General features: G+C 42.1%; 5 protein-coding genes across 11 annotated transcripts; 2 read left to right on the top strand and 3 right to left on the bottom strand.

Moving 5' to 3' along the window:
• Positions 1 to 8462: 8462 nt before the first annotated feature.
• LOC120528158 (zinc finger protein 665-like) lies at positions 8463 to 81312 on the bottom strand. 2 transcript variants are annotated; one of them, XM_039752232.1, is made up of 5 exons: positions 81066 to 81312; positions 79424 to 79536; positions 72954 to 73715; positions 66974 to 68489; positions 8463 to 9944 (listed from the first exon to the last, which is right to left on the bottom strand). In XM_039752232.1, exons 3-5 carry the CDS (start codon positions 73642 to 73644, stop codon positions 9116 to 9118), a joined length of 3036 nt encoding a protein of 1011 aa, XP_039608166.1. In that variant the 5' UTR covers positions 73645 to 73715; positions 79424 to 79536; positions 81066 to 81312; the 3' UTR covers positions 8463 to 9115. The 2 variants fall into 2 exon arrangements, with proteins under 2 accessions (XP_039608166.1, XP_039608165.1); XM_039752231.1 differs by lacking the exons at positions 66974 to 68489; positions 72954 to 73715; positions 79424 to 79536; positions 81066 to 81312 and adding exons at positions 29590 to 30096; positions 36201 to 36349 and having other exon boundaries at positions 8463 to 10275.
• Positions 81313 to 89900: 8588 nt separating this feature from the next.
• LOC120528156 (zinc finger protein OZF-like) lies at positions 89901 to 106460 on the bottom strand. Of its 3 annotated transcripts, XM_039752225.1 has the most exons (4): positions 106342 to 106460; positions 99678 to 99821; positions 96218 to 96737; positions 89901 to 92105 (listed from the first exon to the last, which is right to left on the bottom strand). In XM_039752225.1, exons 3-4 carry the CDS (start codon positions 96600 to 96602, stop codon positions 90817 to 90819), a joined length of 1674 nt encoding a protein of 557 aa, XP_039608159.1. In that variant the 5' UTR covers positions 96603 to 96737; positions 99678 to 99821; positions 106342 to 106460; the 3' UTR covers positions 89901 to 90816. The 3 variants fall into 3 exon arrangements, 2 of the variants coding, with proteins under 2 accessions (XP_039608159.1, XP_039608160.1); XM_039752226.1 differs by lacking the exon at positions 99678 to 99821; XR_005633468.1 differs by lacking the exons at positions 89901 to 92105; positions 96218 to 96737; positions 99678 to 99821 and adding an exon at positions 100169 to 100300.
• Positions 106461 to 128009: 21549 nt separating this feature from the next.
• On the top strand, positions 128010 to 139358 carry LOC120528162 (gastrula zinc finger protein XlCGF26.1-like). 3 transcript variants are annotated; one of them, XM_039752242.1, is made up of 3 exons: positions 128010 to 128809; positions 135620 to 136152; positions 137125 to 139358. In XM_039752242.1, exons 2-3 carry the CDS (start codon positions 135753 to 135755, stop codon positions 138180 to 138182), a joined length of 1458 nt encoding a protein of 485 aa, XP_039608176.1. In that variant the 5' UTR covers positions 128010 to 128809; positions 135620 to 135752; the 3' UTR covers positions 138183 to 139358. The 3 variants fall into 3 exon arrangements, with proteins under 3 accessions (XP_039608176.1, XP_039608175.1, XP_039608177.1); XM_039752241.1 differs by having other exon boundaries at positions 128010 to 128850; XM_039752243.1 differs by lacking the exon at positions 128010 to 128809 and adding an exon at positions 128859 to 129024.
• A 13470-nt stretch (positions 139359 to 152828) lies between these two features.
• On the bottom strand, positions 152829 to 234526 carry LOC120528175 (oocyte zinc finger protein XlCOF6-like). The gene is made up of 4 exons (XM_039752261.1): positions 234374 to 234526; positions 218326 to 218814; positions 213866 to 215052; positions 152829 to 154816 (listed from the first exon to the last, which is right to left on the bottom strand). Exons 2-4 carry the CDS (start codon positions 218705 to 218707, stop codon positions 153905 to 153907), a joined length of 2481 nt encoding a protein of 826 aa, XP_039608195.1. The 5' UTR covers positions 218708 to 218814; positions 234374 to 234526; the 3' UTR covers positions 152829 to 153904.
• LOC120528169 (zinc finger protein 501-like) lies at positions 167989 to 186300 on the top strand. Of its 2 annotated transcripts, none has more exons than XM_039752252.1 (3): positions 167989 to 168271; positions 181603 to 182126; positions 185211 to 186300. In XM_039752252.1, exons 2-3 carry the CDS (start codon positions 181703 to 181705, stop codon positions 186101 to 186103), a joined length of 1317 nt encoding a protein of 438 aa, XP_039608186.1. In that variant the 5' UTR covers positions 167989 to 168271; positions 181603 to 181702; the 3' UTR covers positions 186104 to 186300. The 2 variants fall into 2 exon arrangements, with proteins under 2 accessions (XP_039608186.1, XP_039608187.1); XM_039752253.1 differs by lacking the exon at positions 167989 to 168271 and adding an exon at positions 168279 to 168422.
• Positions 234527 to 243610: the final 9084 nt, after the last annotated feature.

Here is a 243610-nt window from a genome sequence, read left to right as displayed (position 1 = left end):
TTAAAAGTTGGAACCTTTGGGCCAACAAAAATCTTTTTAAAGTACCAAAAAACAAAAAGCTAGCCTGCACTTCTCAGTAAGATCCTCACTGCAGCGGTCAAATGGTTGTGTTATATGCCTTGGTTAGGACATCTGGAGGAGCTGCCACCGTTCAAGGGGCCTTTGAATTAATTTGTGTACGAGAGCAGAGCTAGTCCTAGAGGTCTTTTCACCTGAGGCAGGAGGATAAATTTGTCCCCTATGTATGTAGTTTTTTATTACTAGTAAGTTTTAAATAAAAATAAATAAATAAAAGATTTTGAGAACAAAATAAATTTATTAATTATTAAATTAAAAAAAAAATCACAGAATGCAGTAATAGTACAATAGTACTAGGAACTTAAAATTGCACCTATTAAAAATAAAATCACACCAACCTTAACAAAAGAAAAACAAAATAAGTACTACACATGAGATGAATTAGACTATTACAGATTTTTCAGTAATTTAATAATAGAGATACGTACGGAGGAGAGATGCCAGGTATATTGGCAGAAGGGTGCTAAGGACTGAGCTGCCAGGCAAGGGGAACAGAGGAAGGACTAAGAGAAGGTTTATAGATGGGTGTAACAACAAGATGCAGAAGACAGGATGATATGGAAGAAGATAATCCGCTATGGCAACCCCTAAAGGGAGCAGCCGAGAAAAGAAGAAGAATGGAGACGCTTATTGGTGCGATATCATACGAGGAAACGAGTGTATCGAGCGAGAGCGTCCAATGCAAATCGTCAGTTTGCTTAAGGTATTTGACGAACATTGCAACATGCATTTGGCTTTTTTCGTTCTTTGCAATTTATTCATTTTCATTTTTCATCAGTTCGGCGTACTTTCCCATTGTTCAGCCGAGGCAAGTGCTTTGTTTGCCTCACCCTGGTCCCAGCCCTGTATCAGAGGATCAATCGATTATTCAGGAGGAAGCCAGATTACCCAGTCACGAGCAGGACACTGAAGTGTATCAAAATGATAGTCCAAAGAAGACAAAACTTCAAAAACAGCATCAAAGGAAAGAAAGTTGGAACATTGGAGTGGCCAACGTGGTAACCGTTGAGAACCTCAAGTGAGTAATCTTGACAGAAAATCGAAAAGTGTCAACGGGATGAAGCAGAGGCTGAGTGGGCCACTGCATGGTGAGATACTGAGTGATCTGGGCAAGGTGTTGAGCCAATTATTATTATATTATTACATTAAACACTGCATTGTTTAATAAAATGCCTCACAGTTAGGAGACCAGGGTTCGCTTCCCGGGTCCTCCCTGCGTGGAGTTTGCATGTTCTCCCCGTGTCTGCGTGGGTTTCCTCCCACAGTCCAAAGACATGCAGGTTAGGTGTATTGGTGATCCGAAATTGTCCCTAGCGTGTGTTTTTGGTGTGTGTGTTTGTGAGTGCGCCCTGTGATGGGTTAGCGCCCTGCCCAGGGTTTGTTTCCTGCCTTGTGCCCTGTGCTGGCTGTGATTTGCTCCAGCAGACCCCCGTGACCCAGTGTTAGGATATGGCGGGTTGGACAATGACTGACTACTCAAGTACTGAGTAACTGTTTGATCATAATACATGATTTATTTTTTTTTAGAAATGTTGTAATAAGACAGACACAAATATAAAATAATGTGCAAATTCTGCTATTTCTAAATAACAAAATAAAAAATGAGTAAAAATAAATGACATCTTTTACAAAATAACGATGCAAAAATAATATAAAGTTCCAAATCTCAGTTTTTCACAACAAAGCTTTTGAAGCCAATACCTACAGTAGGTAACATGTCTGCTTGAACAGTGCAAACTACTTACAGTGACGAGATATGCTGTACACTGACAGTATAATACTTTATAATTCACTTGCCCTCCAAATAACAGAGCTGATGGAAAATTACATTAGAACAAGGCAGCTTGTGCACGTACATGAAGTCTCACTTTACCTAGACTGTCTGTGTCTGTGCATGTTTGGCTAAAACGTGCTTGTTCTTCACTCGGTGACGTGATGGTTAAGCTTCTCAAGGTGCTTGCAGTGAAGCTGTGACCGTTTAGCAGTGAACAGGAGCCCCGCGTGACTCAAAAGTCTCACAGGCTGCAGATGCGGGAAGTTTGTGTGTGGTCATGTGACTGCATGGCTACATCTGATTGGTGCAATGGAGTCATGTGATTATTGTTGCCACGTCTGATTGGCGAGACGGAGTCATGTGATTATTGTTGCTACGTCTGATTGGTGAAACAGTGATGCAGTACATCCACTGGCGACTCCTCTCTGGCAAAAATAGTGTAATGTGTAAATGGAAAAAAAACTAACGAGTCGAGTGTTGCCCAATGTAGCAGAGTAAGAGTACCGTTTCCTCTTCACAAATGTACTCAAATAAAAGTAAAACATATGGTGCAGTAAAACTACTCTTAGAAGTAGATTTTTTTTTAAAAGTTACTCAAGTAAATGTAACTCGTTACTACCCACCTCTGTATCTGGTACAATACCTTATAAACTGTGGTAAGTTTGGGAGATTTGAGGCATTCTGACAAAGGCGCCTGTCAAGATAAGTAATTTTTAAACACTCCCTTATATTACAGTTTATATTAACTTCTTGTAAATTGGGGATACTCCCTATTCAGATGAAGGAAACGTAGGTTAAATGGCTGACCTGTACGTGAAGCACTTGATTATTTCATTAGTAAAGTTTCTCTTTAAATAAATCTTTCAGTGTTACGTTCAACTGTATTAGAGTCAAATATCACAGAACCCAAAGAATATGACAGCGCCATATTAATAATACAAAAGGGGAAAGTGGAGTAATATATTACTGTACCAAGACAAAACACCCTCTCTTTCTGGTGTCTCGTTTTGAAGTGTCCCGTTGGTGGCTCCTCATGCCTGCCCTCCACCTTCCAGTTTTCAGAGGGGTTGATGCCCTCAAACAGTGCACACATTTTGCCTTGCATCCTGCAACTGTTACACTCAACGGTCTGGTCTGGAGTCTCCTTAATGGTGCATGCCCTCTCTTTATAGGACACCTGGGTGAGGTCCGGCAGTTCTCTATTCCAACAATGCAGGCCAACCAGCTCCTCCTCCTCGAGTTCAGCGATCACAAGCTTGAGGTGTTGGATCAGCTGGCATCTCCTGCAGACGTAACCTCCAAGATATCCTCTAAAAAAGCCATCACCCAACGTGACTTGCATTGCACTGGCTTCATTTTTAAAACTTGGATTTGGGTTACTGAAACTGACTAACTCTTGTTTAATACTGTAAGTTTCAATGATTAAACGTAGGGCGGCACGGTGGTGCAGTGGTAGCGCTGCTGCCTCGCAGTAAGGAGATTTGGGTTTGCTTCCCGGGTCTTCACTGCGTGGGTTTCCTCCCAGAGTCCAAAGACATGCAGGTTAGGTGCATTGCCAATCCTAAATTGTCCCTAGTGTATGTGCCCTGTGGTGGGCTGGCGCCCTGCCCGGGATTTGTTCCTGCCTTGCGCCCTGTGTTGGCTCCAGCAGACCCCCGTGACCCTGTGTTAGGATATAGTGGGTTGGATAATGGATGGATGAACATTACCACAACTACTTCAGTTATTTAACACCTTCTGACCCTTAAGCCCCTGTAATTCTCTTCCCCCTTAACCTCCTCTTGTCTGCCTTACTTTGCTTGACTTTTCTCTATTTTCTCAACTTTGGTCCCCACTTCTTACTTTGATGCTCTCCTTTCACACCCTTTGCATTCCTTCCTGTTCATGAACCCTTATGCTGTCACCCTCTTAGTTGCCTGACCACTAAGAACTGCTCAACCCAATGAAACGTTTAACACCCTACTGCCTTCTTAGTAAGAAAACTCCCTTATTGATGATGAGCTTCTGGTTATTTCCCTATTGTCACACACATTCGATTTGGGGACAGTTTACAGGCTCAAATAATTGTTTATTCCCACCCGGCTGGGGGCTGGCACCGTACTCTTCCTCTTTCTCCTTTTTCCCCTTTCAGAACAACTGAAGAACCAGCCTGGCTAAAGAACACCTTATGATGTCACTTCCAGTTCCACCCCTGAAGGTCCCACCTCCAGATGATGTCACTCCGATTCCAGAAGGCCATTTTCCTGTTACATCACTTCCTGCTCTTGCATTATGTGTCAGCCATTTTTGTATTAATCGGTTCTATTCTGGACTCAAGTCTGTAAAGACCTCATCATTGCATCCGTCTACCCTACTAAATGATAGATAGATAGATAGATAGATAGATAGATAGATAGATAGATAGATAGATAGATAGATATGAAAGGCACTATATGATAGATAGATAGATAGATATGAAAGGCACTATATGATAGATAGATAGATAGATATGAAAGGCACTATATATGATAGAGAGATATGAAAGGCACTATATTAGATAGATAGATAGATAGATAGATAGATAGATAGATAGATAGAGACTTTGTTAATCCCAAGGGGAAATTCACTAATATATTATTCATGGGGACGGTGCCCAGTTCTTGGACTTTTTGGCGAGTTTTGTTCCAGTATTCACTTGTCTGTTTCTACCATCGTTTGCCTCTACCTGGCGCTCCCTTGCTAGATGCCTGTCTATGTATCGCCGAGCCCCTCTCTTTGCCACCTACCTGTATTAAAATGAATGTTTTCTTCCTAAAGTATGATTGTGTGTGTCCTTGCCTTTGACTAGAAGCTGTTTGAGTGCTTTATGGTGCTCTACCCAATTATTCTTTTTATGCCGGAACTTTTCCCACTACGTAATTGCTGTTACTTTAAACTTTTCCAGTCTTGTTGGTTTCTGCACTTTCTGCCCCACTTCACCTTGTCAGTGCTAGTTTTGAATACAAATAAGAAGCAATCACTTTTCGGCACACTGCTTTAAAAGCCCCCTTAGTGGTAACCAAAAACAAAGTTTCTAGGAGCAAAATAAACTCACGCACTAGTAACACAAATCACTCAGCACTCCTTCTTTCAGCTCCACTCGTAAAGATGACATCAGCACATGAATGCATCTCAGTCTCCATGCTGGCCAGGAGGTTCCTGTTTTGATGCATCCACCTTTACGGGACTTTTCCAGATCTCCTGAGCATCGCCCAAGCCTTCCCAAATAAGTTGATGAAGAAGAACACGGGACACAGAGGTAAGATGGTCGAGGGTTAATTATTATTATAAAGTATCCACTGCTCTGTTTTGTACCTTGTGCTATTGTGAATTCTTGAGTGATGGTGCTGATCTATGGGAATCGCTTACCACATTTAGAACAATGATCCAGCCCTTCTCCAAGTGAACTCTTGTATGTTTTTGGGAATCGCAACTGTCAGAAAACCATTTGCCACGTTCAGAACAACAATGCCATTTGTTCTCCATTGCAGACTCTTGTGGGGCTCTGAAGTTCTTCTCATTGTTGTCTGGTACGGCAACAACAACCCGCCATTGAATAGCAACAAGATGAAGGAGATCGTTTTTGGCATCAGAAGGAAACATGGCACGTACTCTACTTATAATCCATGGCATCACTGTATAGTCAGAAATAAGCACTGAATTCCTGGGGGTGCACATCATGGATGACCTGACATGGACTACAAACACCACCTCCCTGGTCAAGAAAACACAGCAGCGCCTTCCCTTTCTGTGAGGATGAGGAGAGGAAGCCTCCCACCTCCTGTGCTCACAACATTCCAGCAAAACCAGGAGCACTGTCCAAACTGCTGGTGCCCATTACCATATTTTTGGGGGATAATTCAATCTCTGTAAAATGCTTTTATATCACTGATACACTAAATCGTGTTCTTTAGACTTTCTCGAAGGCACATTAGACTTCATGGCACATCAGGCTCATTTAGAGGCACATTAGCATCAACTGTCCTTTCAAACAACTCTGATACTCAGCCAGTTATAGTGTAGCCATTTTGAACAATGAAACATGCACAGTCAGCCATTTTGAACTAAACTCTGCTCAGTTATAGTGTATTTAGAACTAAACTCTGATACATGCACAAATCAGCCATTTTGAACCCTCATAGCATCAGAGCATTGGTCAGCCATTTTGAACTAAACTCTGATACATGCAGCCAGTTATAGTGTATAATCAGCCATTTTGAACTAAACTGTGAAACATGCAGCCAGTTATAGTGTATAATCAGCCATTTTGTATAATCAGCCATTTTGAACTAAACTCTGAAACATGCAGCCAGTTATAGTATATAATCAGCCATTTTGAACTAAACTCTGATACATGCAGCCAGCCATTTTGCCATTTTGTTGAACTAAACTCTGATACATGCAGCCAGTTATAGTATAATCAGCCATTTTGAACTAAACTCTGATACATGCAGCCAGTTATAGTGTATAATCAGCCATTTTGAACTAAACTCTGAAACATGCAGCCAGTTATAGTGTATAATCAGCCATTTTGAACTAAACTCTGATACATGCAGCCAGTTATAGTATATAATCAGCCATTTTGAACTAATCGACAGGAGTGACAGTGGGGCACCACACCTGATGCAGAAAGTGCAGCTTTCCCTTTGGCTGCTGTGAAAGCTAGGGGTGGGGTGCCACAGAGCCCCAAACCTCAATCACGAACATGCAAACACAGTTCTGGATTCAAATAAGGGTGTGTGTGTGGGTTGTTTATTACAAAATACCTTTTATCAACAATAAACAGGTGCTGCTTCTTCTTTCTTCCTCTCGCTCCACCGCACTGCTACTCCTCCAGTCGAGTGTTATCTGTCTCTGCCCTCAGCTCCAACTCACCTGGACAAGGCAGTGTGGTCATATTTATCGAGGACCCAGGAGTACTCACCAGAGACATGCCATAGCATTTCTGAGTTATGAGAAGGCCAAGGAGAGCCTTCCCCGGTAGCGACCTCTATTGGGATCGCTATAGGGCTCCCCCTCCAGGCTCCATTTCCCATGTAGCCCTGCAGGTGTCCAAATTGGGACTCTATATGAGTGACACGGCCACCTATTAAAGTGGGGGATGAACTGCTCCGTACTTACCTGCCAGTCACGTATCCTACCCAGAATCGGGAATCATATGGCGTCCCGACTGGGTATTGCCCACATTTAATCCATCCTTCCATTATGGCAGGCTGGCTGGGTAAGGACTCCACCTCCATCCTGGGTGGGATGTCTGGGGCATCTACACTGCTAAATGCACAATGCGTGTCTGCGTATCAACAAATATCCTAGGAATTCTGCAGGATGTTTTTGCATATAATTTTCACTTGCTGCTTAATGTGTTTCATATTGCTACTGAATACTTACGTGTTTTAAGTGTTTGAAGAGTAGAAATCCAAAGTACTACATTTACAATCAGACTTAAAATTCCAATTTTTTTTTTTTTTTATTTGAACTAGGGGGCTTTGCCCCCTGCTCGCTTCGCTGTCAATCCCCGCGTTTGGTTTTCCGGATACACACTTATTTTTTTCTTTGAATTGTTGCTATTTCATTAGTTTCACTTTTATTTCAGAACTTCTGTAAAAACAATATTTGGAATCTTTTAAATGAGGTCAGTGAGACTTATGTTTAATGACTTTGTACCATAATTCAGGACAGGTTTCTCTGTTTGGAATTTCAGCACAGACAAAATGATCGACATCATCAGCAGTTAATTTTTTTTTTGCAAAGAAACCAATAAATGCATGTGAGGTAAACCCCATTTTGGAAAGTCTCTGACTTAAACTAATTTCCTTTTGTTTGCGTCAATGCGATCTGTGCTATCTTTTTTTGATACTGTAACGACTGATGTAATAAAGTGTCACAAAAGTTCTACTTTAACAATCGCCGACTGCGTAACCTCAAACACAACTTTCCAGCACCCTCACCAACCCCTCAACTCAGGGGTCTCGCCTCCCCCTTACCCCATCAATTAGCACCCAGCTATCAGTTTTCCGCGCTCTACTCTGCCCTCCCTCGATCGGACCTAACAGTCACTTAAAACAAAAAAGGCTTCAACTTGGGTGGGACACTACAATACTTTCGACTGTTACTGCTTTCATATTCCGTACCTTTCTCTGCATGTGTATTGCGCCTTGCTCTCTTTTCTCCGCGCTGCTCTTTCTTCTTTGCTGAGAGCACAGGATCTGTGTGTGCCACGTGACTCTACGTGACTGAATGTTTTGCTGGCTGTCCGTGCTCCTATTTGATAAGAAGGGCATGTCTTGCAAGAATCTTATGTTCCACGTCCCTTACAGACTGCACTGAGACAATCTCTTGGCACCAAGACTCATGTTTACGGTCCCCGCGAGATGCTCAGTGGCCAGTCTTTTTTGTCTTGTGGGTCTTTAAAATGTCTATCGGGAACTTCCGAGAAGATCACGTATTGTCGACTTGCTATTTTCATTCCAAGATTTTTTTATATATATATATATATATATATATATATATATATATATATATATATATATATATATATATATATATATATATATATATATATATATATATATATATATATAGAAGAGAGAGAGAGAGAGAGAGAGAGAGAGATAACATCAAGTTATGCAGTGCTGGCGACACATGTTGGTATTGACCTGCTATGGATTGCCATCCTACTCTAGTTAGAGCCAAAGTTAGAGAATCGTTTGCCACATTCAGAGCAGCAAAATGGCTTCTCTCTAGAATTAATTTGTATGCGCTGTTGAAGAGAGCTATGGTCAGAGAGTTGTTTTCCACATTCACAACAGCAATATGGCTTCCTTCATGTGTTGTTACAGATCAAGTGTTATTTCTTGTCCAACTTCTAAAAAGACCACTACTGTCTCTGTTACACATTCTTCTATTTGACTACAGTTAAATAAATCCTTAAACTCTCCCAACCTGTCTCAAAATGCAATGCATCACATCAGCTTCATACTTAAAAGTCAAAAGCATTCAAGCTTTAGATATCACACTCTTCTCTGTGTGTTTTGGAGCCCTGACAGATGTTACCGATGATTAGTAGCGAAGGCTGGTTAAATTTCACAAGTGCACACAAAGTCATTCATTGCCGAAACCCCATCTTGAATTAAAGCAAACAATTTGCATTAGTGTGGCCACTTGAGCCTCAAATAGCAAACAAGGCTTACTCGAGTTAGGGATATTTGGATAAAAGTCTCAATTTATGGACTACTAGGACAGACTTCAGCTCTTCCCCCCAGCTAGCTCAGCTCTGATTCTCTTCTCTCCAGTGTGAATTTCAGAGTGGTATCGAAGACCACTTCTTTGTGAAAATCTTTTACCACATTCAGAACAGCAATATGGCTTCTCTCCAGTATGGACTCGTCGGTGCTGCTGAAAAGAGCCATAGTTAGAGAATCGTTTGCCACATTCAGAGCAGCAAAATGGCTTCTCTCCAGTGTGAATTCGTGTGTGCTGCCGAAGAGAGCTATGGTCAGAGAGTTGTTTTCCACATTCAGAACAGCAATACGGTTTCTCTCCAGTGTGAATTTGCATGTGCCTCTGGAGATGGCTACTTTTAGAGAATTGTTTGCCACATTCTAAACAACTATATGGCTTTTCCCCAGTGTGAGTCTGTCTGTGCCGCTGAAGAGTGCTTATTTGTGAGAATCGTTTGCCACATTCCGAACAACAGTGAGGCTTCTCTCCAGTGTGAATTCTGATGTGCCGCCGTAGGCTGCTTCCTTGTGTGAACGTTTTGCCACATTCACTACAACAATAAGGCTTTTCTCCAGTGTGAATTCTTAAGTGGTTTTGAAAGTTACCTAAAAACGAGAATTCTTTACCACAGTCAGAGCAGCAGTATGGTTTGTCTCCAGTGTGGATTTTTGTATGGTTTTTAAGACTCCTTTGATGAGAAAATCTTTTGCCACATTCGGAACAGCTGTACGGCTTCTCTCCAGTATGGACACGTGTGTGCTGCTGAAGTGCACTGTTACTGAGGAATCGCTTACCACACTCTGCACAGCAATGGGGCTTTTCTCCAATGTGAATTCTTTTATGTGCGTAAAGGCTGTTTTTATGTGGAAACACTTTGCCACACTCAGAACAGATATATGGCTGGACTGAACTAACTGACTTATCTTTAAAGTCCAATTTCGCTTTTAAAAAATTTTCACCATCTTGGTCTGTATTATGAACACAGTATGGATCAGCGGCGATGCCTCCAGTTTTGGTTAGTTCGGCAGCAGGAAGAGCGCTGCACAGCAAAAAGGTGGCCGCCAAACCATCTGGTCCTCTTGATGATTTCTTCATCTTCTCATTATTCTCTTTGTGTAGGAGTCTGTACTGAACGGACATCTGAGCAAGTGAAGATGTGGAGAAGCTGCAACTCCCCTGCAAATCTGCAATAATTAAAAAAAAAGTTTAGTCATGGATGGCTTTTAATAAATTATGAAAGAGATCTCTGTCACAATGGTTGGCATTGTTGCCTCACCACTCAGTTCCGTTTCTGCTCTCTCTATTGTGTATGTGGACTGTAGAGTTTCTCCATCTTTCTCTTTCACTCTTCACCCCCCAACCCAATATGTCTGCTGTGTTAATGATCTTCTTGAGATGACATTTGAAAAGGTCACAAGATTTCTGATTGGGTCTAAATGACATCTCTACTGAAGACATTGTGAAAATGGATGCTGCTGCAGCTAAGACAATGCTTTGATCTCCACCTGGTAATTGAGAGCATCTGCTATTGATTGATTGATTACACCTGACTGGTTACACTCTGATTAATGTGGGGCGGAGCTTTGGAATTTATCAGCCGCAATGGAAGGGGCCCTCATCACGGCAGCCATTTTGACATGAAATAGAATGGCAGGCACAGGTGTCGCCAACGACATTAACAAAGCCTCTGTTCAATTTCAGTGTAGCATAACTGGAACCTTCCTTGACGTCATTACTCGCACTTGTACTTGCAATACAATTTCAGTTAAGATAAGTTAGCAGAAATAGCCCAAAAATTGATAGGAATCTACGTTTTTGCCTGTGTGCAAAATTTGATTGACCAAAGTGAACGCGTTCTCAAATTATCGGGCTTACACACACAGACATCATTCCACAAATGGTATTTTCAGACTCGGGGAGGTCTAAAACATTGAGATTCATCAAATATCTCGGCATTGAATTTTTGGACGATTATAATTCTTTCACTATACAGTCGCCCTCTCAATATACGACCGGCCTGACATGTGAACAACTTCGTTTACAACCAACATTTTTGTTTTGATTTACTACCAACGTCTTGCGTTACGACCCGAATGCGGTCACGTGTATCCGCTTGTGCGATTGTAAACAAACAGCCGAGAGCGTCAGACGCACGCCAGTCGGAGCCCAGATACATGTGTTTGTGGACGTAATTTCGGTCAGTGCAGTGATTTATCTATATATATAATTCACTAAGACCATGGCAAGCAAGACGCATAATTGCTAAGGAAGGAAGAGAAGGTAACGAAGGTAAAGAAAGCGATTGTTAAGGGATGTTAGCTAGCGGGCTGGCGTGGCACATGATGATGTCATCAGGCTGAGTCAGCCCCGGCTTGTGTTGGAGTGTATTATTACAGCAGTTCACAACACGACCAGCTTTGAACTGAGCGCTCGACTACTGTCATTATTAACTTGAGAAACAGCGATCACAATCGAAACGAAGAAGGAAATTGTGCAGAAATGAGAGTGGCGTTCGTGACCGATCTCGCTAATATGTACAGCATGTCGAAATCCACCATCTCGACAATTTTACAAAGAAAAGATTTGAGGGAGTACAGTATGAAATTGTTGTTTCTGGTAGGCTAGACACTTTTTATAACTTTTTAGTTGGTATATTAGAAAAATTATTGGCGTTTTTGGTAAATTATGCACATTATACAACCCTTTATTATTATGAAAAGGTTAAGTAAGTGTTGCTGTGAGAGGTTCGGAGCACATTATGGGTACTTCCGTTATTCCTTATGGGAAAAATAGTCTTGACTTACAACCAGCCTTCACCAACAAATTGAGTTCATAAGTCAAGGGTCCACTGTACTTCATATATTCTACAAGGTTTTTTTGGGGAGTTTTTCGTTGTCTCCTTAGAGAGTCAAGGCGGGGTTGCTGTCAAAAGGCAGGGTCTGTTAAAGCCCAGTGCCGCACTTCTTGTGCGATTTTGGGCAATATAAAAATAAATTGTATTGTATTGTATTGTATATACGAGAAAGAAAAAAGACAGTGTGATGGACGGCCGGCGGTTCAGTCCAGCCGGGACGTCCTCGAACGAGAAGAACGGAGAAGAGCAGCCTTTTTAGGAACACTGTCTCCCCCGGGACACTAGGTGGCAGCTCCCCTGGATGGCAACGGTTCCCCAGATTCCCTCAGGGCATCCTGGGACATGAAGTCCATTTCCTCAGCCCTGTTTGGTCTCGCCAGGGGGAGCTCACAAAGAACCTGGGGACTCCTAATTCTTGCTACAACCCGGAAGTACTTTGGAGTGACGAAGACGGAAACCTGCAGTACTTCTGGGCTACTTGAGGATGTGGCGTTTGTTTCCTTTTAGGGGGCGATATAGCTCCCTAGTTGGAATAAGTTCTTTTGTAATTGCGGCCCTAACCCTAAACGAAAACTATATAGATATAATGTAAAAGGCGATATCCCTCCCATAGTGATATGGCGGTAAAAATCACATAAGGGAAAATAACTTGGCTTTCTTTAACACTAGAATTACCAGAGCCTACGAAAAAACTTGTAATTCCGTCCCACCTTAAATCGCTTCTTAAAATCGGTCACACCTCTCCACCAGCGTCTTTTGTAAACCAAATGTGCTGATAAAAAGCAGGCTGCAAGCAGCCGGCTATTCCATCCCCGACCGTCGCAGAACATGCACAAACTTCTCTCAGCTCATGCCTTGATTGATTATCTGGGAGTGAAGTGGAGTTTTAGAGTGGAAATAATAGATCATTATTTGGAATACACGCATTTCACGTGTGTTCCGTTTCTACAGTAATCCGTGTAAACGCATTTTTAAAACAGAAACGTTTTTCATTTTGTAGTAGTAAATGACAAAATGTAAGCATAAACTATATAATGTATGAAGCCTGAAGTCCAAATATCAAACACTTTCACAAAAGGTACAAATATAACAGAACAAGTATGCTTTTATTCAAAAATATAACTGCAGAAAAAAGCCACCTTAGCATGCCATATTGACACATACGTACTGCAGCTGACACAGAAGCATAATGGTATCAGCCGCTGACTAGTATCCAAAAGGTCATGAGTTCGATTCCACATGGTTCAGTTTTGAGAAGTAAACTGCTCTTATTCTTACCATTTTAGAATAAAAACACGCATTTGATTTCAGTGTGTAACAGCCAGTAATTGATGATGCTTGTAAAGGTTAGTTTTTTTTATTCACTTTTCATTCTCAGTCTCAGTCGTGTTCAGGATCCTTCCCTACCCACCATCTGAGAATGCTGTTTTCACATAAAGACGCGCTGTAGCTCTGCAGCGTACTTGTGACTGCATTCTCGTACCAATGCTTGCGAACTGAAGCGCCTGCGTGCACTTTTCGTGGCATTACACGCCTATTTTTGAGCATGCCCGTCGCCAAACACAGGAACATATGTTGGTGTACAAGAATAAAAAACAAGTGCACTTTTATTCTAGACTATAAGTGAAGAAAAAATAAAGCAAGTTACAGTAGGCGGTTGATACGACAGCTTGCGTGGTGCAATGCTAAGAACTGCTGATTTCGTATCGGGTTTGAATACACGCGGACGCTGTTACAGAAGGAGTCAGCTTATTCAGTGCAGCAGTTTCAACGCACAGTACATGCAATATGATTTGAAAACGAACAGCGTCAGATCGGGCGCATATTCAAACTCGATCTGATGCTATTCGTTTTCAAGTAATATTGCATTAGTGCGATGATGTTTTTACATATATTGTCTCTTTCATTCATCTTGTGGTTTGTAATCAGTGACCGCGTGTTTTTTCCCCGATCTTGCCAGTTCGCACATGTTGCTGTATGGTGCTGTTTCTTTTGTACTCCAGGACATGCAGAGGACAGAATAGTACAGAGCAGTAAGTTCAGTGCTATATGCAATCAGACAGACAAACAGGCAGAGAAGGCACTAGATATATAAATAAACAGGGAAGGCACTGTATAATAGATATATAAAAAACAGCTAAGGGGATAGATATATAGATAGGTAGGAAGGAAAGGCACTATATGATAGGCAGACAGGGAAGCTCCTATATAATAATAAAATTACTGTTATTACTATGTAGATAGACAAGGAGTTCAGCGTCGCAGCGTGTATTCAAACCCGATCTGACGCTGTTCGTTTTCAAATAATATTGCATGTACTTAACTATTTTAGAATAAAACATACATTTGATTTCAGTCTTTTTTTATTCAGTTCCATTCTCTCAGTCGTTCACGATTCCCCATCACTCTGACAATGCTGTTTTCACATAAAGACGCTATAACTCAAATGTGATTTATTTGGAGACGCGCTATACTCGAATGTTATTTATATAGGGAAGAAAGTACAATGTCAGGTGCTCATTCAGTGTAATAGGAACCATAGCACAGAGAGATGTGTACACTGCAACAAGTACACATGTCGTGAATGTAGGAAGGGTGTGTGGGAATTGTTAATATTTGAATGTGATGATTTTATATAGCACGGATCGAAATCAGCAGTTCTTAGCATTGCACCACGCAAGCTGTCGTATCAACCGCCTACTGTAACTTGCTTTATTTTTTCTTCACTTATAGTCTAGAATAAAAGTGCACTTGTTTTTTATTCTTGTACACCAACATATGTTCCTGTGTTTGAGCGACACGGGCATGCTCAAAAAAATAGACGTGTAATGCCACGAAAACTGCACGCAGGCACTTCAGTTTGCAAGCATTGGTACGAGAATGCAGTCACAAGTATGCTGCAGAGCTACAGCGCGTCTTTATGTGAAAACAGCATTCTCAGATGGGGGTAGGGAAGGATCCTGAACACGACTGAGACAGAGAATGAAAAGTGAATAAAAAAAACTAACCTTTACAAGTATCATAAATTACTGGCTGTTACACACTGAAATCAAATGCATGTTTTTATTCTAAAATAGTAAGAATAAGAGCAGTTTACTTCTCAAAACTGAACCATGTGGGATCGAACTCATGACCTTTTGGATACTAGTCAGCGGCTGATACCATTATGCTACCGTAGCAGCTGTAGTAAGTATGTGTCAATATGGCATGCTAAGGTGGCTTTTTTCTGCAGTTATATTTTTGAATAACAGCATACTTGTTCTGTTGTATTTGTACCTTTCGTGAAAGTGTTTGATATTTGGACTTCAGGCTTCATACATTATATAGTTTATGCTTACATTTTGTCATTTACTACTACAATATGAAAAACGTTTCTGTTTTAAAAATGTGTTTACACGGATTACTGTAGAAACGGAACACACGTGAAATGCGTGTGTTCCAAATAATGATCTATTATTTCCACTCTAAAACTCCACTTCACTCCCAGATAATCAATCAAAGCATGAGCTGAGAGAAGTTTGTGCACGATCTAAGTCAGTGGGGGATGGAATAGCCGGCTGCATGAAGCTTCTGTTTATCAGCACATTTAGATGACAAAAGACGCTGGTGGAGAGGTGAGAACGGTTTTAAGAAGCGATTTAAGGTGGGAAGGGAATTACGAGTTTTTTCGTAGGCTCTGGTAATTCTAGTGTTAAAGACGATTTACACGGCATAACAAATGAAAGGAGGCCATGACAACATTTTGTGTATAGTTTGTCATTTTCGTCACTGTGCAGAAAGGCTTTTCAGGACGGATGACGTAATCTTCCATCCGTCCATCGGCTTCGAAGTGTTTGGCTGCTGTCCAAGCCTTTTATGCTGGTTCCTTCACGTAAAGGCCTTTCCTTGGTTTCCAAACAAGGAAAGAAAAGGATTCAATGTCATCTCTAACATACAGGAATAGTGCAATGCCTGTTTTTGCAGTTGTCCCCTTCTCTCTCCAAATGCTGTACTAACTTTGGCCTGGCCTGTACATGTGAGTGGATTTATAAAGTAATTTTTGTCCAGAGCACAGTGACACTGAAATTACATTCTTGTTGCAGTGTTTGACCCGGAAAAAGAGAAGGAACACTTCCGGGTCAAGGAGTATAAAAAGGACTTTGGGAAACCCAGCATGCTGAGCCGGAGTTGGGAGGGAGTGTGACGGAGCTGCTGGGAGTGGAGGATTGTGTTATCGCATTGTGATTATTATTGGAGAATTGTGGCAAGTGTGGTGCTTTGTGCAAGAAGAAATTAGTAAAGAATTCTTCTGGGTACTTTTCCAAGTGTGTCCTGGACGTCTGTCTGGGTGGGTTTGTTTCACGGGGCAACAGCGACCCCTAGAGTCCACAACAGATATTTTGAGTTTGCCATTCACAAGAAGCATCTGCTGATGTAAAGTAAGCCTTATAAAAGAAAAAAGAAGAACGGTTGATTTTCATAAAACTTGAAAGCTTCGATTTTCAGTAGTCCAGTTATACCAACTGTGTATAAACAGGAGATGGTTTGGTACTGCGGCTACTCTTCCTAGCAGCGATGACTCGAAGGGCACAACACGCAATACTCAACTCTGGAGTCACAGCTAAAGACGTGAAGGAATTGTGGGAGTAGGTCAACATTTCTGCTCATTGTGACGGTGTGTGGCGTAGTGATGATTTTACATAAATAATCGCGCCCGTTGTAGGTGCCAGCTCTAAGCGTTTCACTCCTTGGTTAGCAGACATGCTGTCATTAAAGTGCAGAGGCGGGCAGGTCAATCAGGAGCCTCCAAGCTGCCACGGAGGCAGCAGCTCCTCACACCTCCACCCAACTGGCTAACAGTTTAAAAAGGAGCCTGCGTGGGTCTGGGAGGGAAGGAAGGATGGAATGTGTCAGAAGAGAATGGGCTTCAGAGGTTAGAGAGACTCTGAAAAGCAGTCTCGGGCAGGGAGGAAAGGCAGCACAAACTGGGGCCTGTGGTATAGCGGGTCCACAGCTCACACCTGAAAGGCCAGTTTTAATAAAGAATCACCGCACTCGCAGCTTAGTGTGGTGGTTGTGAGGCCGAAGCGGTTCCTGAGGAGTTCGTGATGTGGACCGTTTCTCACCTGTGCACTTGGTCCACATCCGTAACTGATCCCAGGGGCTGCTAATTAAAATGACTACCACGTCCTCTTAATACAGTGCATCCGGAAAGTATTCACAGCGTATCACTTTTTCCACATTTTGTTATGTTCCAGCCTTATTCCAAAATGGATTCAATTTATTTTTTTCCTCAGAATTCTACACACAACACCCCATAATGACAACTTGAAAAAAGTTTACTTGAGGTTTTTGCAAATTTATTAAAAATAAAAAAACTGAAAAATCCTATGTCCATAAGTATGCACAGCCTTTGCCATGAAGCTCCAAATTGAGCTCAGGTTCATCCTGTTTCCCTGATCATCCTTGAGATGTTTCTGCAGCTTCATTGGAGTCCACCTGTGGTAAATTCAGTTGATGTGACATGATTTGGAAAGGCACACACCTGTCTATAGAAGGTCCCACAGTTGACAGTTCATGTCAGAGCACAAACCAAGCATGAAGTCAAAGGAATTGTCTGTAGACCTCTGAGACAGGATTGTCTCGAGGCACAAATCTGGGGAAGGTTACAGAAACATTTCTGCTGCTTTGAAGGTCCCAATGAGCACAGTGGCCTCCATCATCTGTAAGTGGAAGATGTTCAAAACCACCAGGACTCTTCCTAGAGCTGGCTGGCCATCTAAACTGAGCGATCGGGGGAGAAGGGCCTTAGTCAAGGGAGGTGACCAAGAACCTGATGGTCACTCTGTCAGAGCTCCACAGGTCCTCTGTGGAAAGAGAACCTTCCAGAAGGACAACCAACTCTGCAGCAATCCACCAATCAGGCCTGTATGGTAGAGTGGCCAGACGGAAGCCACTCCTTAGTAAAAGGCACATGGCAGCCCGCCTGGAGTTTGCCAAAAGGCACCTGAAGGACTCTCAGACCATGAGAAACAAAATTCTCTGGTCTGATGAGACAAAGATTGAACTCTTTGGTGTGAATGGCAGGCGCCACGCTTGGTGGAAACCAGGCACCGCTCATCACCAGGCCAATACCATCCCTACAGTGAAGCATGGTGGTAGCAGCATCATGCTGTGGGGATGTTTTTCAGCGGCAGGAACTGGGAGACTAGTCAGGATAAAGGGAAAGATGACTGCAGCAATGTACAGAGACATCCTGGATGAAAACCTGCTCCAGAGCGCTCTTGACCTCAGACTGGGGCGACGGTTCATCTTTCAGCAGGACAACGCACCCTAAGCACACAGCCAAAATATCAAAGGGGTGGCTTCAGGACAACTCTGTGAATGTCCTTGAGTGGCCCAGACTTGAATCCGATTGAACATCTCAGAAGAGATCTTAAAATGGCTGTGCACCGACGCTTCCCATCCAACCTGATGGAGCTTGAGAGGTGCTGCAAAGAGGAATGGGCGAAACTGGCCAAGGATAGGTGTGCCAAGCTTGTGGCATCATATTCAAAAAGACTTGAGGCTGGAATTGCTGCCAAAGGTGCATCGACAAAGTATTGAGCAAAGGCTGGGAATACTTATGGACATGGGATTTCTCAGTTTTTTTTATTTTTAATGAATTTGCACAAACCTCAAGTAAACTTTTTTCACCTTCTCATTATGGGGTGTTGTGTGTAGAATTCTGAGGAAAAAAATGAATTGAATCCATTTTGGAATAAGGCTGTAACATAACAAAATGTGGAAAAAGTGATGCGCTGGGAATACTTTCTGGATGCACTGTAAATAGAAGCGTGAGGCGGTTAAGAGAGAGAAGGAAGATGAAAGGAAAGAGAAAGAATGGAGGTTGGAGGAAGAAAGAAGGAAGCAGTGGAGAGCGAGCGAGTGCAGCTGAGCAGGGAGCCTGGGTGTTAAGCCGACACCCGGGGAGTAGTCGTAGTGGTCGCTCCCGCTGAGTTTAAAGTGAAGAGCGGGAGTGACCAGAAGGAGGATGACTCTCTGCAGAAGGCAGCAGGAGTCGGGACTTGGGATGTGCATTCCCCAGCGTGAGAGCCCTGGTCGTTGGGGGATCCCAAGTCACTGTTTGGTGGAGTCTATCGGAGCCAGAGGTCGGTAAGGCGAACTGACCAATAGGAGAGTGAAGAGAAGACCAGCTGCAGGTAGGGTGGCAACTCCCCTGTTGAGAAGCCCAGACGGGAGAAGCAGAGGAGCTGCCAGAGGAAAGACGACACCGGACTTGTTTCGTTTTAAAAGGCTGCTTCCTGCATTGTTTTAACCTCGTTGTTTTTAAAGGATGTTTTTTCTATAGTGTTTTAACCTCCACTTTTTACTTCTGTTTTTATGGCTTATTGATTTAATGCACTCTATTTATTTGGACGTTGTTTTTTTTTTGTTGTTTTTAAACATAAGCACTTGGCACTTTTGTACACCATCCCCTTGCTCCATTGTTGGGCCTCACTGCGAGCTCATCGGTGACATTACGATGGTTTTGGATTCAAGGGCTCCCAGACAGAAGATGGGAGCATGCGGTGAACCCGCATCATCACAGGGCCCTGCAAAGAAGCGTAGCTTTGGACACCCAAGGAGCTGCTTCACCCCACTGATCATTGGTGTGGAATGGTGGAGGACCTCACCTGGTGTATCTGAGGTACGACTGCGGGTGCGTGAAAGACGACAGGAGGAGTATTGACCTCGGACAGTCTGGCTGGAGCTGTTTGGAGGCTGCCAAGATGGGGGTCGGGTGATGAAGACTGTGGCTGCATAGTCTTCGGGGGACGAAGAAGAAGGAGGAGGTTGGCTGGGATCATCCTGTACTAAAAAGAACATTAAGGATCCAATGACTGTGTGTTCTTAACCTCTGCTTTTAATGGATTTATTCATTATAACATTTTAATCTCCACCGTCACCTTCATTTTATTGGATGCTTCATTATGGATATGGAAGCGCTGTACACTGTTTTGGACTTGGTTTTTATTGAAAGCATGATTGCACTTGTTCACAATCCCCTTGCTTAGTGTGTCCTCATTTTCCTGGCTCATCTCAGTGAAGATGGTGGGCTTAAGAAGCTTCTAGAAAGACCTGCATCATCACACTCTACCAGACATGAAACACTGAGCAGGCAACATGGTGTCCATGGAAGACACTATTGCATGCCTGACATTTGCCAAAGACTACCCAAAAGGTTAGGAAGCTAAAGAAACTAAGGTTGAACTGTTCGATAAGCGTTTGCAACAATATGTATGGTGGGAGGGAAAAAAAAAGAGGCACCACGCTACAAACGTGAAAACATCACCTGGTGGAGGGGAACATGAGAATTGGGGGCTGCTTTGCTGATGCGGGGTCTGGACAGCTTGCCATCATCAGGGGGAAAACAAATTCCTAAGTTTATCAAAGGTAGCCTACAGGATAACATCAGGGTGGCTGTCCACCAGCTGCCGCTCGGTAGAATTTGGGTGATACAGCTGGACAGTGACTCTAAACAATGAGGTACGGCTACTAGTGAATGGCTTCAAAATCAACCTTTAGGATTGGTCCAAAGCTCCAGCCGTGACCCAGTAGAGAAGCTGTGGAATGACCTCAAGAGAGCCGTTCACACCAGACATCCTACGATCAAGTAGTAGTTCTGCAGGGAAGGATGGTCCAAAATTCACCTTGAACATTGAGTCGGTCTGTCTCTGAATCCATTCAGCATTTCAGAGCAAGACACCGGTCCTAAATGGTAGGCGTCAGAGTAAAAGCATTTTCTATCCACTTCAGGTGCAACTCACTTTATACGCCTTCCACAAATTTGATACTAACAAACTACACATTTGGCATATTATTTAAGACATCTAATCTGTGCAGGACAAAAGTAATCGTTTCCCACAAAGTTCACAGACATCCGAGTATTTCACGTTTTACTGACCATATCATAATTCCAGTGGGTCACTTTGTTAACTGGGCCTTTAAACAGCTTGGAAAATTCCAGAAGTTGAATGTTAAACCTTTAGACAATTTGAACTGATAGTCAATTAGCCTAATTGGCGTCAACATGTGAATGTGTGTTAAGGCCGACCATCAAACTCACTGCCTCTTTCATTGACATAATGGAAAAATCAAAAGAAATCAGCCAAGACCTCAGAGAAAATTGAAAAAAAAAAAAAAAATGGTAGACCTCCACAAATCTGCAACAAAACAGATAGCATCATGAGGAAGAAAACTGCCGGAGATAAACTGCAGCAACATGTCAAGAGCTCAGCAGGGAAGCTGAAGCTCAGCACAAATGGGGCTTCCAAAAGGACCCCAAGCAGACCTCCAAAGTTGTGGTAAAATAGACAACGAGGTCAAGGTATTGGAGTGGCTATCACAAAGTCCTGACCTCAATCCAATTGAAAATAAGCATATGTGAGCAATGAGGCCTACAAACCTGCCCCAGTTTCAACAGCTCTGTCTGCAAGAATGAGGGCAAATTTCAGCAAGAGGCTTGTGGAAGGGGACCGGAAATGTTTTGGCGCAAGTTAAACAATTTAAAGGAAGTGTTACCAAATATTGACATATAAAGTATATATGAACTTGTGACCCCATGGAACTGTGATACAGTCAATAAAAAGTGAAATACATGGAGGTCTGTGAACATTGTGGGAAACAATTACTTTTGCCCTGCACAAAGCAGATGTCTTAAACGATATGCCAGATTTGGAGTTTGCTATTTATTAAATCTGCGGAGGGGTTGTAAAGGGAGTTTTAAAGAATTGGCCTGAAGTGGACAGAAACTTATGACTTCAACTGCAACTCTCCCTTCTTATGTTTTCCTTCTGCTTCTTCTTTAAACATAAAGAACTTTTGGGCGAGGCCTCATCGTTATTATCAGAAAACATCACCTTCAAGGTGTACTCTCACTGGAAATTCGTTCAGTGCCTGAGCACATATGTCCAAATGTAACCCTGCAAAGTCCAGACTGATCGCTCTGTGCCGGGCCCTGGCCCGCTTGGAAGAGGTAGGCACGGACACGGTTTGGCAGCATCTGGGAACAGTGTGATTGCTAAATGTGCCCGAGCACAGAAACAAGACACGACGTCAATGATGCGACAAGTCCGATGGTGCAATTCTCATTTCATTCAATATCATTTGAGTTAAAAGCAGGTTTTTATTCTCACCTTACACATGAACGTGAATTGTAGTTGGCAATAAAAGCGACAAATTCCTCCTTTAGCATCATTTAATCTTCTCGTACGTGCAGCATGATTAAAAGCAAAAGGCTGCACTGCACACTCCATTAATCTGTAAGAGGGGCAGAGCGTGATCCTGCCCTACACAAAATAAGGAAAATCATTTTGTTATGCATGTTGTCACTCCATGTTCAGATCTTCTTTTTGGCTTTACACAAAGTCCCATGGTGATGATGAAAGCATGCCAATGCCCAGAACGTTAAGCGCAGTGTGAGTGCAAGCCAGTGTGTGAAGTGTGTGTGTGTCGGTAATCTCATTTGGGCACAGTACGGAACAAACGGGCCTAGTGCGAGAACAGACTTAGTGTCAATTTACAGCAAGGAGTATCGTAAACTCACGCCACCATTCATTCTCAGATATGAATTCCGACTCCTCAATGGGACTTGGACTGCGACGCTTTGTCAATTCTTCTCATATGCTACTCTGGGGTTGGACCTTTGGTGTAATTATGAGACACTTGATACATACGAGCCCTGATCAGCAGCTACTGGGTACTCTTGTTAGAGGTTATTACTGCCAAAGAGGGTCCAGTCAGTTAATAAATCCAAAGATTCCCTTACTGTGAATATCTGTTGGGTGTTTTCAGGGAAATCATGAAAGAGATGTGTGCGTGTGTGTTATTTAGTTTAAAATACATGGTGTTTGACTACATGAGTGATTTAGATGGACAGCACATCACATTTTAGGCTCAGCTTATGTAGAACGCAGCTCGTTCCAAAGAGCTCACATACTATTCCTTGCCACCGTACAACTGCTTACAGGTGACAACTGAAGGATATTTTCACCTACCTAATGCGCTCATTGAAAAGCTAAGCGATTTCAAAGACATCTTTAAAATTGGAAATGATTTCTTTTCAATAAGAAATAAGGTAAGTTTGCAGACCAGGGGCCTCATGTATAACGCCGTGCGTAGAACTCGCACTATAACATGGCGTAAGCACAAAAGCCGAAATGTGCTTACGCACAGAAAAATCCAGATGCAGGAATCTGTGCGTACTCCAACTTCCACGTTCTTCCGCTACATAAATCCCGATCAGCGTGAAAACTAACGCTCGTGCACGCGCATTATGTAACGCCCCAAATCCTCCCAGAATTACGCCTCTTTGAATATGCAAATCAATATAAATCGCCCTTAAGCGCAGCCTTCTGTGAAAAGACAATGGGAAAAGCACGGGGAAAATATAAGAATTTCAGCGAATACCAAGTGGAGGCAAAGGAAAAACATACTATTTGTTCAAATAAACCGTGGTATAATCAACAAAAGGAAGTTGATCGAGTGACATAGCGTGTTGGAGAAACTTGAAAGCTCACATTCACAAAATCGCACAGTGCTGGAAATAAAAAAGAAGTCACATATCAAAGTCGCCGTGGAAAGCCGAGTTGTAGCCCACCGTCTGAGTGTCATGTGAAAGCTTATTAGGGTACAGAGAAAAAAGGCACACGGTGGGGAAAAAGCACGAAATGTCAACTTCAATCTCGAATTTTCCACTTTAATCACGTAGTTTATTTTGTCATTTAGTACAACATTATAAACTTCATCTTAAAATCGTTTAATTAACCAGTTTCTCAAATCACATCGTAATTAAAGTAGCACGTTAAATGCTTTGTTTTGTATTTGATCTTCTAATCGTATGTGCTCTATGTGTGTGAATCACTACTTGCTTCTTAAACCGGCTCTCTTCCTCCAACTGGACACAGAGTCCATTACATTTGTGATATTACAGCTCTCTGAATAACTAAAATACTGAGATGTATACGTGATGTCATTTTCATGATGATAGGAGCTAAAGCACATTATTATTATGTGTTTCATTAGCCTCGTGCTCATGACAAGCATTTATCTTTTGTCGAAATTTGTCGCTGCGTTTTTAGCTGTGTTGTTATTTTCTCTTTCTGTTTTATATTCAATATATATTGGCGTAGCCGTCATTGCAGTCAGTGCTTTTCTTTCCCCAAGTAACCGATCGCCACACAATCAGCTCTGTAATAGACGTTAAGCCATCTGTAAGCTTAGCGCCGATTCTTCAAAACGTTTAAAGAACATTGAAATATCTTCGTAGTACATGTTAAATTATTCTATCCTTCACGACACTCCCAGTGAAGAATATAGATTATTTAAATGAAGTTAAAGTTTTATGTGTATAATTTAACAAACATATTTTGCTGCATTTCACCTTAAAAATGATATCGTCATCATATGTAAATACACGCTTTATAAAGTGGCTCAGGTTGTGCGATATTATAACTGTAGTACAAGTTTACAGTGGGGTGATTGTACTTATAAGTACAAACAGTTCTACAAGGAGCAATTGATTGAGTGCATTTAACACTAGAATTACCAGAGCCTACGAAAAAACTCGTAATTCCGTCCCACCTTAAACTGCTTCTTAAATCCCTTCACACCTCTCCGCCAGCGCCCTTTGTCTTCTAAATGTGCTGATAAAGAGAAGTCGGCTATTCCATCCCCCCACCAATTTAGAACGTGCCAAACTTCTCTCAGCTCATGCCTTGATTGAGTATCTGGGAGTGAAGTGGAGTTTTAGAGTGGAAATAATAGATCGTTGTTTGGAACACACGCATTTCATGTCTGTTCCGTTTGTACAGTAATCGGTGTCAACACATTGTTAAAACAGAAACTTTTTTTATATTCTAGTAGTAGATGACAAAATGTAGGCATAAACTATATAATGTATGAAGCCTGAAGTCCAAATAGCAAAGAAACATTTTCACAAGAATAACACAATTGCACTTTTATTCAAAATATAACTGCAGAAACAAAAGCCGCCTTAACATGCGACATTGACACCAGTTTACCGTAACTGACACCGTGGCTCAATAGACTCAGCCCTCGCTTGGGAATCAAGGGGTCGCGGGTTCGATCCTGCGCCCCTCCATTTTGAGAAGTAAACTGCTCTTGTCTTACTGTTTTAGAATAAAAGCATACATTTGATTTCAGTCTGTAACAGCCGGTGCAATTTATGATCCTTGTAAAGGTTAGCTTTTTTTTATTCACTTTTCACTCTCTCAGTCGTTCAGAATCAATCCATACAACCCCATCTGACACGGCTGTTTTCACTAAAGACGCGCTATAGCTCTGCAGTGTACCACGATGCATACTAACGCACAATCACCCCCCCCCGTTCTGACACACAAACGCTGGCGAAGCTGCCTTCTTCGTATCTCACCGTCACTTGCTTTTCGTTTTATTGAGTGTTCCTGCCAGTCCCGCATGTTGCTGTATGCTTTTTCTTTGTACTACAGGACATGCAGAGGAAAGAATGGTAAAGACCAGTAACTTCGGCGCTATATGCAATCATCAGACACTCCCCATCTGCCCGTGTCGCTCAAACACAGGAACATATATTGGTGTAAAAGTATAACAAAAGTGCACTTTTATTCAAGTGCACTTTTTCCATCGCCTTTTCCTGTAAGAAGCAGTGTACACACTTCTCTCTATCCAGCATACAGCAAAATGCGGGACTGGCAGGAACACTCAATAAAACTGAATAAAAAGAAAATCAAGTGACGGTGAGATACGAAGAAGGCAGCTTCGCCAGCGCCTGTGTGTCAGAACCGGTGGGGGCGTTAGTATGCATCGTGGTACAGCACAGAGCTATAGCGCGTCTGTATTCTGTTTCTTTTGTACCAGAGCACGCAGAGGAGAGAATAGTAAAGAGCAGTAAGTTCGGCGCTATATGCAATCATCAGACACTCCCCATCTGCCCGTTGTTTTGTTATACTTTTCAATACTTTTATACTGCTCAAACGGGCATGCTCAAAAATACACGTGTAATGCCACGAAAAGTGCACGCAGACACTTCATTTCGCAAACAAAACAAGTGCACTTTTATTCAAAACTACCTGTATAACCGAAGAGAAAAGAAAGCAAGTTACAGCAGGCGATTGATACGACAGCTTGCATGGTGCAATGCTAAGAAGTGCAGATTTTCATTCCGTGCTATATGAAATCATCACATTCAAATATTAACAGTTCCCACACACCCAAGGACCGTCCTTCCTACATTTACGACACGTGTACTTGTTGCCGTGTACACACCTCTCTGTGCTATGGTTTCTATTACACTGAATGAGCACCTGACACTGTACTTTCTTCCCTGGGGAAGGTCCCATCAGAGAATTTCCAGTTCCTGCATAAATTCACACCCGATCTGACGCTGTTCGTTTTCAAATAATATTGCATTAGTGCGATTATATTTTCACATATATTGTCTCTTTCTTTCAGGTGTGTAATAGAAACCACAGCATAGAGAGAAGTGTGTACACTGCTTCTTACAGGAAAAGCGATGGAAAAAGTGCACTTGAATAAAAGTGCACTTTTGTTATACTTTTACACCAATATATGTTCCTGTGTTTGAGCGACACGGGCAGATGGGGAGTGTCTGATGATTGCATATAGCGCCGAAGTTACTGGTCTTTACCATTCTTTCCTCTGCATGTCCTGTAGTACAAAAGAAAAAGCATACAGCAACATGCGGGAACTGGCAGGAACACTCAATAAAACGAAAAGCAAGTGACGGTGAGATACGAAGAAGGCAGCTTCGCCAGCGTTTGTGTGTCAGAACCGGGGGTGATTGTGCGTTAGTATGCATCGTGGTACACTGCAGAGCTATAGCGCGTCTTTAGTGAAAACAGCCGTGTCAGATGGGGTTGTATGGATTGATTCTGAACGCGACTGAGAGAGTGAAAAGTGAATAAAAAAAAGCTAACCTTTACAAGGATCATAAACTGCACCGGCTGTTACAGACTGAAATCAAATGTATGCTTTTATTCTAAAACAGTAAGACAAGAGCAGTTTACTTCTCAAAACGGAGGGCGCAGGATCGAACCGCGACCCTTGATTCCCAAGCGGGGCTGAGTCTATTGAACCACGGGTCAGTTACAGTAAACTGGTGTCAATGTCGCATGTTAAGGCGGCTTTTTGTTTCTGCAGTTATATGTTTGAATAAAAGTGCAATTGTGTTATTCTTGTGAAAATGTTTCTTTGCTCTTTGGACTTCAGGCTTCATACATTATATAGTTTATGCCTACATTTTGTCATCTACTACTAGAATATAAAAAAGTTTCTGTTTTAACAATGTGTTGACACAGATTACTGTAGAAACGGAACAGACATGAAATGCGTGTGTTCCAAACAACGATCTATTATTTCCACTCTAAAACTCCACTTCACTCCCAGATACTCAATCAAGGCATGAGCTGAGAGAAGTTCGTGCACGTTCTAAATTGGTGGGGGGATGGAATAGCCGGCTGCTCCAAGCTTCTCTTTATCAGCACATTTAGAAGACAAAGGGCGCTGGCGGAGAGGTGTGAAGGGATTTAAGAAGCAGTTTAAGGTGGGACGGAATTACGAGTTTTTTCGTAGGCTCTGGTAATTCTAGTGTTAAAGTTCTTGGGATGAAACTGTTTTGAACCACGAGGTCCGTACAAGAAAGGCTTTGAAACGTTTTGCTGTGGCTGAGGCAGCGTGTGCTTGATGCCGTATACCGATAATTCTCTTTCCGATCAGCTGCTGCTGTGATTCACACTCAGATACAGTGATATCAATACCCCGAGTGGTGCAGTGAGAGTAATATGGAAAAAGATGATCCGCTGTGGCAACTCCTAACGGGAGGAGCTGAAAGAAGAAGAAGGTGTAGTGAGAGTAACAACGCTAAAGCAGTTATGGTATTTGGAATACTATGGCTGTTCCCTGGACCATTATATTGTTACAAGTTAATTACAATCAGATGTGTTACACTAATAAACAATATGCAGTTAGTTTCGGTGTATTTATAAAGCAGCGTCAGGAAAATAAGAGAGTAATCACACAAGAACAGTACCATTGCTTTGACGCTGGGTGCCGCCAGTTTGCAAAACCGAGCGGAGAACTTGCGTACGACAAGGCATGAGGTACCATGGAAAAGTGCGTGGCTTTACGCCAAGTGTAGGTTTTATACATCGCGATTTGAACGTGGAAAAGTTCTTACGCAACATTTCTATGCGTACGCACCGTTTATACATGAGGCCCCAGGACTTACTGAGAAATCTTCCGAATCCTCCAGTTTAACTTCAACAAACTCCTCCTTACACTCCTCCTCTTTAAAAACTCACCCCACTTTGAAACCTATTTGATTAAATACAAGGGGTGTGAAACAACAGGATTATAGAAAAATAACGCATTGTACTCTTGAAAATGTAGTAATGCTTTAAATTTGACAGCCCTGATATAAATGCTTGAAGTTGAATCAGGGTGGAGTGGCATGGTGGTGTAGCGCTTAGCACAGCCGTCTCATGGCTCCAGAATCCTGGGGTCAAATTCTGTACTCATGCAGCCTTCACGTGTTGTGTGTGTGTGTGCAGTGGTTTTCCTCAGGTAGATGCCAGTTCTTCTTTCAAATACCCAAAACGTTCAGGTTAGGTGGGCTGGTGACTCTAAATCGGTGCAATGTCAGTGTGGGGGTGAAGGGTCATGAGTTGGACTGACATCCCCCTACCTGGTGTCTGGTGCTACTGGGATAGCCTCTAAGTTCCCATGTGTGATTTTTTAAAAATTATTGTAGATTAAGAATGTCTGCTAATATCATGGCTGTAACCACATACTGAATCATCAAACGTTTCCCACACTATTCTGTAAGTGTACGTGACATAATCATTAATACAAGGAAAGCAATGGGAGCTGGGAAAAATATGGACGGGTTTACAGTTTTTAAAAGTCTGTCTGTGTGTGAGAATTGCGAGTCAGGGGACATGACACCCCAAAAGCAAATCCCTTAATCTGAATGAAACAAGGCACAGCATCACAATATTACAGAAGTCTGCCGATTTGGATAAAAGTCACTACTGTCCATTTAACTGTATGGAGGTAAAGATTGATTGGGTGATTTTTGTGCACATTTCTACTTTAACTGTGGCACCACTGACCAAATATTCATTTATTACAGCAGATATTAGCTCTCATTTAATTTAACATAATACTGGCCTACACTACACTTCACAGTTAAATTTTACAGCTTTATATATAGAATGGCACATGTTGGGCACTCTAAATTGGTAAACATTCAGCTAAACTTTTTCAATTTATTATTTGCATGTTTCTTTGTGCCGGTCCCAAGCTTGGATAAACAGGGAGGGTTACGTCAGGAAGGGTATCTGGTGTAAAATTTTGCCAAATCCATATGCGGACAGATGATCCGCTGTGGCAACCCCTAACTGGAGCAACCGAAAGAAGAAGAAGATTTGCGAGGTCAGCTATTGTTAGGCATCACATACCTGAGGCTTCTGCTCTCCAATCAAACTCAATGAATTATGTATCTCACGCTCAGTCCCACCAACTAAAAAAGTGCCAGAGCAACCCCAGAAAACTTTGTAAAATGTTCTCAGTTACACCTTCTTTTATGAGTAATCACACCACTTACTTCTTCCTACACTCCTGGATGATGACTGATCTTCCGCTTCTCTTTCGATTCCCTCAGTGATTTTCCCTTCAAACTCCGATTTCACTTCCATGGAATTCTGCTGGGCAGCCAGTTGTCCTGTATTAGTGAACTGGGACTGAAAGCTGGAATGAGACGCTTCACAAATACCTTGCTTGAAAATGTACCCAGGGCTAACTGAGACATTTTCCAGATCCTCAACTTTAACTTCAACAATCTCCTCCTTACACTCCTCCTCTTTAAAAACTGAAATTCCCCCTTCACAAGCCTCTGATCTCACACATGCTTCGTCCCCTGCACCCCACTCACAGTCCTCTTGTTTAATGTGTGCCAGTCTTTCGTTCATGCCGCCATCTTTGTCTGAGGCCATTCCTCTGTGTAAAACTCTTCTCTTCTTATAGTCCTTTCTCATATGGATGGCCCTGGCCTGGAGACCATTGGACACCTCATTGCATGGATGTGTCAATTGGGAAGGTGGCTCCTTTTTATCTGCCAAAAAAATAAAAATGATATCATTAGTTCATAAAATGATCAAGAGTAACCTGAGTGCATTTCAGGGTTAACTTTCAGTTTTAACAAACAGGGGAAACTACACATTTTGTCTTAATGAGTTATTTGAAATTCTGTGAACCCTCCATGTTAGTCTAACAAGGTCTGAGCAGATTTGAAGTGAAAACGTACTTGATACGGAGACCAAGTCCAGCCAATTGAGATAAAGCCCTGAACAGGAAAAGGACAAATCTCTTTTTAAACCATTTTATACTAGCCTTTTATTTAAGAATGGTTCGAATATAACTGGGAAAGACCCAAAGCTGGAGTTGGCATAAATTATGGCTGCCATCTCAAAGGGACTCAGCCTGTGACATACTGAAATGGCACATCTCAATTACAGTGAAAACAGCAGAAAGGCAGACTGAAGAAAACACGCCCAGCAAAAACGTATATTGTGTCACACTTGACAGCAATTAAAAGTATTAAAAAAACAAAAAAAAACAAATGAAGACCACCATCTCTAGGCTTGGGAGGCTTTTCCATTTATCCACAGTGCCCCTTACACAAGATCACTCCTACTGTCACTCCTCTTCTTTTCCCTGTCTTTTACTTGCATGTTAATCCTGCACCCCAGCTTACCTCTCTACTCCTAAATCAAGATATTTCTGGAATGGGGAGGACTTTAATAATGTCTCACAGGTGTCACTTTCAGCCCAGCATAAAGATGACCTCTCTGAATCAGAGGCAACCCTGTTTTACACAACAGACACTTAAACTGAATGCCCACTGGCTGAATCTGATGTTGCCACACCCAGGAGTAATTGCTTAAAATCCATCCGCTATTCCCACAGGTTTATACCACTCACTCACACTTTATCAACCTCACATCTTCAGACAATGCTCTGAGATTGTTTTCTTCTACTCCACAATTTGTTCTCCAACATCCATAGCACGTGTGTATCCAATTCAATGGTGGCACTGCACTGACCGTTTATGTCCAAATGTATCCTGTCCTGAAGTGTGGCATTACGCTGGTGCCTCTCCATATTTGGTCCCTGCCATGCAGCCCCATGCTGCATGTGCCCAATGTGACTCTGCATTAAAATAAATAGCAGTCATAGTAGAGGAATGTTGCCAACGTTTGCAGCGTGTCACTATGATCTGTGAAGGTTATGTCGTTGTGTCTGATTTTACTCCTATGAGCAGAAACAAGACACAGCTGACAGAAAAGATGTGAGACAAGCTGGCTGAGGGTTAGGGTGGGAGATTCATGACAGATATCCCGGCAAGATAGTTGGCCTATTGGGTGCGGGACCAATTGAAGTACAAATTCCATGGGTCAGGGATTGTATTGATTAAAGCAGGCCAGACTCATTGTCTCTGTTGCAGAAGTGATTTCATTTTCCTCTGAAGCGTTTCCAACAGTGATAGCCACAACATGTAAATGCATTTGGGTCACTGCGTGTCAAGTCAACCAATGGCCCACACACTCCGGACTCAAAATTCCTGGAAAAATGACCAGGTGTACCAATGTCAGACAGAAGACTCCCTGTAAAATGAATTTGATGTACGATTAAAACTTTCCAAGATACAACCAGTTTACCGGGGGGAATTGGTGTTGATTTCTATCCGGTTTCAATTCTTCAGACTGAAGCTTGGGGGATTTCTGGAAAAATCGGTTGATTTGACATCAAATGACCCGTTTTCACTCCCCATGCAACAATTAAACCAGAACAGAAGACAACAGAAACATGAAGAGTTGCTGTCAGATATGGAGGGACAGCCAGCAGTGACACCTGTGTCAAGTCACCACACCATCTCCTATGTGACGCTGTCACAGCTTTGGCATCAAGCTGAAAGTTCTTCACGGGGTGGACTTAGGGGAGAAGGGTCCCCTGGGCTTGAAATATTGTCCGGAGCTCACCTATCTGTTCTGAGGGTGTTTATGACAGTTAGGCATATCACCTTCTTTATTCTCTTTCTCATCATGTCACCATGAGTCGTCCGTGGACCCTTTCGAACTACAGATTAGTACTATGGCTGCCGCATATACGAAATGAACATTAAAGGGGGGTCTTTGAGAAATCTACAAGTCATTGTGTGATGTGTGCAACATAATACAGCACGGGTCAAAATTAGGTTAACATTTCAATGGAGGAAACAATTTATTCACAAAAAATACTTCATATGTGCAAGATGACTTACAGGAATGTCTCAACCTGTGCGCCATCATGTTCAACACACGTACCATATGTGGCACATAAATCGTTTACAAAAATTGTTTCTAAGTGTATACATAGCAGTACCAGTAGTGTTAACACCATTTTGACTCATCCTGGTTTGAGATGAAGCCACAGCAGAGCAAGGAAGCGATTCTGCATCACCGCCGAGCCCACAACACTTTTCCACCATAGACAAAAATCACCCGGAGTGGCATATCATTGCAATCTGGCTGACGTACTCACCAAAGAACCCCCTCACCATTCCAAAAGAAAAGTCCCCCGACTTCCTTTTTAAATCCCCACCAGGCCACGGTGCCACACCCCCCCCCCTCTTTTTTCCTCTCAGTTTGATGAGTCCTTCATGATGCTCACCACCTCTCACGCCAGGTCCAAGTGTCTCACTGCTGCCAGGTTGCATCCCACCTGAGATGTTACAGTATGTCGAACATCATCCAAGTGGTCCTCTTTAAATAGATACGATTGACAGCCCTGCTGTGGTTCGATTCCGAATGATTTTAGCATTTTGCTACCACGTCCGAGAAATATCTTGCTCCGGCTGACTTAACAGCCTCTAGGAAAACAGCTAAAGAGTGTTTAAGGATTTCATAGGTGATCTGTTCCCTTCCACTTTCCTTCGGCAGGCTTGTCTGAGCACTCTGGTGGTCTTTTATATTGAGGCTTGGCTCTCGCTCGCCTAACCCTAAAAGAGGCCAACACAGTCCAGGATGGTTTCACAGGATGAATTAAAAATGCCTGGAGTAAGATTTTTAAATGGATTTACTATGGTGGCCACAGCAGCAAAAGCGCTAGCAAACCGGGTTACAATCAAATTATTGATAACCCAGGAGTAGCAGGGGCGGAGAACGACACTTCCCCACAAAACCCGGGATGTTTGCGCTAAACGCAATAGGCATACGGTGAGAAATAACAGGGCGCACTTATCTGCCAGATCCAATGTGTGGCCATATTCACGCTCTGGGCCAGAAACAGATCACGTCAGATTAAAAGCGTCGATTACATTAACAAAATCACTCGCAGGCGGCTTTCACTGCTAGTTCTGGCTTTAGTCTTCATTTTCATGAACCCCAATAAACTAACATGCCATTCAGTGATCGCTAACTGCTCTTCACCAGCAGTGTCAGGAAGTGTGGATGTCAGATGAGTAATGAGAGCTCAGGAATGACTCAAAAGCCAAAGACAGAGATGTTAGTAATATTATAACCAACGTTTAGCAAAACAATGGGCCAATTTTAAGAGAGAGACTTTTTTGCGGTTTTAACATGGTAATTTTTCATTTTGGGGATAGCATAGAATTTACACAAAATACAGAGCTGGGAGAGCACTTTTAAAACAATATGGGAACCGATTCTGTGCAACTTATATTAAGGGAGATCTAGCCAGTCAAAGTCATAAATCCAAAATACGTTCAATCCTCATTACTCTAAATCTCACTTAATTTTGATCCAAGACGGGTGCAATTTCAGTTCCATGGGTAACTCACAAACAAGCAGGCCAAGTGTTGTTACAATCTGTGATAATGAAGGCGACGACGAAGAAGGATGATGAAGAAGGACAACGACGACGATGATGATGGATGATGAAGAAGAAAGACGACTGTGGTAATGACGGAACACGACAAAGAAGCACAAAGATGATGATGATGAAGGATGATGATAAAGAACGACAAAGACGATGACGAAGGAGTACAACAATGATGAAGACAACAACAGTGAAGAAGGATGACAAAGAAGAAAGATAACGACGATAGCGATGAAGAACGATGACAACAACGAAGATGAAGCACAAAGCAGATGGACAAAGAAGAAAAAGCACAACAATGATGATGGAAAATGAAATACAACAACAAAGAAAGATGATGAAGAAGAAGGACGACGACGAAGACAAAGAAGAATTAACATTCTATAGTGTTTTCCTCACTACTGAAAATGCTCGTCAAGTGGGGAGGACCCGGGAAGCGAATCCACAACCTCTTTATTGCAAAGCACCAGTGCTGAGCTGACAAGGAATTACCCCTGGGATGGAGGCACACGTGACATAGGAAGACATCCTACGATTTTTAAACACATTTTGGACCAATCTTATAATTCCAGTATTCATTTTGTAAGAAGAAACATCGGGGGCTCACATTTCTATGGCAAAGGACCGGCCCTGGAAACAAGTGTCCTCTCCAGTATGAAAGGGCCAAGGGGTACAGTAAGCACCACGAGCATGAAAAAGGCGCTATATAAAAAATGTATTGTTATTATAGTAGATAAGAAAGCAATATGCAAGATTCCCTACAGCCTTTTAAAAGAAATTGTCCACTCCAGCGTAAATGGATAAAGGGGATCAGCAGATAAAAAAAATGCTATACTGTAGAAGACCTCCTATACATACAGTAATTATTATACACTTGATTAGTGTTAATCAGGCCCGTCTTAATGTATGAGCACCAGCTGGGGGCCCTCAAAGTTACTGATGCCACAGTAAGTTTTCTTTAGTTTTGCTATCAAAGCAGGGGTCCCAGTGCACTACTTTGCCCAGGGGACTTGCAATGCTGTTAAGACAGGATAATACCATGAGCAACTGTTCCTTCAGGGAGCTTCATAAAATAATAATTCTAGCTGGAAAATGCCCCCTTTTAAAGTAGGCAGAACTTAAGGGTGTAATCACTTAGAGACAGCGGAGTCCCCCATTGAGCTTTTCCTGTGACAATGTTATATCTATTATAGAAAAAAAAAAATTTGGGTCGAGACATGATCATCTCGGGGAGACACTTTGAAGTCCCGCGAGAGTACGTGAACGTCACACCCTACTTACAATTTCTTTTTAAATTATCATTGCAACATGTCCCAATTCCCCCCCTTCACAACGCGAGCGGCAGAGACGCGAAGTGCGCCCCCGGAGAGAGAGGTGGGCGAGCGAAGCGAGTAGGGGGCAAAGCCCCCTAGTGTGCGTGTGTGTATATATTTTATATATAAACATACATTACACTAACAAAAAAAAAAAAAAAACTGCCCAAACAAATGAGTTCCAAGCAAACAAAGCAAGAACAGTAATTTAAGGTTGCTAGTAGAACAAGGAGTTAATGTCTGAGAGCAAAGTAATTTTTCTGTTTTGTATCAATTTTGAGTGTGTGTACTTATAACACCAGTTGTCAGTTGTTGTGTCTTTGCTTTTATTATTATTTTTTTTGTAATATTGTCTTATGTTTTGTACTTCCCAGCTGCTAATAAAACTCCTTATGGGATAATAAAAACCTTCCATACCTAAAGGTGCCACGTATAGAGTAAACGCTTATTTTAGTGATCTGTCTTTCCAATGCCTTTGCACAGAGATCTTCGGTTTTAAGTAATGAATAATCTATTATCATTCATAATAATACAATTCCGTGACATTTTCGAAAATCATATTTATGTTTATTAAGGAGATCTTGTTACAATTTTTAATTTACATAGTACGCGACCCAAAGTGGTGGAAGATTCGGCTAAAAAGTGGCATTTTCGATACGGTTGTAACAACGCTTTCTTTCCGCCGTCAGCTTACTAAAACGACAGTACACACCTGCAGCCTCAAGACATCGCTGTGCTGGAGGAAACGGTAAGGATGCGGCCGCGCGTGCACGAAGCGGGCAGGCAGGGCGGCATTTTTCACGGAGCATGCGTGAAATCAAAACCACGAGAGACGGCGAGCAAAGAGATCTGTTAACAATCACACTGTTGTGTGCCTGCGCTAACTGATATTGGGTACTCATTTCCACGAGGAACCGATTATCTTTAAAACAACCCTCGGCATTACAACTCAAGTCGTACTATTCCATCCTGTATTCTCTCCACGTCTCCGTCTCCCCCTCCCCCAACTCGATGCTCTCGTTCTTACCGATACGCTCCTTTTCGCAACTCTTTTTTTTTCCTTTCCTCCGATTCCTCTTTTTCTTCTGTTAGCCTTTGTCCCAGTAGTGTACGCACGTGCCCCGTCTAGCAGCCCGCCGGCGCAATCAAACAAAGAGAAACGAAACGCGTCGTCAGAGAAAGCTACTCGGTGGAAAAAAGTGATGCCAATCGAGCCAACACTGCCATCTACTGGACAGTGGGAGGATTATTCAAAGACGTTGCGGATTTCTCTATTACATGGCAATTGTGTGTAGCAGATCTTCTTGTGCTCAGATGGGCTCTTCATTTTGTTGCATTTCTCAGTATTTCCAGATTCAACAGAGCAGGGCAAGACATAACCCTTTAGAAGAGTGCACTTTTAATAAATTCACCATAGACATTTGCTCTTCAGTTCCCAAATGGAATTGTGTCAGTGTTGTGTGAAATCTGATTGTTAAACCTCTGCTGCTTGTTTCAAATAAAGAAACACCTTTTTATCAGCACCTCGTAAATCGCTTTGAGAAGCACTCGAGTCCATCCTCTTGATGAAAGCTTTGAGTCTTTCCCACATTTGTTTGGAGAAAACCTTAAGACAATGGAACTCAGATATGAAGGCACTACCTCTCAAAACTCCATTTTCTTTTCCGATTTTATTTCCAGTTACATTCTAACTGATAATCAGCCAGCCAATCAGGTCTATGACCGATGGACCCCCAGAGCCACGCCCATTAAGGTTAGGGGTGTCAAGTTGAGGGATCTCAGATGCTGCAGGCTTTCCTAATTCCTCACCTCTTACTGCTGTTTACGGGATCTGCTTCTTTTGCCTTCATTGATTTTAATTGTTAGAGTGCTTGTTTTCTAATAAAACATTCCAAGACAGCATGGGGGCTCTCAAATTCAGATCCAGCGAGCTACTGTTTTAGCTCCCACTAATTTCTCAACTGGGATGCCAATTCCAAGTTTTCAGTCTCCAAATTCAGATCTGATCAAGACTACTGGGAAACAAATGTTTTGTATTGTGGAACAGACAAGGGTGTAAATAGAATCAAGTTATCTGGTTTTCTGTTAACTTAATTTGCATCTCATTATTCTTTTGGGGCAAAAAAGACCTAATGATGGGTTCTGAATTTTCAAAAGCGAAAGCAACAATAATGAGGGTAGCAGAACCTGAAGCTGTCATTGTTTTCTGATTAATGAAGCACCTGGGCATTTAGGGGTCTCAGTGTGCCACAGTTTGTTTCTGGGTCACAAAGCAATGCTTCATTTGCTTGTAATGTGTCCAAATACATGAAACAGAAACAAAGGCAAAAGTGAAATGCCAAGGTGCACTGCAGGAAGGACGGACACCAGCAGCCATTAATGGCCCTCCATGGGACTGTTTAGGAAATAATACACACACACACACAATATATATATATATATATATATATATATATATATATATATATATATATATATATATACACACACACACACAGTGCATCCGGAAAGTATTCACAGCGCATCATTTTTTCCACATTTTGTTATGTTTCAGCCTTATTCCAAAATGGATTAAATTCATTTTTTTCCTCTGAATTCTACACACAACACCCCATAATGACAACGTGAAGAAAGTTTACTTGAGGTTTTTGCAAATTTATTAAAAATAAAAAAACTGAGACAGCACCTGTACATAAGTGTTCACAGCCTTTGCCATGAAGCTCCAAATTGAGCTCAGGTTCATCCTGTTTCCCCTGATCATCCTTGAGATGTGTCTGCAGCTTCATTGGAGTCCACCTGTGGTAAATTCAGTTGATGTGACATGATTTGGAAAGGCACACACCTGTCTATAGAAGGTCCCACAGTTGACAGTTCATGTCAGAGCGCAAACCAAGCATGAAGTCAAAGGAATTGTCTGTAGACCGCCGAGAAAGGATTGTCTGGAGGCACAAATCTGAGGAAGGTTACAGAAACATTTCTGCTGCTTTGAAGGTTCCAATGAGCACAGTGGCCTCCATCATCCGTAAGTGGAAGAAGTTCGAAACCACCAGGACTCTTCCTAGAGCTGGCTGGCCATCTAAACTGAGCGATCGGGGGAGAAGGGCCTTAGTCAGGGAGGTGACCAAGAACCCGATGGTCACTCTGTTAGAGCTCCAGAGGTCCTCTGTGGAGAGAGGAGAACCTTCCAGAAGGACAACCATCTCTGCAGCAATCCACCAATCAGGCCTGTATGGTAGAGCGGCCAGACGGAAGCCACTCCTTAGTAAAAGGCACATGGCAGCCCACCTGGAGTTTGCCAAAAGGCACCTGAAGGACTTTCAGACCATGAGAAACAAAATTCTCTGGTCTGAGGAGACAAAGATTGAACTCTTTGATGTGAATGCCAGGTTTCACGTTTGGAGGAAACCAGGCACCGCTCATCACCAGGCCAATACCATCCCTACAGTGAAGCATGGTGGTGGCAGCATCATGCTGTGGGGATGAAACTGGGAGACTAGTCAGGATAAAGGGAAAGATGACTGCAGCAATGTACAGAGACATCCTGGATGAAAACCTGCTCCAGAGCGCTCGTGACCTCAGACTGGGGCGACGGTTCATCTTTCAGCAGGACAACGACCCTAAGCACACAGCCAAGATATCAAAGGAGTGGCTTCAGGACAACTCTGTGAATGTCCTTGAGTGGCCCAGACTTGAATCCGATTGAACATCTCTGGAGAGATCTTAAAATGGCTGTGCACCGACGCTTCCCATCCAACCTGATGGAGCTTGAGAGGTGCTGCAAAGAGGAATGGGCCAAACTGGCCAAGGATAGGTGTGCCAAGCTTGTGGCATCATATTCAAAAAGACTTGAGGCTGGAATTGCTGCTAAAGGTGCATCGACAAAGTATTGAGCAAAGGCTGGGAATACTTATGGACATGGGATTTCTCAGTTTTTTTATTTTAATAAATTTACAAAAACCTCAAGTAAACTTTCTTTACGTTGTCATTATGGGGTGTTGTGTGTAGAATTCAGAGGAAAAAAATGAATTTAATCCATTTTGGAATAAGGCTGTAACATAACAAAATGTGGAAAAAGTGATGCGCTGTGAATACTTTCCAGATGCACTGTATATGCATACATACAGTCATGGCTGAAATTGTTGGCACCCCTGGAATTTTCCCAGGAAATGCACCATTTCTCCCAGAAAATTGTTGCAATTCCAAATGTTTTGGTATACACACATTTATTTCCTTTATGTGCATTTGAACAACACACAAAAAAAAAACAGAGAAAAAAAGCCAAATCTGACATCATGTCACACAGAACCTCAAGAATGGGCCAGATAAAATTATTGGCACCTTTCCAAATTGTGGGTAAATCATTTTATTTCAAGCATATGATGCTCGCTTGAACTCGCCTGTGGCCAGAAACAGGTGTTGGCAATATAGCAATCACACCTGAAGCCAGTTAAAATGGAGACAAGTTGACTCAGCCTTTCTGTTGTGTGTCTGAGTGGGCCACACTAAGCATGGAGAACAGAAAGAAGAGCAGAGAATTGTCTGAGGACTTGAGAACAAAAATTGTGGAAAAATCTCAACCACCTCAAGGCTACAAGTCCATCTCCAGAGACCTTCATTTTCCTTTGTCCGCTGTGCGCAACATAATCAAGAAGTTCACAACACATGGCACTGTAGCTAATCTCCCTGGACGTGGACGGATGAGAAAAATTGATAAAAGACTGCAACGAAGGACAGTATGAATGGTGGATAAACAGCCCAATCAACTTCAAACCATATTCAAGCTGTTCTGCAGACTCAGGATGCGACAGTGTCAGCTCAAACTATTTGTCGACATCTGAACGAAATGAAACACTATGGCAGGAGGGCCAGGAGGAGCCCACTGCTGACACAGAAACTTGACCACGAGTCATAGCAAGGTTTGGGGCAGCCACCCATATAATTGGTATCCTGGCTGCAAAATCGTAAAACTGTTACACAGCACCAATGTGCAGAAAACCGAGTCCAAAACAGAACTGAGGGAATAGGGAAAAAGTGGAGGCTTTTAAAGAGGAAGACAGGAAGTCGGATCAAAGGGGTCTGGCTCATGAAGGTTTTCAGCCATTGGTTCAAGCCTGGACATGACATTACAGGGGCCGGAGCCGGAAAGGTCTTTCTTAATAGGCTCAGACCTGGAAGTGATGCCAGGAGGGTCAGGTGGAATCTCCTGTGATTGGTCTGCAGGAAAGGGAGAAAAAGAGTCAGTGCCTGCCACATCCTGGCCTGATTCAGAACTGCCCTTACTCAAGCACTGCCTCCCATGTGCACATGTGTGACATATATATATATATATATATATTGTCACAAAACGAGACAAAGACAGAAAAAGGTTTGGGGCAGCCACCCATGTAATTTGGTATCCTGGCTGCAACGTTGTTTTCTTTTCAAATACCAGCACTGAAGTGCTTACAACAGAGTCCAAAACAAGACTGTCAGGGAAGGGAAAAGGGAAGGCTTTTAAAGGGGGAGGCAGGAAGTGAGGTCATAGGGATTGGGCACGTGTTCATCTTTTATTGGATTAGTCCCGGATGTGACATCAGGGGGGCCGGAGCTGGCAAGGTCTGTCTCCATTGGCTCGGTCCCAGAAGTGACGTCCAGAGAGACAGGTGGAACTTCCCGGGTTAGGTCTACAGGGAAGTGAGAAAGAGAGTTAGTGCGCTCTGCCACATCCCGGCATGGCTCAGAACTGCCTTCACTCGAGCCCTTTAGCTGCCTCCCATGCGTGTGTGACAATATATATATATATATATATATATATATATATATATATATATATATATATATATATATATATATATATATACTGCTCAAAAGAATTAAAGGAACACTTTTAATCAGAGTATAGCATAAAGCCAATGAAACTTATTGGATATTAATCTGGTCAGTTAAGTAGCAGAGGGGGTTGTTAATCAGTTTCAGCTGCTGTGGTGTTAATGAAATTAACAACAGATGCACTAGAGGGGCAACAATGAGATGACCCCCAAAACAGGAATGAAGGGTTTAACAGGTGGAGGCCCTCCTCATCTTTTCTGACTGTTTCTTCACTAGTTTCACATTTGGCTACAGTCAGTGTCACTACTGGTAGCATGAGGCGATACCTGGACCCTACAGAGGTTGCACAGGTAGTCCAACTTCTCCAGGATGGCACATCAATACGTGTCATTGCCAGAAGGTTTGCTGTGTCTCCCTGCACAGTCTCAAGGGCATGGAGGAGATTCTAGGAGACAAGCAGTTACTCTAGGAGAGCTGGAGAGGGCCATAGAAGGTCCATAACCCATCAGCAGGACCAGTATCTGCTCCTTTGGGCAAGGAGGAACAGGATGAGCACTGCCAGAGCCCTACAAAATGACCTCCAGCAGGCCACTGGTGTGAATGTCTCTGACCAAACAACCAGAAAGACTTCATGAGGGTGACCCAAGGGCCCCATGTCCTCTAATGGGCCCTGAGCTCACTGCCCAGCAGCATGCAGCTCGATTGGCATTCGCCATAGAATACCAGAATTGGCAGATGCACCACTGGTGCCCTTTGCTTTTTACAGATGAGAGCAGGTTCACCCTGAGCACATTACAGAAGTGAAAGGGTCTGGAGAAGCCATGGAGAACATTATGCTGCCTGTAACATCATTCAGCAGTTTGGTGGTGGGTTAATGATTGTCTGGGGAGGCATATCCATGGAGGGTCACACAGACCGCTACAGGCTTGACAAAGGCACCTTGGCTGCCATTAGGTATCAGGATGAAATCCTTGGACCCATTGTCAGACCCTATGCTGGTACAATGGCTCCTGGTGCACGACAATTCCTGGCCTCATGTGGTGAGAGTATGCAGGCAGTTCCTGGAGGATGAAGGAATTGATACCATTGACTGGCCACCACACTTTCCTGACCTAAATCCAATAGAACACCTCTGGGACATTATGTTTTGGTCCATCCAATGCCACCAGGTTGCACCTCAGACTGTCCAGGAGCTCAGTGATGCCCTGGTCCAGATCTGGGAGGAGATCCCCCACAACACCATCTGTCATCTCATTAGAAGCATGCACCGATGTTGTCAGGCATGTATACAAGAACACAGGGGCCATACAAAGTGCTGCGTACAATTTCGAGTTGCTGCAATTAAATTTGGGCAAAATGGACTAGCCTGCCACATCATTTTTTCACTCTGATTTTTGGGGCGTCTTTGAATTCAGGGCTCTGTAGGTTGATCATTTTCATTTCCATCAAACGATGTGGCATCCTTTCGTTCCTAACACATTACCCAGTCTATATCAGTATAGATATCCAGGAGGATTTCTTTTTCCCATTGAGATCTGATGTGTTTTCAAAGTGTTCCTTTAATTTTTTTGAGCAGTATATAAAGCGCCTTTCTCATGCTCAAGGCACAGAATCTCATTAAGAAACAGCAGGTAGATGTAACAGTAGAATCGAATGTGTCATCAATAGAACACCAAAATAGATAGATACAGGATATACAAAGGTATTAAATAGAATTAAAGAGAATGCACCCGAGTGAAATGCTAAATTCAGTACTAAAAGGAATTCCTAGTAGATACCATCACTTCTGATATAACACACACAAGTTATACTGAGATCCTGGACAGAGAGAGGAAAGCTGAAAGAGGAGGCAGAATGTCAGGTGAAGTTTGATGTCTTCCTAAACAGATGAGTTTTAATTTGCTTTTTAAAGGAGTGAATGGAGTCAGCTGCCCTCATTAATTTCGGGAGGTCATTCCAAAGTATGGGCACTGAAGTCCCCACACTCACCCATCGAGTGCAGCGGAGGGTGGGGCACAGAATCAGAGGACCTTAGTGGGTGACCAGGAGCAGAGTGATGGAACAGGTCACTGATGTAAGTCCAATGTGAGTCCACTTGAATAAGCTATTAATAGAATTGTCTGTTCAATTCAGGGAGCCAGTGGAGGCGAAGCAGGATGGCTGTGATGTGCCCTCTATTGCTGTTCCATGTCAAGACTCCTGCAGCAGAGTTATGAATCAGCGGGAGCTGTGACAGGAGATTTGAAGGGGCACTTGCATGCCAGTAGGGAGTAGAGACCCAGACAAAGTTCTCTTGTTGGAGACGACTTATGGAGAACTTGCACCTCCTCCTGTCATCTTCAGTAGTTCCCTTCACTATAACAATCTTCTTTTCCCAGTCACACCTGCCATAGTGGTTAGCACTGCTCCTTTTATGTTGTCTCTGTGGTGTTATGGGTCCACAGCTCGTGGAGAAAAGGCCATTGATTTTAAATAAATAATCATCGCACCCGAGGCGGCTTCGTGAGGGGGGCGTTGTTGTAGCGAGCCGCGGGGCAGTCGTCGATGTGGGCGTTTCTCACCGTGTGCACAGGTGAGGAACTGCCCACATTCGTGATTGCTCCCGTGGCTAATGCTGCAGCTGTGATGGCCCCTCACGTTTTTAAAAGAAGCGCAGGTCGGTGAGAGAGAGAGAATCGATTGGAGAGAAAAGAAATGTTCGGGAATAGAGAAAGAAACGATCGGAGAAAGGAAAGGAGAGGACGGAGGTTACCGGGAGCAGGAGCGGAAGCAGGTCGGTGAGAGGGAGAGAGCCGCGAAGAGCGAGCGGACGTGCGAGCGAATGAGCGCTCGTGGACAGCTGCATGGAAGCTGGGTGTTAGGCCGACACCCACGTGTTTGTGTAGATGTCGCTCCCGCTGAGCGAGCAGGTAGCGGGAGTGACCAAGGTGAAAGCGACGAGCCGCAGAAGGCCGCAGAAAGGCAGCGGAAGTCGGGAGGCTTGGAGTGGCAGTCCTTGGTGTGAGCGTCCTGGAGACCAAGGAGTCCAAGTCTCGAGGCTGGGATGAGAGCCAAACCGAAGCCAGGGATCGGGAGGTCTCCAGTCTTGCGTGTGTTTGAGGAGGGCAGCTGTAGAGAGCGTCTTGCCTGCTGCTTGGCCCATACGGGATAAGCAGGTGAGACGCTAACAGAAGAGCACCAGATTTGTTTGTTGGGTTTTAAGACTGCTTCCTAAAAAGATTTTAACCTCTCGTTTTTAAGGATTGTTTTTTTCTATTTATTGGTTTTACTCCACGTTCTTTTTATGGATTATTTATTTAATGAATTGTGAAGACCTGCACTATTTATGAACACTGTTTTTGTTGACTGTTTTAATAAAAGCACTTTTGTACTTTCAACCTTCCCCTTGCTCAGATGCTCAATTTGCCTCCATTGACTGGCTCACTCGGTTTCATTATCGACGGTGTTGGGTTCAAGGGTTCCCAAACAGCCATGGGAGCGTGGAGCCAGAACCCACATCGTCACAGTCTCCCACCATCACTAATGGCTCCATGCCCTCTGAAGAGTCTGCCTGGCGTGGGTCTCCACATCTCAGTGTTCTGCCTGTGATAGAAAAATGGCAGGATCTCTGAAGCCAGGGTCCTGGAGAGGAAACATAGGTGTAGCTGTGTCTTTTCCAGGTTCCCAAAATCGAGCAGCTACCGAGTTGGCAAGGTAAGATCCAACGTGAGTCAAACATGCAACAAAAGAAGTTGGTTTTAAAAGTTTAGTGAAGATTTAATGATACAAAGCACAAAAAATCAGAAATAAAAGTTATTACACATGCAGAATAAAAGGCTAAAGAGGTTTCTTCTCTGTTTCATTACAATCTTAGCTTTCTCCTGTTTAACTTCAGTTACTTCCAATACTTAAAAAGTGTGTTGTTTCTCTATGGCAAACTTATAGGCGTCACTTAACACATTCAGCACGTTCTGTTTGGAAATGGTTTGCCCTCCAAGCCTTACCAACAGCAAGGCAGATCATAAACTGAACTAGTGAACAGTCTGAGGACAAGAAACTAGAATATTCCATTTATAATTTAACTTATGGATAATAGAACCTCCATGCACTAACACAGGGGTCGGCAGCCAAGCCTGGCAAGCAACGATTTTTAATGATATTCTGATTGAATTGGAATATAGTAAAATATATTTTAGTTACAGCGCCTATGTTTTGCGTATGCGACTCGCATGTTAATGGAAACCATGTGTTCAGCGCATACCGTGGTACGTTAAAACAAACCTCTTGCTATTGTAGTTGAATTACAGAGCATGAGTTCGCTCCACATCCCACCTACGTTGTGCGCATGCGACTCGCATGTAAAGGTAAACCATGTGTTCAGTGCAGGTCATGGTACGTTAAAACAAACCTCTTGTTGTTATTAAGTATTATGCTGCTCTAAAATTGCTCATTAAAGACAAAAACTATTTGTTCACTCTTTTCAAGGCTCTAGGATGAATAAATACGGATTTGTAAAAGAAAAGGAGAGTGCTGTGTGTGCGCTATGCTGTGAAAGTGTCATGTGTCCTACGTCAAGTGTACAAAGACATTGTCAAACTAAACATCAGTCCACGTTTAAAAACTCTGATGAGAAAAGTGAAGCTAAGAAGAGGGCTGTTTTTGGCTTTAAGAAACAAATTATTTATTTTAGTCAAATAATTGAAATCAAAAATAAAGCCACCGAATGTAGTTATTAAACAAATGACAAAACATTCTTCTCACATATGATCCTATCTATTTTAAAATATTGAATGACCAATAATATAAGATCCGGTTACATCATAACACAATCAATTTTCATACTATAACAAAATTGATTGAATTATGTCGGCACACAGAATAACATTGGCTCGGCACGACACCGCTGTAAGGTTGCCGACCTTCTGCATTATATATTGGCAAACGTTTTAACATAACTAAGAAATTGTATCCCAATCCGGGTGGTTCGTCATGTGGTGGGTGCGGCAACGCTCTATAATCAACGCACGCTCCCAGCCTCTCTAGGAAAATACTTCTATCAATTTAACATAACCTAACTAACAAACAAATGACTCTTTTACAATAGGCAATACACACGCTGAATATTTATCAATCAGAAATCGTGCAACTGAAGTTTCAAATTGTAATCTGAACACAGAGCAAAGAAACACGGACCAGAACAACCAAACAGCAAAGAAAAAAATATTAAAAAGCGCTAACACGTTTAAATGTAACCACAACACCGACCTATATATGGAAATGTCCTGCTGATGTCACTTCCTGTGTCACGCCCACTACCCAAGGGACCTTGCTGCATAGCAAGGGTTCACTAAAGAGACGATACCCGAATGCCGTCATTGAAAAATAACGCAAGAATATTTAAACCTCCTGTAAAAAGAACTCAAAATCACAAACAGAACTTTTAGATTCGGCACCCTAAAAACAATCCTAAAGAGACACAGAAAGACTCAGTAAAATGTGTAGGCAATCACTGAATCTGCCTTTCAATCCCGTTAGGCCGGTATGCTAATTTTACCAGCGCATTGCAAGTTCGTTTAAAACTTCTTGGGGTGTTTATTCAATCTTTAAAAACTGATGGTAAAACGGTGTTTAAAATGTTATTTTTCAGATAGGCTTCAACTTTAACTTCGATTATTTTCAAAAGTTAAATTATTCTGGTCACCTGGACATCCATTTCTGCATGAAAATAAAATGTTTTGCCGCTTATTTAAGCGGCTCCCTCAGTTCTTGGTGTCAATGGCTTATTTCCGACTATTTAAGTTTTTTTTTTGTTTGTTTTTTAAACTACCGACTACATTATTCTGTCTCTTCACCAGAGCCAATGCGAACAAGAGCCCAAGTTCGGACTGGATGGATGTTCGTTTGAGCCCAGTGTCATTCTCCCAAATACACACATGTTTGTCACCTGAAAGAAACAGCATGGATGCTTTTGAATGGAAAAAAAAAACTGTAAACGAGAAGAGAATGTCTTTTATTGTCACTATACACATGTACAATGAGATTAAAAGCAGCTCCTTCAGTGCAGACATATATGTAGAACACAACAAGTAAATAAACAAATAAACACCTGGAATATGCACACAATATGCATTTGTTCTAAAGAAATAATAATAATAATAATAATAAAAAATCACTATTCATTTTGAAAGTTGTGTTTGAACTGTGCAAAACCACCCGTGTTTGCTTGTTAGCTCTTCCTTAAAAACAGCTTTCATGTGTAACAGCGAGTCTGTTCCCAAAGGTGTCCGAGTGCCATCGCTTTAAGCCGTCACTGTCACTCAAATTAAGCCAAGACGCCAATGACTCAAATACACACAACGTGTTACTTCTAGTCTGACGTCTGTGGATGTAACCGACACTACTGGTCTGTTTGAATTTAATAAGTTAGGCCTATCAGTCTATGTTACCCATCTGTGGTGGTCTGGGTTGGCTCCACACTCCAAGGTCGCTTTTGGGAGTCACTTGAACTCGGTCGATATGGAAAAGCCGAGCAAATGAGGACATGCGCAGTCAGAAAGGATTGGGTGCAAAATGCTGATGTGTTTTTATCAAAACAAACAAAAAAAAAAAATGCCCAAAGTGCAGTGCTTGAAAGGTAGTTAATAAATATTCCGATATAAAACCAATTAGTGCCAGAAAATGGCATAAAGCCCAAATAAATAATCCATTAAAATGAGATCAAAACCCAAGACAGGAAACAGTTGTAAAAACTCACAATCCCAGGTGCATCCTTCTAACAACTTGACGTCTCCTCTGCTTAGGCAGCCTGCAAATAAAGGAGACTGCGTGGCACCGCCAACTTTTTAACTGGGCTCGGGGCCGCGGGCCTCTGTTGCCGTCACAGCCCACTGGATGCTTGGTTTCCCGCTGCTGCACTCCCCCGGCTTACGCGAAGCCTCCGAGCAGCGGATCTCTCCATCTTCCTCGTGATGCTCAGCCGAACTGACCCTCTTCAGTCCTCTCGAGCATCGACCATACGCTGCTTCTTTGGCGTATTCTGATCTGTCTTTGCGTTTTGTGTTTTCTGATTTGTTTTTGCCTGATTTAATGTTTTTTTGCGTATTGCATTTCAGGACTATACCACACGACTGCCTGCCTCCTTTCGAACACTCGCTGCTGTCTCCTGATCCTGCAGTCTCCGTCATTCTTTAATTTAACCTCCATCCCTCTTTTCTCTTTTTTTCACTCATTTTGCCCTACAGGCTCTCTTTGTAGTATGACAAGTCATTTTAACATTTAACTCCTTTAATATGATATCTGCTTTTAAAACGTTGATATCCTAAGTTTTAAATTTGATATCAGCACTTAGAAATTTGATATCGGGCTTATAAAATTTGATATCACGCTTTTGAAATTTGATATCAATTTTTTTAAAAACTGATATCAATAAAGAGAGCTTAAATGCTAATATTTATGCTGATTTTAAACTCTCATATTTTGTCTTTTTGATATCACGTTTATGAAATTTGACATCAAGTTTTTAAAGTTTAATATCGCGATTTTAAAATCTGACCAAGTGGCAATCAACCTCGGAGCGGCGCGTGCACGCTCACACGGGCACGTGGACCCACTACCGGGACTCCAGATTAATTATTCAAATCGCGTTTCGTCACGGAGCTCTTATGTCGCCGCGCTGCGAAACACGTCTATGGCAAACAGCATAAACATTCTCTGGATCAATGAAGAGATTTGTGATTGAAGAAGAAAACGAAGGAGAACAGAAAGAAGCTGGAAAGCCGCTAAATTTGCTGTTCATTACGGGCTTCTAAAAGCGCGAATAATGCTACTTTTCAGACGGCCCAGGGCAGCATATTTATTGAATCTTGTTAATTAGTACAAAACATTTTCAATCTGAACCAATGTAGTTCTTTTTATCTTATTGAACCAACAATTTTTAAGTTGAGGCAAATCATTTAGAGTGATTGGGTGCAATTCACTTGTTTTATACTGAAGTAAATCTATTTTTTAAGTTGTTACAATTTAAAATGGTTTATTGGTCGTAACCTGCTTTTATGCTATTAGAAACATTATGAACATAACCATTCCAATGCTGTACTTTTTACATTTATTTAAAAATCTAGTGCAAATACACAAGCATTTTGCGGTGTAAATCTTAAAAATACAACAAAAAAATATTAAACGGTTCTGCAGCTTTCTTGAAAGTATGTTTTACTATGAGTTCTTATACTTAAAATTAACAGTTGAGAAACAGGGTTACTTACTCTGTTATAAAAGTCTGCTGCTGAAAATGACCAAACCTGTATTGCCACATCCATAAAAAATTGTTGTTAAGATTTATAAAACTAATCCTGAATAAAACAGAACAAAAAGGAGAAAGAAACTAGGTGGCATGGTGGCGCAGTGGGTAGTGCTGCTGCCTCACAGTTAGGAGACCCGGGTTTGCTTCCTGGGTCCTCTCTGTGTGGAGTTTGCATGTTCTCCCCGTGTCTGCATGGGTTTCTTCCCACAGTCCAAAGACATGCAGGTTAGGTGCATTGGCGATTCTAAATTGTCCCTAGAGTGTGTGTGTGTGTGTGCCCTGTGGTGGGCTGGTACCCTGCCCAGGGTTTGTTTCCTGCCATGTGCCCTGTGTTGGCTGGGATTGGCTCCCGTGACCCTGTAGTTAGGATATAGTGGGTTGGATCATGGATGGATGGATGGATGGATAGAAACAGGGTTACTTACCAGAAATCCTCTGTTATAAAAGTCTGCTGCTGAAAATGCCCAGACCTGTATCGCCACGTCTGCTCCACTCGGCTTTTTTGGCCGTTGGAAAGCCAGCACGCTGGAAAGTTTGACCAGAAGAAAATACAAATGGCCCCTCCCACACAGCACACGAACAACCTAAAATATTAGGTTAACTGAAATAGGATTTTTATGTTTATTCCATCCATCGTAACTCACTTTGGTACAAACAATTTTTTTTTTTTACTTTGATTGAGATCTGAAACCAAATATTCCAAGCTACAACACTAAATGACTAATCTTAAGTTGCTTTTGAAGAGAAAATTTACATTGAATGAACAACTTCAATGTTATGCTTTTTTCAGTGTATTGCTCTCATTCCTTCAGAAATGATGTTATCTCTGTTCACCATAAAAACGTGACCATCTTGAGCATCACCACAAACCAACTGGAGTATAACATATTAAAAAAAATCATTCTTGAGTAGAGTGTTCAGTTCTTTGGTCATGGATGGCTTCATTTTGTGAACTTGCTGAGAGAACCATCAGGCGGCCTGTGCACCAACGTGCTTCACTGACAGGCGTGACGTCGTGCTTTTCCTGTCAGCCACAAGGCGCTATATATCCTGAAAGTCTGTTAGCCTTCTTAATGGCTTCTACACACTGTCTGGTAGTTGATAGCGCCGAGTCCACCACGACTCCTACATCCTTCTCCTAAGGTGTAATTTTGATTTTTTAGACCTCCCATTTTGTCAAACCTCCCATTTTTCCTTCCTATAACGGGAAACAAATAAGTTGTTTTATTTACCTCCTCTTTGCTCGATCAGCTGCCGTGCCGCATGATTTGTATCTCGCGCAGTCCTTTGAACATTTAAAAGCCTGTACAGCAGCTGTCCTTTTGTCTCACTGCCTTGTCTCTCTTCTCCCCCAGACATCCTCTGCTCCTGTTGGGGGTCCCGCTCCCAAGGCGCACACCCCTAAGAAGAGGAAGATTTTCTATTCTTTCAATTGAGAGACAGAACTGTACACACGGAGCTCGATTCTCTCCAGAAAGGGACGTGTGTTTGTTTGAAGTGTCTGAATAACGTTTCTGTCTCTGAAATCTCCTGTGTGTCTGTGCAACTGTGTGACCCAAGCATGACAGCGTATGTGGACTTCACTGTCACCCAACAACAAATCTTTTAATTCTCACAGATACGCCTCTTCATTGGGAAGAGACTCTACTTTTCCCCGATGGCAACACCAATTAGACGATCTACAAGTCTCCGATTTAAAGTTTAAATCCAAACAAACTATTTGATCTCTTTTCACTGAGCCGTTATTTCACCGAGTAAAAATTTGCGTTTGTTTAACTTAATGCGATCTTTCCAATCCTTTTTTGAGACTTTCAAATTTTCCTACTTCCATTATCGCTAACCTGCTCTGCTGCATGTGTACCGCCAACGTATTTGAATTCTTTACAACAGCGTTTCTCAACCATTAAGTATTTGCAACCCGACCTTTCATAACAGTTATAATTGCGCCCCCCCTAAACATTTTTTTGAATGGAGCCCACTAATACCAATTTGTTCTTTTTTAATTAATGAAATATCATAGATGCATATTTTATTATACCTACTTAACTTTTATCGACATTTATCTAACTATATTTATTTTTCTGGTATCAGAATGTAGTTTAAGGTAATTTGTTTTGGTTTCAATACATGTATTTTTCATATTTTCGATTCTTGTTTTCTTTTTTCACATTTTCGTGCCCACTTTTTGTTACTTCGTGCCCCCCTAGGGGGCCCACCCCACAGTTTGAGAACCACTGCTTTACAACGTTCTACTTTGTCTCGTGGGACGTGAAAGCGTCTCTCTGAAAAAGTTTTGTTTCGTTCCAAGATTTTTTTATATAAGAGAGAGATATAGTGAGAGATTGGCTCCAGCAGACCCCCGTGACCCTGTAGTTAGGATATAACGGGTTGGATAATGGATGGATGGATATAGTGAGAGACATCACACTGGGACTGACATTCCAGCCGAAGCTGATCTAGGATATTCACTCAGCAGGGCCACCAATATCATGCATGTACAGGGGAAGACAGTTTATCTAAGACATTGCCTCCCCGAACACACTAGGTGGCAGCCTTCTTGAGTTACGGTAAAGCTACGGCTACCACACAGAGCATAGTGGTAAATTATACAGTGGTGTGAAAAACTATTTGCCCCCTTCCTGATTTCTTATTCTTTTGCATGTTTGTCACACAAAATGTTTCTGATCATCAAACATATTTAACCATTAGTCAAATATAACACAAGTAAACACAAAATGCAGTTTTTAAATGATGGTTTTTATTATTTAGGGAGAAAAAATCCAAACCTACATGGCCCTGTGTGAAAAAGTAATTGCCCCCTTGTTCAAAAATCACCTAACTGTGGTGTATCACACCTGAGTTCAATTTCCGTAGCCACCCCCAGGCCTGATTACTGCCACCCTGTTTCAATCAAGAAATCCCTTCAATAGGAGCTGCCTGACACAGAGAAGTAGACCAAAAGCACCTCAAAAGCTAGACATCATGCCAAGATCCAAAGAAATTCAGGAACAAATGAGAACAGAAGTCATTGAGATCTATCAGTCTGGTAAAGGTTATAAAGCCATTTCTAAAGCTTTGGGACTCCAGCGAACCACAGTGAGAGCCATTATCCACAAATGGCAAAAACATGGAACAGTGGTGAACCTTCCCAGGAGTGGCCGGCCGACCAAAATTACCCCAAGAGCGCAGAGACGACTCATCCGAGAGGTCACAAAAGACCCCAGGACAACGTCTAAAGAACTGCAGGCCTCACTTGCCTCAATTAAGGTCAGTGTTCACGACTCCACCATAAGAAAGAGACTGGCCTGCAAAAACGGCCTGCATGGCAGATTTCCAAGACGCAAACCACTGTTAAGCAAAAGAACATTAGGGCTCGTCTCAATTTTGCTAAGAAACATCTCAATGATTGCCAAGACTTTTGGGAAAATACCTTGTGGACTGATGAGACAAAAGTTGAACTTTTTGGAAGGCAAATGTCCCGTTACATCTGGCGTAAAAGGAACACAGCATTTCAGAAAAGAACATCATACCAACAGTAAAATATGGTGGTGGTAGTGTGATGGTCTGGGGTTGTTTTGCTGCTTCAGGACCTGGAAGGCTTGCTGTGATAGATGGAACCATGAATTCTACTGTCTACCAAAAAATCCTGAAGGAGAATGTCCGGCCATCTGTTTGTCAACTCAAGCTGAAGCCATCTTGGGTGCTGCAACAGGACAATGACCCAAAACACACCAGCAAATCCACCTCTGAATGGCTGAAGAAAAACAAAATGAAGACTTTGGAGTGGCCTAGTCAAAGTCCTGACCTGAATCCAATTAAGATGCATGACCTTAAAAAGGCGCTTGATGCTAGAAAACCCTCAAATAAAGCTGAATTACAACAATTCTGCAAAGATGAGTGGGCCACAATTCCTCCAGAGCGCTGTAAAAGACTCATTGCAAGTTATCGCAAACGCTTGATTGCAGTTATTGCTGCTAAGGGTGGCACAACCAGTTAGTAGGTTCAGGGGGCAATTACTTTTTCACACAGGGCCATGTAGGTTTGGATTTTTTTTTTCTCCCTAAATAATAAAAACCATCATTTAAAAACTGCATTTTGTGTTTACTTGTGTTATATTTGACTAATGGTTAAATGTGTTTGATGATCAGAAACATTTTGTGTGACAAACATGCAAAAGAATAAGAAATCAGGAAGGGGGCAAATAGTTTTTCACATCACTGTAGTTCTTTGGGTCATCCCTTTTGGGTACATTGGGTGGCGCCAGGGGACACTGAGGGGATTTGCCGGGCTTCCGACGTACCTGAAACAACTCCCGAGTCAAAGTTTCTGGACACTGGAGGTACTCCAGGGTTTTACATAAAAGGAGCAGCCTGCTTCAGTACAAGAAGTGAGAATTGGGAGGACGAAGACCAAGCTTGCCTCGAGGATTGGAAGTGAGGTGACAGAGTTGTTGAGGGTGAGAGTTATAGTTTGTAGTGTGGGAAACGTTTGATTGTGTTTCATGCATTTAAATCCTTTGCTCCTACTGGAACGTGTGTCTGTGCCTTTGTTTCGGGAGTTGGTGGAGCTGCAGCACCCTCTCGTGCTCACTATATAAATATAATGTATATCAAATAGGCAAACAAGCCGCTGTGGCGCAAGTCTGAGCTTTTGCTTCAGGTGCTGACGTCAGAGGTTCGCTCCCCGTAAGAGCATGCAAAGGTGTGTACATCTGAAGAGCCCCGATAAGGGTGAAACACGTGTCGTGTAATATTTGGCAGGTACTGTATCAAATATATTATGACCTCCAGGGCACTCCAGCTGCCGCAAACGCCCGAAACAACAGACACTATTCACAAGTGCAGCGATATGCATGTTTATTTATAGTTTGAAACGTTTTCCTTATGTTCCCCCACCATTACACGGTCCGAGCACACAGTACAATACGCCGTTAAATACAGCATCTCTTCTTTCTTCTGCCTTCACTCCTCCTCAGGCAAGCATCGTCTTCTCAGTTCCGACTCCGACTCCTGGAATGAAGGAGGGCGGCTCCTTTTATGCTGCTCCTGGGAGTCTCTTCTTCCTTCTGTCCTCCCAACTGTGGCAGTAGCCCGACAAAATAGGGCTCTGTAGCTCCTGCAGCACCCCCTGGTGGCACCCTGGAAGACAACAGGGCTGAGTCGACAAATACCAAGTCTCATATAGCCCATGTTATTAGTCCGAGGTGCCGTTGCACGACGGGAGTTAGGCCGGGGGATTGGGCTGCCAAATAGCATTATGAGAGAGCGGTCGCCTTTCCTAAGCCATCTCCCCCCTGCCCTTCCATTATGGAGGCATCCTCGCCATCCGTCACAACAGCGTTTCTCAACCTTGAAGTATTTGCGACCCGAGTTTTCATAACAGTTTTAAATGCGCCCCCCTAACGTTGTTTTTTTTAAAGGAGCCCACTAATAACAATTTGTTCTTTTTTAATTAATTATATATCATAGATGCATATTTTATTATACCTAATTAACTTTTATCGACATTTATCTAACTCCATATTTATTTTTCTAGTATCAGAATGTAGTTTATGTTCATTTGTTTTGGTTTCAATAGATGTATTTTAAATATTTTTTATTCTTGTTTTCTTTTTTTTCATATCTTCGCGCCCCTTTTTGTTACTTCGTGCCAGTTTGAGAACCACTGCGTCACAATATATAAACTAATTTGCAATAAAACTGAGCTCACAGCTTAAAATTGTAGCAATGCTACTAGTAGTTAGAACTGCATCTCCCAGCAGTCCTTGCATGGGCTGTTGGGGTCAAAGGTGACCAGAGGGGTTTAAAAGGAGGGCAGGTGTCAAGAAAAAGAAGAAAAGTTTTTTTGTTTTTGTACGTTGTGTTTATCTGTCGGACTGCCTGCTGTTAATTCTGCCATAATTTATCCTGGATTGTATTTCTTTGTTGGGGTCTGGATCGTCTGTCTGCCAGTATACGGAGGACTGTGTTTGGTTTCATTGGCTTTCCCACAAGAAAAGGAGCGCTCCTGAACCATCCATCCATCGTCACCCTTTCAGCAACTACCGGTAGGACTGTGTTTTCCCTTCCCTTTCAACATACAGATCTCTGGACTTAATCTCGTCACCTCTCATTTCATCTGGTTTGGGTTTTTCATGGACTTTGCTGTGTGTTTATTGTGTTTATATGTTCATGTAACATCACAGAAAGGGTCAGGGGTGGTATTATTGTTTTCATTTAATTTTATTATATTCTTAATTGTTTTAGGTTCCCAGTGTGCTTTATTTGGTCACTGTAGTAGTGTGTGTGTGTGTGTGTGTGTGTGTGTCGTTCCAAGGCTGGGGTTGTCCCTGGTAACCATCCATGTGACGGTGTGAATTTAAAAAAATAATTGGGGGGGGCGTGTGTGTGTCTCTTCATAAAATTTAAAATCATAATTAATGTTCGGTAATTTTTCCTTACATTCTTTTAATGTGTTTTAATTATTTACAGTACAAATGTATTTTTTTTTAAATGAAAAGCACCAATGAAGGTTTCTTTTGCATAAGGCAGTTTGTTTGCAATCATCAGAATAAAGAAAGCTGGAATACTTGAAATAAGCTTTTCAAATTGTTTAGGGTTGCAGAAGAAATTGCATTTTGTACAAAAAAAAAAAAAGGGTAAGCGATTCCTCCTCTCCTGCTAATGCTGATGTCTGTCAGCCACTTAAGAATTTGCTGCCCATCTATGAGGGTGCTTTCCCCTCCCTCTGTGAAGGATGTAGCACTCTGCACACGGCACTATAAAGGAATCAAGGATCTAGAGCAGGGGTCCCCAACTCCGCTCCTGGAGGACCACCGTGGCTGCAGGTTTTCATTCCAACCCTTTTCTTAATTAGTCACCTGTTTTTGCTGCTAATGAACTTCTTTTCCATTCATTTTAAATGACTTTTTTTTTTTTTTTTACAATTTGTTCCTCTGAATTGCTTTATTTCTTTTCTTAAAAGGCACCCAAACAGAAATGAAATGTGAAGTGAGGGAGCCAACAGAAGACCAACTAAGTCAGGACCTGAAGCTCCAACCAAATTCACTCCAACCAGTTGCTTAATTAGGCGCCGGGTCTTGTTATTCATTAAACTCCTTCTGTAATTCCATGGCTTATCGTTGCTCTCATTGTGCAATAGCAGACATTTCTGAAATTGTGGATTTCCTCTTTTCTAAAAGTGCTATTGAAATGTTTTGAGGACCTGAGCAGATCAACCTTCCTGAGACCTTCACCTTTCTTTATTTTCAGATATTGTATGATAGACACAAGTTGTTTTGGCTCATTTTGTATTCCATTATTGTTTGGCTGCTAATTAAGCAAAAAGAAACAATTAATTAAGGGGCCGGCGTCTTCTGGAGAAATCCATCCATTATCCAACCTGATATATCCTAACTACAGGGTCACGGGGGTCTACTGGAGCCAATCCCAGCCAACACAGGGCACAAGGCAGGAAACAAAGCCTGGGTGGGGCGCCAGCCCACTGCAGTGCACACACACACACACACACACACACCAAGCACATACATACATGTCCATGCTGAAGAGATGCCATTAGCAGTCCAGTTCTTCAGTGGGGAATGCTGATGATTGTATGCCCAGTGCAGCCGAATGCAAATGGCTTCTGCCTTCTAGATGGTTCCCCTGCATTATAAATACACATTTTGCATATTCAGTGACCTTGCCAGGTACAGGAAAATACCATCTGAACTATGAATGAGGCAATAAAACTGATAATAAATAATAAAGAAAGGCAAATAAAAATGTATTTGGAATAAACCTCACAGATCACACTGACCCATTTTAAGATGTTACGCTAAGACCACTTGTGTAAAGTGAGGGTGGCCCACATATCTGCAGATATCATTGTGACAGGAAGTTGGTGTTAGCAACACCCCTGGAACTTCAGCACATTTATTTTTATTACTATTTAATTTAATATTGTTTCTTTGTATCAGTATACTGCTGCTGGGTTATGTGAATTTCCCCTTGGGATTAAGAAAGTATCTATCTATTTGGTCACTACACCATTTATTTTTTTTTTTATTATTATTTTTTAATTTAATTTTTAGTCACTGTGCCAATTTCTTTCTTTTTTTTTTTTTTTTAATTTTTAGCTTGCTGTCTTATAATTTGTGAATAAACATTGAACCTACTCCTTCCTTATTATTCTTTTTACTTTTTTTCTGTTTTTAATTCTGTTTATTCTTTATACTCTTGTCCCACTCAGCACAAGGTAGGCTGGTGTGTTGTCGCCTGTGACTTTTCATTACAAGCTGCTGCCCCCTCACATGCACATTGGGCTAAGGGGGGAAGAAGGGTGTGACACTCAAACATTTTGAGTCCATCCTGGCAGCCATTTCTGGATTATTCCTCCACATTCATCAGCCCCTCTTCTCCTTTAGGTGGGCTGCTCTGTCCTCCTCACACATTTCACATCTTCTCTTTGCTTGCTTGCTTGACCCCCTTTGCCATTTTATTTCCCGTCTCTCTAATTGCAGTTAACTCTCGGCAGAATTTCTGTTTGGAGATTTGCACAAAGATGAAGGTTTGTTCAGATGTAATAATAACAATAATAATAACTTTCATTTATATAGCACATTTCCCAATATGACGAGCCCGCATAATGGTGAACTGCTTTCCGTCCCATCTGCAGTTACCGAAAAATGAGTTAGCCAGACGAACTGAGTAAGTCGGGGCTTATCGAGGCGGCACAAATTTAGTTGCGACTTCAAAAGCGGGGTCATAGAGACCCCCGAGAATCTGCAAAGCGCGCATAGCCTGACCGCCGCATGCTCACTCCTCTCTTGTCCCGCTTAGCTCACCTTTCCTCCAGGGATGTGTGGTAAGGGGAGGCGTCATCATGAAAAGTAAAAAAATAATAATAATAATAATGAAAACATAAAATAAATGTGTACACTGGTCTGTGCTATAATTTTGTTATAGCACAGACCAGTGGACAAATTTATTTTATGTTGTCATTATTAATAATATATGATTCCAATAATTTTGATCTTTTTTGTAGTCGAAATCACTGGATTTGCGCATTTCCTGTTCAAATACAGCAGAGAAACGCGAGGTGCGCCTGAGACGAGCCTCTCCTCACTTCGGACTGCGCTCTTCCTCACACACGGAGTTAATGCCTGCATTGGCGCGTGTCTGTTGCTGGCTCTCTGTATGTCGCCAATATAAGGTGTGCAGACACATTTATTATACACCCTGACTCTCCACAGTCTGGCTAATATCTTTAATGAATGTGTGTGACAGATTTAGTCTTGCTGATCGGACATAAAACCACAGTGAAAAAGCAGAAGGCGAGGCTGACCTGAAGGGGGCGCATGTGAGCCCAACAGGTGCTCGTTAGTGCTGTTCTTCTACGCCAGCGCTTCCCAGATTCATTTTACCCTCGCACCCCCTGTGACGGACGAGGCCGATTTCGCACCCCCTTGGTTTGAGAAGAAGTATGAAAAAAATATATATATATGAATTCATATGATAGTTCATAATACCCACGCAGCACTAAGTGCGCGTAAGAGCGGAAGTCATCCGTTTTAAAAAGAAGCGTATTGCACTGATACGAAATGGCCTGCCCATTTAATTATTTAGAAATGGAAAGATAAATTAAGATTTTGTGCAAATAATGTTAATTTTTTTCCTCAATAGATTCTGGCACCCCCAATCGGGAAGCGCTGTTCTACGCCAATAAGTTAGCGAAAGTCAAGTGCACTGCAGCGGGCCGTTAATTTTTATTTTTTGTTCCGACTGTCTGCCAAAATGGAAGATTAAGACTTTTAAAACTAAAGGAGAATAAGGAGGACTTTTATTAGAAATTGACGGAGATTTTCATGGATAAGGATAGGCGCATGGACTTCATTTACAAATAAAGGTAAGACGGTTTTGAATTTTATAAAAAATGGGATCAGACTGTAGCCCGTCTACTCTAACTGTGTGTAGAAAGGGGCCCCGAGTTCTCCAATGCCTAAATTATTATGATTTTAATTACTTTAATATTTTGAGTCTCGGGTCACTATGAACAAAACATTATTAACAATACACTGGTCAGGTAATAAATAAATAAATAAATAAAGGTAGATTAAGTTACCTGTTACATTTGTTCCCAAACCAATTGTTTATACTAAACAAACTTAAATAAAAACACCAAGAAACTGGGTTACAAAACAATGATAAATTCCCCGTTTATTCATAAACCAACAAAACACAAGTAATAAACTGGAAATAATCAAGAACTATATTACACTATTAATAATAAAAACACATTCACTCATGTCACTCTATTTAAAACAAAACGTTGCAGGCCTGATTCGTGGCTTGTGAGCGTTGCGACCAAAAACCTATCGGTCCCTTCACTCCACCAGGAGCAACAAAACTAAATAAAAAGTACCCTACTTGGCACTGTGATTAGCAGTCCAGCAAATCCTTCCGCCTCTGTCCGCGAGCAGGGAACCGCTGCTGAGCTAATCCGAAAGCGTCTCCAAATAAACGAACGTCCACCAGAAGCGTGTTGAGCTGCGTTAGCTATACTGCCTCTTCACCTTGCTACTTCTCCTCGCCGAGTTAACGAGTGGTTCATTGCCGGATAGACACTGCGAACGTCTAATCGAAATTCTCCGTCTAAATCAGCAGTTCATATTCCAGCAAATTATCGTGCTGATAATTTGTCTCCCCAGACTTTCTGCTACACCAACTCGGCGTCCCCTCTCTCTTTCTCCTCGCTCCCCGTTCTTTTTTCTCTCCCGCGGTTCTTCCACCACCTTCCGTTTTTTTCTACCCATCCGGTTATCAAAATAAAAGTATGCTTAACCAGGTAACGAACTGCTATACTAAAACGAACAGTTTAAAATACAACATTTACATTTTTTTTTACATCAGTAATATATTTACATAAATCAGTTAGTTAGTTAAGCACATTTTTAACGGGGGCTACAAGACTAGGAAAAAAAAATCCCAATATTTAAACACTAAAATTTGACCTTAAATAAAATATTCTTTTATTTTTCTTGTTATCCTTTCGTTGAACAGTATGTATTAAAATCGATTAAAGCATCAGAATTAAATGCTTTTAGAAATATTTAAATATTTCAATTAAGGTCAAAACTGAAATTGTTTTTTTTTTTTTTCTGTACACAACTCTATTCTTTCATTTGTACTGAATGAGTGTGAATTGTGGAATTGCAACGGCAAATTTAATATAAATGTGCTCCGTCTGCTCTCTCTCTCCCCCCGCTATAAATGTAACGTTCTTTCTCATCCAAATATGCGCTTTACCTGTCTATGTGAATGCTGATGAGATATGAAACATAACCAGTAGTCAATGTGCATGCTGGCTGCCAACTGAATAGTCAGTAAGCTACTCTTTGGGGTTCATATATTTGTAAATTTGACTCCGAAGGACTCATTGCCTCACCAGCCATGAACCTCCCCGCACGTCACTGAATCCAAGGACCTGTCGATGTCAGAAGAAAGCGTCCGATGTGGAATTCTGAAAACCAACAACAGCAAAGACAAGCACTTGAAACCACAGTTACAGCTGTTGACGGCCATAAAACAGGGGCTGACAAATGGACGGGTGAAGGAACAGGTCAAGTCGCTTTCAGTCCCAAAATGCGAGCCCCAATAATTTCCTTGCTGTGACCACAAAGAAATCACCGGGGCAGACACTGGAAACTGCAGGCATTGACTTGAGAACAGACGGCTTCTCCCTGTACGACCAGCTTTATGCTGCTTGGTTTTCGAGTGAAGTCAGGCAGGTCTGTGCTTCGATATATAAATTTAACGGTAAAAATACTGTAAATGGTGAAAGTAAAATACCTTTTCTGAAAAAAAAAGTGAATGTTGCCTTATGTTCTACTGAAAATTACCTGTATATCAGCCGAGTTCCGCAAAATCGATATTTTTCTACCTTTAAAATATGCTACATGACTTTTACTGATGCATTACAATTACACTGAAAAATTCTGATAATTTTACAGTGTAAAACTGTTAAATAGCGAAAGTAAACCACTGTAAAATGTAAAACGGTAAAGCGCTGTTTCAGTAACACCGAAGTTGTATTTGCATAAGGACACGCCCCCTTTCGCTAACGACGAAGTTGCGATATTTGCATAAGGACACGCCTCTTTTACCATATTGTTCCTGGTGAGCCACATACCTTCGAATAGTAGGGAAAAGAACTTAAGCTAAGTTAACAAACTTACTTTTCTCTGCGTGCTGAAGGTTTTTTAAAGTTATGGACGCTGATTTCTGGTGGGTTGTATTCGATAAGCTGGCACACCTGTAGGACACCATACACCACAAAAGCAGACTTTACTTCCCCACCAGACAATGTGTCATAACTTCCTTAAATATTTAATTGTTTTCAATATGTATAACTACATGGTATATATTTGCTATTGGTTAGATGTAAATTGTGTATTGAGGTTTGACCCTGGCAGTGCTTTCTAATGATTTATGTATTACCAAATTTGTTACCCTGCATAAGTTTCTGCTTATGGTTAAACATTCTCTTTTGTTGAATTGTGTTTTTTAAAAAAAGCAGTTATTTACTCCAAAGTTATACAGTAGACTTAAAAATATTGTCACTTTATTACAGTCAAATTTTGGCAACCTGGCTGCAGGTACTTTACCGTAAATTTAACATTTTTTTCTTACAGTGTAGAAAGAAGCCATCGCTTGACATTTCATCACCTCAGCATGACTTTCACAGAAATAACAATAGATTTATTATTTCAATTTGATTTTATTAATTTTTTCATGCCTTATAAAGTGTAATAGTTATTTACTTAACAAATTAAATCAAATGCTGTTTATTCTTCTACAAGTTGTAACAGTCAGGTGAATAAAGTACCAACTCAGCAGGGATGTGCTGGACAGGACAATCCAACTATTGAAACACATCAACAGTAACATCAGACTGAGCCAGACGATTCACTCCCACCATCCACTCAACTTACAGAGCCCTCCACACAAGCCCACCTGAACAAACTCAGCCCCTAGATCTCCTTTAAAACACCCCTGGCCTAACACAGGTACGTCCAAATATGCTCAGCAGATCTGCAGACCCCTCGACTCTCTCCAGACACGTCTTCAGGGGGGCTTCCCTTTCGTGAAGTGCAAGGAGCACAGCAGAGGGGTCTGCGGTGGCTTTGAAACATTTTATTGAGCCACAGACGGCCGGCCTTCTCATTAGCAGCATGTCTTGTACTCAAAGTATTCTTGGTTGAAAGATGTTGTTGCAAGATTTAACGGTAAATGATTGATTATTCACCGCTGGCTTGTGCTGCGTACCCTTGACTGAGAAAACAAATGTGAACAAACAAAAGCACCAGCAGTGGAGCTCATTGTCCTGTCGACAATACGGTGGTCTGTAGCCTTCATGCCTCTCGGTAAATCTGGAAATTCAGTTTGTGGGTGAGGTTATCAAGGATGTAGAGCAGGGGGAGTCTGAGGAGGTAGGCTAGCGAAAACAACGTGTAAAGACAGCTTCACGTTATCTGTTCTACGTTGAGTGTGCGGTGGGGAAGATACATTGAGAAGACTTAGAGGAGACTGCTTTGGAAAGTGTTATTAAGTTGAACTTATTAAGCACAACTGCATGGCATTCTCAGGTTTGTGCCCTACCGTTCCCCTAATGTGGCAACATCCCTAAGGAAGATTGAGGCCAGTTGGAATTCCATTCTTAATTCCCCTCAAACGTCTCTCTTTAATTATCTGCACGCCTTTATTTGAGAATCGGTTTCTTTTCAGGACTTTCCACTTGTGGGTGACAATCTTTCTCCAAATGTGTGTCAGCTCATATTTGGGTGTTTATTTCTAAATTGCTTTTAATGTATGTGTTTCCTTTTTATCCATCCATCCATTATCCAACCCGCTGTATCCTAACTACAGGGTCACGGGGGGTCTGCTGTAGCCAATCCCAGCCAACACAGGGAGCAAGGCAGGAAACAAACCCCAGGCAGGGCACCAGCCCACCGCAGGACACACACACACACACCAAGCACAATTTAGAATCACCAATGCAAATGCACCTAACCTGCATGTCTTTGGATTGTGGGAGGACACGCAAATACCACGCAGGGAGGACCCGGGAAGTGAACCCAGGTCTCCTAACTGCAAGGTGGCAGCGCTGCCCACTGCGCCACCGTGCCGCCCATTTCCTTTTTATGTTTTTATGAAATCACTTAGGCTGCTGAAGCCTTCAGTGTTGTCATACATGTCACCCATATGAAGTCCTTCTCAAATCTTCATCCCAAGGCTCTGCCTGTTCTGTTCTCATGGCTTCTGGTTGTGCCTCCTTTTCTGAAGCATTTCATCTTTTCTTGTTCTTTGATATTCTGTGTCCTCTTTCATGAATTACTCCAATTACATATCGTAGATTTGATTCAGTTGCCTTAAGAGAATTTGCATGTCAGGATTCATTTTGTGGTGAGGGCTCCTGGCATATGTCATGTCATTTTCTAATCCACTTGACCCTTTCAGAGCTTATTTTCTTTGTGTGTTTCTTTTCTGCCAGGGCTGAATATTTTTCCAAAAACTAACTTTTTTTTTAAAAAAAAAAAGAACACAAAGCAATGGTTTAACATATCAAATCAACCAAAAATATTTATTTTTGACAAATGTTACTGTCTTGCATGTCGTATGAGCCTGCATACACATACTTGTTACACAGTAAAGTCTGACGTCACTCAAAGCAGCCAACTGCATGCATTGCCACATTGCTCTGCTTACAATACGTGTTGCGCTGGTGCCTCCTTTTCAATTGTCTGTTGCTGCACTTTCTCACATGTATTGTAGAGAGACAAGTCACCCGTCCGAGATTGTGCCATGCCACTGCCACCAAGTTTTCCGCCCGCATTAAAACTGGATTGTCACCTCTTTTCATCTTCAGTCTGTGTCTCCTGTTCACCCTCACTGTGCCACAAGCTCCAATTCCCCTGCTGTGTAGCTCCAGATGTACACAACATGACCCAAATGTTCATAGCCCTGAAGCAACTCCAGCACAACCTGACTTGTCAAGGGACAGTTCTCTCTTTGAAAAAAATACTTTCCTGTATATGTGTATTATCATAGTATTTCCCTCTACTTACCCTTTACCTGTTTTCCCTCAAGGGTAAGTGTATTCGTCAAGTTCGTTATCAGGTTGCACTTTAAGATGAACACACATATACATAGCTATACGCATACACACAGATCCTTACCACAACGGTGCCCCATGAATCACACACACACACACACACACTGATTAACCTTTAGCACTTTAAACCACACAAGTGCTTTAAGTATAACACAGCCTGTCAACTCAGCACTTCAAGAGATTTATTATAGGCACGAACGGCATACAATGTTTTAATGATATCTCAGACCTTAATATTACTTTTGGTCTACAAGAATACAAAGGCTCAGCACTCTCCACTATAGGCCATTTATCAGCCAAGAATGCCTTACTTTACATCCTGTTCACTACTATTGGGTGGAGCTCACACCCTCAGCCTTAATAAACCTGGCAGATCAGAGCATATGGCAAATCTCCGGCTGCACCAGGTGCTCAGAGAAATTTAACTTATTATTTCAATCACTCTATAGACATTAAGACAATTCATAGACAGTTAATAGCAGCATGATAATTATTACAATAATAATAATAATAATAATAATAATAATAATAATAACCACTGGGACAAAGAATAATAGAAAATAGGACTGATAGGAAAGTCAGAATATATATAGTCTTTAGAAAAAGCTTACAAAAAAAAGTTACAGATGACAAGGATGAATGTCCCAGGGCGGCGTTTGATCTACCAATCGACGTTCATGATGCTTTTCTGACAACCAGTGATGTCTTTGTTTGTTCTTCTTCCTTCCACCTTCCTTACTTCCCCTACTCACTCCTCAGACGAGGCATATTTATTCTAAAATTGTTCCAGTGGGTTTTGCAAGATGTGATTGATATATAATCTTGATTGGCTGGCTGTCAATATGAAGAACTAATTCACTGTCAGTTTTCCCAAACAATAAATCCTTTTATGTTCTCTGAGGTGTTGGTAGATCTTCCTTTCCCAGGCTGTAAAATAATTAGGCATCGGCTCAGTCCTCCTTTTCCCTGGTTATAAAGTAACTGAGCCTCCAGCATGTCTTCCTTTCTATGTTGGAACAGCTGTTTTAAAAGTGAGGTGTAACTGGGAAGAAGGCATGCTTTAATTTGTCCTGAATGTAGTTCGTCTGTTGTCTTGTCTCGAACAAAATATAATGGAAAATTAAACCAAAATGTACAGATTTTGTACCCCACAACAATATGTAATTACTTTCAGGCAGAAACCAGTGTTTGCTTCTGCCAGTACAAAATCCTTTATGCCACACTTTGTGTGCTTGTCTGGCATATATATGCAGAAAAAAAGGCGTCCCTTTTATTTTATCATAGATTCATCCACAGACAAATCATGGCCAGGCTGATAAAATTGTTTATACGTATGTTGGTTCCTGAACTTTATACCTGGGGTTATAGCCTGGCTCACCCCTTGGGATTTGCTTCTGGTTATCACAGAAGTGCACCACGCAGCATAACCTGTCCAAAACCATTTGGACCAGTGCTCCGTGAAGTTATATCGCCAGTCTTGTCCCATCTCTATTTGTAATGCCACAAAGCCCTTCATCTCGTCTTGTGTTGTGGGTTTCCACTTAGAAAAATGAGAATGCAGTGCAAGCACAGCGCACGATTCATAAAATTGCTCTGCACACCTGTTTGTCTCGTCTGACAGTAGCTGATAAGCAGCCTCAGCCTGAAGTAGTCCAGCGGCTGGTAATCTGTCGTGTCCAACAGCAAGCCATGCTGTCATGTGAAGTCCGGTAGCCTGTTTGGCTCCAACGGATCAATGTCTGGGTATTCCTCCCACACGAACCTTGCCATAGGTGCGTCAGCTGCGTGTATGCGGTCAGCTGGGGCGGCATCGGCTGTTGTCAGACCAGCCGATTTCAGTTCCTCACTCTCTTGCTCGATCTCCTGATCACTGTCAACAAAATTAGTTTCTGAAAAATCAGAGTCCGACTCCGCGATAATGCACAAAACATTGTCTGCTGAGTATTTTCTTTTCTGCACTCGCTTCACTCCCTTGTGAGATATCGATGCCATCTTGTCTTTGTTTACATTTCATAACTCACGCACACGCAAAGATTAGATGCTGAGTCAATGAGTCTAACATTCCTCCAAGCAGAGAGGGCATGCCTGTGACATAACAGTGAGTTTTGTCACCATTAACAGCTGATTGTTGCCCTCTACCCCTGGATGTCAACATGCACCCTTTAACCCCTCCTGTCGACAAATGTCGACATCCGCCCTAAAAGAGTTAATTCAGACCAGGGTCATGGGGCGAAGGGTGGGTTCGGGTTGATGGGTGCTGAAGCCCTTTTTTCTCTGTTCCACTGTGTGTCTACACCATCACCACACTGAAGGTTTTCATCTTAAGATGTTGCACTCTCATTACTACCACCACTTACCCCAGTGTTGATCTTGGGAGATGTGCAACCAGTACGAAGGACTTGCTTGGGTCTTTTTCACACTTTAAATTTTTTCCCCCCGTTGATGGGCTGTATAATCAGTCTGCTACAATACAGCCCACCACCTGAAGGTACGCATTTAGTCATGACAGATCAGATTTTCAGCTCACTTAAGTTTGCAGCCCTGTATGAATTTTTTTGTGACACTGAAGATGGCTATTCCTGGAGAACAGCTTGCCACATTCAGAACAGCAGTATGGTTTCCCTCCACTATGAATGTATGTGTGCTGGCGAAGACCGTTACGGTTGGAAAATCGTTTGCCACATTCAGAACAGGCAAAAGGCTTTTCTCCACTATGAACTCTTATGTGGCTGCGAAGATTGCTACTGTCCGCAAATTGTTTGCCGCATTCAGCACAGCCATATGGCTTCTCTCCAGTGTGGATTCTTGCATGCCTTTGAAGATTGTAACTGTCTGAAAATCGTTTGCCACATTCAGAGCAGCAGTGAGGTTTTACTCCAGTATGAATCCTTATGTGTGCCTGAAGACTGCTGTTATGGAGGAATCGTTTACCACATTCGGAGCAGCAATATGGCTTTTCTCCAGTATGAATTCTTCTGTGGGTCTGAAGAGTGCTACTGTCAGCGAAGCGTTTTCCACATTCGACACAGCCATATGGCTTTTCTCCAGTGTGAATTCGTGTGTGTCTTTGAAGATTGTAACTGTCGGAAAATCTTTTGCCACATTCAGAACAGAAATATGGCTTCTCTCCCGTATGAATTCTTGTGTGGCTCTGAAGATTGACTCTTTGGATGAATCTTTTACCACATTCAGCACAGCCATATGGCTTTTCTCCGGTGTGGATTCTTGTGTGTGTTTGGAGCTTGTAATTGTCAGAAAATCGTTTACCACATTTAAAACAACAATGAGGTTTTTTTCCAGTATGAATCAGTGTGTGCTGCCGAAGAGCTCTTTTGTCAGTGAATTTCTTTTCACATTCAGAACAGTCATATGTCTTCTGTCTAGAATGAATTTTTGTGTGCTTCTGAAGATTGCCCTTTTCAGTGAATCGTTTTCCACAGTCGGCACATTCAAAGGGCTTTTCTCCAGTATGGATTCGTGTGTGTCTTTGGAGACTAAACCTGTCAGAAAATCGTTTGCCACACTCAAAACAACAATGAGGTCTGTCTCCAGTATGCATTTTTCTATGTACCTGAAGAGTGCCACTGTCAGAAAATCTTTTTCCACATAAGTCACAGCCATAGGGCTTTTCTCCAGTGTGGATTCTTGTATGTCTTTGGAGCTTGTAACTGCTGGAAAACCGTTTACCACATTCAGCGCAGCAATGAGGTTTTTCTCCAGTATGAATTCTTACATGTGCCTGAAGACTGCTGTTATGGAGGAATCGTTTGCCACACTGTGAACAGCAAAATGGCTTTGGCCTTGTATGAATTGACTCATCTTTACAGTAAGATTTGTTCTTTAATGGTTTTGTGTGTTCTTGGCTAGCACACACAACCTCAGGATTATACAGTTGTTCAGGGTTGATGACTCCTATTTTTACTTGCTTGGTTGCGGGAAGAGAACAACACTGGGAAGAGGCTGGGGTCCATTCACTTGATGATTTCTTCATCTTCCCCTTGCCCTGTTTCTGCTGCAGTCTGCAATGAAGAGAGCTCTGAGCAAATGAAGATGGATAGGAGCCGCCATTCTCCTGGAAATCTGCAAGAACAGAAAAAGAGTTTGGTTAAAACGTTTCATTTGTCATGGTCACGTTGTGGCTCCTAAGCTTTAAAAGGACATTGCTGAGGACCTGTCCTCTTCAAATGCAGACTCAGTTGCCAAGCTTTGTCTTACTCTTTTTGAGATTCACTTCTATTGCGATACATTGTGGAGTAACCAGACAAGGGCTGGGTGGCAATAACATCCTATATATCTAATTACATGCTTATGTATTGTGTTGGCACAGTGGTTAGAGACAGACAGATAAGACAGATCGATATACAGATAATGTGAAAGGCACTATATAATAGATAGACAGATTATGTGAAAGGCACTATATAATAGACAGATAATGTGAAAGGCACTATATAATAGACAGATAATGTGCAAGGCACTATATAATACATAGATAGACAGAGTAATAGATCATGTGAAAGGCACTATATGATAGATAGATTGATAGATATGAAAGGCACTATGTAACAGATAGATAGATAGATAGATAGATAGGATACTTTATTAATCCCAAGGGGAAATGCACATACTCCAGCAGCAGCATACTGATAAAAAACAATATTAAATTAAAGAGTGATAACAATGCAGGTATAACAGACAATAACTTTGTATAATGTTAATGTTTACTTCCCCGGGTGGAATTGAAGAGTCGCATAGTGTGGCGGAGGAGCGATCTCCTCAGTCTGTCAGTGGAGCAGGACGGTGACAGCAGTCTGTCTCTGAAGCTGCTCCTCTGTCTGGAGATGATCCTGTTCAGTGGATTCTCCATGATTGACAGGAGTTTGCTTAATGCCCGTCGCTCTGCCACAGATGTCAAACTGTCCAGCTCCGTGCCTACAATAGAGCCTGCCTTCCTCACCAGTTTGTCCAGGTGTGAGGCGTCCTTCTTCTTTATGCGGCCTCCAAAGCACACCACCGCGTAGAAGAGGGCACTCGCCACAACCGTCTAGTAGAACATCTGCAGCATCTTATTGCAGATGGTGAAGGATGCCAGTCTTCTGATGAAGTATAGTCGGCTCTGTCCTTTCTTACACAGAGAATCAGTATTGGCAGTCCAGTCCAATTTATCATCCAGCTGCACTCCCAGGTATTTATAGGTCTCTACCCTCTGCACACAGTCACCTCTGATGATCACAGGGTCCAGGATTGTCACAGTTAGTTCAGAATCTCAGGGTTAATTCCTGCACCCAGGCATTGTTTGTGTGAATTTAGTAAATTTCCTCCACATTTGTGTGTGATTTCACACCAGTGCAGGTGAACTGGTGACTCTCAGGTGGGTAACCGGATAGCCTGGAGCCCCATCTACCGGCATCTGGGTTGTGTTTCATGCTGCCGGCCTCTCATACTTTACCCTGAATTGAAATGAGCAGGCTGGAGAATATTATGGCATGTCACATTTCCATTGCAGTCCTACATGCAGATGTTCCACTGATTTTTATTTTGGCCCTGTCCAAACGGGCATCCAGATCTTGGCTAAATGAATGCTCTCTGAGCGACCTAGGTGTTTATGATGTGTTTTCTAGTGGCGTTTAATTCACTTCAATATGATGTTACATTTGCCTTTGTTTGCCTCTGGTAAGCGTCAACCTACAGCCCAGATTGTCCTTCAGTTTTGTGTATTTTCCTTTTGTGTGTGGGTGCAGTCATCAGGCAGTCCGTAGTGTTTTTAACCTGTGGGGTTTGAGGATCATCAGACATTGGATTCACAAAATATGGATCAGTTGGCTTTATTAGACCCGAATATTGACCTCCTTGTGTTAAAAATCCTCTTGATATGGCGACATAGCCAGAGAAAACATCGCTGCTGTTACTGGGCTCACCCTCTGACTGCACAGCGTGTGTGTAATTAAAGAAGAAATGCGGCAATTTCCACATAAGTTATTCAAATCCTGTCGGATGTCAGTTTCGAGTTTTGATTGCCTGCTGCAGCTGCAACAGCACCATTTTACACGTCGATCAACCAATAAGTGAGTCGGTGTTAAAGAGCGGCTATGTGTCACCTTGAAGTAAGCAAATATAGAAACAGTATTCGCTTACGCACTCACCCACCGGTACTTATAACCCATTAGTAGATAAAGTTACGACATTAGCACAAACCTACAAACTGTTTCCAATTTTCAATTATTATTTTGTTGATTGTGTGCACGTGTGCATATATATATATATATATATATATAAAAATAATATAATATAATATTATATATATATATATATATATATATATATATATATATATATATATATATATATATATACACCCCTCCCATTTTGTTAATATTTTATTCTATCTTTTCATGGGACAACACTACGACACTCTGACGCAATGTAAAGTAGTCCGTGTGCAGCTTGTATCACAGTGTAAACTTGCTGTCCCCTCAAAATAACTCAACACACAGCCATTAATTTCTAACAACAAAAGTGAGATACCCCTAAGTGACAAATGTCCAAAGTGTGGCCAGTTAGCCATTTTCCCTCCCCGGTGTCATGTGACTCATTTGTGTTCCAAGGTCTCAGGTGTGTTAAATTTGGTGTTATCGCGCTTACTCTCTCTCATACTGGTCACTGGAAGTTCAACATGGCACCTCATGGCAAAGAACTCTCTAAGGGTCTGCCAAAAAGACTTGTTGCTCTCCATAAAGATGGCCGAGGCTATAAAGACGATTGGCAACACACACCCTGAAACTGAGCTGCAGCACGGTGGCCAAGACCACACAGCGACAGGTTTAACAGGACAGGCTCCACTCAGAACAGGCCTCGCCATGGCCGACCAAAGAAGTTGAGTGCCTGTGTCTGTGCTCAGCGTCATATCCAGGGGTTGTCTTTTGAAAACAGACGTATGAGTGCTGCCAGCATTGCTACAGAGGTCAGCCTGGCAGTGCTCGGACCACACACCCGCCGCACACTGCATCAAATTGGTCTGCATGGCTGTCGTCCCAGAAGGAAGCCTCTTCTAAAGATGATGCACAAGAAAGACAAGCAGACTAAGGACATGAATTACTGGAACATGTGCTGTGGTCTGATGAGACCAAGATACACTTCTTTGGTTCAGATGGTGTCAAGCGTGTGTGGCGGCAACCAGGTGAGGAGAACAAGGACAAGTGTGTCTCGCCTACAGTCCAGCATGGTGGTGGGAGTGTCATGGTTTGGGGCTGCGTGAGTGCTGCCAGCACTGGGGAGCTACAGTTCATTGAGGGCACCATGAATGCCAGCATGTACTGTGACATACTGAAGCAGAGCGTGATCCCCTCCCTGGGCCACAGGGCAGTATGCCAACATGATAACTTCCAAGATGACCACCGCCTTGATAAAGAAACTGAGGATAAAGGTGCTGGACTGGCCAAGCACATCTCCAGACCTAAACCCTATTGAGCATCTGTGGGGAAGGTGAAGGAGCTCAAGGTCTCTAACATCCACCAGCTCTGTGATGTCATCATGGAGGAGTGGAAGAGGATTCCAGTGGCGACCTGTGAAGCTCACGTGAACTCCATGCCCAAGAGAATAATGGTGGGCAGGCACACAAAATATGGACACTTTGGGCACAATTTGGACATTTGTCACTTCGGGTTGGACTCACTTCTGTTGTTAGACATTAATGGTTGTGTGTTGAGTTATTTTGAGGGGACAGCAAATTTACACTGTGATACAAGCTGCACACGGACTACTTTACATTGTGTCAGAGTGTCGTATCTTCAATCATAGAATTAGAATTAGAACAATCTAGACGAGAACAGGCCATTCAGCCCAACAAAGCTCGCCAGTCCTATCCACTTGCTTCCTCCAAGAAAACATCAAGTCGAGTTTTGAAAGTCCCTAACGTCTTACTGTCTAATCATGAGACATATCCAGTCCTCCAGAATATTAAATGTACAACATGTAAATGTGACACAGACGTTTAATTCATGCTCATTGGGATTTTGGCAGAAACTGACGGCAAGAAAAAGCCGCATGCAACGTTTTACTGAAGCCATCTGAACGGGCATCCAACCGTACGAAAGTGCTGAAAGCCTGTGTGGACGGTCCGATTTACAGCAATGAGCAGAAAAACACTCGGCGTTCAATCCGTGCCCAGCTGATGCTACAGACGGACCAGAATCGCTTATTTCAGATGTCCATGTGGCAGGGCCTAACGAATAGTCACTATGAAGATAGCGCTTTGACCTGATTAAAAATGTAGGAATTGTTTAGCAAAGCAAAGTCACGTGCCCGACAATGAGCTTCTGATGTCAACAACAATATGGTGGTGCCTATAAAGAATAAAAACTAAAAAAGAATGACAGCCTAATGACATTTTAAAAACAAAAAAAGACATTTGAAAATAATAAATATACAAAATGTATATATTTTCATTTATATTTAAAAATTGACATTGGTAATTGTAAACACACTACGGTAGGCCAGTATTGGTGTATCCCACTCTTTCATTCTTTTCTATCTAATCACGTCACTTACTGATTTCAGCAATTACAGATGACTGTTGCTCTTCTGCTTCTCTCCCATTTCCTTCAACAATTTCATCTTCAAACTCGGATATCTCAGATTTTAAGTCCAAAAAATTCTGCTGGGTAGTCAGGTGTCCCGTATTAGTGAACTGGGGCTCTTCACAGATATCCTCCTTGAAAATGTCTTCACTTTCATGTTTTTGAAGTTCAAGACTACCCGAGAAATCCTCTGACTTCTTGATATTAATGTCAACAGTCTCCCCCTTGGACTCGTCTTCCTTAACGTCGGAAATTTTCCCTTCACAATCCTCCACCTTCAAACATAAACTCTCTACTGCACCCCACTCACAGTCCTCTTCTTTTATTCTCTTTCCAGTTTCAGAATTTACTTCAAGAAAGTTATGCAGTTGCCACATATTTGTGACCCAGGGTTGTAAACTGGATTGAGACTCTTCACAAACGTCTTGACTGAAAGCATTCCCTGTTTTGTGGCTTTGCAGTGCAAGGCTAACAAGGTCATCTCTAGAATCCTCAGCTTTAACGTCAGTCCCCTCCTCTTTAAACAAGGAAATGATGCCTTCATGATCCTTTGATTCACCCAACTCATAGTCCTCTTGTTTAACCTGAGCAAGTCTTTCATCCATGTCGTCATCATTGGCTGAGGACATGCTCCGTGGAAAACTCTTCTCTCTTCCAAGCATCTGCTCTTCTGTTCTAAGACTCACATTGTCACCACTGGTCTGGAGGCTCTTAGGCAGCTGACATTTTTTGCCTGCAAAAATAAAAGTGATGGTATTACTTCATAAAGTCATGGAAAATAACGTTTTAATGTTGACTTCCATCGGTTACCAAACAGAGCAATGATCAAGTAAGACTTTCTACGACATATCTGGAATGCTGTGAACCCTTTGTGTCACATTGAGAAGCTCTTGGCAGGTTTGGAGTAAAAATGCTCTTGACATGGAGACAAAATCCATCTGATTTATACAAAGCCACAAACGGATGAAGCAGAAAATGTTTAAACATTCATGATTTTCATTTTAATCACATTGAAGAAATTTATACTGGCAGCACAGGTCCAATCAAGGATGGCTGCACTAAATCGAAAGGCCAGAATTGACCTACTATAAATTAAGAAACTCGAACTGCAATATAGTTGGGGAAAAAAAAAATGTTAAAAAACAACTTTAGCCGGAAAAGGTAAAGGTAGCATTTGATTGCCATTACAAACATTAACAAACCAGACTACGGCCTCAGCTGCAGGCCTGCCCACTGCTCTACTATCAAAAGCACTCCTTCTCTCAATCCTCTTTTCACTTTGGTTTTCACTCTCTCTCTCTCCCTCACTCTCAACTTATTGACACCAGATACTAAGATATACAAAGCCTGCGGGCTTTTTGTGAAGAACTAGACCCATAGTGTCATGTAGCAAAGCATTTCTGGGTCATGTGGAAACCAGGGCGGTCGACCCCTAGCTATCCCCTCTACCTGCACCCAAGGACCCTGACAGGGTTGTATTTCGAGACTCCAATTCCCATGCCACCCTGGAGGTGTCCTAATTGGTGCTATATAAATGCAAAGAATTATTATTAACCCTGAGGAATACTGCCACCTGCGCACCGAAGCCTGCCCAGCCCATCTATCACGGCATCCTGACTGGGTAAGAAATTATCCTCCATCCTGGCCTGGATGTCTGTCCTTCACTTTAAATGCTAGTACGTGTTTTCAATCCCAAAAAACAAAACAAACAAATGCAGTGCTGATAGACAGATACGAGTAGATAGATGCACTATATAATAACTGTATGATAGATAGATAAAGGCACTATATAATAACTATGATAGATAGGTAGGTAGATAAAGGTACTATATAATAACTATGATAGATAAAGGCAATATCTAATAACTATATGACAGATAAAGGCACTATATAATAACTGTATGATAAAGGTACTATCTATCTATCTATCTATCTATCTATCAATCATACAATTATTAGATAGATAAAGGTACTATATAATAATTGTATGGTAGATAAATAGATAGATAGATAAAGGTACTATCTATCTATCTGTCATATAGTTATTAGATATTGCCTTTATCTATATATCATAGTTATTATATAGTACCTTTATCTATCTATCTATCATACAGTTATTATATAGTGCCTTTATCTATCTATCTATCATACAATTATTAGATAGATAAAGGTACTATATAATAATTATATGGTAGATAGATAGATTGATAAAGGCACTATATAATAACTGTTTGATATATAGATATGCTGTTAAAGTCCATTAAAGAGATGGTCATTAAATGAAAGAAAGAAAGAAAGAAAGAAAGAAAGAAAGAAAGAAACAAACAAACAAACAAACAAACCATGCCAGTGGAGTTGAAGCAGGCGGCCGGGAAGATAGAAGTGCACAGCCAGCACTTGAGAGACAGGGCGTCACTCCTGCTGAGCAATGTGATCTAGGAGTGTGGGCTCCCATTTTTTTTGTTGTGGCGGCAGACGGGAGTTGGAGCAATCCATTATGCACAGCCACAGCTGGCTGCTTCTGTTGGGTGAACGTCTTCTCTGGCCTGAAGAGAACGTCAGTTCTTAAAAAAGGAGGCACTGTGTCTCGGGATTGTTTTCAAAGGACAGATTATGCCCGGGATTTGAACCTTTGTCACAAACGTGCACATGGGAGGCAGCTAAAGGGCTCGTAAGAAGGTAATTCCCAGTCAGACCAGGGGGTGGCAGAGTGCGCTGATCCTTTCTCTTTTTTACCATACCCGAGCTTCTGCCTGGGCCCTTACTTCTTATTCCTCACCTTAGGACGTCAATTCCTCCCTTCGTCTTTCAAACCCACCACATCTGCAACAAACCTCAGTTCTGTTTTGGACTCTGTCTGTCTGTAAAGGCCGCTTTTTCTACAATCTTTTCGATTTAGCAGTACATGGGAGGCGGCCCCAAACCTCTTATTTGTGTGAAGGCTCAGTAATTTATTACATCTTTGTTTTAACAGATGATTTTATTGTTGTTTTTGGAATATTAACACATCCACTCTACACGTGGAAGCAACCGGGGATCGTGGAGCCAACCCGGACCATCAAACAGGATGACTGACGTGAGAATCTCACCATTGCGACTGTCACACACGCGTGAGAAAGGGGGCAGCCAACGGGCCCGACCCAGCATGAAAACAACAACCAGGGGGATTTGGCATTTAGCGCTACCGCTTCTCTCTCTTATCAGATGATTAGAAGACTTACCTTCCGAAACACCATTCAAAATCCATACAAGCAGCAGTCCTCTTCTGGGCACCAAAGATTCAAATCCAGTAGATGATCTCACTTCCGCCTCCAGCCCATCGTATCATCTCCAGCTCGCCATTTCAACGTCACTGTCAGTTATCATTGTCATTTCCTGTCCATCACATATAAGAATCCCTTGTATCACGCAAACAGTGTCTCATGGAAGTCTGTGTTATTCGTCCAAGACAACTAACCTCAAGACCTGCAGTATACAGGACTGGGGGCCAAACCTTTGTGTGTGTCTCTGGTGTTCTCCTGTCTTCACACAGCTAAGCAGCCACGTATGAAGCCTTTTTATTTTTATTATTATTACTAGGGGGGCTCTGCCACCTGCTCACTTCCTCGCCCACCCCCAGGTTTGGTTAACCGGATATACAATTTAAAGAGATTGTTATTTTCATGAGAATTGTTACATATGCATTATTTTCGGTTTTACTTTAAACCTTTAGTAAAAACAATATTATACAAGATCGCATTGAATTTTGATTCCGTGTTTGGACTTACAGTGGTGTGAAAAACTATTTGCCCCCTTCCTGATTTCTTATTCTTTTGCATGTTTGTCACACAAAATGTTTCTGATCATCAAACACATTTAACTATTAGTCAAATATAACACAAGTAAACACAAAATGCAGTTTTTAAATGATGGTTTTTATTATTTAGGGAGAAAAAATCCAAACCTACTTGGCCCTGTGTGAAAAAGTAATTGCCCCTTGTTCAAAAATAACCTAACTGTGGTGTATCACACCTGAGTTCAATTTCCGTAGCCACCCCCAGGCCTGATTACTGCCACACCTGTTTCAATCAAGAAATCACTTCAATAGGAGCTGCCTGACACAGAGAAGTCGACCAAAAGCACCTCAAAAGCTAGACATCATGCCAAGATCCAAAGAAATTCAGGAACAAATGAGAACAGAAGTCATTGAGATCTATCAGTCTAGTAAAGGTTATAAAGCCATTTCTAAAGCTTTGGGACTCCAGCGAACCACAGTGAGAGCCATTATCCACAAATGGCAAAAACATGGAACAGTGGTGAACCTTCCCAGGAGTGGCCGGCCGACCAAAATTACCCCAAGAGCGCAGAGGCGACTCATCCGAGAGGTCACAAAGACCCCAGGACAACGTCTAAAGAACTGCAGGCCTCACTTGCCTCAATTAAGGTCAGTGTTCACGACTCCACCATAAGAAAGAGACTGGCCTGCAAAAACGGCCTGCATGGCAGATTTCCAAGGCGCAAACCACTGTTAAGCAAAAGAACATTAGGGCTCATCTCAATTTTGCTAAGAAACATCTCAATGATTGCCAAGACTTTTGGGAAAATACCTTGTGGACTGATGAGACAAAAGTTGAACTTTTGGAAGGCAAATGTCCGTTACATCTGGCGTAAAAGGAACACAGCATTTCAGAAAAAGAACATCATACCAACAGTAAAATATGGTGGTGGTAGTGTGATGGTCTGGGGTTGTTTTGCTGCTTCAGGACCTGGAAGGCTTGCTGTGATAGATGGAACCATGAATTCTACTGTCTACCAAAAATCCTGAAGGATAATGTCCGCCATCTGTTCGTCAACTCAAGCTGAAGTGATCTTGGGTGCTGCAACAGGACAATGACCCAAAACACACCAGCAAATCCACCTCTGAATGGCTGAAGAAAAACAAAATGAAGACTTTGGGGTGGCCTAGTCAAAGTCCTGACCTCAATCCAACTGAGATGCTATGGCCTGACCTTAAAAAGGCGCTTCATGCTAGAAAACCGTCAAATAAAGCTGAATTACAACAATTCTGCAAAGATGAGTGGGCCAAAATTCCTCCAGAGCGCTGTAAAAGACTCATTGCAAGTTATCGCAAACGCTTGATTGCAGTTATTGCTTCTAAGGGTGGCCCAACCAGTTATTAGGTTCAGGGGCAATTACTTTTTCACACAGGGCCATGTAGGTTTGGATTTTTTTTTCTCCCTAAATAATAAAAACCATCTTTTAAAAACTGCATTTTGTGTTTACTTGTGTTATATTTGACTAATGGTTAAATGTGTTTGATGATCAGAAACATTTTGTGTGACAAACATGCAAAAGAATAAGAAATCAGGAAGGGGGCAAATAGTTTTTCACACCACTGTACATCGTGACAACGCAACGTATAACTTGCCTGTGTGTGGATATCGTTTCTTTATCTCTCATACATAAAACGACTTTTTCGCATGTCTGTCCCTGCTCTTTTACGTTGACGTGTCATCTAGAACGTATAAAATGATTGTCCTGATAAAATGTATAAGAGCTGAGAGTGCAGGAAGTGCGTCTACTAAAAGCACTCACACGACTGAGAGGTTAGATGACTGTGGTCTTGTTTGAAAATAGTTGTAAGCAGGGCGTGACTTGAAAATATCTCATGTTAAACGTCTCCGTCTCACGGGACTTCATACCGCGCCAATGTTTTTGGAATCTTTTAATTCTCACTGGCAACACCAATTAGACGATCTACAAGTCTCCGATTTAAAGTTTAAATCCAAACAATCTATTCCATCTCATTTCGCTGTTCCGTTATTTCACCGAGTAATAATTTCCATTAGTTAGCGCTAATCGATCTTGACTATCCTTTTTTGAGACTTTCGAATTTTTGTACTTCCATTATTTCTAACCTGCTCTGCATGTGTGCCGCGCCAACATTTTTTAACTTCTTTACGATGTTCTACTTTGTCATCTACTCTTTGTCTTTTATTTCCAGTTCCCGGCCAGGTTAAATCTCTTGGCACAAAGTCTTGTCTCGCGGGACGTGAAAGTACCTCTCTGAGAAAGTCGTGTCTCGTTCCAGGATTTTTTTTTTATTATAATAGAGAGATAAGTCTTATAATAGGAACATTACGTGAGAGAGAGTAACGTGTTTTCTGAAAATCTGACATAATCAGTTATCCCTCCCTGGGCTGTAAACATTATATGCCCCTGATGTGCCATTAACATTTTCAGTGAAATCTAAAAACACAAATACAAGTGGGCACTCACTTCTGTCCAGGAATTAAAATGTAAGAAATCCTCTCCTGTAAGTGAGACACTGCCCACCAAAGGGTCACTGCCTGCTACTGAGGATCACTTATTTTTCCCTCTTTATTATCAATACAAACAATATGGGGTAAGTAATAGATAAATAAAATGTCCATTTGTGGGTGGAAAATTCTTTTAACTGACCTTCTCAGTGTCTTTTCACGATAAGCTCCTCTCACATCTTCTTCTCTTGCTGATGCCCTGTGTGATTTGACGACTCTTTTGGAGGTTCATTCAAGCATCTCCTGTTTAGAATACTGGAAGAAGAGGAAAAAATGGTGAGACTGATAAGATTCTTCTTTAACAGGTTAGAAAGTTGGCCGAATGGAGGCTCAGCATAAAAGAGTGTGTGGTTTTCCTTGTTAGTGACTGGCACACTGTCTGCCCCTCAGCTGGTCCCGGTCTAGTCTCCGATGTTGCTAGGATACTCGACCTTCCTCATGCCCACGTGGTATGTCCTCTGTTCATACTGTAAACCAGGGGTGCCCACACTTTTTCAGCTGGCGAGCTACTTTTAAAATGACCAGGTTGAAATGATGTACCTACATTAAAAATGATATATATATATATATATATATGAGTATACTTTATACATAAAATATGTTGTTGTACCTTGCATAACTCAATAACCTTTATGGCACAATAACAATTCAATACATTTATGGTCACTACAGTATTTGGATTTAATAATCTTCATGTGGGACAGGGCTGACTCGCATAAATAAGTAGAGCCGAATAATGCAGTCAAGGAGGTAGCACACTTCTTCTGCTTAATGATCGAGTGACTCAACCGGAACGATGCTTCGGTGTGTCTGCCTTGGCTTTTGAATTCGGCCCGAGTTAAAAATGACGGCTGTCCGATTAACTGCGATTTCAGTTCCCTCTCCTTTTTCTTTCTCAGATCGCTTTTCAGAAGGAAGTCAGTTTCGTAGGTTGTTATGAACAGTTCGAGAGTGCCTTTCCACATTGTCCTTCTTTGGAATAGCAATGATACATTGACAGATCAGACAAATGCACTTCGATCGTGACATTGTGAGAGAAAAAAATCCTCTTCCAATTCCACATCCCGCGCATAAACAACATTTATTTTTAAAAACCTTTCTTTAGTCGATATAAATTGGAAGGCTGACTAGATCACTTAGATAGCCGGAGTTTTGCAGTAGCTCGCGCGTTTGATCGTGCGTGCGGGATGACCAGTGTGTTGGCAGAAAAGAGATCTCAGACTGGCCGCCCTGTATGTCAATCAAGTGGCAAACGCCATAGGGAGGATATATGATAGGCTAACGTTTAAAAAATGTTTTGAATGCAACGCGATCTACCAGTCGAATTCCGTCACACACTAAACTGGGGCGGAATGGCAATCTTGACGAGCGAGCGAGTGACTCGTACAGCCTCGACCTGCGTGAAAACGTGCGGGGAAGTGAAGATGAGCGGTGGGCACCGAAAACATACACAGGCTGCCGTGACCCTCATTCTCTCTCGGAATTCGTTCTGTCACCTGCCACGGGAGCCCTTGTCGTCCTGCTCCTCTGTCACTCGTAATGCCCTACCCTGCAGTCATCGCCACTCCTCGTCCTATTCGCCCCACTTCTTCTCTTTCCTTTCACGGTTTATGTTCTGCTGGAGGCGCTCACCTCGTATGACAGCCCGGGACGGACTTAAGCAAGACGGCACGAGCGGCTTACACGGAGTCGGTTATCCCGGCCTGCGGGAACATTAACGGATGAGTGAAAGAGTGCGGGGGACGTTCAGCACCAAAACTGATAGGCGTCAGGCCAATATGCACCTTCTTCTCCTTCTCTGTCTTCATTCTCATCTTTCTCTCTCGGGACTCACTGCCTCACGCTGTTATATTTCTTTCGATATCGACGACATTCCAGCCTTAGGCTTACTCCGCTCCCACTTGTAATTCCCGCATCGTTGCTCACCGTCACTGGCAGCGCTTTCTCTTTTTCACTTTTTATCTCCTCCTTTTCTCTTTTCCTTCCGACTCTCGTATTGCGAGCCGAATTGGTTTGAGGGCGGAAGTAAACACAAAGACGAGAACAAAACGAGTCATCAGAGAGCGACACGAGGGAAAGGTTATGGCAAAGTGACGGCCAGTGGGTAAACATTGCCATCTACTGGATAGGAGAAGGATTTTTTATAAACGTTAAGTTTTACTCGGCACAATAAAACTTGATAGCACTTCCATTCTGTCCAGCGCTGGCCTCTTTCGCACATCCGACACTATCAGAGAAGGCTTCGGTTCTCTGCGATACGAAACCGGATCAAGCAGGTTTGAGAATGGCAACAAAGATGATAAGGAACTTAATAATTAATTTGTATATGTGCTACTAGACGGGCACCGGCAAACCAAAGCACTTATTTGGATGAAGTGGGTATGAGGATGTCATAATAGACGGCCGAGTTCAAGCTGAAGTTCATGTTAATGTTTCCATGTAACTCTCAGTTATGTAGTAGAGTTTGTTCACGTCAACTGGGCTGGCGTTTATTTGCTAACACTAATTAAAATGACTTCTTCAATCCTGCAGGCTATCTCTACTGCTGTGGACTGTGTTAGGAACGAAAGGATGGCACATCATATGATGGAAATGAAACTGATCAACCTACAGAGGGCTGAATTCAAAGACACCCCGAATATCGAAGGGAAAAAATGACGTGAAAGGCAGGCGAGTCCATTTTGCCGAAATTTCATTGAAAGCAACTCCAAATCAAACTCGGTAGTTTGTGTGACCCCCACGTGCTTGTTTGCATGCCTGACAACGTCCTAATGAGACGATGGATGATCTCCTCCCAGATCTGGGCCAGAGCATCACTGAGCTCATGGACAGTCTGAGGAGTTGGATGGACCCAAACATAATGTCCCAACCCAGAGATGTTCTATTGGATTGAGGTCAGGTGAGTGAGCATGGGGGCCAGTCAATGGGATCAATTCCTTTATCCTCACAAACACATGAGGCCGGGCATTATGGTGCACCAGGAGGAACCCAGGAGCCACAGCACCAGCGTAGGGTCTGACAATGGGTCCAAGGATTTCATCCCAATACCTAATGGCAGTCAAGGTGCCGTTGTCTAGCCTGTAGAGGTCTGTGCATCCCTTCATGTATATGCCTCCCCAGGTATACCATCACTGACCCAACACCCAAACCTGTCATGCTGAACGATGTCACAGGTAGCATAACGTTCTCCGCAGCTTCTCCAGACCCTTTCACGTCTGTCACATGTGCTCAGCGTGAACCTGCTCTTATCTGTGAAAAGCACAGGGCACCCGCCAGTGGTGGACCTGCCAGTTCTGGTATTCTATTCCAAATGCCAATCGAGCTCCACAGTGCCCACTAGAGGATGTCAGGCCCTAAGACCACCCTCATGAAGTCTGTTACTGATTGTTTGGTCAGAGACATTCACACCAGTGTTCTGCCTGCCTGCCTGCTGGAGGTCATTTTGTAGGCTCTGTCAGTGCTCATTCTGGTCCTCCTTGCTCAAAGGAGCAGATAGCAGTGTGTCCTGCTGATGGGTTAAGGACCTTCTATGAGGGGCCCTGTCCAGCTCTCCTAGAGGAACTGCCTGTCTGTCTCCTGGAATCTCCTCCATGCCCTTGAGACTGTGCTGGGAGACACAGCAAACCTTCTGGCAATGGGAGGCACGTATTGATATGCCTGCCATCCTGGAGAAGTTGGACTACCTGTGCCGCCAGACTCTGTAGGGTCCAGGTATGGCCTCATGCTACCAGTAGTGACACTGACAGTAGACAAATGCAAATGAGTGACAAAACATTCTTCCAACTTCCTCTCCACTTTCTCCTTTCAGGTGCATCCCAACACAATGTCACCAGCACAAAGCCTGCTTCCGGGGGATTGGTCTTTTATTCCATGACTCAACACATCCATTACCAGATTAAAGAGGTAAGGACTTCAAGAAGGTCCCTGGTGTAGCACATATTGTGAGATTTTTGAGACCCCGACAAACCTCCCAACTGCCCTGTTCACCGACACTCTCTTTAACGCAGGCTGGGACTGTTTGTCCGCTGCTGGTGCAACTGCAAATTTGCAGGCTAACTGCATAATACGTCTGTCATCTGCTGATTGATGCAGGAAATATTTAGAAGCGGCCACTGAACTGGCCTTGTGCTCATTTTCTGTCTCCTCGCTTGTGTTGGAAGGCCCTCTGCTCTTTGGATCTGAGAAGGGAGAGAATGCAGGACGACGTCATCGTCCCTGTTTAGATAGATCGATTAATAGATAGATAGATAGATAGATACTATTTTATTAATCCCAAAGGGAAATTCACATACTCCAGAAGCAGCATACTGATATGCTGTTTGTGTGCAGCATGTGTTTGAGTGACAGCTCCAGTCTGAGTAAACGTTTTCAGACTATTCCTGACTTCACAACAATAAAGCTTTTTTTAAAAAAAATTGGGAATCTGGACTTACCTCCTTCTTACCTCCTTTTGTGAAAGTCTGTGTCCCACACAACATAAGATATATTTATATATTGACACACACTGAGTAGGAGGCAGCTAAAGAGCCTGAATAATAATAATTCCACGCCAGACCAGGGGGTGGTGGGGTGCACTGACTGTCTCTCTCAGCTCCTTGCAGACCTTTCTTGGTAAATCCTGCCCACTTCCAGCACCTCTGATGATGTCACTTCCACTTTCGGCACCTCTGATGATGTCATTTCCACTTTCCCGGCACCTCTGATGATATCACTTCTGGTTCCGGCACTGATGATGTCACTTCCTCTACTGCCTAATAAAGACATCACCTTTGCTACCATACCCTCAGTTCTGTTTTGGACTTGGATCTGTGAACATCTCTGTTCTAATTTAAACCTATTTTCCAGCCTTGGAACAAAATACGGGTGGCTGCCCCAAACCTTCATGATGTCTTTGACTCATTATTGTGATTATATATATATATATATATATATATATATATATATAGTGAAAAAAGGCGCTATATAGCGCCCAACCCGGCACAGATTCACACTGAGGCATGTTTAAAAAGACACAAAGACTTAATTTTTGTTAAGCTGGAGGGCACGTCTTCCCCGTGAACCCCCCATCCACAACACATTCCCAAGTACTAAGCACAACACAAATCACAACCCTTCTTCTGGCACCACCACTCTTCCTTGACAACCTCGTCCTCTTCCTCCTTCCTCCAGCCACCCCAGATCCCCACAGGGTTTGTGGAGAACTCCATCTCCCATGGAACCCTGCGAGAAATTGAGGCACAAATGTCAGCCAGGAAGGCTGCCACCAAGCATCCTAGGGGAAGTACTGAGGAACCCATGGCTGCTCCCCCGGAACATGGGCATGGGACCTGGATGCCCGCCACAATAATATATATGGTTGAATAGTTTACTGTCAAATGATGCAAAGAGTACGTGACAAGTGTTTCGTCCTAATTCTGGGCTCATCAGGCGAAGGCTCTTAACGTTGTGCCACGGCGTGTGGTTCGTCTATGTGACAGCATGTAGATCGGGGTACTTACATTCATAGTCTGAATCACAATCTGATTGTATGGGTGGTTACCTATCAGATCTTGCAACTGAAAGAGGGCAGCGTGGCGGATGTTTGCTGACTTGCAGACCAACCACAAGCGTTACCTGGTAGGTAACCACCCATACAATCAGATTGTGATTCAGACTATGATTGCTATGAATATATATATATATATATATATATATATATATATATATATATATATATATATATACACACAGTGTATATATAGTGACAAAGGCGCTATATAGCGCCCAACCTGGCACAGAGTGACACAGAGGCACATATAAAATAAAAGACTTTTTATTTTCTCTTCAGCCGTGGAGCACATCTTCCCCGTGTCCCACAGGCCCAACGTAGTCCCTAAAGCACAAGCAAAAACACAACATACTTCTTCTTCTTCTACCACTCCTCCTCACCAAGCTTTTCCCTCCTCTCACCCGACTCCTGGCCATTGAGTGGTGGTTGCTGGTTCATTTCATAGTTCACCCGGAAGTGCTCCAGGTGCTTGATCCCTGAGTTTCGGCTGCGACGAATACGCTGCCCATACGGGCCACCCTTAGCAGCAATAACTACAATCAAGCGTTTGTGATAACTTGCAATGAGTCTTTTACAGCGCTCTGGAGGAATTTTGGCCCACACATCTTTGAAGAATTGTTGTAATTCAGCTTTATTTGAGGGTTTTCTAGCATGAACCGCCTTTTTAAGGTCATGCCATAGCATCTCAATTGGATTCAGGTCAGGACTTTGACTAGGCCACTCCAAAGTCTTCATTTTGTTTTTCTTCAGCCATTCACAGGTGGATTTGCTGGTGTGTTTTGGGTCATTGTCCTGTTGCAGCACCCAAGATCGCTTCAGCTTGAGTTGACGAACAGATGGCCGGACATTCTCCTTCTGGATTTTTTGGTAGACAGTAGAATTCATGGTTCCATCTATCACAGCAAACCTTCCAGGTCCTGAAGCAGCAAAACAACCCCAGACCATCACACTACCACCACCATATTTTACTGTTGGTATGATGCTCTTTTTCTGAAATGCTGTGTTCCTTTTACGCCAGATGTAACAGGACATTTGCCTTCCAAAAAGTTCAACTTTTGTCTCATCAGTCCACAAGGTATTTTCCCAAAAGTCTTGGCAATCATTGAGATGTTTCTTAGCAAAATTGAGACGAGCCCTAATGTTCTTTTTGCTTAACAGTGGTTTGCGTCTTGGAAATCTGCCATGCAGGCCGTTTTTGCAGGCCAGTCTCTTTCTTATGGTGGAGTCGTGAACACTGACCTTAATTGAGGCAAGTGAGGCCTGCAGTTCTTTAGACGTTGTCCTGGGGTCTTTTGTGACCTCTCGGATGAGTCGTCTCTGCGCTCTTGGGGTAATTTTGGTCGGCCGGCCACTCCTGGGAAGGTTCACCACTGTTCCATGTTTTTGCCATTTGTGGATAATGGCTCTCACTGTGGTTCGCTGGAGTCCCAAAGCTTTAGAAATGGCTTTATAACCTTTACCAGACTGATAGATCTCAATGACTTCTGTTCTCATTTGTTCCTGAATTTCTTTGGATCTTGGCATGATGTCTAGCTTTTGAGGTGCTTTTGGTCTACTTCACTGTGTCAGGCAGCTCCTATTGAAGTGATTTCTTGATTGAAACAGGTGTGGCAGTAATCAGGCCTGGGGGTGGCTACGGAAATTGAACTCAGGTGTGATACACCACAGTTAGGTGATTTTTGAACAAGGGGGCAATTACTTTTTCACACAGGGCCATGTAGGTTTGGATTTTTTTTCTCCCTAAATAATAAAACCATCATTTAAAAACTGCATTTTGTGTTTACTTGTGTTATATTTGACTAATGGTTAAATGTGTTTGATGATCAGAAACATTTTGTGTGACAAACATGCAAAAGAATAAGAAATCAGGAAGGGGGCAAATAGTTTTTCACACCACTGTATACACAGTAGAACCTCTGGTCATGAACGTTTCTGAACACATAGAAAATTGGGTTATGATCAAAAAGTTTGCTAAAATTTTGCATCTGTTTATGACCACACACTCTGGTTGTGAACAAAAACACTGGTGGCCAGTTTCCCTACACGCATTCATAAGCGCCAATAATCTCCCATTCTCTGTTTCCCATTTTCTTTTGTTTGTATATATATATATATATATATATATATATATATATATATATATATATATATATATAAAGACCACAAGAAAAATAAGAAAAAGGTTGTCGGAGGTTCCACACTGTATAGTAAATTCTCTCGATTGAAAATAGCAAGGGTTGAAAAGCCACTGCCGACTATCCAGGGATAATTCAGGGATAAGAGAAAAGTGGGTGTTTTGTAGCTGCTCAGGTTTCCTTTTGCCGATGTGCTCGTCTCGCTTGTGTATTAGCGGCTAAGCAAGATTTCTGTTTCCTCGGAGGCGGAGCCCTAACCCTGACTCCACCTCTCACTTTTGGGCCAGACAGACAGACAGACAGACTTCCACATGTAAAACAAAAAACAGCTGTTGATATACATGTTGGAACTAAACAAAAAAAAAAATGCAGTTCAGAGTCAAAACAATTCTAATTGTGAAATTGCAAAGAAGAAAAAATATATATATATATAAAAACAGAATGCATAAAAGTAACACAAAGGCTCTCACCTTGATGTTTACTCAGTCACTTTTAGTTCAGGAAAGAGTATCAGATGCCTTAAGCCAAAAAAAAAACCAAAACCAAACTGGACTCTGTTTCAGCCCATGCCATTAATGCAACTGCATGGAAAAATAAATCAATCAATAAAAATCTCAGGAGCTGTTCAGGAGCCTCAAGTTGCTCCTTAACAGCAACCAACTGCTCAGCCACCAGGCACCTCTTTGGCTGGTGCACCACACACATCCACTTTTTTTGTTTTTTTTCCCCAAAAATGAAGTTTATTAAATACTTTGCACATTCAAAAAAGTATAACATGGATATTCTAACATTTTTAAACATAGAATATAAAAAAAAAAACAAAACATAAAGTGTCCGTTACATATAAACTACAGGGTGAGTGCAAATTATGTTAACACTAATGCTACTGCTGTGTGTATACATGTGGACCATGTATGTGGCACATATGGTACACGTGTTTAACATGATGGCAGACAGGCTGAGTCATTCCTGTAAATCACCTTGCACATATGAAGCATGTTTTGTGAATAAATTGTTTCCGGCGTTCAGATGTTAACATAATTTGGACTCACCCTGTTATTAACGTTAAATGAAGCCGAGAGGCCTTAACAAAGCAATAGCCTTATTTCACTTTTTGTTTTTGCCTCGATCACAAACTTATTAAAGGTTGTGGAATAATTCAATAAGTCAGTGTGTACAAAAACTATAAATGGTGGTATCCTTCTGGAGAGTCTCCTACACTAAACTCTTTCTCTCAGGTCTCTCCCATCGATCCTCAAACCCCCCCTCCACCCCTATCTTGTGGCTACAGCCGCACTTATAAAGAAGTCTCAATTTCCTATGGAACACCAGTTTCTCATAGCTACCTAGGATATGGCATTGCCTTTTACCCCCTGTAGCTAACGTGAAATAGAACTTTCATAGCTATACTCTATAATACAGAGTGTTTGGAATTAGTCTCATCACTAGTGTGGACTGAAAGACCCGTTTGCAGTTTTTAAATGTGATAGGCATGCAGTTTTCTGACCGCTTAGAAAGGGTTCCAACTGTATAAGCAAACTTAATCAAGCAAGATATCTAAGCCTTAAAAAGAACTTTTCTTTACTTTGCTATATCATTTTTTTTTCCTCTTATTTTGTCAACTGTTTTACCTTGATTTTTCACTAAAGCTTTTAAAAAAACAAAGATATTTGGTCTGTGGAATCATTTCAACATGTCAGGCTATTGCCAGAATCCCATGAAGTGTAGAAAGCTGCAGAACTTTGACAATTTGGGTAAACGCAGCCACAAGCAGTGTTATAATTCTACCAGGAATGACTCCTGGGCTGGAGTTCACATTCGTACATTATGCATGTTTTTGTTTTCATGCCTAATTCTTTTTTCTATGTTAATGTTACTTTTGTTCATTATATGCATTATTCTTTCTTTATGATTTTGACTGTGCATGTAGGCTGCCAGTACTGCATTCCCTGTGTTCTGTGGGTGGTGCCCAAGAGGTGGGGTCACTTGCCAATCACAAGCAGGGTCTGCCCACCTCCCAATAAAACCAGAGGGTCTCCCAGAGTTCTTGGCGGCTCATTTCGAATGCACTTGGGAATCGGTGAGTTGTCTTGTCTTGCGTTTTAAATTGAGCTTTGTGAGTTCTTGGATTTTTTTGACCACTTTTTGCATAATCTAAAGGAACTTTGTTAGATTTTGAATTTGCCCTTAACAGGCATTGTATTCCTTTTTGTGCTCTATACTGTATTGCAAAGCAATTTTCTTATGAAGAATAAATCTTTAGATATATATATATATATATATATATATATATATATATATTATACATACATATATTTATATACAGTGGTCCCTTGGCAACAGTACATCCTTAATCCATTCCAGATCCTTTGACTTATACCAAACAGGACGTATACCAAACAAATTTTCCCACAAGAAATAAAGGGAAAATGATTAATCCGTTAGCAAATCCTATTGTTATTGGCATATTATACATCGATGGGGTTGTATAAAATAATTTAAACACTGCTTAATACTAAAATACATAAATACAAAAGCAATTAGATGAAATGAAATGAAAATTTAACCTCACTTTACTTTTTATTAACGTCTTTGTTTTTCACAATCGTACATACCGTCATTCTCGGCATACGGTATGCAGCAGCCAAGTCTCGGATACGCATGCCACCTTCATACTTTTCAAAAATCAATTCAAATTTACGTGAAAAAACACAAAATCACGTGAAAATTGACAGAGAGTTATAGCGCGGGTTGTTCAATGAATGCTAGCAACTGGCATACTGACGCTCGTGGGCCATCGTAGCTTTGTCTCGAAGAGAGGTAAACAAGGGTAGCGCACGGTGTTCTAGCATGCAAATCATATTCCAAACAAAGGTCGTATACCAAGCAAAATTTTTTGCATCCAAACAGGACATATACCAAGTTGGACTTATTCCAAAGCGGACGTATACCGAGGTAACACTGTATATACATATCATTTTTTTAAATATTTATGTTTATTGTGTTTTGGGGGTGAATCATGAGAGACAAGAACACCCTTTGTATCAATACCATAAACAGAAAGCCACCCCATGAAAGGACAGTAGGGAAATGCAGTCCCTTGGGGTTCATTGAATGTGTGTAGGTAGGTAGGTAGGTTGAAAGGTAGGTAGGTAGGTGGGTGTGAAAGGAAGGATAGATAGACAGACAGATTCTGCGCTTGGTCTTGTTACTAGCCGGGTTTGATTGTTTTACCCCTCTAGGGGGTATTTTTGAGACTATGTGTTTTGGGACTTTTTAACGGTGGGACTCTTAATTGACAACAAGCAGTAGACACTAGACAAATCCTGTCCTACTGTATTTATGTTGATGGTCTGGTATTAAAATGTTTCTATTCTACATAATAACATTTCATACTGTTAAAAAAAAAAATAACACTTGACTAATTTTTCTGCAGATGCACATAACTCTAAGTGGTGCAAAACATAATTGAAACCTAAAAACACTTGTAAAATTTAATATGCAGAAAAACCAGAGAGCTGCTCTGGACCCAGTCTCTGTCCAGAATGAATTCTAATACATTGTTGAAATGCACACATTTGTGAGAATCGTTTCTCCACATTCATAAAACCAATGCAAACACTTACACGGTTAATTTCTCCAAATGTGTTTTGTGCGCTAACAGTCACGATTTAGCCAGGACAGTTTTGTGACACCACCATAACTGTTATTCCTGGAAATCTGCAGAAAGTTCTCAGTGTAACACCTGAATTGTTCCTAATGATGCTTGGTTTTGCAGTTTCTTAGAGGGTGAAAGTAATAAGTAGGGAGTCAACAAAGTCCTGGAATTTTTTTTATTTTTTTATACAGACCTCAGCACCCGGGCACAGTTTCAGTTGGATTTTTTCCACCAGGTAGCTCTGCTCTAATTCCTCTCTCTCCAGTATGGATTTTTGAGTGGTAGTTAAGGTTGCTTACTTGTGAAAATCGTTTACCACATTCCAAACAGCAATACGGCTTCTCTCCCGTATGAATTCGTGTATGCTGCCGAAAAGACCCATGATTAGAGAATCGTTTGCCACAATCCGAGCAGCAATATGGCTTCTCTCCTGTGTGAATTCGGTTGTGCGTTTGAAGGGAGCTACTGTAAGAGAATCTTTTGCCACACTCAGAACAGCAGTAAGGTTTCTCTCCAGTATGAACTCGTGAGTGCCGCTGAAGACTGTTACGGTCAAAAAATTGTTTGCCACATTCAGAACATGAACATGGCCTCTCTCCAGTATGAACTTGCATATGTCTTTGGAGACTGCTGGGATTATCGCAACGTTTGCCACATTCCGAACAGCAATATTTTTTTTCTCCAGTGTGAACTCTTGTGTGGCTCTGAAGTTTGCTGCTATCAGTGAATCCTTTACCACATTCAGAACAGCAAAAGGGCTTTACTCGGGTGTGGATTCTCGTGTGGGTCCGAAGATTGTTTATTCGTGAGAACCATTTGCCGCATTCACTACAACAGTAAGGCTTCTCTCCACTGTGAATTCTTAAGTGGTTATAAAAATTTCCTAAAAATGAAAATCCTTTACCGCATTCAGAACAGCAATAAGGTTTTTCTCCCATGTGAATTTTTTTATGATTTTGAAGACTGCTGTTATGTGAAAATCTTTTGCCACATTCGGGACAGCTGTATGGCTTCTCTCCAGTATGAACGCGTGTGTGCCGCTGAAGAGCACTGTTGTCGGGGAATCGTTTGCCACACTCTGGACAGCGGTGGGGGTTATCTCCAGTGTGGATTCTTTTATGTCTTTGTAGACTTCTTTTGTGAGGAAATAGCTTCCCACATTCACAACAGGCATATGGCTTCTGAATTGTATGAACGGACTTGTCCTCACAGTCAGATTTGTCTTTATGTGTTTTTCCACCGGTATGCAAGACCTCTTGGTCTGTATTATGCATTTGCTGTTGATCAGTGTAGATGGCTTCTGTCTGTGCTGGTCTGGCAGCAAGAAGAGAACTGCACTGGAAAGAGGGTACGGCCAAATCCTCTGATCCTCTTGATGATTGTTTCTTCTTGCCCTTGCCCTTGTCCTGCTGCTGTTGCAGTTTGCACTGAAGAGAAGCCTGAGCAAATGCCGATGCAGAGAAGCTGCTTTCTTCCCGGAAATCTACAATAATACAAACAGTTTAGTTTTTATTTTGCTTCATTTTAATGTATTTATAGATCTCTCTGTTAAGGTTGGCTGGTGTTGCTGCCTGACACCTCAGTTAATTTCCTGGTCTGTCAACTGCGTGTATGGCCTTTAATGTTCTCCTGCTGTCTCTTCAGGTCCTCGTCTCCATCTCATATCCCACAGAACAGCCAAGGAGGAGATCAAGTGCATCAGGAATAGTAAAGGGGAATTAAAAGATACACACAGTGAAATAGCGGATGCCCTAAACTTACATTTTTCTGAGGTCTTCACAAGTGATAAGTGGATAACCTGCCAGTGGTAACAGGGACTACTAAGGAGGCAATGAGGGATTTGGAAATTGTAGAGAGAGAAGAGCTGCTCAGATTAAATAGGCTGAAATCAAACAAATCACCAGGACCAGATCATATTGACCCTCGAGTTCTTAAGGAGATTCATGAGTACAGATAGAAACCCTTGACACATATTTTTAGGAGGTCACTGTGCATTGGAGTGATTCTGAAGGACTGGAAAATGGTAAATATCATCCCATTATATAAAAACGGTGACAGGGCAGATCCAAGCAACTATAGGCCAGTAAGCTTAACAAGCATCACAGGGAAATTAATGGAAGGAATTATTAAGGATAAGATTGAGCAACACATGGCAAGGACAGGAGTTTGACTGAACAGTCAGCATGGGTTCAGAAGAGGGAGGTCATGTTTGACTAACATGCTGGAATTCTATGAGGAGGCAACAAAAGGATACGATCAAAGAGGAGCAGATGAGATTATTGATCTGGACGTTCAGAAAGCATTTGATGAGGTGCCACATGAGAGGGTGGGCATCAACTAAAAGAAGTGGGAGTTCAGGGTGTGGTGGGTGCAGAATTGGCTCAGACACAGGAAGCAGAGGGTGATGGGGGGAGGAACCAAATCAGAATTGGCTGATGTTAAGAGTGGTGACCAGCAGAGGGCAGTGCTGAGGCTGCTGCTATTTTTATTATTTATAAATGAGTTAGATAGAAATATAAGTAACAAGCTGGTTAAGTTTGCAGATGATACCAAGATAAGTGGATTGGCAGATAATTTGGAATCCATTATATCATCACAGAAGGACTTGGATAGCAGACATGCTTGGGCAGATGAAATTTAATATCAGTAAATGTAAAGAATTACACATAGGAAGTAAAAATGTGAGGTTTGAATACACAATGGGGGTCGGAAAATCGAGAGTCCACCTTATGAGAAGAACTTAGGAGTCATAGTGGAGTCTAAGCTATCGACTTCCCGACAGTGTTCAGAAGTCATTAAGAGGGCTAACAGAATGTCAGGTTATATAGCGCCTTGATGTGCGGAGTACAAGTCACAGGAGGTTCTGCTCAAGCTTTATAACACACTGGTGAGGCCTCATCTGGTGTCCTGGGTGCAGTTTGGGTCTCCAAAAAGGACGTAGCAGCACTAGAAAAGGTCTGTTTTTCGTGTTGTTCCAATGCACATAAAGAAAATACAAATGTGTACACCAAAACATTTGTAATTGCAACAATTCTCTGGGAGAAATGGTGCATTTTCTGGGAAAATTACAGGGGTGCCGGTAATTTCAGCAATGACTGTACCCCTGGACGCTAGATGGCCGCCCCCCCCTGGGTTGGAGAGGTGCCTCAGTTTCCAGGGGTGCTGCAGCTGGGACTCCTGAGCCCGTGTGGGCAGCATATTCGCCACACCCAGAAGTCCAGCCGGATATCGTCACTCAAGCACCCGGAGCACTTCCAGGTGCCCAATAAAAGGAGCCAGCAGCCACCACTCGGGGCCAGAGTCGGGTGGAGGAGGATGAGGTTGCCTGGGAGGAGTGGTGGTACAGAGGAGCAGTGCATGTAATTTGTGTGTTGATCTTTTGGGACTTTGTTGTGGCTGGGGGACACAGGGAAGACATGCCCTCCAGCTGAAGAAAAATAGAAGTTTATTGGTTTTATACGTGTGCCTCCGTGTCCAATCTGTGTCAGGTTTGGTGCGTATATAGCGCCTTGTTACAGTGTATTATGTCAAAATGAGTGTAAGATCAGTGATGCTATCGGAGTAAAGTACGGCTGGACTTACAGGTTATTAGCAAAGTTGGTGGACACGATCAGCACACACAGACCCTCAAAGTGAATGAAACCGGGCACTGCATTAGAAAGTGACAGAAACCTTTAAACCAAAGTCATTCGGTGGATTTAACTGCACAGACGTGATGGTTTTATGGTTTTGGTTTAATTTGTGTGTCCTACTTTGAGCACGGTTGATAGAATGTGTAATTTCAAAAACATATGATTGTTTCATTAAACGTAATATTGGTGATGCTTTACTGCTAAAATGACAGCTTCATGTGGGGAAATGACTTGCCTGATCAGTACAGATTTTTAGTGGGCAAAACCTTTTATAGCTTATTAGTTTTTAGGACAGCCATTGTTAGTGGTTATATACCGGAGCAGCTCGTCTCTATTCATGTTCCACCTACAGTGGCTATAGAAAAGGATCCCCCCCCCCTTCGAAATGTTCCCATTTTATTTGCTCTAAAGCCTTAAATGAACACACAAACCAATATTTCTTCCCAGCTTTACTTACTCAATGCAATCTCTAACATCCAAGTGAAAGATATCACAGCTACAGTTCAGAAGAATTATAAAAAAATCAAAACCAAGACCTACTGAGATGAATAAAGGGTCACCCCCCATGTCGATGTCATTTAGTTGACCCCCCCTTTTCCTTTAATGACCGCCCTGAGTCTCTTGTGATTCTTCTCTATCAGCTTTGCACACCTTGATTGTGTAATATTTGCCCCCCACTCTTCGTTACAGTTGAACTGTTCAAGTTTGGTCACATTGGGTGGTGAGCGTTGGTGGTCTGCTATCTTCAGATCTTTCCACAGATTTTCAGTGTGATTTAGGTCTCGGCTCTGACTGGCCACACCAGCACATTCACTTTTTTCTCGTTCAGCCACCGTGTGGTCCATTTTGCTGTGAGCTTCGGGTCGTTGTTACCGTGTTGAAAGGTGAACATTCTGCCCATCTTCAACTTTCTAATAGAGGGTAGCAGGTTTTCCTCCCGAATTTTGATGGGATTTTGGCCTATCCATTTCTCCTTCTACCCTAACGAGAGCCCCCGGCCCCCCCTTACAACAGGATGCTGCCCCCTTCATGTTTTACTGTAGGTATGGTGTGTTATGGATGGTGAGCTGCATTGGTGGACCGTTTGGGGATGAGGCCAAATAGTTTGATTTTGGTCTCATCAGACCATCAGACCTTTTTTCCCCACTTGGCATCAGAATCTTCTTCAAGGTGCATCCTGGCAAAGCTCAAACGAGCCTTCATATGGCCTTTCTTGAGGAGTGCGACCCTCCTGAACAAGCCACAATGGTGGAGCGCTTGTGAAATTGTCATATGCACACCATTAATGCCATCAAATCCTGTAACTCCTTCACAGTGGCCATTGGCCTCTCGATAGCCTCTCTTACCAGCTTCCTCCTTGCTCTTCCATCCAGTTTGGAGGGTCCCAGTGGTACCAAACACTTCTTCATGATGGACTTTACTGGGCTCCTTGGGATTGATAAGGCCTTTTGAGATGTTTTGGTCTCCATCTCCTGCCTTATGTCTGTCCACAACTCTGTCCCTGAGATCTTTTCTAAGTGGCTGGCCACCCGTAGTCAGGTGTTTGCTGTCAGTTGCTCTACCAAGGAAGGGAATGAATGGATGGACCAGGGACAGCTTCACTGATCACACTCATTACAACTGAGCACAGGGGGGAGGAAGACAGTAACCAGGGTCTGCATTGGGAATGGTGGGCAACGACACCTGACTGAGTTTAGGGGAATCTCAGAATTTCTTGTTTTTGATTTCTTGTAATTCTTCTGAGCTGTAGCTGTGATGTTTTTCACTTGGATGTTATAGGGTGCATTTGGTAAGTAAAGCTGGAAAAAAATATTAGTTTGTGTGTTTCATTTAAGGCTGTAGAGCAAATAAAATTGGAATATTTCAAAAGGGGGATTCTTTTCTACACCCACTGTACTATGGTGGTAAAATCTGTAACAGGTTATCAGTTTCACTTTCTTTCATATGTAATTGCATTACTTACTTATTCCCCTGCTCCTACACGACTGCTGCTCTTCTTCTCCATCTCTCACATTTCTTTCCCTGATTTTCTCTTCAGACTCCGAGAATTCAAATTTCGGTTCCACAGAATTCTGCTGGGTAGCCATATGAGTTGGCCAGGGCTGTAAACTGGAATGAGATTGTTCAGAATCCTCTTGTTTGAAAACATTTCCACCTCTGAAGGCATCTAAATCCTCCACTTTAACTTGGACAATCTCCCCTTCAGATTCTTCCTCTTTCAAACATGAAATTCTTCCTTCGCAATCCTCCGACTTCACACACAGATCCTCTGGTGCATCCCACTCACAGATCTCTTGTTTGATGTGTGCCAGTTTTTCATCCACGCTATAATCTTTGTCTGAGGCCATCTTCCGTGGAAAACTCTTCTCTCCCCCTGAGATATACTTCTGATTCCCTCTTCTCACAATGAAAGCCCTGACCTGGAGTTCATTAGACACACCTCACTGCACGGTCATGGGAACTGGGAAGGAGGCTCTTTTTATCTGTCCAAATAAAAGTGAATAGGATTACTTCATAGTCACAAACAATAACTTGACCAAATCTCAGAAACAGAAATCCAGAAAGCACTTCTTTACACACCAAAACCGAAGCCAGAAATCACTTTATGCAAAGAGTGGCACGACTCTGGAACAAACTACCAAGACATGGAGTTGAAGTGGAAACTCTGACAACCTTAAAGAAGCATCTGAATGAGATTTTGGGACGGCTTTGCAATTAGCTAAACAAATGGGTGACAGACGGACTGACTGGTCTCCTCTCGTTTGTCACATTTCCTGTTTGCTGTGTTTTTAGGTAAAAAAAAAAAAACAATAAGGAATTACTTGAATCGATGTTCTTATGTTCTAATCTTAGGGTTAACTAAACACTGCCAACTACATTTTTATGAGAAATTTTGAAATGTGGTGAACCCCCCTTGTTAGCCTAAGAAACTCTTTGTGGATTTGAAGGCAACACCTACTTGATGTGGAGACAAAGTCCGGCTGATTAAGAAAAAGTGAAGAACAGGGAAAGGGGGAAAAATTTCAAAATGTTTCTTTTTTATCAGTTTCAATCATTTTGTACAGGCAGTATAAGTCAAATGTAATAGAAAAGACAAAGTAAAATCTAAATGATGGCTCTGAGGCTAGAGATCTGCACTGGCGATCGGAAGGTTGGGAATCCCGTAAATGCCAAAAGGGACTCTGCTCTGTTGGGCCCTTAAGCAAGGCCCTTAACCTGCAATTGCTGAGCGCTTTGAGTAGTGAGAAAAGCGCTATATAAATGCAAAGAATTATTATTATTATTATTATTATTAATTCTATCAATTTAAAGAGACGCAGTCTGTGACATACTGATAAATTACAGTGAAACCCCCAGAAATACCAGCAAAACAAAACATGTTGAGGACAAACATATACCGAGTCATATTTGACAGCCAATATAAATATCAACAGGCCAGCCTACAACTTGTTGGGCCTGTCTGATTGGCTGTTGATCCCCATCTATTAGGAGGAGCCGCTCCTCCACCTACTCAGTGCTCCACTACCTAAAGCACTCCTCCTGTCACTCCTCTTCTTTTCTCTCACTTAATCTTGCCTGTTGACCCTGCACTGTCTCGACACAAAATTCTTCCAGCATGGTGTAACCACAGTTAGAAAATAACTTTGTGATAAAGTGGCTCGTGAGTCTAATGCACTTATGCTTAGCATACATCCATGTCTGCAGGATACTGAACAACACTTGCTAAAAATGGAAGATGTTTTTCCTGGCAATGTGAGGACCATGAAATAAAAAGACTTTATTATTACAGTGGGTGCACTGTTTTCAGATAATGAAGAAGTGTACTATAATGATGGAAAAGAGCCTCATCTGTATATAGCGCTGAGCTGCAGAACTTGCTAAGAGCTCACTGAATACACAAAGTTTGAAAGAATGGAGCTTAAAACATATATAATATTGGTCAGTGGAAAGTGTGTGTGACGACTTTTAGGACCAAGGAGTGTCATGAGCATATATAAGGCCTGTCTCATTGACCCAGAAGCCACCTTGCACAGATGGAAGAAGTCCATGTCTGTGAGAAACGCTTCCAAACTCCTCCAAAGATGGGAACACAAACATCAAAGACCCGACGAAGAACTGGAAGCATATTATATTGCTCCATGGCACCTCTTTGACTGTATGTATGCATATACAGTATTACAGGACAAGAAGATGGATGGATGGATGGATGAATGGATAGATACATAGATAGAACTTCATTTTAGTACAGTAGGCAAGATTAGATAAATAGTTTGAACTTCATTTTAGTATAGTAGGCAGGATTAGATCAATAGAATTTCATTTTAGCACAATAGGCAGGATTAGATAGATAGAATTTCATTTTAGTATAGTAGGCAGGATTAGATCAACAGAATTTCATTTTAGTATAGTAGGCAGGATTAGATAAATAGAATTTCATTTTAGTATAGTAGGCAGGATTAGATAAACAGAATTTCATTTTAGTACAATAGGCAGGATTAGATAAATTGATAGAAATTAATTTTAGTATAGTAGGCAGGATTAGATAAATTGATAGAAATTAATTTTAGTATAGTAGGCCGGCATTATTAGGTCGGCAGTTTAAGTATTACATGGGACTGAAAGAGATTATAACTTTTTAATAAACAGTGCTTGAAGGCATTACCCTTAATATAAGCTTTAATCTCTCTCACATTACTGTCTACACACAACGTACACAAGTCATTACTAATCATATAAAAGTGTTCATAGATAGACCCTACTAATCAACTGTCATTACATATTATATGGAGCTTTTTGCTTTCTATTCTGCATGAAAACACAAGTCTGATTAATATTTTCTGTCAGCCACCACTATAAAGTACATGTGTAAAGTAATATATGAATAAAATAATAATTTTTGGGTGGCATATTCCTTTAATGCCACACCCAACCCCAGAATTCACTTCAAGCCCAGCCCAAAAACACTTCTCTCTCGGTCAGGGCCAGATGTGGACTGAATGCCCAGTCTGCACCTGATGTTTCTACACCCAGAAGTATTCACTTAAAATCCATTTGATGTTCCCACCGGTTTATCCCACTCACTCTTTACTTTCTTCTCATCTTTCAGGTGGCCTGTTCTTCATCCTGCACTGGTCACTCAAGGTCTGAGGTTTTTCTTGTTCTCCTCCTACCTTCTAAACTCACATGTGTCCAGTTCACTGGCAGCTCTGAGATTGCCACTGATGGCTGAATGTGTCCAGGCCTGGACTGGTGCCCCCTTCAGGGTTGGTTCCTGCCTTGCACCCCATGCCGCATGTGTCCACTGTAGCTCTGAACTGAATGAAGTGGCTATCGTAACAGTGGGGTGGCTAGCAGTTGTTTGTTTTGCACCTTAAGGGCCTGTGGCTGACCTTGCTATGTGAATGCCCACCATGTTAACTGACCTGCCCAGTGTTATTTCTGTCACTATCAAGGTGAGCTCTTCACGCTTCTTCTCGTCTTTTGCACTTTCACAAAAGTCTTCGGGATGTTAGTGTGATTTGACGACTCTCTCTGTAGTTCCATCAAACATCTCTCATTTTATGATACTAGAAGAAAAAAGAAAGGGTCAGTTCTATAGTTTACCATGTTGAAAAACGACATATCCGCAAAATTTGACATTAAGTCTATTTTGGGATGGCACAGTGGCACAGAGGATAGGAGAAATACTGCCATCTACTGTATGGATAGGGACATGCACAAAGGTGTGGCAGCAGGGGCTCAAGCCACTGTTTCTTTCAACACTGTTGTTAACTACAAAAAGTGCATAACCACAAATCAAAATATTGGAATTATTGTAGCGTGGCGTAGAGAGGCTAGGAAAAATACTGGAATCTACGGTATTGTGGTGGAATTATTTTTAAATGTTTAACAGATCCCACACTCTTGCCTTTAATAGCGTGTTATCTGTTCAGTGCATTCTCCCCATGTCTCCTCTTCATTTCTCTTTGTACTCCACATTCAAAACAGGGGTGCAGGTTACGCTGATGTGGTCTCCAAGATATTCAGCACGAGTGTGATGGACTTGCTAAAGGAAAAAAAAAAAAACGGTGGGGAAAAAACTCAAACTACACTCAGCTAAAGGGTATCGCATCACTCCAAATGCAACATAGCCACAATAACTGCACGTTTGGCATAACAGTTTTATATATATATATATATATATACACATACATATACAAAATATACATATTATTATTATTATTATTACATTTTATTTATAAAGCGCCTTTCTCGTGTGTGTGTGTGTATATATACCTACCAGGCAGGGGCAGTCCTAGCTTGTTTGGTGCCCTGCGCTCCCCCCGCGTTTTAATAAACACTGAACAAAATCAGTGCAATAAAACAAACTATTGGAAATGTAATGTCTAACAGAGACAAAATCAAAATTTACATTTATACAGCACCAAAATATTTCATTATAGATAGATAGATAGATGTGAAAGGCACTATATAACAAAGATAGATAGATAGATCTGAAAGGCACTATATAACATAGATAGATAGATCTGAAAGGCACTATATAACATAGATAGATAGATAGATAGATCTGAAAGGCACTATATAACATAGATAGGTAGATCTGAAAGGCACTATATAACATAGATAGATAGATAGATACATAGATAGATAGATCTGAAAGGCACTATAAAACATAGATAGATAGATCTGAAAGGCACTATATAACATAGATAGATAGATAGATAGATCTGAAAGGCACTATATAACATAGATAGATAGATCTGAAAGGCACTATATAACATAGATAGATAGATAGATCTGAAAGACACTATATAACATAGATAGATAGATCTGAAAGGCACTATATAACATAGATAGATAGATAGATCTGAAAGGCACTATATAACATAGATAGATAGATAGATAGATAGATCTGAAAGGCACTATATAACATAGGTAGATCTGAAAGGCACTATATAACATAGATAGGTAGATCTGAAAGGCACTATATAACATAGATAGATAGATAGATAGACCTGAAAGGCACTATATAACATAGATAGATAGATCTGAAAGGCACTATATAACATAGATAGATAGATCTGAAAGGCACTATATAACATAGATAGATAGATAGATCTGAAAGGCACTATAGAACATAGATAGATAGATAGATCTGAAAGGCACTATATAACATAGATAGATAGATCTGAAAGGCACTATATAATAGATAGATAGATAGATAGATAGATACTTTATTAATCCCAAGGGGAAATTCACATAATCCAGCAGCAGTATACTAATACAAAGAAACAATATTAAATTAAATAGTAATAAAAATGAAAAAATGATGATAGTGCAAAGAATTTTCACTTTAGGACCATCTCCAGTCATCAGTTCACCAGAGGCCTCATGTATAACGCCGTGCGTAGAACTCGCACTATAACATGGCGTAAGCACAAAAGCTGAAATGTGCTTACGCACAGAAAAATCCAGATGCAGTAATCTGTGCGTTCACCCACTCCCGCGTTCTTCCGCTCCATAAATCCTGGTCAGCCTGAAAACTAACGCTCGTGAACGCCCCTTATGTCCCGCCCCGTCTCCTCCCAGAATTACTCCTCTTTGAATATGCAAATCAATATAAATAGCCCTTAAGCTCAGCCTTCTGTGAAAAGACAATGGGAAAAGTAAGAATTTCAGCGAATACCAAGTGGAGGCAAAGAAAAACGTACTATTTGTTGGTTTAAGTAGCGGTATAAACAACAAGAGGAAGGTGATCGAGTGACATAGCGTGTCGGTGAAACTCGGAAGCTCAAGTTCACAAAGTCGCACAGTGCCGGAAATAAAAAAGAAGTTGTTAGATAGCAAAGTCGCCGTGAAAAGGCGAGTTGTAGCCCACTGTCTGAGTGTCATATGAAAGATTATTAGGGTACAGAGAAAAAAAAGGCACACAGTGGGGAAAAAAAGCACGAAATGTCAACTTTAATCTTGAAATTTCCACTTTAATCACGTAGTTTATTTTGTCATTAAAGCAGAACATCATAAACTTCATCTTAAAATCGTTTAATCAACCAGTTTCTCAAATCCCATCGTAATTAAAGTAGCACGTTAAATGCTTTGTTTTGTATTTGATCTTCTACTCGTATGTGCTCTGTGTGTGAATCACTACTTGCTTCTTAAACTGGCTCTCTTCCTCCAACTGGACACAGAGTCCATTACATTCGTGATATTACAGCTCTCTGAATAACTAAAATACTGAGATGTATACGTGATGTCATTTTCATGATGATAGGAGTTAAAGCACGTTATTAAACAGGGGAACACGGTGCGTGATTGTGCGCGACCTTCGATGAAATTATTGTAGCAGTGCTGTCTCTTTCAAACGTACTAACGTCCAATTCCTGTGCTTACTTATCGCCACACAATCAGCTTTGTAAAAGACGTTAAGCCGATTCTTCAAAACTGTTAAGGAACATTGAAATATCTTCATAGTACGTGTTTAATTATTCTATCCATCTATCCTTCCAGTGTCACGTCAGCCCCAGAAAAAATACAGCACAAGGTAGGATCAATCCGTGAACTTGCTAGCGCTGCAGAACCGTGTCCTCACGTTTAATTATTAATAATACAGATTATTTAAATGAAGTTAAAGTTTTATCTATATAATATAATCAACATATTTTGCTGCATTTCATCTTACAAATGATCATCATATGTAAATACGCGCTTTATAAAGTGCTGCAGGTTGTGAGATATTATAACTGTAGTGCAAGTTTACAGTGAGGTGATTGTACTTATAAGTACAGACAGTTCTACAAGGAGCAATTGATTGAGTGCATTTAAAGTTCTTGGGATGAAACTGTTTCTGAACCGCGAGGTCCGTACAGGAAAGGCTTTAAAACGTTTTGCAGTGGCTGAGACAGCGTGTGCTTAATGCCGTATACCGATAATTCTCTTTCCGATCAGCTGCTGCTGTGATTCACACTCAGATACAGTGATATCAATACTCTGAGTGGTGCAATGAGAGTAATATGGAAAAAGATGATCCGCTGTGGCAACTCCTAACGGGAGGAGCTGAAAGAACAAGAAGAAGAAGGTGCAGTGAGAGTAACAACGCTAAAGCAGTTATGGTATTTGAATACTATGGCTGTTCCCTGGACCATTATATTGTTACAAGTTAATTACAATCAGATGCATTACACTAATAAACAATATGCGGTTAGTTTCAGTGTATTTATAAAGCCGCGTCAGGAAAATAAAAGAGTAACCACACAGGAACAGTAGCACTGCTTTGACGCTGGGTGCCGCCAGTCTGCAAAACCGAGCAGAGAACTTGCGTACGACAAGGCATGAGGTACCGTGGAAAAGTGCGTGGCTTTACGCCAAGTGTAGGTTTTAAACATCGCGATTTGAACGTGGAAAAGCTCTTACGCAACATTTCTGTGCGTACGCATCGTTTATACATGAGGCCCCTGGTCACTAAAAACTACATAATCCTTTTCTCTCAGAGCTGCAGTCAGTTTATTATTTCGGTTAACATTCCCCGCCTACCACTCTCCACTATGCGAGTCATTTGCATCAGCAAGTTAGCACGCAAACATATATATCCATACAAAAAAAACTCTTACTAACTCAAATCATTTTATCAACATGTTCAAAATCTCATTGACGATATTTTACTGTTTTAAAGCCTGTAATATGCACTCCAATTATGGCGAATTTACTAACCTGTGATAAAGACTAGAGAGAGCACGCGCATTGACCTGGCGTCAGCTCCACACAGGAGGATTTATTCTTCCCATTTCCTGTATTCTGCTCTATGCTGCTCGCGCAAGGATTTCTGCGATTTCGCACAACCCAGGAAAAATTAATTGTGACATAATGGGCTTGGATTGACAATATTATGAATGAAATGTGCTTTATTTGGAAGCACCCCGTCCCCCCCTTTTCGACAGGTTGTGTGTGAGACTTCAGCACAGCAGCAGCAAGCAGGCGCACCGAGGGCCCTCGCGCTCACTTCCCGCATATATGGGTGTGATAAAATTTAGAAAACACATCAGTGCAAATTATAAGTCTATTTCATAATGTCTGGTGCTTTTGTGTTTGTTTGTTTTAATTTTGAGAGCTGGTTATTAGATGCCGCGCCAGCCAGCCAGAGAATCCCCCGCCCCTCTCCTCCCTGTGTGGCAAGTAGCAGGCGCACCTCGCAAATGAAGGGTGCCCTTACTCCCCGCAAATGGGCAATAGAAAACCGATCAGTGCCCATGCAATCCCAAAAATGCGCTGGCATAATGTCGAGGCAGCATGGGTACGTGGTTAAAAAAAAAAAAATTTTGCCGATGCCCAAGATGCCGCCCTGGGTAACGGCCCATATCAAAAACCACCACTGCTACCAGCCACGGGGCCCTCTTTCAGTTTGGAGAAGCAGATCATGGAGTGTTGCCTAGTTTACTGTCAAATAATGCAAAGAGTACACGACACATTTTTCACCCTTATTTGGGTAGGTAACCACCCATACAATCAGATTGTGATTCAGACTACGAATGCCATGAATATAATTAACCCGATCTATCCATCCATCCATCATCCAACCCACTATATCCTAACTACAGGGTCACGGGGGTCTGCCGGAGCCAATCCCAGCCAACAGGAAGCAAACACTGCGTAGGGGGGGCGCGCGCGCACACACACACACACACACACCCACCAAGCACACACTAGGGACAATTTAGGATCGCCAATGCACCTAACCTGCATGTCTTTGGACTGTGGAATGAAACCCACACAGACACAGGGAGAACATGCAAACTCCACACAGGGAGAACCTGGGAAGCGAACCCCGGTCTCCTAACTGCGAGGCACCAGCGCTACCCACCTCGCCGCCATGCTGCCCCAACCCGATCTATATGCTGTCAAATAAACAAACTATATGCCGTGGCACAACGTAAAGAGGCTTCACCTGATCAGCCCATAATTAGGCCAAAACACGTGTCGCATACTCTTTGCATTATTTGACAGTAAAACTATTCAACCATTCTATGATTTGCTTCTCGCAACTTAAGAGGGCACCATGGCGGATACAATCAGATTGTGATTCAGACTACGAATGCCATGAATATATCTATATATATATCTATATCTATATATATATATGTCTATTTCTATATATATCTATATATCTATATCTATATATATATCTATATATATATATATATATATATATATATATATATATATATACACTCACTGTATATATAATGATACAGTACCTGACATTGCGCCACGAAGGATGGTTCGGTTACGTGACAGGGTGAATATCGGAGAATTACATTCATAGGTCCGAGTCTCAATCTGATTTTCTGGTTACCTACAAGGTACATCCGCCACGTCCTCTCAGTTGCAAAAAGCAGATCTTAGATATGTGATGCAGTGATTGGGGCTCATCAGGTGTACGCACTTTTGCTTCCCCTTACGGTAGTCGGACGTCCGCGCCTGAGGCGAAGCCTCTGACGTTGCGCCACAGCGGCAGACTCGCTTATATGATAGAGTGAAGATCGGGAGTATTACATTCACAGGTCTGGACCGCAATCTGATATTTGGATGCTGACGCTTGTGGTTGGTCGGCCAGTCTGCAAACATCCGCTACGTCCTCTCACTAGCGAGAAGCGGATCTTAGATATGTGTGATACAGTAATCGGGGCTCGTAAGGTGTACGCAGTTTAAATCCTCTTACGGGGATTGCACCTTAGGCGGCGCCACGGCGGCTGGTTCGCTTACTTGACAGGATGAAGATCGAAGTATTACATTCATAGGTCTGAATCGCAACCTGATTATACCATCCATAATGCGTTGTAGAACTGACTAAAGTGGAAGATCAGCTTTGAGACACGACTCAAAGAGCCCGGGTAGCTTCGTTTAATTCGAGTTGTTCTACTCGGAGCTTCAACTTCACGGGGCGTTTAAGTGGAATTTCCGAAACTCCGACTGACAGTCCGCCTCGTTATCGCCGTCTGCCGGCATTCACGCACTTCTGGCGACGTCACGCTTAATTTTCTTTCACTTCCCGCGCGGTATTCTCACCCCCTGCCAGATTCTCCAGTTACTCACCGACACTCCTCTTCCTCGCCACTCTATTTTTGTCTCTTTTTCTTCTTCTCGCTAAAGTACAGACACAAATCTTGGTTGGCAGTCGAAGCTGTCTCAGGGCGGAAATAAACAAAGAGCAACAAAACGAGTCATCGGGGAGCGACTCGCTGGGAAAAAAAAGTGAGTTACTCGGATGAACATTGCCATCTGCTGTACGGAGGGAGGATTATTTATACATGTTTCGGTTTTCTGTGTTCGTAAAGGAGGTACACGAACAAACTTTGCAAAGGAATTCCCCCTGACACCCACTACCCCGTACAATGGATAGCAGTGTTTACCCAACATGTGTCCTTTAGTTAGGCAGCAACGATTAATAGACTCCAACTGCGGCCACTCCATCAAGGAGGTTGTCGCCTTTCATTATACGTCGGTGAGCCGCCTGGCTACGCTTAAGATTGGGGGTTTGCGGGGTATCTGCCTCAGGTCGAGTTAACCAGGTGACAAGAACCTGCAATCCAATTTGCTGTCCATCGCATGTACCGAGTCGCGGTGCTCTGCAGCTCTGGGCCCATCTCGTAACGCCGCCTTTCCTTGGAGTCGCTCATTGGTGACTCGTTTTGTTGTCGAATATGCCATCTGCACTTTCAATGCGAGGTAAATGCAAACAGAAAAAAAGAAGAAAGCCACGGGATGAGAAAGAGTCTGTGAGCATCGGACGGGAATATCGTGTGGGAGAGGGGAGGAAATGTGAGCCGAGCGGGACAGGGGAGGAGCTAAGCGTACGGCGCTCAGGCTATCCGTGCTTTGCAGATTCCCGGGGGTCTCCACGAGCCCGCATTTGAAGTCACGGCTGAATTTGCCCCTACTTACAATCGAGGCTCAGTCGGTCTCACTAACTCGTTTGTCGGTAACTGCAGATGGGACTGAAAGCAGTTCACCATTATGCAGCATTAGTCATATTGGGAAAGGCGCTATATAAATGAACGTTTTTATTATTTAAACGATCGAGGAGAATATCAAAGAAAGCTGATAAAGACGAAGAGGAGAGAATAGCGTGGTGATTATTATTTACTGAAAAAAGGAAAGCACACGAGTTATAGAGCAGCGTGTTGTGTGCAGTTTTATTTAACTAATGTTAGAGACATAAGGACGTCATGAACTCTCAGGACACAACAGTCCACGCTAAGCTTCTTCTTTATCCTGACGTGGAGCAGAACACTTGACGCTTACAAGCCCGCAATTCCCTTTGGTGGAAGACAAAACAGCTGACACAAGCCCCGCTTTCTGAACTCATTAAGCGAGGAAGGTGGGCTCCGCTCTTTTTGTGCCCCATTAGACACGTGATGGACGGTACAGGACGGTAGTGAGACCAGTTATGTTATATGGGTTGGTGACGGTGGCATCGACCAGAAAGAATTGGAGGTGGCAGAGTTAAAGATGCTAAGATTAGCATTGGGTGTGATGAGGATGGATAGGATTAGAGATGAGGACCTTAGAGGGTCAGTTCAGGTTGGATGGTTTGGAGACAAAATCAGAGAGGCGAGATTGTGTTGGTTTGGTGCAGGGGAAAGATGCTGGGTATATTGGGAGAAGGATTTTAAGGATAGAGCTGCCAGGGAAGAGGAAAGAGGAACACCTATGAGGTTAATGGATGTGGTGAGAGGGGAAACGAAGGTGATGGGGTGACAGAGGAAGATGACGAGGACAGAAAGACATGGAAGAAGATGATCCGCTGTGGCGACCCCTAACGAGAGCAGCCGAAAGGAGAAGAAGAAGACACGTGACGAGTGCTTAAAAATGTGATGCTGATTTATTATACACTTAAGAATTAGGTGTGACAGGCTTATTTTGATACTTAATTAAACATAATGAATGTCATCGCATAACAGAATCCCTAATGCATTGAAGTAGACTTGACATGCTTTGTACACACAGACAAACTGAGATATCAAGTCTTTTTTGGGATGGCACAGTGGCACAGAGGATAGGAGAAACACTGCCATCTACTGTATGGACAGGGACGTGCACAAAGGAGTGGCAGCAGGGGCTCAAGCCACTGTTTCTTTCCACACTCTGTTGTTTACTAGAAAAAACTGCATAACCACAAATCAAAATATTGGAATTATTGTAAAATGGCATAAATTCACATACTTATACAAACATGCTAGCCAACCTTGCCACATTGACCCAGAATGCTCCCATGACGTCACTTCCAGAACCTGTTCCACCTGTGCCCGCCTCTTCCTCCCTCAATGCAATTTAACCAGAAGTACCCAAACTTTTGGACGTCAAGTACCACCTGAGGTTAAGTGAGTTGTGTTGCGTACCACCCGAATTTTGATTACATCTTGCCTGACGATGCCTCGAAAGCTTGCATATTGTAATCTTTTTAATTAGCCAATAAAAGGTGTCATTTTGCTTGGCTCTTCTCTACAAAAAATTAAAAAGCAAGTACTGCAATGAATGATTAATTCTTAATTAGGTAATATAGAGCAAATTCACGACAATGACTACAATATTGAATGACTTTATATTAGTACAACTGTGTAGACGGCAGTGTAATCATAACTATAATATCCTGTCTATTTCTAATAACGACAGTCTGACTGTCATATTTGCGATATCTCGCATCAGTGAGTAGGATGTGACAGCATACTGTTTACTGTCAATTCTGGGCTGAATCGTCAAAAGAGAAAGTCTCAGGTCGCTATGAGCATCCCGTCTATTTCTGTATTTTGATTGGATAGCAGTCATTGCAGAAAAGCCAGTTTCACATAAATATGCACTCGAGAATGGCAGCAATGCGGAAATTGCCCTGCTTGCGAGCTCAGGATAGTCAGCATGAGCGTACATCCAAAAACTCAACAAACTGTTTTCAGTAAATCGAGCTTTAAGCGTGCTGTCACATGACAGTTCGATTACATTTGCTTCTTCTTGAGCAGTCAAAGTCAAGCCGCGTTATATCTGTTGTAAACAGACTTCGTATCCAACCACTTTCTTTTGTCGTATTATCCTTGGGAAAATAATGAACAAAGTTTCCTTCAAGCAATTTTAGATGATTCACAATAATTTTAGAAATATCTTCCTGAATGCTGGAATCAGGATTTCGAGCAACAAACTCGCTGAAGTACAGGAACATATCTAGACGTTGCTGTTCTATACACGTAGTTTCCAATGACTAAGTTTCTTCACAAAAGCTGAAACTTTATCCATGTGTTTAAATAAGTCACTATCTCTGCCTTAGACTGAGATTTAAATCGTTGAGAGCAGGCACTCCCGTTTTCCTCCCACAATCCAAAGACATGCAGGTTAGGTGGATTGGCGATTCTAAATTGGCCCTAGTGTGTGCTTGGTGTGTGTTTGTGTGTGCAGAGCATAATTATGATATAATAGCAATAACGGAAACCTGGCTAAATAACAAAGATGGGGATGAGTGTAACATAGAGGGATACACATTTTTTAGGAAGGATAGACAGAACAGAAAAGGAGGTGGGGTTGCTGTTTATGCCAAACAGGGTTTAAATGTAAGTCATCTTCAGTTGGATGATGAGCCCCATCTTAGTGAGGACATGTAGCTTCGCCTGGAAAATATTAGGGAAAAGGGTCTTAATTTAGGAGTGTGTTATAGACCACCCAATTCAGACAGTAATTTCAACACACATCTTTTTAGTAATATCAAAAAGGCAAGTTTACAGGGGGATATTATAGTCATGGGGACTTTAATTATCCAAATATTAACTGGGATAACCTTACAGATGGAGGAGCACAAGAGCAGGAGTTTTTAGAAGTAATCAGCGACTGTTTTTTAACACAGCATGTTAAAGCACCAACAAGGGGTGAAGCCTGTCTGGATTTAGTATTCTGTAATAATCAGATAGAATTGAGGGTGTAGAGGTGATTGGACCACTAGGGTCACGTGACCATAATGTAATACAATTCTCAGTATGTTGTAAGAGTACAGATGCAAAGACTAAAATTGTTAAGATGAACTTTGGTAGGGCTAATTTTGAGCAGATGCGACAAAGTCTAAGTGGGATAGACTGGGATAAGCTTTTAAATGTGGAGACAGTCGAGGAGCAGTGGAACAGGTTTAAAAATGTTTGACATGTAATGCAGGACAGATAAAGACCTAAATTTGGAAGTAATAGGAAACTAAAAAAAAAACTCCACGATGGATTAATAAAGATTTAAAAAAGAAGTTGCAAAGGAAAAAACTGCTGTATAAGGCATATGAGACTAATGACTGCAAAGAGAACCATAGCGCGTATGAGAACATGAGGGCAACCATTAAGAAGGATATCAGGGAGGCTAAAAGACAGTTGGAGAGGAATATAGCAGATAAGGCGAAAGAAGACCCCAAGAGATTCTTTCAATATTTTAGTAGTAAATGAACAGTCAAGGAGGAGGTCAAGTGCATCAGGAATAGTAAAGGGGAATTAAAAGATACAGACAATGAAATAGCAGATGCCCTAAACTTACATTTTTCTGAGGTGTTTACAAGTGAGCAAGTGGATAACCTCAGAGCAGTAACAGGGACTACTAAGGAGGTACTGAGGGATTTGGAAATTGTAGAGGGAGAAGTGCTGCTCAGATTAAATAAGATGAAATCAAACAAATCACCAGGCCCAGATAATATTTATCCTTGTGTTCTTAAGGAGGCTAGGGAGTGCATATATAAACCTTGACACACATTTTTAAGAAGTCACTGTGCACTGGAGAGATTCCAAATGACTGGAAAATGGCAAATATCATCCCATTATATAAAAATGGTGACAGGGCAGATCCAAGCAACTATAGGCCAGTAAGCTTAACAAGCATCACAGGAAAATTAATGGAAGGAATTATTAAGGATAAGATTGAGCAACACATGACAAGGACAGGAGTTATTAGGAGCAGTCAGCATGGGGTCAGAAGAGGGGGGTCGTGCTTTACTAACATGTTGGAATTCTATGAGGAGGCAACAAAATAATACGATCAAAGTGGAGCTTATGATATTATTTATCAGGACTTTCAGAAAGCATTTGATAAGGTGCCACATAAGAGGTTGGGCATCAAGTTAAAAGAAGTGGGAGTTCAGGGTGATGTTTTTAGATGGGTGCAGAATTGGCTCAGACACAGGAAGCAGAGGGTGATGGTGTGAGGAACCTCATCAGAACTGGCCGATGTTAAGAGAGGTGTTCCACAGGGGTCAGTGCTAGGGCCGCTGCTATTTTTAATATATAGAAATGATTTAGATAGGAATATAAGTAACAAGCTGGTTAAGTTTGCAGATGATACCAAGATAGGTGGATTAGCAGATAATTTGGAATCCGTTATATCGTTACAGAAGGACTTGGATAGCATACAGGCTTGTGCAGATTTGTGGCAGATGAAATTTAATGTCAGTAAATGTAAAGAATTACACATAGGAAGTAAAAATATTAGGGTTGAATACACAATGGGCGGTCGGAAAATCGAGAGTCCACCTTATGAGAAGGATTTAGGAGTCATAGTGGACTCAAAGCTATCAACTTCCCAACAGTGTTCAGAAGCCATTAAGAAGGCTAACAGAATGTTAAGTTATATAGCGCCTTGATCTGTGGAGTACAAGTCAAAGGAGGTTCTGCTCAAACTTTATAACACACTGGTGAGGCCTCATCTTGAGTACTGTGTGCAGTTTTGGTCTCCAGGCTACAAAAAGGACATAGCAGCACTAGAAAAGGTCCAGAGAAGAGCGACTAGGCTGATTCCAGGTCTACAGGCGTTGAATTATGAGAAAAGATTAAAAGAGCTGAGCCTTTACAGTTTAAGCAAAAGAAGATTAAGAGGTGACATGATTGAAGTGTTTAAAATTATGAAGGGAATTAGTACAGTGGATCGAGACTGTTATTTTAAAATGAGTTCATCAAGAACACGGGGACACAGTTGGAAACTTGTTAAGGGCAAATTTCACACAAACATTAGGAAGTTTTTCTTTACAAAAAGAACGATAGACACTTGGAATAAGCGACCAAGTAGTGTGGTAGACAGTAAGACGTTAGGGACTTTCAAAACTCGACTTGATGTTTTCTTGGAGGAAACAAGTGGATAGGACTGGCGAGCTTTGTTGGGCTGAATGGCCTGTTCTCGTCTAGATTGTTCTAATGTTCTAATGTGTGTCCTGCGGTGGGTTGGCACCCTGCCCAGGATTGGTTCCTGCCTTGTTCCCTGTGTTGGCTGGGATTGGCTCCAACAGACCCCCGTGACCCTGTATTCGGATTCAGCAGGTTAGAAAATGAATGGATAGATGGATGTTGCGTCACATAGATAAACATTCATTACCGAGTTCTTTTGTAACAGAAATAGACTCACTTCATTTCTCAACTCAAAAAATCTCTGCAAAACGCGTCCTCTTAACAGCCAGCGCACCTCTGTGTAAAACAATAAATGCTGATGTTCTGATCCCATTTTTGAACAAAGTATTTCAAATAAACGTGCATTCAGTGAACTTGTTTTTATGTAGTTGACAATTTTTATTGCGGTTAACAAGACGTCATGCAGTTCTTCACTTATGTGTCTTATAGCAAGTGCTTCACGATGTTTGATGCAGTCGTATACAGCCAAAGGCGCTACTGCTTTAATACGCTGACACCGGAATTTTTACCAGTCATAGCTGCAGCGCCCTCTGTTGTTACACCATCACAATTGTTCCACATCAATTCTTTTTCTGTAACAAACTTCTTCGCCAGTAGTCCTCGTAGGCAGTTTGTCGCTGAATAAAAATTCCTCTTGAACAGAAGAAATACTGAAGTTAATAAATCGGATGTACACGATTAAAATTGCACACTCAGAAACATATGTTGACTCATCAAGTTGTAACGCAAATTTTCCGTTTGCCTTTATCATTTTAATTAATTGTTCCTGCACGCCATGTCAGCAATTTTGCGAGTAATTGTATTATTAGTAAGAGGAATCGCACAAATTTTACCTGCCGCTTGTTCTCCAAGTACGCTGTTCACCATGTCGACAACACACGGCATTATGACTTCTTCAGCAAGCGTGCGTGGCTTTTTACTGCGAGCAATCCGTAAAGCAGCAAAAGGCAACCATTTTCGAGTTGCGGCGCACCGAGTCCAAAAATTGTCTTTCGCGGCGCACCTGCGGGCTGCCCATAAATAAAGTCGTGACGACACAATCTATGGACAATCGCCAATAAAAACAGTTAATTTTACAAGTTTGAAAGACAATTTATTAATAAAGGAATCAAAGGATAAATCTTACATTTAAATAATGTGAACGTTGAGATTGTTTTTCAGCACATTCTGTATGAGATTGATGCGAGGATCAATTTTCGAAAGACAGACGCGCTTTTCCTTGTCGATCATTTGAAGTCTCTCGCGTTTCTTAGACTTCATTTCCGTAAGTGTTCCGTTATCTGTTTGTCCAACATAACATATATTTTTTAAACATTATCTTTTTAATCAACCAAAAGTTCAAAAACACTAGCAAGTCTAAACCGCCCCGAAATCTGAATAAAAGTTAAAGAATTGGAAGAAATTATGCATAAAATTAATGAAAAATTAATGATAAATTCCGCCCCGAAAATAAATCCTGCCTTCGGCCTGTATGTGACGGAGTTACCGAAGACGCAATGGTATCGGCTTTGTGCTTAGATCTAGTGACTACGGTGCGATACAGCGGCAGTGCACGTATAACAACAAACGCGAGTGGTTTCTGTGAGGCACAGTTACCGAAGACTAAATAGTGTCGGCGTTTCATCTACTGTAGTGACCAAAAGCTGAAACAGTGAAGAAGTAGAACTTGACTTCCGCGAAACGGAATTATGGTAGCGTTAAATGAACTAAATACTGATTCGAATAATAGGTTTTATTTATTCAGATGACGAATTTCACACCACACTAAATTTAGGATTGCACGTATTATTGTATTTTTTTTTATTATTTTTATTGCAATCCATACAAAGCAATCAAGTTTTTACAAAAAGAAAAATTGAGTTAAGAACAGATCGATCCCCACCCTGAGAGAGAGAGCAAGCCAAACGCGTAAAATTTAAGGCTTGTAAACATACCTAAATTAATAAATTCTCTGTACTTCATGAACTTATTTTAAAATATTACTGATTAGACCCTACCATGTTTTGAAAAAGTCTGTAGATCCTCTAACTGAGTATTTGATTTTTCCAATTTCAAATAATATAACACATCAGTTTCCCACTGACTTAAAAGAGGAGAGTTTGGGTTCTTCCAGTTTATCAGAATAAGTCTGCGTGCCAACAGTGTAGTGAATGCAATCACAATTTGTTTGTCTTTCTCCACTTTAAGACCCTCTGGAAGAACCCCAAACACAGCTGTTAATGGGTTAGGAGGGATTGTGAGTCCAAGGCTGTCTGAGAGGTAATTAAAAATTTTTGTCCAGAATAATGTTAATTTGGTGCAGGCCCAGAACATGTGACCTAGTGAGGCTGGGGCTTGGTTGCAACGTTCGCAGGTTGGATCATGCCCTGGAAACATTTTGAGAGTTTTAGTCGAGACAGATGTGCTTGATATATAATTTTAAGTTGTATAATTGTATGCTTTGCGCATATGGAGCTTGAGTGAATTCTCTGCATTGCTGCTTTCCACTCCTTTTCTGATATATTAATTGAGAGATCTTTTCCCAGTGTCCTCTTGGATCTTTGAAAGGAAGGGATTGTAAAATGATTTTATATATTGTAGAGATGGAGTCTAACTCCTTGAAATTGAGCAATATTTTTCCAGCATGGATGAGGGTGCAAGATGAGGAAAATCTGGAAGGTTCTGTTTAACAAAGTTCCTGATTTGAAGATAGTGAAAGAAATGTGTAGCTGGAATGTTAAATTTGGAATGTAATTGTTCATAGGATGCAAAGACGTTGTCTATATAAAGATCTCTAAGCAAGTTAATTCCAAATTTTTCCAGATATTAAAACTGCATATGTTTGTGAAGGTTGAAAGAGGTGGTTCTTTGCAGGGTGCCACAGATAGAAGCTTCTCCGTCTTAAAATGCTTTCTACATTGGTTCCAGATTCTAAGTGAGTGGAGCACAATTGGGTTATTAGTGTATTGCCGATAACGTGTGTTTATTGGAGCACAGAGCAAGGAATACAAAGAAGTACTGCAGGATTTTACTTCTATTGCGGTCCATGCCTGTGTATGTTCTTCTATTTGTGTCCAGGTTCTTATCGCCTGTATATTTGCTGCCCAGTAATAAAACTGGAAGTTAGGTAGAGCCATGCCACCTTCTGCCTTTTGTCTTTGTAGGGTCGCTCTTTTGATGCGTGGATGTTTTGAATTCCAAATAAATGAGGTTATTGTTGAATCTAATTGCTTAAAGAATGATTTATTAATGTATATTGGTATGTTTTGAAATAAAAAGGAGCTTAGGAAGAATATTCATCTTAACAGTGTTAATTCTTCCAGCTAGTGTGAGATGAAGGGTTGACCATCTATGCAAGTCTTGTTTAATTTTTTCCATGCAGACGACAAATTTTGTTGATAAAGAGCTTTATGTTTACTTGTGATGTTTCCCGAGGTATTTAAACTGTTCTGCAATGATAAAAGGTAGGGTGTCTAATCTAATATTATATGCTTGAGAATTCACTGGAAAGAGTACACTTTTATTCAGATTAATTCTGAGACCAGAGATCTTTTGAAATTCTGTGAGTGCTGCTAAGACTGCAGGCACAGAATTTTCTGGGTCCGATATATACAGTACCATGTCATCTGCATATAATGAGATTTTCTGTTCCAGTCCTTCTCTGCTAATCCCCTTTATCTGATCAGTATTTCGACAATGTATTGCCAGTGGTTCAATGGCAATGCAAACAGCAGCAGTGACAAGGGCATCCTTGTCTTGTGCCACGTTCTAGTTTAAAGTAGTCTGAGCAAATGTTATTGATGCAAACTGAAGCTTCTGGGTTAGTATACAGTAATTTAATCCATGCACAAATGTTCGGGCCAAACCCAAACTTCTCCAAAATAGTAAAAGGTATTTCCATTCAATCATGTGAATGCTTTTTCTGCATCCAATGATAATAATATTTCTGGGGTGTTTGATTTAGTTGGTGAGTATATTACATTAAACAGGCGTCGAAGATTTGAAGATAAGTGTCGGCCCCTAATAAATCCAGTTTGGTCTTGTGATATTACGAGGGAGCACTTTCTCCATCCTTCTAGCTATGATTTTAGAGAGTATTTTAACGTCGTTATTCAGAAGTGAAATTGGTCTGTATGATGCACATTGTAATAAGTCCTTATTTTGTTTTGGAAAGACAGTGATTAGTGCTTGGCGAAAGGTTTGTGGAAGAGATTGGTTATCTCTGGCTGCTGTAAATGTTGCTAATAGGAGGGAGCTAGCTGAGCGGAGAATTTCTTGTAAAACTCTGCAGGGTAGCCATCAGGGCCTGCTGCTTTTCCACCTTGGAGTGACTTTATAGCATCTAGTAATTCTGATAATGACAGAGGTTTATCAAGTTCCTCCACACTAAAAGCGTCTATTTGTGGTATCTGTAATGTATCCAGAAATGCATTAGATTGTGTATTGTCTTCTTTAAACTCAGTAGTATATAGGGATTTATAGTAGTCTCTGAAAGTGTGCATTATATTTTTGTGTTCCAATGATTTTATCTCCGTTCGTGTTAGTGATTACCGAGATTGCGTTGCACTTCTTGCTTGTGAATTTGTTGAGCTAAAAGCTTATTAGCTTTCTCCATGTTCATAATAATGATGTCTGGATTTGTAAATTAGTTGTTCAGTTTCTTTAGTTGTCAAGAGGTTTAATTCTGAATGTAGAGCCTGCCTCCTCTTATGTAGAGTCTCGCTTGGTAGTCTGGCATGTTCTTCATCTATTTTAGTAATTTTGCTTTTTATCTCTGCTACTTTCTTGGCTTCGGATTTATTTCTGTGGGAAAGATATGAGATAATCTGTCCTCTTAAGAAGGCCTTAAGAGTTTCCCAGAGTATTCCTGCAGAGATCTCGGGATGTATTTGTCTCTAGAAAGAATTTGATTTGTTTGGATATAAATTCAGTACAATTCTCGTCAGCTAATAGAAGCGGTTGAGCGCCATCTGGGGTGAGTGTATGGGGCTTAGTAATTTCAGCTCCAAGATCATAGGTGCATGGTCAGAAATAACAATAGCATCGTATTTACAAGATTTAATCTTAGGCAAGAAGTTATTGTCTATAAAGAAGTAATCAATCCTTGAGTAGCAATGATGTACTGGTGAGTAGAAAGAATATGTTCTTGAATTTGGGTTTAAAAACCTCCAGGGATCTGATAAGTTGTGATCAGTTATAAACTTTGTAATTATCTTTGCGGTGTTAGATGCTGCCCTGTGGAGGAAGTCTATCTAAAAGTGGATTTAGAACACAATTAAAGTCCCCAGCCATTATAACTTTATGAGTGTTCAGATTGGGAATGGATGCAAATAAATTTTGTATAAATTCCTTATCATCAACATTAGGTGCATAAACATTTATCAAAATCATTTTACAGTTAGATAAGTCTCCCATGACCATCACATATCTCCCTTCAGGATCCAATACTACATCTGATGCTACAAATGGTACTGTTCTATGTATGAGAATTCCCACACCTCTAGTTTTCTTCGTAAAACTAGAATGGAACATTTGGCCAGTCCAGTCTTTTGCAGCGGAACTGATCCTTGCTTAGTAAGTGGGTTTCCTGTAAAAATACTATTTTAGCATTTAGACCTGTTAGGTGAGAAGTACTTTCTTTCTCTTTAATTCGTGATTCAGGCCTTTAACATTCCAGCTTACGAAGTTAACTGTCCCATCATGGAGACACTGATTCTGAGTTTTTGATGTCATTTATAGTCTTAACTGGAAGTGAGATAGTTTAGGTCTTAATTTCCTATTTCCCCCAAGAGTTGTTGCCATGCAGCTTATTATTACGTTGATAGTTATAATTATAAAGATTGAGATGATAGATTAGGTATAGATCAAGCCTGCTCTCTTTCTCTCCCCTTAACCCCCACCCTCCCTTTTGCCTCCCCAAGTGAGGCTAAAACCCACTTCACAGTCCCAGTCCTCTGACATACCCAGAGACAGAGCACGTCCAAAGCACATCAAGCCCCATGCAGTGGCGCTTTAGGTTAAAAGATAGAGATATCTGTTACCAATATAGTCTTTAAAAGAGAAAAAAAAAAGAATTTTGCACTTATATATATATATATATATATATATATATATAGTCTTCAGCAATTTTAGTGCATTAAGATGATACACCCAGATAATAAACCCGGGGGATGGTGTTAAAAATGTGTCCAGAATAAGCATAACAAGTCTTAATGCAGCAATAACAATGACAATAAACCAAGGGTATGATATTGAACAATTTTCGTTTAGGGTAGAGATGAAATAATTAGAAGAACAAAAAAAAAAAGAAAAAGTAATTAAGCACAATAAAACATAAACAGATAGCGCTCTAGTTTTCACACAGGAGAGAAGCCATATTACTGCTCTGAATGTGGTAAACTATTTTCACAAATCAGTAACCTTCACTGCCACTCAAAAATTCACACTGCAGAGAATAATCTGAGCTGAGTTATCTGTGAGGAAAAAACAAACAAACAAAAAAAAAGAATCTGCGCCCTAGTGCTAAGGTCAATAGGTGTCATTAAAGGAAACATCCAAGATTTCTTGTCTCCTTACCAATTACAATCACTCAATGCAAACTGTGAGATAAGACATCAGTAGGAACGAGTGAGGAGCTTAAATTTACAGGGATGACAGTTATGGTTGTGCAACAGTAACATATGACTGTCAGCACACTAAATCCTCTTGGAGAAAGTCACCCTGAAATGATTCCTCATTAGACTTCTGAACGTGAGGAAAAGATTCTTACAAAAAGGTACATCTCAACAACACATGTGAGAATTCAGATTGGGCAAACGCTGGCTTCAGAACAGCTCTATGTCTATCATCCATAGCTCGATAATTTCTTAATGGACCGATTACTGTTGGGCTCCATGTATGTGAGAAACCCCACAGCTGTTTAGAATACGACACGCATATCTCAAATAGGGCTGCAGTCGGAAGAGCCACACGATGATTCCCACTGGACAAAATGAACAAAATGACAAACCCTGCAAACAGAAATTTGACAAATGTTGAATGAAACCACCAAAAATTATAACTATTGTACTACGATCAAGAGGAGTTATTAAAAGAAGTTTTCAAGACCACCTCAATGTCTTGCAATTTACCGTGAACCCCTGCAAATTATGAAAGGAGAAATACTGGAAATGAAGATGGTGAAGGGCCATGGCCTCTATTTAAGAGAATAGCAATAATAATGGGACACGGGGAAGACGTGTGCCCACGGCTGAAGAAATAAAAATAAAGAACCCTTGAGTGTGAACATGTGCCTCTGCGTAGTCTGTGCCGGGTCGGGCGCTATATAGCGCCTTTTCACTATATATACTGCTTGTTCCGTGATCCTAACCTCTCTCTCTCTCATTTCTCTCATTTCTCCTAGGGTACGAAGTAGAAAATGGCCGACAGTGGGGTAACTCGCGTTGAAATCGTAATTGAGGAACTCCAAGCACTTGATGAAAAGATTCAGAAACTCCTGTCCCGACGGAAATACCTGAGAAATCTGAAGGCCCGGCTGTTGGATAAACCGTCCTTGCCATCTGGAACCGGCGAAACATCAACCCCGCGTTGTGCCGACCTCACCCCCGCGTCTCGTAGGAGCGACGCCGCTGCTGACCTCGGTGGATTTCAGCTATGCAGGCGGGGGTTCAAGGCCAGAGCACCTCCATCGGCACAGGCGAGCATTTTATCTCAGAACCGGTTTGACCCTCTCGCGTCCCCATTTCGCCTTCAGCACCTGGTGATGTATTAGTGGTAGGTGATTCCATCGTTAGAAACCTTAATGTCGCATGCCCTAATGCAAAATCGTTTGTTTCTTGTTTTCCCGGTGCTCGTGTCCGAGATGTAATGAAACGTGCGCCAGCAGTCTACGAGAAACACAAGGAGAGGGCAGTTGGATCAATCGTCTTGCATGCCGGCGTAAACGATATAAGGCACCGACAATCAGAAATCCTGAAGGCTGACTTCGCAGCTTTGATTAGAGACACGAAGGAGAGGACCCCATCGGCAAAGATCTTCGTTTGGTCCACTACCTCTCGTCAGACGATCCAACGAGTACTACAGTCGTCTGCTAGGGTTGAACAACTGGCTACAGGGTTTCTGCAAGAAGAAGGATGTCGGCTTCATCAACAATTGGAATCTCTTTTTGGAAAGGCCGCGTCTCTTCAAGCGTGATGGCCTGCATCCGAACAGTTTCGGGCCTCCTCTCCGAAAACATATCGAAGGTAATTCGTTTTTCTTGACTATCTATCTCTGCTCTTAACCCCTTCCGAAATAATACTGCTGTGCCAGGACATGATGAATGTTTAATAGAGTCTTCCGTTAAAGTTCACACCATTAATACTGTAATAAGCAATCTCAATGCACGTAGAAAACCTAGGAAATACGGCATAAACTCCAATAATCTAATTAAAATCACTATTTTAGAGGAACAATGTATTAAAACTATAAAACAGATCACAGATTAAACAAAAAATATACACAGAGCGGCGCTAATAATAATAATTTAGTTCCTATTCCAAATAACAATAACGCACATAGTACTCATCTCTGCACCTCCGAAACATTAAATATGGCACTATTAAATGTTAGAGCTTTAACTAACAAAACGTTTTTTATCAACGATCTTATTAGTGATAAAAATAGATCTTATTGCACTAAATGAAACATGGCTGAATGCAGATGCCGCGTCAGTTTTAATCGAATCTGCGCCTCCGGATTACAGTTTTACTCATTCAAACCGCCAGGGAAAAAGGGGCGGATTGGCTAACATTTACTCGAGCCGATTAAAATGTAAAGATGTCAGTTTTGGTAAGTTCAAGTCCTTTGAGTATCTCGCCGTTGTTATTCATGAAGATTCTCAAGTTCTAGTACTATCCGTGTATAGACCTCCTAAATATAACGTCGTTTTTGAGGAATTCTCTGACTTAATGTCAATTTTAATTACTAACTATGACACACTCCTAATAGTTGGCGACTTTAATTTTCATATAGATAATCAGTGTGATCTAAAAGTAAAAGAATTTATGAACCTCCTGGATTCTTTTGATTTGAGACAACTCATAAATCAGCCTACACATAAAGCAGGTCATACATTAGACTTAGTGATTACTAAAGGACTGAAAGTTGATATAAAACAGATCATTGATATTGGTCTATCAGACCATTTTCTTCTACTTTTAATATAGAAATAATGATAAAAACACTCATGAGAAGCATATTGTTAAAAAACGCTTCTTTGATTCGGCAGCAGCTTTAAAACTTACAAACATTTTAAGCAATCAGTCCGTTTATAGTGCCAGCTATAATAGCGAGGACAATGTAAATAGTAAGGTGGAAAGATTTAATTCTAAAGTGAGAGCTGCTGTTGACATAGTTGCACCTGAAAAGACAGTGAAAAAATCTTCTAGCATTGTTATACCATGGAAGACCCAAAGAGTGTCTGATTTAAAGAGAACATGCCGTAGAGCTGAGCGTCAATGGAGGAAGACTAAACTTACTATCCACCACGAAATATTAAAAGTCAAAATAACAGAATACAATAACACTGTCCGTCTTGAGAGACGCTGCTATTTCTCAAGATTATAAATAACAATGCTAGTAATCCCAGAGTCTTATTTTCAACAATTGATCACCTACTAAACCCAGGTAGCTCAAAGGAATGCCTCCTAAGTGCTTCCAGTGAAACCTGTGAGGCTGTCGCTGTATTTTCAATCAAAAATTAATGATATTAGAAATAACATAGTATATCTCCCCAACACTAAGGATCCCCTAAACCCCAACATCCTGTTATAAACAAATTAAACTCTTTCACTAGGATAGATTTACCTGATTTACAAAAATAATATCTCAATTAAAACCCTCCACCTGTCCTTGACCCGATACCAACAAGGTTTTTCAAAGAAGTATCAGGCGTGCTAATTGATAATGTTCTTGACATAGTAAATTCGTCACTAGATACTGGGGTCTTCCCAGACTGTCTTAAGACTGCTGTAGTTAAACCCCTACTTAAGAAACATAATCTTGACCCTCAGCTCTTGAAAATTTTAGACCCATCTCTAACCTGCCTTCTTAAGTAAAGTTCTAGAGAAGGCAGTCATTATGCAGTTAAATGACCACCTAAATAAACATGCTATTCTTGATAAATTTCAGTCAGGTTTTAGAACAAATCACAGCACAGAAACTGCACTCGTTAAAGTAGTAAATGACTTGCGGGTAAATGCAGACAGAGGCCATTTATCTGTTCTCATCCTCTTAGATCTGAGTGCTGCATTTGACACCATTGATCACAACATTCTTAGAAATCGCCTTAGTCAATGGGTGGGCCTCTCTGGCAGTGTCTTAAATTGGTTTGAATCCTACCTGACAGGGAGAAAATATTTTGTTAGTTGTGGGAATTACAACTCAAGACACATGATATCCAATATGGTGTTCCACAAGGCTCTATCCTGGGTCCGCTGTTATTCTCAATCTACATGCTTCCGTTAGGTCAGATTATCTCAGGGCACAACGTGAGCTACCACAGCTATGCTGATGACACACAGCTGTACTTATCAATAGCACCTGATGACCCTGATTCTATTGATTCACTAACACAATGTCTGACTAGTATCTCAGAATGGATGAATAGTAATTTTCTCAAGTTAAATAAAGAGAAAACTGAAATTTTAGTGATCAGCAATAATGGATACAATGAGGCTATTAGAAATAAACTGGATACATTAGGATTAAAAGTCAAGACGGAGGTAAAAAGCTTAGGGGTGATTGTTGACTGTAATCTGAATTTTAAATCACATATTAATCAGATCATTAGGACAGCATTTTTCACTTAAGAAACATAAGTAAAGTTAGACCTCTTATATCACTGAAAGATGCTGAGAAATTAGTTCACGCGTTTGTTTTCAGTCGACTAGATTACTGTAACGCACTCCTCTCAGGACTACCCAAAAAGATATAAATCGTTTGCAACTAGTGCAGAATGCAGCTGCTAGAATCCTAACTAGGAAAAGAAAATCAGAACACATTTCTCCAGTTTTGATGTCACTACACTGGTTACCTGTGTCATTCAGAATTGACTTTAAAATTCTGCTTATGGTTTATAAAGCCTTAAATAATCTCGCCCATCTTATATATCGGAATGTCTGACACCTTATATTCCAAATCGTAACCTCAGATCCTCAAATGAGTGTCTCCTTAGAATTCCAAGAACAAAACTTAAAAGAAGTGGTGAGGCGGCCTTCTGCTGTTATGCACCTAAAATCTGGAATAGCCTGCCAATAGGAATTCGCCAGGCTGATACAGTAGAGCACTTTAAAACACTGCTGAAAACACATTACTTTAACATGGCCTTTTATAACTTCATTTTAATCGTAATTTAACTTAATCCTGATACTCTGTATGTTCAATTCATCATAACAACTATTCATGGTGGCTCTAAAATCGGTACTGACCCCTACTCTCTTTTCTGTTTCTTTTTCCGGTTTCTTTGTGGTGGTGGCCTGCGCCACCTCCACCTACTCAAAGCTTCATGATGCTCCAACAATGATGGACGGATTAAAAGGAAGAAGTCTACGTGACCATCATCATCATCAAGCCCTTCCGTGAGAACCCTAAATCCAAAGAGGACTGTTTCATTTATGTTAGGTAGAATGCCCAGAGGGACTGGGCGGTCTCATGGTCTGGAATCCCTACAGATTTTATTTTTCTCCAGCCGTCTGGAGTTTTTGTTTTTCTGTCCCCTGGCCATTGAACCTTACTCTTATTCGATGTTAATGTTGATTTATTTTTTATAATTATGTCTTTCATTTTTCTATTCTTTAATATGTAAAGCACTTTGAGCTACTGTTTGTATGAAAATGTGCTATATAAATAAATGTTGTTGTTGTTGTATATATATATATATATATATATATATATATATATATATATATACATATACATTGTGAAACGATAGGGGCCGCCCTTGCTCCCTTGAACCCCTGTCCACGACTCCAGACACCAGGTAAAAGTCCTCAAGTTGACTTTATTTTGTCGCCAACAGTGCACAAAGCACACTCTCCTCCACAATACTCATATAATCACCAATACTACACAATAATAAACAAATAACCAATCCTCCAGCTCCCAGACGCGTTGCCACCCTTCCACCCAGCTCAGCTCTTTGTCTGGGAGTTCCCATAGTCCTTTTATAATCCCTGAGCCGGAAGTGTTTCTGCCCAACAGTCCACAAGTCCTTATTCCTTCCGGGTCAGGGTAAATAGTCCCTTTCTTCAACCCGGAAGTCCGTCGCTCTTCCTGTGACGAACCTCCAGGTCACAGGGCACGAAGAAGCCCTCGGTCCTCCCTGCAGCTCCCTCCTGTGGCCCCACGGCATCCAGCAGGGCTTTGCATAAAACTCCAATGTCCATGATGCCCTGCTGGTCTTCTGGGGACCTCCACGCTGCAAGAAGGGCTCCACCTGGCGGCTTGGGGTATTGGCTGGGATAAATGGCGGCCATCCATTACAATATATATATATATATATATATATATATGAACATACATATCCGAGAAATGTGCTTGCTTTGTAAAGCAAACCAACGAGGTAAGTTGTTAGAAAGACGCTACTTTGCTCGCCATGTTTCCCACATGAAGGGAAAGGTTTCGTGAAAACAACAAATGCTTACATCTGTAACTATAAGAAATGAAATACTAGTTATTCATTACGGAATTAATATGCATAATACTTACACATTCGTAGTAAAATAGCTCTTATTATGGATAAAAGATACAGCTGAATGCGTTGTTGTAAAGACCAAGAAATCGATGTGCCGTGTCATTAACTTTAACTTCACTTAAATGTGTTCAATTCACACTATTTTCTTTTTTACTTAGAAAAAGTTATAAAAAATGTTTACATTTTAAGAAAAATATTAAGTTAACATTATTCTTAATTTTTTTTTATTGAATTAGAATGAAATAATCAATACAAAGGGTAAAACCCATTTTTATTAATTAAAGTAATAATTATTTTGCATATAGTTAGCTATTTTTTATTAATATTTTTTACAAATGCAAGATTTATTTTTTACAGTGTTCCCTTCATCATTTTAAACACTTCACTCAGGTCTCCTCTTAATCTTCTTCTCCTTAAACTCTAAAGGCTCAGCTCTTTTAATCTTTCCTCATCACTCATCCCCTGTAGCCCTGAATCAGCCTTGTTGCTCTTCTCTGGACCTTCTCTAGTGCTGCTTTGTCCTTTTTGGAGACTCAAACTGCACCCAGGACTCCAGATGAGGCCTCACCAGTGTGTTATAAAGCTTGAACAGAACCTCCTGTGACTTGTACTCCGCACATCAAGGCGCTATATAACCTGACAGTCTGTTAGCCTTCTGAATGGCTTCTGAACACTGTCTGACAGGTGATAGTGTCGAGTCCTCTACAACTCTAAGTTCTTCTCATAAAGTGGACTTTCGATTTTCCGACCGTCCCATTGTGTATTCAAACCTCACATTTTTCCTTCCTATGTGTAATTCTTTACAATTACTGACATTACATTTCATCTGTCACAAATCTGCCCAAGCCTGTATGCTATCCAAGAACAGGTGAAGGTGTTATTTGGGCACAGTCCAGAAATAACACAGACAGCCCGTCTCGCAGCTGCCCATATCGGACAAGAATTCTATGCAAATGTAAATATGTGAGTAGCTATAATGATTGAGAACCATCACAAAGTTAGAAGCCGACCAAATGCTGCTCCCCATCCTGCTTTACCGATTCGTATAGCTGTCATCAGCCCCACTGAAGACTCCACTGGCTGCTCTCCGGCCTGGAGATATGTATGTATTGTCGCTCTTTTCTGCACGGCGTGGGTAAAAAGTGGTCCACGACAAAGATATCCGTCAGGAATTCTTTGATAATTAACTACCATACGGTTGTATTGAATTTCATGAAATAGATGTTGCTTAACAGGATGTTGCTCCATCTCAGAATAGGGAGCGCTTTTAACGTGCGTCTGAGCACGAATTCTGTGAGCAATCAACGAACCAACGCTTCTACTGCGCATGACAACCAAGAAAGCGCTCCCCGTGTCAAAGTCGCGTGAACGTTAGAGAAGTTGAAACAACAACCCCGAACTTCTTCTAGTCACTATGGTATAAATGAACTATGCGTTACATTAATTGGGGCGGAAATTACGTTTTAAAGCAAGTTAAATAGATAGATCTCTTTTGGTACCATATTTCTCTCTTCTATGTCCGCCATGATCAAAAAAGGATGGGTATTGGCTCGAATCTGTTCTGTGTCAAAAAAAATAATAATAATACACAATCCCAGGGAATAAGCGCCCTCTGCTGGATACACTGACATTGAACACTACTTAACAGTGATAAAAATGTAGCTTTAATTATTGCATCTCCAGGCACTTTAATGAAAAAAAAAGAGACAACTTCTCAGTAACAAATCCCGGGCTTTATTACATGTCTGCACAGGTTACAGATCTTGGTGTTATTCTTGGCCCTATGCTTTCCAAAGATATTAAGGTTGCCTTTTTCTACAGAATATTTAGCAAATTTTAAGGCTGCGTCCATTTCTCTCCGTTACTGCAACTTAGACACTTATTCGTGCTTTTGTCACCTCACGACTTGACCATTGCAATGCAGCGCTGTTTAGTATCCTAGATCGGAGCCCAAACAAGTTACAATGTGTACAGAATTCATCAGCAAGAGTGGGTACACATTTAAAACCCTGGGAGTGCATTACTCCTATGTTCCTAAAGTTTCACAGGCTACCTGTCCCTTTCAGCATTCAATATAAACTCCTCCTTTGAGTTTTTAAGGGTCTTCATGGTCTGGCCCTACCTTACTTGTCTTCTTTATTATTATGTCCATACTAGCTGTGTGTGGACTTTGGGACATAAAACAACCCAAAGACTTCCTAGCAGCTTTATATATTCGTGAACTTGGAGAGGCATCAACTAACTCTTATGAATTACCCAGGGCAGAGGATGTGGGCCCACCTGTGTTTGCTGCCCCACTGGTTTTCCAAAAAGACGCTGGCAATACCATATCTTAGCCGCATCACAGGCATACCAGTCCTATTCATCTGTTTCTAGATAGATAGACAGATCCTTCCATATCTTTCAATCTGTTATATAGTGCCCTTCACATCCATCTTTCCAACATAGTGCTTTACTTATCAATTATATACAGCCTTCCATATCCATCTATTTACATAATAGATAGATAGATAGAACTGTAAGGCACTATATGGTAGATAGATAAAAATCGCTATATAATAAATACTGTAGATAGAACTGTAAATCACTATAAGACAGACATATAGATAAATAGAACTTTAAGGCACTATATGATAGATAGATAGATATATAGATAGATAAATAGATAGATAGATAGATAGATAGAACTGTAAGGCACTATATGGTAGATAGATAGATAGATAGATAGATAGATAGATAGATAGATAGATAGAGCTTTAAGGAAGTATATGGTAGATAGATAGATAGATAGATAGATATCTCCTTATAATCTTTTTAAAATATATTGTGGACAATTGTATCCATGCATTGTTTATTTTGCGAGTAGCAGACAGTGGCACGCATCTCAAATGCAACGTCCCAAGTAAAAACGGACTCCAAAATTGGGGTAGGGTGTAATTTGTATGGTGGAGAAAAGGGTGCTAACAATTCTGCCTATAATCTTATTAAAGAAATTTAATTTGCAGGCAGCGCTACACTACCACAGCACAGGCTCGGTGGTGGAAATGAGTAACCCCTTCAGTGTGAGGGGGCAATGACTGCCCTCACAATACGTAATCCACCGGCTAAAGCCGATTGCGGACTTCACGACGCGGTGACTGAGCGAAGAGCAGAGCGAGCGGCTGCGCGTGCCCGACGTGCACTAACAAGAAGAGGACAGCAGCAGTGACGGCTAAATGCCTGCGTGAATCACATGGACCTTAGCACGGCACTGAGTCGGAAAAGTCAAGCAGCGACTGGAAGTGAGCAGCAATTGACAGAAAACTCATGAAAGTGCGACCGCCTGCCTTCATCAAATCGACGTGAAGGCGGCCAACGTCCATCTCCTAAAATCTGGGAGCCTCTCAGCGTGTCGTCCTGTCCTGATTCCCAACCGTATTCGGAAAGAAGTGTGAACATGCGTGTCCAGATGGAGCAGGAGACTAGCGTGCAAAGAAAGGGAAAGGTCTGTGAGGTGAAGAAACGAAGATAAACAAGTATACGTCATCATCATGCGACGAGGACTCCTGACTCCGCCCGCTCACCCGTAGAGGCGTCGTATTTGTCAGTAGCAACAGCTTTACGAGTTCCCGATATTGGAGTCAGATGGCTTCGACTGGCATGACAGGCAAGTGACTGCAAGAAGGTGAGAAAAGAAAGTAAAGAGGATGACTGAGACGAATGTCGGTGAGTAACAGGGAATTGGCCCGCGTGAGATTAAGAGAGATAAGTAATGGATAGTGAACCATGGCGGGGTCTGGAATGTCGATGAGATGGAAAGGTAACGGTCGCTTGAATCTGGAGAGAGGGTGAATAAAAAAGAGAGTTGCGGCATTGTGCTGAAGGCCATCAGTTTTAGTGGTAAGTAGCACGTCGTTTCACTTTTCCGTTTACTTTCTTGCCGGCCCAGGTCTCCAGGCTGCTGTGTGACGCCGCTCGCCCACCCCGTACTCTGATTGTCATTTAGCCCGGGTTTAATGTGCGTAGGAATTTACAAAAATCAGAAACTCCAGGTTAGAAGTCTCACAAGAGTTTTCTCTTAAGTGGCGTCCAGTAGAGGACCAGAGGAAATTCAGTGCAGACACGAGAAGTGTTTTCTGGAGGACCGCAGTCCAGCCTTGTGGTATCGCATAGAATCTCCTGAAAACAACTCTGGACAAAGTGTCAGTCCATCACAGGACACACCCACACATCCCACACACAGGTCTGATTGAACCTCCAAAAAAGAAGTCGAACCACGCAGACAGTAGACTTTGGTGAAGGTGCCAGGGAAGAGAAGATGCGTGAGGAGTTCGTCTTCAAATCTGGCATAAAAAAATACAGACGAGGTCATTTGGTGGTCAGAGTAATTCGAAATTAAACTTTACTAAAAGAAGAATTACTCGATGTTTCTTTAATTGTTATTTATTTATTGATCGATTGATTGGCTGCATTATTTGTCCAGTGAGTCTGTACCTTTGCTTTTTATGTTTCTGCTGCTGTATGAATCTGAATTTCCCCCTGGGATTAATAAAGTTCATCTAACAAAATGCTTGCTTTCATTGAAGCGGCAAATATTTTGAAAGTACTGAAGTACCAAAAGTAAAAGTTTATTTTATAATAATGAGAAGGTGCAGGGCTTCGACGTCTACAGCAGTGTGTCTGAACACGAGGACGTCTAAAATGGCCCGTCAGATTAAATTAAAATCAATAAATCAGTCATCACTTTAATATTTTAAGGGGTTACAGATTGCAGATTTCATTTTTGCACCCAGCCAAAGGGACATTTTGCTCCTGCCTAGTGGAGAGTTGAAATGACTCACGTAAGTCCAGTTCCAAGCAGGTGACCAACAGTTAAACACTTCATGCTTCATTGAGAAAACCAATGGACATGGACAGGTTCCTCAAATACCCCATAGAATCGTCAACTCTACATTCCAAATTTGTATCAGCCTCACAAGATTCATCCCAAAAGCCTGAACCAAGCAGGAATGTGTTTATATATATATATATATATATATATATATATATATATATATATATATATATATATACTCAGCAAAAAAGAAACGTCCTCTGACTTTCAACTGTTTTTACTTTCAGTAAACCTAATGTGTAAATATTTGTATGAACAGTAAAAGAGTCCACACCATAAGACATAAACTAAAAATGTTTCACAATGTGTTCCTGAATGAAGGGAGGCTCAAAATCAAAAGTACCAGTCAGTATGTTGTGTGGCCACCAGCTGCTTGAAGTACTGCAGTGCATCTCCTCCTCATGGACTGGACCAGATTTGTCAGTTCTTGCTGTGAGATGTTACCCCACTCTTCCACCAAGGCACCTGCAAGTTCCTGGACATTTCTGGGAGCAATGGCCCTAGCCCTCACCCTGTGATCCAACAGGTCCCAGACGTGCTCAATTCCTTCGACGATAAACACAAATCCGTCCATCACCCCTGGTGAGACAAAACCGTGACTCGTCAGTGAAGAGCACTTTTTGCCACTCCTGTCTGGTCCAGCGAAGGTGGGTTTGTGCCCATAGGCGTTGTTGCTGGTGATGTCTGGTAAGGACCTGCCTTACAACAGGCCTACAAGCCCTCAGTCCAGCCTCTCTCAGCCTATTGCGGACAGTCTGAGCACTGATGGAGGGATTGTGTGTTCCTGGTGTGACTCGGGCAGTTGTTGTGGCCATCCTGTACCTGTCACGCAGGTGTGATTGATATTCGGATGTGCCGATCCTGTGCAGGTGTTGTTACACGTGGTCTTCCACTGTGAGGATGATCAGCTGTCCTTCCTGTCTCCCTGTAGCGCTGTCTTAGGCGTCTCACAGTGCGGACATGGCAATTTATTGCCGTAGCCACATCAGCAGTCCTCATGCCTCCCTGCAGCCTGCCTAATGCACGTTCACGCAGATGAGCAGGGACCCTGGGCATCTTTCACAGTCGGTAGACAAGTCTCTTTAGTGTCCTGCGTTTTTAGAACTGTCACCTTAAATGCCTACTTTCTGTAAGCTGTTAAGGTCTTAACGACCATTCCACAGGTGCATTATGGTTATTTGATTATGGTTAATTGAACATGCATGGAAAACATTTATGAAGATCTGTAAAGTTATTTGGATTTTTAAAACATTATTGTTGAAATACACAGTCCTGGAAAAGGGGACGTTTCTTTTTGCTGAGTATATATATATATATATATATATATATATATATAATCATTTGGATCTTGATCTTTGTTTGTATGCAAATGAATTAGAAGAAGAAGCACTAGATGGCAGTAGAGAGACAGCTAAAACATAGGCATTGCATTCAGAATCTCCTCCAGGCTTATTCTACTGAAGACTGTAGTACGCCAGTCACACCTCAAAACACAGACATTCAAACTAAACAGATGGTTGTGCTTTAAATTAACTAAAGAGATCTTCATTTAGATCTTGATCTTTGTTTGTCCGCGAATTCCACACATGCGTAGACCACCTTCCAATTTAGTACGTTGTTGTTACTCACGGATGTCAACAATGTGCCGGAATAACGAAAGGGGTGGTGGACAGTGTTACGCTGGTTAGCTGCTGAGGCCTGGTTAGAGAATGAGATTGCTGAAGATAAAAGGTACGTGCCTACGTAACATATGAATGAAAGAAAGACAGCGGGTAAAATGAATGACAACGTAACAGCATGTTCTGGAAATTATTATTGTTACGTTGTAGACGGCGAGTGCTGCGCGTCTCACAGTTGTACCGTGGCTTGCTCACATGTCAGTGAAGTGATCCCTATTTATACTTTAAAGAGCCTGGATACCTATGTGTCCCCCTTTTATAACCATCTCTCCGTGTATATTGCTTTACTCTTTGGATTTCCACAAAGCAACCTGCGAGATTGGAGAAAGGTTGAGAAGACATCGTGAGAGGAAATGATAGCGTCCTGAAAACGAGACAGACTGTGAGCGGACAGAAGCAGAAATGCTCCTCCACCACCACATAGTTACGATTCGGACAGTGATTCAGAGTGGGCCGTTCCTATCGAATCAATGTCCAAGGGTTTTCTTTTGTAATTATGTTTCCCTTATAAAAAATCATAATGCTGTGCAACGAAGGGTCCAGTTCACGACTGACAGCCGCGTTTAAACAGGGAGCCGTTCACAGACAACTTTAACATTCGCAACATAGCTGGGCGCACATGGCTAGTATGTGTGTATATATATATATATATATATATATATATATATATATAACCCGGATTTTCTGAGGGATGAATTTATTTTACTGTGAAGGGTGGCAGGTATCCGCCATTGTGCGCTATCTGTGATGTGAAAGTTAAAGTGCATTTTATAATAACGAGAAGGTGCAGGGCTTTGGCGTCTACAGCAGTGTGTCTCGACCCGTGGATGTCTTAGCCGGCTCATCATCTTAAATTAAAATAAATAAAACAGTCATCACTTTAATGTTTTAAAGCAGTGGTTCTCAAACTCGGTCCTGGGGACTCCCTGTAGCTGCAGGTTTTTGTTTTGACTTGTTTTGATTTACAATCAGTGATAATAATTGATCTCATTTAGTTAGCTGTTTTATTTAATTTTTTTATCTTATTCTGTGTTCAGAAAAGCACAGCACTATGATTTTTACATTATAAGACATTTTTAAATAATTCTATTTTTTTCTGTTTTCCTGTTATTTTTCTTTTATTTTGTAATCCTGCTCCTTTCATTGTAACCTAATAGTGACAATTAAGAACACGCAAAGCAGACACCCGGGGAAACAACTTTTCTAAGTACTCAATAACGGAACAGTAGAATGGAAATCAGGATGAACCTAGCAGTCTGTTTTCTTAGAGTTTATCCTCTAAAAATGAAACTGTATAAAATGTGATGTTAGTATATATAAATACTACCTACCATGCCACCTAGTGGTCCTGCACAATGGAACATCCATCCATCCATCCATTTTCCAACCCGCTGAATCCGAACACAGGGTCACGGGGGTCTGCTGGAGCCAATCCCAGCCAACACAGGGCGCAAGGCAGGAACCAATCCTGGGCAGGGTGCCAATCCACCGCAGGACAAACACATACACACCAAGCACACACTAGGGCCAATTTAGAATCACCAATCCACCTAACCTGCATGTCTTTGGACTGTGGGAGGAAACCCACGCAGACACGGGGAGAACATGCAAACTCCACACAGGGAGGACCCGGGAAACAAACCAGGTCTCCTAACTGCGAGGCAGCAGTGCTACCACTGCGCCACCGTGCCACCCACAATGGAACAGAAAAAGTAAAATAATAAAAATAATAATAAATAACTTTATCCACATTTAATTTAACTGCTTCATTTTTATTAAAATGTATTAACAGACTTACTTTTGGAACATCTTTATTGAGCCGTTGTTTTCCACTAGGAGGCGCTAGCTCTCTGAAAATACGTTCGTTTTGCAATTGTGGCGTCTCAAGTAACCTGAACCTAAACAGATATATTATAAAGCGGCGATACCCCTCCCTTTGTGATACGGCGGTTAGAAATCACAAAAGATAAGATAACTTGGCTTTCTTTAATGACGGTTTACACGGCATAACAGACGGGAAGCCATGACAGGCAGGACCTTGTATAGAGTCTACCTTTTTCGTCACCGCATTGGAAGGATTTCATCCTTCCGTTGTTTTCAAAGGTGTGCAGCACAATGTTCCAAGGCTTTATTCTCTTTCTCCATGTGCAGGCCCCCACTTGGGTGAATCATATAATTCCAATTAAAGCACAGAGAGGATTCAGTTTCATGCTGACTCTAACACACAGAAATAGTGCACGTTGTCCATTTGCAGCTGTTCTTAACTTGAGTAATTTCAAGGAGCTGGAGTGACCAAGAAGGTTGACGGCTCACCACGTAAGGCAGTGGGAGTCTTGGGAGGTAGAGCCTCATTGTGAGCGCCCTGGCCATTAGGGAACCCGAGTCTCGAGTTAGTTGTATGGAGCCAGGGGACGGAAGGCAACCGGACGTTTGGAAGGTCAGCTGCACCTGCTGATAGGGTGACTCGCCCGCTGCAAGGCCCGTATGGGAGAACTAGGGAAGCTGCCAGTCCAAAGGGAGAAGGCATCTTTTTTTTTTTTTTTAAAAGGACAACTTCCTGCCATAGTTTTAACCTCGTTTTAAAGGCTTTGTATTTTTGGATTTTAACCCCCATTTTTTTTCATTTTGCTTTTATGGATTATTAATTTAACTTTGAGCGCTGCACTGTGGACACTGGTTTTGGTTTTGTTTGAGTATTTTTAATAAAAGCACTGAACTCCTTTTTCACCACCCCTTTGCTCAGTGTGATCTGTCCTCGTTGCACAGCTCATCTGGTTTGGGTTCAAGAGGCTCCCAAATGGAAAGAGGGAGCATGGAGCGGGACCCACACCGTCATAAGATCTGATGAGATCACCGTCAAGAGTGACTGAGCAGGAGCTCATTGTCTTGAGCTGCACTTTAGTGCCAATTTGCAGGAGTTCAGTTTTGTTGCAATTTTAAATTTAAAGAGTTCTGTTCCATCCAGGTTTTAATTTCAATGAGGCAAGTTGTGAGCTGATAGAGCTCTGATGAAGTTTCATTTTTAGCACTGAAACAGAATTGAGTATCATCTGCATAAAAAATGACAACCCCGTCCAGAGCTACAAATCATATGGCCAAGGGGAAACACAGAAGAGCAGAGGGCCGAGGACGGAGCCCCGAGGAGCCCCTTGGAGGGCAATAAAACCATCTGCATGCCAGGAAAATAAATTGAGTGAAGAGGTGAAGTGGAGTGTGGGGGGCAAAGGTCAGGATTGGCAGGGAGAAAGAGGATTGAGAGGAGTGCTTCAGGTAGTGGGCAGGTGGATGAGGATGAAGAGCCCTTCAGGCAGACTCACAGAGGCTGTAGGCTGGTCTGTTAATATTTGTAATGTGACTCCAAAGGCGTGTTTGTAATCAACGTGTTGTCCTCACTGTGTATTTCTGTTATTTTTAATGCAGTAGAGGTTTGGTACATCAATAGGTCACCGTTTGATTCTCTATGAAATGATGGTCTTAGTTTAGGACAAATCTGGCCTTTGGATCTTTCAGCATTGCATGCAGACCAGCTTTGATTAGGCTTGTGCTGCTAGTATTCAAAGTGTTCTTGACTTTGTCTTGATTCAGTACAACCCTAAATCGGAAAAAGTTGAAAAGTGGCAAAAAAAATAAGTGGTGATTCTTAAATTTACTTTGACTTTTATTTCATGGCAGATAGGCTGAACCCAAGATATTTCATGTTTTGTCTGGTCAGCTTCATTTCATTTGTTAATTTACATCCACCCCTAACGTCTCAAGCAGGTTTGCATTCCAAATCTGCTGGCAGCTCCTTATCATGGATGATTAATGCATTGCAGATCTCACAGTTGGTGGTTTTCTGCATTTACTTAAATAGCTTGAAGTTAATCCTGAAATGCACTTTGATGACTTTGAGTTTTTTTTTTTCTTTTTCTTTTCTCCAAAGTTATCTTCCCAGTTTACATGGTCATGCCGCTAGGTGTCTGATGGCCTCCAGACCAGGGCTACCCATGTGAGAAGGGGGTCTTAGAAGAGAAAAGCAGACACTTGAGGGGGAGAGAAGAGTTTCACACGGAACAATGGCTTCGGCCAACGAGCAAGTCGTGGATGAAAAACTGGCACACGTTAAACAAGAGGACTGTGAGTGGGGCGCACCAGCGAATGTGTGTATCAAACTGGAGAGCTGTGAAGAAAGAATTTTGGTCTTTAAAGAGGAGGATTCTGAGGACAAGATTTTTGAGATTAAAGTTGAGGAATCTGAAGATTCTTCAGTTAGTTTTGAACTGGGGGATTTGTTCCAGGAAGGTATTTGTGAAAATTCTCATTCCAGTTCACAGCTCTGGACCGCTGATATGGGGCAACTGGCAACCAAGCAGGATTCTCTAGAACTGAAGTCCGAGTTTTCCGAGTTTGAAGAGAAAATCACAGAAGGAAATGGAAGAGAAGAAGAGCAGCAGGCATCTAGAAGTGCTGGAATAAGTAAGTAATGTGAGATAATATATAAAAGATGAGATAACGACGCGCTGATTGGTTTTTGAGCCAAATTGTGCAAGAGAAAGATGTCCCAGTTGTGGAATCCTCAAATACTGTAATTGTGAAATTTAATTTTGATTTTTCTCATTAATTGCTATTGTAATCACCTATTTTATGACCAGAAAGATCAGAGTTGTAAATAATTACTGAAATGTTATACAACAGTTTGGGTAACTTGGTTCCTCGGGCGCAAAGCCTACTGATGCTCGTCCAAATTTTTTGTTTTTAAATAGAAATAAAATGCAAATAAAGAATATGAATACTATTAAATAAATCATAGAAAAGAAGAGAAAAACCCAAATTCACGTCTCTGATGGGGCTTCCTGTAGGTCATTTGCCCACCCAGACCCTTCCTGTTATTCCATAGTGCATTGTGTTGGAGCTGATAAAGTCAACAGTCTTGGAGGAAGGAGACAAAACGTTGGGGCTGAGTCCATCACTAAAGATGACAGATCCACTACAGGGTTCTGTTAAAGATCAGCTGGATAGAAATGAGAGAAACAACGAGAAAACAAGGATTAGTGAAATTAACAAAGAGTGGAGAGGCACAAGAGACCACTGGACATGGAGGGGTTTGAACCGAAAATTAACTGAACGGCTCCACTTGTCAGATCCATTTTTTTTAACCTGGAGTTGTCGTCAGCTTTGAAGTAAGGCAGATACCAACCAAATAATAAATGCCAGTCCACTGCAGGGCACACTGGCACACACGTCCACACTCGGTCACACCAAACGATGAATAACACAGCAGACACATCTTTAGCAAATTAGAGGAAGATGGGGAAATAGAACAGATACCTGGAAAACATGCAGACCAGGAATGGACGCTCAGTGGGAGGCAGCAACACCAACCACTTTGCAGCCCATCTCTTTTGTTATATAATTTCTTTATTAATAACATTATTTTTGTTTTTACAGATTTCCGGGAGAATGGCAGCTTCTCCCCATCATCATTTGCTCAGGCCTCTCTTCAAGGCAGACTACAAGGTAACCAGGACAAGGAGAAGATGAAGAAATCCACAAGAGGCTCAGAGAATTTGACCTCCGCCTCTTTGCAGTGTATCTCCCTTAATACTGCCAAACTAACCCAGAGAGAAGCCATCAGTACTGATCAACAACAAATGTATAATGCGGATGAAGATGCCTTGCAGGCCTACAGAAAATGCAGAAAAATGTACGACAGCACTTCTGACTGTGAAGATTATGAATTGAATTATCCAAGACAGAAGTCATATGACTGTTCTGAATGTGGCAAATACAACAGTGGTCTTAATGGACACATGAGAATTCACACTGGAGAGAAATCGTATTGTTCTTCTGAATGTGGGAAACGATTCTTACAAATAAGCAGTTTTCAGAGGCACACTGGAATCGACTCTGGAGGGAAGCCATGTTGCTGTTCTGAAAGTGGAAAAAGATTCTTTGACAATAGTGCTCTTCACCATCACACTGAAATTCATTCTGTAGAGAAGCCATTTTGTTGCTCTGAATGTAGCAAACGATTCTCAATACTCAGCCGCCTTCAAAGGCATGCAAGAATCCACACTGGAGAGAAACCTTTTGGCTGTTCAGAATGTGGCAAACTCTTCTCTGAACGCAGCACTCTCGAGGCACACACACGGATTCATACTGGAGAGAAGCCTTATTCCTGTCCTGAGTGTGGTGTGCTGTACTCCAACCGCAGCAGTCTTTATGAACACAAAAGAATTCACACTGGAGAAAAACCTCACAGTTGTTCTGAATGTGGCAAACATTTCTGTAACAGCAGTGGTCTTAAGAGACACATGAGAATTCACACTGGAGAGAAACCCCACTGCTGTTCAGAATGTGGAAAACGTTTCTCTCAAGTAAGCCATCTTCAGACCCACAGACGGATCCACACTGGGGAGAAACCTTATTGCTGTTCTGAATGTGGGAAAGGATTCTCGCAATTAAGCAGTCTTCAGAGGCACACTAGAATCCACAGTGGAGAGTAGCCAAACTGCTGTTCTGAACTCTTAAGGCGCACACACAAATCCATACTGGAGAGAAGCCATTTTGTTGTATTGAACATGACAAGTAATTTACCCTTTACAGAAGTCTTTATGAAACTCAAAGAAATTCACATGTAAGGGAAAGCTTTGTGTTGTTTTGAATGTGGGAAACAATTCTCACTAAAATGCAGTCTTCAGAGGCAGACAAGGATCCACACGGCAGCAATGGTTAAACAATTATTCTGCCAGACAAAGAAGGAAGCTGTCACTCATGTGGTTGCCGGTTTTTGAGGAAGTGGTGGCAGAAGGCTTACATGTGCAAAGACACAATAAATTTGCCAGCTTACTGCCTTGAAATATATACAAAAAGTACACCTTGCTAGTAGCACGGTGCAGAACAAATAACTCAAAATAAGCAGGTGTAAGTCACTTGGGACAGACCAGTAGCAAGGGACAGTAAATCTGATGTCATAGCTGTCAAAGTAATGATAAAGCATGAAACATTGAGGGGTCAGTCCCAACTTTGAATAAAAAGACAGAAAACAACCAAATATCAAGCAATACAATCTGAGAAGAGCCAGATGTGGAGTAAAACAACTGAGATTGATCCAGTGGTGGTGAGCTCAACAGGCCTTACCGAAAAAATATCCAGGTTCATCTAGACTCCCTACCGATTACCATCACTCTGTATGAATTCCAGAAGGAGGCACTATTAGAGACAATGGCAGCAAACCTAAGAGAATAAAAACAATAACAGGGTAAAAATCACTCTAGAAATACAACCACACTTCAGGACTCAAGAGTGAGGTTCACTCCTATCATAAAAGTAAGCAAACTAAACCATTGTTGGGAATTAGATCCAAATAAAACAATCCTTTATGTTCTGAATGAGGTAAATCATTTTCTGACAATGGTCCCCTTTGGCCTCATACACAATTTCATATGGGACATTAAGAAGGCTTGAAGGTGTAAGTTAGAGGGGTAAAGAAGAAGAAGAAAAACTCAAAAAGTCCCTCGCCTAACTACTAAAGTCCCAGTGAGTATCGTCCCATCAGGGCCGTTCTTAGCAGTTTGGAGGCCGTATAGGGTTCAGAAATGTGCAGGCCCCGGAAGTGGGGGTTAGGGGGATGGTGAGGTGTTCTAATAAAACATTCGGAAAAGGCCTTAGATGACCAGTAGGCCTACATGTACGCTTGTGTGTATGCAGAGTGGTGACATATTGATTTTGTTCTGGATCTGTTAAAGGCCGGTAATATAGGGATATTTCATGATTTTATGGGGATCTCTCTGAATGAATCCAAAACGAATCTGTAAAATTAATGTTTGCTGTAGTGCATTTGGCAAAGTTACAACGACGTGACAATATTACTAGGGATTTAGGTGAAGATTGCAATTTGGATAATAAATTACCATTGTTAATAAGACTAAGAGATGCACATTCCAGACTGAGCAATCGCTATTTATACATTCCCAGTCCCACGGCCATGCCCCCGATTCTCTGCCTGTTGCCACCTGCTCCTACCCTTCCCCTCTGAATTCGACTCGGAATGATAAAATTTAGGATGAGGAGGGTATCGTGACACACGATGTGAGGGACTGGCACAGACGGCAGCAGTGCCAGGAGCATGACGGGGCCCCAGCCCGACAAAAAAAAAAAAAATTTGTTAGTCGGGGCCGGGTCGGAGTCCTACGCGGATGCATAGTTCATGTATGCCTAAGAACATCCCTGGTCCCATGGTTGGCTCTGTTGTTTGTGATCCATAAGAAATCTGATCGAGGAGAAACTTCTTCCTTTGTGTGAAACGTTTCAAAAACACAGGTGCCCATTGTGTTCCTCCACACTAAGCAGGTGATGGTGGTAATGATCGTGCAACATCTTCAAATGAAGAGAAGATGAACTTCATTGGACACTGAGACAGAAGAGGACACAAAACTGCATCTTGTGCAAGACATTAAGAGGGCTGGTCACAGTCCAGTGGTCGGCTGAACACAAAGAGGTGAGGTCAAGTACTGCTATGTTTATGCAACAAATTCAGATTCTCAGATTTGAAGGATATGCCAGTAGGGCTTGCACAAAATTGGAATCTGAGAAGTTAATATTGATCCTCAAACTGGATAACAAATGTTAACCTATCTGTAATTAGAATTATTAAAGAAAGGAAGCAAATAAGCTAAGAGAAATTAGAATATTTTCAGCAAAAGAAGAAATAATACAGGAAAAATAGGCAAACAGAACGAGAAAAGACCTGGGATGAAGAGAAGAGGAAGACCTCATATGGTGTGGCATTTATGACAACATGAAAGCATCAACAGCCACCGTGAGTTAAAAAAAAAAAATGGAGAAACTGACAAATTTAGAAATATACACCCGAGTATGAACACACGTTCAGAAAATGATTATCACCAAAAAGTGGAAAATCCACAGAAGTAACAGATTTTCAAACAATGATTTGGAAATAATAGAGAGAGGATTTTGGGGGGGAATAAAGAATGGAAGAGATGGAGGCACAGCAGACTGAAAGTGACAACACGAGCCAATCTGGTGCACAAAGGCCACAAGAAAAGTTGATTTCAAATGTTCATGAAGCAGAACAACCAGAAGTAGAAGAACATGTAAGAACATTGACAGATACCAGCCTGAATTTTTTAAAAGCAGCTACAAAAATACCATGAAAAAAGCAAAAAACACCTCATCAATAGAGAGGGCTGGGAAATCTAGGAAGAGCTCCTGGACCTTCTTGATATGGACAAACACACAGAAATATAGAGAAGTTATGACGAATATCATTAAGCGCCATACACGGTATTATAGCCAGGGTCATCAAGGCCGTAACTGAAACAAAGCAAAGCAGACACATCTGCTGTGGTTGAACAGCTCAGTGAGGAAACGGCACTCAATTTGTCGGAGCACAACATGAGGAGACCTTTCACGAATGTGAGCACCAGAAGGTCATTCGTGTATTGAAGATCTGTGCTGATCAGCTAGCACCTGACAGTAACATTTAATTTCTCCTTAACCCCCGTCTGACTTTCCAACATGCTGTTAAAGATCCACCATTGTCCCTGTATCTATCCTACCTGAGAGGGGATCATGTGCAAATGGTATTTATAGGCTATAGTTCTGAATTTAATACAAAAAGCCCTCTAAGCTCATCACCAAGTTCAGGAACCTGCATCTGAGCACCTTCATTGTGCAGCTAGATTTTTAACTTTCTGACAGGCAGACCTCAGGTGGTTCAAGTGGGTGACCAGACTTCATCACCCCTCACCCTCAACATAGGGGCTCCACCGGGCTGTGTTCTGAGTCCACCACTGGACTCAGTGTGTGACTGCATGGCTGCACATGACTCTAACATCATTGTCAAACTGGTGATGACACAGCTGTGGTGAGCCTGACCTCTAGCAGCAAGACTTACCTGGATGAAGTGAAGAGTCCAGGACTTCAGGACAGAGGTCTACCCCTTAACACTAGAATTACCAGAGCCTACGAAAAAACTCGTAATTCCGTCCCACCTTAAACTGCTTCTTAAATCCCTTCACACCTCTCCGCCAGCGCCCTTTGTCTTCTAAATGTGCTGATAAAGAGAAGCCGGCTATTCCATCCCCCCACCAATTTAGAATGTGCACGAACTTCTCTCAGCTCATGCCTTGATTGAGTATCTGGGAGTGAAGTGGAGTTTTAGAGTGAAATAATAGATCGTTGTTTGGAACACACGCATTTCATGTCTGTTCCGTTTCTACAGTAATCTGTGTCAACACATTGTTAAAACAGAAACTTTTTTTATATTCTAGTAGTAGATGACAAAATGTAGGCATAAACTATATAATGTATGAAGCCTGAAGTCCAAATAGCAAAGAAACATTTTCACAAGAATAACACAATTGCACTTTTATTCAAACATATAACTGCAGAAAGAAAAAGCCGCCTTAACATGCGACATTGACACCAGTTTACTATAACTGACTCTGTGGTTCAATAGATACAGCCCCCGCTTGAGAATCAAGGGGTCACGGGTTCGATCCTGTGCCCCTCCCTTTTGAGAAGTAAACTGTTCTTAGTCTTACTGTTTTAGAATAAAACATACATTTGATTTCAGTCTGTAACAGCCGGTGCAATTTATGATCTTTGTAAAGGTTAGCTTTTTTTTTTTTTATTCACTTTTCACTCTCAGTCGCGTTCAGAATCAATCCATACAACCCCATCTGACACGGCTGTTTTCACTAAAGACGCGCTATAGCTCTGCAGTGTACCACGATGCATACTAACGCCCCGGTTCTGACACACAAACGCTGGCGAAGCTGCCTTCTTCGTATCTCACCGTCACTTGCTTTTCTTTTATTCAGTTTTATTGAGTGTTCCTGCCAGTCCCGCATGTTGCTGTATGCTTTTTCTTTTGCACCCAGGACATGCAGAAGAAAGAATGGTAAAGACCAACTTCGGCGCTATATGCAATCATCAGACACTCCCCATCTGCCCGTGTCGTTCAAACACAGGAACATATATTGGTGTAAAAGTATAACAAAAGTGCACTTTTATTCAAGTGCACTTTTTCCATCGCCTTTTCCTGTAAGAAGCAGTGTACACACTTCTCTCTATGCTGTGGTTTCTATTACACACCTGAAAGAAAAGACAATATATGTGAAAATATCCAGCATAATGCAATATTATTTGAAAGCAACAGCGCAGATCGGACTGGCAGGAACACTCAATAAAACTGAATAAAAAGAAAATCAAGTGACGGTGAGATACGAAGAAGACAGCTTCGCCAGTCTGTGTGTCAGAACCGGTGGGGGGCGTTAGTATGCATCGTGGTACAGCACAGAGCTATATAGCGCCTGTATTCTGTTTCTTTTGTACTCCAGGGCACGCAGAGGAGAGAATAGTAAAGAGCAGTAAGTTCGGCGCTATATGCAATCATCAGACACTCCCCATCTGCCCGTTGTTTTGTTATACTTTTCAATACTTTTATACTGCTCAAACGGGCATGCTCAAAAAATACACGTGTAATGCCACGAAAAGTGCACGCAGACACTTCATTTCGCAAACAAAACAAGTGCACTTTTATTCAAAACTACCTGTATAACCGAAGAAAAAAGAAAGCAAGATACAGTAGGCGATTGATACGACATCTTGCATGGTGCAATGCTAAGAAGTGAAGATTTTCATTCCGTGCTATATAAAATCATCACATTCAAATATTAACAGTTCCCACACACCCAAGGACCGTCCTTCCTACATTTACGACACGTGTACTTGTTGCCGTGTACACACCTCTCTGTGCTATGGTTTCTATTACACTGAATGAGCACCTGACACTGTACTTTCTTCCCTGGGGGAAGGTCCCGCATCAGAGAATTTCCAGTTCCTGCATAAATTCACACCGATCTGACGCTGTTCGTTTTCAAATAATATTGCATTAGTGCGATTATATTTTCACATATATTGTCTTTCTTTCAGGTGTGTAATAGAAACCACAGCATAGAGAGAAGTGTGTACACTGCTTCTTACAGGAAAAGGCGATGGAAAAAGTGCACTTGAATAAAAGTGCACTTTTGTTATACTTTACACCAATATATGTTCCTGTGTTTGAACGACACGGGCAGATGGGGAGTGTCTGATGATTGCATATAGCGCCGAAGTTGGTCTTTACCATTCTTTCTTCTGCATGTCATGGGGGCAAAAGAAAAGCATACAGCAACATGCGGGACTGGCAGGAACACTCAATAAAACTGAATAAAAGAAAAGCAAGTGACGGTGAGATACGAAGAAGGCAGCTTCGCCAGCGTTTGTGTGTCAGAACCGGGGGCGTTAGTATGCATCATGGTACACTGCAGAGCTATAGCGCGTCTTTAGTGAAAACAGCCGTGTCAGATGGGGTTGTATGGATTGATTCTGAACGCGACTGAGAGAGTGAAAAGTGAATAAAAAAAAAAAAAAAGCTAACCTTTACAAAGATCATAAATTGCACCGGCTGTTACAGACTGAAATCAAATGTATGTTTTATTCTAAAACAGTAAGACTAAGAACAGTTTACTTCTCAAAAGGGAGGGGCGCAGGATCGAACCCGTGACCCCTTGATTCCCAAGCGGGGGCTGTATCTATTGAACCACAGAGTCAGTTATAGTAAAGTGGTGTCAATGTCGCATGTTAAGGCGGCTTTTTCTTTCTGCAGTTATATGTTTGAATAAAAGTGCAATTGTGTTATTCTTGTGAAAATGTTTCTTTGCTATTTGGACTTCAGGCTTCATACATTATATAGTTTATGCCTACATTTTGTCATCTACTACTAGAATATAAAAAAAGTTTCTGTTTTAACAATGTGTTGACACAGATTACTGTAGAAACGGAACAGACATGAAATGCGTGTGTTCCAAACAACGATCTATTATTTCACTCTAAAACTCCACTTCACTCCCAGATACTCAATCAAGGCATGAGCTGAGAGAAGTTCGTGCGCGTTCTAAATTGGTGGGGGGATGGAATAGCCGGCTGCTCCGAGCTTCTCTTTATCAGCACATTTAGAAGACAAAGGGCGCTGGCGGAGAGGTGTGAAGGGATTTAAGAAGCAGTTTAAGGTGGGACGGAATTACGAGTTTTTTCGTAGGCTCTGGTAATTCTAGTGTTAATGTCAGCAAGACAAAGGAGACAATTGTGGACTTTGGGAAAAAATGGCAGAGGCATGGCCACCCCCTCAGTATTAGCAGCACTCCAGTGGAGAGGGTGGACAGTTCCAGATATATTGGTGTCCACATCATGGTCCAAGCACATCAACACCTGGGTGAAGAAGGCATGGCGACATCTTTAAATCCTCAGATACCTCAAGGATTTCAGGTTGTCCTCCTGACTATGAAGGAACTTCTATATGTCCACCATTGAAGGTATCCTGGCATGAAGTTATCACCACTTGGTTTGGAAACAGCAAGCAGCAGGACTACAAATGCCTGAAGAGTGTGGTGCAGGCAGCTGAACACATCACTGGGTGTGCACTCCCTAACGTGCAGGACATCTACACCAAGCAATGTTGGACCACGATCAAGAATATTATCAAAGATACCGGCCATCCCAACAATGGAATCCTCTCTGTTGTGTGGTCAAGTAAACGCTATGGCCACCTGAAGACCAGTCAGAGAGACTCTGGTAGCATATAGTTAAAGTGAAAAAAACCTTGAGAACCTTTAAGAAGAATCTGGATGAGCTATTAGGCCAGCTTAGCTATGAGCTAAACAAACAGGCCTGATGGACTGAATGGCCTCCTCATGTTTGCCAAATTTCATCTGTTTTTATGACTGAGGAGGAGCTTCTCTGCACATTCCATCTGCATCTTGAATGAAGAAAGTATCTAGAAATATATGGTGTCCTACTGGTAACTCTCTTATATTAAGTTATTACATTATTTATTTAGTTATTTTTTATCTCATATTTAAAATTCTACTCATGATTCATGATATTTCTAAAGTCATGTGTTGCTGTTACTATCCTTTACATTCTTCTTAAAAGCACAGCCACTAGAGTTGAGCAGCTAAGCATTTCACCACATCTGTGCATTATTTGTATGTGACCAATAAAACATGATTTTTTTGATTTGATTTCTTTAACTCCGCTCTCCTGCTTTCTGTTTTCAGTCTCTCACGAATGGCAGGTAACTCACAGCAAAACATCTGCGTGAGGATTTGCACAAAGATGAAGGTTTTCTCAGATATCACTCTGGAATTAGCGTAATTACACCTTTACCCTTTTCCCACTGAGGTCACCAGGGGAGCGCTGTAGGCTCCCCAAAATCCCGACACAATGGCTCAAACACGAGTTCGCTATGAACACAAAAGGTTTGACTGTGGGAAACTCTTACCCGGAATCTTTTCACACACCACAGACAACCACTCTAATTCTTCCAACTCTGTCACACTCAGTAATTCTCTCATCACTCCTTCACTCCTCCAGCAAGCTTTGTCTTCCTGCTCCTGACTCTGGCTCCCTGAGTTGAGGTAGGGAGCTCCTTTTATTTAAAACCCGGGAGTACTTCCGGTGTCCCGAGACTGTGGCTCAGAAGTATTTCTGGGTGATGCGGAAACTTCACAAGGCAGGGCAACACCAATTCCTTCAGTGCCCCCAGGTGACACCCACAGAACCCAGCACGGCTGGTCCAAATAGCTACAGTTCCCAACATGCCCTGTGGGCATCTGCAAAGATACCACCAACCCAGAGACGCTGCCATCCAGTGTGCTGAGGGAGACAATGTCTTGACCAAATTGTCTTCCCTTGTCCTTCCATGCTACTTGGCATCTCGTCCGGGTAAGGTTATCAATATAGCTCCGGCTGGGATGCCAGTCCCCGTGTTGTGTCTCTCGCTCCACTATTAATCAACTGTTTACTTTTGTGTGTGTCTCTATGATGTGTATAATGCATGGATGACGTTTACCATTGAAACAACACTTTATTATGAATGTTATAAAACAGAACATACATTGTAACTTCAAAGAGAACCAATGAGGAGATGACTGTCCCTGACAATCCATTTTATAAAGGCCCTAAATTTATTGTGGCCTCCACACGAGCCCACTTTAACACCCTCAGCCCACAATTGCCATTACAACAACTCTGGCCTAACACAGGCATGTCCAAGTGGGCTGGGCAGATCTACACATCCCTCACACCTCCGCAGGCCATCATACCCCAGACATCAAGTGGAAGGATTACACGTATGGCACCTGCTTTGGCTTTTAACAGTTTAGTGTATTTAGACAGAAATGACTGTCATTCCAATCATCTTCATATCTTCTGATCAAAAAATTCCTGATACAACGTTCTTTCTTTCTTGTGAGAACATATAATAGCTAACATAGTCCTGGACATTTTATTATTTGCCATTTGCAGCTTGTGCTGCATATCCTTGACTGCGATAACCTTAAATTGTAAGTGTGCACCAACAAAAGCAACCACAGCAGAGCACATTTCCTGAGACAATAAGGTGGGCTGCAGCCTCAGCCACCTCAGTGAATCTGAAAGTTCAGGTTGCACACATAGACACGCGTGGATGAGGTTATCAAGAGAACACTGCAGGGTCGATAAGGACAACCCTGAGGAGCCGCAAGCAGGCCAGCTGCACCACATGAGGACAATTTCACATTATCTATCATACGAGGGGGGCTCCAGCTAAAGTTAGAAAATGGGATTTATTAGAAAATGGAACAAACGTTAACAACACTGATACTGTCATTTCTCAATGGCGTCTCCACCCCAAATCAGATTGCCGGTTCCATGAAGGGCATTTCTTTGTGCCCGTTTAAAGAGAACTCATGAGGAGTGGCACAGAGTCGTTCGGTTGACTGAGCCATTATCGGAACGCGTTTTGAGCAGATTCAAGCACTTCTTAATTAAGAGCTAAACTCTAAAGTGCACGACTACTATGAGGGGGAGTCCAGCCAAAGTTAGAAAATGGGATTTATTAGAAAATGGAACAAACCTGAACAAAACTGCTCATGTCATTTCTCAATGTCGTCTGTACCCTTCTCAATGCACTTGCGCCACCTGTCTGGAAGTGCCAGCAGAATAAAAGGTTTCGTCTTGTCCTCGCCACCACTTTTGCACCCGAGTTATTGTTGACCACTCCATACCGAAGGGTACTACAGTCATTAGTGCAAGTCACTGTGACTTGCTGGAGACCAATGTGAAGCCTGCCCTGCGATACAAGCGGCAGGGACTGCTGTCTCAAGGTGTCCCTTTGCTGCCAGACGATGCCCACCTGCTCGCCCACCCCACTGCTAAGAACACATGGGCTTATCCGGAGAAACTGAAGTTTGAGATATTGCCATATCCTCCATATTTGGCACCGTATTTTTTGGAATACTAAAAAAAACATGTGGGTGGTCGTCGATTCAAGCCAGATGATGACGTGAAGAAAGCGCGGCGCACGAGTGGTTGCGACAGACGAGACAAACCCTTTTATGCTGCTGGAATCCCATCATTCCTGGCAGATGGCGCAAGTGAGAAGGGTGGAGACAACATTGAGAAATGACAGCGTCAGTTTTGTTAAGGTTTCTTAAAAAATCCCATTTTCTAACTTTAGCTTGACTTCCCCTCGTACATAAGAAAATCCACTGAGGATACAATGGATAATTAAAAAAAAACTAAGAATTATTATGAAGATTTCATGGAGTTTCCTATGAATATGTGAAAAAGTTGAATTTACTAAATGTAACAGCACCATCTGGTGGCATGATGGGGTTTGTCCCTCACTGGCCCATAATGTAGGGACACCAATAATTTGGGAGATTGAGGCCTGTAGCAATTGCATTGTTAATTCCATCCAAACATCTTCCATCGTTACTTGCATCTTTTTATTTGAGAATCGGTTGAGTTTCTGGACTTTACAAATTCATTTCCTAAATGTGTTTGTTTATATTTGAGTGTTTAATTTTGAATTTCTTTTCAAATGTGTCCGTTTCCTCTTTTTTTACTCAGTTTGGCTGCTAAAGCTTCCACTCCATACCATATGAAGTCCTCCTCTTCTCTTCATCTCAGGTCTCAGCTGTTCTGTTCACATGTCTTCTGGTTGTGCCTCCTTTTCTAGATTATTTAATCTTTTCCTCTTCTTTGATGATATCCTAATTTCTCTTCATTTATTTGCACTCTTTATTTAATTTATTCCAATTAGAGATCTTGGCTTTGCATCAGTTGCCTTAAAGAATTTAGATGTCAGAATTAGTTTTCTGGGAGCCCTCCTGCCATACCTTTTAGTTGGAAACTCTTGATTTCATTCCTACTAGTAGCAGTGCCTGACCTCCTCTCTGTCTTCACTTGACCAATGGACTGTGTCCAGCACTCTTCATTTCTTGCACAAGTTCTACTAGCACATTGGAGATCTTCTTGTCTTCATCTGAAGATGTTGCACTATTGGAGATCTTCTTGTCTTCATCTGAAGATGTTGCACTGTCACTAACATCGTCACCTACCACAGTGTCAAGGCAGGTGCTTATGCTGCATGACAAACTCTAATGGGTCCTTTTCATCCTGTATAATTGTGAAGGTACTTTGAAGGTACTCACCAAGACCTGAATAGTAAGTAGGGTTACATTTCCTTTCTCCCACCATTTCTTTATTCTTCACCGTCCAACTTACTCCTTCAGGGCCTTTCTCTGGGATTAATAATTTGGTTTAGTTTGCTTGTATTTCAGAACAGGAGTGAACCCTGAAGTGTGCTTGTTTTTCTGGAGTTACTGTATGTCTGCACTGATATTGTTTTTCTTCTCATAGATTTGCTGCCAGGGCTTGGTGTAGTTTTTGCATAGTTCCTAATAGTGCTTCCTTCTGTAATGGAGTGATGGTGATAGGTAAGGTAGTTTTTGACAAAGCCTGTTGATCCCAGCACCACTAGCACAATGACGGAGGGTTTAATTTCACATCTGGCTCATCTCAGATTGCATTTCTTGATATTTGCTTATTCTTTGTCTTTCCACTCTGAGTACGGACTAATCAAGTGTGAATTGCCATGTGGTCATCAAGACTCCTGCTGTCTTTGAAACACTTGACGCATTCAGAACTGCTATGATGCTTCTTACCAGTGTGAATTATTTTACGGTTATGAAGTCCACTGCTATTTGAGAATCGTTTACCACACTCGGTACAAGAGTAAGGCTTCTCTCAACTGTGGATTCTTAAAGGCCCATGGAAATTACTTTGAGGTGAGAATCCTTTACCACAGGGCACCTGAAGGGCTGCAGGTTTTTGTAGTGTCTTAATGAGAAGTCAATTATTGCTGATGAAGCACTTATTGCTCAAGTGATATTTTGATGCCTTATATTAGTGGTCTCGCTTGTTTAAGTTCCCCTCCCTTAATTGCTTACTTTAGTCTTAGTAAACAACTGCATTTGTTGTTCTAATGGCTCCTTATTAGCAATAAAATGTACAGTAGATGAGTAAGGAGCCGGCAGTTCTCTATCTAACTTGTTTCCATTTACACCTGAGTAGATTCATCACGCACTATTTGGTTTAATAAAACACTTAAGAGAAAAATGGGACAGACTAAAAATTATCCATTTTAGGCTTCAAATCATTTAGATGATTTCCTATATATAATGTGTCCTGCGGTGGGTTGGCACCCTGCCCGAGATTGGTTCCTGCCTTGTGCCCTGTGTTGGCTGGGAAAGGCTCCAGCAGACCCCCGTGACCCTGTGTTTGGATTCAATGGGTTGGAAAATGGATGGATTTCCTATAATATAAGAACCCGAACATTGCAGACTAACAACATTGGCAAGGACTGGTGTCTAATTAAGCAATTGGGTTGGAAAGAAAACTTGCAGCCACTGTGGCCCTCCAGGGACCTCATGTATAAACGGTGCGTACGCACAGGAATGTTGCATAAGAACGTTTCCACGTTCAAATCGCGATGTATAAAACCTAAACTTGGCTTAAAGCTATGCACATTTCCACGGTACCTCACACCTTGTCGTATGCAAGTTCTCCGCTCGTTGCAGACTGGCGGCACCCAGCGTCAAAGCAGTGCTACTGTTCCTGTGTGGTTATCCTTTCTTTTCCTGATGCAGCTTTATAAATACACTGAAACTAACTGCATATTGTTTATTAGTGTAATGCATCTGATATTAATTAACCAGTAACAATATAACAGTATGGTCAAACTATTCCAAATGCCATAACTGCTTTAGCGTTGTCACTCTCACTGCACCTTCTTCTTCTTCTTTCAGCTGCTCCCATTAGGAGTTGTCACAGCAGATCATCTTTTTCCTTATTACTCTCACTGCACCACTCGGAGCAGCTGATCGGAAAGAGAATTATCGGGATACAGCATCAAGCACACGCGGCCTCAGCCATGCTGCCTATTTAAACTGCTTCTCACATGGCAAACGCTTCAAACCTTTCCTGTACGGACCTCGCGGTTCAGAAACAGTTTCATCCCAAGAGCTCTAAACGCACTCATTAAATCCATCAAGTGCTCCTTGTAGAACTGTCTGTACTTATAAGTACAATCACTTCACTGTAAACTTGCACTACCGTTATAATATTACACAACCTGAGCCACTTTATAAAGCGCATATTTACATATGATGATGATATCATTTTTAAGATGAAATGCAGCAAAATATGTTTATTATATTTAACAGATAAAACTTTAACTTCATTTAAATAATCTATATTGTTAATAAGTAAAGGACACGGTGTTGCTACGTTAGCAAGAATCTGGTGCTCCGCTCACGATTGTTCCTGCCTCGCACTGGGACTGGCGTGAAGGATAGAATAATTAAACACGTACTACGAAGATATTTCAATGTTACTTAAATGTTTTGAAGAATCGGCACTCTAAGCTTACAGATGGCTTAACGTCTATTACAGAGCTGATAGTGTGGCGATCGGGTATTTGGAGAAAGAAAAGCAAAGACAGGAATTGGGGGTTAGTACGTTTGAAAGAGACAGGACTGCCGAAGCGGCCTTAGGGACGTGCGAACTGTGCACCTGCACACGGCCGCCAATATATATTGAATATAAAACAGAAAGGGAAAATAATGACATTTAAAAATGCAGCAGCAAATTTTGGCAAAAGTTAAACGCTTGTGTCCTAAGCAGAAGGCAGCTATGCAGTGTCCGCAACGGACATGGCCATCCACCGTGCATAAGCTACCTTACTGACATTGGCGGGCAAAGGAGCCATCGATTCTTCCTCTGCCCAGTGCCACCACATGCCTAGAGCCGCCCCTGATTGTACTGCTGCAGTAAGTTATTTCATCGAAGTGAAATACATGTTTAATAACGTGCTTTAACTCCTATCATCATGAAAATGACATCACGTATACATCTCAGTATTTTAGTTATTCAGAGAGCTGTAATATCACAAATGTAATGGACTCCGTGTCCAGTTGGAGGAAGAGCCGGTTTAAGAAGCAAGTAGTGATTCACACACACAGAGCACATAGAAGATCAAATACAAAACAAAGCATTTAACGTGCTACTTTAATTACGATGTGATTTGAGAAACTGGTTAATTAAACGATTTTAAGATTAAGTTTATAATGTTCTACTTTAATGACAAAATAAACTATGTGATTAAAGTGGAAATGTCGAGATTGAAGTTGACATTTCGTGCTTTTTCCCCACTGTGTGCCTTTTTTCCCTCTGTACCCTAATAAGCTTTCATATGACACTCAGACAGTGGGCTACAACTCTTCTTTTCACGGCGACTTTGATATGCGACTTCTTTTTTATTTCCGGCACTGTGCGATTTGTGAGTGTGAGCTTTCAAGTTTCTCCAACACGCTATGTCACTCGATCAACTTCATTTTGTTGATTATACCACGGTTTATTTGAACAAATAGTATGTTTTTCCTTTGCCTCCACTTGGTATTCGCTGAAATTCTTATATTTTCCCCCGTGCTTTTCTCATTGTCTTTTCACAGAAGGCTGAGCTTAAGGGCGATTTATATTGATTTGCATATTCAAAGAGGCGTAATTCTGGGAGGATTTGGGGCGTTACATAATGCGCGTGCACGGCGTTAGTTTTCACGCTGATCGGGATTTATGTAGCGGAAGAACGTGGAAGTTGATGCGCACAGATTCCTGCATCTGGATTTTTCTGTGTGTAAACACATTTCGGCTTTTGTGCTTACGCCATGTTATAGTGCGAATTCTACGCACGCCGTTATACATGAGGCCCCAGGACCGACGCTGCCTGCCCCTGCTTTACCAAATCTAAAGCAGTAGCCTTTTTTTATTTTTCTTCTTCAGCCTGAATTTTTGAACATTTACAAAGGCTGTTGTTATCGGAATATCATCTGCCCCAATCAAAACTGCAGAACAGCGTAGATTCTTAGGTAATTCTGAACATTTTGCTTATGGGTGAACTTTTTCTTCCATTCATATCAGCCTGTGACACCCCTGGCAAGGAGACTGTTGTACAATTCCCGATTTGGGGGTGCCAGTAGATGAGACTGAGCAACCAGGAGGATGGGGTAAGAGAGACTCAGACTGAAAAAGACTGTTCAAAAACAGGATTCTGTTTAATTGCAGCCACGTCTAAACTATTTTACAAACAAATGTCTTGCAGAAATACTTACAATTAAAAGACACTTCCAAAACAAAAGAAAATGAGTGCTGGTGCTACTTATATTATTTACAGTGATTTCCAAAACAACAGTTAAGAAAAAACAACAGCAGCTATAAGACAATTCACAAAGGACAGGCTGAAAAATTAATAAAATAAATAAATAAATAAATAATTAAGTACCTACTATATGCACAAAGGTCGGTACATATCTCTACTACTAAGCCAGGCAAATCAGTAGCACAGATCTACACCTAAGCTCAGAGACCTGCTCAAATGGCGACCCCTGGAGTTCGGCCCGTGATTTTATACTGCGAGCCCTTTATGTCACCCGCGGTCTTCCAATAAACTGTCACGTCGGCACGCACACGGTTCGTCAGGACGTGCTCAGGTGCAGCCCACCTTATTTAAAAGTTCCCCGCACTCTCTCTCTCTCGCATACATACCCGTCTGTCTTGGTGATGTGAAAGCCCCCCTAAGTACACGAGTGCGGTTTTACTTTCTCCCGATTTCAATTCCATTCCTTTTTGCCGGCTACTCTGAAACTGTGCGCTCTATCCTTCTGGCCTGTTCCTCTGAATTTAAATATTGCACTTTCGCCTTCAGGCTTTTCTCAGGGTTCATTTCCTCTAAATTTCTTGGTGTGCTCACTAACAAGACAGGAGTAAACCTCACTCTTCAGTCACGAGAGTTCTCTTGCACCACTTCATTTACTACTCCCTTAAGTTGGCACCCTTTATGAATTCTTAGGTGACGCTGAAGACTGCTGTTTCTAGAGAATTGTTTGTCACATTCAGAACAGCCGTATGGCTTCTCTCCAGTATGAATGACTCTGTGCTTCTGAAGACTGCTACTTACAGTGAACCTTTTACCACATTCAGCACAGCCATAGGGTTTTTCTCCCGTATGGATTCTTGTATGTCTTTGCAGACTGGAACTGTCAGAAAATCTTTTGCTGCATTCAGAGCAGCAGAAGGGCTTTTCTCCAGTATGAATTCGTGTGTGTGCCTGAAGATGGCTACTGTCAGTAAAGAGTTTTCCACATTCAGTACAGCCATACAGCTTTTCTCCAGTGTGCATTCTTTTATGCCTTTGGAGACTGTAAATGTCAGAAAGTCGTTTCCCACATTCAGAACAGCAAAACGGTTTCTCACCACTATGAATTCTCGTATGACCCTGATGAAGGCAACTTTCGATGAATCTTTTGCCACATTCAGCACAGCCATATGGCTCTTTGCCAGTGTGGAGTCTTGTATGTCTTTGGAGACCACGACTGTCAGCAAAGCATTTGCCACATTCACAGCAGCAATACGGCTTCTCCCCAGTATGAATTCTTGTGTGGCTCTGAAGAAGGCTAATGATGGTGAATCGTTTGCCACATTCAGAGCAACAGTACGGCTTCTCTCCAGTATGAAGTATTTTGTGCCTCTGAAGGGTGCTACTCTCGGTGAATCTTTTACCACATTCAGAACAGCCATATGGCTTTTCTCCAGTGTGAATTCTTGTGTGGCTCTGAAGATGGCATCTTTTGTTGAATCTTTTCCCACACTCGGCACAGCTGTATGGCTTTTCTCCAGTGTGGATTCTATTCTGTCTTTGGAGACCATGACTGTCACAAAATCGTCTGCCACTTTCAGAGCAGAAAAGCGTATTTTTTCCAGTATGAATTTTCATGTGCTTCTGAAGGTTGCAACTGATCGTGAATTGCTTGCCACACTCAGAGCAGCAATATGGCTTTGGTCTTTTTTGATTCAGCTTGAGATCTTTACAGTCAGACTTGTTTTTAAAGGTTTGTTCAAAAGCTCGGGCAGTGTACAAGGACTCTTGGTCTGTGCTAAGCCCTTGTTGTTCTTTAGCATCGATGGTTTCTCTTGCAGGAAGAGAACTACACTGGAAGGAAGCTGATGTGAAATTCTCAGATCCTCTTTTTGAATTCTTCTTCATCTTCTCATTTTCCTGTGTGTGTTGCAGTCTACACTGAAGAGACAGCTCAGCGGATGAAGACGGGAATAAGTTGCCACACTCTTGGAAATCTGCAATGATACAAACAGTTTTGTTAAATGTTTTCAAATAAATAAAACCTTAACATGACATGCAAACTGCACCTGTCGTTTTGCAACAGCACAGTGACATGGAGCATCACAAACAGCAACAGTACTGCCCAGTCTTGACTACAACCCAGTCACCACAGTCATTTCCAATTACTAAAAACACTGAAACAAACACAAATCTGTAAATATTATCATTTTCACTTTCTTTTATGCTTCATTGCATTACTTACTCATTTCCATACTCCTAGATGGTTGCTGCGTTTTTCCTTTTTCTCTCCCATTTCTTTCATTGATTTTCTCTTCAAGCTCAGAGAACTCCGATTTCAGTTTCAAACAATTTTGTTGGGTAGCCAGCTGTCCCATATTAGTAACCCAATGCCATAAACTTGAATGAGATTCGTCACAAAACTCTTGTTTGAAAATATTCCCAGTCTCCGGGTTTTGCAGTTCTACATGCTGAGGTTTAGCTTCAACTGTCACCCCCTTGCACTCCTCCTGTTTAAAATCCGAGATTCTTCCTTCATAGTCCTCCACCTTCACATACAACTCCTCTGGTGCACCCCACTCACAATCCTCCCGTTTAATGTGTGCCAGTCGTTCACTTGCGCCGTCACCTCTGGCCGAGGCCATGCTCTGTGCAAAACTATTTTGTTCCCATCTAAGACTCCGCTCTCACAGGGACGGTTTTGGCCTGGAGGCCATGACCACGTGACCTGGGACAGCAGCTCCTTTTTACCTGTCAAAATTAAAGTGTTGGAATTATCTCATAGATTCAGCAAAAATAAGTTGAGCACATTCCACCATTAACTTCCAGTTTTTAACAAACTCAGAAAACTCACAGCTAGGTTTGTATGTGAGATTTGAAATGTTGCAAACCTTTTCTGTTAGCCCAAGTAGATTTGGGGTGAAAACCTGCTTGATACCAAGACAAAGTCCAGCTGATTGAGACAAAGTGAACATCAGGAAAAGGGGAGAAAGGTGAAGGCTGTTTCATTTGGAATCATTTCATACTGGAAGCACAGGTCTACTCAAGTCTAATCAAAATGTCTAGATTTGACCTAAACTAAGACCACCATTTCAAAGAGACTCGGCCAGTCATGTATTGATATGCCACAGATTAATTACAGTAAGGAAGAGACTTTGAAGAGGACTTGTCAAGCACAAACACCTATCAAGTCACGTTTGACAACCATTAAACATATAAAGAAGCCCACTGACAGCGTCAGTGGACCCACCTGAATGGTTCTTAATTCCCTGCCCGTTAGAATTGCCCCCACCCACTGTAAAAAAAAACACTCCTCCTCTCACTCCTCTTCTTTTCTCTCCATTACTCTTGCCTATTTATGTTCAGGGCACAGAGACAGCTCTAATGCTCCCCAGGTGTCACTTCTAGCCCAGCACCAAAATGATGTCTCTGGATCAGAGGCAGCTTGACGTTTGCTCCACAGACCCCTGGACTGAGCGCTCACTGTCTGCACCTGATGGCCTCACACCCAGAAGTACTCACTTAAAATACATTTGATGATAATACGAATGTATTAAATGTATTACAGTACATTGCCACCAGTTTATCCCACACGCACTTGATTGTCCTTGTGTCTGTACATCTTGTACCTAATACTTGGTTTGACCAATTTGGTTGACCAAAGTGAAAGCGGACTCAAGTTATTGTGTTTACACACACATTTCCAAAAATGGTATTTTTGGACTCAGGGATGTCTAAATCATCGAGATTCATCAAAATCCAATTTTGGGACGATTACAATACTTTCCTCTACGAGAAAGCAAATTGGACTCAAGGAAGTATAAAACGTCAAGAATTCATCAAAATCTCGAAATCGAATTTTTGGAAGATTACAATATTTTCATCTACAAGAAAGTAAATTGGACTCAGGGTGGTCTAAGACGTCGAGATTCGTCAAAATCTCGAGGTCAGATTTTTGGACGATTACAATACTTTCCTCTACAAGAAAGTAACTGGGACTCTGGGAAGTGAAAAATGTTGAGATTTCCTCAAAATCTCAAGTTCGAATTTTTGGACAATTAATTTTTAGAAGAGAAATTAAGAGAAAAAAAATTGTCATAGCACCCCTTCTTCCTGCTCATTTGGCTGCTCATGTCAAGATTATTAAAGTTAAGACATGGAAACTGAACAGGCATATTTTCCCCATGGTTGTATTTGACCACTATATTTAAATTAGTAAAATGCAAAGGTGATTTATAAATTAGGCACAGAAGACACTGCATTAAGGAATCTCTGCTGCAGGAATTTGCCTTCAAATTTATAGTCATGCTGAGGTAAGCATTTTTCCCTTTACTAAAGCTATCTTTATATAGAGTCCCCGAAAAAACAAAAAAAAATGGTGCCACAGGCACAAACTAGGGCTGTTCGATATAACGATATCGGATGACAATATGAAAACGTCTATCGCTGCACATTACGCTATCGTTTGTTTCGTGGTGTCGCAAAATAAACTGTTTACGGCAATATTTTTTTCATTGTTTTGATGGCCACCACGTGGATGCAGACACACTAGCATGGCTGATGAAGACGAGGCAACACCAGGTAGCTCCACACAGAAGGACCTTGTTCCTAAACGAGGGGCTACCTCTGTAGTATGGAGATGGTTTGGATTTGAAGAGTCTGACACGGACCAGAAAACGGTACTGTGCAAATTATGCTGCAAACCGATCGCTACCACAGACTCCAACACGACAAACCTCTTCTACCACCTCCGCAAAAAGCACGTGAGCGAGCATGCAGAGAGTTTACAACTGAGAGGCAGGCCACGTAGGATATTACAGTTGTAAAGGTACTATTTAAACGAGCATGTTAAAAGCTTGGAAGATTAATTGCTACCAAATCAATTTGCTTAAGGCATAAATTTCCCTGCAGCGTTTGCTGTCAGCGTTAATCTTGTTAAAATTACGTTTACGCCACAACTGCATTAACACGGCAAATCTCCGTTAACGAGTTACCGCGGATCGCCCCGTGCTTGGGGCTGGACGGCATCAACACGTTAGCGCCGTCCAGTCCCACGCACGGGCGATCAGCTGTAACTCATTAACGGAGATTTGCCACACTACGATGTGCAAATTAACATTTTACTAGAATGTAGCCTAAAAAATATTATATTTAATATTATATATTTAATACATTTTTGTCGTAAGCCTTATTGCTGCTACAGTTTGAAGTACAATGTTTACATTTGGTTTTGACAGTTAATGTTAGACTTGTATTTATTTTGTTTAAAGGGTTTATTGGCCTTATATAGTTTAGTTGTTAGTTCTTTGATCCTTTTATATTTAATATATGTTGTGAGAGTTATTGCTGCTACAGTTCACATTTTCTTTATGTCAGGCATTTTATATGGCAGTATTTTATATTGGGCCTTTAGTAATTTGTTTTTGAAAAGTGTTTTATATTTGATACATTAACATTTTATGTTTACATTCTAAGTCAAACATTTGCTCAAATGTTCTAAATAAAAGAACAGAAATAATTACAAGTTGAGTACTTCTCATTTTTGATTTTTTTAATTTAAATGAAAAAAAAAAAAATGGAGTGGTTATTATATAAACTATTCACTGAATACAAAGAAAATGTACTATATCGTGATATCGGGATATGAAATGAAATATCGGGATATAAGATTTTGGTCATATCGCACAGCCCTAGCACAAACACGATCTTGGGACCACAAGTTATATATTGTACAAACGATATTTTGTGCACTGTAAGCAAAAGATTTTGCAGCAGCCCCCTATGAGCCTAATTACTGAAGCATTACGGTGAGCCCCGCTGTAAACGTTGACGACTGACTCGATAAGGCAGAGTCAGGTTTCAAAAAAAGATTGTGTCACCTGTGAGGGGGTAAGAGGAGTGCCAAACAAAATGGCATCAAGGTCTTGTTGTCCCTTGTTACCAGAGTGCTAATACAAGTGGCGTCCGCTTTTCCACAAACAGAGATCAATCAGTACTTTGGTTGCTACCTTATGGAAATTGAGCTCAGGGAAAGCTAACAGACGTCTGGCCTGCCGACCAGGAATCTACTTTAGAGCCACAATAACTAAGCTAAGTGCAGACGACTGACAAAGTGAAAATTCTAGCTTTGTACACAAGTGTGAACTCTAAGCAGCAAAATATTCTGTCGTGGAGAATTACTGGACATCTGTTATTCTATCCTCCATTGAACTCTCTCTGTCTCTGAGCTGTCCTGGTTACGCGGTTCAGGAAAGAGCATTTAAATTAACAGTATGGACCCACGTCCACGGCACTGACTCTCAGATTTGTTTCTGCCATTTTATTATGTTGTATTGAAGTTGAATTATTGTGGTGAAATATTAATGAAAGTTGGTTTTATACTGGGCAGCACGGTGGCGCAGTAGGTAGAGCTGCCGTCTCACAGTTAGGAGACCCGGGTTCGTTTCCCAGGTGCGTGGAGTTTGCATGTTCTCCCCGTGTCTGCGTGGATTTCCTCCCACAGTCCAAAGACATGCAGGTTAGGTGGATTGGCGATTCTAAATTGTGCTTGGTGTGTGTGTGCCCTGTGGTGTGCTGGCACCCTACCCGGGGTTTTTTTTCTGCCTTGCGTGTTGTCTGGGATTGGCTCCAGCAGACCCCCCCATGACCCTGTAGTTAGAATATAGCAGGTTGGATAATGGATGGATGGTTTCATGCTCATATGAGGGGGGCATAAAAATAAGGAGAATTAAAAAAAATAATATTAATAATTGTAAATGTCTCAGAATATTTCCAAAATGTAATCACCCACAAAATACTTTTCCCTCAGACCCATAACATTTGTCCCACCACTTTTTCCATTGTTCCAAACTGTTCTGAAAAACTTGCACATTGACAGCCTTCAGCGCCTCCTCTACATCCTGACAACGCTTTCCTTTAAGGTCCCTCTTCATTCTTGGAAATAAGGAAACAATCGCAGGTTGCAAAGTCCAGGGAGTGTGGGGGGGGGCCGGGTGGGAAAGCACAATCATTCCGCTTTGTTTTTTTTTTCTTTGTGATCAACTGCCGCACACTCAATGCTGTGTTGTTGTGACGCAGAAGCCACTCACTCGCCTGATCGCCACAATTCGGGTCATTTTCTCCGCACCAAATCTCGCAGTCGCTTGAGAACTTCAAGGACGCCGCTTGGTCTCCTATTGGCGCACCTATTGGCAAACGGCGGAACTTACTGCCACTCCACCCTCCAGAAAAAAAAAAAATACTCATGATTGCCGGGTTTTCACCTCGTATGTATGGGAATTTCGATGCCTATTGGAGTGCATTAACGGGAGAGTTAATAATATTCCTTGAGTTTAACCGTACAGAATTTTGTCATTTACACGAATGCTTGAGAGGGTAATTTAACGATAAATTGGGCACCAGATTAAGAAAACTAAATCCTAGTTTACTTAAGAGATTTCATGTTAAGCATAAACTACGACTCTAAAATGGTTGCATTACCATTAAATGTAATAATTTGCCCTTCTAACATCTCTCTTTACTTCAGTGAAGTGTAATAAACCCAATCTGTGTTGATTTTCACTCATTGTTCATATTGTGCGTCTAATCAAGTGATAAGGATGTGAATTGTTTGCTTCTTTCTTTCTTTTTATAGTTTACTGTCCCTCTTCTTCTCTCTGGAGTAGGGGCTGGAATGGAATCCGAATCCGTGGCTTTGTGGGGACTCAACACGGGATGAAGGTGCGATGCTCTGGAGGTACAGCTGCACACTTTGTTGGGTTAGTTTGATGAACCTTTACTCTTCCGATTTATGAATTGCTTCAAACTTGTTAAATATTTGCTTTTATGTGATACTAGCTGCGTAAGCTGTTACTGTAAAAAGCCTGGGCTCCTAAAAACTATTGAAATTATCAGAAACAAAACTTTTTATTGTCTAACTAAAAAGATTACAGTATGCAAGCTTTCGAGGCAACTCTGGCCCCTTCTTCAGGCGAGATGTTTATATCCACACACTAGGACAAGAAACAACACTGGTAAAGCTTTAAAGGAAAAATCTTAAATGTAAAAAATGAATAGGTTCATTCAGGCTAAGAATAAATTTAACAGGAGATAGAAGAACAATGTATGGTCAAGATCTTTAGATAAGATAACTGTCCAACAAAGTCCTTTGAAGTTTGTGAAGTTTTTCAAAACACTGCAGATCTCTAGTCAGGTTGTCTGTGTCAGTCTGAGAGATGCAAACAGTCCTCATATCTGGCTATAAAACTCTTGTCTCTGTTCAAGCCATGCTGTAATGTATTACATTTTAACATGAGTTTAACTTCCCATTCTAATCACTCTTGCTGCGTTTTGAAGTTGCCCATAAGCCCTGTGACTTTAAAGTCCCTCTCACAGTGTCCATGGCTGTTGAAGTGGGCCGCTACAGGCACATCTGTGTTACCGTGTTTAATGTGGCACTTGTGAAAATTCATTCTCTGGCGGAGTGTTTGTCCAGTTTCTCCCACATAGAGTGCAGTGTCAGGACATTTCATGCAGAGAATTAGGTAGACAACATTAGATGATCTGCAGGAAAATGATCCCTTTATGTGATGTTCAAGTCGGGAGTTTGGTATAATTATACGGTCTGTATTGTAGACGTGGGCACACGTTTTACATCTTTTCTGTAGGCAGGGAGATGTGCCATTTTCTGTTGGTTCATTTAGGGAGCATCGGACAATTAGTTGCTGAAGGTTTGGTGGTTGTCTGTATGCCAGGAGGGGAGGTTCAGGAAATACATTTTTTTAGTGTTTGGTCGTTGTTTAGCATTGGCTGAAGTTCTTTTATAGTTTTTCGAAGTGTTTCAAGATGTGGGTTGTAGGTGACAACAAGGGGGATGCGGTTCTTGTTGTCTTTGTTTTTATATTCCAGAAGGTTCTCTCTGGGTATGGCAGTAGCTCTTCGTATTTGAGTGTCTGTTGTTTTGTTGTTTCTCTACATTCATAATGGCTAACACGGTACAACAACCTAGTACTACAGAAACAAAACTGAAATGCAGAGTCGTCGGCTTCGTTTAGCAGATGCGCTCGTCCCACTCGTCTATCAGCGGCTAAGCGATTTTCTCTCTCCTCCATGTCAGCGGAGTCGCATTCTTTCCGCCTCATCCTTCCTTCTTCTTCCAACTTGTTAACTCAGGGCCACCTTGCCAGCTCTTTGAGTTTCATGCTGTAGCCTCACACTTCCAGGCTGGATGGACAGACAGACCCACGCACTTCCATGTGTAGATGTTTATATATTCTGCTCAAAAAATTTTAAGGCCCACTTTTGAATGAGAGTTTAGCATCAAGTCAGTGAAACTTGTGGGCTGTTGATCTGGTCAGTTAAGTAGCAGAGGGGCTTGTTCATCAGTTTAATGAAATGAACAAGAGGGGCAACAAAGAGACGACCCCCAAAACAGGAATGAATGGTTTCACAGGTGGAGGGAGGCCACTGACATTTCTCCCTCCTCATCTGTTTTGCATTTGTCACTGGTCAGTGTCACTACTGGTCACATGAGGCCATACCTGGACCCTACAGAGCTGGCACAGATACTCCAACTTCTCCAGGATGGCAGGCACATCAATACGTGCCTCCCATTGCCAGAAGGTCTGCTGTGTCTCCCAGCACAGTCTCAAGGGCATGGAGAAGATTCCAGGAGACAGACAGGCTGTTACTCTAGGAGAGCTGGACAAGGCCCCTCATAGAAGGTCCTTAACCCATCAGTAGGACCCACCGCTATCTGCTCCTTTGGATGAGGAGGAACAGGATGAACACTACCAGAGCCTACAAAATGACCTCCAGCAGGCAGGCCATTGGTGTGAATGTCTCTGACCAAACAATCAGAAACAGACTTCATGAGGGTGGCCTGAAGGCTACACGTCCTCTAGTGGGCCCCGTGGAGCTCGATTGGCATTTGCCATAGAATACCAGAATTGGCAGATTCACCACTGGCAGGCGCCCTGTGTTTTTCACAGATGAGAGCAGGTTCACCCTGAGCACACGTGACAGACATGAAAGGGTTTGGAGAAGCCATGGAGAACATTATGCTGCCTGTGACATCTTTCAGCATGACCAGTGTGATGGTGGGTCAGTGATGGTATATCTGGGGAGGGACGCACAGACCTCTACAGGCTAGACAACAGCACCTTGACTGCCATTAGGTATCGGGATGAAATCCTTGGACCCCCTTGTCAGACCCTACGCTGGTGCAGTGGCTCCTGGGTTCTTCCTGGTGCACCACAATGCCCGGCCTCATGTGTTGGTGAGAAGATGAAGGAATTGATCCCATTGACTGGCCCCCATGCTCACTCGCCTGACCTCAATCCAATAGAAAACCTCTGGGTGGGACATTATGTTTGGGTCCATCCGACTCCTTAGACTGTCCAGGAGCTCAGTGATGTCCAGATCTGGTGTGGAGATCCCCCAGGACACCATCTGTCATCTCATTAGGATGGTGTCTGGCAGGCATACAAGCACGTGGGGGTCACACAAACTACTGAGTATGATTTGGAGTTGCTGCAATAAAATTTCGTCAAATGGACTTGCCTGCCTGCTGCCTCATTTGTTCCCTTTGATTTTCGGGTTTTTCGTCTTTGAATTCAGCCCTCTCTCTGTCGGTTGATCATTTTCATTTCCATGCTTCCGTTCCTAACACATCACCATATCAGTCCATAGCAGTAGAGACAGCCGGCAGGATTTTTTTTTTCTTTCCACTGAGATCTGATGTGTTTTCAAAGTGTTTTAATTTTTCTGAGCAGCTTATTATAAGAAGACTGTTGCAAATCTGCTTTGCTATAATGTATGGTTTTTTTTTTTCCCTAAACTTTGATAGCAGTAAGTAAGGAACACTATAATAAAAGTTAAAGTGGAAACAAGCAAGGCTTTTGGAATTATGAGAAAAATAAGGACAAGGATATAATGTTTTTTAAATTGTAGTGTGCCTCGTGGTGTGCAGCTGTTATGAGGTCAGTTTTTCCAGCTGACAACCTCTGCAATGATTACACAGGAATTCTGTACCAAGGACGCATGGTTTGTTAATAGCGTACGCGTGGGTAAGTTGTGATGTGGGATTGTTAAGAATATTTCCAATCTGCCATATCCTGTTAGCAACAATATGTAGCCAATAGTAAACTTACTTTATGTATGAAGTTGTATTTCTTATTTAATTTTTTTGAATGATTATGCCATCATTAAGTGTATAAAAAGGACCGGAAGCCTGTTATCGGGTGTAACACACTTGACTCACTGCCTTAGGGTTTCTGAGTTTTGTGTTGCTGTTTAAACCTCCTCCTACCTGTTCTTGTGACTGATGGAATCACGTCCATCACTTGGCAAGGGGTGGGGACACTTCAACCTCCACAGGGTGCCTGATCTACTGCTGCTGGGTATTCCAAGGGGAGGCACAGGGTGAGTCGTATCCACACTCACCAGTGCCACCGTGACACTGACCGCAGTTATGTGCTGATCATGGGCAGGATTGAATTAGTATAAATAAAAGTACTGCATTCTCTACACAAAGCCTTGCACCTTCTCATTATTATGAAATAGACTTAAACTTTTGGTACTTGAGTACTTTCAAAAGGAGATACCTTTTTACTTTTGCAAAACAGGAATACTTCTTGCTTCAGTGAAGGTTTACTCACGTATAATTACTGGGTAATTTTTACACCTCCGCTTAGACATGTAATCTTATTTATTAATTAATTTATTTATTACATTAAACGTTTTACTTGATTATCTAGTATATAAAATAATTGCTGTGAAAATGTGCGAGGGACGCATATGTGAAGAAACTAATGGCTATAATGAACACAACACTGCTGTGTGAATAAAGCCGTTCAAGTGACAGGCGCAACTGAAGACCTGCACGCCGTCACCACCGCCACTCCATGCGCTTTTACAGACGAGTCGAGAGCTTCAGTCGCCGCCACACTGAGACCCGAAGAGTCAGACTACAAATTCAAGTCTTCTTTATTGTTTCTTTTAAAAGAACGCGCTACGAGATTATATATATATATATATATATATATATATATATATATAGCATTCAAGTCCAAAGACATGCAGGTTAGGTCCATTGGCGAGCCAAAATTGGGCCTAGTGGGTGATTGGAGTGGGTGTGTGTTCGCCCAGCGATGGACTGGCGCCCTGTCCTGGGTTTGTTCCTACCTAGGTTAGCTGGAATAGGCTTCTGCAGACCCCCGCCAAAATTAGAAAATGACTGACTGACTGGCTGTTTTATGGCTCAGTCACACGCCACTCCATTCTCTTACGCCCCTGGGTTTAAGCCCTCGTGCACGTCCACGTGGCATTTTTCCAGTGATCCATTCGTATTGCCAACGCTATTTTAGGAAAAGGTTGTTGTGAAACTTGGGAGTTTCGGGTTTTGTTGTGACTCCAGTCGCTGACATAGGTCAGACTGAATGTCGAGCACGGGATCAGACAAACGAGCGGCTCAGGCAGCAGCCTGGAGACTCGACCAGAGTCAGTATAAACGGGGGACGGGAAGTTTACCGCGACTCTCTCGCTTTCTAATTTTGCTAAATCTTTCTTCTTTTTTTATTGTAATCTATTTGGATTCGTTACCCACACGCTGCCATTGGTTGTCTTTGACCCCAACATCCCTGCCTACGTCCTTCTCCACTTTTAATTTAATTTCCTCTTCCCTCCCCGCTCGATGCTCTCGTTGCTTACCGACACTCCTTCTTTCCAACGCTCTTTCTCTCCTCGTCTCTCTTTCTTTTCATTTTCTTATTCTGTCTACGTCCTTTCTCTGCTGTTTAGACACGAGCCTCGTATGGTGCAAAACACTCCCACTGTGATCTTCCGTGGCTTCACTCCGTTGACGAACCAATCAAAATGCACAGTTCCCTGGCGTAAAGTATGAAGTCACAAGGGAAAAAACAAACGCTGTCAGAATAAAAGTCCTCAATTGACACCAACGTCACCTCAATGAAATAGCAGTTGCTTCCAAGTAGCTGTCAAAATAAAAGACCACAAAAAACCACCCGAGCCGCAGCTCCACGCGTCACCACAGGTTTACACCAGCAGTTTCACGGTTAAATTATAGGTGTTTTTAGACTAAACACGTTTATACAATGTGCAGGATAGATAGATAGATAGATAGATAGATAGATAGATATGGAAGGCACTATATCACAGATAGATAGATAGATAGATAGATAGATAGATAGATAGATAAATAGATAGATAGATAGATGGATAGATAGATAGATAGATAGATAGATAGGAGTGTGCAGAGCGTGGTGTGGTCAGCTGAGAGCATCATTGGGTATGCACTCGATAACTTCGAGGCTATCTGCAGCCGGTGATGTTGGACAAGAGCCAAGACAATTATCAGTGACTACAGCCATCCCTCTGACCACATCCTCGTACCTGTGCTGAGGTCAGTAAAATGGAATGGCTGCCTGAAGACCGGTGCAGAGAGACTGAGGAGGACCTTCTGTCCACAGTCCATACACATCTTGACTGAGGAAAGTGTCTTCAACTACATGATTGTTAACTCTCTTACATTAAGTTTTTAATTTAGTTATTAATTATTATATATAACATTTTATAATTCTATTATAACACATACTGTATTTTGTTCATAATACACTATAGATTATAGAGGGGCAGTCTTGTGGAACAGCTTTACTTCCAAAGACATGCATGTTTGGTGGACTGGTGATTCCAGTTTGCCCCGGCTGTGTATGGGGAAGTGAACTCTATGATGGACCACCGTCCCATTCAGGGTTGCTTAATTACTTCATTCCTGGATAAAGTGAGACCCCCTGTGCAAATACTCATCCACTATCTCCCTGTCGCCAGGCTGTGGCAGACATACAAGCAGAACTTCAATGCACTGTGGACATCTGGCAGGAAACATTGCAGATAGTGAAAAAGCTATGTGGATAACCAGACACTTCTCACAACAGAACAAAAAAATGCTTGAATTCTTCTGCCCTGCATAGAAGCATTGATGTGATCTTCAAGTTGAACCTAACCATCAATTCAATTACCATTAAACCCATCTAATCCATAAGGGAATTGGGGGCTGGTGAGGCACTCTTCTTGTAGCACTGGCAGGTTACTTTTTTAACTTAATCATAATCATCATTTTCAATCCTGAAAAATGCAAATCATGATCACAGGAAACTGGAGCCAGTTCTGGAAGCATAGGGTGCAAGACTGGAGCCATTGCTGAGCAGGATGCCAGTCCTTCATGGATTCTAATTATAAAGTTGCATTGCTTTATTCGAACTAGTCCAGGGGTCCTCAATCACGGTCCTGGAGAGCCGCAGTGGCTGCAGGTTTTTGCTCCAATCCAGTTGCTTAATAAAAAGCACGTATTGCTAAAGTAACACTTCTGCGTCACTTTAGTGATTTTGGGCCCTTATTGCTTAATTTTGTCTTAAACAGCTATTTTAATTGCTCCTTATTATCAATAACATGCAAATGACAAGAGAGAGCAGCATTTCTCCATTTAGCTTATTTACATTTACACCTGTGTGTATTTATCTGCACTATTGGGTTTAATTAAATACTTGAAAGAAAAATGAAGAGAAAAAAGTGAAGAAAATCTAGGATATGAGAATGACCTGACATAGCAGAGTTAATTTAATTTCATAGCTTGTTAGTGCTTTATTGGCAAGAATTGCTTTCTAATTAAGCAACCAGGTCAGAACAAAAACCTGCAGCCATTGCGGCTCTCCAGGACTGGGATTGAGGACCCCTGAACTAGACGAGTTCTAAGAACAGAGAAATCCGAAATACTGTATTGTAAAGCAACCTTTCTCCAGCCATTAGATGGTCAGTGTTGGTCCGATTGGTAAAACTTTTCTAAGGAGTCGCACGTTGATGACGTAATTTGTTTCTCTTTGTTTGATTCCGTGGGCGGACTGCCATCCCGGGCATGTGTGTGCGCGCATAAAAGAAAAAAAAAAAAACGAACAGAAGGAAAGAAGAGGGAAATAGAAACGAAGAAATAAAAAGCTGCGAAGAGGAGAAGTATCGGTAAGCAGCGAGCGAGGGAGGGAGAGAATAACGGGTGTGTAAAGAGATGCAGGACGTGGGCAGGAATGCCGGTGACTGGGCATGGAGGTAGAAAAAAAAAAAACAGCGAGGGATTTGGCAATGAATACTGGAAGAGGGACATAACAAGGAGGTAAGAGAGGTGCAAAGAGAGAAAGAAAAAGACGCAGCGATCTGCGGACGTGCATCCGTGTTGGTGCTGAATCGCTACCCACTTCCAATCTCCAGTTTACGTTCACGCTGGCCGAGTCTCCGGGCTGCCGTGTAAGACGCTCACTCACTCCGCTGGTGCTCGTCATTCAGTCCGATTTTAGCGTGCGGAGGAGTTCATAAGACTTATCACCTACGTAGCGTTTATAAACGCCGGAGAAAATGTCATGTAACACGCGGACAGGGCCGGATTCGTGTGCGACTTTAAACCGAGGGGGGGCTAAAACAGTGGAGGGGCAAACGGGCGTGACATATAAAATGACGCCAATTTAATTATTTTTTTTGGAAGAATTTCCGAGTCCTTAAACTAGTACTACCAATAAATAGAAATCGACATGTTTTCATTTTAAAGAAACAATAATGGTGCACTGAAGTTGTACGCTGACTCGGCGGATCGCAAAGTGGCGGCGTCTGAAGCGGCTCGACTCGTCTGCAAACGCGGATGAAGTGGCGGCTGCTTCGACAGGCAGGGCTTCAGTTGCGCCTGTCACTTCAACGGCTTTATTCTATCATTTGGTACACATATGGCGGCGTCGCCTGCATTGCAAGACATTCATTTCTTCATAGTCGCACAAAAATCTTTATATATAGGCCAAGTACCACTGTCTCACTCATCACGAAATCTCCCGAACCATGAGGACTTGAAATTTGGAATGTAGGTTACCCTTGGCCCTTAGGTGCTAGCTAAGAAACGGTTTTTAAAAAATTCGTGGTCTGTCCGCTTTTCTCAAGAGAACCACTTAACTGATTTAGATCTTGTTGTTTTCTATAATTTGGTTAATTTTGCGACTTCTCTTAGCGCGATAAGTACCGGAGTTCGCTTGCGGTACCGATGTATTTATGCAAATCCAAGAGAGTGGCTGTGGGCCGAGAGCAGGGGGCGTGGCCTTCCTCATTCACTCGCCAGCCTCTGTTAGGCGCTCAACGTCTCGCCACGTGTGGGAGTGCACCTCGCCTCCACTTAGCTAGCGATACCTGTTTGTTCAACAGACGTTATCATCTACAGATTGTTAAGGAGCAACGTTTGGCGTTTTTGACTTAGAGATCAGAGCTACGTGTGTTTTGGAGGGTACCTGCTGATTGCCAGAGATATCACGGCCATGTGCTTTTCTCCTCACGCGGGGAACGCTCTCCCGTCAGAACTGAACACGATCAGATACGGTGCCAACGCCTATTGATTTTTAAAGTTTGTCCTGTTTCATTACTATGTGGGTGCAGCCACGGGGTACAGCTAGTCCTTTTATATACTAAGCAATCAAGATGGAAAAGCGGCTCGTTTAAGCAAACAAAAGAAAAATAAATCAACAGAACTGTTGAATGTTAAGTGACAAATTGAATATATCGATTGAAATGGATTACACAAAGTCATAATAAACATACGGCGAAGGGCAGGTACTTATCTGAAAAGTATGAATGTCAAGTGGATTTCCTGCCGTGTTTCTGTTCAGAATTCCTCACCAGCGGCCGTCGAAAACACTTTGGAGGCTACGAACGATGGAGGTAACCCTTAATCTCGCTGGTACGGGATACTCTTCTGTACATACGAGATGTTTTCATCCATCCATTATCTAACCTGCTATATTCTAACACAGGGTCACGGGGGTCTGCTGGAACCAATCCCAGCCAGCACAGGGCACAAGGCAGGAAACAAACAAACACCGGGCAGGGCGCCAGACCACCGCAGGACACACAAACACCAAGCACACCCTAGGGACAATTTAGGATCACCAGTGCACCTAATCTGCATGTCTTTGGACTGTGGGAGGAAACCCACGCAGACACGGGGAGAACATGCAAACTCCACGCAGGGAGGACCCGGGAAGTGAACCCGGGTCTCCTAACTGTGAGGCAGGAGCACGAGATGTTTTCACGTACGAGATAAAGTCAGATATAAAAAAATGAATAAATACAAAAGTGCATTTCAGGTATCTCGTATGTACAGTATGTTAAAGCATCATACAAGTATCCCACATTTACAATATATTTTCAGGATAGGGGTTATCCCTAAATTTTGTTTTTCTCATTGTTCAGTTCAGAGCTTCCATAAAAACCTGTGAAACATAATGAAATGTTTACATTTAAATCATCACATGTGCTTAATATGACTGTGTTCCTCACAGGGGGTGGTATGGGATTATGTGTGTGGTGGGGTTGGAGGTTTGTTGCTGGTAGAGTATGGGGATCCGGCATATTTGGTCCCAGTATAATGATATTGAGAGCTGTGTCTGCATACTTGGACAAACATCAACGGTGTTTCCAGTGGGTGTGGGACTCCACCAGGGCTCTGTTTTGTGATATCAAGGCTCAGTCGGGGGCTCCACTTTAGTGGCCTTAGAAATACGTCACTGCTTTCTGCCCATGACCTGAGCCTTTTGGCTTCATCGGGTTTTGAAACTCCAGCACACATTTAGACCGTTTGTGTGAAGCAGCAGATATGAGGATCAGCAGCTCCAAGTCTGAGGCCGTGGTCCTCCTTTTAGTGGGGGTGCTGGCCTGTCCCCTCTGAGTGGGAGGCGAGTTACTGCCTCGGGTGGAGGATGTCACAAGCTGTCTATTAAAGCAGATGGCCTGCTAGTAGTTTGGGACCGACCAGGACTGAGTGGGTAATAAGAGAGGCAGATGTTCAAAACTAAGGGTAATTTTTTTTTATTCCACGCTAGACAAGAAAAAAATAAAACAGTTGATGTAAAAGGATGCAGAAAAATGTATAAATAATCCTGTGACAAAATAAACCTAATTATGAAAAAATAAAAGGAAAGATGAAATTGTCTTACCCTTATAGATCTACAGTAAATTCTAGTCTATGTAAGGGCATCAGCTGCCTTAACATAAAACAAAACTGGACTCTGTTTCTGTCCAGGTCAAAAGTACAACTCCTCAAAAAATAATCTCGGGAGCCGTTTTTGGTCCTTAGGAACCTGACCCGCTCCTTAACATCAACCAACAGCTCAGCCACCAGGCACCTCTTAGTCTGGCGTGCCTTGCCCTACCTCACCCTTCTTCTCAAATCTCTCTGAATGATCGTACCCCCTGCAGACACAACTGTCCTTATATAAAGACTTCTCCATTCCCAGGGTCCTCTCTCCTAAACATAGGGAGATACCATTTCAGGCCTGCAGGGGAAATCCTACACTTCAAGGAAAAATCAAAATATCCAAACCCAAAATACACATAATAAATAAAACACTAAGCAACAAAAACATTTGTACTTAACCTACAAACGGAAACGTTATGGTACACATACACTACTAATCCAAAATGGACCCCCCAATAGCTGTCTTTTGACCTTCCCAGGCACCCGTGACTGCGTTTAGCTTCGGCGCCACCTTTAAAACACCGGTCGGTAAAAGTTGAATGTTACGCGCGAGGCTTGCACCCGAAACAATCGGCGGAACATCCGAAAAAAAAACAAAAAACTAAAACAACCTGACGGTAAGTCCAAAAACTTTGTTAAGGTAATTTTTTTTTTTCTTTTTCCCCCATTGTAAACTCGCTGGCATATTGCTCATTGATGTTCATACCTAAAATTGATGTTCATACCTAAAACTTATTGAGAACCTTGCCCCAGTGTCTGTCTGTACTATACTGTGTTAGCGTCACAAACACCTGAGGGTCTTGTTCATGAGTGAGGGGAATTGGGATGGCGAGATCGACAGACAGATTGGGGTGGCGAGTGGAGGTTTGCAGTCGTTATATATTGATCTGTAGTCGGGAAGAAAGAGCTGAGCCAGAAGGCAGCGCACTCAACCTACCACTCGATCTTCGTCCCTACCCTTCACCTATGGTCATGAGCTTTGGGTAGCGGGAATGAGCTTTTTCTGCGGGGTGAGGAGAGCAGACATCCAGGAGAGACTCGGAGTAGAGCCGCCGACCCTCTGTGTCGAGAGGAGCTCATTGAAGTGGTTCGGCATCTGAAGTGGACGCCTCCCAGTGGAGGTTTCACAGGCACGACCATCTGGTAGAAGACCCTGAGGAAGACTCAGGGGCTCACTGGGAGCTCCTTGGTCTCTCTTCCACTGAACCTGACACCTTCGATAGTCATGACCGGGATGAGCTTGTACAAATTGAGGACACCACATGAAGCGAGGGGACGGTGCAAAAGTGTACAGTGTGCTTTTATTGAAAACAGAAATCAAAACTAAACAGTGCAGTACTTTAAAAAAAAAAAAAAAGATGGTGCAGTCCCTCCTCACATTGGGGAGCCTCTCGAACCCAACACCATTGATAATTATAACCGAATGAGCTGACAGATGGGGACAAATCACACAAGGAGCAAGGGGATGGTGTGAAACGTGCTCTGTGCTTTTATTAAAAAGAATCCAAACAAAACCAAAAACAGTGTCCACAGTGTAGTGCTTCAAAAAAACACCCATACGTAAATAATCCATAAAAACGAGTGAATAAATCCTTTAATAGCAGAGGTTAAAAATGCAGTCACTGGCTCCTTCAGATCCCAGCCCACTTCCTTTTTCGTCGCCCCTGCCCACCCAGAACTCATTCAGTAGCCACGGTCTTCTTCCCCCGAACCCCGACTTGGCTACCGTGCCAGGTTGGCACTCCTCCCGTCATCCTTCTCGGACCCGCAGTCCTACCTCTGACCCCTGGGGAGGTCATCCACCATGCTGGTCCCACTCCACGCCAATGATCAGTGGGGGCACCACCAGCCCCTAGAGGGTGTCACAACCTACACTCCTTTGTGGGGTTCATGTTGTATTTCTCCTCTAGGTTGCCGGATCGTCCTCCTGAAACTGCTCTTCATACTCTTTTTAACCTCCTTCCCTCATTTCTGTCTCGCGCATCTCATTTTATATGTGGGGACGTGGTATAGGTGTGGCGTTAGCAGCTGCCGGCATCAGTTTTGTGGTATAGGTGTGGCGTTAGCAGCTGCCAGCATCAGTTTTGGACACGGGACGATTCCTCACCTGCACACTTAAGTGAGGAACTGCCCACACTGCATCGTGCCCGAAAAGGGTCTAAGTGCGGCCTGCCCGTACATATGACATATAGGTCAGGTAAGGCCCACAACTTCGGTCACGAAACGTCCTTAGACTCCGATGACCCTCATCTTAACCATTGTCACACAGGCATGTTTAGTGGGCAGTCAACAAGCCCAGAGGTGAGTGAAACATCGAGAGACGAGGGGTTGATTTACGGTACTAACGCCTCTCTCTCCTTTTCATCAGAACGAAAGAAGAAAAATAATGAACCTACCACACTTCCGGGTTCCCAAGATGGCGGTCAGAAACGGCACTTCCGGTTCCCTCTGATGACATCACTTCCGACTCGTTCCGATGACGATACTACCGGTCTTCCTTCAGAAAATCCGCGTCACTTCCTCCACATCACTTGCCGGTCCCTGTTGATGACGTCATAGGCGTCTCCCTGTTTTGTCGTCCTCTCCTGCCAACTCTCTTCCACCCGCCATATTGTGGTCTATAAAAACGCCATCTTGCCATGTTCAAATTGTCGGACGTGACTGGGGAATGTTTTTGACCGTCTGATTTTTTTTGCTTCAGCGTTTTCTTTTTGCCCAACAGACATTAATACGGGAACGGTCCACAAATCTTTCCAGTTGTGGAATTCTTTTTCTTTATTACACCGTAGTGCCATGGCGCCCTAATGTTAACCACAGTCTAATGCGATGGGTGTTAACGTGACTGACGTGGAGGGCGTTTCGTGATGTTGGGACTTTACATGACTGACCTCAAAGGTACCGTAGTCCGCAATTACACTCTGTTGTTGTCGCACCCGAGAACCGCTCCAGCCACACTCCACGGTCCTCTATGTGTAATTGTGGTTGGGTGTGACCCTGGGCTGTATACAGTGGGTACGGAAAGTATTCAGACCCCCTTCAACTTTTCACTCTGTTATATTGCAGCCATTTTCTAAAATCATTTAAATTAATTTTTTCCCTCATTAATGTACACACAGCACCCCATATTGACAGACAAAAAAATAATTTTTGAAATTGTTGCAGATTTATTAAAAAAGAAAAACTGAAATATCACCTGGTCCTAAGTATTCAGACCCTTTGCTCAGTATTTAGTAGAAGCCCCCTTTTGAGCTCATACAGCCAGGAGTCTTCTTATGAAAGATGCAACAAGTTTTTCACACCTCGTCACCATTCCTCCTTGCAGATCCTCTCCAGTTCTGTCAGGTTGGATGGTAAACGTTGGTGGACGGCCATTTTTAGGTCTCTCCAGAGATGCTCAATTGGGTTTAAGTCAGGGCTCTGGCTGGGCCATTCAAGAACAGTCACAGAGTTGTTGTGAAGCCACTCCTTCGTTATTTTAGCTGTGTGCTTAGGGTCATTGTCTTGTTGGAAGGTAAACCTTCAGCCCAGTCTGAGGTCCTTAGCACTCTGGAGAAGGTTTTTGTCCAGGATATCCCTGTACTTGGCCGCATTCATCTTTCCCTTGATTGCAACCAGTCGCCCTGTCCCTGCAGCTGAAAAACACCCCACAGCATGATGCTGCCACCGCCATGCTTCACTGTGGGGACTGTATTGGACAAGTGATGAGCAGTGCCTGGTTGTCTCCACACATACCGCTTAGAATTAAGGCCAAAAAGTTCTATCTTGGTCTCTTCAGACCAGAGAATCTTATTTCTCACCATCTCAGAGTCCTTCAGGTGTCTTTTAGCAAACTCCATGCGGGCTGTCATGTGTCTTGCACTGAGGAGAGGCTTCCGACAGGCCACTCTGCCATAAAGCCCTGACTGGTGGAGGGCTGCAGTGATGGTTGACTTTCTACAACTTTCTCCCATCTCCTGACTGCATCTCTGGAGCTCAGCCAAAGTGATCTTTGGGTTCTTCTTTACCTCTCTCACCAAGGCTCTTCTCCCCCGCTCTAGGCTCTAGGAAGGGTTCTGGTCGTCCCAAACGTCTTCCATTTAAGGATTATGGAGGCCACTGTGCTCTTGGGAACCTTAAGTGCAGCAGAAATTTTTTGTAACCTTGGCCAGATCTGTGCCTTGCCACAATTCTGTCTCTGAGCTCTTCAGGCAGTTCCTTTGACCTCATGATTCTCATTTGCTCTGACGTGCATTGTGAGCTGTAAGGTCTTATGTAGACAGACAGGCGTGTGGCTTTCCTAATCAAGTCCAATCAGTAGAATCAAACACAGCTGGACTCAAATGAAGGTGATCTCAAGGATGATCAGAAGAAATGGAAAGCACCGGAGTTAAATATATGAGTGTCACAGCAAAGGGTCTGAATACTTAGGACCAGGTGATATTTCAGTTTTTCTTTTTTAATAAATCTGCAACAATTTCAAAAATTCTTTTTTTTGTCTGTCAATATGGGGTGCTGTGTGTACATTAATGAGGGAAAAATTAATTTAAATGATTTTAGCAAATGGCTGCAATATAACAAAGAGTGAAAAATTGAAGGGGGTCTGAATACTTTCCGTACCCACTGTACATTTGTCAGAAAATGAAGAGATTCTTGAATGGACATCTGTAGATGTGCTTGTTGCAATGAAAGTGAAGCCTCCATTCCTTTATCGGGACCGTGCGGGACACGACATTCAAAAGCGATGGCTCTCGCCGCCATTTCAAGCTGTCTTACAAATACGTGGCACAACAAGTTAAAGCATCACATCACATCTGTTTGCTCACGTTGATTTCTGAACCATCTTCTTGATGAAATAAAACTGGCGATCGTGAAAGCTAATTTGTGTGATTGACTTTTGTTTTTTTTGTAAAAAAAAGAGTAAAACACCGTTCCCTCATTCCACAACAACAACAACATTTATTTCTATAGCACATTTTCATACAAACAGTAGCTCAAAGTGCTTTACATATTAAAGAATAGAAAAATGAAAGACATAATTATAAAAAATAAATCAACATTAACATCGAATAAGAGTAAGGTTCAATGGCCAGGGGGGACAGAAAAACAAAAACTCCAGACGGCTGGAGAAAAATAAAATCTGTAGGGATTCCAGACCATGAGACCACCCAGTCCCCTCTGGGCATTCTACCTAACATAAATGAAACAGTCCTCTTTGGATTTAGGGTTCTCACAGAAGGGCTTGATGATGATGATGGTCACGTAGACTTCTTCCTTTTAATCCGTCCATCATTGTCGGAGCATCATGAAGCTTTGAGTAGGTGGAGGTGGCGCAGGCCACCACCACAAAGAAACCGGAAAAAGAAACAGAAAAGAGAGTAGGGGTCAGTACCGATTTTAGAGCCACCATGAATAGTTGTTATGATGAATTGAACATACAGAGTATCAGGATTAAGTTAAATTACGATTAAAATGAAGTTATAAAAAGGCCATGTTAAAGTAATGTGTTTTCAGCAGTGTTTTAAAGTGCTCTACTGTATCAGCCTGGCGAATTCCTATTGGCAGGCTATTCCAGATTTTAGGTGCATAGCAGCAGAAGGCCGCCTCACCACTTCTTTTAAGTTTAGCTTTTGGAATTCTAAGGAGACACTCATTTGAGGATCTGAGGTTACGATTTGGAATATAAGGTGTCAGACATTCCGATATATAAGATGGGGCGAGATTATTTAAGGCTTTATAAACCATAAGCAGAATTTTAAAGTCAATTCTGAATGACACAGGCAACCAGTGTAGTGACGCTAAGACTGGTGTGATGTGTTCAGATTTTCTTTTCCTAGTTAGGATTCTAGCAGCTGCATTCTGCACTCGTTGCAAGTGATTTATATCTTTTTTGGGTAGTCCTGAGAGGAGTGCGTTACAGTAATCTAGTCGACTGAAAACAAACGTGTGAACTAATTTCTCAGCATCTTTCAGTGATAAAAGAGGTCTAACTTTACTTATGTTTCTTAAGTGAAAAAATGCTGTCCTAATGATCTGATTAATATGCGATTTAAAGTTCCCTCTTGCCGCTGTTCTTTTCGGTGAGGTTTTGTCTCCTCTGTGGGCCATTTTCATATGTAGCTTTTCCACACGTGTACCGTATATTTGTGAATTTAATCCACACCCTTCTTACAGTTTCAGAGGGCTAAAAAAAATCTGATGCGGACTAGAATCCTAGGCGGATTGGATTCGCGGTCGAGAGCCGCACATGCCACAAGAATAATATATTTGCGCTATTAGCTGCTTACACCCCTTGGGCAGTGGCATAGCCCCGGGCGGCATTATTGGCCTAAAGGCTCAGTACAATCCGTGTGTAAGCAGCAGATTTCAGAAAAAATATCACTCATGAATGAAAAAAGTCAAATTCTCTGATTTTTATCCACAAATACTTCAAAAATAATTTTCAGACTGTCCTTCTGTGACGGCATCAGACACAGCAGTTGAAATTTATGAGGCAATAACACAAGCATAAACACTGATAATAATTTCTAGGAAGATAAACAACTCACTTACAGTTTATAATTTCGTTTCGTTATCAATCCGAATGTGTCCTTGCTCTGCGCACAAAACAATACAATACAATACAATACAGTTTATTTTTGTATAGCCCAAAATCACACAGGAAGTGCCGCAATGGGCTTTAACAGGCCCTGCGTTTTGACAGCCCCCCAGCCTTGACTCTCTGAGAAGACAAGGAAAAACTCCCAATAAAAACCTTGTAGGGAAAAATGGAAGAAACCTCGGGAAAGGCAGTTCAAAGAGAGATCCCTTTCCAGGTAGGTTGGGCGTGCAGTGGGTGTCAAAAGTAGGGGGTCAATACAATACAATACACAGAACAGAACAATTCCTTAAGACAGCATAATAATAAAAATTTTAGAATTACGGTTTAACAGTAGATGATAGGACATAATTAGGTTTGGATATTTTTAGAGTCCTGGAGACCTCATCCATCTAGCTGCATCTCCATTTGGCCATGCCACGGCTAAAACGTTGCTCCGATGAAAGGACCCCTCTTTCCCATGATTCCTGTGATCCTCCATCAGGGATGACTTTACCATAGGCAGGCAAACAACTTGGCAGGTGGGCCGTGGCAACAATGGCCACATTTGGGTACTGACATCCCCACCTATCACTCGTACACTACACTGGTTCTGGTTTTCGCAGCGTAATTATATTAAACTAATAACTAGAACACGGCTTATCAGTGCACGTCTATACCAGGGGGTCTCCAACCTTTTTTTTTTTTTTTCCCCTATGAGAGCTATTTTTACAAGATGAAAACGGCCGAGAGCTACTCATGTATATTCTCGTAGCTTATTTCAACCCAAACAAACTGAATACGCTTGTTTTGCCTGAACATTTACAAAATGCATGATCAGGGATCGTAAAGCCATATAACAGATAGTGAAGACAGCTGAGAAGATCATCGGTGTCTCTCTTCCTTCCATCATGGACATTTACTTACACCACAGGCTGCATCTGCAAAGCCACCAGCATTGTGAATGACCCAACACACCCTTCATACTCACTGTTTAAACTCCGAAGGTACCGACACATTCAGGCCCTCACCACCAGGATGTGTAACAGTTTTTACTCCCCAAGCAGTCCGATTGCTGAACACTCAAGGACCGGTCTGATATCCGATATATTTGTTCTGCTCTGCAGCATTGCACATGTTTGCACATTTGACTCACATGCACCTTGTTATTTATTATGTATCTTTATGTTACGCGTCATGGATTCTTCGTTGTCCTCTGTTCTGTTGTAGCACCATGATCCTGGAGGAACGTTGTTTCATTTCACTGTATGCTGTACTACTACTGTATATGGATGCAATGACAATAAATACTCTTGAATCGTGAATTTTGTAAATGTTGGCATCCACAGCTCACATTTTGCATTTAAACATCAGAAAAAAAAAATATTTAGTTCACCTGCAAGTGCATTTCGTGTGTCTAGTGTATCTCACACTATTGAATTAAAACCAAACAATGCAATTCCAAATACACAGATGTGACTTTTTCATTTGTCATCTTGTTCCATGTCACTGTGTCACTTTATTCACATGTCCAGTTACACGTGTGGTGTGTTTTATATTTTGTCAGATGACTCAACAAGAGGGGCAGGTGTCTGGTGGAGTGGAGTTCACTCTTATGGAGTCTTTTAAATGTTCGTCTGTCAGTCTTGTTCTGAACTTTGATTTCACAACATTCGCGTCAGACTCACAGAGGTGTGGAGACCCAAACAAAGCAGCCATTTTCAGAGCTGCTTGGTGAAGATTCTTCTAGTTATCTGGCTCTACTAAGCTCCAGAAATGCTGAGAATGCTGTTGAGACTTTAACTGCACGTTATTTTGATGGTTTACTAGTATATAAAATATAACGTCTCTCTGACTGTATTTCTGTCCGCTTTTCACGGGAGAACTACTTAACGGATTTAGATCGTTTTTTGTTTGTTTTTTTTATATATAACTAGGGGGCTTCGCTCGCCCACCCCCTGGGTTTGGTTTACCGGATATACAATTTAAAAAGATTGCTAGTTTCATGGGAATTGTTACATGTGCATTATTTTCACTTTTATTTTAAAACTTTTGTAAAAACATTACTTTATTTCCGGTCCTGGGCGTGGTTACATCTCTTTCTCACAGGGTGTATAACGCTAAGGAGAAGCAGTCGGATCATCTGCTGGCGAGCTGCCTGCTCTGCTTGTCTCGCTGCCCAATCATTTCAAAGCCTGTACAGCAGTTGTCCTTTTGCCTCTTCACATTTTTGTCACTCGTGTTGTGAACGGGGTGGGGGTTAGTTTGGCTGAACGCACGCCAAGGAGAAGCAGTCGGATCATCTGCTGGCTTTATGCTGATGGCGAGCTGCCTGTTCTGCTTGTCTCGCTGCCCGATCATTTCAAAGCCTGTACAGCAGTTGTCCTTTTGCCACTTCGCATCTTTGTCGCTCGCGTTGTGAACAGGGTGGGGTGTGTTAGTTTGGCTGAACGCACGCCAAGGAGATGCCGTCAGATCATCTGCTGCTGGCGAGCTGCCTGTTCTGCTTGTCTCGCTGCCCGATCATTTCAAAGCCTGTACAGCAGTTGTCCTTTTGCCACTTCGCATCTTTGTCGCTCATGTTGTGAACGGGGTGGGGTGTGTTAGTTTGGCTGAACGCACGCCAAGGAGAAGCAGTCGGATCATCTGCTGGCTTTATGCTGCTGGCGAGCTGCGTGTTTTGCTTGTCTCTTGTCGTTGTTTTAAGAACTGGGAGCATGTGAAGCGTGTCTGCCAACAGCAATCCAACAACTGCTAGGTTAGATGTCCGTGGACTTGTTTTAAACTTTGCCATTCTTCTAATGAACAATTCAAACCCCCGAACCCAAATCAAACAAGCACTTAAATGTCCCCAATCATAACTTCACTATAATAATTATTATGGTGTTACACCGTTCTATTAGTTCAACTGTTTTACATCATCCAGGAAACAAAAAAATAAAGAAAACTTAAATAATGTCTCATACATTCATTTTTAGTTCTTCATCATCAATTGAGCAAAGCACCCCTTTAAACCCCCATACATTTTTAAATACATCTAATGTATTCATCAATTTATAATACGTGTATTCCATTATTATTATTCTGGAGCGTACGTTTATCTTGAAAATCAAAAGCGCATCAGTTGGCCCTGTCCATGTCTTCTTTCTGTTGATTTCACTGTAATTGAGGTGTGGCATAGCAATTCATCACCACTGTTTAGAATGGTGGTCTTAGTTTAGGTCGGATCCAGACTTTGGACCACTCTCTGTTCCATTTTGATTAAACGTGTGTAGGCCTGTGTTGTCATTATGAAATGATTCAAAATGAAAAGGCGTAATTATTTTTTTTATATATAAAACATTCTCTACTCTCCCTGTTCTTGACTTTGCCTCGGTCAGCCAAACTTTGCCACAGCATCAAGTAAGTAGGTTGTCACTCTAAATTTTGCTGAGAGCATCTTAGGATAACCTGCGGTGGGCTGGCGCCCTGCCCGGGGTTTGTTTCCTGCCTTGCGCCCTGTGTTGGATGGGATTGGCTCCAGCAGACCCCCCGTGACCCTGTAGTTGGGATATAGCGGGTTGGATAACGGATGGATGGATCTTAGGATAACATGGAGGGTTCACAGAATTTCAAATCGCATACCTGCTAGTTTTCTGTGTTCATTAAAAAACTGGAAGTTAACCCTGAAATGCACTCCAGTTATTTTTGGTGACTCTCTGAAGTAAAACTCTTTTACTTTTTTACCTCCTTCAGGTTCACATGGCCGTGCAGGGAGGTGTTTAATGGCCTCCAGGACGGAGCTGTCAGCGTGAGAAGGGAATCTTAGAAGAGCAGACACAGTTTTACACGGAGAATGGCCTTAGCCAATGACAAAGACGCAATTGAGAGACTGGAACTCCTTAAACAAGAGGACTGTGAAGGGGCTGCACCAGAGGATTTGTGGGTGAAGGCGGAGGACTGTGAAAAAGGAGGAGGATTTTCAGTTCTTAAAGAGGAGGAGGAGGAGTGCAAGGTGGAAATTGTCGAAGTCAAAGTGGAGGATTTGGAGTATTTCTCACTTAATCCTGAACTGGAGATGCTCGAAACTGGGACCATGTTCAAGCCAGAAATCTTTGAAGAGCCTCATTCCAGTTTGCAGCATTGGATCGCGAACACGGGACAACTGGTTACCCAGCAGGATTCTATGGAACTGAAATGGGAGTTACCGGAGTATGAGGAGAACGTCAATGGAGGAAATGGGAGAGAAGATCAGCAGTCATCAAGGAGTGTCGGAATGAGTAAGTAATGGGACTGAACAATAAAAGAAAGTGGAAACTGGTAATCGTTATGGATCCTGCTTGTGGCTCTTTTGGTGTTTTAATAGGTCAAAATGAGAGGGAAACACACAAATAGGGACAAGCTGCTCGGGTACATAACGACTTAACAAATAATAAACTGTAAAGGTTTGTGCAAACACAAAAAAAACTGAAGGTGTCCAGCTCATGGTTTTCTCGTTTTTAGTATTAAACATCATCAATATTATGTTTCAAGAATTTAAATAATCATGTCAAGTCAAGGACACGTGAGCAGAAATCAGTTCCTAAACTCATTCCAGACATCTTCTGTCCTTTCCTGTCGCTGTTCCCAGTGGCATTAAGATGGAGTGTTTTGTTGGCGCTAACTGTGTCCACAGACTCGCATCCTCGCACCAGCAGCATTTACCGTAAAAGTGGATTTGTAAAACACAATGCTGAACTTACACGGATGATTATATAATAATACAGCATAAGTGGGGGAAGTTCCATGATTCGTTGTGCAGGTACAACTAAAATCTAGGTGACATCCCATAATATTCTCAAACCGTGTTAATTCAGTTCAGTCACACACCGGGCAGGAGCAGCAACATCTGATGGCAGGCCTGTAAGGGGGTCCTTCACCACCCACTAACACCCACGCTGGTCCAGTTTAGAGTCCCCAGTCCACCTGACCTACATGTGTGCTGAGAGTGTGAAAGAAGAACTGGGGTCTCCTGGGGATGACTTGACCAGACACAACATCTGAGTGAACCCACAAGGCAGAAGACAAACCAAGCTGAACTGCCAGATTCCAGTTGTTGTTGGTCAGCTAAAAGCTCCTCGATGGTTACTTCCACCAAGAACTGGGCTGGAGCCATGAACAACTGTGCTACCACTGCACCATTGTGCTTTACTAATGGTAAACAAGTCTCAGATAGTCTTATTGTTTAACTTGAACTAGGTTTCTAAAGCATCAAATAAAACAAAACCAACAACGAGCACTCAAATTCATATCCCAGATTCTGTTGGTCAGATGTCCTCTCTGTGACCCCATTCTGGTGGAGGTGAATGTTAACTGAATTAGACAAAGCTTTGGGGTCGAGTCCACCAGAGAAGATGACATGTCCACTGCAGGGCCAGGTTAAAAGAAAAAAAAAAATTAGTAAGAGTTGTGAAAATAGCAAAAAATGAGAGGGCAACAGTGACCACTAGACATGGAAGGGCTTGAACTTGAGTTTGGGTTGAATTCACATGATACACACACTTCATCAGCTCCACCTGTCAGGACCAAAATTGCCCACCCCTGCACTAAATGATGTTCTGTGGTCTTCCCAAACATCAGTGGCACAAGAGACCACACTGACTGATTAGAGGCCGACTGCGTAAGACACAAATCATTAATGGCATCAGAGCACAGCTCAGTCCTTTAAAGTGACATTGACGTGTGTGGACCGTCGTGTTATGCAGTCAGCCATTCTGATGAGGGCTTACTAATTAGCAGGAGTGACAGTGGGGCACCACACCTGTGGATGAAGCTGTAACTTTTTTTAGTTGTGTCACCAGACATTATTTTATTCATTTATTTAATTAATTGATTTCATTTATTTAATTTATTGATTGATTGATTAAAGATGTTTATTTTTTCATGGCACCATTTTTATTTTGCTTCCTGTGCTTCTGTTTCGTGACTTCTTTGCTAACCGCAATGTGAGGTTTCAAGTGGCATGGCCCCCGCTAGTCACAGTGCGGCACTATGCCTGTGAATGAAGTTGTAGTTCTCTTTTTGGTTGTCTCATGAATCCAAATATTAATTAACTAAATAAAACTGTTTTATTGAAATGTGGATTTATTTTATTTTTTATTATTATTTAATTTCATTCCATTTTTGTTTTGCTTCCAAGCGCTAATGTTTTGTTGCTAAATGCAATGTCTGTTTTCATGCGGCATAGCTCCAGGAGTCACAATTCCTCTTGTTACTCCCATAACGGTATAATTAGTTGATGTTTGTAATGATTTATTGTCCAACTTTGTGGATACCTAAAACAATTAGAGTGTGTTACTTTCCTGGTTTTGATCCTTGCTACCCTTTCTATTATTTTGGCTTTGATCCTTGTTACCCTTTCTCTCTGTTAGTTTGGCTTTGATCCTTGTTACCCTTTCTCTCTATCATTTTTATCCTTGCTACTCTTTCTCTCTATTATTTTGATTTTAATCCTTGCTACTCTTTCTTTCTATGATTTTGTCTCTTCCTTGGGTTTTGTTTGCAGTTGGTTTTCCTGCACTTCCTTGTGTCTTATTTGAATCGCCTGGTTCAGCTCATCTCACTTCTACACCTTATCGATGTCATAGCAGTTTACACAATGCACTTGTAGATGTCTGCACATCCATGAACATTCTGGTCACTCTGAAGCATGTTCTTGTGTACAGTTTTCAATTGTCACAGTCGCTTAATTGTTTTAAGCATCTGCAGTCTGACATTCTGACTTGCTGTGTATATAACCAAACTATACAATTCAAAAGGACAGTTTCATAACATTTATTTAAACATCATTACGTTTAATTCAAATCTGTAATGTACTCAGACACTGGACTACTATAAAACGCCATGCATCCTCTTGCTTTCACACATTTCCTTTGTGTTATTATTTATCAAGTGACAATAGTGGTCCCTTGTACGTATTCATCTGTCCCATAATGCACTGTACATCCCATCAGGTTCACATTTAAAGTCACAGATACTGATACCGCACTCTTCTCCATGTCTCTTTGAGCTCTCATTGTTATTCGCAACAAGCAGATGTCAGGACTTCTTAAATGGCACGAGTGCACACACAATCATGGATTGCCTCAGCCATCTTAATTTCATGGTAAACACTTTGTGTTTGTGGAACCAACTGAGCTTCGATTTGAAAGTGAGGCTTGTTTAAGGCAGACTTACTTAGTTAGCAGAGTTTCCATTTCATATGTGCTCTCCTTGAAATAATCTAGGAATGGAACTGAAGGGTGAGGCAGGAGCACCAACCACTGTGCCACCTATCTCGTATTAAGATTTTACAATGTGTAACTCAACTCTTTGTATCATTGCAGATTTTCATGAGAATGCCAGCTTCCCCTCATCTGTATCTGCTGAGCCCTCCCTTCAGTGCAAACTGGAACAGAAACAGGACAAGAAGAAGAAGAGGAAGAAATCAACAAGAGGATCAGAGACTTTGACAGCAGGCTCTTTCCAGTGTAGTTTTCTTCCTGTGGGAGAAACCCTCAGAACTGACCAACCACAAGGACATAACACAGAGCAAGATGATTTGGGTGATGGACAAGAGTGTGGACAAACTTTTAAAAACAAGTCTGACTGTAAAGATCACAAAGCTGTTCATAAAAGACCAGAGTCGTATTGCTGTTCTGAGTGTGGCAAACGATTCGTTCATAAGAGCTGGCTTCAGGCACATGTAAGAATTCATACTGGAGAAAAGCCATATTGCTGCTCTGAATGTGGACAGAGATTTACCGCAAGCAGCAGCCTTCGCGTGCACACTCAGATTCACACTGGAGATAAGCCATATAGCTGTGCTGAATGTGGAAAAAGATTCATTAAAAGTAGTGATCTACTGAGGCACACGCGAATTCACACCGGAGAGAAGCCATATTGCTGTCCTGAATGTGGCAAAAGATTCATCAAAAGTAGCAATCTTCAGAGACACGCAATAATTCACACTGGAGAAAAGCCATATTGCTGTTTGGAATGTGGCAAGCAATTTTCTAACAGTTCCAGTCTCCAAACACATAAAAGAATCCACACCGGAGAAAAGCCATATGGCTGTGCTGAGTGTGGAAAATGTTTTGCCCACAGTAGCAATCTTGTAGGGCACATGCGAGTTCATGCTCGGGAGAAGCCATATTGCTGTTCCGAATGTGGGAACAGATTCTCCCATAAGCACAGTTTTCAGAGTCACATTCAAATGCACACTATTCTGGATTTGTGAACGTGGCAGATGATGTTCCTGAAGAAAAACCTTATTGCCGCTCTAAATGTTGTAAAGGATTCTCACTTTTAAATAATTTCTATGGACACTTAAGAATCTACAGTGGAGAGGACCTTTATTGTTATAGGGAATGTAGTAAACGATTCTCAAACTGCAGTAGACTTCATAGCCATTAAAGAATTCACACTGGTAAAACATTTCAAGGCTGTTCTGAATGTGTCACAAGTTTCACAGACAACAGGAGTCGTAAAGGCCACATGACATTTCACATTTGGGAAGCCCTAAAGGAGTGAGCTGCATAGGGAATTGATGCCCGAGTTACTTATGAGACAAAGATGTAGCCTGTTTCTGTCGGTGTAACATTGTGTATCGTGTGCTCCAGCCATCCGGCGACAGCTGAGGAACAGTTTAAGCACATGCATAGTATGTAATCAAGTATAAAAAATAAAAAAAAAAATTGAAAAAGTTATATGTACAGTGAAACCTCGGGTCATGACCGTAATTTGTTCCAAAACTCTGGTCACAACCCAATTTGGTTGTGACCCAAAGTAATTTCTCCCATAGGATTGTATGTGAATATAATTAATCCGTTCCAGACCATACGAGCTGTATGTAAATATATTTTTTTTAAGATTTTTAAGCACAAAATTAGTTAATTATACCAAAGAATGCACAGTTTTTATAGTAAGCTAAATGTAAAAATATTGAATAACACTGAGAAAACCTTGAATCAGTCTCTTTAAAAACAAGGCCGGTGCATTCTTTAACTGCCTTCTCGACCTTACGAGGCCAGCGCTCTCTCTCTCTCTCTCTCGCTTGCTCTCACTCTCTCTCTCTCACTCACTCTCTCTCTCTCACTCTCTCTCTCTCTCTGTCTCTCGCTTGCTCTCACTCTCTCTCTGTCTCTCTCGCTCTCTCTCTCTCTCTCTAGTTCACTCTCTCGCACTCTCACTCTCTGTCTCTCTCGCACTCTCTCTCTCTGTCTCTCGCTCTCTCTAGTTCACTCTCTCTCTGTCTCTCTCTCTCGCTCTCTCTAGTTCACTCTCTCTCTGTCTCGCTCGCTCTCACTCTCTAGCTTGCTCGCTTTCACTCACTCTCTTTCTCGCTCGCTCTCTCTCACATGCTCTCCCTCTCTCTGTCTAGCTCGCTCTCTCACTCTAGTTCGCTCTCCCGCACTCTCTCTTGCTCGCTCGCTCTCTTTTGCTCACTCTCGTACTCTCTCTCTCTCTCTCTCTCGCTGCACAGGGAGAGACTGAGCACATGCGGAAATCATCGGCGTGTGCGAACCGGAAGGGAAACTGGTTTGTTTATCACCCGAGTGTGTTGTCATGAACAGATGCAAAAAAGTTTGTTGACCTTTTTGGTCATAACCCGATTTGTACGTGTTCCAAGACGTTCGTGACCCGAGGTTCCACTGTATACATTTAACCCAGCATGGGCTGAGGGGTAAATTTAGAGTCACACAGAGCCAGTGATCATCACAGCAGCATTGGGTGTAAGACAAGAAGCTAAATTCTGTGCCATTCCAGGGCTCAATCATACACCGAAATAGAAAATAGTGTGCTGCGTGCAATCCAGTAACAGAGATGTATAAACGAAGTGCCTGTTTAGTTTTAATCCAGCGATTTGCTGTGCCTATTTTGAAACTGTGTGATTGGGTGGTGCAGCGATACCACATATCTTTGGGGTCTCATCGTGGAAAAAGAGGGGTGGATGTTCCTAACTTGACAGCACATGAAGTGATAAACACATTTCTAAAACACCAAAACATTATGAAATGTGTCTGTGTTTTTGGTCAGTTTCATGAAGGGTCATACAGTATATGGGCCTAGGATTTGGTAACATATGTGCAGTTTTCCATACAAAAGAAGAAAAAGTAATGCACTGTAACACATGAGGTTTTATAATAAGTAACCATACAACATATTTAGTGACCGTTCTTTGTAAGCAATAAGTACTGCAATGAAGTAGCACTTCCTGTTGATGAGAATCTTTGTGTGGTGGACTTTGTTGCACAAGACTGAGATGAGAGAACTCATCAAGGTTAAAATGATATATGAAAAGAAGCCCAGAAAAGTCCTTCATACTGACTGCATATCTCCATGGATAAAAAAAAGATGCACATTGCCTGCCTCAACACTGTGATAAGTGACAGTGTGACACCTCCATGTTTGACACCGTGTGTAGAATGAAGAGGTGAACCTCATTTATGACAACATGAAATATTCCAAGCTGAGTCAAAAAGGAGGAAATGGGGACATCTCTGAAAACAAATTCAGAAATAAACACTCAGAAATGAACAGACACACTCGGAAATTTTATTTTCACCCAGAAGTGAAAAGTCCTGAAAAGTAACTGATTCTCACATAAAGACACGCAGATAATAAAAGTGAGAAGATTTAGAGGAATTAAGAAGGAAATTCCTACTAGCATGAATCTGGCCAGTTAGCGCCGTCTTGGCAGTCGCGGCCAGATAGGCACAAACCGCAAAATGCCACCAGATGGCGCTGTTGTGCTTAATTAGTTCAACTTATTTAAATATTCCCAGCAAACTCCTCTTCTTAGGAGGAAAAGGAGGAGGAGGTTGGGAGCATGCGCAGATAGCGAGTAGCCGCACCCACCACACGACAAACCAGCTGGAATGGGGACCCGAGTCCAGCGAGTGACACCTCAGCACTAAATCGTAGTCATTTTTTTTGTAATTTCCCGACGTATCCTTAATGCATTTTCTAATGAAGAAAAGATCGCAACAAATCGTCTTTACATGTTGCGCTGCTGGCCTGCTTGTGGCTCCCGAGGGTCTGTCCATTGTCCCTGCAGTATGTTCTTGATAACCGCACCTGCAGACTATCTTGGGTGTGGTAGTCTGGCGGAGAGTCGAGGGGGGCGCAGATCAGCTGAGCACACACGTGGACGCGTCTCTTTAAGCCCATTAGTGTTTAAAAGGAGACTTCGGACTGAGTGTGTGAAGGTGGGCTTGTGTGGAGGTCTCAGATATATACCCTGAGGTCCTAAAGGCAGCCCACCTTATTATCCGCAGGGAACTGAGCTCCAAGGTAGTTTCTTTTGTTAGTTCAAACTTACACTTCGAGGTTTTCCCAGTCAGGAAATGTGCGGCGCAAAACTGTGAAAAGTCCAGGACTATTTCTGCCTTTAGATATTGACATAAAAATATGAATTGTACTACATTCGTTAAAATTATTTAAAAAAAAAAAGTATCAGGTATGCTTTGAGCACAAGATAATCTGATAATGGGAATGTGACTGTGGAGAATCTTTTAATCTTTAGCCCTCAGTGCTAACAGCAAGAATACAACTTGTCTTTAATTCAAGAAATATCTGTGAAGTGCCTTAAGCATGGGAAAGGCGCTATATAAATAAAATGCATTATAATTATCATTGTTATTGAGGTCAGCCGTTTGTGGCTTAATGAACTAAATGTTAAGAAGCCAACCCCCCCACCGGACACGTATGTGTGCTCCCTTGTCAAGAGAGGAGAAGCCCACCTGCAGACGTGTCTTGGGTGTGGTGGTCTGGCGGAGAGTCGAGGGGTGCGCAGATCGGCTGAGCACACACGTGGACGTGTCTCTTTAAGCCCAGTGGTGTTTAAAAGGAGACCTTGGGCCGAGTGTGTGAAGGTGGGCTTGCGTGGCGGTCTCAGTGAGTTGAGTGTCTGGGCGAATCATCTGCTCATGGATTGGCTCTGTTTGTTGTTGCAATGTTGATGTCCTCTCTTATAACATTCACTATAAAGTGTGGTTTCAACGGTTTGCCACCTTTGCTGTGTCCAGCAGCCCCCTGCTAAGTGTATTTATTTGTTTTTAAACTTTTTTCCTACCTTTAACAAATCACCAAAACAAACCCACACCACAAAAGAAAACAATTGTGGAAAAGGACGAAAAGGGGGCGCCATAACAACAGAAATTTACGAGAAAACCGTCATCTTCGGGCAAATCGTCCCACAGAGTTTACCTGCCATCAGGTGAGAAACAAGAGAAAAACGCAAGGAGGAATCGAGAATGCAGGTATTATAATGAGAAGAGACAGGAAATGCCTAAAGAGGACAGAGCAGACCACCTAAAGGGGAAGGGAGGGGGGTGATGAATGTTCAGAAATAATCCACAAACATCCAACAGGATGGACTCTGTAGGAGCAAAATGGGCATCCAGAATGCGACAGGGAAATATACATTACCCAGATGGGAGGCCAGTATTGTGATGCAGACAAGCAGTCAGTAAGACAGGAAAACACCTCAGTACCTGGCCTGTATGAATTAATAAACAGGGAAGCGGAAGATAAGAGTAGAGAGCGGTTCTGTCCCCCATACGCCAGATGACAGTGGTCCTCATACCACAACCCAGTCAGTACAACCGCAAAGGTGCTTGGGAAATGGAGTTCACAAAAGAGTCCCTATAGGCTGATAGAGGGCGCCATCGGGTGGACCTCCCTACTTTCTTTATGGCCCAGCAGCGCCACCCTTAGGATATAGCTTGACACTGCAAACATTTCCAAGTCTGGATTTAAAAGGAGCCCGCTGCCACACATGGAGGAGTCCGAGTCGGAAGGTGTGGCAATTTAAGTTAAAGAAGCCTTAAACTTAAAGCAGCGGTGTTTATCAGGTTATAAGGAATTGCGCTTACCGTTTGTGTGTTGAAGGCGCTGCCAGGGGAATGCGGGGCCGTCTAGCGGGTGAGCGCTGTGAGTCTGGGCACACGTGAAGCCGGTAGAATGGCCAGTACGAGCTCCACCGCATGTGTTCAGTTTTATACGCCGGTGTCTTCGCAGTTTAAAGAGCTGAAAGAAAAAGCCGGCATTAAAAAGCCTATGTAAACTGGGCTGAGTCAGAGATGGGGATCCCGTATTGTAAATAAGTGAATTCACTTACTGGGGATTCGGCAACAGGTGTGCTTGAACTCAGCATAGCCGTAAGCCATCCGGGGGTTGGCTTAGGGCTCGTTTATACTTCACGCTCAGAATCATGGCCGCCGCGCGTTCCCAACGTTCATTTCACGCGTCCTCTGAGCAGGTCCTCAGAAATTAACATGACTCGTGCGCGAGTTGCAGTACCACCAAAAAGTCGAGGGGGCGCAGTGTGATAAAACTTGGAATGTGACGTCAGAGTCTCGGTTTACTATCTACATGTGACAGAAAGCCGCTATGCGGATCCTACAGGATCGATGTGTCTACTTCGATGTTTGATGAATGGTTCGATTTGGTGAAGCAAAATGCCTACATACAGATGCATCTGTGGGGCTTTTATAGTCAAGCGTCGCATATTCCCGATCGTCATGACACGTTACATTTTAAAAGTCTTATCTTTTATGCTGTCTTTTTTTTCTGTGGCTTCCTTTTGACCGGACAGTAGCGACAAGCAGCAATAGATCACCACACAGAACACATGAAATGTATGATATTCCAGTTGTCTGCACAATTAGAATCCTTTGATTTTTACTTGATATCATTTTCATGATGAAATGCATTAAAGTATGTTTGTTACATTTTACAGACGAATAATTTATTTAATTTAAATAATGAATACTGTTAATAATTACACACATGGGGATGACACAGTGGCAGAGTGGTTGCACTGCTGCTTCACAGGGAGTCCCGTCGCTGGTATTCCCTGCCTGGAATTTACATGTTTTCCGGCTTGGTTTCCACAGTGGGCTCCGGTTTCCTTCCAAAGATTTGCAGATTTGGTGACACTAAAATTACACCAATGTGTGTGTGAGTGCTTGTATTCATCTTGCGACGAGCTGATGACCCGTCCAGGGATCGTTTCTGCCTCGTCCCCAACACTTGCTGGAATGAGCACATCCCTGGACTGATGGATTTAATCATTAAACATCCTTTTCAGAGATATTGCGGTAAGGTGTCATCGGAATTTAATGGACGTTTCAGGCAATTCACAACACAGAGAAGCCGAACCTGTTCCCACCGTGATAATATCTCGCACTGCCATCTGGTGGATTCTTCCAGATTTACGTAAAGTACGCGCGCAATTATAAACAGTGAAATACTAGCGTAGCGGGAGCGTCCGCGTGAGTATGCGTCGCATCGCGTGAAGTATAAACCTGGCCTAACGCGCATGACCGACAGGGGTTTGAGTTTATATACAAAGATGCCCCAAGTGTGTCGTGGCGCGTGGCGTGAACGCGCTAGCGTCTACCTGGATAGGTGCGTGGGGTAGATGGTGTGGCAGATTGGCTGGATAATCTTGCCGGTGATGTTTAAGTATATGCCGGCCAACAGGGGTCGTCAGTTGACCTAAAGGCAAGGTAGAGTTAAGCACTGCTAAGCTATTGGAGGAGCAGTTGTGATTTTGGCGGCTTTGAACATATTCTTTTGCATATATAGTTATATATCTCCTAGAGATCATTTTTGAAGGAGGTATACATGCTTATCTGGTGCTGGGATAATTTTGATTTTGGGTTCGGTGCAATTGTTGTTCTTGTGTGTATATATATATATATATATATATATATAGTGAATGGGGCTTGGTGTCCTTACCTAGCCGGGATGCCCCTGCACACTATATTCAGGGGGAACAGCCATGGACGTTGCAATACCGACCCCCGAATGCTATTTAGCCACCTCCCTGGGGTGGAACAGTGTCTCAGGTTCCCATAGTGCATCCTGGGAATTGGAGTAGGGTGCAGCCCTTTTGGGTTCCGCAGGTACTGCCAGGGGGCGCTGTTTTTGGGAATCCTGAGCCCGTGTGGGCAACGAATTCATCACACCCGGAAGTGCAGCCGGACATCAGGGATCAAGCACCTGGAGCACTTCCAGGTGAACAATAAAGGAAGCCAGTGACCACCACTCAGTGGCCAGAATCGGGTGGGAGGAGGACGAAGCTTGGTGAAGAGTAGTGGAGTGAAAAGAAGAGGTGAAATTAGTGTTTATTGTGTGCTTTATGAATCTGTTTGGCTGTCATTTAATGAAGAAAGGAATAAGTTCAGAGGGCTGAATACTTAAAAACAGGGTGATTAAAATGAAGGGAAAGGAGTTAATTAGCAGTGAAAACTGGGCACTGATAAGGAAAAGGGTGAGAATGAAAACCTGTGGCCCTCCAGGCCTGGAGTTTGACACCCCTGATTTAGGTGATGAACCAATCAGCAGTCAGTGTTTGATGGTGCAAGCCAACGAACCAATCAGAGTAAATATTCAGGTGGTGCAAGCCAAATAACCAAACAGAGTAAATGTTAGGATTAATTCAGCAGCGTTTTCTGTCCCTGCCCCGTGACCTGCCCACGGCACTGTCCCTTAGTAGACTGCTGTGACAGGAGGTTTCCTCTTCAAACATTTGCTGAAGAAAAAATAAAAGATGCCACTGTGACGGTAGTGGAACCGTCACCGGACCTCTGTCGGCTCCGTTGAGCCGAAAAAAACAGTAGCGGCCACTGTTTAACCAAAAGCGTGGCGTTGACAGGTATTGTATTGAAAAATAGCAACTTTAAATAAATTCTTAATGTTAGAGCATAATTCTAGCAAAAACCTCATTTTTAGATTTCAATAATATGCCTTCACTTACCGGCTTGGCGGGCTTTGACCTGTTGCGGTGAGTTTCTCATGTTTAGAAGGTTGGCTGAAACTGTTTATAGCCTCCTCTCTCCCTCTATGCTGCAGAAAGTCAATCTCAGTACTCTCAAAGCTTCCACTCATTATTTGTTCAACGAGCTCCCGTTTGAAGTAGGCTACATATGGCATCAACAGAGTTAAAAACTCAACAGAATTCCCATTGAAATGAAAGTTTGTAGATGATCAATACATGTTAAATGATCGTGCCCGATATACGTTGTGGCAAAAATAAAACTATAAATTATACATCATACAAACGCCGACTTGTTGAATGCATAATGCTGCAAAGAAGAGCTTTAGCAATACGGGTGACACATCTCTCACTATAATACTCTCCTAAATATCCATTCTTCGCCTCAACGTTTTCATGCAACACTGAAGGTATGTCATATAGTATACATCTATATATAATTGTTTTCGTCTTCACTACATACATACATGTATACATTAAAAAACATACATTATATACCATCCTCCTGAAAATAGTAGTGGTGCAGCGGTAGCGTTACCTTCATACTAAAGCATACGTGGGTTCGGGTCCCACGTCCACCCCCTGTAAATTATGACCCAAAAGAGTCTGATTTTCTTTCTTTTTTTTTATTAAACAGCAAATTCCAGCGTGGACCGGAGCGAACAAGGCGAGAACACTAGTAAAGATATATCAAATGGAAACGTGCATCTTGTTTTATGTCTATAACAAAAAAAATATTTGAGTAACGATTTCAACTGTTTTTGTAGTTGTTGATGGCGGGTTTAGCGGTTTAAATTTTTAAATATTAAATTGATAAGGTGGAATGTGTTCTTGCTTTGAGTGTTAATGTGTTAGTAACTGGGATTGCGCCTCTATTACTGGAAGATTGCTTAGGAATGATACAGACTGGACAACTATGTGTTTTAGGAAATGTTTTATTATTGCACTGTGCTGTGACTAAAAAACTTTTTACTGATCACCTGTCCGGACCTTGAAGATGTGTTCACCAGGGAGGGATGCTGCTGTTAAAAGCAAATGCTTTTTCAACAGCAGGTCCAGATGTGTTTATCCGCTGCTTTTGTTGCCTCAGCACTCAATCTTTAATGCCGACCTTGATATGTGCACTGCTCACCTTGGAGTGCCCGTGTGTGTCTGTGCCGGTGACTGATCTGCGTCGTGTCTCTCAGCTCTCTGATGTGCTCTGGATTGACACCTTTGAATGTTTGGTGCAGCAGAGCAAATTCAACCTGATCTACCACAGTGGCTTTGTTATCACCTTATTCCAGCGTTTCTCAACCTTTAAGTATTTGCAACCAGAGTTTTCATAACAGTTTTAATCGCGCCCCAACATTTTTGAAATGTAGATGCATATTTGATTATACCTACTTAACTTTTATCGACATTTATCTAACTCTATACAGTATTTATTGTTCTATTATCAGAATGTAGTTTAAGTTAATTTGTTTTGGTTCCAACAGATGTTTTCTTTTTCACATCTTCGCCCCCTTTTTGTTACTTCGGGGGGCGCGCCCCACAGGTTGAGAACCACTGCCTTATTCAATGGAGGGGTTCATGGATGTCAAATGGCAATGAATAGAAATGCATTAATGTAAATATGTGAGCTGCCATCCGCAATTAGACATCGCATTTTGATGGTGATTTTGGTGATTCCCGAACAGATCTCTTATGCGATCCTTCCACAGTATCTCTCAAAATTATTTAGTTCAAATTGGTTATAAAGATTTCAATTCTGATCATTTTTTTTATTATTGTTAATTTTGATGAGTCTTTAAGTGGGATCGAACTCGGGCTAGCCAAGCTGCTGATTTCGCATTCTGCTTTCGGCTTAGACGTGCTGCGAACCCTTCTCTTCTCCGTCCTCACTCATGAGTTTGTGTAATGTTAATGAAAATGGCCCTGTAAAAGGCACCTGTAAAAGGCATCGAAACAGGGAAGGGGGACAGCAGTCGCAGTGCGAGGGTGGTAGAAGTTTTACTTTACTTCTTCGTGGATTTTATGTTTTTCTTTTATTTAAAAATATATAAATAATATCCGGGGATGTGTGAAATATAGATAAGTTAGTTTATGTGTAGGAATAAAGTGAGGATAATGGGATGAATCACCCCCCTTATAAGAATGGTATGACCCTGTAGGAAACGCTGAAAAGGCGGGCAACTTCAGTGGTGACGCTAGGTGTCGCTATTGCTTTGTTTCCCCTGCTGTTGGCTGTCTGCTAGATTGTGGGAGCGCTTGATTGAGCACTGGAGTGAGAGAGAGAGGTTTTGACTGCTACAGAGCCATTGTGTCAATTATTGCCTGTAACTACTGTACAGTACATAAAAGTTTTCATTTATTTATTGAATTTGTCCTTTTTTTTTAATATGACCATTTTGTTTCGCTTGATTTTTGCATATTATTTTTATGGATTGCTTACCTTTTAATGACACCTCTTGCTGATTTTTTTCTTTATCTAACCAATAAATACTGGATTATGACACTTCCTAAAATAAACATTGGTGATTTTGGTTGAAAAATTCTTTGTGCTTTATCTGTGTTTTGGGGCATCTTGAGCCGCCCAGATATGAACTACTCAGAGGTCCTAAAAAGGACAAGGTTTCTTCTTTTAATGTATTCCCAATCTAATTTCTACCACACAGCTCACAATGAAGCGTTACAGATGACAATACACCAGTCTGCCTTGTATTTATTGGGACATGATCCAGGACAACACTATAAAAGACCCCCAAAAATGAGGCAGCTCAATATTTACTCAGAAAACAGCAGAAGGTGAGTTCAGACTAAAAGTCCAGAATGTGGCCCAAATAAATGGCCCTAAGTTCCAGGGGTCTGCTCACTCCGGGAGCTAACCTCACTTTAATAAAGGGGGATCTGGCATAAGATCTTAAACTGCATCAGGCCATGTCTGGAAGTGACCGAGGAGGAGTGAACCTGCTGGAGAACTTTGTTGGACTTCTCATCCAAAGAAACTGTCATAGGTGGTTCATAACAGCAAAAGATGATGGTTGAAGAGTTGAAATGGAGCTCCGTATTCCAGAAATGTGAACCTGGGAATCGGGACAGCTCTGGAGTTGGGGTGTCAGTGGGTGAAGGCTCAGACAAAGACAGAGAGAATGGATGGCAAGAACTACTAGCGGGCACTGACGTCAGAGAGTGTGCCGTGACAACAATGAACAAGTTTCCTCCTGCCTGTTCCTGATGCAAAGAGGTCCTAATAGAGGACAAGAGTTCTTTCTTTTAATGTATTTCCAATCTAAGTTCTACCACACAGATCACAATGAAGCGTTACAGATGACAGTACACCAGCCTGCCTTGTGTTTAGTGGGACATGATCCAGGACAACACTAAAAAGACCCCCAAAAATGAGGCAGTTCAATAGTCACTCAGAAGACAGCAGAAGATGAGTTCAGACTAAAAGAGTAGAATGTGGCTGGCTGGGTCAGTGTTATGGTGTTTAAAAATCTACATCTTATTCTGTATTATATTTTGCTCAAACCCAACCAGATGAATTCAGATGTAGGAGGCATTATAATTAAAAAGACATACTGTATCCTCTTCCTTATACCTCACTTTTATAACAGCTGTTCATACCTTAGTGCTAATTTGGTTTACAGCCTGGGAAAGGAAGCCTGACCTGATACCTCAGGCTATTGGTTACTTTACGGATGGACATCTGGGACAACAGTTGGGTTTACGGCCTGGGAAAGGAAAAACTTGAGTTCGAATAAAAATTTAAAATTAATTTTGTACAATTAAAATTTGCAAGCATATAATCACAACGAATGCATTATAACTAAAATTAAAATAAAACATTTCTAAGGCATAGATCTAATGACTAATATGTGCCTGCTTTAAAGTACACCGCCTGTCCAGGTTTGGTTTGATATTCGAGATGGACACTCTGAGCTCCTTTTCTATTTGAAGTTTGTTTCTACGACGAGCGGCGCCGCTGCTGCTGCTTTTATAGTCGCGTATTTTCAATCCAGAAAGTTCGAGACGTATCGGTATCTGTCGCGAACATCCGGGTAACAGTAGATCAGGTGATAATGCGGCACGACTGCATCACATTGGCAGCCAATATTGGCAAATTGAGTTCAATAATTTACTGCGTATTGGGTTATTTGTATGATACAACTAACAGCGCTATACTGTTATATTACGAAAATACATTCGTCTCGCGCAGATTGACTTCATCGGTGTTCTCGTTTTCGAGGGTTTTGAAAATTAAAACTTTAAACGATTTAAAACGATTTAATCGTTTCTTTACACAAAACAAATAAATAAGAATAATTTCTTTGTTTTTGGGATTAGAATTACTATCAAAAACCACACAAGGCGTTTTAACGGTTATCAAAGCACTTAAATTGCAAATATTTCATCGAAGTTAGCCGAACACATGCAAATCTTATGGAAGTAAAATTGATAGGATACCGCGACACCGCACGAGTATCATACCTTTGTTAGTTGTATCATTGCTGAGAATTTTGAGCGACAGAAGGCACTGAAGCGAGTATTTTAAGGTGCTATTGATATGATAAGTAATATGATTTGTGACTTGTCGGTCAGCTCTATTTTTGTAAGCTTTAACAGTTTAACAAATCTGTAATCTTTTTAATTGTGTACCTCAGTATGGCGTACCGTGCATGAGTGTCACCACCTTATGATGTCCATTTTCTCAGAACTCGTGTAAAACAGGTCGATAGTGTAGTCGTATGTCAGCAAGTGTTGTCGTTTTAATTTGTTACAAATTGAAATCGCTTCATTTTATAGCCTAGAACAGTTTCTACTTCCTAGCTTGCATTACATTTGAATCATCTTGCTTCACAAAGTTGTCTTGGAAAAATAAGCGGGTCCACATCTTACATATATTTTATGCACTACTACTACTACTACTACTACTACTACCCACTCCTTCCATGTTCCGTTCCCACAATTTATTTTAATTTTGCAAACTTACAGCTGCTGTAATAAATTAAAAGTTTATTACAAATTCCATTTGGACAGCTGGTTTGTCTGTCCCTATCGTGTGGTTATGATAGTGACGCGGTCCTGGACACCACTGTCCAGCTGGCCCATAGGATCTAGTTGTGAACAAATGACTAAGAGTTATGCTAGACAGGAGGGGCTCACCTCAAAGGGGGCTTCAGAAAGCTGGCTACGCCACTGGTTGTAGTCCCTCTGTAATATGAATGATTGACGGCTTTAACACCTCTGGTGTCACTTCCAGTGTCCAGTGCAGAATTTACGTATAAGCTACACAAGCTATAGCTTAGGGCCCCCGCCTTCTTGGGGCCCCCCCAAAACAAATCATATTTGGCACTTACATAGAATATCTGGACTTATAAAGGGCCCCATGTCTCAAATAGCTTAGGGCCTTATCAAGTCTAAATCCGGCCCTGCTAGTGTCTGACCACCTGGACCCACCTTGTTTTGTCAGAGAGAGAGAGCGAGAGGGGTTAGGTGGTTAAGTGGCTGGTGTCCCCTTCATCCCTCACTGCTCCATGTGCATCCCTCCCGAAGCCCTGCGCTCAGTGGAAGAAGATGCAACCCTCGGGTGTTTGAGTAGTAAGCAGAGAACCTCTAAGCAAGTGAGACTCAGCAAGTCCTGTCAGAAGAGCCCAAAATTGGAAGCTCCACCATCTTGGTACAGTTCTGTTTTGAATTTGCGTCTGCAAAGACGACTCTTCAATAACTGCGTGTAATTTTGTATATTTTACAAAACCAGTTATATGGGGTGTGGTGGACAGCCAGAGACCTTTTTTGGCAGGGACACCTATGTACTTGAATGACCAGGGGAGAGAGCAGACATAGGGCATTACTTCCTCTGGAGCACTAGATGGCAGCCCCCTTGGGTGGCTACAGCACCACAGATTTCCACAGATCTCCATGGGAGCTGGACTTCGGTACAGTCCTGTTGGGTTCCATGGGTGCTGCAGAGTTCTGTCTCGTTGGTCTTCCATCTCAACCAGAAGTACTTTAAGACCACCGGAAGTACTCCCATGGGTAGCATAAAAGAATCCCACTGACACTGCTCCAGGAGCCAGAGTGGGGAAGGAGAGGTTGATAGGTGGAAGACAGAGACTGAGAGAAGAAGAAGAAGAAGAAGAAGAAGAAGAAGAAGAAGAAGAAGAAGAAGAAAGTGCTGTGTGTTCAGTATTACTTGTGCTTAGCTGTACTGTGCTTTGGTGTTAGTGGGAAACAAGACAGAAAGCATTTCCCACAGCTAAATAAAGCCCATGTGTTTTGCTGAACTGTGTCTGTGTCTGTCTGTGTCGGGTTTGGGGAGCCAGTGCACCCCATGCAGGCCACAGGGGTGACCAGGCTTGTACCCCAACTCTTTATCATTGTCGTCTGCTCCTCTAACAGTACTTAATCCCTTTATAGTGCCATGTCTTAAATGCTACATTCTCCACAGTGAAATAAGGTGGTTTGCACAAGCAAGTAGCAAACCTTACAAGGCTGAAAAACAAGAGGAGTCGCAAGAAGCACAGGTCAAGAGAAGAAACGTTAAGCCAAGATAGATCAGCTGTTAATGAATGGAATGGATCCTATCTGCATCCCATCAAGGTGGAGTTTGGGAATGTCAAATGTATAGCATAAAGGAGGCTCTTAATTCTGTGTTGAAACAACAAGTGCTGGATGATGAAGAACTGTAAAATGTTTGGTGGGAAGCTGAAGCTATTCTTAGTGATAGGCCCCTAACTGTGATCCCAATGACCATGAACCATTTACTCCAAATCATCTGCTCTTCATGAGAAGGCAGCCACATATTCCCCCTTCAACAAAGAAGATCCACGCTTGAGACGACACTGGGGACAAATCCAGTATATGGTTGATTTGTTCTGGTGGAGATGGGAAGAAAGAATACTCAGCAGATTTACAGGAGCAACAGGAATGGTTTGAACTAAAGATGACGTTGTATTAATGGAAATTCCTGGATGATGGGCCATGCCATTAGAGCAATGCTGGCCTTTAAAGGAAATGTGCACAGTGCCCAGATATTGCCAGAGGATGATGGAATTGGATGTCCCTGCCGTCCGGTAGGATTGTGTTTTTGTGGCAGGTGTTTTGTCTTACAAGCAGACACACTGATTAGTTTATCAGAGCTCCAACATATGCACGCACCCTTGGTTTTAACATGTTTGGATTTTTTCGCCAGAGTTCTTTTCAGTATATGCATGGCTCCCAGAATTCAACACTCTAATCAAACACATCATTATTCCCATGATTTCGTTGAACTGATGATTCAAAGGATCTAACAGACCCCTTTGGCTAAAGTGGTCTCTGCCCTCCTCTATAATTTTACCTCCCTCATTGGTTCTTGCAGCCCGGTCTTCATTCACAGTTCCTTCTCTTCTTGCAGTCATGTCAGAAGTCAGCCGCTGCAGCTCCCGACGGTGTGAGGTTAGCAGTGACTGGCCCGTCGCGCGCCGGCAGTTGCTCTTCCTCAAACCGATTTGCAGGACTCCTCTTTAAATACACAGAGTCACAAGTAAGAGGAGGGCTCCCTTATGTGCTCATAATACAGTTGTGGTCTTGACCACACCGTTTAGCCACTCTAAATTATCCTCGTGATGCTGCGCGCCACTGAAAATGAAAGCTACACTTGTCACACTAGATTGGTATAGCTATTTATAGCCTTAGCTGTGTGTGTGTGTGTGTGTGTGTGTTTATTAGTTGTCGAGATCACGGACACAGTTACCTTAGGGTTAGGTGTGTCGTAAATCTCCGGAGGAGACGCGGCTTCTCGGCGGTTCGGGTCTTGCGTGCAAGCCTGATTTATGCAGCATTGCGGATGGGGAAATGGGCGCCATCAGATTGGATGAGAACTGTCGCCCATCACGCTCTGCTGCTGCGGGAAAAGAGGCGATGCGAGCGGGGCATTGCCTTGTTCAAAAGAAGGCAATCGTGCGAGTTTAGCAAAGTCCCGGGCAAACATTCAAAATGAAAAAGAGGTGTACTTACAGGCAGGGGCGGACTGGCCATTACGGCAATTGGGCAATGCCCGGTGGGTCGCGGACTCTGGTCTGGTCATGGGCCGGCCATTTCATGAAATAAATTTTATGTACTAGTTACTGTTTGACATTAAAATTCATTTTCTAAACTACTAAACAATTTATATAGTCCGTATTACGTCATCAAGTTGTTTTAGTTGCCAGTACACAACGTTGCAGCGAAAAATCTGCTCAAAACTGCCTTTTGCCGATTTCTCTTTCGATACCTCTACATTTCGGTTAGCATATGCATTATTGCAATTTATTTGATCTCATATCTAGTATTTAAATTATTTTGTACTAATAATTATTAGTTTAGCTTATGTATTATGCATTTATTGTTCTCTGGTCGGCGGCATGGTGGTGCAGTGGTAGCGGGTCCTCCCTGTGTGGAGTTTGCATGGTGTCTGCGTGGGTTCCCTCCCACAGTCCAAAGACATGCAGGTTAGGTGCATTGCCGATTCTAAATTGTCCCTAGTGTGTGCTTGGTGTGTGTGTGTGTGTGTGTGTGTGCCCTGCGGTGGGCTGGCGCCCTGCCCAGGGTTTGATTCCTGCTTTGCGCCCTGTGTTGGCTGGGATTGGCTCCAGCAGATCCTGTAGTTAGGATATAGAGGGTTGGATAATGGATGGATGTTCTCTGGTCGTCGGTGAGTGATAATCAGCGGTTTACAGCTGCGATTATTAGTATGATAAAATATATATAATGGAGATAGAGAGACTGTGTTTGTGTATTTGTGGAGGGATTGAGAGTTAAGGCGGATGGGGGAGTCACGTGATCATCTCCCCTCCCAGTCACGTCATTTCATTCACTTCATTTCGTTCTGAGCTGAGCTCCGCAGCGGACGCGGTCTTGCTGTTCTTTTTCCTTAGTGTTTAGTCCTCTCTCTCCTTTACTGATTTACTGTTTACTAGACGCAGTACTTACTGAATAGTATTTTTTCCTTTAGTGTTTCTTAGTGTTTAGTAGACGTGGTGTGCCGGTGTTCCCGGCGGTGTTGCGGTTTACTGTTACTTTCTACTTCGTTTTTGTACTTTGGTGTTTAGTAGACTTTTACTTGATCTCATTTACTGTTGTTCCCGAGCTGTTGCCCTTTTTACTTTATCTCATTTAGTGTTTGGTAGACTTTTACTTTATCTCATTTACTGTTGTTCCCGGCGGTGTTGCAGTTTTTCCCATTTCTAATTTTTATGTAGCATGTTCACAAATTAGTCATTGGGAAAATGTATATATTTTGGCTCCAGAAGGACAAACCAAAAATGTTGTATATAAAGAAGCTCTATAAGTTGCATGTAGATACATAATTATTCCAACTCCAGTGACTGCAGCGAAGCGCACGAGCTCTGCTAGTAAAGTTATAAAGCACAAGACAGGACTTTTTCCTATTAAGACGGAACATTTATAGTTTATCGTTAAGTTATTGGACCATTTCAGTCATGTGAGGTTTTCATTAGAACCTCGGTTATCATTTATTCCATTGTAAATGAGCAGCTACTAGGGTACTGGCACTTGGACATGACATTGACATGTACTCTAATAACGTGTAAGCCGTGTTACTAAATTTTTATTTTTCATTACATTTTATTTCTAAGCATGCTCCAGCAGACCCCCCGTGACCCTGTAGTTAGGAAACAGTGGGTTGGATAATGGATGTTATCAAATTTTAAGTTGTTTCTAAACAACAGTGTACAGATTTTTAAACAGAGTTCGTATCATAGGCTCATAGCAAGTAGCGAGCCACGTACTCAGACAACGAATACAACGGGCTGAGTGGGTCGACGTCGTCACCTCACTCGTTGAAGGATTTCCGGGCCTGTTTTGAGACCCAGTCTACTCTTGCTTACAGGAGAGAGTGCAATGGCAGGCAGGCGAGAGAGGTAGGTCCTTACAGAGCGCACGCCAGCAATCACCTCAGTGGATAGGCGAGTATCTGAAGGAGAGGGCAGCGCCACTGCCTGCTCCCTGATTTGGGAACGAGAGGATGTCAGCAGGGATTGGGCACCACAATCACCCTTCGTCCTACAAAACCGAAGAATGGACACTACAGTAGTGGTCAAAAGTTTCGGCCCTGATGCAAATGTTGCGTTTTGCAAAATTTGTGGCGGCGATTCACATTGTGTGCAGAGTGATCAGAGGCATATTCATTCATTGCATAAAAAAAGGTCAGTTTGTTACAAAAACTCATTTTGACTTAGGACACAAAATGATCTGCTAAAAGTGTCCATCTAATGCATTCCACGTCTTGTCCTAAAGAGTCTGCTACAGAATGGTGTTGCCACCCGTGCTCAGTATTGGCAGCAGGTTGCTGTGGGTGAGGCCAAGATCTTTGGACAATGGCCTTGTGTCAAGAAGGGCAACGAGAAAAACGTCAAGGACAAATTAGAATTCTGCAGGAAGTACAAGGAGTGGACAGCACAAGTCCTTTTTGCGGATGAATCCTCCTTCCGACTGTTTTAGGACTTCTAGAAAATCAGAGGAGGAAAAGGTGAATGCTACCATGAGTCCTGTGCCACTGTGCCAAGAGTGAAGCATCCCGAGACCATCCATGGGTGGGGTTGCTTCTCATCCAAGGCAGTGGGCCCACTCACCATTCTGCCCAAGACCACTGCCATACATAAAGAATGGCATCAAAATGCCTTCCAGCAGCAACTTTTCCCAACAATCCAGGCACAATCTGGTGATGATGATCTGCGTATTCTCCAGCACCGTGTCACAAAAGTGATAACCAAGTGGCTTGGAGATCAAAGTTTGGAAACTCCCCAGATGTTAATCCCATTTAGAACCTGTGGTTGGTCCTCAGAAAGTAGGTAGACAAGCAGAAGCCCACCAATTGTGATCAACTCCAAGCGCTAAAAAAAGGCAAGAATGGCTCACCATCAGTGAAATAATATCGACGTCAGAACGGCAAGCTTACGCCGGTGCTTCCTCACCAAGGGTTACTCTTTCACAAGAATAAACAAGTGAAGTCGTCACGCGTATTTAGCGACTCACTGGAAGAGGCAAGTGGGGTCGATCCGATGCATCTTATGCTCCGATATCTCACTCTCCATCATCGTTGTGTGTGCGCTAATTGGAATCGCATAACCATTGATTACGGCAAAAAGTGTTATGTAATTGCATCGGTTTGGAGGGATTATTGTACTGTCACCTGAGCACGTGTGCAAAAATGTGAAGAAATTCACTTTGTCAAAAATCAGTTGCAAGATTTGACCCAGACAAACAAACGGGCAGAGGAGTCGAGTTAAATAAAATTGTTTAATAATAATAATAATAATAATAATAACAACAACAACATCTTGATCCCCATTGTAGTTACCGCTGCATCACGGTTAACGTCCTATGACAGAGAAGTTTGGACAACTGTTTAAAAAAAGTTTAATAAAGGAGGGAAGATTTTACAACAGTGACAAATCACCCGCTGCACCAAACACGACTTCAAAACACAGCCAGTCACATTCTGCTACGCCTATTATTCACGCCGTTATTTTGAAAAACGCAAACTCCTTTAAGAATATCGATTCAGAAAATACGCGAATGTTAAGAGAAGCACGGCCACCTCGTATCAGTGTCTCGAGAACGCAAGTTAATCATCTGAGCACCACCGTGGTGGAAAGAAGAACAGATCATTTTGTGATATTTCCTGCAGCGACAGTGTGCACACGTTAGCAAGACAGACCATCGGGGTCCATCAGTTGCATTTCTCCTGGATGGATCCAGTTACTTATTTTTATTTATTTATTTATTTTTTTAAAGGAAAACCAGTCTGCCCAAATCAGATTGCCGATTCCACGTAGGCCATTTCTTTGTGTCACAAGGCCTGTTTCAAGAGTCATTCGGGTGACTGAGCCGTTATTGGGACGCGTTTTGAGCAGCACTGCTTAATTAACAGCTTAGCTCTAAAGTGCACGAAAATGGATGGAGAAAGACCAAACTGGATTTATGAAAGGCCGACACTTAGCGTCCAATCTTCAACGTCTGTTTAATGTAACATATTAAGCCGCAAAGTCAAACAACCCAGAGATAATATTACCGTTGAATGCTGAAAAACCATTTGATATGATTGAATAGAACTACCTTTCAACTACATTTGGGTTTGAGCCGAACATTTGTGCATGGATCAAACTACTGTACACCAATCCAGAAGCTCCAGTTTGTATTAACAACATTTATTCAGACTACTTTAAACTAGAACGTGGTACCAGACAAGGCTGCACCTCATCACCCCTACTTTTTGCAATTGCCATTGAACCACTGGCAGTTCACTGTCGAAATGCTTATCAGATAAAAGGGGATTATCAGAGAAGGACTCGAACAGACTGCGGTGGGCTAGCATCCTGCCCGGGGATTGTTTCCTGCCTTGCGCCCTGTGTTGGCTCCAGTAGACCCCCGTGACCCTGTAGTTAGGATATAGTGGGTTGGATAATGGATGAATGGATGGACTTGAACAGAAAATATCACTATATGCAGATGATATGGTACTGTATATATCAGACCCACAAAATACTGTGCCTGCAGTCCTAACAGAATTTCAAAAGATCTCTGGTCTCAGAACTAATTTGAATAAAAGTGTACTCTTCCAAGTGAATTCTCAAACACACAAGATTAGATTAGACTCCATCCCTTTTATCATCACAGGTCAGTTTAAACACCTAGGGGTAAACAGCACAAGTAAACATACAGCTCTTTATCACCAAAATTTTGCCGTCTGTATGGAACAACTTGAACAAGACTTGCTATAGATGGTCAACCCTTCATCTCACTTTAGCAGGAAGAATCAACGTTGTCAAGATGAATATCCTACCGAAGCTTCTCTTTTTATTTCAAAACATTCCAATATACATCAATAAATCGTTTTTAATGAAATTAGATTCAACCATAACCTCATTTATTTGGAACTCAAAACATCCCGTATCTAAAGGGTGACCCTACAAAGACCTAAGACAGAAGGTGGCATGGTTCTACCAAACTTTCAGTTTTATTACTGGGCAGCAAACATACAAACTATAAAAAAACCTGGACATGGACACACACACAGTCATATGGAAAAAGTTTGGGATCCCCTCTCAGGATGCGTAATAATTGACTCTCCTTTCAACAAAAAAGATAACAGTGGTATGTCTTTCAGTTCCTTGGAACATCTGAGCACTGGGGTGTTTTTCCGAACAAAGATTTTTAGTGACGCAGTATTTAGTTGTACGAAATGAAATCAAATGTGAAAAACTGGCTGTGCACAAATGTGGGTCCCCTTGTCATTTTGCTGATTTGAAGGACTGTCACTGCTCAATGCTGATGACTTGCAACACCAAATTGGTTGGATCAGCTGGTTAAGCCTTGAACTTCATAGACACGGGTGTTCAAAGGTATTTAAGGTGGTCAATTGCAAGTTGTGGTTCCTTCCCTTTGACTCTCCTCTGAAGAGTGACAGACAGCATGGGATCCTCAAAGCAACTCACCAAAGATCTGAAAACAAAGATTGTTCAGTCTCATGGTTTAGGGGAAGGCTACAAAAAGCCATCTCAGTGGTTTGAACTGTCAGTGTCAAGTGTAAGGAATGGAATCAGGAAATGGAAGGCCACAGGCACAGTTGCTGTTAAACCCAGCAGGTCAGGCAGGCCAAGAGAAATACAGGAGCGGCATATGGACAGGATTGTGAGAATGAGTACAGACAACCCACAGATTACCTCCAAAGACCTGGAATTGAAGAGTCACAGTGTGGGTGAGGAACGATCTCCACAGTCTGTCTATGGAACCAATGTAAGAAGTACTTCAAGATAGAGAAGCTCTTATCTGCGGCTCCTCTGCATGATAACCACCTTTTTCAACCCTCTCGGACATATTCAGTTTTTAATGTCTGGAAAACACTTGGGATTAAATCACCTAGAGATCTGTACATAGACGACGTCTTTGCATCCTATGAACAATTACACTCCCAATGTAACTTTCCAGAAACACATTTCTTGCACTACCTTCAAATCAGAAAGTTTGTTAAATAGAACCTGCCCAATTTTCCTCACCTCCCACCTTCCTCTATGCCGGAAAAAATATTGCTCAGTTTCGAGGACTCATTTCTGTTATATACAAAACCATTTTACAGTCCCTCCTTTTCAAAGATCCCAGAAGACAATGGGAGAAGGATCTCTCACTCAACATCTCAGAAAAGGTAGCAATGCACGAGCTCCATATGTGCAAAGCATGCAATTATTCAAGTCAACATTATCTCTCTTGTTTAAAATTGTCCAAAATGTTTCCAGGGCAACATCCAACCTGCGAACGTTGCAATCAAGTTCCAGCCTCACATGTTCTGGGCCTGCGCCAAATTAACATCATTCTGGACCAAAATATTTAAATGCCTATCAGACAGCCTTGGTGTCACAACTCCTCCTAATCCACTAACAGCTGTGTTTGGTGGGCTTACAGAGGGGCTTTAAAGTGGAGAAAGACAAACAATAAGAATAGAAGAAAAGGTTTTGTCTCGTCCTCGTGACCACTCATGCACCGAGTTCTTGTCAAACACGACATGCCGAGGGGGTCCTACAGTCACTAGTGCAAGTTACTGTGACTCGATGGAGATCAGTGTGAAGCCTGCCATTCGATCCAAGCGGCGGGGACTGTGGTCTCAGGGAGTCTTCTTGCTACAAGACAATGGCCGCCCGCGCCCGTCCACCCACACACTGCAGGGGCTTGTCTGGAGAAACTGAAGTTTGAGGCGACGCCACATCCTCCTTATTCTCCAGATTTGGCACTGTGTGATTTCCAACTTTTTTGCACCATTAATCAAAACAGCACCTTTTATTGGCTAACTAAAAAGATTACAATATGCAAGCTTTCGAGGCAACTCAGGCCCCTTCTTCAGGCAACACGTAATCTCATTATTACATCTCGCCTGAAGAAGGGGCCTGAGTTGCCTCGAAAGCTTGCATATTGTAATCTTTTTAGTTAGCCAATAAAAGGGGTCTTTTTGCTTGACTTTTCTCTACCTCCATAATGGCCAACACGGTACAACACCTTAGTACTACAATGCATCTGGGTGGTTTGTTGATTCAAGACAGATGATGACGTGAAGAAAGTGGTGCACGAGTGGTTGGCCGGACATGACCAAACTTTTTATTCTGCTGGCACTGCCAGGCAGGTGGCGCAAGTGCATTGAGAAGGGTGGAGAGGACATTGAGAAATGACAGCATCGGTTTTGTTCAGGTTCATACCATTTTCTGACTGTAGCTTGACTCCCCCCTCGTATTTTCAAAAACCGGGTGTCAAGTTGCCAGGGATTCTTTTTCCGGTTTATTACAATTCACCGAATGCGGCTTCAACCAGCGTTCCGTTTTACAAGCCTGCTTTCGTGCCGAGCTGCACACACCAATTAAATGAAACGAAACGGCGTGAATAAGGTTCGGCTGCTAGGACTGGCATCACTCATCCAAACAAACTGAGAAGGTTTTCCGACTTTGCACTGCGTCGTGCCGTGGAAAATTAACTCCAAGAGTTTACAAGTTTGTAAAATCACTTCTGCATTAATGGGAGATTGTACAAATATTATATTTTTGTTTTCCTCAAAGTAACAAAACACAAATCATCCCTTCTGAGAAAAATGTAAATCCACGAATATTTAACTAAATATTATCCTTTACATCACTGCGACACATAAAAGCAGACCAGCGTGGCCCCAGCCGCGTGGGGTTCCATGTTGCCATTTTGTACTTTTAAAATTCTCCTTATACAGTTCCTTATTTTAGGAATGTGCTTGCTTCACATACCCCTTGGGTTAGGGTTAGGGGTACAGTGCTCCTGGAGCAATCAAAGGTTAAGGGCCTTTGCTCAAGGCCCCAACAGAGTAAGATCCCCTTTTGGCAGTAACAGGGATTCGAACCGGCGACCTTCCGGATACCACTGCAGATCCTCAGAGCCACCACTGCGCCCCTTACACATTTTGATCATTTTCACGGCTTTTGGATTCTTTTTTAATTTTTAATTAACGTAATGAACAGCGGTCTCGTTCATGTCATATTTACAGCCCACAGAGGTGAAGGGATGTCCAGCTTTTGTCAGTTCCACAAATTGTGCTTTGTCTTTTTTTTTTTTTTTTAATCTGCAGGCTCACTAAGCACTAGGACTTTGAGCAGGTCTATGAAAGCAGCACCGCAGACATCGGTCAGTTTGATTTAGCAGTAGGTGCGGAGACTTAGAACTGCACTGCAGGTGCATGTAGCGATCAATAAATTGTACACTGGTCGCAAAGTGTGAGCAAAAACCATCTGGTGCCAATCTGTCGCTAATGAACCGGCACATCATTAACTCATTTCTCACTATATATAAAATCCAACATCTGTATGTCTGTCTGTCCTACTTAATGGATTTAGATCGTTTTTTTTTTTTTTTCTATAAGTTGTTTGAACATTCCGATTGATTTTGCGACTTTCTCATTGTGCTAAGTATCATAGTTTGCTTGTGGTACGGATATATTTGCGTGAATCAGAGAGAGAGCCGCAGCGGGCCGGTGGGGTGGGGTGGCGGGTCCCTCCTCACTCACGCGTCAGCCTCAGGGCGTATCTCGCATCTGCTTTGCTAGCGAATGAGAGATCTACTTAACACTTGAATTACCACAGCCTACGAAAAAAACTCGTAGATCTGTCCCACCTTAAATCCCTTTGCACCTCTCCATCAGTGTCTTTTGTCCTGTAAATGTGTCGATAAGCAGCCTGCTATCACATCCCCCACCCCGCACAGTTTTCTCAGCTCAAGTCTTTACCTGCATGTCAGTTGCTTAGAGTTGTATAGAGAGTGAGAAGTCAAGCAAAATGACACCTTTTATAAATACTTTATCGTTATTTGGAACACATGCATTTCATGTGTGTTACGTGTCTACAATGATCTATGTAAACACATTGTTAAAACATAAACATTTTTCATGTTTTAGTAATAGACAAAATGCAGACATGAAGTGTATAATGTGTGGAGCCTGAAGTCCAAATATCAATAAAATACTTTCACAAAAGGTACAAATATAACACAACAAGCACGCTTTTATTCAAAATTATAACTGCATAAAAAGAACCCGCGTTAGGATGCGACATTGACACACATTTACTACGACTGCTTCAGTGGCGCAACGGTATCAACTGTTGACTATGTGGACGAAACCTCAGACCCGACAGCAGGTGTGGTTATAAAGCAGCTTTATTTTCAGAGTCACAGTGAGAAGAGTTTCAGAAAAGCAGACAATCAAATATACATGACAGCGTCAGGGCTCTTCTGAACCCCGTCTGTTGGGTGGGGTCCAGTTTTATACCCCTAGAATGCGTGATTTAATATCATTATAAAATGTAACAGTCAACACTTTATTATACATAATCCTTGAGCCCCTTCAATGTCCCTTATGCAACTTGATTTCTTGGCCCCTTTTGTTATGGCGTTCAGATGTAAGCTAAGGGACAACGTGATAAGGCAGACTCATGTGTGGAATGCTCAGACCTTGAGTCCTTTGCACTAACATTTTTCTGTTTGCTAAAACAAAGCATGCTGTTACTTGGTTTCGTAAAGCTTACTTCTCAGACATGAATTAGTACAAGGGAACGAAGAGAACATTCGTCTTCCACAACTGGTAATCAAAGCTTCACGGGTTCGACCCCCAGACAAGTCAGTTTTGAGAAGTGAGCTGCTCTTATTCTTACTATTATAGAATAAAAACATACATTTGATTTCAGTCTGTAACAGCCAGTGTAATTTATGATACTTGTAAAGTTTAGCTTTTTTTTTTTTTTTTTTTTAATTCAGTTTTATTCTCTCAGTCGCGTTCACGATCCCACTCCCCCCTCACTGCTGTTTTCACATAAATAAAAAAAAAAAAAAACAAAGCTAATACGAGTATCATAAATCACACCGGCTGTTACAGACTGGAATCAAATGTAGGTTTTTATTCTAAAATAGTAAAAATATGAGCAGCTCACTTCTCAAAATGGACTCGTCGGGGATCGAACCTGTGAAGTTTTGATTACCAGTCAACAGTTGATACCACTGAAGCGGTCGTAATGCGTGTCAATGTCGCACCCGAATGCAGGTTCTTTTTCTGTAGTTATATTTTTGAATAGAAGCGCACTTGTTTTGTTATATTAGTACCTTTTGTAAAAGTGTTTCTTTGATATTTGAACTTCAGGCTTCACACATTATACACTTCATGTCTACATTTTGTCAATTATTACTAAAACATGAAAAACGTTTGTTTTAACGATGTGTTTACATAGATCGTTGTAGACACGTAACACACGTGAAATGCATGTGTTCCAAATAACGATATAGTATTTATAAAAGGTGTCATTTTGCTTGACTTCTCACTCTATACAACTCTAAGCACTGCCACGCAGGTAAAGACGTGAGCTGAGAAAACTGTGCGGGGTGGGGGATGTGATGATAGGCTGCTTACTGTTTGTTGCTTATCAACACATTTAAAGACGCTGATGGAGAGGTGAGAAGCGATTTAAGGTGGGACGGATCTACAAGCTTTTTCGTAGGCTCTGGTAATTCTAGTGTTAACGGATTTAGATTGTTTTTTTTTCTGTAATTCGTGTGAACATTCTGGTTGATTTTGTGACTTCTCTCATTGCGCTAAGTATCATAGTTTGCTTGCGGCAGCAATTTATTTGAGTGAATCTGAGAGAGAGAGGCTGCGGGCGGGACCCTCCTCATTCATGCGTCAGCCTTGGGGCGTACCTTTCAGCCGCTTAGCTAGTGAATGAGAAAACTACTTAATGGATTTAGATTGGGTTTTTTTAATCTAGAATTTGCTTAAACATTCCGGCCAATTTTGCAAAGTCACGCCAAAATTCATAGTTCGCTTGCAGAAGTGATATATTCGTGCTATTTCAAGACAGAGGCGGCAGGTGAGGGGAAGCGGGTGGGGCCCTCCTCACTCACGCTCCAGCCTTGGGGCGTATCTTACATCTGCTTAGTTAGCGAACGAGAGAACTACTTAACGGATTTGGATTTTTTTTTTTCTAGAATTTGCTTGAACATTCCGGTTGACTTTGCGACTTCTCTCATCATGTTATGAATCACAGTTTGCTTGCAGGAGAGATATATTGACACTAATCCGAGACAGTAGATGCCAGCTGGTTGGGGAGGGGGGGTTTTAGCGTGACATCAGGAGTACGGAGCTCCTCACCATCCTGTTTCACTACTATACGGGCAGAGTTGCGGAGCACGGCTAGTTATAGATATTAATTTGTTTAGATTGCCAGTGCCATACTATTTTTCCTACTGGGAGGTTAAGTTTTTACACTCCGAAAACTAACACAAGCATTCAGACAAAGTGAAAAACATGATAACTTTTCTATAAAGTATATAAACTCAATATAGTCAAAATGTGCCATTCAAAAAGTTTTTCAAACCAGCAAGTGACATCCCCAAACACCCCCAATAGTAGTAGCTGTACAAAATAAGAACGCAAGAAATGTGACAAATGAGAGGAAGGAGATCATTCAGGCCATCAAGCTGGTTTGTTAAGATAAGTGCTAAAATGTCCCAATGTCTAATTCATGAACTTCTTAAAATAATTTGTAAGTGTCCCACTAAAAGGATTTAAACACATACCGTGTGACATTAAATTAAACACAAGGAAATGATCCATCACGGGTGCCACCTTCTGGTCCTTTTGTCTTCCAAGCTCATTGTGTGGTAGCTCCTGAGTGAAACACCCCGACAGCGGACATCCCACACCTTTTCCATGCCTGGTACTGTAGCTGTTCTGAACGCAGTTTCTGTCCAGTGTGTATTGTTACGTGTTGTTGAGCCGTACCTTTTTGTACAAATCTTTTTTATGCCCCCCCATATTCAGAACATCAATACTAGTTCTCTCAGGTTGAATTCCTCCAAATGGGTTTTGGGCACTATCAGTCATCATTTAGGCAGGACATTTCTGTTGAAGTAACATCAAGTGCTGTTATGGCGACTGAAGGATTAAAAAGCACTAAAAAAAAAATCATGTACATTTGCAGCAAAGGCTTCATGTAGCACCTCAAATTGTCCCTACTGACGTCTCTTCTTGCCGTTCATACAGAGTGATGGTAGATGTCAGGAAGACGAGAAATCCTGGACATTTCTTTTGATGAGACCCGTTGACCTTAGCACCCTAACACGGTTTCAGTTTTGTTTGTTTTTTTTCCCCACCGCTAGCTCAGCTCTGATTTTCTTCTCACCGGTATGAATTTGCGCATGTCGCTGAAGAGAGCTACTGTCAGAGAATCGCTTGCTACATACAGAACAGACATATGGCTTCTCTCCAGTATGAATTTTTGCATGACGCCGGAGACTGTTAAGGTAAATGAACTGTTTGCCACATTCAGAACATGAATATGGCCTTTCTCCACTGTGAACTTGCATGTGTCCTTGAAGACCACTGTGATTAGAGAATCGTTTGCCACATTCTGAACAGCAATATGGCTTCTCCCCTGTATGAATGCGTGCATGCTCCAGAAGATTGCCATTTTGAAAGAATCGTTTGCCGCACTCAGAACAGGAATATGGCTTTTCTCCAGTGTGAAATCGCGTGTGCCTCTGAAGATGGCTACTGTTTGAGAATTGCTTGCCACATTCCGAACATCTATATGGCTTTTCTCCAGTGTGGATTCTTATGTGGGTCTGAAGACTGCTTATTTGGGAGAATTGCTTGCCACATTCAGTACAACAGTGAGGCTTCTCTCTTGTGTGAGTTCTGATGTGATTCTGTAAGCTGCTTCTTTGTATGAATCGTTTGCCACATTCACTACAACAATAAGGCCTTTCTCCACTGTGAATTCTTAAGTGGCTATAAAAATTACCTACAAGTGAGAATCTTTTCCCACATTCGGAGCAGCAGTAAGGTCTCTCTCCAGTGTGAATTTTTTTATGATCTCGAAAACTGCCATTATGAGAAAATCTTTTGCCACATTCGGCACAGCTGTATGGCTTCTCTCCAGTATGAACACGTGTGTGCCGCTGCAGAGCACTGTCGCTAGGGAATCGTTTACCGCACTCTGCACAACAGTGGGGTTTTTCTCTAGTGTGAATTCTTTTATGTCTGTATAGGCTAGTTTGGTGTGGAAATAGTTTGCCACAATCAGAACAGGCATATGAATTATGAAATGAATGAATCAAGTTATCTTTACAGTTAGATTTGTTTTTTAAAAAATTCCCACCCACTCGGCTGGCGTGCAATTCCTTTAGTTCTGTAGTATACGCTTGATGTTGGTCAGTGTTGGTGGCTTCTGGCTGTGATAGTTCAACAGGGGTCAGGTCCAAATCCTCTGATCCGCTTGTCGAGTTGTTCTTAGTCTTCTCCTTGTCCTGATTGTGTTGAAGTCCACACTGAAGAGACACCTGAGCAAATGAAGGTAGGGAGGAGCTGCATTTCTCAAGGAAATCTGCAATACACAAACAGTTTCAATTATTATTTTTTTTAAATAAATTCTAAAATACTAGCCATGTAAGCCCGTGCTGTAAAACGCCTGGGGTCCTAGAAAATATTGAAATTGTCAGAAAAAAAAAAAATAGAAATGTAGAGATGTGAGGTAATTGAATTAGTCTGGGCGTCTCTTTCCTAGGAGGATTCGTTTTGCCAATGTGCTCACATCGCTTGTGTATCAGCAGCTAAGCAACTTTGTCTTGCTTTGGAGGTGTTGTTGCTGACGTGCTCGCCTCGCTTGTGTATCAGAGGCCAGAGGAAAAGTAAAAGGGATGCCATTTTACCGATGTGCTTGCCCCAGTTCTGTAATAGCGGATAAGCGAGTGACTGTCTCTTCGGATGTTTCGTTTTGCCAACTTGCTGGCCTCGCTTGCACACCCTCGGAGGTTAGCCCAACTCCACCTATCACTTTTGGGCCAGACAGACACACACACACACACACACACACACACACACACTTCCACGCATAGACGCTTATATGCAAGATATATTTATCACACTGGTTTGGTGTTACCGCCTCACACCTCAGTTCCAATCCTGCTCTGTCCATTGTGTGTGTGCGAGTGGACTTAGAAATTCTCCTGCTCTTTACTCATTTTTTTCTCATATCCTTCCCAATCCCAAAGATCTGTCTGCTGTGATCATCACCGTTGGGTGTGGCTGAATCTGGATGTGTGTGTCAGAGTGCCCTGCAGTGCACTGGAGTCCACTTCAACAGCTGCCTGTGACCGAGGAGAAGAAGTGAATGTATGAATGGCACTTGATAAGTGCAGCTGAAGAAGTGCGTCTTTCTTGTGGATTTAGGCCGACTTGAATGTAAGCCCTTCCATGTCCAGTGGTCACTACTGCTCCCGTAGTCTTTTGTTATTTTCACTGCTCTTACTAATCATCCTTGTTTTCCCGATGTTCAATGCAGGGTAGAGAGGTGAAGGAACATGTCGCCTTCAATGATAGAATAAGACAAAACTCTGGAGTTGACTCCATCTTATTAATATTGTCTTACTATTCGTCCATCAGACCTTACTTTATTCTTTGTTATTGAGTATTGCCTAATCTTATTTTTACATTTCTACTGTTTATAAACTTTTCTTTCTTCATCTTGTAAAGCACTTTGAGCTACATCATTTGTGTGAAAATGTGCTATAAAAATAAACTACAGGGAACTACAGGTCTGACATTGTGGTCAGCAGCACAGGAAAGCCGCAGGGGACTGGACTTTCTCTGGTCCTGTTCAGCCAACATACATCAGACTTCCAATACAACTCAAAACAAAAGTTCGCTGACGACACTGCTATCGTGGGCTGCATCAGGAGTGGGCAGGAGGAGGTGTATAGGAACCCAATCAAGGACTTTGTTAAATGGTGCGACTCAAACCACTTACACCTGAACACCAGCAAGACCAAGGAACTGGTGGTGGATTTTAGGAGGCCCAGGCCCCTCATGGACCCGTGATCATCAGAGGTGACTGTGCAGAGGGTACAGACCTATAAATACCTGGGAGTGCAGCTGGATGACAAATTAAACTGGACTGCCAATACTGATGTTCTGTGTAAGAAAGGTCAGAGCCGACTATACTTCATTAGAAGGCTGGCGTCCTTCAACATCTGCAATAAGATGCTGCAGATGTTCTACCAGATGGTTGTGGCGAGCGCCCTCTTCTATGCGGTGGTGTGCTGGGGAGGCAGCATAAAGAAGAGGGACGCCTTGACAAACTGGTGAAGAGGGAAGGCTCTATTATAGGCACGGAGCTGGACAGTTTGACATCCGTGGCAGAGTGACGGGCGCTTAGCAGGCTCCTGTCAGCCATGGAGAATCCACTGCATCCACTGAACAGGATCATCTCCAGACAGAGGAGCAGCTTCAGCGACAGACTGCTGTCACCGTCCTGCTCCAGTGACAGACTGAGGAGATCGTTCCTCCGCCACACTATGAGACTCTTCAGTTCCACCCTGGGGGAGTAAATGCTAACATTATATAAAGTTGTCTGTTTTACCTGCATTTTCCTCTTGGGATTATTAAATTCTATCTATCTCTACCTAAATGTTGTTCCCATGTACCTCCACCATGACGCACTGTGGCGCAACAGAGAGGGGCCGGGGGAGCAGATGACCTACAGCAATGGTAATCAGGGACATGAATTTGAGCATTCGATTCTGTCTTGTGATTTCTCTGATCAAGTTTAGATGATTTACAAACCTAACATAACTTAAAAAGAAGTCAATCTGTATGTTCTCTTACACTTCTAAAGCCCAGTGGTGCAGTGGTTAGCACATCCGCTCACGGCTCCAGCTTGGTGCTTTATGGAGTCACCATATTTTTTTTTCTGTGGGGTTTGTGTATGGGGCAGCTCAGTAACATCAACTGGAATCTGGCCGATCAGTTTGGTCTTTTCTGGTGTCTCATTGTTCCAGTGTCCTGTGGTCAGATCCTGGTCCACACGGACTTCACATGCTCTCTGTATCTCTCAAGGTTTCCTTAGTTCTTTCACATTCTCATAAAATGTGCAGGTCAGGTGGACTGGGGGTTCTAAACTGGTCCAATGTAGGGGAAGAGGCCCGAGATGGACTGGACTGGCACTCCTGCTGTCTTATGTTGCTACCCCAATGTCATGTGTGACTCTGAACTAAAGAATATTATGGGATGCTACCCGTATGTGTTTAGTTCTAACTGGGACCCTGAATCACTGAACATTCCCTACATATTCTGCAGGTGTGTGTTACATAATAATCAGTATAAAATGTCAGAGCTGTGTTTTACAAACCCACTTTTTGTGTGACGATGCAAGTCTATGGTCACCCTGAAATGCTCGGCCCAGCATTACAAAATGACAGAAGTCTCAGGACCAAAATCACTCCAAGACATTAAGCTGCATAGATGGAAGGATTTTAGGATATTTTTTTAGTTGTGCACATCCCATAATTGGAGCACAGAGCTTGTAACAGCACTATTTCATTAAACACAGTACTGGTAATGTTTTATTGCTAAAATGACAAGCTTTATATGGAAAATGTCATGTGTTGGACACTTTCACGTTCTTGAGTTCTCACAAACCTTTACAGTTCGTTACTCGTCAGGTCAGCTATTGTTAAGTTGCTACGCACCCGAGCAGCTCGTCTCTATTTGTGCATCTCACTCTCAAGTCCATCTACTGAAAACACCAAAACAAACACAGGCAGAACTTGTACAATGTGACCAGTTACCCTTTTCCTTTCCAATTAACCACATTACTTACTTGTTCCAACACTGCCCGGTGAACGATGCCCTTCTCCAACTCTCCAGTTTCCTTTATTGAGTTTCTCCTCAAACTCTGAGGACTCAGATTTCAGCTCCACAGAATTCTGCTGGGCAGACACTTGTCCCATATTGGTGTCCCAATGCTGCAAAGTGGACTGGGATTCTCCAAGAATCTCCTGTTTGAAGTCGTTCCCGCTTTCAAGGTGTTGCAGATCAGGACAAACTGAGAAATCCTCCAGGTCTTCCACTTTAACTTCAACGAGCTCCTCCTTACACTCCACCTCTTTAAAAACGAAAGGACTTTCTTCGCAGCACTCTGTCTTCACGTGCAAATCCTTGGGGGCGCCCTCCATACGATCCTCTTGATTAATGTGTGCCATTGCTCAGTGTGTAGAAGTGTCTGCTCTGCTCTTCTCTTCTCAAATGGACCGCTCCAGGCGAAAGGCCATCAGGCAGCTCTTTGTATGGGAAGGAGGCTCTGCTTTGCCTGTCGAAATAAAAGTAACAGAATGAATTCATCACATCACTAAAATGTAACTTGAGCACATTTCAGGCTTAATCTTTCAGATAATAACAGAGAAGAGAAAACTGGCAGGTACATTTTCATAAGAGATTTGAAATGATGTGAACCCTCCATGTTAATCTACGCAGGTCTCAGACATACAGTCATATGAAAAAGTTTGTGAACCCCTCTAAGCCTGCATAATAATTGACTCTCCTTTCAACCAAAAAGATAACAGTGGTATGTCTCTCATTTCCTAGGAACATCTGAGCACTGGGGTGTTTTCTGAACAAAGATTTTTAGTGAAGCAGTATTTAGTTGTATGAAATGAAATCAAATCAAATCATATGTAAAAAACTGGCTGTGCACAAATGTGGGTCCCCTTGTCATTTTGCTGATTTGAATGCCTGTCACTGCTCAATGCTGATTACTTGGTTAAATGAGTTTGTTAAGCCTTGAACGTCATAGACAGGAGTGTCCAATCATGAGTGGTAAAAGGTATTTAAGGTGGCCAATTGCAAGTTGTGCTTCCTTCCCTTTGACTCTCCTCTGAAGAGTGACAGACAGCATGGGATCCTCAAACCAACTCTCAAAAGATCTGAACACAAAGATTGTTGAGTCTCATGATTTAGGGGAAGGCTACAAAAAGCCATCTCAGAGGTTTAAACTGTCAGTTTCAAGTGTAAGGAATGGAATCAGGAAATGGAAGGCCACAGGCACAGTTGCTGTTAAACCTCAGGTCTGGCAGGCCAAGTCAAATACAGGAGTGGCATATGGGCAGGATTGTAAGAATGAGTACAGACAACCCACAGATCACCTCCAAAGACCTGCAAGAACATCTCGCTGCAGATGGTGTATCTGTACATCGTTCTACAATTCACCACAATTTGCACAAAGAACATCTGTATGGCAGGGTGATGAGAAAGAAGCCCTTTCTGCAATCACACCACAAACAGAGTCGCTTGTTGTATGCCAATGTTCATTTAGACAAGCCAGATTCATTTTGGAGCAAAGTGCTTTGGACTGATGAGACAAAAATGGAGTTATTTGGTCAGAACAAAAAGCGATTTGCATGGCAGAAGAAGAACACCACATTCCAAGAAAAACACCTGCTACCTCCTGTCAAATTTGGTGGAGGTCCCATCATGCTGTGGGGCTGTGTGGCCAGTTCAGGGACTGGGGCCCTTGTTAAAGTCGAGGGTCGGATGAATCCAACCCGATATCAACAAATTCTTCAGGATAACGTTCAAGCATCAGTCACAAAGCTGAAGTTACGCAGGGGTTGGATATTCCAACAAGACAACGACCCAAAACACAGTTCGAAATCTACAAAGGCATTCATGCTGTGGGAGAAGTACAATGTTCTGGAATGGCCGTCACAGTCACCTGACTTGAATATCGAACATCGAAAATCTATGGGATGATTTGAAGCAGGCTGTCCATGCTTGGCAGCCATCAAATTGAACTGAACTGGAGAGATTTTGTATGAAGAATGGTCAGAAACACCTCCATCCAGAATCCAGACACTCATCAGAGGCTATAGGAGGACCGCGTCGAGAGGCAAAAGGAGGCTCCACTAAGTATTGATGTCATATCTCTGTTGGGGTGCCCACATTGTCTAATTTTGTTATGATGCATATTGTATATTTTCTGTTAATCCAATAAACTTAATGTCACCGCTGAAATCCTACTGTGTCCATAAGGCATGTCGATTACTTAAAGGAAGTTCAGCCAATGATAAACAAAAATCCAACGAATTAAGAGGGGGGTCCCAAACTTTTTAATCTAACTGTATATAAGAGAGATATATACTGCTCAAGAAAATGAAAGGCCCACTTTGAATGAGAGATTAGCATCAAGTCAATGACACTTGTGGGCTGTTGATCTGGTCAGTTCAGTAGCAGAGGGGCTTGTTCATCAGTTTCACCTGCTTTGGTGTTCATGAAATGGATAACAGGTGCACTAGAGGGTGGTCCAGATCTAATTATGCAACTTTTAATGCAATGCAGGAAAACAATACAAGAACAAAGAATTGTTTGAAATATCTTGTAATAAACGGAAATGCACTTACATTGAATTAATTCACTGATTTTCCATGTAATGTCCCACTTGTCCTCCATTCAGTCGGATACAGGCTTGGAGTAATAAACTTAAGTTATAGCGTAATGAAAATTGCATAATTAGATCTGGACCACCCTGTAGAGGGGAAACAATGAGACGACCCTCAAAACAGGAATGAATGGTTTCACAGCTGGAGGGAGGCCACTGAGATTTCTTCTGCCTCATCTGTTTTGTCACTACAGGTAGTTTTGCATTTGTCTACGGTCAGTGTCACTACTGGTAGCATGAGGCCATACCTGGACCCTACATAGTTTGGTGGCACACGTAGTCCAACTTCTCCAGGATGGCAGGCACATCAATACATGCCTCCCATTGCCAGAAGGTTTGCTGTGCCTCCCAGCACAGTCTCAAGGGCATGGGGGAGATTCCAGGAGACAGACAGGCAGTTACTCTAGGAGAACTGGACATCTTTACTAGAACGTCCTTAACCCATCAGCAGGACCCACTGGTATCTGCTCCTTTGGGCAAAGAGGAACAGGATGAGCACCGCCAGAGCCTACAAAATGACCTCCAGCAGGTGTTCAGAACACTGGTGTGAATGTCTCTGACCAAACAATCAGAAACAGACTTCATGAGGGCCCGACATCCTCTAGTGGGCACTGTGGAGCTCGATTTGTATTTGTCATAGAATACCAGAATTGGCAGGTCCACCACTGGCGGATGCCCTGTGCTTTTCACTGATGAGAGCAGGTTCACCCTGAGCACATGTGACAAACGTGAATGGGTCAGGAGAAGCCGTGGAGAACATTATGCTGCTTGTAACATTGTTCAACATGACTGCTTTGGAGGTGGGTCATTGATGGTATATCTGGGGAGGAATATCCATGGAGGAATGCACAGACCTCTACAGGCTAGACAACGACACCTTGACTGCCATTAGGTATCAGGATGAAATCCTTGGACCCCCCCTTGTCAGACCCTAGGCTGGTGCAGTGGCTTCTGGGATCCCCCTGGTGCACCACAATGCCCGACCTCATGTGTTTGTGAAAGGATGAAGGAATTGATCCCATTGACTGGCCCCCACGCTCACTCGCCTGACCTCAATCCAATAGAACACCTCTGGGTGGGACATTATGTTTGGGTCCATCTAACACCTCAGACTAACCAGGAGCTCAGTGATGCCCTGGTCCAGATCACCATCTGTTGTCTCATTAGGATGTTGTCAGGCATACATATAAGCACATGGGGCGGGGGTCATAAAAACTACTAGAATGATTTGGAGTTGCTGCAATGAAATTTCATCAAAATGGACTCGCCTGCCTGCCGCTGTATTATTTGTTCCCTTTGATTTTTGGGGTGTCTTTAAATTCAGCCCTCTCTATGTAGGTTGATCATTTTCATTTCCATCCTTTTGTTCCTATATACATACATACATACATACATACATACATACATACATACATACATACATACATACATACATACATATATCCTTCTATATAAAAGCGGTCGTGATTGTCCTTCCGTCCCGTGAGTGCTACGCAGGCGTGGAGTTTCACACACGCCCCGTCCATTTTGCAATGCACGATGGGATTTGTAGTTTCGTTTTTCCAGGTAAAAGATGATGTTCTACTCCAGACTGTGCGATATCTTCTTCTTCTTTCTTACTATATAAAAGCGGTCGGGATTGTCCTTCCGTCCCATGAGTGGAAAGCGTAGCGGTATTCCGCTTATCACAGACTTACTACTTTCAGCTTATGATGCAGGTTTACATGATGTGAGCAGAGTTCTGGTGCTCCCATCGTTCCCTTGCTTTTGTGTGCGTTGCGCTGGAAAAATAGACAAAATGATGTCTCTGGAAATAATTAATGTTGATGGAGTACAAATGCCTCATCGCGTAGTAAATATCAGGGGGGTTTCAAAAGGGCGACCTCAATATAGAAAAAACAGTTTAAATTTCATCACAAAAATAACAGAAACTATGAGTATTAAAGTAATACCGCTCAAATGCAATATAACCAAATTAATGAGTTTGTATAAAATATCAAATTGATCTACATATTGAATTGCCTTAAGAAGTGGTCAACTTAAAAGGCAGGTCAGCCTAGTAAACATATACACATATACAGTAATCCCTCGCTACTTTGCGGTTCACTTTTCACGGATTCACGACTTTGCGGGTTTTTAAATATAGTAATAGTATTTCCTAGTCTAAGAACAACAAAACAAGTTCGGTGACTAAGTGAGTTGTAACACGGGCTGTGATTGGTACCTGGGAGGGAGACGACAAATCACAGCTTCCCGCTTTCTAATCGGGCCCGTGATTGGTGCTGTGACTGATGCCCAGATCCCACAGCACCTCCCCTTGTCTCTCTGTCACGGCCATTTCGCTTCAAGCTTTCTCGCCGAAGCGGTTTACTTTACACTGTACTGTGTGTGATTTTTGTGGTTTCTTTGTGTTGAACTTCGCTTCAATTTTCACCCCCTGCAATGGCTCCCAAACGTGCTCCTTCTTCCAAGGCTGGTGCTGAGCCTAAACGCCAACAAAGAATGATGACGATCGATGAGAAGGTGAAACTGCTAGATATGTCGAAGGAAGGGAGAACGTTCGCGGCTGTAGACTGGCTAAGGATCGGCAAGAGCGGTCACAGGAATGGGACGACGATATGGTTCGATCTGTCCAATTTTGGAATTTTTCATGACCGCCTACAAGCTGCTCTTCGACCGGAAAAAGAAGGAGCGGCAGCAACTGCCGATCACAATGTTTTTGCAGCCACGCAAAAAAAGAGCCAGTTCGTACTACTACTACGGATACACCTTTGGAAACCGTGGAAGAGGTGCCCCAGGAAATGGCACCGGCGTCTGAAGAGACGTAAAATACAATCATCGGCTGCGCAGTAAAAGTCATCATCACCTTCATCGTCCTCATTTTTACCGCACAGCATATTCATCACCATCATCACGTCATATATAGGTACGTGTACTTCGCTAAACAGTAACTGTAAACTTATCTACCGATTTCATATTGCTTAACAGTTGTCCCTGTTATTAATAGAGTAAAGGGTGGGTTGTAAACAGTACAGGGAGGGTTTAAAAACGTCCAAATACACGTTCAATAAATATGGTGTCCCTACTCCTCGGAAATTCGGTTATTGCGGCCGGCCTTGGAACCTATCTCCCATGATAAACGAGTGATTACTGTACATACAGGTGCCGGTCATAAAATTAGAATATCATGACAAAGTTGATTTATTTCAGTAATTCTATTCAAAAAGTGAAACTTGTATATTAGATTAATTCATTACACACAGACTGATGTATTTCAAATGTTTATTTCTTTTAATTTTGATGATTATAACTGACAACTACTGAAAGTCCCAAATTCAGTATCTCGGAAAATTAGAATATTGTGAGAAGGTTCAATATTGAAGACACCTGGTGCCACACTCACTCTAATCAGCTCATTAACTCAAAAGCCTTTAAATGGTCTCTCAGTCGAGTTCTGTAGGCTACACAATCATGGGGAAGACTGCTGACTTGACAGTTGTCCAAAAGACGACCATTGACACCTCGCACAAGGAGGGCAAGACACAAAAGGTCATTGCTAAAGAGGCTGGCTGTTCACAGAGCTCTGTGTCCAAGCACATTAATAGAGATAGAGGCGAAGGGAAGGACAAGATGTGGTAGAAAAAAGTGTACAAGCAATAGGGATAACCGCTTGTACCCTGGAGAGGATTGTGAAACAAAACTGTGGGGGAGATTCACAAAGAGTGGACTGCAGCTGGAGTCAGTGCTTCAAGGACCACCACACACAGACGTATGCAAGACATGGGTTTCAGCTGTCGCATTCCTTGTGTCAGGCCACTCTTGAACAAGAGACAGCGTCAGAAGGGTCTCGACTGGACTGCTGCTGAGTGGTCCAAAGTTATGTTCTCTGATGAAAGTAAATTTTGCATTTCCTTTGGAAATCAGGGTCCCAGAGTCTGGAGGAAGAGAGGAGAGGCACAGAATCCACGTTGCTTGAGGTCCAGTGTAAAGTTTCCACAGTCAGTGATGGTTTGGGGTGCCATGTCATCTGCTGGTGTTGGTCCATTGTGTTTTCTGAGGTCCAAGGTCAACGCAGCCGTCTACCAGGACGTTTTAGAGCACTTCATGCTTCCTGCTGCTGACGAACTTTATGGAGATGCAGATTTCATTTTCCAACAGGACCTGGCACCTGCACACAGTGCCAAAAGTACCAGTACCTGGTTTAAGGACCACAGTATCCCTGTTCTTGATTGGCCAGCAAACACGCCTGACCTTAACCCCATAGAAAATCTATGGTTTTTTGTGAAGAGGAAGATGCGATACGCCAGACCCAACAATTCAGAAGAGCTGAAGACCACTATCAGAGCAACATAGGCTCTCCTAACACCTGAGCAGTGCCACAGACTGACCGACTCCATGCCACGCCGCATTGCTGCAGTAATCCAGGCCAAAGGAGCCTCAACTAAATATTGAGTGCTGTACAGGCTCAGACTTTTCATGTTCATACCTTTCAGTTGGCCAGCATTTCTAAAAATCCTTTTTTTGCATTGTTCTTAATTGATATTCTAATTTTCTGAGATACTGAATGTGGGACTTTCATTAGTTGTCAGTTATAATCATTAAAATTAAAAGGAATAAACATTTGAAATACATCAGTCTGTGTGTAATGAATGAATCTAATATACAAGTTTCACTTTTTGTATGGAATTACTGAAATAAATCAACTTTGTCATGATCTTCTAATTTTATGTCCAGCACCTGTATATAACTAAGTCACACACGCACCCCATACACATTCCCCAGTCCCTTTAAGATCATCCTCTTTGGCTTTGGATTCAACAGGCCGGGGTATTTTACCATTAAATCCAGCGTACTGGTAAAACATAACACTGGCACGTTTCCCCACTACAGTATAAAGAAGCGTTCTCACCGGCTCGGAGACAAGTTTTATCCTGGATGCCGAAGTCTGCCTCACCCAGGCGTAATGGCGTAAACGTCCCTCAAATGAAAGACAAGGCAGCATCGTGCATAACGATGTCCTCCACTGGTCAGCCAGCACTTGTTTTTTCGAGCCCCCTGAACCCATCTACATACGGATACGCTCCCGTTTTAACCCTCCCTCCCAGCTCCTTCTCCTCTCCATTTTTAAATCGCATGCCCCTCCTTTTCTTTTTGAAGACGGTCCCTCCTCTTACGACATACACCGGCGCGTTTATGCAAGGACCAGGCGTGGTTTGGCCTCCTGCTCCCCTTAAAGAGAGATTCTTAAAATTCTCAGTCCCTAGGACATTTATTCTAAAGGGAACAAGGGGCAGAAACAGACAGAGCACATGTAACAGGCAGCAACCATTACAGTATCATATCTGGAAAAGAGTGCAGGCAGGGTGGAATGGGTGGAGAGGACCGTCAGTTGTGATTTGTGACAGACGAATAATGGCAAGAGTGAAAGGGAAGGTCTACAGGAGGGTAGCGAGACCAGCTATGTTATATGGGCTGGAGACGGTGGCACAGGAGACAGAGCTGGAGGTGGCAGAGTTAAAGATGTGAAGATTTGCATTGGGTGTGACGAGGATGGACAGGATTAGAAATAAGAGACATTAGAGGGTTAGCTCAGGTGGGGGAGACAAAGTCAGAGTGGTGGCTCGGAGGGCTAGGGATCTGCACTGGCAATCGGAAGGTTGCCGGTTCGAATCCCGTAAATGCCAATAGGGACTCTGCTCTGTTGGGCCCTGCAATTGCTGAGCGCTTTGAGTAGAATAGTATAGAAATGCAAAGAATTATTCTTATTAAATTAAGAATCAGAGAGGCGAGATTGTGTTGGTTTGGACATGTGCAGAAGAGAGAGGCTGGGTATATTTGGAGAAGGGTGCTAAGGAGGGAGATGACAGGCAAGAGGAACAGAGGAAGGCCTAAGAGGAGGTTTATGGATGCTGTGAGAGAGGATGGAGGTGACAGAACAAGATGACGAGGACAGGAAGATGTGGAAGAAGATGATCCGCTGTGGCGACCCCTAATAGGAGCAGCCAGAAGAAGAAGATCTATATAGAATTGGGTTCAGTGCCACACTGACATTGGGTTCAGGACACACACACACACACACCCACCATGTTAACAAAACTGCTCGGTGTATTTGTGACCCTGCTCAGGGATACAACAGGTTTGGAAAAACAGGGGATGCATTTGACATGCTCAGGGTTTCGTCCTCCACACACACACTTTTTACTTTCCTCACATCTTTACAACTCTGTGTTGGTCAGCAGCATCCTGGGATTTCTACGTTCTGTCCTTCCGCTTTCCTCCCACATCCAAACGCACACTCGTCAAGTTCAACGACCGCACTAAACTGGCCGCTTTCGGGTCCTGGCTGGCGCCCTCTCTGGGTATGTACCCTGCATTGCACCCCATGCTGCCTGTGCCCAGTCTAACCCCAAGCTGATTAAGAAGTGCCCATCACAACGGAGGGATGGCTTGCAGTTTATGAACTGAGTGAATGCCCACCACGTTACCGGACCTCCTAGACAAGCCAGAAATTAAGGTGACCTCCCCACATTTCCTCTCTTGCAACTTTGCTAAACTTTTCGTTTGGCACTTGTGTGAATTTGGGACTCTTTCTGAAGTCCAAACAAACATCTCTCAGTTTTGGATGCTGCAGAATAAAAAGAATTTTTTTTAAGTGGCATAAATTTATTCAAAAAGGCACTTAAAAGATGTTTTTTTTTTTCCTTATACTAAGGCTTTGTTGGTCATATGGGACTAGTCATCCATCCATCCATTATCCAACCTAACTGACTGCCCTATTCCTACAGGGGTTAGTGACTCTGACACTCCCAATAATAAAAGCAATAGAGCTGAGTTGTCACCTGCTTTGGTGTTGGACACGCGTGTTGCTTAGTCGCTTAGTCTGCTTATGCTGAACTAGTAAGTTTCTCTGCTTAAAGCAGCTGTCCATGTTCAGATAAGGCTGTACACGTGGGGCGCTATAAAGGAGCTACATTAAGGCAGAAGTCCACAATTTTGCTCATGGCATCTTGGAATCCATGAAATACCAGGCGCTTTTTAAATTTAAATCTGTCTGCCTCTGCCAAAAAAACTAAAACTGGTCCATCACTGGATCTTCCAGCAGGGCAATGATGGCTCTCTCAATCCCTGCACCTAAATCTGATTATAAACATGTGGGATGAGCTGAAGAGGAGTGGGCACAAGAAAGGAGATTGGCCCCTAGATGATCTGAAAAGAGGAATGGTCTCAGATTCCCAGCTAATCTCCAATCTCATAGGAAAAGTTATTGTGTTATTGGCAAAAGGAGGTGGGGTAAGACATTCAATGCATGGGTGCCATTTATTATGTGGTTTTCCATCCATTTATTATCCAACCCACTATATCCTAACTACAGGGTCACGGGGGTCTGCTGGAGCCAATCCCAGCTAACACTGGGTGCAAGGCAGGAAACAAACCCCGGGCAGGGCGCCAGCCCACCACACCAAGCACACACTAGGGACAATTTAGGAGCGCCAATGCACCTAACCTGCTGGGAGGAAACCCACGCAGACACGGGGAGAACATGCAAACTCCACCCAGGGAGAACCAGGTCTCCTGACTGCGAGGCAGCAGCGCTACCCACTGCGCCACCGTGCCGCCCAGGACTAAACAACAATCAACAAATCCATTTAATTAAATTAAAAGGCACAGATTCATTAACGTGAAATTGCTAACCAGCTTAACTATGGAAAGAAAATGAAATGTCACATAAAATATAATTGGAGACATTTTGAAAAATTTTTTTGGAATAATTTAAGGAATCTATGCATTGTAATTAAATTAATTCTTTTATGGGCACCCCACAATTTTATTTTAAGTCACACATGACTTACAAAATCTTAGTACAGTAATCCCTCCTCAATCCAGAACCCCCCGCGATAGATGAAAATCCGCAAAGTAGAAACCATATGTTTGTATGGTTATTTTTATATATTTTAAGCCCTTATAAACTCACCCACACTGTTAACATTATTAGAGCGCTCTAGACATGAAATAACACCCTTTAGTCAAAAGTTTAAACTGTGCTCCATGACAAGACAGAGATGACAGTTCTTTCTCACAATTAAAAGAATGCAAACATATCTTCACTTCAAACGAGCGCCGTCAGGAGCAGAGAATGTCAGAGAGATAGAGAGAGCAAGCGTGACAGAAAAACAAACACTCAAAAATCAACACGTGCTGTTGGGCATTTAAGTATGAGCACCGCGATAAAGCAGCCGCAAAGAAGGGAGCAATGTGAAGGTAAGTCTTTCAGCATTTTTTAGAGTAGCCTCCGTATCTTCTAAACAAACAGCCCCTCTGCTCACACCCCCTCCGTCAGGCGCAGAGAACGTCAGAGAGATTAAAGCAAACAATCAAGAAATCAATACGTGCTTTTGGGCCACCGCGATAAAGCGGCATTTCTTAGAGGAGCGTCCATATCCTCTGTGCAAACAGCCCCTCTGCTCACACCCCCTCCGTCAGGCGCAGAGAATGTCAGAGAAAGACAGAGAAAAGCAAACAATCCGCTCGGGAAGCACATCGTATATCATTGAGGAGTTTTAGTTAATATGTAATACGTGCTCTGATTGGGTAACTTCTCAGCCATCCGCCAATAGCGTCCCTTGTATGAAATCAACTGGGCAAACAAACTGAGGAAGTGTGTACTTTAAATTAAAAGACCCATTGTCCGCAGAAATCCGCGAACCAGCGAAAAATCCGTGATATATATTTAGATATGCTTACATTTAAAATCCGTGATAGAGTGAAGCCGCGAAAGTCAAAGCGCGATATAGCGAGGGATCACTGTACAAGAAAAAAAGGTTTTACTTTTTAGTGTTTTTTTTTTTTTTAATAAATCGTGTCACTTAAAAAAATCTTTTTTTAAATCCTTTTTTTTTGTCACCTTAATGCCAGCCACACAGTCCTGGGAATGTTCCGAAAACCTTGACTTGGGTTGGAAGATGATTTGACAGATGATTAGCGACGGAGTGGAATCGAACCTACAATCGTAAAGTGACACGTAACAGTCATTCCCGTTCGTTTCTCATTTCAGAAAATCCTAACCACTGTGAAAAGTTACACGTGTGAAGGACTGGAAACGCGTGTCTGGGAGAATCAAACCTTCAGTCCTACCTAGAAAAGCCCAACATGATTTCCAGTGAGTCAATATCACCAGGTCACTGAGCGAATATCGCCAAGAGTATTTAGCCAAGTTTGTATATAAATGATGAAAAATTGGCAAAATTGTAAGAAAAAAAAAATAATTTGATTGAACGATGAACACACTAACCACTTGGCCTGTGCTGCCTACCTCTCTTACTGAAGTAATCTGACAAAATTATATTAATTAATCAAAATTATATTTATATTTAAATGAGTTTGTCAACACTGGTCTTGAACCTACAACCACTTGACCAACTCCACCAATTCATATGTGTGTGTCTTGGCTAAAATCATTACATACAGTGGGTATAGAAAAGAATCCCCCACCCCCGTCTTCGAAATATTCCCATATTTATTTTGCTTTACAGTCTTAAATGAAAACATATTTCTTCCCAGCTTTACTTACTCAATGCACCCTCTAACATCCAAGTGAAAGACATCACAGCTACAGTTCAGAAGACTTTAAAAAAAAAAAATCAAAAACAAGAAATCCTGAGCTGAATAAAGGATCCCTCCGCCAAACTCAATCAGGTGTAACTGCCTACCATTTCCATTGCACAAGACATGCAGGTTAGGTGCATTGGTGATCCTAAATTGTCCCTATTGTGTGCCCCGTGGTGGGCTGGCGCCCTGCCCAGGGGTTTGTTCCTGCCTTGCGCCCTGTGTTAGCTGGGATTGGCTCCAGCAAAGCCCCCAACGTGACCCTGTAGTTAGGATATAGTGGGTTGGAGAATGACTGACTATGGTTACTGTCTTCCTCCCACTGTGCTCAGTTGTAATGAGTGTGATTAGTGAAGCTGTTCCTGGTCCATCCATTCATTCCCTTCCTTGGTAGAGAAACTGACAGCAAACACCTGACTACGGGTGGCCAGCCACTTAGAAAAGATCTCAGGGACAGAGTTGTGGATGGACATAAGGCAGGAGATGGAGACAAAAACATCTCAAAGGCTTGATCATCCCAAGGAGCCCAGTAAAGTCATCATAAAGAGGTACTACTAGGACCCTCCAAACTGGATGGAAGAGCAAGGAGGAAACTGGTAAGAGAGGCTTCCGACAGGTCAATGGCCACTGTGAAGGAGTTACAGGATTTGATGGCACAAAGTGGTCATTAATGGTGTGCAGGTGACGACAATTTCACAAGCGCTCCACCACTATGGCTTGTTCGGGAGGGTCGCACTTCTCAAGAAAGGCCATATGAAGGCTCGCTTGAGCTTTGCCAGAATGCACCTTGAAGATTCTGATGCCAAGTGGGAAAAAAGGTCTGATGGTCAGATGAGACCAAAATCAAACTTATTTGGCCTCAACACCAAACGGTCCACCAATGCAGCTCACCATCCACAACACACCATATCTACAGTTAAAACATGGAGGGGGCAGCATCCTGTTGGGCTCTTGTTAGGATAGAAGGAAAAATGGATGGGGCAAAACACCATCAAATTCTGGAGGAAAACCTGCCACCCTCTACCAGCAAGTTGAAGATGGGCAGAATGTTCACATTTCAACACGACAACAAACCAAAGCTCACAGCAAAATGGACCACATGGTGGCTGAAGGAGACAAAAGTGAATGTGCTGGTGTGGCCAGTCAGAGCCGAGACCTAAATCACACTGAAAATCTGTGGAGAGATCTGAAGATAGCAGACCACCAACGCTCACCACCCAGTGTGACCGACCTTGAACAGTTCAACTGTAACGAAGAGTGGGGGGGCAAATATTACACAATCTAGGTGTGCAAAGCTGATAGAGAAGAATCACAAGAGACTCAGGGCGGTCATTAAAGCAAAAGGGGGGGTCAACTAAATGACATCGACATGGGGGGGTGATCCTTTATTAATCTCAGTATTTCTGGTTTTTGATTTTTTATAATTCTTCTGAACTGTAGCTGTGATGTCTTTCACTTGGATGTTAGAGGGTGCATTGAGTAAGTAAAGCTGGGAAGAAACATTAGTTTGTGTGTGTTTTCATTTAAAGCTGTAAAGCAAAACAATGGGAATATTTCAAAGGGGGGGATTCTTTTCTCTATTCTCTGTATTTGAGGGTGCAAATTGCTGTTGTTGTTCTGATGACAGAATTCAATTTTTTTTACCCTGTTTCTAAAATTTAGCACATTTTAAGCTTCCGTGGGTGAAGAATTCTGAGCACAAAACGCTCCGCAGATAAGGGCTCACCTTTACGACATGAATGCGTGAAAGCAAACCTCAGAGAATCAGGCCGACGTTCACACTTTTCACGTTTTGTCTTCTAAGTGTTTGTCCTTTTGCCTTACGCTTGTTACCATCTACATGTGCAAACCAGTCAGCCATTTTCCAACCCACTACTATATCCTAACTACAGGGTCACGGGGGTCTGCTGGCGCCAATCCCAGCCAAGACAGGGCGCAAGGCAAGAACAAATCCCTGGGCAGGGTGCCAGCCCACAGCATATGTGTAAACCAAACCAATCTATTAGATTTGTCACTTAAAAATGACATGTTATGAGAATAATTCTTGACATTTACATAGTGTTTTTCTCACTACTCAAAGTGCTTTGCAAACTCCAAGCATGGAGGACACGGGACACAAACCAATGTTCTCCTTACTGTGAGGCAGCAGCGCTACCACTGCGCCACCGTGGACTTATCTTTGTCCCGATTTGATTTTTTTTTTTCTTAAAATTTTTCAACCAGTAGCGGAGGGGACAACTCTGATTGGCCATAAGCCCTGCAAATCAGATCACTGCATATGAACTTTTCCATTATAATTGAGTGGATATTTGCTATTTTATCTTTCCTTCTGTTCTGAAGTGATATGTCAAATCCCGTTGGTTTTTATGAATTTTCAATAAATAAATAAATGGGGGCGGTGTGTTACGGTGTATGTGTAATCTGACTGGCAGCAGTCATTAGACAGTTAACAGAACCTTAAGTTGCTTAATGGAGTATTTTTGACGAACACCAAGAGATTTTGAGGGATTATTCTTTAAATGGCAAAACAAACAAAAATATTACGTTTTTTTCCCCAAAAGGCCTCATTTAGATGAAGAGGAACGCCGGGGCACAAATGAGACACACAATATGCAACAGCGTCCGGCTGAGAAAATGACCGAAGCAAACATTTCAATCGCGTCTTCATCTGAGGAGACTCGGACTTTAGCGGCCCCAAAAGACACGCATGCTGTGGCAGAACCGCAAAACGATCGGTCAGCCCCTCGACCTAATTTGCAATCATTTCCGGCAGCTACGATAACGGGAAAGACCCCATGTTACTCTGCAAAATGGTACGAACAGGTTAAAACTGGTAGGGACTGACTTGTGCGTGTCCGCCGTGGCACAACAACGTTTGAATGCGGCGTTTCATTTTTGCTCAACTTTTGCATAGTCCTAATAATTCAGTTACGCGAATGTAGCACAGTATTTTTTGGGGAAAGTGCCCTCTAAAAATTAGAACACCCGTATTATTTTTATAGAGGCCCACCCTAAAATCTACTCGTGGCTACGTGTTTCTCGCAACATGAAGCGCATTTCCAGCTATATTACCTGGTATATGTAAATGAGTGAGGGTGTGGATGTGAAGAAATGCCCGTCTATAGTGACCATAACACCGCTACCCACACAAAGTGGTCAGAAAAAGCTGTTAAAAGTGACGGGCGCTACTGAAGCTCTGCCTGCCTGCCTGTCTGTCTGACGAGTCGAGCCGCTTCAGGCACCACCAACTATGAGAACCACCGAGTCAGACTACAAATTCAAGGCGACTTTATCTTTAACATAAGTGATACAACATAAATATACATTTTAAGCATATTATTTGTATATAACATAGCCCCAAGACACACACACACACACACACACCACCATTCCAGATACTAATCCCGTGCATTAACCCGGCCCTGGCGGCATGTTCCCGTATCATTTCTTCGGATGCTTTATTCATACTGTAAACGCTTTTTAGAAAAAAAAAAAAAAAGTTCTTATGAAACTTTGGAGTCTTCGGATTTTTTTGTGAATTCTTCCGCGCTAAACTCAGGCACGGACGAGACGAGACGAGACAAGCGAGCGACTGACACGGCACCCAGGAGACTCGGTCGGCCTGAGCGTCAACGAGTGAGCGGAAGTCGGACTGAATTTCACCACTAAAGGGGACTACGGAAGACCGTCGCGACATTCTCTAAAGCTTTCTCACTCACTCTCCCTCTCTCTATTTTTTTTCTTGTTATTGCAATCTCTCCACATTCGTCACCCACTTGCCGTTCTCCTTTTTCTGTCCATCCCCGACATTGCCGCCCACGTTCCTGCTCACCTTTCTTTTCCTCTTATCTCCTCTACCACCCGGTATTTCCTCCCTTGTCCGAAGCGCTCATCGCTTACCGACTTTTCTCTTCGTCATTGCTCTTTTTCCTCCTGTCTCTTCTGTTCGCTTTGTCACTTCAATACAGACGCGAGCAGTTCGCCAGCGGAATCGAACAAAGAGAAAGAAAACTACTCATCAAAGAGCGGCTTCTCCACGAGTCCGGAAAACACTGCCATCTACTGTATGGAGGGAGGGTTCTTAATCAGCATTTAATTTTTTCGTCATTTCTGTAGTACTAGGTGTGTACCGTGTTTGCCATTATGAAAGTAGTGAGAAGTCAGGATATACAGGAGGCACAAAGACAATTGTCCAATACTATGCATTATTATTCTGCAAATTCAATTTAACTTAATTTAACTTAATTCTGATACTCAATATGTTCAATTTCCTCATAATAACTATTCATGGTGGCTCTAAAATCGGTACTGAACCCTACTCTCTTTTCTGTTTCTTTTTCCGGTTTCTTTGTGGTGTGCCACCACCGCCAACTCAAAGCTTCATGATGCTCCAACAATGATGGATGGATTAAAAGGCAGAATTCTACGTGACCATCTTCATCAAGCCTTTCCGTGAGAACCCTAAATCCAAAGAGGACTGTTTCATTTATGTTAGGTAGAATGCCCAGAGGGGACTGGGCGGTCTCATGGTCTGGAATCCCTACAGATTTTATTTTTTCTCCAGCCGTCTAGAGTTTTTTTTTTCTGTCCCCCCTGGCCATTGAACCTTACTCTTAATGTTAATGTCAATGTTAATTAATGTTGATTTATTTTGTTTTATTATTGTGTCTTTTATTTTTCTATTCTTTAATATGTAAAGCACTTTGAGCTACTGTTTGTATGAAAATGTGCTATATAAATAAATGTTGTTGTTATTGCAAACTACAAGAAGACCCCACAGATCTCTAGAAACAGGAAGTAAAAAAGATAGTAAGCATTTTTTCCTCTTGACATCAGGGATCACGTAAACCAGGGATGGGCAAAGTCGGTCCTGGTGGGCCGCAGTGACTGCAGGTTTTTGTTCCAACCCAGTTTTATTACACACCACCATTTTTGACACACACAGTCCCTCAGCCTCACAAACTGCTGTCGGTTTGTTCAGGTACTCCATAATCCAGGAGACTGTGGAAGCATCAAGATTGAAAGTCTTGAGCTTTTTCTCTAGTCGATGAGGCAGAATGGTGTTGAAAGCACTGGAAAAGTCAAAGAACATGAGCCTGACTGTGGTGCCAGCTTTGTCCAAGTGGGAGTAGACTCTGTGGAGCATGGAGATAAGAGCCCCCTCCACACCTACTGTATATGTGTCTGATAGGCAGACTGCAGAGGAGCCAGATGTTCCCTCTGCATTTCTCTGTAAGCCTATTTGTCTCCCAACCTAAAAGTCACATCTCGTTCTTTATACAGTGCCCACACATTATTGTTTATCCACTGTGTTTGTTTGGGAAACACTCTTATCACCGGTTATGGTGTATAAAATCTACAAATTATTCTCTATATTTTTATTATCATATTTTGCTCAATCCCAACAAGATGAATTCAGATGTAGAAGGCATTGTCATAAAAAGGCATATCCTCTTCCCTTACACCTCACTTCTATAACAGGTGTTCACAGCATAGTGCTAAAATGGTTTTACAGCCTGGGAGAGGAAGACTGAGCTGATGCCTCAGGATATTGATTACTTTATGGATGGACATCTGGGACAACAATTTGGTTTACAGTCTGGGAAAAGATAGATTAAAGAGTTTGAGCAAAATGCATCCATATTGTTGACAGCCAGCCAATCAGGTGCATGCAACATTCATGTGTTTTGAAACCACGGCATGCAACTTTATAATAAACATGCCTCCTTTGAAAGCAATGTCAGAAGAAGAGAAACAGCTTCGATGGAAAAGCTATGTCAGAAAAGAAAACAAAGACACGTGTGACCAGTTTTCATCCGATTGTCAGTTAACAGAATTTTCATGAACACTGATTGGTAAATCAAACACCGCCCTGGGACATTCATCCTTGTCATCTGTAACTTTTTCGTAAGCTTTTTCTAAAGACTCTATATATCCAGACTTTTCTATCAGTCTTATTTTCTATTATTCTTTGTTCCAGTGGTATTATTATTATTCCTGTAATAAATACCATGCTGCTTTTAACTTTCTATGATTTGTCTTAATGTCAAGTGTGATTGAAATAATAAGATAGATTTCTTTGCGCACCTGGTGAAGCCAGAGATTTGCCATTACCTCTGTGTTGCGGGGTTTATTAAGGCGGAGGGTCTGAGCTCCGCTCAATAGTAGGGAACAGGACATAAAGTAAGGTATTCTTGGCTGATAAATGGCCTATAGTGGAGAGTGCTGAGCCTTTGTATGTTTAAATGTATTCTTGTAGGCCAAAAATAATATTTAGGTCTGAGATATCATTAAAATGTTGTATGTTGTTTGTGCCGATAATAAGTAAGTCTCTTGAAGTGTTGAGTGACAGTCTGTGTTATTCCTAAAGCACTTGTGTGGTTTAAAGTGCTAAAGGTTAATCAGTGTGTGTGTGTCATTCATGGGCACTGTTGTGGTTAGGGTCTGTGTGTATGCGTATAGCTATGTATGTGTGTGTTCATCTTAAAGTGCAACAGTAGACCAACCCAATAATGAACTTGATGAGAACAATTACCCTTGAAGAAAACAGGTAAAGGATAAGGAGATGGAAATAGTACAATAATACATCACCTACAGTGGTGCTTGAAAGTTTGTGAACCCTTTAGAATTTTCTAGATTTCTGCATAAATATGACCTAAAACATCATCAGATTTTCAGTCAAGTCCTAAAAGTAGATAAAGAGAAACCAGTTAAACAAATGAGACAAAAATATTATACTTGGTCATTTATTTATTAAGGAAAATGATCAAATATTACATATTTGTGAGTGGCAAAAGTATGTGAACTTTTACTTTCAAAAACTGCAACTAAACATTTCCAGTAACCTTTGATCATTCCTGCACACCGGCCTGGAGGAATTTGAGCCCATTCCTCCATAAAAACAGCTTCATCTCTGGGATGTTGGTGGGTTTCCTCACATGAACTGCTCGTTCAGGTCCTTCCACAACATTTCGATTGGACTAAGGTCAGGACTTTGACTTGGCCATTCCAGAACATTCATTTTATTCTTCTTTAACCATTCTTTGGTAGAATGACTTGTGTGCTTAGGGTCGTTGACTTGCTGCATGACCCACCTTCTCTTGAGACTCAGTTCATGGACAGATGTCCTGACATTTTCCTTTAGAATTCTCTGATATAATTCAGAATTCATTGTTCCACCAATGAAGGCAAGCCATCCTGGCCCAGATGCAGCAAAACAGGCCCAAACCCTGATACGACCACCACCATGTTTCACAGATGGGATAAGGTTCTTATGCTGGAATGCAGTGTTTTCCTTTCTCCAAACATAACGCTTTTCAGTTAAACCAAAAGCTTCTATTTTGGTCTCATCCGTCCACAAAACATTCTTCTAATAGCCTTCTGGTTTGTCCACGTGATCTTTAGCAAACTGCAGGCGAGCAGCAATGTTTTTTTTGTTGGAGAGCACTGGCTATCTCCTTGCAACCCTGCCATGCACACCATTGTTGTTCAGTGTTCTCCTGATGGTGGACTCATGAACATGAACATTAGCCAATGTGAGAGAGGCCTTCAGTTGCTTAGAAGTTACCCTGGGGTCCTTTGTGACCTCGCCGACTATTACACGTGTGCCTTGCTCTTGGAGTGATCTTTGTTGGTCGACCACTCCTGGGGAGGGTAACGATGGTCTTGAATTTCCTCCATTTGTACACAATCTGTCTGACTGTGGATTGGTGGAGTCCAAACTCTTTAGAGATGGTTTTGTAACCTTTAACACCCTGATGAGCATCAACAACTCTTTATCTGAGGTCCTCAGAAATCTCCTTTGTTGGTGCCATGATACACTTCCACAAACGTGTTGTGAAGAGCAGACTTTGATAGATCACTGATCTTTAAATACCACAGGTTGCCCACTCACACCTGACTGGCATCTCATTGATTGAAACACCTGACACCTCACCTTCAAACTAACTGATCATCCTAGAGGTTCACATACTTTTGCCACTCACAAATATATAATGCAGTATTCGATCATTTTCCTCAATAAATAAATGACCAAGTATAATATTTGTGTCTCATTTGTTTAACTGGTTTCTCTTTATCTACTTTTAGGACTTGAGTGAAAATCTGATGATGTTTTAGGTCATATTTATGCAGAAATCTAGAAAATTCTAAAGGGTTCACAAACTTTCAAGCACCACTGTATTGTGTGAGAACATTTGACCATTCAAAAGTTGTTTGGTTTTTTTTTTTTTTTAGCAGTTCATTAAGATCAAATAACATTCCATATAAGCAAGTGAAGTTAAACAAAACTAGGTTCGAATTCGAAACACATCAAACCCCATGCATGAGAAAGAGAGCTAGCAGAGTAAAACTTTAAACTAGTACAAATAACAAAATAGTTAAATTAATAAATGAACAGATATAAATAGAATAAAAAAAGAAGGGAGAGAATCTGCTTCCTCAATTTAAATGCTTATTCTAAAATGTTATTGATCAGATCCTGCCAGGTTTTGAAAATGTTTTGTACAGATCTTCTAGGTGAGAATTTGATTTTTTTCCAGTTTCAAATAGTATACAACATCAGTTATCCACTGACTTAGAATAGGAGAGTTAGGATTCTTCCAGTTGAACAAGAGAAGTCACTTCCGGTTCCCGCCATAATGACATCACTCCTGGCTCACCAAGATGACATCACTTCCGGCTCACCATAATGACGTTACTTCCAGTTCTCGATGACGTAGTTTCCGTCCCTTTGCTTGTGATGTCATTTCCTGCCACCATTTTGTATAAAAACCCATGTATTCAAGCCTCTGTTGTCAAATGTTATTATTTTGATCAATTTCTGCCATTTTTTTCAGCGTCTTTTGTCCAGGACATTTTACAGGGTCATTCCCCAAGTCTTTGCGAGATTTCCAGAGTCATTATTTGTACCACAGTACCAATAAAGGCGATTACAGTTTGTTTGTCCTTCTCTACTTTAAGCCCCTCTATGAGCCCACCAAACACAGCTGTTAGTGGATTAGGAGGGATTGTGACACCAAGGCTGTCTGAAAGGCATTTAAAGATTTTGGTCCAGAATGATGTTAATTTGGTGCAGGCCCAAAACATGTGAGGCTGGAACTTGATTGCAACGTTCACAGGTCGGATCTTGCCTGGAAACATTTTGGAGAATTTTAAATGAGGCAGATGTGCTCGATATATAATTTTGAGTTGAATAATTGTATGCTTTGCACATGTGGAGCTCGAGTGGATTCTCTGCATTGCTGCCTTCCACTCCTTTTCTGAGATGTTGAGTGAGAGATCCTTTTCTCACTGTACTCTTGGATCTTTGAAAGGGAGGGATTTTAAAAAAAAAATATACATTACAGAAATGCTGTCTGAGTCCTCAAGACTGATCAGTATATTTTCCAGCATAGTTGTAGGTGGGAGGTGAGGAAACCTGGGCAGGTTTTGTGTATCAAAGTTTCTAATTTGAAGGTAGTGAAAGAAATGTGTGGCTGGAAAGTTAAACTTAGAGTGTAATTGTTCATAGAATGCAAAGACATTGTCTATGTACAGATATATAAATGATTTAATCCTAAATGTTTTCCAGATGTTAAAAACTGCGTATGTTTGAGAGGGTTGAAAAAGGTGGTTCTTGTGCAGTGGTGCCACAGGTAAAAGATTCCCTATCTTAAAATACTTCCTACATTGGTTCCATATTCTGATTGAGTGAAGTAAAATTGGGTCGTTAGTATATTGGCGATGACTTGTGGGGCACAAAGCAAGGAATATCAAGAAGTACTGCAGGATTTTATTTCTATTGTGGACCAAGCCTGTGTATTTTCATCTGTTTGTGTCCATGTCCATTGTTTTATATAGTTAGTATGTTTGCAGCCCAGTAATAAAACTGAAAATTAGGCAGTGCCTTACCAGCTTCTGCCTTACGTCTTTGGGTCACACTTTGGAAATGTGGATGTTTTGAATTCCAAATAAATGAGGTTATGGTTGAATCTAATTTCTTAAAAAATGATTCATTAATGTAGATTGGAACATTCTGAAATAGAAAAAGAAGCTTCGGAGGGATATTCATCTTGACAATGTTAATTCTTCCAGCTAAAGTGAGATGAAGGGTAGACCATTTATAGCAAGTTTTGCTTAATTTTATCCATGCTGACAGTGAAATGTTCTTGATAAAGAGCTTTATGTTTACCTGTCATGTTTACCCCAAGGTATTTAAACTGATCTGCGATGATAATAGGGAAGGTGTCCAAACTAATTTTGTGCGCTTGAGAACTCACTGAAAAGAGCACACTTTTATTCAAAGTTGTAAAAGTGCAAGTGTAAAGTATGCAGAACGTTACATACCTCAGGACTGATGAGACATATTCTTCGAGATCTGCTCCCTGTGCTAACAAATCCAAAATTCTCCAAAACCAAAGCAATCCTGAAGCACTGAGGTGGCTTCCTCTGTCCATCCCTGCACAGTTCTAATAGCTGGTCTCATCCTGCGGATTGTGGCTTACAGACCTGGATCAACGAGAGAGAGAGAGAGAGAGAGACATGGTCTGAAAGTCCAAAGCTGTGCAGATGGGGAAGCTTTCAATGCTCCCTGTAGACTTCATCCAGTGTGTTACGCCCTCTTATAAAATTCAGGTTTGACTGATTTAAGGCCTATATGGCTGAAATCTGCCCCTGCTACAATGATTACACCATCCAGATGTGCGGCCAGCTGGTTCCTACATTGATGGATTAAAGGGCAGAAGTCCACATGACCGTCATCATCAAGTTCTTCCATGTGAACCCTGAATACCATGAGGACTGATTGTGAGGTCATGTATGTTAGATAGAATGTCTAGAGGGGGCTAGGTGGTCTAATGACCTAGGAGCCACTGCAGATTTTATTTTATTTTTTTCTCCAGCCGTCTGGAGTTTATTTTGTTTTTTCTGACCTTACTTTTATTCAATATTAATTAGTGTTCCCTAATTCTATTTTCTTGTGTGTTTTGTCTTTTTTCCGTTTTCCTTTATGATGTAGAGCACTTTGAGCTACATCATTTGCATGAAAATATGCTATAGAAATAAATGTTGTTGTTGTTCCTGATGATGTCATGCAGCTTCTCTAATGGCAGTTTAGCATTAACTTGCATGGGCATGTATACTGTGGTGATTACTACTATAGGAGATGCCCCTTCGGTCTCAGCATTCAAATCCCGGCTGAAGACTCACAACTTCAGTTTAGCACACCCTGACTAGAGCTGCTGATTAGCTGTTCAGACTGTATCTCTGCTGTTGGTCATTAGCACTAAAACATAAGTAATATGATACTTTAGAATTTGTTACTAACCCTCCTCACCTATTCTGTTTCTCATCTCGTTACTCAAATGTGGCACTTGGTGCCACGGCCCACCTGCCAGCTTGTTTCGTCTGCCTAAGTGTAATGGAAAGATTTTCTCTGTAAAGAGAGTAAGGGAATCAGGAGAGCAGATGGGCGTTGGTCGCTTCAGTGCAAAACCAGCTGCAAGGATTTGTTTTTCGAAAACAGCCAGGAATGTTCTAAAGATACAGCCAAGGCTATGTAAGGAGTTGTTTTTCACTTCGAGGGGCTTCATTGCACGCAACGCTTATTATTGTGTGTCTTCTGGTACTAGGCACCGTCTCGGTCAAGGCCAAGTAGAGGAAAAACAACGCCGTGTCCCGTGGAAGGGTGTGTGCTGAAACTGATCACTTCTGTATACACCGCTTGCACGTAAGCCGCTTTTGGGCAAGGACACTCAATTAGTATATAAGGGAAGGTTCCGCCCTCCTTTTCTTTGGAAGCTCAACCATGGGGAAACGTGCACACCGCCCGGTCTTTTGATACCAGGCTCACGAGTTGAACCTCTGACGAGACTGACAAGTGGGTTCCCTCAGTCTACTGGTCTAGGATGATGGCTCTGGGTCTTTTGATATTACTGTAAGCATAATATTGTTTTTGTATGTCTATTGTCACTGCATTATATGTATTTGAATGTTGTTATAATTGAATACGTATTTGAATGTTGATATAATTGAATACGTATTTGAATGTTGCTATAATTGAATACGTATTTGAATGTTGCTATAATTGAATAAGTAAATTTTACTAAAATATCGGACCTTCTCTCTCCGATTCTTGCCAACTTATTCTTTAACCCCTTGAACCATTTTCCCAAATTAAAACACTAAGGTAAAGTCATCCCTGATGGAGGATCGCAGGAATCGTGGGGTAGATGGGTCCTTTCATTGGATTGGCTGGCACAGCGGTGGAATGGCCAATTGGGGGAGGCCGAGGTCTCCAGGACTCAAATCCAAATCCTATTCTGTGATATCATCTACTGTTAATATAGAATAATACTTTTTATACTGTATCGAGGATTATGTGTGTTCTGTTCTGTGTATTGTATTGTATTAACTCCCCTTTTTTTGACATCCACTGCACGCCCAACCTACCTGGAAAGGGGTCTCTCTTTGAACTGCCTTTCTCGAGGTTTCTTCCATTTCTTTTCCTTGCCTTCTTAGAGAGTCAAGGCTGGGGGGCTGTCAAGAGGCAGGGCCCGTTAAAGCCCATTGCGGCACTTCTTGTGTGATTTTGGGCTGTACGAAAATAAATTGTATTGTATTACCACTGCTGTGAATTATCTTGGGGGAAAGAACGGTCTGCACATTAACATTAAAAACTTCAAACCTGGACTGCAGTGTTCATGACAGGTGATGAAGACACACACACACACATGTCCTCCTCTGCTTTGTCCAGAATCCCACATCCTGCCCGCTCTATAAACAGGGCAAAACCTCAACAGAAGCATTGGGAATGGAGTGATTCACCTTTTTTTGGGAGTATGCCCTAATATTGCGCCTTGCTGCACCCACCACACCACGAAGCACCTGGATTGGGTCCCGAGTGCAGCAGGTGACACCTCAGCAAGACACTCGAACACTGGGAGGTTTTTTTTTTTTTTACGGTGTCTAGAGTGTCAATTCTACCACACAAGTGTGCAAAAAAATCATCACGCTGTTGTTCAAATTGTGTGAAATGATCTTAAATGTAATCCTGTCTGTCTTGTTTTAAAGAAACCTGGAATGAGCATAA

Source organism: Polypterus senegalus, chromosome 4, assembly GCF_016835505.1.
Source record: "Polypterus senegalus isolate Bchr_013 chromosome 4, ASM1683550v1, whole genome shotgun sequence".
Taxonomy (NCBI): Eukaryota; Metazoa; Chordata; class Cladistia; order Polypteriformes; family Polypteridae; genus Polypterus; species Polypterus senegalus.
This window is presented reverse-complemented; position numbering and strand designations above follow the sequence as displayed.

Excerpts from the sequence above, each read along its gene's own strand:
- LOC120528158 (XM_039752232.1), bottom strand. The coding sequence starts at position 73,644 with ATGCTTGGAAGAGAGAAGAGTTTTCCACGGAGCATGTCCTCAGCCAAT. Across the intron at positions 68,490-72,953 it reads ATCTGTAATTGCTGAAATCA|ATTTCCAGGAGAATGGCGGC; the intron begins GTAAGTGACGTG and ends CTGTTCTTGCAG. Across the intron at positions 9,945-66,973 it reads TCCAGGAATAGCCATCTTCA|CCTTTACGCACATAAAAGAA; the intron begins GTGTCACAAAAA and ends ACATAAAAACAG.
- LOC120528156 (XM_039752225.1), bottom strand. The coding sequence starts at position 96,602 with ATGGCCTCAGACAAAGATTATAGCGTGGATGAAAAACTGGCACACATC. Across the intron at positions 92,106-96,217 it reads GTGTAGGAGCAGGGGAATAA|ATTTCCGGGAAGAAAGCAGC; the intron begins GTAAGTAATGCA and ends GTATTATTGTAG.
- LOC120528162 (XM_039752242.1), top strand. The coding sequence starts at position 135,753 with ATGGCTTCGGCCAACGAGCAAGTCGTGGATGAAAAACTGGCACACGTT. Across the intron at positions 136,153-137,124 it reads ATCTAGAAGTGCTGGAATAA|ATTTCCGGGAGAATGGCAGC; the intron begins GTAAGTAATGTG and ends TTGTTTTTACAG.
- LOC120528169 (XM_039752252.1), top strand. The coding sequence starts at position 181,703 with ATGGCCTTAGCCAATGACAAAGACGCAATTGAGAGACTGGAACTCCTT. Across the intron at positions 182,127-185,210 it reads ATCAAGGAGTGTCGGAATGA|ATTTTCATGAGAATGCCAGC; the intron begins GTAAGTAATGGG and ends GTATCATTGCAG.
- LOC120528175 (XM_039752261.1), bottom strand. The coding sequence starts at position 218,707 with ATGGCACACATTAATCAAGAGGATCGTATGGAGGGCGCCCCCAAGGAT. Across the intron at positions 215,053-218,325 it reads ACCGGGCAGTGTTGGAACAA|ATTTCCTTGAGAAATGCAGC; the intron begins GTAAGTAATGTG and ends TGTGTATTGCAG. Across the intron at positions 154,817-213,865 it reads GTAGCTCTCTTCAGCGACAT|AATAGAATCCACACTGGAGA; the intron begins GCGCAAATTCAT and ends CTCCAAAGACAG.